This window comes from Suncus etruscus, chromosome 7 (genome assembly GCF_024139225.1).
Source record: "Suncus etruscus isolate mSunEtr1 chromosome 7, mSunEtr1.pri.cur, whole genome shotgun sequence".
NCBI classification, from domain to species: Eukaryota; Metazoa; Chordata; class Mammalia; order Eulipotyphla; family Soricidae; genus Suncus; species Suncus etruscus.
The window spans coordinates 5,320,367-5,574,360 of NC_064854.1; the positions used below are offsets into that span (position 1 = coordinate 5,320,367).

The 253,994-nt window shown below is 35.7% G+C and overlaps 2 protein-coding genes and 1 non-coding gene across 3 annotated transcripts; 1 reads left to right on the top strand and 2 right to left on the bottom strand.

Moving 5' to 3' along the window:
• Window positions 1–11,039: 11,039 nt before the first annotated feature.
• On the bottom strand, window positions 11,040–89,047 carry SPATA48 (spermatogenesis associated 48). Its single transcript, XM_049777028.1, has 9 exons — window positions 88,492–89,047; window positions 76,581–76,678; window positions 63,849–63,925; window positions 53,217–53,343; window positions 51,086–51,153; window positions 44,787–44,828; window positions 42,600–42,707; window positions 19,863–19,967; window positions 11,040–11,163 (listed from the first exon to the last, which is right to left on the bottom strand). The coding sequence occupies exons 1-9, from the start codon at window positions 89,045–89,047 to the stop codon at window positions 11,040–11,042; spliced, it is 1,305 nt and encodes a 434-aa protein (XP_049632985.1).
• Window positions 89,048–94,518: 5,471 nt separating this feature from the next.
• ZPBP (zona pellucida binding protein) lies at window positions 94,519–215,492 on the top strand. The gene is made up of 8 exons (XM_049777029.1): window positions 94,519–94,672; window positions 97,920–98,000; window positions 114,858–114,983; window positions 124,742–124,891; window positions 137,325–137,543; window positions 154,833–154,909; window positions 177,455–177,632; window positions 215,285–215,492. The coding sequence occupies exons 1-8, from the start codon at window positions 94,519–94,521 to the stop codon at window positions 215,377–215,379; spliced, it is 1,080 nt and encodes a 359-aa protein (XP_049632986.1). The 3' UTR covers window positions 215,380–215,492.
• On the bottom strand, window positions 188,432–188,565 carry LOC126014725 (small nucleolar RNA SNORA51). Its single transcript, XR_007497724.1, has one exon. It is a non-coding gene; the product is annotated as a small nucleolar RNA SNORA51 (small nucleolar RNA).
• Window positions 215,493–253,994: the final 38,502 nt, after the last annotated feature.

Genomic DNA, 253,994 nt, shown 5'->3' on the forward strand with positions numbered 1-253,994 from the left:
ATTATGTACAATGCAGATTAGACAGATATAGAGGTGTCTACCACATACACAGACATACACACACAGATATTGAAGAACGATTCATAGGTTGCAGTTGAAGAACTGACTCATGTAGAATGGGTCAGAGTACTTAAAAAATACAAGGCCAGGGGGTGGGGAAAAAAAAGTACAAGGCTAGCAAATCAGAGGGACAGGTTTTCCAGTTCCTAGGTAAATCATCATTGATGTGGGTAGATTTTGCTGAAGGAAAGCTTCCGGGTTAAATTGTGTGTGGAGCATCCTCAGGACTATCATGATATTCAAGTCTAGAATACTAACCAATATGGTAATGAGCACTGAAAGAGGAGTCTACTCCATGTAGTATTGTTTACCAGGTCTCGAGCATCTGTGTTCCTTTTCTGAAAGCAAACTGCAAACATGGGCATTGTGATATAATAGCAAGCTAGCTTGAATTGAAAACAACATTTCAAAAATATACCCAATGAACAAGCACTATAGCAAGTCTATGGCATGCAGTTGCCTATTCCAACGGTATCTGTGGACATAAATAGATCATATTATCAGGCATACTCAAATAGGTAATGAATAAATTAGAGTATTTTGTCAAGACATTACCATAATGGGCACTGTATTTGGAGTCTAATATGATGTAGCACTGTAGAGTGAAACTAGGGCAACCAACCAAGAGCCACTGTGAACAAAAAAGCTAAATTTATTATACACATATTAACATAAAATAATCTTATAATGAGTATTGCAGTGGGAGTCCATGACTTCCAAACACAATCTGTACCTGTTTCTGTGGATAAAAGCATTAGAACATTATTGTATACCCTGCATGGAGCAGTTCATTGAACATCTGCTCAGTGTAAGCAGATATATCCATTGCCACAGGTCTCCTTAAGGTACAAAGAAGAATATAGACTTTTTCACTTGTCCTTTTCCACTCAGTTGTTTCCTCCTCCTCTGTCCTCTCTGGAGCTTATGGTGTTTGAGACCTCTATCATTTAGATCATTGTGTTTCTTGGTGCAGTTATTCTAAATACCTCATATAAGTGATATTATTCTGTATTTATCCCTTCTTATGGCTTACTTTATTTAGCATAATATCTTCTAGGTCCATCCATGTTGCTGCAAATTGCATGATTACATCTTCTCTTATAGCTCTGTTGTATTCCACTGTATGTATGTACTACATCTTCATGAGCCACACATCTCATTATTGGATATTTAGGTTAATTCTAAGTCTTTGCTATTGTACCAAATGCTGCAATAAACAGTTGAATGAATGTTTCTCTGTCCTGGGGATAGGTACCCAAGAGAAGGATTGCTGGGCTATTTGGCAGTTCAATTTTGAATTTAGTAAGAAGACACCATATTGTTTTTCATAGGGGTTAGATCAGGTAGTATTCTCACCAGCAGTGAATGAGGGTTCCTTTCTCACCACATTCCCACCAACAAAGATTGTTTCAATTACTTTAAATATGTGCCGACCTCCCTGGAGTAAAATGGTATTTCATCGTTGTCTTGATTTGGATTTCCCTGATGATAAGGGATGCTGAGCATATTTTCATGTGTCTGTTGGTCATCTGTTAGTCTTCCTCAGAGAAGTGTCTGTTAATTTGTTCTCTCCATTTTTTGATTTTCTCTTTTAGGTTTTGTGGAGCTAACCTTTGTAAGTACTTTGTATATTCTAGATATAAAACCTTTAATATGTTGAGTGCAAAATTTTTCTCCCATTTAGTTAACTGTTTTCTAATTTTAGGGTATTACTTTTTCCAAACAGAAACCTTTTAGATTGATGTAGTCCCATTTATTTAGTTTTGATTTAGGTCTTGCCCCTGGCATCCTATCATCAAAGACTTCTTTGAGGTCTAAGTTTTGGATTGTTCTACCTATGCTTTCCTCAATAAAATTCATGGATTCATGTCTGATTTTAAAGTTTTTGATCCACTTTGAATTGACTTTTTTGTAAGGTGTAAGATATGAATCAATTTGCAATTTCTTATACATAGATATTTAATTGTTCCAACACCATTTTTTGAAGAAACTGTCTGTTCCATTTCAAATTCTTGACTCCTCTGTCAAAAATTAGTTGACCATATAGTTGGGGAGTTTTCACTGGATATTCTATTCTGACCCATTGGTCTAAAATCTGTCTTTGTTCCAGTATTATGCTGTCTTGGTCACTATGGCTTTGTAATAGAGCTTCAAATTAAATAACGAAATGCCTTGCCGTTTGTTGCTTTTCAATATGGATTTGAATATTGTTGGTCTTTTATGGTTCCACACCAACTTTGTAATTGGTTGTTCTAATGATGTCTGAATTTGAATAGAGATTGCGTTGAATCTATATAGTAGTTTAGGTAAGATGATCATTTGCAGCTATCAATTCTTCCAATCCTTGAGCATGTGATATTCTTCCATTTCCTTAGGTACTCTTCAATTTCTATCTGAAGTGTTTTGCAGTTTTCATGGTATAGATCTCTCACCTCTCTGTTAGGTTGATTTCTAGGTACTTGATAGTTTTAGAAACATTTTTTTTGTTTTGTTTTTGTTTTTGTTTTTTGGGGGGGGGAGTTCACACCTGGCAGGGCTCAGGACTCAGAAATCACTCCTACCAGACACTGGAGACCATATGGGATGCCAGGATTCGAACTATCAACTATCCTGGATCGGCTGTGTACAAGGCAAACGTCCTAACGCTGTGCTATCTCTCTGGCCAGTAGACACTATTTTAAATGGGACAGACGATTTGATCTCTTTCTCCTCTGAGCCATTATTTGTAGAAAGGAAAGCAACTGTCTTCTGTATTAACTTTGTAGCCGGCCACTTTGCTGTATTGTTTTATTGTTTCTAGGAGCTTTAGTGTACTCTTTAGGGTTTTCTTTGTATAACATCATGTCATCTGCAAAATAGAGAAAGTTTGACTTCCTCTTTTCCTATTTGGATCAGTTTGATTTCCTTCTCTCATCTGACTGCTATTTCTAAGATGCTTAATACTATGTTGAATAAGAGTGGAGACAGTGGACTGCCTTGCCTAGTGCCTGACCTTAGTGGAAAGATTTTCTTTCAGATTTTCTCTGTTAAGAATAATGTGTGCTGGGGCCAGAGCATTGACGCAGCGGTAGGGCATTTGCCTTGTACACAGCTAACTAGGATGGACTGCAGTTTGATCCCTGGCATTCCATAAGGTCCCCCAAGCCAGGAGCAATTTCTGACCTCGGAGCCAGGAGCAAGCCCTGAGTGTCACTGGGTGTGACCCCCCCCCCAAAAAAAAGAATAATATTGGCTGTGGGATTCTTATAGATACATATTACTGTCTTCAGGAAATTTCCTTTTACACCTATTTTGCTGAGGATTTTTTTTATCATGAATGGGTGTTGGATTTTGTCAAATGCTTTCTCTGCATTGATTGATATGATCACGTGGTTTTTGTCCTTCCTCTTACTGATTAGTGTATTGCGGGGTCCTAGAGTCCCCCGGAGGGGCCCGGCCAGCGGGGAAACGGCTGGGAGGCTCTTGGACTTCCGCACTCTTATTTTGCTGAGTTAAAAGAACAACCACACCTGTAAAAAATCTGAGAGAGGTTAGTAAAGAAGACCCCAGGCGAAGTTCCGGTCAGAGGCAAAATTTATTGGGTTCAGCAACTCTTATATAGAGGAGGAGAAATGGGCAGGAAAAAGAACATGTCAATCATACTTTTTGGCGGGAAGGTTTTTAGAACAAAGGGCAGTAAAATATTCAGAAGGGATGGAGACCTTATGTCTCCAAAGTGGGATCTGCAGCCGCTTATCTGGGCTAACATCAGTTTGTGAAGGGGGCAGGTTTTTGAAGGTAGCTATTAACTCCGGAAAGAAGCTAAAGGGAGTGGTCTAGATCTGGATTTAGCATTGGGGGTGTTCACTTTTCCTTTGGCTTCAAAGAAAAAATCTCCTTCAGCTGTGAAATACCTTTCCTGTTAGTCCAACAGCTTACAGCAAAATCAGCAGATGGGCAGCCTTAGGTAAAGTCTGCATAAAAGACAGAAGACAGAAAAATTGATCCTCTGACAGGATACTGTCTCCAACATCTCCCCCTTTCTCTTCTAATAAAAGAAGGAAAGTCGTGCGTGGGTGGAAGACCCTGTCTTAGGCGTGCAGGGTTTGACCAGGTCGGACATGGCCATCAGCCGCATTTAAAATGATGGCTACGGACGCGGTGGGTGTGCACGGAGGTCCGAATTATATGCCGTAGCCTTTTGGGGCCATGCCCTAACTGGGACCCTACTAATCCCGTCATAGGCATCTCCACAGCCGAGAGCACAAAGACCGGAGCGAGCTCCGTCTGTTAGCGATGCGCTCAATCTCCTGGAAACTTAGTGGCTGGAGGGGCGGCTTGGTGACTATAGCCAAGTTTTCACAGGAAGCACGTGGGGCTAGTTGGCAGTGAACCTGAACAGAGGTTTTTTCCTTATCATCTGCCAGATTTTTAACAAGGTCCGTGAGTTTGCGTAGAGCCCATGGGCCAAGGGAAAGGAGCAGCATGAGGCTAATGAGGGGTCCCAAAACAGTGGACAGTATAGTGTGAAGCCAAGGAGAAGAGAAAAACCAGCCCTGGTACCAACTTTGTTCTTGATTAAAATGGCTCAGAAATTCTTTCATACCATCACCAATGTGTTGAACACTGTACAACATTGTTCCTTAAGGGCTACACAGATTCCCCCTTCCTAAAAAAAAAGGAAAAATACCAAAGTAAACCACAGTGGTTAGCTGCACTAAGTTTGCTAGGGAGACAATAGTGTGCTTTAAGTAATGTAAACTTATTGTAAGTTTGAAACATTTGTAACAACAGTTATACTTAAGGCAGTAACAGATTTTTAAGTATGAACCAGTGAATAAATTATTGTGCTTACAGCGGTAGCACCCAGGCCTATGATTAAGGCTAGGGTGAGAGCAGGTTTGACAGGTAAGTTAGGCATTAAAACAATGAAAACACAGTAGTTTTAGGACTGAAAAAACAAATGTGAAACAATGGGGGAGATAAACCAGTGAAACAGGCAAGAAACGTTAAATTGGGGGCAATTATGAACTGAAAGGAGGAATTAATGACAAGAATTTGATTACAATTTTCAATAGGGGGGGAATTATATTGGGTACCAAGGGGCAAAGTTCAAGTTTTTACCACTAGTTTTAAAGTTATGCCATGGTTGTTGAGGCTTTATACCGCATAGCAGAAGGTTGGTATTGTTGGTGAAGTGAGGCAGTTTGAACGGTGGGATGGATGAGTAGCAGGTACTGGAGGAGGCTTTGACCATGACGACGATGAGCAGCAAACAGCGCCAAAAGACAAAGTTTAAGTTTCACCATTTGTTTCAAGGTGATGCTGAAGTGAGGCTTGGGGTTGGATTGCAGAGCGAAGGGGTCAGAGACAGGCAGGGGGTTACCAAAGCAGAAGGGCGGTTGAGATGAATAGCAGATAGGCAGGGTCAGTGATGGTGGAGGCGTTGACCATTTGCAGGATGAGGTTCGAGGTGGGTGAATAGCAGGTACCGAAGGCGTCTGCGTTTGGACGGAGGGCGGAAGCGTTGATCATGACAAGGATGAGCTGAGAAGAGGAGGGGGGTCCGGAGGACAGCATGGGCAGCAAAGGGTGAAGAGAAGGAACCAGAGGTGTTGCCCCACGTTGGGTGCCAAAATGCGGGGTCCTAGAGTCCCCCGGAGGGGCCCGGCCAGCGGGGAAACGGCTGGGAGGCTCTTGGACTTCCGCACTCTTATTTTGCTGAGTTAAAAGAACAACCACACCTGTAAAAAATCTGAGAGAGGTTAGTAAAGAAGACCCCAGGCGAAGTTCCGGTCAGAGGCAAAATTTATTGGGTTCAGCAACTCTTATATAGAGGAGGAGAAATGGGCAGGAAAAAAGAACATGTCAATCATACTTTTTGGCGGGAAGGTTTTTAGAACAAAGGGCAGTAAAATATTCAGAAGGGATGGAGACCTTATGTCTCCAAAGTGGGATCTGCAGCCGCTTATCTGGGCTAACATCAGTTTGTGAAGGGGGCAGGTTTTTGAAGGTAGCTATTAACTCCGGAAAGAAGCTAAAGGGAGTGGTCTAGATCTGGATTTAGCATTGGGGGTGTTCACTTTTCCTTTGGCTTCAAAGAAAAAATCTCCTTCAGCTGTGAAATACCTTTCCTGTTAGTCCAACAGCTTACAGCAAAATCAGCAGATGGGCAGCCTTAGGTAAAGTCTGCATAAAAGACAGAAGACAGAAAAATTGATCCTCTGACAGGATACTGTCTCCAACAGTGTATGATGTTAATTGCTTTGCATATATTGAACCATCCTTGCATCTCTAGTATGAAACCTACTTGATCATTATGTATAATTTTTTTGATGTGTTGTTCTATATTTTGTTAAAGATTTTTGCATCCATGTTTATTAGGAGATTGGTCTATAGTTTTATTTCTTAGTGGTGCCTTTGTCAGCTTTGGGAATGAGTATAAAGCTTCATAAAGGGTACTAAGGAGAATTTCTGTCTTTTTTTGTTTTGTAAACATCTAAAGATCAATGAAAAATAACTCTTCTCTATATGTTTGATAAAATTCGCCTGTAAACCAGTCTGGTCCTGAATTTTTATTCTTGGGGAGTTACTGTTTCAATTCCCTTACTTGTGATTGACCTATTTAAAATTTCTTCTTTCTCCTTATTCAGTATTGGGAGATTTTATTTTTCCATAATTCAGCTCATTTTTCTAGGTTCTCTAGCTTAACTGAGTATAGTTCATATAAGCTTTCATGATATCTTTGATTTCTTGGGGGTTCTGTTGTCATTTTTCCCTTTTCATTTTTGATCCAATTTGAGGAGTGTTTTTCATTTTGTTCCTTTGTGAGTTTTGTCAGCGATTTTTCTTTTCTTTTCTTTTCTTTTCTTTTCTTTTTTTTTTTTTGGTTTTTGGCCCACACCCCATGATGCTCAGGGGTTACTCCTGGCTCTGTGCTCAGAAATCGCTCCTGGTTTGAGGGACTATATGGGATGTAGGGGATCAGACCGTGGTCCTTCCTAGGTCAGCCTCATGCAAGACAAATGCCCTACTGCTGTGCCGCCACTCCAGCCCCTGCCAGCGGTTTCTCTATCTTGTTGATTCTTTCAAAAAAAGCCATCTCCTGGTCTCATCAATTCTTTGTATTGTTTTCTTTGTTTCTATATTCTTGATTTCTTCTCTGGTTTTATTATTTAATTCTTTATACTTGTGTTTATGTTTCTTTGCTATTTTCTAGATATTTAAGATAACCTTTTAGTCTGTTGATTTGGTCTTTTTTTAACATATAGATTCTTTTTTCTTATAATTTCTTTATTTAAGCACCATGATTACAAACTTGTTCATAATTGGGATTCAGCCATAAAATTCCCACCCCCCTTCACCAGACCAACTTTCCAACCACCAATGTCCCCATTTCCCTCCTTCCCATCCTCTGCCTGTCTTTGAGATAGGCATTGTATTTCTCTCTCTATCGTTGCCATGGTAATTGTCAGTGTAGTTATTTCTCTAACTGCATTTACCACTTTGTGGTAAATTTCATATCATGATCTGGTCCTTCTAGCCTTCATCTCTATTGTCTCTGGGCATTATTACTATGCTGTCTTTTATTTTTCTTAAATCCCACAGATGAGTGAGACTATTCTGTGTTTATCTCTCTTCCCCTGACTTATTTCCCCAACATAATAGTCTCCATCTCCATCCATGTATAGGCATTTTTTGTGACTTCATTTTTTTAAAACAGCTGCATCATATTCCATAATTTTGTCTTTTTCTTCTTTCCTAATGTAAGTCTGTCTTGCTACAAGTTTCCCCTAATTTTCTGTCCTATAGACTATGACAATTTGCTTCTTCATTATCATTTGTCTCAAAGAATCTTTTTATTTCTTCCTTGATTTCCTCTATGATCCAGCTATTTTTGACTAGCATGTTGTTTAGTATCCAGGTGTTAGATTTTCTCCACATCTTTTTACATTTAATCTTGAGCTCAGTGGCATTGTGGTCTGATAGTGGTGCTTCGCATAATTCTTCTTCTTCTTTTTTTTCTTTTTCTTTCTTTTCCTTTTTTTTTTTTTTTTTTTGGTTTTTGGGCTAAACCTGGTGATGCTCAGGGGTTACTCCTGGCTCTGTGCTCAGAAATTGCGCCTGGCTTGGGGACCATATGAAATGTCTGGGAATCAAACCGTGGTCCATCCCAGGCTAGCGCAGTTAAGGCAGATGCCTTACCGCTTGCACCACCACTCCAGCCCCTTGGCATAATTCTTATATTTGTGACTTTATGTAAGTTACAGTTGTGTCCTAAAATCTGGTCTGTGCTATAGAAGGTTCCATGAGCACTTGAGCAGAATGTGTATTCAGCTTTACGAGGATGAAAGATGCTGTATAGATCCATTAGTCCTAGTTCTTCTAGTTTCGTATTTAGGGCTCTTATGTCTTTGCTAGTGTTCTGCCCAATGGATCTGTCTAGAGGAAATATTCAAGACCACATAGAGAACTAACTGAGAGAAGATACTTACCAGAAGGCTACTTCACTGATTGTTTTTTCTGATTTTAGACCACACCCAACATCACTCAGGAGAAACCAACCCCTTGTGGTGCCTTAGGGATCATATGAAGTGGCAGGAATTTTAATCAGGGTCAGCCAAGGGCAAGACAAAGGCCTTCACCCCTGCACTGTCTCTCTATTTTTCCTGATTTTATTAAGATTTTGATTTTGATTTAATTGGACTGATGACTATGGAAACCCTTTAATACAATGTAAGTTTACGTTCAAGAGTCAGAAGCACTGAATTTTTGTACTGGTCTTGGAGTTGTTGACTTAGAGTTGTTTCAGGCAGTTTGTGTGTGTGTGTGTGTGTGTGTGTGTGTGTGTGTGTGTGTGTGTGTGTGTGTTTGATAGAAGGAGGAGTTTGGCCACAATCAGCCGTGCTCAGGGTTTACTTTTGATATGCTCAAACCTGGGATCCAGCCTGGCTCGGCCACCTTCCCACACTGTCCTATCTCTTTAGTACCTAGAAGCACTGAGGAAGCACTAATGTTCTCCTACATGTCCAAATAATGCACAGTCCAGGCTGAAAACAACCACTCAGACTGCAGTATAGTAAGATAAAGTGTGCCAGTTGCCTTACAAAGATCAAGAACAACAAATGGTTGTTTGTATTTCAGAAGAAACATTTTCTGAAAAATGTCATCTGACAGTGCTGTTGACTATAAAATGTAATCTCAGTTAACATAAATCCATTTATTGGACAGAGTTAATTCTCCTATTTGTCTTCGAGTGAAAAGTTTCTAAAAATGAGAGTGTTGTTTTGGCCAATTTTTTTTTACAAAGTGGTTGCTATTTATAAGAATCATTAGACAATAATGATTTGAAGTATAATGAAGTAATTCCTTCTCTGTGAAGGCAATATTCCTTCTCCTCTGCATCCAAAAACTCATGTACAGAAAAGATTTGTTAACATCCATGTCTGTGTTTCCAATTGAGGCAATGCATGATTTTAACCAATAATAATATTATTTTCAAAATCAATAAAATGAAAAAGGAAAAACTAGCCCTATAAGGAAATTATATATTTACTTAATTGTTCTGTAGATTTACTGTTAAGTTCATTGTATGGATCTCTTGGGACAATCAGGAAGGAATCTTGAGAAACATTTCTAAAAGCCTAAAAACACAAGAAAGTTATGTTTTTCTGTTTCTGTATATTTTTGTAAAATTATCTGTTCTAAGGAGAAATTTACACTGGGAGAATATATAATATCTAAATTTAGGAAACCTGGGTCTACTATTAACCATTCTAATTGTGAATTGTGTGATTTTGGATAATTACTTAACTCTCCTAAACTGTCTGCCTATAGTGCAGAAAAAAAATTGTTAAATAACTGAATCAGGTCTGTAGGATCAAAAGAGTTTACATTAAATAAATCAATTTGTAAATGAAAAATATCTGTAGCTATATATGCGCAAATATGAATAAAAGTCAAGTAGTAAAAAATATAACCACATTTGGAACCGACATCCCACTTATGTATGTACGAGAACAATTCTGCAAACTGCAAGCTTGTCCTCTAGGTAGTTGAAGCTCTGTCAGGCTACTTGCTGATCCTGAGTGCAAAAATTTAGTCATTTTTGATTGATGCACCTATGGAGTCTTGGGATAAAAGTTTTCACTTGAAGAGAAATCGTGGAAATGTCAAGGGAGAGTGTGTCTTTAATGATCATAGCGTCTCAGATGTGATGTTCCCAAGTGCAAAGGAAATCACCACTTTCTCTCAGTCACTCAGAGTTTCTATTAAGAGCACATGTTTTTACTAGGCCATCTGAATATACAATCTGAAACCAAAATAGATATGATTACTTGCATCATGTGGTCAGTGGTTACTAAAACTCTACGTGAATCCGGTATTTCAACCCCAAAACAGAATCTTATAAGATAAAGTATAAATCTTATAAAATATAAATATTTATAATACATAAATATATTATTTATTACACATGTATAAATAATATACAAAATAGTACCATATTTATATAAAATATATAAATTTATTAAAATAATATAAAATACATATAAAATAAATTTATATAAATTAAATATATATTTATTATATATGTATATAATATACAAATCATTATAAATTCATTATAGTATATTACATGAATTGTATATTAGACATTTGTATAATATATAGATTTATTATATTGTATCGATTCCCATTATTGATTGATATTAATTAATACAATTTATTATATACTATATTTATATAATATCTTATAAAATATAAATCTTATCAAATAAAATCGTTGGTAGAGATGCTTTTCAGAAAATCTAGTCATCCTCAAAAGAAGGTATTCCAGGGCCAGGTATTATGAGTGAAGACGTTTGGGACCATTCCAGCAGAAACAAGCACCAGCCTTTGATGTAAACACTTGATTCTCACCTCTTTTATTTCTCTATTTCATTGTCCAAAACAGCTTCCCTGAATCTGTGGGTTGGTGTCACCGAAAGAGGGGTGCTCTTTCAGCATTCTAAAGTTTCTTTCTGCTTTTTATTGAAGGGGTTGTATGGTTTTACAGTTGTGACCATTCCAGACAGAGGTGCATGGTGACGGAAGCGGTCAACTTTCATTTCTTCTCTTAAGAGTCTATTACAGTGTGCATAAAAAAAAAAGTAAAATGACATTTAACATAAAAACAAAAACCTCACATATTTCTCAACTAATGACATACATGATATGGGATGGGCAGGGACAGTGCATAGAAACAGAAACTGCAAGTTATTAATCTAGTGCATACTATTCAATTTACTTGATTTGGGGGTTGCAGTTCCACTCCTTGTATGATATGCTTATATTTCAATTATTTCCACAATAATTGAATCACCATACAGGGAAGAGACATATACCCAGAGTCTTTGTAAGGAGTAAGTTAGGGATGTACTTGTGAAATAGTACAGATAAAGGAAGAGATTAGTCTAGAAAGGGAATGGGAGTTGTTTGGGTGCTGGGAGGAAAAACTTTAACTGGAGAATTGTGATAGAGTATTTATGGGTCTGAGAACAATTCTACCCTTTCCATGGGTTAAGCTGACCACTCTCAGGTGATATTCTCTACCTTGTACACCTTAGCTGTTCTGCTGTGAGAATTAAAAGAAAATCACTGTGAGAGCATGGATTACTTTTGCATAAAATGATGTTTCCCAGCCCAGATGTGACTATTTCATGCTACACACAAACCATGCTTATTCTCTTCAAACGACAACGACCTATAGCAACTTGTTAGGAATTTTCTTCTATTTAAGTTACACACAAAGATCATGATGTTCCTATATGGCGAGTTAGAGGGAACCTTACAACCAAATATAAAATGGACTTGTTTTCATATGGTAGTTACAATGAAGTAAAAATGTCTTTAATTCTTTGGGAAATGACTGTGCCAGCGGGAATTCAAGCTCTTTGGAAGTTTGAGTTCGTTCTGTTGGAAGGATAGTTCCAAGGACATTAAAATAGAATAATAACAGGAGTGTGTGAACATCTACTCTCTCTAATATTTTTGTTTCATTTTTGTTTTGGGGCTGGCCTCACCCAAATGTTCTGAAGGCTTACCCCTGGCTCTTAGGAATTACTGTGGGCAGTCGTTGGGGGAGTATATGCAGTGTGGAGGACTGATCTCAGGTCAGCTGTACACAAGACAAGCACTTTACCCACTGTACTATGTCTGTAGAGACCATTTTCTTTTAAATTTGAATATCCACACCATTCTGTTAATAAATTACCTGTATTCCCCATTTTATCATCACACATTTCTTCAAATAGCCTCATAAATTGCTATTCAATATCTCAATTTTCTATTAACTCAAGTTATTAGAGTCTCTCCTTGATTCCCTTAAAAATGTCTTATGGAACCTTAATGCCTTTACTTGCATGCAACCGACCTGTGTTCTATTCCTGGCATCTCATGTGGTCTCCTGAGCCTACCAGAAATCATTTCCGAGCCATGGTGCAGTGGTAGGGCATTTTTCTTGCATGTGGCTGAGCCAGGACAGACCACGGTTTGATCCCCGGGGTCCCATATGGTCCCCCAAGCCAGGAGCTATTTCTAAGAGCATAGCCAGTAGTAACCCAGGAGCGTCACCAGGTGTGGCCTCCCCCCAAATTTCTGAACATAGGGCCAGGAGAAAACCCAAGTGCCATAGGGTGTGCCCCTCCCCCCCCAAAAAAAAGGTCAGTGGCATTTGAATTCAAACACAAACCACAGTGCAGAGCAATAAGCAGGAAAGTTCATAGCAATTTCAGGTTCTTGCTCCCAACACAAAGAAGTAGTAATTTTCCCTTCTATGTATCACAAGACAAGCAGGAACAAGCTTTTGGTTCTCAGGATTAGAACTCAGCTGCAAAGAAAAGGGGAAAGTGGCGGTTTGCTCTTGAAAGCACTTACTAGATAGGGATCAGTCAGGGAAAAAAACAGGATGATAGCAATGGGGGCAGGGGCTAAGTTTGCCTCACAAAAAGAGAAGTCTTTTCATTTAAGGAGCAAGCAGGAGGAAAGGGTAGAGAGGGGTCAAGAGCTCAAATGAGAGCCTGATCTATAAAAGCAACAACTAATCTTTCTATAAAACAAAACAAGACAAAAAGGAAATGGAAGGAAAGATGGCGGTAGAATCTATGTGCAAGGGAAGGGAAGAATAGGGTCTACTTTAGAAGCTTGGAAACCTGAAAACAGGAGGTGAGTCTTGGTGCTGAGAAATAGAAATTCAAGTGAACTCAGGGTGCTCAGCTATGGCACCCCATCCCAGGCTAAGACTTTGCACATAAATGGAATGAGGACGCAGGCTAAGCCCATGCACAAGAGCCTTACAGAAGCAACAGGAAAAATATATGAGGTCAAATATGAAGAGGAGAAAGTTAGGTCATGATTTTCTCATGATAATGATCAGATTAAGATTCACGCTTTCACTGGAAATTTTTAACAAAGCAGTCAACTAACTAGGGTGTCAGTGAAATCTGAGGTGAGATCACCCCCCCCCCCCAAGAGCCAGCATTCTCTGATCACAGGACTAGATTAGATGTCTCTCTTGCCTGACAACCACAGGCATCCATGTGAGGAGGCATTTTCCTTCTATTCACTGCCCACTATGCTCTTTCCAGAAAACCACCTGTCATCCCGGAGCTGTTGTTAGGGATTAACATTGGGTGATGTGTTGGTGTCTGATGGAGCTTTCACTGCCATTGTGAGTGGGACTCGGCCTGTGACTCTAGTCTCTGTTTCCAGAATTTATGCAATCTCTGATAATAAAAATTCTACGAGAGTCACCTGAACAGAATTTTTTGTTTGTTTTCTGGGGGGACTCCATAGCCAGTGGCACTCAGGGGCTACTCTTGGCTCTGTGCTCAGAAATTATTTCTGGTAGGTGCAGGAGATCATATGAGATGCCTGCGATTAAAGCCAGGTTAGCTGCATGCATGGCAAACACTCTAACCACTGTGCCATCTCTGGACCCACAACTCAGAAGATTTTCAAGACCCACTCACTCCAAAAGTAACCGTGAAGTTAAAATGGAGGCTAGTTCTCCAGAGAGATAGGGATTTCTCTGAAATGCATTGGAAATGTTGGAGAGATATATCATGTGGCTGTGGGGACATACAAGAATAACAGTTATTAAGGATGAGAGCTCAGATATTTGGGGGTGAGAATAAGTATTTAGAATAAAAATAATAATGCATTTGAAATGTTCCCATTTGTGCTGAGACATGAAGGGAATTGGGTCCCTTCTTACTCATGCTAAGACAGTGTGTCATTCTGGATTGCATAAATAAATTACAGGTATAAAATCCCTTTAATTTTCACATTTGTTCAGGTTTACATTAAATAAATTATATTTACATGGAATAAAATATGTTATCTAAATTTCTAGGAGCATGTGATTTGGAAATTTAGAATATTTTTGGGTCACACCCAGCAGCACTCAGGGGTTACTCCTGGCTCTATGTTCAGAAATTGCCTGGCAGGCTCAGGGTACCATATGGGATGCCAAGATTCCAACCACTGTTGTTCTGCATGCAAGGCAAATGTCTTACCTCCATGCTATCTCTCCGGCCCCAAGAATTTTTGACATTTGAACCTGTCTTAATATAAAACTGATTGCCCTCCAAATATATCTGGGTAAAATATTAGTTTAGAAATTTCAATAATGTCTTTTTTAAGTTTGTCTTAATATGCAATCTGCAATCATTAAAACCCAAATAAATCATAAAAGGAGTCCATCAGTAGACACTTAGTACTTCTTTTATCGCCATTGAAATGAGTGTTAAGCTTCAGACATGTGAAATGACTTAACTCTCTATACACCCAAAATCTGTAAGCTGGAAGCTTCCCTCTTGAAATTGAATGATCATATTACAAGGTATATCTGTTTCATACAGTCCAGAGTAACAACATGTCATCATGCAAGTGGCCCTCAAATATATGAAAAACAAAATCCTATTTATCCAAAAATCTTGTATAAACCATTTCCACTGTGAAGATACTTTTAATGGCCATATACAAATTCTCTGATATATTCTGCAAATCTCAGCTTCCTTATGTAAAAAATGGGCCAATAATAGTTTATTGGTTAAGATTAGAGTTAGGGTGAAGAGTTTGTTGATTAAAAATGAGTTGGTATATTTAAAGCATTTCAAAGCGCTTTGGTGTTGAGAAAAAAATCTAGCGAATGTAGAAAAGAATCCAATAACAGAAAGTCTTGAAAAATGTGATTTTATATAATTTTCTTATAAAAATTTACTTTACTTTTTGTATGTGATTTATTTTTATTGAATGACCCTGAAATACATTTTCAAAACTGTTCATGATTGAGTTTCAGTCACACGGTCCAACACTAATCTCTTCAGTAGTGCACATTTCATGGCACCAATGTCCCAGTTTGCCTTCTGCAATCTCCCTTGCTCTTCCCCAAGATTGTTTTGTAGCAGATTTTTTCTCTAGCTTACTCTTTTTACTCTTTATTTGTTTTCTTTTAAACAGTGTAGTTTACAATATTGTTTATAGAGATATATAATTCATATCCCTTTACAAACTTTCGGCACCTAGTTCTTGTCCAGAGTGATCATTTCCAAATTTCATTGCCATAGTGGTCCCTTCTCTATCATAGTTTGACTCCCAAAGTATTTTGTTAATCACTTATTTATTTAAGCACTGTGGTTACAAGCAACTTTGTAGTTGGGTCATAAAATGTACCCCCCCCCTGGGGTCGGAGAGATAGCATAGAGGTAAGGCATTTGCCTTTCATACAAAGGACGGTGATTTGAATCCCGGCATCCCATATGGTCCGCCGAGCCTGCCAGGAGCGATTTCTGAGCATAGAGCCAGGAGTAGCCACTGAGTGCTGCCAGGTGTGACCCAAAAACCACAAACAAAGCAAAAAAATGTACACCCCTTTTCATTAGTGCATCTTTTCTGCCACCAATGCCCCCATATCTCTCCTCCACACCCTGCCTGTCTTTGAGACAGGCAATCTATTTTCCCTTGACTATCATTTTCATGGTAGTTGTTAGTATAGTTATATCTCTAACAGCACTTACCACTCTTTGGGTAAGCTTCATATCATGGGGTGTTCCTTCTGACCCTCATCTCTATATTCTCTGGATATTGTTACCATACTGTCTCACAGATGATTGAGACTTTTCTACATCTATCTCTCTCCTTAATGACTCATTTTATTCAGCATAATAGTCTCCATGCTCATACAGAATAGGCAAATTTCATTACCTCATTTTTCCTAACAGCTGCATTTTATTCCATTATGTAGACGTAGTACAATTTCTTTAGTTGGGTTGTTTTCAGATTCTGGCTACTGTAAATAGAGCTGCAAGAAACATAGGAGTGCAGCAGGTATTTTTGTATAGTATTTTTGTGTTCCTAGGGTGTAGCCCTAGTAATGGTATTGCTGGATCATATGGGAATTTAATTTCCAATTTTTTGAGGGATATCCATAATGTTTTCCAGAAAGGCTGGACTAGATGGCATTTCCACCAGCAGTGAATGAGAGTTCCTTTCTCCCCACATCAGTGCCAACAGTGATTGATCTTGTTCTTTCTGATGTGTACCAAGCTCTGTGGTGTAAGATGATACTTCATTCTTTTGATTTACAAAAATTTTTATAGTTAGTTTTGGAATATAATATTTCAACACCAACCCAACCACCAGTGTTGATTCCAATGATCAGTGTCCCATTCCCCATCAATGCCCATTTCCCCCATTGCTTCTTGCAACCTTGGCTGATACATTGCAAAGTTTAGATGGTATAGCTTTGATTTCATGTTTTCAGTGTTGTCTAGTCCATGCTTTGGATTTGTAACTTTTTCAGTTTCCCATATGACCCACATAACTGAAACCCTGTCCTCTGTTCCCCCTTACTTCACACACTTTTTGCCTTCCTTCCATCTTCATTTCTTTTCCTCTCTAATTTTCCTCCCTAAACTACAGGGTCAGGGGTGAACTAGGCATTCCCTCTTTACTATATTACTATATGTTCTCATCTTTTTATTCTATATACACCAGATAAGTGAGATCACCCCCATGCTCTGTCTTTCTTCTACTACTTTCACTCTTTGTATCTTTCAGTTCCAACCAAGTTGCAGCAAATTGCATGATCTCATTGTACCTTGAAGCTGCATAGTATTACATTGTATATAAATAACACATCTTAATAATAAATTCATCTATATTGGACACATAAATTAATTTCATATCTTAGCTTTTGAACTAAGTGAATCAATAAATAACATTGTGCATAAGTAGTTTAGAAGGGATGTTTAAGTCCTGTAGATAGATACCTCAAAATGGAATTCAAGGGTCATATGTCAGCAAATTAAAAAGTTTATGGATTTCAAGGCTGGAGCGTTGGAGCAAAGGGTAGGACATTTACTTGCATGTGGCTGACCTAGTATGGACTGCAATTCAATCCCCCGGCATCCCATATGGTCCCCCAAGCCAAAAACTATTTCTGAGCACAGAGCTAGGAGTAACCCCTGAGCATCACCAGGTGTGGTTCCCCCCCAAAAAAAAAAGCCAAAAATTGTTTATGAATTTTTCCATACTGTTTTCTATAATGGTTGAATCAAACTTAATTCCCAATAACAATAAATGCTAATTCCTTCTTCATGAGACTAGAGTAAAGGGTAGGGCATTTGACCTGTGTTTGATCCCTTGCATCTCACGGGGTCCCCTGAGCCTGCTAGGAATGATTTTTGAGTGCAGAGCCAGAAGTAACCCCTGAGTGCTGCTGGCCCCCAAAAAACAAACAACAACAACTATAAAGACAATTCCTTTGTCAGTACTTTCTTGCCAAAACACATTGTTTCTACTATTTTTGATATGTGCTATTTTAACTTGGTTTAAGCTGATATGCCATTGTTGTCTTGCTTAATTTCTATGCCAATAACTGATGGTGAGCATTTTTTCAAGTGCTAATTAATTTACTTCTCTTTCTCTTCTCTTTCTCTGAGAAGTGTCTTTTCCCAATTTTTGATAATGTTTTTGATTTTTTTTATTTAGTGAGTACTTTCTATAACATGGATGTCAAATCTTATCTGGTATGTGAATACTAATATTTTTTTCCATCCAGTTAACTGTCTTTTTTCGCCATGCAAAATTTCTTTAGTTTGATATTGTCTCCTTTTTTTAGTTTTACTTTGTTGTCTTTGCCTTTGTTATCAGATCATTGAAGATGCATTTGAAATTTAAACCATGGAACTTCCTGTCAAAGTGTTCTGTTTTATACTTATAGTTTCTAGTCAGATAGTAAGTACTTGAGCCACTTTGATTTGACTTTTTTTGGTAAATTGAGCTTTTAATTTTTTAGAGATGGTTATTGAGTTTTCCCAGAATCACTTGCAAGAGATTATCTTCAGTCCATCCCTCCTCCCCTACCCTGCCTGTCTTTGAGACAATCATTCTACTTCTCTCCCTCACTATCATTGTCATGATAGTTGTTGGTGTAGTTATCTCTCTAACTACACTCACCACTCTTTGTGGGAAGCTTCATATCATGGGCTTCATATCATGGTTCTTCCGGCCCTCATCTCTATTGTAACATGGTGTAATTATCTTTTATTATTTTGTAATTGTCTTTTATTTTTCTTAAATACCACAAATGAGTGAGACTAAGGAATTCACTCTCTTAGAATATTGAAGATGTATGTCCATGTGGACAGGAGTCCAAATTCTACCAAAAATTCTTTTGCTTTTGCTCAGAAGTCCTCAATCACTGCCAAACTCCTGCTCTGACATGTTCTGCCACATCACCATGAATGTTCCCTTTATAATTTATATTACTCCAAAGTATGAATTGAACATTTCCTTTACTGCTTCTTTATTTCTAATTATGTATGTTCATAAGATTAGTTCAACTTGCTAAGTATTTTGAACAGAAAGTGGCTCAGATGCACACACAATGAGTTTTTGATGAGTTGATGAATTTTCTACCAAAAAAATCATGACCAAGAAGAAAGCCACTATTTTGGAAAAAAAATACTGAACCACTACTATTACACATATATTTGCCAGAAAAGTTGGTTTATTTGCATAGGGCTAGGCCTAGTTAAAACTGTGTTTTCATTGTCAAAAGTGTGTCATCTTATTTTCAGGGTCAGAACTCTATCAAATGCTGCAAAATATTCGTTATAATGAGCAGTTATGTACTGCCTATTACTAGCAGATTCAAATAATAGTCTTCAATAACATTTTCTTTAACTAATTCCTGGTGCTTTAAAATATATATAAGTATCAACAAACCTTTGTATTTTGTTAAAAAGAAGGTAGTAATATTCAGAAGTAAATACATGGTGGTGTAAATATGTTTCAATCATATAATCAGCATATTCTTATGATAACGCAGAAAAAAATAATGTGTGCGAAGCTTGTGTGTTCAAGACTCTAAGATAATCCTTATTTATATGCTTTGAATATCTTCTTATACTAACATTGTTGGTGAAATAAATTATTTTTGTCTTTTTTTAAATTTTTGTTTCTTTGTTTGGGCTACACTCGGCAGCACTCAGGGGATACTCCTGGCTTTGAGCTCAGAAATGGTTCCTTTCAGGCTCGGGGGGACCATATGGGGTGCCAAGGATGAAACCCTGTCAATCCTGGGTTGGCAGCATGCAAGGCAAATGCCCTACTGCATTGCTATCACTCATATATTTTTGAATTTTTGACGTTAGTTTTTGAAAATTAATGTAAATTTATTCTTACTATTTAAATATTCTTAACAGAATAATAATAATTAAGACCTCACTTCCCCCCCAAACTATATAAGTATAATAATTAATGGGATTTATACTTACTGGTACACTTTTGAATCTGATGATGAAAATGGCGGAATAGGAGAATTTGTTGGGTGAATTGCTGTGAAATGAACGTTACCAGTGTATCCTGGAATATTTATTGTTCTAAAATAAATAATAAAAGAGAAAATAAAGGGAGGTATTAGAAATAAGGAATTTTGACATAGTGGTGGTTATCAGTACTCAAATACAAAAATATTAAGAAAGATATTGTATAATATAAGGTCTAGGGATTGAACTACTAAACAGAAAAAAGCAGCAGAAATGGACACACAGATGCAATGTGTAAAGAATAGTTATAAACTAAGCTTGAAGAAATGCATTTCAGATGTATGCCTTTCTTTGGTAAATTTGCTTGTGTTTTATGTATATGACTGATGGATAAGCTTGAAAATATTAATTAATTGGTTGATTATTTTTAATTATAAAATAATTTAATTTTACATTTACTTATTTAAATTACTATTATAATTAATAATCATTAACTATCTAATAGACAATTAAATACATTAATTAAAATTAATTTATTTTTAATTTACTGTTAAATTAATCATGAAAATAATCTTTAGAAAATTGTTATTTGATACGCCGGCCCGAGAGGCCTGCGCGGGTCCTTGCCCTTTCACACGGGCGCCTAGCCCGCCACATCCCCCGGAGACCCCAGACGCCGGCCCGGGAGGCCTGGGTGAGTCCCTCCTGCCTCACGCGGGAGCCTAGCCCAGCACATCCCCCGGAGACCCCAGACGCCGGCCCGAAAGGCCTGCGCGGGTCCCTGTCCTTTACACGGGCGCCTAGCCCGCCACATCCCGCGGAGACCCCAGACGCCGGCCCGAGAGGCCTGCGCGGGTCCTTGCCCTTTCACACGGGCGCCTAGCCTGCCACATCCCGCGGAGACCCCAGACGCCGGCCCGAGAGGCCTGCGCGGGTCCTTGCCCTTTCACACGGGCGCCTAGCCTGCCACATCCCCCGGAGACTCCAGACGCCGGCTCGGGAGGCCTGGGTGAGTCCCTCCTGCCTCACGCGGGAGCCTAGCTGGGCACATCCCCCGGAGACCCCAGACGCCGGCCCGAAAGGCCTGCGCGGGTCCCTGTCCTTTACACGGGCGCCTAGCCCGCCACATCCCGCGGAGACCCCAGACGCCGGCCCGAGAGGACTGCGCGGGTCCTTGCCCTTTCACACGGGCGCCTAGCCTGCCACATCCCCCGGAGACTCCAGACGCCGGCTCGGGAGGCCTGGGTGAGTCCCTCCTGCCTCACGCGGGAGCCTAGCTGGGCACATCCCCCGGAGACCCCAGACGCCGGCCCGAAAGGCCTGCGCGGGTCCCTGTCCTTTACACGGGCGCCTAGCCCGCCACATCCCGCAAAGACCCCATACGCCGGCCCGAGAGGCCTGCGCGGGTCCTTGCCCTTTCACACGGGCGCCTAGCCCGCCACATCCCCCGGAGACCCCAGACGCCGGCCCGGGAGGCCTGCGCGGGTCCTTGCCCTTTCACACGGGCGCCTAGCCCGCCACATCCCCCGGAGACCCCAGACGCCGGCCCGGGAGGCCTGCGCGGGTCCCTGCTCCTTTACAAGGGCGCCTAGCCCGCCACATCCCGCGGAGACTCCTGACGCCGGCCCGGGAGGCCCGCGCGGGTCCCTGCTCCTTCACGCGGGCGCCTAGCCCACCACATCCCCCGGAGACCCCAGACGCCAGCCTGGGAGGCCTGGGTGAGTCCCTGCTGCCTCACGCGGGAGCCTAGCCCAGCACATCCCAGGGACCACGAGCGCCTGCGAGAGTGATTTGGGCAAGTCCCTTCCCCCAGGTGGGCACCTGGAACGGCAACTTGAGCAACCCGAATAGACGGGGGGAGATAGGGCCAGCCTTCTGGACTCGCAGGCGACCTAGAGCAGTCCACCCCCCTGGACCCTGGAGTGGACCAGGGACTCCCCAAGGGCGAGGGCAGAGCCTGAAGGGTCGGACTGAGGGAACTCAATCAAGGGAAACTTGGAGGGGGCAGAGCTCCATTGACTCCCAGAGAAAGGAGGGGGGATTGGGATCTAGGCTCAATAGCGCCAGCAACCAGTGTGGCCAGGAGTGGAACTGCACCGCCGACAGAAATAAGGAGTAGAAAAGCAATAATACCCACTGCAGGAGGGCCGAACTCTAGGTAGCAAAGGGGAGGAGAAAGAGCCAGGTTCAACAAGCCCACCCAACAGCATCCTCTAGAATCACCTTCAGGAAGGGGACCAAAGCAGGCCGAAATTAGAAGCCACAGCACTCCAAAACACACCATTAAATACAAAGAATTATGCGTAAATCAAGGAAATCCCTAATATCTGGAGACAACATGACAAACCCTATTAAATTTCCAAGTCCACCAAAATGCACAGATCCATGGGAAGAAGACCTAAAAGCGGTCATGAGGAAGGAAATGCAAGAATTACTAAAACAGATGAAAGAAACCCTAGCAACCGAGTATAAGAAAGCCATGGATGAAAGAATCAGCCAAATTAAAGAAGAAATGTCAAAGAACATGAGAGATTCCATACAAAAAGAAGTGAAGGATTTAAAAGACAAAGTAACAAGCCTTACAAGCAGAAACACAGAGTTGGAGAAGCACATCGAAGAACTCGAAGGAAAACTGCAATCAAAAAATGATCAAGAAACCAACAAAGAAATAAAAGGCAAAGCACTGGAAGGAAAAATCCAATATCTAATGAATAAAGACAAAAGAAACAATCTAAGAATTGTAGGTATACCAGAAGGAGAGGAAATAGGGAAGGGGGAAGAACAGGTAGTCAGGGAGATAATAACAGAGAACTTTCCCACCCTCTGGAAAGACAATTCAGGACAAATCCAGGAAGTCAAGAGAGTCCCTAATAAAATAGACCCTAATAAACCCACACCAAGACACATAATAATCCAAATGGCAAAAAACAAAGAGAAAGAGGAACTCCTGAAAGCAATAAGGGAGAAAAAAAACCTCAAGTACAAAGGAAAAGACATAAGAATCAAACCAGATCTCCCATTTGAAATAATTCAAGCAAGAAGACAGTGGAATGACATATTTAAACGACTGAATGAAAGAAATTTCCAACCCAGGGTCCAATACCCAGCAAAACTATCATTCATATGGGAGGGCAGACTAAAAACATTCTCAAATATGAACGAACTTGAACTATTTGTGCAAACTAAGCCGATACTAAGCGATTTACTCAGAGACGAATTACACAATCCAAACCCCCGATTGTAACAACAACCACCCCACACAATACAACTGCACAACAGTCCTCTCTATCAATAATTTCCCTAAATGTAAACGGACTAAACTCTCCAATTAAAAGACACATAGTAGAGAACTGGGTTAGGAAAAATAAACCGGACTTCTGCTGTCTACAAGAAACACACCTACAGTTACAGGATAAGCACAGGCTTAGAATAAAAGGATGGAAAGTAATCATCCAGGCCAATGGAAAACAAAAAAGAGCAGGGACAGCAATTCTCATATCAGATCAAATTGTATTCAACCTCAAGAAAGTGATCAGAGACAAAGAGGGTCACTACTTACTGATCAGGGGAACATTAGATCAAGAAACACTAACCCTGGTCAATATATATGCACCTAATCTAGAGTCAGCAAAATATGTGAGGCAACTACTGGCAAACCTGGAGAAACACATGAAGGGAAATGTGATAATAGTAGGGGACCTGAATACTCCACTATCACCACTGGACAGATCCACCAAACAGAAAAATAGCAAAGAAATAAGAGCTCTAAATGAAAAATTAGAAGATTTAGGGCTGATAGACTTATATAGAGCCCTCCATCCCCAGAAAGCAGAATACACATTCTTCTCAAGCCCACATGGAACCTTCTCCAGAATAGACCATGTCTTAGGATACAAAGCCAACCTATATAAGACCACAAAGGTAAGGATCATTAGAAGTACCCTTTCAGATCACTATGCAACAGAGGTTAAAATTGATATCAAGAAGAAGCAATGGAGAAAAACTAATACCTGGAGATTAAATAACATGCTGCTCAACAACACCTGGATCAAAGAACAACTCAAGGAAGAAATAAAAAGATTCCTTGAGACAAATGACAATGAAGAGACAACATGTCAAAATTTATGGGACACAGCAAAAGCAGTAATTAGGGGGAAACTCATAGCAATACAGGCCTATGTCAAGAAACAGGAAAATAACAAAACCAACAGTTTAAAAGATCACCTCAAAGAATTGGAGCAACAGCAACAGAGAAATCCAACCACAACCAGAAGGCAAGAAATAATAAAAACCAGAGCAGAAATAAACAACATCGAAACTAAGAAAACAATACAAAAAATCAATGAGACCAGGAGTTGGTTTTTCGAAAAAATAAACAAGATAGACAAACCATTGGCAAAACTCACCAAAAAAAAGAGGGAAAACACCCAAATCAATAGGATCACAAATGAAAGGGGAGAGATTACAACAGAACCCCATGAAATACAACATATCATGAGATCATATTATGAACAACTATACTCAACTAGGCTAGAGAACCCAGTAGAAATCGACAGATTCTTGGACAAACACCCTCTGCCAAAGCTGGAAAAGGAAGATCTAGAAAGTCTAAACAATCCAATAACCTCAGAGGAAATTGAAGATGTAATAAAAAAACTCCCTAAGAACAAAAGCCCAGGCCCAGATGGATTTACAGGTGAATTCTATCAAACATTTCAAGAAGACTTACTACCACTTTTCCATAGGCTTTTCCAAACCATAGAAAAAACAGGAATCCTCCCCAACTCCTTTTATGAGGCTAATATCACACTCATTCCCAAAGAAGGCAAAGACACCACTAAGAAAGAAAACTACAGACCAATCTCACTAATGAACATAGATGCAAAAATTCTCAACAAAATCTTAGCAAACCGAATCCAACACTTCATCAAAAAGATCATTCATCACGACCAAGTGGGATTCATACCAGGAATGCAAGGTTGGTTCAACATACGCAAATCAATCAATATGATACATCACATCAACAACATGAAAGACCAAAACCACATGATCATATCAATTGACGCAGAGAAGGCGTTTGACAAAATCCAACATCCTTTCATGCTAAAGACACTCAGCAAAATAGGATTAGAAGGAACCTTCCTCAAGATAGTTACAGCTATATATGAAAAGTCTATAGCCAACATTATACTTAACGGCGAGAAACTAGAAGCATTCCCACTAAGGTCAGGAACTAGACAAGGCTGTCCACTCTCTCCACTCTTATTCAATATAACTTTAGAAGTCCTAGCAATAGCAATCCGACAAGAGAAGGGAATCAAAGGAATTCAAGTAGGGAAAGAGGAACACAAGCTATCTCTATTTGCCGACGATATGATGATCTACATCAAAAACCCTAAAGAGTCCACAGTAAAACTCCTAGAAACAATCAACCAATACAGCAAAGTGGCTGGATACAAAGTAAATACACAAAAGACAGTAGCGTTTCTATATACAAACAATGAAGTTGAGGAGAGAGAGATTAAAAATACAATTCCATTCAAGATAGTATCAAAAAATATCAAGTATCTAGGAATCAACCTTACAAGAGAAGTGAAAGACCTATACCAGGAAAACTTCAAAACACTTCAGAAAGAAATTGAAGACGATCTAAAGAAATGGAAGAACATCCCATGCTCATGGATAGGTAGAATTAACATAGTCAAAATGACTATCTTACCCAAACTTCTATATAGATTTAATGCAATCCCTATCCAAATCCAGACACTATTCTTTAAAGAAATAGAACAATCAATCACAAAATTCATCTGGAACCACAAAAGACCCAGGATAGCCAAACACATATTGAAAAACAAGAAGCTGGGAGGCATCTCCTTACCTAACTTGAAACTATACTATAAAGCCATAGTAATTAAAACAGCATGGTACTGGAACAGAGACAGGACCTCAGACCAGTGGGTCAGAACAGAATTCCCTGACATAAACCCCCAGATATACAGCCAACTAATATTTGATAAAAGAGGCAAGAATCTGAAATGGAACAAAGAAAGCCTATTCAACAAATGGTGTTGGTACAACTGGAAAACCACATGTAAGAAAGTGAAAATCGACCCATATCTCACCCCTTATACAAAAGTCAACTCAAAATGGATCAAAGACCTTGAAATCAGACCCGAATCTATAAAGTTTATCGAGAATAAAATAGGCAGAACACTCGAAGACCTATATATCAAAAAGGTCTTTGAGAATGGAGCACCAATGGCAAGAACTTTAGCATGTAATATAAACAAATGGGACTACATCAAACTAAAAAGCTTCTGCATGGCAAAACAAACCCTACTTAACGCAAGAAGACAGCTAACAGAATGGGAAAAAATCTTTTCACTCGACATATCAGATAAAGGCCTGATATCTAGAACATACAAAGCACTCAGAAAGCTGAGACCCTCAAAACCAAATAAAGCCATAAAAAAATGGGGAGATGAAATGAATAGACACTTCTCTGAGGAAGACAGAAGGATGGCCAACAAACACATGAAAACATGCTCACCTTCACTCATCATCAGGGAGATCCAAATCAAGACAACAATGAGATACCACCTTACACCAGTGAGGATGGCTCACATCAAAAATAATGGAAACAACCTTTGTTGGCGGGGATGCGGTATGAAAGGAACTCTCATTCACTGCTGGTGGGAATGCCCCCTAGTCCAACATCTATGGAGAAAAGTCTGGAGAGTGCTCAAAGAACTCAGAATTGAGCTGCCATTTGACCCAGCAATTGCTCTCCTAGGCATATACCCCCAAGATGGAAGGGCATTCATTCCAAAATACGTATGCACCCCACTATTTATTGCAGCACTCAGTATAATAGCCAAATCGTGGAACCAACCTCGATGTCCAACAACAGATGAATGGATCATTAAGATGTGGTACATATACACAATGGAATATTACATGGCAGTCAGAAACGATACAATCACAGACTTTGCAGCAACATGGATGGACTTAGATCATGTTATGTTAAACGAAGTAAGTCAGAAGACAAAAGATAAACACAGAATGGTGGCACTATTCTGAAACACCTAGAACATATAGTTTAAACACAACTAATACCTAACAATCAAATAACAGGGTTTAACAGGGTAGAAACTTCGAACACTGTAATACTCAACATATACGTGGGAGCAGTGTCCAAAATTCATGAAAAAGGAGCAACACAAACACTTGACAACACATTATACCACAAAGAAAACAGCAACAACAGAAACAACAGCATTAAGAGAACAGGTAAGTAATCAGACTTCCAAAACAAAGGCCCACAATAATCCCTTAGAGTTCGTATACAGGAACACAAGTATAGAACACCAAGGGAAATCACGACTGCAATGGCAGCATACCATAGCACTATGTTTTAATGCCTTTATCTTACTATATTTTAAATAACCTCTCAGCTTTTCTGTCCACAGGCGCCCTTGGATACAAAGGGCGGACAAACTAAGATGGCAACTCGGGATACCACACGAGATACCATACATAGCATGCACTACGAGAGGGCCACGAGAAAACTCTCTAACATATACTTTATCTCTAGGTTATTCCTTCTTTTAGGAATTGAAGCAAGTGACCAGTCAGACCACCGAAGCAGTGCCTGTGATGTACAGACTTAAACTACAGGCTCTATTCTTCGAACACATTCAACCTAACCAGCATTCCCTTGCTATTCTCCCCTCTCTTCTCACTACTTTTTTTTTTTTAATTCTATTCTTCTCTTTACTTTTTCCCCTTTCTCTTCTCCTTTTCTTTCTAAGGTATTTTCTCTTTCCTCTCCCTGCATACCCCTCCCATATACCTTCCCCTGTCTCCCCTCTGGAAATCCAACTATCCCTTCACCCCTCAATTCCATCCAGATCTCCCACCATATTAAAACTCTTCACCCTCAATCCTTAATCTATTAGGCATCAAGGCCGACCTCCTACCCAACGAAACAGTACCCAGCACCCAGGCGAGGGGACACCCAGTCAAACCCACACCTCGTCTCCTGCAAGAAAAGACAGCCAACTCCCTGCGGACTCATGCTGTGCGGCCTTCCCTACCAACTCCCCCTAACGTGGACTGTTTCTTGAAACCGGATCTAGGTCCAAAAGTATCCCCAACGCAAGAACTCTTCCAAGACCTCCCTGCCACAAATTTTTACCAATCTGAAGAAGGTCAGGGGGTGGGATAGGAAGATGCCTGGGAACCCACACACCACAGGAAACACCCAAAAGACAATGGGAAAAACTGTACCTCCAACATAGGCATAAGACTGGTAACACACCACCTCTTTACCTACTCTCCCCCAAATGTAAGGTAGTCTTTTGCACCACTTTGGTCCTTTAAAAAACCTCACTAACTCACCTTAAATTTTTTTTTTTTAATTTTTTAATTTTTTTTAATTAATTAATTTATTTTTTAAATGTTTGTCCTACATATACATTTGTGAGCGCATACATTTTTATTTCCTTTTTTTTTTTTTCTTTTCCTCGCTTTTGGGTATGTGACCTGTTTCTGTTATCCCCTCTGTCCACCCACAAATACACAGACATTATAATGTAGCACCACTTCCCCCTGCAAAGGCACACCAAATAAAGGGGAAATCTTACACATAAAAAAAAAGAGCTCTTGTCTACTAGAGATGGGAACTCATAGTTGTTTACAAAACAGGGATATCTCCTACCTTGAAAATATGTCATGTGGAATCAACTTAGACCTCAGATGATTAGATACCATTCATCCAGCCTTGAACCCTGGATCCCAGACATAGAAACGGCACAGTTCCTCACAACAGTGGCAAGAAACAAATCCCAGCCGGGACAGCCTTAATACTGCGGGGTCAACAACAAGGGCCAACTCTAACATGATTTCCTGACAATGAGGAAAATCTGAACATCCTGACCTTAGAGCAGATTAACCTACCTTACCAGCTAACGACAAGACACAACCAGAAGTCTTGGCACCCTTTGGTAGGTCCAAAAGCCAAGATCGTGATTTATAGTTGACTGGCTGCTAGAACTACGACCAGACGGTATACATCTTGGGACCAAAAAAAAAAAAAAAAGCCCTAGTTTAGGGTTTGAACTATGACCTGCACAATAACCAGGATCCCCAGTCCCAAAGGTCCGGCAGAGAAAATTGTAACGGAACAGGGCTTTTGGAAGCACAAAGAAAGATGCTATCCTAGGTGCCACCCTAGGATCAGGGCAAAGACCAAGATCACCAACCACAGAAGATGGATTAAAATGATACGGAGGTAACAGAACCTCTAGAACCACAAAGACTGACTTCATCATAAGTCCCACTTCAGGAGCTGTGCAGAAACTGAGACCTCTAAACACAGAACAGAAGTCTTCCACACACCAAAAAAAAAAAAAAAAAAACCACCACCGGGAGAGTAAAGGCTCCTGAGCAAAGTCTAGTGTTGATCCCATGACAGTATGCTCCAAGGACGGAGAAACCCCATATCTCTTAGGCCAAGTGAATTCCTTTTCGAATGACCCCAATATTTACTGTGCCAGGGCAGGAGGGAAAAAATAAAAATACAAAAAGCACAAAACCTTGGTTATTATCTATATATTTTTTACCTCCATTTATTATTGTTGTTATTATTTGTATTCACCTATCTATTTTGGTCGATTTCTCTGTTTGGGAGTGATTATTGAAATTGTCCCCAACCATACTTATATTTTCTCTTCCTTTCTTTTCTTTCGTTATGTGCTATGCCATGTTTCTCATTTCAAGACCATGGCGTGTTTTTTTTGTTTGTTTGTTTTTGCTGGTTTTGCTTTTTGTTGTTTGTTTGTTTGCCTGTTTTTTTTTTTTTGTGGTGCTTATCGATACGGCTCAAGCCCTCACTAGATATTTGACACTTCTTTTGGTACTGGTGGAGTGTTTCACCTTCTTTTTCTCCATCTCTCATATCGATGATGAGAGCCTCTAGAAGGATTCCGCCCAGTTTCGGGGTATTAGATCCTTACCCCAGTTTATTACTTTTCTCTTTTTCAAACAAAACCACGCAAATTGAACTAGCTAGTCCTGCCTCCAGTTAGAGGGGGAACTAAGGGAGGCATCAAGACCAAACAGGTGCAAGACTACTAAGTTGTGGGTTAGATACAGAGGGGACCACATATTCTAGCCGACCTGGGATGAGGGAAGAGGAAATGGGAGGTAGGACAGAAACGGAGGTGTAGGGAGGACAATTTGGTGATGGGAATCCCCCCTGATTTTATGTAAATATGTACCTAAAATATTATTGTCAACACTATGTAAACCATTATGATCAAAATAAAAATAAAAAAAAAAAAAAAAAAAAAAAAAAAAAAAAAAAAAGAAAATTGTTATTTGGGGAAGGTATGCCACATCTAGTCGTGCTCAGGACATTGTGCTCAGGGTTTACTCCTGGCAGTGACTGAGGAACCATGTGTGGCCCAGGGCCTTCGATTCAGTTGGTAACATGCAAAGCAAATATTATAATCTCTGACTGACTATTTCTCATTTTCTGGAAAACATTTATAGTGACCTGCGTTCTACCCAAAACCCTAAGTTAGGAGACAAGCAACAGTGCTTCTTAAATTGCATATTTTTGTCACCACTAATATTCTGTATTACTGCAGTCACATTATTTGCTAAAATTGCAGAAGAGTAAATAAACTATGACTCTATTAGTTTCATTCTGTCACTCCTGTTATTCTTGTTCCATTTGTACTTTTCCTGCCAGTGGAGAGGAGTGTGTGAAAGGAAAGCACAATAATCAGGGGAAAGTTCATTGAAGTTAATACCAAAGCCTTTTAATAAAAGACAAGAAAACACTCTAAAGAAACATTTCCATATGTAGGAGTGTGAAGAGCAACCACAATTTTTGCCATTTTCACAGCATACAAAGAACATGGCTCATTTTCTGTGGAAGAAAATGAACTCCAGGGGCCGGCGAGGTGGCGCTAGAGGTAAGGTGTCTGCCTTGCCAGCGCTAGCCAAGGAAGGACCGCGGTTCGATCCCCCGGCGTCCCATAGGGTCCCCCCAAGCCAGGGGCAATCTCTGAGCGCTTATCCAGGAGTAACCCCTGAGCATCAAATGGGTGTGGCCAGAAAAAAAAAACTTTTATAAAAAAAAAAAAGAAAATAAACTCCATAATCCTGTGTGATATCAATTCTGAGTATGGTTAAGTTATATATTAACCGTAGGAATTACGACAAAACTAAAACTAAAACTATTTAATGTAGAAAAATGCACTACATGCAAATCATAAAACCCATATCATCTTGCTGTGTGAATTCAACTTGCTTTGCTGCTTCGAAGGGAGAAAGAAAAAAAAAAAAACACCATTATGGTTATAACTGCTTTCACTCCATCTGCAGTTTTTTCTTCCTAACTCTGGGTCCTTTCTTTGAGAGAGTAACATACCCTTGACTTGGCTAATTATTCTATTTTGATGCACTGACAGAGTATAGCAAAAACAAACCTCAGTGAAAGGCAAAGGCATAATTTCTCTGTGAATCTTGATGCAAAACTTTTGTGCTTCACGCATATCCAGTGAGTCAAACATAACATTCAGAAGGAGTCACTTTAAAAATAGGGTGCACCCCCTGGCACCTCATGTGGTCCATGAGAAGTGCCTGGAGTAAGCCAGAGCCAGTAATAAGCTCTGAGCACCTCCTGATGTGCCCTACTGAATCTAAAATAAATAAATGAAAAGAGTTAAATCTGCAATTTCTCAATCCTGAGTTGCTGAATGAAGGACACATGAATGGCAATATTGGGCAGAAGAGATAGTTTGAATTGTATATGAATTGTAAAGGAGAGAATGAGGTACTGGAGAGATAGTTCGGTGGGGAGGGTGCTTGCCTTGCATGAAGTCAAGACAGATGATATCTCAGGCACCATATTATAATCTCTTGTACACCACCACGAGTGATCCCTGAACCCCAGAACCAGGAGGAAGTCCTAAGCACCACTGAGTATGATGTCCCCAAAATGAAAAATAAAGTTAAATAAAGGAATAGTTGGCTGGATGAAGATTAAAAAAATGGTGCATGAGACAAAGGCAGCAATGCAGTAGTGAGCTCAGAGGTCTGACCTCATCTGGCATCCCCAGCTCACCATCCAGTCAGCTGAGATAGTTTCTCAAAATCAAATTGCTTCACTTATGAATGGGGGCAAGAATAATGAGCAAAAGTGAAGTGAGAACTTGCTTAGAAAATAATGGAAATATTTAATGATTCATTTTGCAACAAATTGATCTATGTGTTGATTAAGTGTAGGCATCAGAAAGTTTGAGGAAATCAATGATGTATTAGCAAGGAATAAATAAGTAACTTCCAAGTGCTGAATTTATATCATTGTCAGATGATGACATAGATTTGAAAGAAATAAAATCAAGAACATTTGATGCCAACAAAGATGACATCAAGGGCATCAGCAGACCAAATAGTAATGGATATTTAGAGAGTAGAAATAAAAAGAAGCTGAATTTTAGGGGAATTTTTATCTTACTTAGAGCCTGGTTTCTCTTCCAAATTTGAGGAATATTCAACCCACAGTAAGATGGGAGGGGAGGGGTTTGAGGTGTTTCTCAGGCTCACACCTCTTTTTGCCCAGGGCTTAATCCTGGCTCTGTGCTCAGTGATTATTCCTGACAGACAAGACAAGAACTTTTCCCCCTGTATGTGGTCTCTGGACACCAGAATGAGAATTTATATAGAAAATGAAATAAAGAAAATAACCAGAAGCCTGTTAAGGGCGCTCAGAATGAAAGGTTATTAATTGGGAAACATGGAGCAAATCTCTAATTTATTAAGTGCTCAAGTGATTGTGGCTGAAACACAGCTATTAAAGGAATAATTTGGAACATAGTTTCTTAGCAGATGGAAAACCAAAAGCTAGTAAACCTAAATCAGAATATTCTAGACAATTGCAGATGTGTGAATAAAATGGTTTCCAAATATTGCTACACACTGAAAATGCATAGGGTGGAATACAGCAAGGTGACTAGACCTTTTGATTTAACTGCTGAGGGTATTACTAAAAGCAGCCATTTTCAAAAGATCTTCAGGACATTTTAATTTAATCAAACATAAGAAATATATACCTTTCCAGGGGACCAAAAAAAGAAATATAGACATTTCAATACTAATTTTCAATGTATTTGGCATGACCTAAAATGGATAGACTAGCAGTTCACATTATTTTTTATTTTGGAATGATTTATAGAATTTCTGGGAACTTTCTATTAGCAGTGAAGTTGCTTGCTTGAAAGGTGACAGAAAATGAAACAGAATTACTCATGTGCATATCTCTACGCTAAATATTCATTAACGCTTCCATGCATGTTATAAAGGAAACCCCCTTCCTCTGTGTGAGAGGTTTTTTCCACTGTCCTTAGGACACCTGCACATTAAAATGCCTCTAAAGCCCTAGACTGCCATTAGAGCAGTTTAGAAATCAAAGATGGAAGCCAGAAATTTGGCAATCAGGGGAGGATCTGGATATAAATATCATATAGTCAATAAGTGCCTTACAGCATATACGGGTTTTTGGGGGGAGGGATGGGGGCCACACCCGGTGACTCTCAGGGGTTACTCCTGGCTCTAAACTTAGAAATAGTGCCTGGCAGGCTCAAAGGAACATATTGGATGCCAGGGATCAAACCCAGGTCTGTCTAGGTCAGCTTCATGCAAGGCAAACGCCCTACTGCTGTATAATTACTTCCGGCCCCCAGACAAGTTATTGATGTTAAATAATATTGTATGCTACACTCTAACAATAATGTTACGTCACAGCTAATAAAAACTATGAACTAACCAATAGAGAAAAGCTACTTGGGCTTGAGAAATGAATATTGTTTGCATTAAAAATGGTCAAATATTTGAAAAGGAAAGCGATTTCACACAATGTTTCTAAATTATTACCTCTTTAGCAAAATTATTGTGAAGCTTTTTAAAAAATATTCGGTGATATTTATCAATCTTATATTAAGAAGAGAACAGTTTCTAGGGAATGTTTTATACACCTGTTACGTATAGGCAATGCTTTCTGATGTATGAAAAAGATTTTTTAAAGAAACTAAAATATAAAGACTTTAAAACAGACTTCAGATTAGTTGATTCTTTGAAGAACTCCAAAATCTATTAAGATAGCAGAGAAAAACAACAGTCCTATTTGAAAATAAAAGAGCAGCCAGGGAGATTAATACTAGAGCAAATAGGGTGCCTTCCTTGCTTGTGGATGATCAGGGGTTAGTCCCTGGCACCTCATATTATACCCTGAGCACCGCCAGATGTGGTCACCGAGCACAAAGCTGGAAGTAGGCTCTGAGAACTACCCAGTGTGAACTAAATTCAATAAAAATAATTTTATTTTTAAATTTAATAGAAATACTCATTTTTATATGTCATAGTTTCTTGTCTTTATTTTGAAAGCAACTTTACACTTTCAGTGGGAGGGAGCACCCATCAGTGCTCTAAAATTCCTTCTGGCTCTTTATGGAGCTCATGGGACCATGTAGGTTGCCAGAGATGGAACACTGTTTGCTTCCATGTGAGGCAAGTACCCACTGTATTATTGCTCCAGCCCTGGAAACATGCTTTTCTATCTATATTCATAAGATAACCTGAATTTTTTATTAATGGATTAATTTGAATACACTTTTTTATTTACTTTATAGCTAGTTTTTCTCAACAAAGCAAAGAGATTAAATGACTTTAGTAAATAAGGAAGTGGAGAAATCAGTTCAAAAAGGGACAGACAATATACAGATCACATACAATTGGAAAGCCAAATAAAAAATAAATAAAAAAGCATGCTTATGTATATTATTTATAAGTAGATAGATAGATAGATAGATAGATAGATAGATAGATAGATAGATAGATAGATAGATAGATAGATATTGGATATATTGGATTTCTGTTTGCATAAAATTTTTCTGTGATATAGACAGGTGTAACTCTCACTGAATCTATACTAAGACATGTACGTATGCATGCCTTTGAAAGGTTAAATGATTTGGTACTTATTTTGTTCCCATAATACTTTTAGGTCCTAGGACATTACATTTTATAGTTGCCAAAGCAGAAGAGAGAAAATTTAAGTAATATTTTCAGTGACAAAATTAACTAATAAATATCAAACTAATCCCCACCAAGAAAGTTTCACTGTAGAGATGCTGTGAAGGCCTGGATGGAAGCAGTGTGAGTACTGCAGGTCTTAATGTTTACCAACAGAGGGCTTTCTTACATGTTAGCCAGTTGACACTTATCCACTTGTGGGTGTGATCAAAAATGTAATTTTCTATACTTTTTATAAGAGCTATTCTGTCAGAAACTCTTCTTGGTAGAAATCAACAAAGTAGGATTCCTGACAGCTTTCATACCATGTAGTAAGTTGAGACACTATATATCTAAAGTCTTTCAGAACTCATGTGGGGCATATAACACAGATGAAACATGAGAGGTGTCTCAAGGAGACAGAAGCGTGGGAAGAAGGTTTTAAAGGGCTGGAATTTAACTTCAGGTATACCCTTAGAAGCATGTGGCCTTAGACACAAAAATGAAGTTTCTGAGCCAAACTCTCTCCATGGTCATAGATGCCAATATGCAGTGTAGAATTATGGTAGGTGTGATGGGAATGGAGTACCTAAAAAGTGTGCACAGAGTGTAAGAGAGATGCTCCTAAAAGTGCCAAAGCTTTTCACAGAGAACTGGAGAAGGGGTGCTTTAGAGAGTTCTGTGGTAAAGGTGATTGGGTCAGAGGTAAAAGGTAATGAGGGCCTCTGAAACTTGATTTATTTTCATTAATTGTTCAAGGAAACACACACAAGACCAGAATCATTTTATGATGGCTTTGGTTACTCTACTTTGGTAATCTAAAAGGAGTGTCGTGTGGTGACCCCAAGATGGTTTAGGAGTTAGAGTTTGATCACCAGTCTTATGAGTATAGTAAAGAAAAGTTTTCATCTTATTTTTTAGAATCTTTACCTTTTGCATTTGGAAGAACTCATAGACTTTGCAACGTGGAGTGGCTGAAGTTCTGGGGGAAAATATTGGCTTGTCAGAGACAAAAGAGCTATGTCCACCTGAACTCAGAGCACAAATTTACCTGGAGTGTTTCAGAGACTGTTCTCTTAGTACTTTAGGCATTGATTGAATATGACCAACTATGTTCTTACTCATCTCCTCAAACTTCAATCTCTTCATTTGTAAAGTACAGCATAAACCAACACCTTTGGCTTGATAGCACGATTTTGAAAATCAGATGAAAGAGTATAGGTGAATGCACTCTGAAAAAGCAGAAGTGGCAGACAAATGCAAGGAAACACCATTCACAGTCTGTTCTTTGCCCTAAGTTGTGATAACCTTTATTCTAATGGTATAGAACAGTCATAGGGAGACATAGGTAGAGATTCCTACTTTTTTATCTGACCACTTGACTTTCAAGTACCTCTTGGGCATGTGTGTGTGTGTGTGTGTGTGTGTGTGTGTGTGTGTGTGTGTGTGTGTCCTACTTTGGGTAATGACTTGTCTTTTGTAAAGACTTTAATTGGTGCAGTAATTAAGTGATTGAGGTAAAGGCACAGTCATTGTGAAACTGCCCAAAATTCTAAAATAGAATTCAATGTAGTGAATGAGAGTCTATTTTGGGGGCACCATGTTGGAAAGCACCAGGTTTAGAGCCTGAGTGATCCAGTGTAGTCACTTTCCACTTGTTTGCTCTCTTCCAGGAGTGAAACTCTCCAGCTTTGAGCTTTAGGGGGTTGCTGTGAAGTAAGAACTTGAATAGGAGACAGGTACATACCTAAGTTTCATGGTTCTCCCACTACATAGACCATGCAAAGAAATGTACCTCTAGAAATGCTATATATATACATATATTCCTGGGAAATTCAGATACACACACACACACACACACACATATATATATATATGTATACATATATATGTATATATATGTATATATATGTATACATATATATGTATATATATACATATATTCCTGGGAAATTCAGAACATGTCTTGGAATTTCCATTTCTGCACTTCTAAGACAGCTTCACTGTTCCATATCATTGAACAACCATGTTGTAGGTATCAATACCACTTGAAAGCAAATCACCCTGAAACTACATGGAACTATTAAATAATTACTCAAAGAAAATAATCTCTTTTTTAAATCTTAATTATTTTTTTTACTTTATAGTAATTTTCATTTTTTTATTTTTAATTATGAGAACAAAGGTACAAAGAAAGAGGACAAGGTAAAGTTACAGTGGAAGGACAATCACCCATAACATAATTCTCAGAAGTCCCCTTGCTGATATCTTAACTTTGAAATTTCAGCCAAAGAACATTAAGATAAATAAGACAGAATCCATGTACAATTACTTTGTCCCTCAAGTCCCCAGATTGTAACACATTATAATATTTCTTAACAGTACACAAAGCAATCTAAAGCCAAAAAACTTATGTAACTCCTTAAACATTACAGGCATAGTATTTTCTTACATTTCCATATACATGCATATTAGCTTACGTTAACCTCAAATTTTAAGTGAGTTCTTTTTAAAGATTAAAGTCAAAGGAGCACAGTAAAAATGGCGCTAGAGTGGCAATTGTTGTTTGCATAGGCCCACCAAAATATGAGGGACATGGAAAGAAATAGCCCTGGCCTAAGTACAAAGAGACCCAACCCCTAAAGTTTCCTGGCATAAGACCAAGTCTAGGCTTCAGGCAAGCTAGATCGTCCAATCCAATACATTGTCTGTAGTGCCAACACACTTTTATTTTTCACACAGTCTCTGTTGTTGGTATCATGTTTCTGTATTAAAGATCCTGGAATCTGCATATCTCACATTGAAGTCAGGATGTGGAGCATCCTCTCCTTTCACCTCACAATCAAAGGGCAATGCAGGGAGCCCTGTCCTGTAAGCAGGTCATTGTCGTTGTTAAGTCTTCTCAGTGTCAAGGGAAGTCTCTTTTGAGCAGGTCAAAGTCTGAGCAGTGTAGGTCTTCCGTGGTAGAGGATTGCTTCCAGGTGATGTTATAAACCAGCCTGGATGTTTCGTGGATGGCTTCCCTGGTTCAGGGCAGAATGGATTATGCCCTTTCTTCTGAGGTCTGTGCCAGGTCGTTATGTCAATGTTCAGGGTGTAAGGTCCCTCTGCACTACAAGATTTGTGTGTTCCAATCTCTATTAAATAGGATCTTATTTGTATGTATAGTATTTTCCCATTTTAATGTGCCTATGCAAATAAGAAGCAATGCCAAGTGGTGTTATTGGCGCATATGGGGGCCATAAGAACAATTACAATGATTCCCATGACATGGTTCAATCATAAGCATTAAACTGGGGGACTCTTCCACCAAAATTCCTTGTTAAACAGCTCAAAAAGAGAAGATAAAAAGTTAGAATCATCACTGTATAAGAAAAAATTTAGTAAGAATTATAGCTGTCCAAAAAAACCCACAAAATATTCTAAAGAAATACGTGTCCATTTTATGTATCTTGAAACAATTTGGGGTTGTCACACACAATGCACATCTTTGGACTGTGATTAGGATTGTACACTACTGAAGTTAAAAAGAGTAATGTAGGTTAGTGATGTTTGAGAGGGGGTTAGAGAGTTAAGGAGTAAAAAAGAGCTTTGTATGGGTGTGGGAAAGGGCAGAATACAAAATAAACATTCTGTATATGCAAAACATAACATAAGAATAAGGAATATTCTGAATACATGAAGTACATGAAGTACGCGCGGGGGCTCACGCCCCGGCGTGGTTCTGTAGTTTTTGGATGCCTAGGGAGGAATTTCTCCCCCCCTCCCCCTAGGGCCCGATTAACCAGGCGTGGCCTTAAAGACCCACCAGGTTTGGGGGGACCTTGGTCCCCTGGACTAGGTGGTCAGCCCAGGGGGCCTGTGGCTAGCTGTCCTGCCCAGAGCCCCCAACATACCAGGCAAAGACCCAGAAATCCTGGCATGTGGAGTGTTCTGAGCCCAGCTGTGCCTCTGTAGTTTTTGGATGCCTAGGGAGGAATTTCTCCCCCCCACCCCCCAGGGCCCAATTAACCAGGCGTGGCCTTGAAGACCCACCAGGTTTGGGGGGACCTTGGACCCCTGGACTAGGTGGTCAGCCCAGGGGGCCTGTGGCTAGCTGTCCTGCCCAGAGCCCCCAACATACCAGGCAAAGACACCCAGAAATCCTGGCATGCGGAGTGCTCTGAGCCCAGCCGAGCCTCTAAATCTTAATTATTAAGGTCTTATAAGGAATATGGCTCTTGTGTTAAAGATAAAGCAACATATTTGGAAGAAATGGAGGGGGTCTATACTAGGCTTTAACTTATTTGTTTTTAAGTGAGGAGAGACTATCTTTTTGTAAGGGAAAACTCAGCAGAACTCAGGGATACTTCTCTCCAAGGTCAGAGGTGACCACATATGTTGACAAGGAATTTGGTTTATGGAACGTGTCTTACCTTCTGTACTATCCAACCTCTGGAATTCTGTTTTTAAGGACTTATTCATCCTACAGAAATGCATGTGATACTATGCAAAGATAAATTTAGATTTTATCACTGTATTTTTTTACCATAAAAAAATGTTTACAAAGGACTTAGCACATATAAATTACAATGTAGCTTAGCAATAGAGTATTGTACAGCCATTAAAATGATTTATATATCCTTACAAAGTTTCAAGAAATATGTTCATTTCATTTTTAAATATGTAACACACAAATATAAACACATAAATCAATATACATTGCATACGTGAAATATTCATGCATGCTTGAGACAAATTTCTAAAATACATATAAGACTTTTGATATTAAAATGAAATATAATACTGTTTATGATTTTTAAATATTTGAATTTTGATAAGTATCAGTATTCAAAGGTGTAACAAAAATGCACAAGATAATAATAAACTAAAATCTTAAGAAAGTATTATAGTGATATAAGATTTATCTATCATTTTGTTGCTAATTTATAACATCTATATAATACTCTATGATAATAAAATAGTTTAGTCTATTATTATTCAAATCCTATATTAAAACATTGGAATTGGGATGACAGGAACTGGAAAAATAATTTAAAAAGGAATAATTAATTAAAAATTATAAAATGATTATCCTTTGGGAATGGATAAATTTTAATGACGTACCCAACTGATCCCAAGATTTTGTCGGAGATATGACATCCATTAAAGTTGAGGGACATGAATATTAGCTCCCTTCATATAGTATCTACGTTGATATAGTACAATTATGAGTAGTCCTTAAAAACAATATCAATTTCTTTGTTATAAAATTTGGGATGAGAAAATAATTAAAGGGTAAATTTACTTTTGAAGGGTGTGGTTCTCTATTCAATCAATACTTGGTGAAAAATTCACTGAAGTTTATGAGTATCCCAATGTGTGGACTTATGAAACTTATGAAGTTTTCTCCCATATTATGCTTTATACTGAATGCATATTCTGAATGATTCATAATATTTATAAAGATTCATATTTATGTAGTAAAACTATGAAATCAAAAAGAATGAGAATCATGAAGCCAAATGGTGATGGACTTAAAATTGGGAAGAGAAACAGGTAAATGAGTTCATGGGAACATTTCAGGTGGCTCAAAAGATGTCAGCAAATTACCATTAGCTTAGCAGGAATATACAGGCATTTCTTTGTCATTTTAAGTTAATCATTACATATAAAACTGTACTTTTACATATATCAGATTCTAACAAGAAAAACAAAAAGTTCTTCTTTGCATTAGGGATGAAATTTTGCTAAACATGTCACCATCATAAGAAACTGACCTGGGAGTCCCTCTAGTGTCCCAAGAGGATAAGCACAAGTCTTCAATATTTTAATCTTTTATTTTATTTTTAGTGAATTACTTTATTTAAACACTTTATTTAATAAGGATGTTCAGAAAACAGCTATTGCTTCCACTACAATTACAAAGTTGTTCATGATTGAGTTTCAGTCATGCAATAAACAATAACTTCACCAGTGAAAATTCTCTCCTGTATTCCCTGCTCCCTGCCACCTGGGGCAGAGCTACTACTACTACTGCTGCTGCTGCTTTCTCCTTCTCCTCCTCCTCCTCCTCCTCCTCCTTCTCCTTTTTCTATTCCTCCTTCTCTTTTTCCTCCTCTTCTTCCCTCTCCTCTTCTTCCTCTTCCTTCTCTTCCTCCTCTTCCTCTTCCTTCTCTTCCTCCTCTTCCTCTTCCTTCTCTACTTCCTCCTCCTCTTTCTCCTCTTCCTCTTCTTCCTCCTCGTCTTCCTCCTTTTCCTCTTCTTCCTCCTCCTCCACTTCCTCCTCTTTCTCCTCCTCTTTTTCCTTCTCTTCTTCTCCCTCCTCCCCCTCCCCTTCCTCATCTTCTCCTCTTCCTCCTCCTATTCTTTTTCCATCGTCTTCTTCTCTTCTCCTCCTCCTTTCCCCCCCCTCCTCCCTATTCTTATTTTTTTCTCTTTCACCTTATTATTTTTCTTTTTTCTTATTTTTTTGGAGGAAGCCACACCCGGTGATGCTCAGGGGTTAGTCCTGGCTATGCACTCAGAAATAACTCCTGGCTTGGGTATCATATGGTATGCCACGGATCAAAACAAAGTCCGTCCTGGGTCATCCGCGTTCAAGGCAAACTCCCTATCTCATACTCTTTCTTTCTCTCTCTTCTTTTTTTCCTTTAGACACTGTGGCTTGTGATATGGTTGCAGAACAGGTATAATACCTATCATTTTATCTCCTTTCAGTACCCAGTTCTTGTCCAGAATGATCATTCCCAATTGTCCCTGCCTCAGGGCTTAGTGCAAATGTACCAGATTTTGAGTATAATATGATGAAATATATCATCAAAACATCAAAAACACTAAGCCACTCACACTAAACTTAGTAGTGTGTTTGTCAAGGTGACAGGCAAGATGTGTGGGTGTGGGATGGGAACATGTGGGATGATGAAGTGTGGGATCATTGTTGATGGGAGTTAACACTGGTAGTGGGATTGATGCTCAAATTCTATAATTCTAAAACTCAGCCATCACTAACTTTGTAAATCTTAGTTCAAGTAAAAATTTAAAGTAGAAATTATAAAAAGAGAAAATAAAAAATAAATTATTATTTTCCACTAAGCATTGTTGTTATCCATATCTCAACTGTTATACAAATATTATTAAATTAGTTTTATTAATAGTATTATTATTGCTTTTCAACACTTGGTGGAATTTTCCTCCACAAGTTTTGGAGAAAGAAATGAAAATATTTAAATGAAGTAACTGCTCAAGGCATATAAAAAAGAAATCAATAATCAAAAAGAAATCACCTTTGTCAAGCCCGGAGAGATAGCACAGCGGTGTTTGCCTTGCAAGCAGCCGATCCAGGACCTAAGGTGGTTGGTTTGAATCCTGGTGTCCCATATGGTCCCCCGTGCCTGCCAGGAGCTATTTCTGAGCAGACAGCCAGGAGTAACCCCTGAGCAACGCTGGGTGTGGCCCCAAAACCAAAAAATAAAAAATAATAATAATAATAAAATAAGAAAAAGAAATTACCTTTGTCAAAATACAATTATTTAACACAAATTTTATATATATATAAATATATATATATCTTAATTTTAAACTATGTTTAATGCCAGGTGATTTTCTATTTATTCATTGATAATAAAACCCATCATATTTTATTCTTAGTAATTAATAAAGATACTAATTCTGAGTGACACTCACTGTCTTGTGTTTGCGTAAAGAATTTTGGAGGTTCGAGGTTTGGCCAGAGACCTGTCATCGCCATGGGGGTTGTCAATGTCATCACAGTTTGTGGATTGCACATGACCACTATAAGGACACAGAGAAAAGATTGGGGCATATTCTTTTTTATAGAAGCAACATAATATATCCTAAAATTCAAGAGACATTATTTTTAAAATAAATCTCATAAGCAGTCTAATTGAGTAATGGAAAAATTAATAACATAATTAATTAATGTAATTAATATAATTAATCAATTGATAGTAAAATCCACAGGAATCTTGCTTTCAACCTGGGTTTAATCTCTGGCACTGCATGTGGTCCCCTGAGCACTCTCAAGAGTAGTTCATTGAGCTGAGCATAGAGGAAGTTATTCCTGAGCATAACCAGATGTGTGGTTCAACAACAACAACAACAACAACAACAAACTCTTTATCAGAATAAGAGTTCCCAGGTTTTAGTGATCAAATTTGATGACTAAGTGGTATTACACTGACATTTTGATCAAATAAAACATTTGTTTCTGCTACTCTGGAATAATTTTTTAATGGAACCCAGGGAAGAACTGAGGCAAGCAAAACTTAGTTCAGGGTTCCTGTGGAAAAGGAAACAGGCTGGTAGTCAAGAATTCAGTGTAACCAGCAATGTGCCTTTGAATGCCTGAGAAAGATTTGGTCATGAACAAGCCACCAAACCTCTAAATCATTCTGGGTACCATGATTTCCACCTCTATGTTGAAAACGCTTTCCTTCTCAGAACAGAAGCAGGCAGATTACCCTCCCTTACCAATAGGCCCAGTATCTGCTCCACTGACCTCTTGAGACATATAAATGGTCTGGTTCCACAGTTCTTGGAGCAAACAGCTAAACTCAAAGCCAGAACAACACTTCCTCCACACTTCACAGTACTAGTAGCCCAGTACATTCACAGCAAATTTGGTGCAAAGTTGTGTAAAAGCCCAAACCCAATGAGCAAAAGTAAAACAAAAGACACAACCAGATCAGTAAATCCTAAAACAATGTGAGATAAAACAATCATCACGAATTTAATTTTATTGAGATATTTTCTGATAATTATTAGGATGCAGGCTTGTGATGAGTGGGTGGAAATAGGGTACATTGGGGGAGGGAACAACATACTGATTGTAGGATTAGTACTGGAATACTAAATACTTGAAACAACTGTATTATAGACAACAAATTACAGTGTTTTATTTTTAAGATCTGGTAATAAGTGTCGGAGATCAGAGGATGTAGTAGTTAACTCTCTTGTAGATCATAAAAAAAGAACAACAGCACCTTAGTCCTTGTATTATCTTTTTTACCCCAGTTAAGTGCTCTTTCAAAAAGACAATATTGCCTTTCTATCATGTTGAAGACATATTGAGAAACCCACAACCAAGACAAAGATGGAGTCCTCAATCTAACATGCTGTCACTTTAATATTAAACTTCCAATCTCAACCTTTGTGAGAAATAAATGTCGTTTGTTTAGAAGCTCCCTAGTCTGTGAAATTTCGAAATTAAGTTCTAGCATCTGAAGACATAGTGTTATAATCCATCAAAAGCAGAAAGGCCCAAATGCTCACCTTTGAAAATCTGAAAATACATTAAAAAATAGTATGCATTTTGTATTCTTTAATATTAATATCAATATCATTTGTAGCAACCATAAATTTTTTGTTTACAACATTCAATATTTGTAGCATTCAACATATATTATAAAATAGCTAATTTGGAAATAATGAAAACACAGTTCCCCTTTCAACAAAATTCTTAACAAAACTTTGATAAAAACTCTTGATACAAAATAGGCACTGTTTTAGGAAAACATTAAAAAATTGTTAGGAAATTTGTTATCTTTAAAAGTAAAGTACATGGGGCCGGCGAGGTGGTGCAAGCGCTAGCCAAGGAAGGACCGAGGTTTGATCCCCCAGCATCCCATATGGTCCCCCCAAGCCAGGGGCAATTTCTGAGTGCTTAGCCAGGAGTAACCCTTGAGCATCAAAAGGGTGTGGCCTGAAAAACAAAAAAGCAAAAAAATAAAAAATAAAAAAATAAAAGTAAAGTACATAAATGATTGAACAAAATTAAGTACAATTTAGGTGTAAGTGTATTAAATTTAAAACATCCAGAAACATTAAAAAGTATGAAAGAAATAAACTTACGTATACACAGGAATATACTTGCTTCTAGAACTTTTACTCACGCTTAAAAAAAGAGAATGATCGAGTCAATCACATTAACTTTAGTAAACAATGCACTTCTGTTTTTGTTATTAAAATAAAAAGAAAGTTTCCAAATATATCCCTAGGATTTGAGATAATTATCAAAACTGTGTTATTTTAAAGAAAGGCAGTCTAAACTTTAAAAAATAAAAACAGAACAAATTTATTCCAAACTACCTTTGAACAATAATGCTATTGACACTTAAATTCTATTCTAAAGACTTTTCATTTGGCTTTTTCTTTGTTATACATTTGTTTAATGAATAAATTTGTGATATCTGAGAAGGCCAAATTTCCCAAATTTTTTAGACATGCAGAATTCACATTTGAATATCTTTTATTAACCAACAAGTTTAATCCTCCATGGTTGATCTGACCAGATCACAAAATTTGCAGCAGAAAGAGCTTATGTTTATTTGGTATTTTTGTTGCTTTGAATTTAGATCATTTATTTTTTCAGGAATATAAAATTGTACTTATTAAGATGTGAATTTCTTACATAATATAGAATTTTCAAATGCTAATAACAGTAATAATAACATATAAATTAATATTTGGTACCAATAAATTCACATTTTTATTATTCTTAAAAGATATTTAATACTAGGGCAATTTATTCACATGTGTGTGGAAATGGGTTTTACCTGTGGCATGGAAAATATGGCAAAATATGGCAAGATATGGCAAAATATCTAAATATAATATCAATAATTTTGATTTATGGTTTTATACAAATATTTCTTTTGTCTTATTTTAGACATATGATTACATTACTGTGCAAATAATGCTTAAACAAACAGGATTACAATTATTTTTGCTGGATATAGTTTATAGGCCCCTGGAGAAGGTGTGGCTTCATACGGGAGCTCCATTCCTTTTTTATTTTAGAATAACTCATATTTCTTCCCAAGAAAGTTGGACCAGTTAACACCTTCACCAGCGGTGGCTGAGTACTTTTCTCTCCACATTCATTTCATTCCTGTATTGGTAGATTTTTTTTTTTTTTTTTAGTTTTTGGGCCACACCCGGCTGTGCTCAGGAATTACCCCTGGCTGTCTGCTCAGAAATAGCTCCTGGCAAGCACGGGGGACCATATGGGACACCGGGATTCGAACCAACCACCTTTGGTACTGGATCGGCTGCTTGCAAGGCAAACGCAGCTGTGCTATCTCTCCGGGCCCCGTATTGGTAGATTTTAATCTCTGTGATATGCACTAGTATTATTGATGTCACATGATATCTCTTCACTCTTTTGATTTTATGTCACTAACAATAACAAATATAAAGCATTTATACACACACACACACACACACACACACACACACACAGTCCATTTGTATTGACTTCTTTGAGGAATTTTTTGTTGTTCATCCCTTCCATCCATTTATTTGATGGGGTTGGAATTTTTTTCCTTGTAAAACTCTGCGAGTACTTTATATGTCTAAGTTTTTAATCCTTCATCAGATAAGTAGTGGCAAATATTCACCTCCAGTATGAGAGTGTCTTTTCATTCTGGTTATCATTTATTTTTATTATTTATTTTTTTTTGGGGGGGTCACACCCGGCAGTGCTCAGGGGTTACTCCTGAAATCGTTCCTGGCAGGCACCGGGGACCATATGGGATGCCGGGATTCGAACCACCGTTCTTCTGCGTCTAAGGTAAACTCCTTACTGCTGTGCTATCTCTCCGGAGCCTATCACTTATTTTGCAATGCAGAAGCTGCATAGTTTGATCCCTGGCATCCCAGGCATTCAATCCATTTGGTATGGTTGACCGAATCAGCCTGAGGTAATACCTAAGTGAAGAACTAGGCCTAACCTCTGATTGCTGGTGCGTGTGGTCTAAAAAGAAACCAAAAATATCCTGGGTATTTTTATAGCGACTGCATTGAATCTAAATAAAACTTTGGGGGAAAATGTCATTTGAGAATACTAATCTTTCTAACCTTGTAACCCTTTGATTTCTTTTAGTTGTGCTTTTTGTTTCTGTTGTTGTTTAATGGGGAAAACACATCCAGTAGTGTTCACCTGTACTCTAGCTTAAGATCACTCCTAGTAGGACTTGAGAGCATCAGTGGGGTGCTGGAGATTGAACCCAGATAGGCATTTTATAAAGCAAGTGCCCTGTTTCCTGTATTATCTCTACAGACCTCTTTTCATAGCATCTCCCAGCTTTTTTTGGTATAGAGTTTTTAGACTACAACTTTGCTTTTAATTTTATTATTTTCTAAGTATTTTTTAGGTTAGTCTTTAGGTTCTTTGTATATTATCATGTTATTTGTGAATGATAGTTTAATGTCTTGTACAATTTAAATGCCTCTGATGGGTTTACTATGATTAATATGGCAAGGACACCCCAAACTATATTGTAGAAAAAATAAACATCAATTGTCTTTTGTATGATTTTGTAAAAAAGGCTCTTTTTCACCATCGATTAAGATGTTGCCTGTAGTTTGTTGTAAATGGTTATTACAATCTTGAGGTATATTCTTTTGATCAATATTTTGTTGAAGATTTTTACTATGAATGGACGCTGACTATTATCAAAAGCCTCAATTGTATCAAATGGTATGAAATATGCTTTTTACCTTTCTCTTTGTTGATGTCATGTGTTAAAGCTATTGGTTTGTCTAGATTAAATCATCATCCCATAACTGGATAAAATCTCACTTAGCTATGGTGTATGATTCTTTTGATACACCATTGTTTCAGTTCACTGATTTTGTTGTGGTTATTTGCATCAACACATGACCAAAATATTCGTTTGAATTTTAATTCATACATTTTAAACTTTACTTATTACTCTATTTTTCCATTTTTTGAGATGCCTTTATTTAAAATACTGCAAATGGTAATTTTATGTACACATCATTCTAATACTGCATCCAACAATAAAGCAGTTATTTCTCTCCTCCTACATCTCAATAACCCCATTTGCCTTTCCAGGTAAGCTCAGTTCTGAAATTTATTCATTCATTCATTCATTCATTTATTTATTTATTTTGGTTTTGTGGGCCACACCCAGTGATACTCGGGAGTTACTTCTGACTCTGTGCCCAGAAATCACTCCTGGCTTGGGGGACCATATGAGATGCTGGGGGACTAAACCACAGTCAGTCCTAGGCTAGTCCAGGCAAGGCAGATGCCTTACTGCTCCATGCCCCAGGTCTGCCCCTGAAATTTTTTTAAACATTTCTGCAAGTTTGTTTATACTAGTAGACTGTCAGAAGAGATTCGAATAGCATCCTGCTTTTCCTATTTATGAATGAGCTTGAGAAATATTTTTACTAAGTCTTATCAACCCATTAGGATCTACCTTTTGTACCTGGGAATATTTTTAATTATTTAAATTTACTTTTTTTCCTCTGTATGTTAGGTTTTCTACTTTTTCTTGGTTCCATGTTAAGAAGTTTTAAGATTACAAAAATGCATAAAATCTACAACCTAACAGTATACCTTAAATAGCTGAAAACAACAAAGAAACCCAAATACTAGTAGAAGAAAAAAACTGAGAAAAACCAGAGCAGAATTCAGCAATATATAAACCAGGAAAATAATATAAAGAACCAATGAAACCAGTAGCTGATCATTTTTTTAAAATAATAATGAAATATATAGGCAAACCATTGACAAGATACATGGGGGATAAAAAGAGAGTGTGTGATGAAATTGTGTCATAAATAAAAGGGGAGAAATTACAACAAAACAATTTCAAACAACCAGAAGTCCAAATGCATCATGAGATCTTTCTTTTTTGTTTGTTTCTTATTTGTTATTGCTGTTGTTTTGTTTTTGGGACATATCCAGTGGCACTTACGAGTTACTCCTGGCTATGCACTCAGAAATTGCTTCTGGAAGGCTTGGGGGACCAAATGGAATGCCGGGGTCTAACACGGGTCCATTCTGGGTCAGCTATGTGCAAGGCAAACACTGTGCTATCTCTCCAGCCCCATCATGAGATCTTTCTGTGAACAACTTTCCTCTGTTAAGCTAGAAGAATGGAAAGATTTCTGGAAACATATAATCTCCCAAAACTGAATGACGAGGAAGTAGATAGGCAAAACAGGCCAATCCCAAACAAGGAAATTAAAATAGTAATTAAAAACCTCTACAAGAATAAAATTTAAACAAATTGATTTATGGTTGAGTTTTATCAAACATTCAGAGAATAACTGCCATTGATCTTAAAACTCTTCCTAAATGTCAAAGAAAGTGAGACAAAGAACTGAATAGAAAAAAATATTTGCACTCAACATATCAGATAATGACTTGATATCTAGGATATACAAATTTTTTTACAAAAATATTCATATTTACTCCTTCAAAATCTAAAATCTTGGAAACCAATGATAAGCCAGTGGTCTAAGGACACTTCTTCACAACAGTTACTTGCAAATCTGTGAAGTTCAGAAGTCAAGTTTTGTCCTTGACTCTGCACTTATTGGTATCAAATGGATCTGATTTAAATCTTCCAGGTTCCAAAGTTCAGAGTTCCGATGTGAGCTCTGTGTTAACATTGGGCAAAAAATAAACACTAGTGCAGGGAGGTGGCATGTTGAGACCATTCAAAGTCTGGGGAAAGGTGTGTGGTGTGTGTACATTTATTTGGTGTGTTTGTGTTAGGCTAGAGAGATCTGAATCTGTGTGAATGGTTTTCCATTTGCACAGAGGTGCTTTTTGGGACCCCTAGAAAGAAGTCCATTTATCCTTGGGAAGGATCTCTTTTGAAAATATGTAGGCCTTCCCATAGCATGCTGTGGGCCATATTTATATGAATGTCTTTATTTCTGAGACTTATCATTAGTTAGACATTCTATACCCTCACTTGCTATCTCTGCTATAACTTACATCACAGGTTATGTGGAAGTTAAGGTAAGCCAATGGACTGGGTAGTTAGTGTCTTTAGAGACATCATCCATTCCATTCACCAAAGAAATAATTGGCCACCCTTCTTCCTTTCTCCCCTCAACCTCCCTTCCTTCTTCCTGCTTTCCACCTTTCTTCTCTGCATTTCTTCCAGTCCTCATAAATATCACGTGTGTGTGTGTTTACCAAATTCCAGACTTAATTTATCAGTGGAAACCAATGGACACAGTGACCCAACAGTTGTGCTATTGTAGTTGTTAAGTACATCAAGGCCTGTGCACACGCATACTTTATTTTCACTAACATTCCTATGGGAGTGGTAGAGCATGAAGTTGGAGGTGCGAATTCCTTGTGTTTTCCCCACTTGGAGCTTTCTGCATCATTCTCCTCTACCTAAGGACCATCAATCAGTGGCCATGATTGTGCTAATCCAAGGCAATAACCAGTAAACACTGAACTGAGAGTGTCTCTGGGAGAGACAAATGGACAACTTGGAGTAAATAATGGGTGGCTCAGGCAGAAGACCCTGCCCAGCCATTTGATGGAGATGAGCAGCTGCTGGCTGTTAAGACACTTGGGAGCTTAAACCCTGACAACTTATCTATACCATGCTTCATCCCACGTCCACAAACTACCCCTAAAGCAGAGCCACAAGGATTCAATAGATACAGACACTCTTTGCAATATATTTTAAAAGTATTTATAGGGGCCGGCACGATAGTGCAGCAGTAGGGTGTTTGCCTTGCACATGGCTGACCCAGGACAAACCTGTGTTTAATCCCCGGCATCCCATATGGTCTCCCAAACCAGGAGCAATTTCTGAGTGCAGAGTCAGGAGTAACCCCTAAGAGTCACTGGGTGTGGCCCAAAACCCAAATATTTATGTAATATTATATATTATAAAATATTTTAAATCTTTAATATCATGCACATTTAATAACTTAAATTTAAGGACACCAGGATGATGGATCAATATATTAGTGTGCCTGTTTTGCATGCTGGAGACACATGCTTAATCTCCAACACCACATGGCATCCCAGATATGATCAAGAGTAGCACCTGAACATTAGTGTGGCCCCAAAATAAAAAATAATTAAATACACATATACATTTTTTGCCATATTCTTCAATACCCAAGGCTTACTCTTGCACCTAAGCTTAGGCATCATTCTTGGCATGAATGCTATCTCTGCTATAAGGATGTTTTATATGCTTAGGAGATTTTTATAAGAATCAAAAGATCACCAGGAAGGCTAACATGTTGCTGACAACTTCTCTGGCCACAAAACCTTGGGCTATATAGATGAGAATATTCTTACAGATAGGTAATAAGAAAAATCTAGTGAAGAGAAAATGAGAAAGCAAACTTACAAATGTATAGGTTTGACAGGTGCCAAGAAAGATCTTGTTTGAAATCTGTCCCAGAGTTCGCCAACCATCTAAAATCATCATCAAAATGAGAATCAAATTTAATAGGCAAGGTTTGTTATGATAAGTGCATAAAAATCCAGTTATCTCAAGGGTCCTACATTACAGGCTAACCCAAAGACACTAATGTGAAACATTTTGCAAGCATTTTTAGCCTCCTCATGGTTCTTGAGTCACATTAGGTATCCAAACTGCTCTCAGATCATTAGATTTAGTTTATTTTTCACAAGCTATAATTAACTTTATTATACACCCTAAGACTTAAATATTGTGAAGAAGTTGATTTTGGTTTCCATTTAGAGTCCAAGCTTATTTTTGTACACCTTGGTCTTACTCTGCAGCCATTGCTTTCCTTTCTCTCCTTTTTCTAGCCAAGCTCTCAAATCTTAAACTTTGAACTTTGTTAGGAAGGATTTTGGAGATCAGATTAGTTTAATACCAAACAGTCTATAATAAAATGGACACTTTAAATGATATATAATATTTTAAAGTTTTTGATAGAATTTTTAAATAGTTAAAATAACCTAGACAAGTATTTTGTTCTTTAACTGATTAGAATTTCTAAGTAAAAATTTGATGCTGATAATGCTATGCTTTCCCCTTCTTATCACTTTTTCTTCTGTAAAGGCAGCATTTTTCATTATAAACTCTAACTTTCAATAAGATAAATCTTTATTTAACATTGATTATGAGAGGTAGTACCAGGACTTATCAAATATTTAAGGGATGAAATTAGAATTCTGAGATAAGGCTTGAAAAGTTCTTGGTATTTACCTGGGAGGAGGGTGGAAATAGTGATAAGGATAGCGGAGCACTAATTGCCAAATATTAATAATATACTAGAGTGGGAGATAGGAAGAAACAGGATAGACATAAAGCTGAGAAGAGTGTTGTTGTATGTCATGGGAATAAATCATGTTAAGGATATGAATTTTTAAATAATGGATGTAAAAGTCCTTTCATGCAAAAGGACATCTACATGGCATAAATGCACAATAGCTAAGAGATGAAATCAAACCAGATATTCAATGGCAAATGCGTGGAAATGACGGTGTGATATTGTATATGCAATGAAAAACTATGCAGCTAAAAAAAGATGAAACCATGCAATTGACTGAAACTGAAAATTTGGATAGAACTGGAGGATATCAGGTCTGGAGCTATATTACAGAGGGTAGGTAATTTACCCTCCATTCGATTGGCCCGGTACTACCTGCCACATTCCATATGATCCCCCAAACATCTTCCAGGAGTAATTTCTGGATACAAAGCTCGGAAAACACTTGGACATCACTCAAATTTCCCCCAAATGACCATATTCCTCAAAATAACTAAAAATATATTGTAGGGCAAATATAGGTGTTTTGGGTTTGTTTGCATTGGGATACCACCTAGTGGTTTTGGGGCTTACTCTTGTCTCTTACTCCTTACCTGGGGATCACTCCTTATGGTGCTTGGGCACCAACCATATTGCATGCTAGGGAATGTACATCAACTGCATGCTTGCAAAGTAAGCATCTTTCCTGCTTTACTATCTCTCTAGACCTAAAGGGTAACATATTTAAATGAATCGTTTAATTAATTAGAGAACTGTGGTTAACAGTTATTGATAGTTGAAATTTAGGGATATAATATTTCAATACCAATTCCATTAGAAGTGTTAACTCCTATCACTGGTACTCCAACATTCTATCATCATGTCTCGATTTATTATCTGTCCTCTTGTCTATGCCTTGATGATATGATATTAAGTGAGTTAGGTCAGAAGAAAAAGGACATATACTGGGCGACATCACATATCAAAGTGATAACCAGAATGATAGGACATGGCATTCAAGATATCAAATGGGAGCTTCCTATATCATCCTGGACCATAGTTTATATGAATTAGAAGAACAATTAAGAAATAAACCAAAGGGATAAGTAAAAAGAGACATGTGAGGTAACAAGGTCAGCAGTCAGAGACTCCTAGAACATTGGTGGTGCAGAGCTAAGATAAGTAGTATAATTAAGGCTAAATGATTGAAATTTAGCACAGTTATAAAGGCATTGATGCTCTGGCATGTTTACTGACCTGTCTTAATTCTGGCACCTTTTCACATCTTTTTTGTGAGATAAGGTCTGAAGTCGTTTTCAGTGTTGTTTCTTCTGGATCAAGTTTTGGTGGTATTATTTTGTCCCAAGGAACATTTTCATAAGCTCTATAAATATATTAAACAATATCTTATTAAAGTAAATAATCAATTGATATTGCTCATTAAAATACCATATTGTTCCATAGTCCTAACTCTGTGATGTTTTCAAAGATTCCAGCCTGCTGGAGTACTATTATTTTAATCACCTCATATAAAATGTGGTTTAGAGCTAAAGAATATGATAGTATACTACCCTTGAGGCCTTTATGTGTGATTTTATTCAATAAAAGGTATAGTACACATGTATTTCTGATCCCTCATCAAATGAATTTGAGGAATTCAAAGAGCATCAATTATTTAAAAATAATTTTTAATTATTTGTGCTCTTGTGCATAGCATTGTAATAAACATAGGAGTGCAGCTGCCTTTTCTACATTGTCATGTTGGGCCCCTTGAGGAAGTGTGTCATATGGGAGCTCAATTTCTAGTTTGTTTGTTTTTTTGTAAGGAATGTTCACACTGTTTTCCAGAAAGGATGAATCCCAGTCAACATTTTCACCATCAGTGAATGAGAAAAGAACAGGGTGCTAAAAGGAGGTAAAGCAATATGAATGACACTCCTTCAGCAATAATGCAAACCATGACATGGCATTATAAAGGAAAAAATTAAGAGAGTAAGAGACAGAGGGAGAGAAAAAAAATATGTCCCAGTGTCAGGTGTATATGGGTGGGTGGGGGGTGAATGAGGGGAAAAACTGAGTACTTTGGTGGAGAAAATGCCCATTGATGAAAGGATGAACCGTGAACTTCTCCAGGCCCTGTGGGCTGGCCACGTGGCTTTGGCTCCACTGAACCCCAAGCCATTCCACTTGCCTGCCCACGAGTGGTCCCAGTAGAATCCTGGTGGGCTCACCACTTCTGGCCTGTTTGTACACTTCTCTGTTGCATCCCCTGCCTGCAGGCTAGGAACCAAAGTGTCCCCGCATCTGAAGGGAGGGAGCTTTTTGTTGGATCTCACTCTCCATCACTGCAGTGGTGCATCTGAAAGGTCATCTGAGCACACCGTCCAAAATTTTTAAATCCACAATCCATGTCCGGGCTGAAGTCATCATCCAGAAATCAGTCCTTTCAGTGAATCCACTTCCTGGTCCTTTTCCAATTAGTGGTCTCTGTAAGTCTCTGAGGAGGCCGAGGTTCTTGGAAAAATAGGACATTTTGCAGAAAAGTCACAGTTGTGGGCCTTGGATGGTGATGCTCCAAATTTTCATCTCCCCTCCTTCACTGGCCCTTCTGCCACCAGCAGGGGACTCTGTCATGTTTAGAAAAGGCACCATGTGGCCCACTCTTTTGGGCTCACGTCAGCTGAAAAGAGCCAAAATCAAACACAAGAACAGGAATCTCACCATCATCGGGGTCTTCTCGGGTCCAGGGTTTAAATCAACGTTCAGGAACCAAAATGTAGAAATACATATTAATTATAGAATCCTGGATGGTGGTGGATGGTGGTGCGATGGATGGAGGGTGAGGCCTTTCTCTGCAATCCAGGGCCAGGCGCCTGCATCCCCTTCCAGCAGGTGGTTGAACCTTCTGAAGGTTCAGTGTAGTGGTCAAGAAATGATCCACAGCAGTCAGATTTCAGGAGACATGAAGCTTCATTAGTAATAGGCCACATGTCTGACTTCTATTCTAACCTTTTAACCAGCCTGTTTCAGCCGCCCAGCATCTCATCAACCCGTTTCTTGCTTCCTTCTCCAGTTCCCACTACATCCCTGAGGCAATCCCTCTGTACCCTTCCATGGTTTGCTCCCAGAAGTGAACCCACTTCTGACCAACAGGTAAAGTTAGCATTTTGCCCCGGGAGAGGGTGACAGCAATAATCACAATTTTTCTCCAGGAACAAACTGGAAAAGGTCTGACTTACATTTCATAAAAACCCCAATTTCTGTAATTATTCTCATGACAGTATACTTCAAGGACGAAGAAACCCTGTATCTCTTAGGCCAAGGGAATTCCCTTTCTAAATTCCCCAATATTTACTGTGCCTAGGCAAGGAAAAAAAAAAAGAAAGCATAAATTAACTTTTTTTTTGGTTTTATTGTTGTTGTTGTTTGTTGCTTGTTTTTGTCCCCGTGGGTTTTCTTGTGTGTGTGTGTGTGTGTGTGTGTGTGTGTGTGTGTGTGTGCGCTTTATTTTGTTTTTATTTCAGGACCGTGGTTATTGTGTGATTGGTGTCTTTATTGCTCTGGTGCTTTTCAAGTTTTTTATTTATTTTTTAAAATAATTTTTAGTATTGTTATGTTTTTCTTCATTTTTCCCTTCTCTTAAACTGATATTTATAGCCTCTAGAAGGACTTCTCCCATTTTTTGCTTGATTGATTTTTGCCCCCATTTTATTATTTTTATTTCTTTTAAATAGAACCACATAATTTTTTTTTGGTAGTTTTTGGGTCACACCCGGCAGTGCTCAGGGGTTACTCCTGGCTTCATGCTCAGAAATTGCTCCTGGCAGGCACGGGGGACCATATGGGACGCTGGGATTCGAACCGATGACCTCCTGCATGAAAGGCAAACGCCTTACCTCCATGCTATCTCTCCAGCCCCAGAACCACATAATTTAAACCACATAATTTGAACCACAAACTGAAGGGGAAATAATGAAGAGTATCAAGACCAGACAGTTATATGAACATTAAGTAGAAATTTTAAAAAAATGATCAGATTTAAACACCAAATCCAAAGTCAATGACAACAGAATTGACACCCAATCTACAACATGCTAGTCACAGAGGGGACCACTTATACTAGGAATCCGGGGGGTAAAGGAGAGGGATATGGGATGCACGCTGGGAACAGGGGTAGAGAGAAGACAACATTGGTGGTGGGAATGCCCCTGATTCAATGTCACTATGTACCTAAAAAAAAATTACTTTGAAAGATTTGTAATCCAATTTGGTCAAAATAAAAATAATATATATATATATATATATATATATATATATATATATATATATATATAAATTATCTACAATATAAAACAAAAACAAAAAATATTCCTTATGAGCTTCAGGGTTTAACTGTCTTGGATATTCAGGACAGAGTCCTCCTCAAGGGTGAGGAACAACTTACTAAGCTCAGTTGGAATGCCTAGGGAGGGATGATTCCAATTAATGTCCCCCAGCAATTTTTGAAAATCATTCATCATTTTTAACTTTTACTTGTAGATGGAAATTTTCTGGGAATTAACTCCAATGTGTCTTAGAACAGAACTCAACATTTCATATTGGGTAGCATCTGAATTTTCTCTGTGGGAACCTGTAACCTAGATGCCAGAAAACATGTAATCACAGCCTCATATAATCTCCAAACTCCTGTCTTTATAATAACAAACACATTATCATTCATATAGTGAATAATAGAACATGAGGGAACCTTGCAAGAGGACATAAAGTAACATCAATAAAATATTGTCAATGGTAAAGGAATTGGTCATTCCCTGGGTTAAAACCATGAAATATGCACATAGTATCATATTCTTAAAGAAATAAACAGAAAATGCAAAGCATTTAAAGTCATCAGGCTGGATAGGAATGTTATAAAAAAAAAAAGTCTTCTAAGTATACCACAGTAAGCAGCCAGTCTTTAGAAACTACTGCAGGGAAGAGAAGGACAGATTGGAGGGTCATCATGGGAACCATGGTTTAATTAACATTCTACAAACCAATTAACAACTGCAATTTGCCTGTTCTTTTGTATAACAAAGTCTGGAGAATTCCACTCTGAAAACAAAGTTTTCATATTGTCCTAATTTAAGCTATTCCTCAGCCAGATATCCTACACCCTTATCTTTACACTGTGAGGGGCCACTTCTTCTACACAGAATTATTACACTTCCACAAAATGTGGAGGGTTGGTAGGTGCTGAGCTGCAGAAGCCCCAAATAAAAAGGCATAGCCTCTGATTTAGTAGAAGGAGCTGAAGGAGGAACCATAAACTGAGCATGCCATGTTGGTGTAATTCTAGACCTTGTAGATTCAGGAATATGGAAGCTACATTTGACTGGAAGATGGCTGTAATTCACTCTGGATCAATGCATTTTAGCTGTCTGGTACTCTGTCAGATATAGGAAGAAGTCATGGTGCCTACACCATGCACTCCATATAGTATTGCAAGCAAGTGCAAGTTGCAGGACCAATATTGGTAAGAGATATCAACTCCTACTTGTCCTTCCCTTAAAATTCTTACCATGAATTTCAAAAGTTAATAGTGGGCCTTCAATAATATCAGTGACATAATCCACCAGGAGATTGGTGCTACCAAACCCTCCAAACCTGGGATGAGTGGAGTGGCCAAGCATAACAAAAGAAAGGGGGAAATATCCAAACAATTGGTACCTAAATAACAATTATTATTTACCCAGTATAATCAGAGTCAATCCAACATTAATCATTATTCCGTTAAGAGTAACACTGCTTTTCCCTCGGAGTAGGCCTACAGTGCCTGGCAGGACTGGTTTTTATGTACCAGATTTTAAATTGGTTGTCACTTACCAGGTGCTATCATTATGGTGTTGAGCAAGGAATACCCAAGGCAGCTCTCCCTGTAGTGATGGCTGTCATGAATGATAGTTTTGTAATCCTAGGTTTGGAGGAGGTGCAGTTGGGAGTATCCTGATTCTGCAGAGCCATTGTATACATTGATAAGGGCTTAGGCAAATTTTAGCAACCATGAGAAAATCCTGGGAGGGGTTTTCAAGTGCACTTTTATTCCAGCCTGTAAGGTATTCATTACAGTGTGTATTATGTAGATAATAAAACACAGGCCTTTTAAGAGGCTGAGTGCATCCATTTTCAAGTCTTCATAAAATGGAGGCTGATTATCCTCCAGATGGATTGGGAAGAAGAGAAAAGCTCATGAGGCCTAGGTGGAATAGACAATTTATGAAAAGATAAGAGTTTCTTAATCATAAATTTCACTTGGAACTATGCCTTGATTAGTTTCTTTGGGAGAGAAGTGGGGGAGAGAAAAGGAGGGAGCAATACTACTGAGAAATTTTTAGACTTTGAGTCTGAAGAGTGATAACTGGCTCTACCTTATCTCACATTCTGGAGGTTAAATTCTGTTTGGGAGATTGGGATCTCTCTGGTTTGACAGCTGTTAAATTATTAGCCCTGGGAGACCTTAGATGTAGAGTTTATCACTGCTGAGAAGGAATCCCTCCCTTCTTGAGGCATATGGAAAGGAGATCTCTAAAGGGTATGGTGTATTCTATTCAGTGTGAAAATGCTTGTAAAAGCAACAGAGAACTGTAAGGCAGCCTCAGAAGGAGGGCCATGTATGTTTCTACTCCTTTAATGGGCACAGCACATTTAGTCCAGTATGAGATGGTCCCCGTGGCAATGATCCTGAAGGGGACCATATCATCCTCCCTGGTCTGCTGGCAGAAGGGCTTGCTCCACTCCCCAATTTTGTTATCTCCCTAATATCAGTAAACTTGTTACCCCACTCACCATTCATCTCATCACTATGAGATCAAAAAAAAAAAATACCTGGAATTATACAAGAGTCTAAATGAAGAACTAGATGAGCTGGGATTAATTAATACATGGCCACTTTCTTTGATTTATTAAAGCCCACTATAGTTACTTTTGTATCTGACCTTCCCCAAGCCTGGTATGGGAGTTGGTTTGAATAAAGAGAAAGTAGTTCAGGCTTTTGGTGGGGGTGGAGGAAAAGTACATGGCAGAGAGAGACTATGGAGTAAACAGCAGACTGACTCCAATGAAACTTTTCATCACTGGCTTGGTATAATTTCTCTGCAGCTACCCTGCTTCATCAGACCTGACTGCCTAAGGGTCTAGAAACATGGCTTGCCCACCACTCATGGATAATTTTATATTACAATCATCTACCTATGGAAATGTAAAAAACACATAAATAGATAAAAAAGATCCAGCAAATAAATTTCAGTATATATCAAAACATTATACCCCACGATCAAGTGGATTGCATCCCAAGAATGCAATGGAGTTTCAATATATGCAAATAATTTAATGTAATATGCCATACAACAATGTAATAATCATATCACTAAAAAAGAAAGAGAAAAATATGGTTAAATCAATCAATGCAGAAAAAATTTATGACATAATCCAACATCTCTTTATGGTAAAATAAAACTTTCAAGAAATAGAAATAGAAGAAAAGTATCTCAAGATAGTTACAGAAAATAAACTTCTACAAAAAGCCTACAAACATATCATATACTCAGTGGTGATTAAATGAAACTATTTACACTGGTATCAAACACAAAGGAAATATTTCCACTATAACATTTTTATTCAACAAAAGTACTTATGGGAGTACTCATGAAAGCAATTAGACAAGAAAAAGATATCAAATGGATCAGAATTTGAAATGAAAAAGTTAAATGATGTCTTTTGGCAGATTAAATAATGCTGTATAATGTACTTTGAAAAATCTAAAGAATAAACTGACAAGTAATTCTAGAAATAATAAATATAGTAAATAGGATATTACAAAAATTAGTAGACTAAAAAATAAGATCATAGTCTGTACACAAATAATCATCCAGAATAAAAATAAATTGAAAATGCTATCATATTTAAAATCTTACTCCAAATAATGACAAACCCAGTTAGCAAATTAATAGTAAAGGCCAAAACTTTTATACAGAAGAAACTACAAATCATTGCTAATGAAAAAAAAAAAAAAGAAGATACTATGAAAGGAGAGAAATTCCCTATTTGTAGGAATGCAGGGGGCTTTCCTATGTGGTGTTTTTGGTTCCTAGGTATATACCTAAGAGTGGCATTTCTGGGTCATAAAGAGGATTAATTTTTAGCTTTATGAGGAATATCCATATTTTTTTTGAAAAAAGATTGGAGCAATTTATATTTCCACCAGCAGTGAATGAGAGTCTCTGACTTCCTGCATTCTCACCACCCCTTGTTTTTTGTTTGGTTCTTTGTGATAGGTGCCAGTCTCTATGGTATAAGATGATACCTCATTGTTGGTTTGATTTGCACCTTCCTGATGGTTAAGAATGTATGTAATTTTTTAATTTGTCATTTGGCCATTTGTATTTCTCCATTGAGAAAATGTCTATTCATTTTATTTTCCCATTTTGGGAGGGAGTTCAATGATTTTTCTTATTAAGCATTCCTATTGCATTATATATATTTTACTATTTCTAATAAGATCTATATCTAAGCATTATGTTTACAAACATATTCATGTTTGGGTTTCCGTCATCAAATGTATACCTTCCTTTACCAGTACAACCTTCTTACCACTAATGTCCCCAATCTCCTCCTCTCCCACCCATTTCCAGTCTTCAGGACAGGCATTTTATATCTCTCTCACTATCATTGTCACAAGAGTTGCTAGAGTAGTTATTTATCTAACTGCACACACCACACTTTGTGGTAAGCTTCATAACATTGGCTGGTCTTTCCAGACCACATCTCTATTGTCTTTGGGTATTATTATGATACGGTCTTATTTTTCTTAAATACTACAGATGAGTGAGACCATTCTGTAAGTCTCTCTCTCCCTCTCCCTCCAACTTATTTCATTCAGCGTAATAGTTTCCATATCCATCTATGTAAGGAAAGTTTCGTGACTTAATCTTTCCTAACAGCTGCATATTATTCTATTGGGTCGAAGTATCAAAGTTTCTTTCTGCACTCATTTGTTGTTGATCATGTTTTTTTGTTTTTTGTCTTTCCCAGTCTGGCTATTGCAGACAGCGCTGCTTTAAACAAAGAAGTGCAGAGGGCATTTTTGTGTTGTGTTGTGTTGTGTTGTGTGGTCCTAGCGTATATCCCTAGGAGTGGTATAGCTGGATTATATGGGAGCTCAATTTTAGTTTTTAGTTTTTTTTTTTTTTAGGAATATTCATAATCTTCCAGAAAGGCTGGACTAGATGGCATTCCCACCTGAAGTGAATGAGAGTTCCTTTCTCCCCACTTCAATGCCAGCAGTGGTTGTTCTCGTTGTGATGTGTACCAGTCTCTGGGGCATGAAATGGTACTTTGTTGTTTTGATTTGTAAGTCCCTAATGATTAGTCACATGGAGTACTTTTTTATGTGCCTTTTGGTCATTGGTATTTCTTCTTTGAGAGAATGTCTGCTCATTTCTCCTCCCTGTTTTTGGATGAGGTTAAATGTTTTTTTTTTTTTTCTTGTTAAGTTCTATCAGTATCTCGCATATCTTAGATGGTAGCCCTTATCTGATGGGAAATGGGTAAATAGTTTCTCCCATTCCATGGGTGGCTTTTGTATCCTACAAGACTGTTTCCTTTGAGGTGCAGACGTTTTTTAGTCTAATGTAGTCTCATTTGTTTATCTCTGCTTCCAATTGTTTTAGATTTTATAGGAAAGACTTTCAGTGATTTCCATTGTGCATAATATTTGTCATGGACTTGAATTTGTGCATGATATTAAAGAGAGTTTTGAGTTCACTTTTCTGTATGTAGCTGACCAGTTTCCTCAATGCCACTTGTTGAGGTTTTTGTTGCTTCTTTTCATGTTACATGCCCTTTTAAAGATTAATTTATAATATATTTGATGACTAATTTCAGAATACTGGTCTATTTCATTGATCTGAGAGTCTGCTTTGATTCCATTACCATATTATTTTAATGACTACCACATTACAGTACAGTTTGAAGTTAAAAAGTGATGTTTCCCATCTTTTCCCCAAGGTTTTCTTTAGCTACTCGGAGAGGTTTATTTTTCCATATGAATCCCTCAATTGTTTGATCTATTCATTTGAAAAATGTACTTGGTATCAATCATTATAGGGATTGCATTAAAATCATACAATGCTTTGAGATATATTGGAATTTAAATGATGTTAATCCTTCTAATCATGAGTAGGAGATGACTTTCCACTTCCATGTGCTCTGTTTTATTTCTTGAAGCAGTATTTTGTAGTTTTCTTTGTATAGGTCTTTCACCTTTTTATTTTTTATTTTTGTTTTTGGGCCACACCCGTTTGACGCTCAGGGGTTACTCCTGGCTATGCGCTCAGAAATCGCCCCTGGTTTGGGGAGACCATATGGGACGCCGGGGGATCGAACCGCGGTCCATCCTACGCTAGCGCATGTAAGGCAGACACCTTATCTCTAGCGCCACCTTCCCGGCCCCGGTCTTTCACCTTTTAACTTACTTAATTCCAAGTCGCTGAGGCACAATTGTGAAGGGGATTTTTTCATTATCTCTCCTCTTTTATTATTTGTATATAGGAAGCCATTAATTTTTCTCATATTAAATTTTACACTTTACTATGCAAATCTACTATTTATAGAAGTTTTCATAGAGTTTTTAGGATTCTCTAAATATAGTGTCCTGTCATCTGCAAACAATGAGAGCTTGACTTCTCCCTTTTCTATCTGGGTACCCTTGATTTATAAAAAGATAATATAGGATTAATATGCAAATACAATAAAAATGAGGTTCAAGAGGACCAGTCCATGGGAGGAAGCTTGCTACAAAGAGCTTGCTACAAGAGGGTGAGTGCAGGGAGGGCAGAAAAAGGACCACTATGATGATGATAATTTAAATGACCATTCTGAGAATGGTCATCACCTAAGAACTAGGTGATGAAAGGAGATAAAATGATATACACGATATCACTTCAATAACAGTATTTCAAAAGACAGTATCTAAAAGAAATTAAGGAAGGAATATAGTGAAAGAAAGAGAGAAGAAAAATGGTTGCAACAAAAGAAGACAGGGAAAAGATGAGGAGGGCAGAAGGGAAATTTGGGACATATGCGTTGGTAAATGTGTACTGATGATGAGTGATGGCATTGTATGACTGAAAATCATTAACAACTTTGTAACTGTGTATTTCACAGTGATTCGATTAAAAACTAATTTATAAAAATAAATAAAATATTAAAAGAAAAAGAAAACCCTCAATTCAAAGACAAGAATGAACTAAAAATGAGTTAACCTTCTTTAAGCCTTCTCAACTAGTTTCCTAAGGCATTATACTCCTTTGTTACCTACTCACTTCTTACCATTTTCTTCTTTCTATTTTATTAAATAAATGGTTTCTTTAAGACACTTCTTTGTTTTATTTTATATTTTTAGCAACCAATAAGAGTAGAACAAATTCTGGTGTTCTACAAGTTATTTACAAGATTCAGAATCTCATATATATAAATGAGGTCTGTCCATAAATGTACAATAAGTCTATTTTAAAATAAAATTTCTAGGAACCTAAAATATAGTAAAGAGATTAAAGCACAGGGCTTTCACATACATGACCCTTATTCAGTACTTAACACCACATGGTCTCCTTATTACTGTAAGTTATCTAGATTCCCGGAGTTTCCTGAGAATCATCAGAGTAACTCAGTGGTATACCTGTCTCTGCCCAGCTCAAGAAACAGAACATCTATGGGTTCTAGCATTGAACCACTGACCAAGCACTGCTAAAAGTTGCTCAGTGCTTCTAACTGTGACTTCTGAGTCCCCCGATCAGTTTGTAAAGAAATTAATTGGTAAAATAAGTACATATATTTTGGAAAAATGCTTACTTTTGTGTAGAGGACTTGTAAAATGAGTCTTTTGGGCTATATTTCTTTCCCATTTGTTGAAGTGGCCTTTCACCATCCTAGAAAGTATAGATATTAAGTTGAGACCAAATATGAATATTTTAAATGTTTATTGGGATAGTGTTTACAATGTAATCAATAATATTTTCTCATACACTTAATTTCAGCACCAAACCCATAACCGATGTACCAAACCCATCCCATTTTCATCTCCCAAGGAACCCAACAATTATCTGCCCCAACAACCCAACTTTAATTTTGTGCATCAGTTCTCTGATTTTGTGCATGTGGATCTGTGTGCTAAAATCTTTGTGTTGTTAAGTCCCATGTATGAGCTAGTTTACTCTGTATCCACCCTTAACTTTCTAATTTTATTTAGGAATATATCCTCTGGTTTCAACCATGAAGTTGAAACTTGTATGATTTTGTTCTTTGTTAGAGCTGCAGTGGAATCCATTTTTTATATAGACCACAATTGCTAAACCTCATCTCATCTCTATTTGGGCGTTTGGATTGTTTCTGTAGCTTGGCTATTATATTAAATGTGACAATGGGCACAGATGCATGTACATCCTTTCAAATTAAAATTTTTTGGTTTGGGGGATACATGCCAAAAGCAGTATCTCTAAATCACATGGGAGTTCTGCTACCTAGCTGAACCTGGGAGGAAAGTGGCACTGAATCGGTTGAATCTGACATTGCAATTCTACTTATGCACTATGTCTAAAATGATTTTTTGATTAAAAAAAGATTTGAGATTAGCCTAGATATCCAAGAACATATGAGTGGATCATCTATACATATACAGAAATATGTATATATATATATATATGAATGGTACATATATACAATAAAATACGACATATCTTTTAGGAATTATGGGACAATACAATTTGCTGCACATAGGTGAAACTGAAATATATTTTTTGTTTTTTGTTTCTATGCTTTTTGGGCCACACCCTGTGACACTCAGGGGTTACTCCTGGCTATGCGTTCAGAAATCACTCCTGGCTAGGGGGACAATATGGGACTTCAGGGGATCAAACCAAGGTCTGTCCTAGATTGGCCCATGTGCAAGGCAAACACCCTACCACTGTGCTATGACTCTGGCCCCTGAAATATAATATGTTAAATGAAGTAAGCCAGAAGGAGGAGGATAAATACAGGATAGTATTACTCATGTGTGATATTAAAATAACTAGATGAAATAATTCAGTGGCTTAAATGTGAAGAACATTTGTGTAGAACACTCTTGGCACCAGAGTACAATGAAAAGAAGGAAAGAAATAGAATGGAGGGGGATAAAGACAGATGTGAAATTACAGAGGACAGGGGCCAAGAGGATTGAGTTAAATTGGTATAGTAAGAAAGGACATAAGTAAATATCCAAGCCACAAAGCCAACAACAATCAAGTTAGGAGACCCAATATTTAAAAACCAATTTTAAAAATGTGCTTATTATAATGGCAGGCTGGCTTAGGATGATGGCAGCATGGGCTGGACTCTGGAAACATTGTTGGAGAGAGGCTGACACTGGTGGTAGGACTGGTATTTGGAATTTGTATCTCTAAAATGGAACTAAAATTAACTTTGTAAATCACGATTTATATAAAATAAATAACTAAGAAATAGTTATGTATTATTTTATTCAATACAAAAATGTATCATTTTAAATTACTTATATTAAATTATATTTAGTATGTTTACTAACAAGTAGCATTATTTGCTTTTTCAATTTATCTTTTTTGTGTCCTACTTCTTTTTTTGATTATAGAACTAAACTTTCTTTTTTCTTTATAAGACCCACTTTCAGCAGTGCAGTACTCATCAATAGGAGTCTGCCTGTTTGATACTCAGGCTGTTGGGGTCAGACACAACCCTGGGGATGTTCAAGGGCTACAAGGCCAACAAGTTAGTTCTGGCAAGTTACTAGGAACACACCCAGAGATACTTGAATTTCACCATGGATATGCCAATGGAGCTGGAAGGAGAGACATAGATGAGATACTAGGCGCATACCCAATAGTGCTCAGGAGTCATGGAACCAGAGTCCTCTCATACATGCTAGCCAGGTGTTCTATCACTTAAGCCAGATTCCATGCCTGAACTATATTTATTTTATAAATTGATATTTTATTTATGTTTATATTTTATATAATTTATTTGTATTTTATAAATTTTCTATTAGCTTCTTTTACATGCTTTACATACTTATATTTCTTCTTTATCTTATTGTTACTCTAGAAAAATAATAGGCATCCTTCGTTTATTTGTAGCTTAATAGTATATCTTCACAGTGGTATAAAATTATAACTATGTCTATGTCCATTTTCATAGAAATATTTTGTTATAGATATAAAAAACTATATAGTACTGTATATAACCAAAATTATTTTGGGTTACGAAAAAGTATTTTTCAAAGTTGTTCAGTACATTCAAAATAAAACTTGTTTTATTTGTACCCGTACATTAGGAAATATTCATTAATAAATTTTTCTATTTACCTTAATACCATTCCAATGTACAAACTCACATTTTTTTCAAACTCACATTTTTATATACATTTCTTTATTTTGTCAAAAAAACTTCCATAAAGCCTTTTGATAATGCATTAACTCAGCTTGTTTTCTCTGAAAATACCTCTATTTTACCTTCATATTTGAAAATTTTAATCAGTTTTATAAACAGCTGTAGCATTTACAGTTAACTTAAAAAAGCATACCACACATTTCATTTTCTTGTGGTTTGTATAGATTCTGGAAAGAATTCTATCTTTGTTATATGCATTCCTATGTATGTGCTTTGCTTTATACTGTTTTACTATTTTACCTTTATTACTTTTTTGGCACTGTGATCTATGATTTTCTTCATCTTTCTATAGAATGTCACTTGTTTAGATTCTTGTGTCTTCAGATTTAAGATTTTATCATTAGAAGCAATTTGGCCATAATTCTCTAAAATATTATTCTATCTAACTTTTATTTTGTATATATCATTATATATTAGACCAGTTATTAACAAATAATTGATGCTTTATTCATAAACTTCTTTCTATGCTCTATTTTCAATTGTTTTTATTCCAATGTCTTTCTTTTACTGATATTTCTTAAAATTACCTATTTAACTTTCTTTACCTATTGTACATTTAATGTCTAAACATTCTCTAGAATCTTGTAGACAGCCTTTATTTTTATCTTCTTAATTGCTGTCATTTGCCCTAACAACCTAAACCTTGACAGCAATATTTTAACATAAATTAATTCTTAATTTTATGTTTTTCACTATATTATTGAATATTTTTCCTGACCAATGGTTATATATGTTATTTTTTCTTAAAATTAATTTTTATGATTACTTGCTTGTGATTTTTGTGTTGTTTGACTGTTTTATTCATTTTAGTGGTAGATTTTGTTTTAATATAAAGTTAAACTTTGCTTCTAAAATCTATTCAAGAAAGATGCAGGCGTCTTCAAACTACGGCCTGCGAGCCACATATTGTATTTATTCCCATTTTGTTTCTTCACTTCTAAATAAGATATATGCAGTGTGCATAGAAATTTGTTCATGGGCCCGGAGAGATAGCACAGCGGCGTTTGCCTTGCAAGCAGCCAATCCAGGACCAAAGGTGGTTGGTTCGAATCCTAGTGTCTCATATGGTCCCCCGTGCCTGCCAGGAGCTATTTCTGAGCAGACAGCCAGAGGAGTAACCTCTGAGCAAAGCCGGGTGTGGCCCAAAAATCAAAAAAAAAAAAAATTTGTTCATAATTTTTGTTATTTTTGTTTTTACTATAATCTGACCTTCAACAGTCTGAAGGACAGTGAACTGGCCCCCTGTTTAAAAAGTTTGAGGACCCCAGGATTAGAGGGACAAGAAACTTTCTTTACCTTATTTTGAATTTCATGTAATTATCATTACTTTAAAGTAACTCTTTTCCAATATTTAATAATTTTCTCACTAATGTAGAGGAGACTAATTTCACAAGGCATGTGTGTTTCTGTACCCAGATCAACAAATCTGTCTACAGAATCTGTCTACAGATCCTTCTTTTTGGTATTGAACCTACAAATTATGCTTGATATCCTCAAACACAAGCCTGGTTTCTCAACTAAAGATTAAAAGACCATATGTGAAATTTTCTTCCCTGCACTATGGTTTAGAAAATGGTTCTAGATAAGGAGCTGGTGCAATTACAGTCTATATGAAAATGTTCCTTCCTGCTGCAGCTAAATCTTTGATATTTTTTGTTCTGTGTGCAAAAATCATTAAATCTCACAATCTCAAGCAGACAAGTAAATCAGGTGTCTGTTCCTCCAATCATCCATATGTCATCAAATTTTTTTTTTTTTAATCTTTCTTTCCTCTTTTGGTATTTGCTGCCCATTGATGAGAAGGAAATTTTCTTCATCAGGAAAGGCGTTACTGACATCTAGTGGCTAAAGACATTATATACTATTAGCCCTATCATGTTACACAAGAGATTTCCAATAACACTATTACTCAGGCCCCAAAATGATTTGTGCTATGATTGAGACACTTAGATTTCATATATTAATTTTATCTTATTATTTATTCTTTTTCAATGACATCCGTTATGTTTTTGTAGCATCTTCCATTTCAACAACTTTCAATTAGAAAATGTCAGCCAGTGATTTATTTCCGTTTCATTCTTTCCAATATTCTACCAATATCTATAATTAAATTTTGTTTCTGATTCCTTTGGTTTAGATACTATGGTAGTAACCTTGATTTTTCTAATATTTTTTTATTTCTTTCATTTTTCATTGTCAGATTTGTTTGTATTTTTGAGTCCTTATATTAAAACCTTTTTTCAAATGCATTATAGAAATTGTAACTTAAAATGTAACATACACATAACAATCATATTCTTGTTATAACTTTCTCTAATAAATTTATTCTAATATATTCTATATTTTGTCCCCCTTTTCTTACCCAAATCCTTCTTTTAAAAGAATATTTTGGCCACATCCATCTGTGTTTAGGCTTACTCCTGACTTCATTCAGAAATTACTCTTGTCAGAGCTAGGGACCACATGGGATACCAGGGATCAAACCCAAATCACTAGCATGCAACGAATGCACTCTACTATTTCTCCTGCCCTAACATCCTTTTGTGTTAGTGAAGTATTTGTAATGTGAAGTATTTATAATGACATCTATAGCCATCTGGCACAGTTACTCAATTTTACTGGGTTTCTTGTATATAAACCAAAGTCACCTAATAATCCAGGAAGATATTGTATGATTTTTTTCTTAGTGCCCTACAATAAAACAAGCCATCCAGAAGCTCCAGTAACAAGATTTGATGCTGTTTGTTTCCTGAGGTGGCTGAAGAAGATTAAATCTCAGGCTTCTGACCAAGCAAACTGACTATAACATGACAAATATCATAGATTGTATTCTTTTATTGAATTGCAATGTCGGTCTTTCTCTCTCACTGAAGTAGGTAACATTTGACATGTTTTCATTATTAAGTCTTTGACTGAAAGGCCAGAGTTGAGACTGGATTACTTTTAGAAACTGATATTTCTCTCACAGTCAATGAAAACAAAGCAGTATTACACCCTTCTTAATGGGTTCAAAGAAGTGATGAAGGTGATGAGAATAATAAAAATCCCCTTAGCGGGCCCAGTCACCCAGAACACTTTGAGAACCTAAAAAAAAAGTGGCAGATATTCACAATTATATGTCTGTCTATCTCAGTGAAAATATGATTATGAGATCTTGATATGGTTTCTAGATCTTTCCAGATCATGTGGAGATCAAACTGAGTTGCTTTACAAAGACGTCCAGCAAAGAAAATGAAGGACACAACTGTTTAATTCTAGTCTTTGTTATACAATTAAGAGACCATGTTTATTGTAACTTCATCTCAATTAAGAGTAAATTAATTTGATATACTTATTTGGGTTTATAGGTATACTGATATAATTTGCAATTTTTTTACTTGTAAAACAATCTATGCAAATCAGTTTAAAGTTTAATTATCATTTTGAACTCTTAGACGTAATTTGGGAAAGAATTTCTCCCCTAATATGTTCTGGTTCTTTTCCCCCTATATAGTTTATTTATTATTAGTTTATTATTTATTTATCAGTCTTGTGGTCACCATCAATAGTGTTTAGGGGCTTCTCTGGGCTTTGTGTTTGGGGAGTGGGCTCTCTCCTGTTCAGGGAACCATTTGGCCATTTGGCCAAAATGGAACCATTTGTCCCTTTGGTGCCTGGTATTGAACCTGGACCTTCTACGTATTAAACATGAATTCTAGTTTATTGAAGTATAAAGTCCCTGCTACAGTTTTATTGAAATGATTGTTTTAAATTTTCCTTTTATTTTTAATTATTTTATTTAAGCACCATGGTTACAAGCATGTTCGCAATTGGGTTTCAGTCATGCTCCTCTTTACCAGTCCAGCTTCCCTGCCACCAATGTCTTTCGTTTCACTCCTTTCTTCCCCTGCCTATCCTCGAGACAGGCATTAAATTTCTTTATCGCTGTCATGACAGTTATTAGTATAGTTTTTTATTTAACTGTGCTTACCACTCTTTGTAGTAAGCTTCATATCACAGGCTAGTCCTTCTGACCCTCATCTTGCTTGTTTCTGCGTGTTATTACTATACCTTTATTTTTCTTAAATCTCACAAATGAGTGAGACTATTCTGTGTTTATCTCTCTCCCTCTGAATCATTTCAGTCCGCACAATAGTCTCCATGTCCATCAACATATAGCAAATTTCATGACTTCATTTTTCTTAAGAACTGCATAGTATTACATTGTGTAGATTTACGAAAATTTCTTAGCCACTCATCTGCTGTTGGGCATGTGGGTTGTTTCGAGATTCTAGATACTGTAAATAGAGTTGCAATGAACTTAGGTATGCAGAAGGTATTTTTGTTTTATGTTTCTGTGGTCCTAGGGTATATCCCTAGGAGTAGTATTGCTATAGTGTATGGTAGTTTAATTTTTTAATGTTTAATTTTTTTAAGGACTATCCATATTGTTTTCCAGGAAGGCTGGACTAGACGGCATTCCCACCAGAAGTGAGTGAGAGTTCCTTTCTCCCCAGATTCACACCAACAGAGTTTGTTCTTTTTCTTTGTGATGTGTGCCAGTTGCTGTGGCATGAGATGATGCATCATTTTTGTTTTGATTTGCATCTCTCTGATGATTAGTGATGTGGAACATTTTTCCGCGTGCTTTTTGGTCATTTGTATTTCTTCTTTGAGAAAATGTTTGTTCATTTCTCTCCATTTTTTGATGGGGTTAATTTTTTTTTCTTGTTAAGTTCTGTCAGTACCTTGTTTATCTTGGATACTAGTCCCTTATCTGATGAATATTGGGTAAATAGTTTCTCCCATTCCATGGGTAACCTTTTTCACCTAGTTGCCATTTCCTTTGAATTGCAGAAACTTAAAGTTTAATGTAGTCCCATTTGTTTATTTCTGCTTCCACTTTCTTGAACAATGTTTTTTCATCCTTGAAAAAGCCTTTAATCTCAGTGTCATGGAGTGTTTTGCCTACATTTTCTTCTATATACCTTAGAGTTTCAGGTCTGATATCCAGGTCTGTAATTTGACCTTTGTGCATGGTGTTAGTTTGAGGTTTAGATTGAGTTCGTTTTATGCATGTGGCTGACCAGTTGTTACAACACCACTTCCTGAAGTGGCTTTCCTTGCTCCATTTTGCATTTCTTTCTTCAATTCATTTTGTGAAGTGGATTGCTCTAAATATTCTTAATTCAATGGTGCCCTCTTCCTGTCAATAGAGCAAAGTGCAATCCCCTTAGAAATCTTTTCCTTTTTAGCTATTAACATACACATCATTTTTAAATATTTTAAGAACATATATATTTCCTTCTTTCTCCCTTTACCAACAAACCTCCAAAACTCAACCCTCCTTCCTTTTAGCAATATTTTTCAACAGCATTGACACTGCTAAACACTGTCATTTAAATTACATATAATTTTAATACTCTTGTATACGTAAATATAGTATATTTAAGTTCAATCCTAAGTTATGAAACTCTTTTCTATAATAAAATTTGTAAAATTTTAACAAAAAAATTTTTTGAGAGATTGAACCATGTTCATATTTTGGATTGGGCTACTAGGAATTTCCTATCTCAGATATTTTGAGGATACGATTATTTTAAAATAATCTTATAATAAAATCTTAGTTAAATCAGTGATATATAGAGTTATTCATGATTGAATTTCAGTCATACAATGTCAACACCCATTTCTTCACCTCCTTAATATTTAATGATATGAAATATTTTATTCATGAGCATTTTGACCATCTGTGCTTCTTTACTTTGGAGGACATTTCTGTTCACTTTTCTCCCCATGGGTGGCCAATATTTGTATCCTGGTCACAAGTAACTTTGAGGTTTAGAAGTTTCTTAATGTAACCCTATTTGTTTATCTTAGGTTTCAGTTGCTTGGTCAGCTATGTTTTCTCATCGAAGATGCCTTTACTTTTTATGTCATGAAGATTTCTGCCCATGTTTTCCTCTATATACCATATGGTTTCAAGTTTGATGTCAAGTCTTTATTATTGTGCATGGTATTAAAAGTAAGTATGAGTGGTTTTTTTGCATGTAGCTGACTTATTTTTCCAACATCTCTTGTTAAGGAGGCTATTTTTCTCTACTTAGTATTTCTTGCTCCTTTATCAAAGATTAATTGATCATATAGCTGACTGTTTGGCCCTAGGTCCCAACCACTTTTTTTTTCTCAATTTGTAGGAAGACATGGAAATATGAGGCAGAACAAGATGATTTATGTTCTAAGGTTTAAAAATAAAAAAGAAAGTGGTCAGAAACCCCTGTCTAGAAGCTATAAATATAAATAAATTTAGAAGAAGAAAAAATGAAAAAGGGGCTGATGTGGCAAGTTTTTTTCCCCATAGGCGCCGTAAATACTGGGGAAATTGGAAGGGGAATTCCCTTGGCCTAAGGCCTTGATGTCTCTCCCCTTGAAGCATTCTGTCATGAGACCAAATACAGGCTCTGAACATGTTGGTTGTGAAACCCCAGGTCTTTCTTTATGGTGCCAGGAAAAGTTCTGCTCTGTCACAGTTGTCAATGGAAATATTTGTTCTTTTTTATGTCATAAATACAGTTCTTGGTTTAGATGTTATTTTATAATTATATTTATGATACATGTTTTATTTATAGTGTAAACTTTATATCCTTCCTGATTTAGGTTTCATATTTTTATTTTTGAGTATATTAGGCTAGATTATTTGTTTTTGCCTTTACTGTTTTCTAATATAAGTTTGTATTGCTTACCTCTTATTACTGCTGTATTTGTGTCTCATAGCTCTTATCTTTAGGCTCAATTTTTTCCAGGAATGCTTTTATTCATTCTCTGATTTCCTCGTTGACCCAATAGTTATTGAACAGTTTTCTATTCAGTGTCCAGATGTTTGATTTTTTTCCCCCCTAGTTTAGTTCTTCTATTTTTTGTTTCTCTTTTATTTTTATTTTCATATATGTATTTTATTTAAACACCTTAATTACAAACATGCTTGTGGTTGGGTTTCAGTCATGTAAATAACACCCCCATCACCAGTGCAACATTCCCATCACCAGTGTCCCAAATAGTTTAGTTCTTCTAATTTTTGGTTAGTTTTGGTATTGTTTCATCATAAACTGAAAATGCATTTTGTATAGATTCTCCATCTTTATTATTTTTATGTTTGTCTGGAGACTAGAAATATTACCTATCTTATTTTGTTGGGGATGTGAGATACTTTTCTTTTTTATTGAATCACCTAAAATGACAAATTTATAAAGTATAACTTTATGATTCATTATCAGTCATACAACTTTCCCATAGCAGACTCTCACCAGCATCCACTTGCCTCCACCAATATTCCCAGTTTCTCTCATGTTCCCGTCTTTTATAAATGTCTATTATGGCCTGCACTTCATCAAAAAAGGGGACTATTTATTTATTTATATATACCAACATAACAGTACCTTACTATTTGTGTAAATATTGATCTTTCTCAAGGTCTACAGTAAAAATATGTGTGATGTATGCATATAATATTGTATCCTCACATATATTTATATATGTATATATTTATATAATTATCTATGTCAGTGGGTGTTACATTCCTTAATGTACTAATCCTTTAATAACTAAATTACACCTTTTATGTATCTTAAAATCTTTTTTGATTTGAATAATTTATTTTTCTGATATAGGTATGGTTATCCTTGAATTTTTATAATGTCATTATCCTGACAATTGTTTTTGTCTATTGATATTGAGCCTTTTAAGTTTGATGAAGTTGAAGTGTGTTAATCAATCAAATTCATAAATATTTTGTAAGTATCAAAACGTGGAATTTTGTTCAGAATATGACACCTTAGAGGCTCACTAATGAATTTTAATTAGAATGATTAAAAGAATTGAATATATTATTTCTCTATAAAGCTTCTGTGTGTTTATGAATTTTTTATTCTTTTTTCAATCTTTTCTTTACTTTCCATGTACATTAAAACCTGCCTGTTGTGTAGCATTAGGTTCACTTACCTCTTATTTTTTGTTTCTTTTTTTACATATAATCAAAAATATTGTTAAGATGTAGAAAAAGAAGACATACTACAGGGGTTAATCTGATGCATTTATTGAAGAAAAGGTGATCAGGTACTTTTGTAGTGGTGTAATATATTTCAAAAATGGAATACATGCTTCTAGATTATTTTTGTCTTTATGGTACTATGTCTAGAGTTCAAGTTTATATATACCTTTTTAAATTTAAACAAGAGTCAATTTTATTCTACTATTATTAGTAATTTTATTTTCCAAATATTATCTTTTTAATTTTTTAAACAAATATCTGGGCATATAATTAGACAGTTATTTAAATACTTTTTTTTTTTTTGGTTTTTCGGGCCACACCCGTTTGATGCTCAGGGGTTACTCCTGGCTAAACGCTCAGAAATTGCCCCTGGCTTGGGGGAACCCTATGGGACACCGGGGGATCGAACCGCGGTCCTGATCCTTGGCTAGAGCTTGTAAGGCAGACACCTTACCTCTAGCGCCACCTCGCCGGCCCCTTAAATACTTTTTATTCTAAATTTTTTTTATCATTCCTCTAAATTTGTGAGTGAAATATTTAAATGAATACGGTGATCTTGGTTAGATGTCATTTTCTTGCAAAATAATTTCTTTCAAAAATATATAATTCTTTCTGACCTATAGAATTTCATTTGATTAAACAGGTTTCAGTCTTTTAAGTTACTTAAGAGTTTGCCTTCATTTGCTGTTTTTAGGATTCATTATTTATTTTTCATTTTTTGCCATTTTATTTTATTAATGTGTTTGTTTTGGGGTCACTCCCAGTGGCGTTCAGGTGCTATTCCTGGCTCTGTGCTCAGAAATTACTCCTGGCAGGCTCAGGGGATTATATGGGATGCTGAGGATCAAACCGGGTCAAACTCATAAAAGATGCCCTACTCACTGTACTTATTGTTCCTGCTCCAAAAAGTTATGTTGCCCCTCTGAGGTAAGAACTCACTTTTGGGGCCGGGCGGTGGCGCTCGAGGTAAGGTGCCTGCCTTACCTGCGCTAGCCTAGGAGACGGACCGCGGTTCGATCCCCCGGCGTCCCATATGGTCCCCCAAGCCAGGAGCGACTTCTGAGCGCATAGCCAGGAGTAACCCCTGAGCGTCACCGGGTGTGGCCCAAAAACCAAAAAAAAAAAAAAAAAGAACTCACTTTTGTCATTTTAATTAAAGTGTATCTTAGAAATCATTCAAAGAAATGATGGTTTCTTTGAAGCTTTTATCAGGGAATTTTAAAATTCCCCACATGTTTGTACTTAAGTACTTTTAACCCAGATACTTTTTTGTTTTCAGGTTGGACAAGTCCAGTGAAAGTTGTATCTTTATTGTATGTAAGTTCCTCAATTTTTCATACTATAAACGATATAATTGGGTACATTTTATATACAATATAAATTAATGGTGTTTTCATAAGCCTTGTTATATCCACATACACTTTTGTCATTTCTTCAGGTAATTTAAACATCAAGGTTTAGAGACTATGAAATCCACATGGGAAAAATGGTTCAGTAATGTACTGTTTAAATTAATATATACGTCCACAGTTTAGTTTCAGATGCATCTAACTATTGTCAGCATTTGTTATTTAGTACGACTAAGCATCACATTTTTCAGATAACATAAAAATAATATTATAATATAGTTTGTAAGCAGGTCCTAGAGATGAGTTTTGTTCTAATAATATATTGTGGGAGTACTCAAATTTGATAGAAGAGGACAAGAAGGGAAAAAAAACAGTGAGATGAAGATTTGTGTTAATTTTTTCCCCCGAGAAAGCCAGTCAGTGGAAATATCTGAAGTCAAGGGCAATAGTGTGGGAGGATGCCAATTGCCAGAGTCATGATAACAGTAGGTGACATTAATCACTCACTGTTACTGGAAACAGTATGACTGACCAGCATCTATGGTACAGAACTCCTTTAGTACTATTGTAGGTATACCACAAGTAGATTCACAAAGGTCAATCTACAGCAGGCCTGCATATAATTACGCACATAAGCAGCATGTTGTAGAAGAAAGATATTTTTGTAGGTCATAAATGATCACATCTATCCGATATGAAGGAAAATGTTAATTAGGAATATTGTTCACCCCATCCAGTAAAATAGCTTACTGTGTATGTCACTTCCTCATTAAATGAAAACGAATGGTTTATTGAATATCCTTTATCAGCAGGTCGTAGAGGTACAACTTTCACTGGGCTTGTCCAACCTGAAAACAAAGAATTACATTTGGGTTAAAAGTACAATAAGAGCACCAGGAGATAAGAGAGTGACTCAAGTACATGCCTAAAGTTCACAAAAACTGTACCAAAGTATTACCAGTTACAACCATAGAGATACTTGAGCACTTCTAGATACGGGAATGGGATGTCTGGGACTATTAAAGTGTTCCATAATTCCTTGTCCATAGTCCATTTATTAAAAGTGCTCTTTGGGGTTTTAAGAATATGTTTATGTCCATGTAGGTTTTATGAGAATGAGACATGAAGGAGTAAGACTTACATAAATAATCCATCTTAGGTATAAATATTGAGAATTTTAAAAAATAGTGTGCAATAAATATGTGAAATACCATAACTGGAAATATACAGTTATAAAAAGATGGACAAAAAGGAGTTCTGGATTGGAGCTTCTCTAAACAAATAGAAAATAGTCTCATTTCCTTTTCTTTAAATAATAATGAAGTAAATACTGTCTAGCAATATTTTGGACATAATTAAGTGCCCAACAATTTATTATTAATCTATTAATTATAAATAGTGAAAAATTAGTGTCTGCTAATAAAGTATGTTTCATAATGATGATGATAACAGTCAATATCTGATGGAGAAAATGACAGCAGAATCTACAAATGGACTAGTATGGGAGAGGTGAAGAAACTAGTGAGCACTATTACTTTAGTAAATTAAATCAGAGAAATTATATTAGGAAAAGGCTTCAAATGTTTAAGATAGATAAGGTCACATAAGAAGGAATATGGACTGTCTCTAGGAACAGAAAACGATGACATTTATTTCTCAGAGAGCAAGAAAGCAGCACCTGAGAAGCAAGGAACTAATTTTTATAATTATTTTTATAATTACTATAATGAATAAATCCAGAAGTAAAATTTCCCCAAGACTTCTCCAAAGAAGAGCAAATTGTTTTCAGCACTGATATACTGAGACAATTCAATTGAAGTCACCCATGTTTCTTTTTTATTTTATTTTTAAATCTTTATTTTAATATCATCACTATGAAATTATAAAGTTATTCATGATAAAAGTTCAGGCATACAATATTTCAACACCAACCCTTTCACCAGCGTCCACTTTCCTTCACCAATACCCCCACCACCATTTGCCTGCCATAAGTCTTCTTCTACATAGGGAATTTATTTTTAATATAGATGTTTGCACTGTGGTCATATATATTTCTTGACCCACAAAACTAAGCTAGTGAACCATCTTTGTTTTAACTTCTAACATTGTGACAATCTGAAAAAAGCCACAGTAGAAAATTAATACAGAGATTTAGGTGAGATGGGAAGGTGAGAGTGGGTGCTTAATCCCATATCATTTCAGTTTAAATAATAAAATAATTTAGGGATGGAGAGATCCAGTAAAATAGCTTACTGTGTATGTCACTTCCTCATTAAATGAAAACGAATGGTTTATTGAATATCCTTTACCAGCAGGTCATAGAGGTACAATGTTACAATGTCTGCCTTGTATATTCATTCAATCCCTGGCACCATATTGGATCCCCTGTGCGCTATCAGGAGTGATCTCTGAGCACAAAGTCAGGCATAAGCTCTAAACAGCAGTGGGTGTGGTCATAAACAAAGAAATAGTAAGATAATTCCAACTCAGGAATCTTTTGACAGGACCAAAAGTAATTCTTATTCTAACATTTGCAGTACCAATAGAATGGAATTTTGTGATGTCCATTTGATTTCAAGCCATTCAAAGAATTACTTTGAAAAAGGCTTTGTTGAGGACTTATATTTAAATTATGTATTTAACAGAATGGTGACAGAAATTTCAGAAGAATAATTCCAATGAATTATCAAAGAAACAATTCCAACGTGCAAAGATTTACCAAACCTCAACTTTCATCAATATGAACTTGCTTCTTGCTTATATTAAATAAACAAAGACACTTAGATGAAGTCAATATACTTTCACTAACAATATGAGGTGGGAATATATTTCGTTTTCCTAAAAAAATGTAGTTGTAGATATACACTGGGAATGGGGAATTGGAAAGAACCACTTTGAAGACCTGATATTGCATATCTCTTCTATACTGCTTGGATCTCTATTCACTACTTCCATGTTATTAAATATATATAACTTTAGTTAAAGAAAGTGCTACAGACTTTACTCAATTATAAAGAAATACTGCATGATAACATTAAGAGATTTGGCATACTTAACATTTTTATCGAAAGTATTTTGTAACTCATGAAATTGTATGAACTTAAAGGGGGTCTGTTACAAAAGCTATTTAATAGTAATTCCTGCTACTTTAATTTAAAAATCCATATATGGTTCTTTAAAAAATTCTTTTAAAATACAATTTGTTCAGTCTTTGTTTTATTTGTCAGAGATATAGAATTTTGAAATATGCAAAATATATGAATTGTCTTCCCTGAATTTTCCTAATTAATATAACTAGAAATTAAATGTTGATATTTGCTAACAAAATTCTTTTAGAGAGGCCTGAGCAGTGGCAAAGCAGTAGGGCGTTTGCCTTGCATACTGCTGACCTAGGATCGACTGCGGTGCGATTCCTCGGCCCCATGTGGTCCTCAAGAAAAAAGCGATTTCTGAGCGCATAGCCAGAAGTAATCCCTGAACATCACCAGGTGTGTCCCAAAAACCAAAAAAATAAAAAAATCTTTTTAGAGAACCAAATTTAGAATCAGCCTAATTTTCTGTTCTTTTAACATTCTATAATTTATTTTATCTATGTACCAAAAGATTCAACATACATGATCAAATTTTTTTTTTTTGGTTTTTGGGCCACACCCTGTGACGCTCAGGGGTTACTCCTGGCTATGTGCTCAGAAGTTGCTCCTGGCTTCTTGGGGGACCATATGGGACGCCGGGGGATCGAGCCGCGGTCCGTCCTAGGCTAGCGCAGGCAAGGCAGGCACCTTACCTCCAGCGCCACCGCCCGGCCCCCAAATTTTGATATAAGAGGAAGAAAATAGCAATATAATAAGAGAGAGAGCCTTCAATATTTTAACCTGTTTAGAGTACAGGCGGGGGTAGGGTGGGGAAGAGGGAGACTTGGGACATTGGTGATGGGAATGTTGCACTGGTGATGGGTGGTGTTCTTTATATGACTGAAACCCAAACACAATCATGTATGTAATCAAGGTGTTTAAATAAAAAAAATATATATATAATAAAAAAAAGAAATAAAGAAAAAGATAAATTAAAAGTAAAGAACTTGAACAAAAAAAATTCATCTTAACCTAACAGATAATGTGACCTAAAGAACACTCCATGAGCAAGCTACACAGGAAGAATTCACATTTTTCTACATTTGTTTATTTTTTTTTTTTTTTTTTTTTTTTTTTTTTTTGGTTTTTGGGCCACACCCGGTAACGCTCAGGGGTTACTCCTGGCTATGTGCTCAGAAGTCGCTCCTGGCTTGGGGGACCATATGGGACACCGGGGGATCGAACCGCGGTCCGTCCAAGGCTAGCGCAGGTAAGGCAGGCACCTTACCTCTTGCGCCACCGCCCGGCCCCCATTTGTTTATTTTTAATATTGGGTTCAAAACTGATGGCATTCAGAGCTTACTCATGACTTTGCAATGAAGGATCACGCCAACTGTTCTCAGGGGACTATAAGGTATTCTTTGGATTAAACTTGGATTGTCTGCTTTTAAGGTAAATGCCTCATCCATTGTACTATCTCTCAGGCTCCAGAAAAAAAAATCCATTGTAAATGGATTGTATAATTGTATATATTATGTATACGTGAGAGTTCTCTGGAATAGGCTATATGTAGACCACAAATTCTATACTTTAAAGGATTGAAATAGAGTACACCATATATTCTGATCATAGAATAATGAAAAGGGGGGCCGACGCGATGGCCAGCAATAGGGCATTTGCCTTGCATGCATCTGACCCAGGGTGGACCTGGATTCGATCCCAGGCATCCCATATGGTTCCCAAGTCAGGGGCAATTTCTCAGTACATAGCCAGGAGTAACCTCTGAGTGTCACTGGGTATGCACCCCACCCCACCCCCCAAAAAAGAAGAAGAATACAAATTAAGAAAGGTTGACAATTAACTAAATAAAGGTAAAAGAGAAACTAAGTTCTTTGAAAAATTAAGATGTACAAACTCACAAATAAAAAGAAGCCTCATAAATAAAATCAGAAATCATAGTGTAAAGGTCACATCATACACAACAGAAATTCAAGGCATCATGAGGGACTGGTTCTAAAAATCTCTTTGAAATCAAATAGGAGAACCTAGAGAAATGCTTAAATTTGGGGGAAATCTATAACCTTCTAAGATTGAACCAAGAAGAAGCAGAGTAACCGAGGAATCTAATTACTTTCAAATAAAGTGAAATGATGATAAAATTTACCCAGCCAAAAATAAATTCACTAGTGTGTACTTCCAAATATTTCAAGACATAATCCCAGGCCTTTTCAAGAAAGTTGAAGAAACAGAACATCTTTCAGTTTCTATGAGGCAGCATTACTTTGGTACCCAAAACAGACAGATTACCAGAAGGAAAAACTAGATCTATATTCCTCAACCAAATATTAATGAACTAGATACTATATCAAAGAGATAATACATTATAACTAAGAAAGATGTATCTAGAAATTCAAGGATTATTTCGTATTTTCAAATCAATCACTCTAGTACAGAACATCAATTAAAATAAAATCTAAGGCCACAGAGACAGTGAAGCTGAGTGTTATGGTTTTGTACATGGCTGACTGAGTTATATCTCTAAAAATGAAATCCAGGCTTTCTGGAGTAATCTCTTAGGTAAGCTTTGAGCACTGGTTGGTGTGGCCCAAAGGAAAAAATACAAAAATAAAAATATAAGCATAAAAATAGATCAGGCGAAACATTTGACAAAATGCTAGAGTCATTCATAACAAAAATGGTTTTGAAGGAAATTTTTCAACAATATTAAGCTATTTGCTACAGCCTGCAGAAAATACTGTATTTCATGTATAAAAAAAGTGGCACATGGCATAGCTGCCCACTCTTGCCATTAATATTCAGATAGTGTTCAACATAGCAATTAGGCAAGAAAGAGATGGTAAGGTCATCCAAACAGGACCAAAAAAATCAAAATCTCACAAAGAAAAGCTCCTATGTAGTGTATTATTTCTACAAGCTTCTTGGTAAAAAGCAGCATGTTACAAAATCAGCACATTTAAATCCCTGCTTATTCTATTCTATAAGCAAATAATAAAATATAAAGATATTAAAATGTTCAATTCACAATTGTCCCTTGTAAAATAAAATACCTAGTAATCAACTTAATAAAGAAGTAAAAATCATCAGAAGTATTCTCTTAGAGATGAGCATTGAACCACAACACAACACATCACACAACACACGACAGTGCTAAGGTCACATGGGGGAAACAATGCAGAAAACCAGCATGCTTAGAGACTGAAAATGCTTGTTTGGAAGACTCAGCTAGTACCAGCCACCTATATAGCCTCTCTGATAAATACTTTCAAGAGGAAATGTGGAGAATGTTCAAAGAACTCAAAGGAACCATGAAATGAACAGAAGGAACAGCCAATAAGACTCAAGAGGATATGACATTAAAAATAATAAAACTTCAAACAGAAATAACAGGAATAAAATGTAGTGGGTGAAATGAGAAATTCACTGATAGGCTTCACCAACAAAGCAACAGTTACTAAGGCTAAATTAGTGAGCTAGAAGATGAGCTGTAAAACACCTTCATACAACAGAAGTTGGAAAAGAGCCCTAAAATAAATGAACAGGGGATTGAAAACATCCTCATTATAAGTGAAAACACAAGAATAGACCCTTGGGATAAATTCAAGAGGAACAACATAAGAATTGGGGTACTGAGAGGCAGAAAGAAAACCTGATGATGATAGCTTCTCGGCCTTTTGGCTAAGATCAAGTGTGAAAACCTAATGATGAAGGAAAGTCACAGATATTCTTGTGAAAGTTCCAGAACTGAAGATTGCATGCATCCACATCCTAGACGCCTAAAGAGAACCTGCTAAAAGAGATCAAAATAAAAGCTCCCAAAGGCACATCCTAGTCATAATGATGAAAACAACAGACAGCGATAAAATACTGAAGGCAACATGATCAAAAAGGGAAATTATATACAAAGAAGCCTCCTTAAGATCAGACCAGATATGTAACACTCTACCCTCTAGGCCAGAAGGCAGTGGCAGAATTAGGTGAAAAAAACTTAAAGAATGAATGCCTCAACATGAATACTTCACCCAGCCAGACTTTTATTCAGGTTTGAAGGAAAATCTATCGCTTGATGCATATACAACAGCTTCACAGATTCTAAGCCAATATCAAAGAAGAACTTAACAGTCTACTTTAACGCAAGACATCTACGAAAAAAGGGCACAAAATCCCTTGACAACCATCTCTCTCCATGTTAATGGTTTAAATGTACCAGTAAGAAACACAGAGTGGAAAAATGGATCATAAAAGTAGATCAAACATTTTTCTGCCTGCAAGAAACAACTTGAATAGTCAGAGCAAAGAAATTCTCAACACAAAAGGTTAGAGGAAAATCCTTGAAACAAACAATTTCCTTAAAAAGACCAAAGCATCCGTACTAATATTAGATGACACATAATTTAAGTTTTAAAAGGTTCTAAGAGACAGAGATGGGCATTTCTCAATAATCAAGATATGTGTTCATTAGGAAGACATCACACTCCTAAACATATATGTACCTACTGATGGGTCAGCTTTATACTTAAAACAATTACTAGTAGACTCGAAGAAAGACATCAAGAGCAACATAATAATAGTGCGATATTCAACATTGCCCTGTCACTTCTGGATAGATCAACCAGGGTGAAACTTAACAAGGATATACTGGCTTTGAAGGAAGAAATAGAAAAGAGTGCTTAGTAGCTATATATAAGGTTTTATTTTTATCCCCAGAAAGCTTTATACACATTCTTCTCCAATGCACATGGGACATTCTATAAGACAGACCACATGGTGGACCAGAACACATACCTCAATAAAATCAAGAAAATAGAAATTGTATCAAATATTTTCTCAAATCATGACACGATGCACTGAAAATAAATATGAGTTACATACAGACACAGAGAAATAAAAAGGTCACATCTGAATAACCAGTCAGTCATAGATGAAATCAGAGGAAATGAAAATATTCCTGGAAACAATAAAAAACAAAGACACATATTGAAAGAATTTGTGGAATATGGAAAAAGTGATATTAAGAAAAATTTATAGATTTGCAGTGATTAATAGTGATGGAATAAAAGGTGTACATAAATAACTTAATGGCATTGTTAAAAAATTGGAAATGAACCAAAAATAGGCGGTGGAAGGAAACAATAAAATTTAGAGCAGAAATTAATGAACTTGACACCCAAGTAACAGTCCAAAAAATTAAAGAGTTAGTTCTTTGAAAAATTAAGCTTGGTCAATAAAACATTAGCTAGAATCACAATGAGAGAAAATTACTAAGCTGGATCAAAAATCAAAAGGGGATGTCCATACAGACACTACAGAAATTCAAAGACAATCAGAGATTACAGTGATATTCTTTCTGCCACAAAACAAGTGAACTTGGAAGAAATGGATAAATTCTTAAACTCCTAACCTCCCAAGGTTGAATCATGATGATCTGGTATATCTGAACAGACATACCACTACTGAGGAAATTAAAATGACAACCAAAAGAGTTTTCCAAAACAAGAGTCCAGGCACAGATGGATTCACTAATTGTTTTTTTCAAATCTTTAAAGAGACCTACTGCTAATCCTTTTCAGGCTCAGACAGGAAATTGAAGAAATAGAAACTCTCTAAACCAGTGCTTCTATATTATTTTCTGTCATGCCCCACTAGGAAGAAGAAAACATGTTTCACGCCCTCCCCTGTGTGACTGTAAATAGTATCTTTATTAAAATAAAATCCTTTAACCTGCAAAACAAAAAATATATAAAATAATTTGAGCTGGGGGGCGTGCCCCACTATTTGAGAAGCACTACTCTAAACAGTTTGAGGAGAGAGAAAAAGCAAGAAAGCAAGCAAGAAGGAAGAAGGAAGGAAGGAAGGAAGGAAGGAAGGAAGGAAGGAAGGAAGGAAGGAAGGAAGGAAGGAAGGAAGGAAGGAAGGAAGGAAGACAGACCTATATTCTTGAAGAACATATATGCTAAGATCCTCAACAAAACATAGCAAATAGAATCCAACAGCTCATCAAGATGGTCAGACACCATGACCAAGTAGGATTCATTTGAGAGATGCAAGTGTAAATGAAGCCTGTCAGATCTGATCCTAAGATGTAAGTCGCTGGTGAGATCAAATCTCAGGAGAGTAGAGCACTCACAAAGAAGCACCACCAGCCAGTTCATTGTAGGTGGGAAATGATATTTATATTAGGAGAGAGTAAGGTATGGACTGTGTGTCAGCCAATCAGGTAGGATGTGAGCGTGGGTTAAAACAGGGTGTGTGCTTCTTTGTTTAGGAATCTCAGAATAAGGGAATGAGGGAAAGCAGAATGTGGTACTCTGGATGTTAAAATAGGGTTGTCTGCTTAAGGTGATAAGTTACATATAAGGATGGTTTAACATATGCAAACTAATCAACATAATATACCATATCAACAAAAGAAAAACTGAAAATCATATGATCATATAATAGATGCAGCAAAAGCATTTGAGAAGGTCCAGCACCCATTTATGAAAAACTCTCAATGAAATGGAAATTGAAGGAACTTTCTCAATATAGTCAAGGCCATTTACCATAATCCCACAGCAAAGAATATTGTACTCAATGAGAAAAAAATAAAGCCTTTTCTCTAAGATCTGGTACAAGTAAATGTTTCCTCCTTTTACCACTCCTGTTAATATGAATCTGTAAGTGCTTACTATATAATTAGGCAAGAAAAAGCTATCATGGACACACAGAGAGTAAAGGAAGAAGTCAAGCTTTAACTGTTTGAAGATGACATGATACCATATCCTAATCCTATGAACTAAGGAATATATTTTAAGGAATATAGTACCATAGATATGATACTCTAAGACTCTTAAATATAAACTAAAAGCTTCTAGAAACAATAGATTTCTATAATAAAGTGTTAGCTATAAATTAGTACTCAAAAATCTATGGCTTTTCTAAATCGATATACTTTATATACATAAAGTAATTAAAGAGAAGAAACACTAAACACCATTCCAAGTCACAAGTTTATCTCTTCTCTACTTCAAACTGTAATATAAAAATATAGTAGTCAAAACAATGTGGTACTTGAACAACAACTATCAATTAAATAGAATCGCATCTCAGTAGGCAGATCCTCTGGTCTATGAAATGTAGTTTTTGATAAAGAAGCAAAAGATATGATGTTGAGCACAGAAACACTCTTCCACAAATTGTGGTGAGATAACTGATAATTTATATGCAAAAAAAAAGAGTTTGGACTCCTTCCTAACACCATGCACCAAAGTCAAATATCAATTATAAAAGACCCATTTTCAGACCTGAATGTTTATATCATATCAAGGAAAACATAAGTATAATACTTCACACAATTTTTGTAATGGTATGTTTAATTAAAATGAAAATAGAAGCAAAGATAAAGAGACTACCAGATAAACTAAGAACTTAATTATGATAAAGGATTAATATCTGAGATTCATAAATCACTGGTAGAACTATAAAAGACAAAAGCAGACATCCTTTTAAAGTTTGCTGTGGGATAGGTAAAATCATTTCCTCAAAGAAGACATACAAATGTCCAAAACTATGTGATAAAGTGTTCTACATTATTTATCATTAGTGCAATGCACATCAAAATAACAATAGGTATCATCTCACAATAGTTATTTGGTACACATAAAAAAAGAACCAATGTTGGTATAATTGGTATAATTGTTGGAAAAGAGACCTTTGTTTAAAGTTGGTGGGATTCTTTACTGGCCTAGCCCTTTTGAAAAACAATAATAACATTTCTCAAAAATGCATAAATTTAACTTTGATTTGGCCCAGCAATTCCATTTCTTGGCATCTACCACAAAATCCCCAAAACTCTTATTCGTAGAAGATATTTGAACTGCATTGTGCATTGCAGCAATATTCAAAATAGTCAAAATCTGGAAACAATCCAAATGTCCAGGAACAAATGACTGACTTAAACTATAGTGTCTACTTATATACATATACATATATGTGTATATGTGTATGTATATACATATTTATGTATAGATAGTGTATATATATTACATGAAAATATGAAAAATGTGATTTGCTGCTGAATTAATATGGACACTCAGAGCAGATAGATGAGAGGGACAGACATAGAATGATTTCTCTGTGCTACAAAAAAGAAAAGTAGTGGTGCAATTAATTCCAAAAGGCATCAGTAATTGAGAATTGGTATTTAGTAAGAATATACCACAGGGAGGGAATCAAGGAAATAGGAGGGCTGGAACACTGAGACCATGGTGGACATAAGCGGGCACACAGCTTGAGGATGTGTGCTGGGTTGTGTTTTACATGTATGCATGAAATCATTAACAATTTTTATAGCGTGGTGCCTAATATTAAAAAAAACTAATAATGGATATATGTGGCTTAGTGGTAGGTGACAGTGATGTTTGCAAAGGTTATACCATATTTCATGAAACCATTAATAGTTAGCATTTAATGTATGAACTCATCTAATTGTAAAATAACCTAAAACTTTGTATCATATTCATTGCAAACAGAGCTGGAGTGTATAGCCACTTTAGTTTCCATACTGACCCAACAAATAATGTCTCTTACTGCTTCTTTGCACATTATCTCCTGAGTCCTCTAAGTGTTAAGCAGTGGCGGAAGGAAAACAATGTCTCTCACGCTACAGAGATCTCAGTGTCTCTCATGATAGCATTTGGGTTTTTCAAATCTGTATGTTCAAAGAAGCTTATCTCTTTGCACTCCTGTGGATTTCTTTCAGACATGTTATAGGCATGTGTATAAATTTCTTTGGATATTTATAACAGTTTTATAGATTTATGTAACCGTTTATGTAAGATTTATATAAAAGTTATTTTTTGGCTATATAAATATAATGAATACAAATGAAACATAAGAGGCTGTTTTTGGTAAAGACTCATCAGTTCTGCCTCAAGCTCTGTAGTGAAGGTTCTTTGGCTTCTCACCTCTTGTTCTTGCCACACCTCTAAATTGATGTTCAACTATTCTCCCATTTCATTCCAGCCTCCTTAACTTAACTTTTTTTTTTTTTTTTTTTTGGTTTTTGGGCCACACCCAGCGGTGCTCAGGGGTTACTCCTGGCTGTCTGCTCAGAAATAGCTCCTGGCAGGCACGGGGGACCATATGGGACACCAGGATTCGAACCAACCACCTTTGGTCCTGGATCGGCTGCTTGCAAGGCAAACTCCACTGGGCTATCTCTCCAGGCCCTTAACTTAACTTTTTAATAACTACAAGCAGATTCATTTTTAAGGGAGACAGATAGAGAGATATGTTATAAAATAATCAAAATTAAACATAAACAGAGTAGAAATCAGTCATCTATGATATGTACTTAGTGAAAATAAGAGATACTAATGAACACACATTTAAAAAATCAAATATTGCTTCACAAATAAACTTTGGAGAGAATATTCATTGTTCAATATTTTCCTTCATAAGCTATCATTTTAAACTGATAATTATTTGATAATTTTATGTTACATTAACTTACACATAATAAATCTTATATCCATATTGTTTAGCTTATGCTTGAAAGTTTAAAAACATTAATTTCATTCCATTTTATTTACCTCCAAGTCTTGCTCTGATGGAAACATCTGTTATTGCCCTGGAGTTCCATCTCCTGTCCTGTTTCAGTTTGTCTACGAGAATTATTTGCTCTTTAATGGTTTGAAATTCTGTCTCTGGCTTGGGAAATTGATGTTGAGGTTTAACATCACTGAAGTCCACAAGGCTTGGTATTCTTCTGCCAGTGCCAGGATTCAAATCAGCATCACCACCAGGACTCAAAAATCCTGAACAAGTGTCACATAAGGGCACATCATCCCTAAGAGGAGCAAATGGATATTCTGGCCCTTCGGGTGGGGGATACGGAGAATATAAATGATAGTCTGGCAGAACTGATGGAGGATAAGGGTGAAATTTCAGAAAAGATGGATTATTTCGCTTTTCAATCCGGCCGCAGTTATGCCTATCTTCGATTCCTTTCACGAAAGGCATATTTATTTTTCGCAAGAGATTACAGTAGTGTGGGTAATCTCTATTCTCAATAGCCTTTGTTTCAGAAAGAATGGACCTCTTACAAATATTTATCTTTCCAGGTGTGTTCTGTGAATCCACATTCATGGCTTTTCTTTTGACAATTTTGAATTATTGCAAATTCCTTGGGATGATCCCTTCAAAATTGTTATACTAGTTATATTTGCAGCTTGAAAGACCAACTAATGTAGCAGTTATCTGGCTTTATAAATACCTTTCAAGTTAATTTCTCTTTTTCTTTTTTTTCTTTTTGATAAAGACAAACATTCTCTTCCACCAAAGGAAGGAAATAGAACAGAGAAAATTGTTGCTTGGCAACAGCTAGAACTTTAACATATTAGACCACTATATATATATATATATATATATATATATATATATATATATATATATTCATACATATAATAAAATTCTGACACTAAACAAAAATGGTTTTTGTAGTCAAATTTCCATGAACATTTTCTTACTAAATGCTCAGGAAAACTGTGTTCATTTGTCATCTATTTTATTTAATTATTGTTGTGGGGTCATACCTGGTAGTGCTGATGGCTTGTTCCTGAGTTTCTGCTCAGTGCTAACTCTTGGTGAAGCTTAAGGTGCCCATGTGTGGTTCTGTTGTTAAGAACCCATCTGCCACATGCAGGCAGGCAAGTACTATCTCTCCTAGTCTGGTTATTTACTTTTGGTTTTTGTTCCACACCCAACTGTACTCAAGCCCCACTCTGCAATCTTCACTCAGGTATAACTCCTGTGAGGACTTGAACTACCACCTGCGGTGTCAGGGATTGAATTTATGTTGGACATATGTGAGGCAAGCGTGTTACCTGCGGATTGGATTGTCTTTCCAGTCCTCTCTTTGCGCTGACCCATTACCCTGAGCTCTTTCAGATCCCACCAGGAAGTAAATTGAAAAAATTAAAATTAAAAAATTAAAAACTTATAAAAATTTTAGTTGATTTTTCAGGTATATGATATTCATTGAGTACCAAGCATTTTTGTAATTTTATTGGTTGATTTTTATATATTAATTTTTTTTGGTTTTTGGGCCACACCCAGTGATGCTCAGGGGTTACTCCTGGCTATGCGCTCAGAAATTGCTCCTGGTATGGGGAACCAAATGGGATGCAGGGGGAATCAAACTGCAGTCTATCCTAGGTCAGCTAGTGAAAGGCAAACACCCTACTGCAGTGACATCACTTCGGCTCCATTAATTGTTCACTTCTTATTTAAGGGCTATAGTTGGCAGCACTTGAGGTTATTTCTATTTCTGTGCTTGGGTATCAATCCTGACAGTGCTCTGGAGAAAATTTAGTCTATCCTGGGGCCTGATGAATCCTAGGCACTATTCAGTGCCTAGACTTTCTACCCCAAAACTATTTTTTAGTGCCCAAAATATATTTTTAAAAAGTATTCCCATTCCAGGACTATAGAAAAACTACAGGTATTGTTTATAAATAAATGTAAATTTAAATTGAGCACAAAATCATTTCTCATACTAAGCTCAAATTGATATTATTAAAGATTTATAGTTTGAAACTCAACTTGTTTAAGTCTTAAATTATCCTATGTTTTCTTGTTCTTGCGATATCTAAAATATAAAAAAAAAAACAAGGGCTGAATATCATGACAGGAAATGAGAGTCCCACATGTAAAAACAAGATATTGTCAATGTACTGTTCACTTACTTGGCTTTTGCTAGTGAGAATATGAATATTTCTGACCTGGTGGGTTTTTAATTATTGTATGAAAGATTTGCATACAATTCAGAAGATTAAGTTAGAGTTTACTGTATTCTCTCTGGTGTCTGTTTTCTTAGTCTAAAATTATGATCCTGGGTCTTTCCTATACTGTACCCTAGTGGTTCCCTAATATCTTGTCTTAGCTTTCCTTAGTTTCCAACCTGCTGCCACGTGTTTGTGGGCAAGACTCCTGCACTCCAATACCTGTAGCTGGTCCTCTCTCAAGTTGCACCTCAGACTCCATGTTATCCTGTCATCCTTTTCTTAGATCTTAGACAGTCATAGTCCTAGGCATAATATTTGTTCCTTCCTGAATATATCATTTTTCTGGGCATAGGCATATGTGAAGAGAGGGCAACTAACTGGGGGAGAATTTTTATCTGCTGCCATCTTTCACCCCTAGCCATACTATTATTATGTACTTTGATTGGCAATAGGTTCAATGTCCTGTCCCATGGGCAAAATTTAAAGTGACTTTAAAGTGACCTTTCCACATATGTAATATCATTTTAACATAAGAACTACTACAAGAATACTGAAAATACAATCTTTGAAGGAAACTTGGGACCGGAGCAGTGGTGCAAGTGGTAGGGCATTTGCCTTGCACACACTGACCTAGGATGGACTGTGGTTCCATTTCCTGGTGTCCTATGTGGTCCCCCAACCCAGGAGCAATTTCTGAGCGCATAGCCAGAAGTCACCCCTGAGCCTCACTGGGTGTGCCCCCCCCCAAAAAAAAAGGAAAGGAAACTAATTCTTTTTCAAATAACTTTAATGGCCATGTTTCACATAGTTGACATGGTTGATCATAATACATTCATAATACATTTGTTTCTAGGTAAGTGGAAGCAAAATGATTTTAAAAAAGAAAAGAAAGAGCATAGCAACAAGAAAAATTGTGAAAATTATTGTATCTTGCAATGAGCTCATTAAATCATTTGTCTGAAGGTTTTGTAAGCTCTTGCTGCTAGTTGATCATTCTGTTACTTCTTTTGTTTCCGAACATTAGATGGCTTCAGATACATATTGGCATCTAAATTAGTGTGTAATTGGAGTTTTATCATATTGGTGTCTGCAGAGAGCCAGAAAAGTGGTAAAACCGGGCTACTGTCAAAGCTGCAATTGTGGGTGGTGAGTGTAGCTTGTGTGACTTTGGCAGGGTCGCAGGGACTTGGCTTTCCTCCTCCTGAGACTGTGGTTTTCAGCTGAGCAGGTGGTGTACCCATGATTTTTCACAGCTTGATAAACATATCGTTTGAGAGTAGTGTGAGTTTATGGAGATGATCAAATGCAGACATGACAACTCAAATATTTATTCTTGACTTGTAAAGTCATTCACAGGTTCTTAAAAGCTGATTTTTTAAGTGATACTACACTACATATAATTAAAGTCAGTTTGGTAGTGATGTTTCCTCCCATCATTATTATGATGAAAATATTATTCAAGGATATATGATGGTGGAATTTCAGTCATTGAGTCCATAATCTGAGGTTCAAATCTACTGAAGTAAAAATGAGAATATGAAAGATAGATCTAGATTCTCTTTTATTTTTAGTAACAGCTTTTCATTTGTGGAATCAGAATTAGATTCTATTTTTGGGTTGGATTTTTTGAGTTTCCACTAAAGCCAAGACTGAAGAGACTAATAAGCAGAAGAAAATGTTTATTAACGAAAGCAAGCAATTACAGGTTTGAATAACTTCTTTCTGAAGAAGGTACAGACTTATGCTTTCTTTGGTAAAACTTGTAAAGCATAAGTTAATGTTTATAAAAACTAAGAAGAATTTTAGTAGAATACATCAACAAACATTGTATTCAGACACTATTCAGTAGACTAGCTGAGCACTAAATATACTTAAATTGCAGCATTTTAAGAACTGCTGCAGATAAAATTATTTAGGTCTTTCTTCACTAATACATATCTGAACTGCCCACAATTAATTCAGGACATTGTTATAAATTAGAATTTATTGGAATAAACACTGTTGTTCATAGTTTTTCAATCAACACAAGCATAAATGGAATCAGAAAACTCAAGCAATGTGGTTTATCTTTAAGTTAAATTTGTTATTGAGAACCAGGCTGCTCATAGAATAAATAGTTCTAAATGAATGTTTCTGTGCTGGTGTGAAAAGAACCTTTTAACTTCAGTTTAATTAGGAAGAAGAAAAAGAAAGCTTGTTTGAATGCCATGTATTTAAATAATATAGGCCAGAATGCTTGGAGTTGTAATTTAAAATATAGCAAAATAGACAACATTCTAATTTTGTAGCCAGGTATATGTTATGTAAATCAAGTCAAATCTAAGACACGAAGGGACAATAATACCTGTATTACAATGTGAAGGCAGGCAATAACATTTATCATAAAATACATGGAAAGGAGGACAAAGTGATGGGTCCTTTGAAATCTGAAATTGCCTCATCAAGTGCTAGAATATCCAGTGTCCAAGTTTAGTCATTCAGAATCACTCATTTCTTATTTAAAGTGGCAATGCACATTAAATTTAGATGTTTTGTTTTCAGTTCGTTAAACTTCATTCTTCAACTTATTTTAAATGACAGCACAGATTAAATTTTTTATCATGCTCGCCTTTCTGCTTAAGTAGATCCTTCCAGCTGTCCTCCACACCCAAGGTTCTCTTCCAGGTTCTTATAAACTATCCCTTAAGCTGCTTGACAGTCTTGTAGATTTTTCTGCCATCAGGTAGAAAAATACATCTTTTAGGTGAGACTGCTCTATGAAAGTCCATTTTAGCTAAAGTGATTTTTTTTTCTCTCAAGATAAGTTTCTTCCTGGGTGTATTGCATTTGTGTCCTCATTTCGCTGCCCAACATTTGTCAGATACCAATAGAGACCATCTCTAGAGACAATCAAATCTGTGAGAATAATTGGTGTCTGGGTTGACTTCTGTTTCTGGCTTTGTCCCTAACATGAGGGAGATGAGGGGCATTGGTGGTGGGCAGGTGGCATCGGTGAAGGAGAGTGTGTGTTCTTTTTTTTTTTTTTTTATGACTGAAACCCAACTACAAACATGTTTGTAATCATGGTACTTAAAGATATTATTAAAACAATCAAACAATAAAATAAAAATAATCTCTCCCTTACAACTTGAAAAAAAAAAAAAAAGAAAGAAAAGAAAAAAAGCATTAGTCTTTCCAGAACACAGGCAATGAGAAATGCACCATTCATTGGTTCTTGGGAGCTCCAGTATCTTCAAAAGATTGGATAGGATATAAAGTGATATACATACATGATACCCCTTTGGGAACGATCTTGAAAAAACACAGCTTCTACAATGAAAAATAAAAAAGAGAGAGAGACAAGATATTTGCCCCAGAGTCATGCACTGGTGATGGGGTTGTAGGACTGAAATTCAATCACAAATTTGTCACTGAAAAAAAAAATTCTGTGTCATGAACAATATAATAAGCCACAATGTTTCAATAAAATAATGGGGAAAAAAAGGGAAAAAAGACAAAAAGACAGCGCAGGCCCCAATGAAGTCCAAAGTGCTGCCAAGCAAAGCCCCCACCTGCCTGTGTCCCTGTGGCCTACAGCATCACCAGCAGCAGAAGCACATCTTCCGTGCCGTGGCTGCCGCCAAGCCCCGCCTACCCCGTGGCGGCCGGAAGTGGCAAGTCCTTTTTTGGCAGGCACTTGTCTTACGCCACACCCCCGCCGCCGGAAGTAGCGGGTCCTATTTTCACGGGGACTTTTTTCCGGAAGTGGGACCCGCCTCTCGCCAGGGGACCTTTTTGGCGCCGCGCCCTCCGCCGAGTGCTTCCGGGTCGTAACGACCTTCGGCGGGCGTGTTCATGGACGCGTCGGGTCCCCGCCGGGCGCGGCGGGGCAGGCTGCGGGCCCGGCCTGCTGGCTCCGCGACCCCCCGCGCCGCCGTCCCGCACCTCCTCTTCCTCCTCCTCCTCCTCCTCGGCGCCTCCGTCGTCGCCCGAGCGCCCGGGGCCGCAGGTGAGGCGCCTCGACGCCACTTCCGCCGCGGCCCTGGGGCGTGCGAGGAGCGCCGCCATGTTGGAGGCCGACCTCTGGGCAGAGCAGATGCACCTGACTTTGATTTCTTTTATTCTTCGGATTTATTTCATTGTTTTTTTATTTATTATCATTGGTTATTATTATTATTATTCATTATTTATTTATTGTTACTTATTCTTTATTTTTTTATCATTTATTATAATTGTTATCACTATTTATTTCATTTATTATTACTTATTTTACTCTTTATTCACTTTTATTTTTGTTACTATTCATTTTATTTATTATTGTTATTATTCTTTATTATTTTTACTTATTATCATTTATTATTTATGCATGTCTTATTATTACTTATTTATTATTATTTTTTATATTTTATTTAAACACCTTGATTCCATACATGATTGTGTTTGGGGTTCAGTCATGTAAAGAACACCACCCGTCACCAGTGCAACATTCCCATCACCAATGTCCCAAATCTCCCTCCTTCCCACCCAACCCCTTTATTTATTATTACTTATTCTTTATATTCTTTATTTTTATATTATCACTATTTATTATTATTTTTATTATTACTCATTTATTATTTTTACTTTATTTTTTTATTTTTATTACTATGTATTTCTTATTACTTATTCTTTATTTCTATTTTATTGTTATCATTTATTTTGATTTATTATTTATTATGATATATTCTTTATTCTTTCTTTATTCTTTCTTTTTCTTATTTTGGGGGGTGCTTCTTCTGCACTCAGAAATCACTCCTCTGAGGGGGACACTGTGGAGGTGCCAGGAATCGAACCTAGGTTTGACCCTGCACTCTTGCCTGACAAGACCATCTGAGACAGGACTGAGGAAATCCAAGAACATCTGGATAGAAGACACCAAACACCTGGATTATTTTTATTTTTGATTCTTATATTGTCAAATTCCAGTAGCCAGACCCCAAGTTTTGAAGTATTGGAATCGTTTTAGCATCATCACCAAGGCCAATAAATCCCCATAGGCCCCATTTCCACCTCAGGATGTCTTTTTATCGATTGATTTACTTAATTGATCTGCTTTTATTTATTATTTCTTTTTATTTTTGAATTTATAATTTAAAATTTTATTTTTTATGGTTTTTATTTTTACATTTGTTCGTATTTACTTTTGAATTTTTATTTTTTATTTTGTTTATTTTGATTTTCAGTTCTTTTTTTAATATCCCACTTAAATATTAAGAGGAACATAAATGTATGAGGAACATAAGTAGATAGAAATGAAAAGACAGGGAAACATGCTTGAACATTCAAAGATAATGTTCAGGAAGAAAACTCTGTTTTTGTTGTTTGTTTTTTTTTGGGGGGTCACACCCTGCAGTGCTCAAAAGGGGGGACCATATGGGATGCCAGGATTTGAACTACTGTCCTGCATGCAAGGCAAACACCCTACCTCCATGCTTGCTTCTGACCCCAATTCTTATTCATTTATTTTTCGGAATTTTGAATCTTTAGAAGAGGCAGTTACTGAATTCCCAAGTCCATCATTCTTTCCTCCTAGGTTTTGGGTATCAAGGTGTGGACTTGGGTCGGGCCATCCTTCCACTTCGTGCTCTGGCAGTGCAACCTACCGCTCTGAGCTCCATATTGCACAGAAGATCCCAATGGGTTCGTCTTGAACTTTTTGGCCAACACCAACTTGTTTCTGTTTCCAAGAGAAGGAAATATAAGTCCCTTCCGTTTTCTGAAGACGTTTAAGATCCTCATGAACAGATGTTGAAGGAAGACTGTGCCTTTTTTTTTTTTTTATGGGGCAGGTTTTTGCCTTATTTCGTTTTAACTTTTATATCTAAAACTGTCTCCTCTTGGGAAGTGGACCTTGATATATTTTAACCCCCCCCTCCCTTCATTGGAAAGGTTTTGGCTGAATTCTTTTGTATCACTTTTTATATTTAAAAGGTCATTTATATTAAATGACCGTGTGTTATGATCATTCCGGAGGAGAATGTTGTGTTGGAAAGTTGTGTGCACGAAATCATGAGCAGCATTGAAAATCATGGTCCTTAAAATAATATCCTCCCCAGTCCCCAAATTAATACTAAAAAAAGCAGTAGAGTTTTGTTTAAAACTTAGAACTTTGAATAAAGATGAATGGGAAGAGATTTCCAAGAGTGTGAGGACTGGGATTGACAGTGAAAGGAAAAATGGAGTGAACAGAGATTTTTTAAGTATGCTAATATCTTCAGATTCTAAAATTCATTCAAATATAAAATGAGAATAACCTACACTTTTTTTTTGCTACACTTTTTGTTATAGAGGAGGATACTCATGGTTTTCTGTCACATATTACTATGCAATATTTTATATAATGGATTGTATGTACCATTTAACCCAAGAACAATATCAGAACTTAAGGGTATAAGAAAAATAAAGCAAATGTTCACTATTAAGATATGAATAGTGCAGGTTGATACACAACATTTTTATCATGGATATATAATGGTCATTATATGAATATTCAAATATATTTTAATTCAAATCCAGTAAGCATTTGAGTTTGGAATTGTTTCATAAAAGTCATGTTTCTAAAACTAGTAAGTGGTGAAGTCAATTTAAATTCAGGCCTAATGGTCTTGAGTTTCATACTTTCTTTTGTGCTTTACTCCCTTGCTGTAAAGTTTATTTGGGTATGTAAAGCATTTTATATCTGTCCTTTCGCTTCATCTTCTCCATCAGTAACATTTGTTCACTTAACAACAACAACAAAAAAAACAATGAAAATATATATAACACTTACTGAATATTTACTACATACAATAATTACATAGAGTAATTATTACTGATTTTGATAAATTGACAGAATACTAACCTTTGCTATCTATGAAGTTTAGGAGTACTCTATTCTCTAGAAAGGAAATCTAATGTTATACATAAGAAATTGGTAATGTAAAATAGTTGGGCCAAAAAGGTGCTGTTGATGCAGTAGAAAGGTAAAAAAAAAAAAAAAAAAAAAAAAAGGATAAGGAGAGGGGGTCTTGTACTTTAAAATGGAGTGTTTGGATATAAGATGCAATAGAAAAAAATTGCTAGCTTAATTTTATTATACATGTCAGGGAGAGTGGGTTAACCATATTTATGGAGATTGAGTATGGCTTTGTTCAACCAAGATCAAATATGTTATGATAATATATGCTAAAGATTTTAGAATTTCTAAGAAGGCAAATTGTTCTTTTCGTTTCTGACAGATGGATATTTGGTTCGATTACCAAGAAATGTGCGCTTGTTCAAAGATAAAGTGAAAATAGTAGGATCATCAGATTTTCCAGGTAGGGGTACATTTTCATTAATTTTAAGGAAGTAGCATTTGTTTTAATTTAAGCCATTTTGACCAAAAGATTAATATTCCCCCAATCATTGTTGTCGCCTACACCCCATTTTTTCTATACAATAAAATTGTACGTTTTTAGACTACTCAAGATATAACATGTATTTAACTGCTTAAATCTAAATTTTATATTCTAGAAGCTATTTACTCTTTTTAGTTTTTATTAAAGCTTTTTATTAAAGTTTTTCATATCTGAATTTTATATATATAGTGTTTCAGCACTGATCCAACCACCAGTGTTAACTTCCTTCCACCAGTGTTCTGAAGTTCCCTCCCATACACCACATCTTGACAGTCACCATACATTAGTGATATTATCCTATATAATTCCTTTTTCAGACATGCTTCATTCAACATGCTATCTTTCATAAAAGTTGCTTAACTCAACTTACTTATGATAGTTTTTATTTTACTATGTAATAATTGCTAAATATAGTAAATTTGTACACACCAATTGTGCTGTAACTTTTATTCTTTTCACATGATGAATATCATAACTATTGTGGATTCACAAGATTTTATTTTTTAATAGTCATGTTAAACGTAACTAAATCTTGTTGATAACATTTTTTAATTGATTTTCAATAAATTGCAAAATATGGGTCAAACTTCTTTCCTTTATGTATAAATAGCCATTTGTTGCAATACCATTTATTTAAATTTTTTTCTCTTTTGGAGTGAGGGTAGTATTCTAAGAATAGAACTGAGGTCTCTGTGTTTTCATGGCCTGTACTTTACCATTGAAATACTTTCCCATCTCTTTTCTCATGTTTTTGAATTGTCTTTGCTTCTTGCTTGCAAAGTAATTTGACATAAAACTATGCATTAATTTCAGCATTTTAAATTATGCCTAATATCTTTGTCTGTACCAATTTGTTATTATTTTGATTTCTTTATACTAAGTTTTGAAATCATTATGTTTGTGTCCTTCAGATTTGTTATTTTGTAGATTATTTGGCTCTTCTGGAATTTTGGTAACTCCATATTAATTATAGAAAAGTTTGTCAATACCTGAAAACTTACCTTTTGGGATTTTGGTGGGGATTGTACGGAATATATTAGTTTTGAGAGTATTATAACTTTAACAAACTGACATCTTTAATAATAAATACTTTAATGTATAATATTTTAATAATAAAGTATATTCCCATTTATTTAGCATTTCTTTAATTTCTTTTAATGGCATTTTATAGTTTTCATTAAACAATTTTAGACTTTCTTAAATATATTATGAAATATTTTGTTTTGATACTAATGTAAGATATATGATATTCTTACATTAATTTTTGTATTGTGCAGTGCTATTGCAGAGATACAAAATTGTAAGTTTATCTAAAGGAAAGGTTTGAAGGTATATGTTTATAATTGCACTCTATACTATTGAGTAACTTATCTTGTTTATTAGTTTAGCTTTTTACATTGTTAAAGTTTTTTTTTTTTTTTTTTTTTTTTTTTATTGGTGCTTAGAGGTGACTTCTGACTCTGGGCTCAGGAATCACTCCTGGTGATAACATATGGGATAACAGGGGTTGAGCCCAGGGTAGCGATGTGCAAGGTCTTACACATTGTACTGTTTCTTGCATCCTAAAGGTTTTAGATCTTTCTAAACATATTTAGATGATCATGTCGTTTTCTTTCTTTTTTTTTGCTGTGGAATAATATTATAATGACTAATTTCCTTATTTGCTTTTTGAAAACTTTCCTAATTGAATCACTATAAGATACATAGATACAAAGTTGTTTATGGTTGGTTTTTAGTCATATAATATTTCAACACACCCTTCACCAATATGCCATCACAAATGCCATCAATATCCCCAATTGTCTTGGAAGGAGATGCAGTAGAGATGCTTAGATCTTACTTTTGGGCTCTAAACTCAGGTATCATTTATATTGCTTGTATGAACTGTATGCTTTGTTGGCTGGCCATATACAATGCAATGCATTACCACTTGTACTATCCGTCATGCCTTAAGATTTACATTTTGAACTAGCCCTCCAGTTCTGGGAAAAACCCAGTAGATTATAATTAAATTTTGTTTTGTTGCTAATTTATAATTAAATTTTCATTTTGTTTTATCTTCTGTGTGTGTGTGTGTGTGTGTGTTTGTGTTTGTTTTGGGTCACACCCAGTGCTGCTCAGGGGTTACTCCTAGCTCTATGCCAGAAATTGCTCCTGGCAGGCTCTGGAGGACTATATTGGATACTGGGATTTGAACCACCGTCTTTCTGCATGCAAGGCAAACGCCTTGCCTCCATGCTATCTCTCCGGCCCCAGAATTTATGTTTTTTTTTTTTTTTTTGGTTTTTGGGCCACACCCGGTGACGCTTAGGGGTTACTCCTGGCTATGCGCTCAGAAGTCGCTCCTGGCTTGGGGGACCATATGGGACGCCAGGGGATCGAACCACGGTCCGTCTCCTAGGCTAGCGCAGGTAAGGCTTACCTTACCTCCAGCGCCACCGCCCGGCCCCCAGAATTTATGTTTTAATATCTATATTCATAGTGGAAACTGGTTTGAGTTTTCTTATAATGCCTTTTATATATTTATATATATATAAATTCTATATATTTGGATGTCTTTTTTCTTTTTTCTTAATTATTTTATTTAAACGCCATCGATATGAGGTATTCACAGTAGTTGCTATTTTTTTTCACAGATATGAAGTTACTCATGATTAAGTTTCAGTCATGCAGTGTACAACACCCTTCATCATTACACATTTCCCACCATCAATGTCTCTAATTTCCCTCCTTCATGCCCCCCCACCCCCGCCGCCTGCCTATGGGGCAGACAGTTTAGTGGTTCCTACTCTGCCCTGTCTGCACTCTCAATATTTGTTGGGAGCATCATCCCATAGACTGGTCTTCCTGGCCTTTATCTCTATTTTGATATATCTCTTTGACATATATATATGTATATATATCTTTGATATTATTATAACACTGCTTTTTTTTAATATCCCACAAATGAGTGAGATCATTCTATGTCCATCCTTCTCCCTCTGACTCATTTCTCTCAACATTATTCTCAACTCTCCCTATCTATCCATGTGCAAGTTAATTTCATGACTTCATTTTTTCTTTACAACTGTGTAGTATCCTTTGTGTATCCCATTGTGTATATTCCACTATAGTATTTCATTCTGGCTATTGTGAATAGTGAAGCAATGAACATAGGTATGCAGAGGTCTTCCCCACATTGTGTTTTGAGACTCCTAGGGTATATTACTAGGAGTAAAATTGCTGGATCATATGGAAACTCAAATTCTAGCTTTGTAATAACATCCATCTTGTTTTCTAGAAAGGCTGGATCAGTGTCATTCCTACAAGCAGTGAATGAGAGTCCCTTTCTCCCCAATTCCCTACCAGCCATGGTTATTTTTGTTTTTGTTTTTGTTTTTGTAATATGTGCTAGTCTCTGTGGTGGGAGATGATATCTCATTGCTGTTTTGATTTGAATTTCTCTGATGATTAGTAATATGGAACTTTTTTTCATGTGTCTTTGGCCTTCTGTATTACTTGTTTGATGAAATGTCTGTTCATTTCTTCTCCCCAATTTTGGATAGTTATTAGTAGCTTTTTTCTTGATAAGCTCTACCAGTGCCTTGTATGTCTTTGATATTAACTTTTTATCTGATGGGTATTCATTGAATAGTTCTTCTCATTCAAAGGATAATCTGTACCCTAGTCATTCTTTCTTACGAAGTGCATAATTTTCTTTGTTAATGTAGTTCAATTGCCTTACCAATGGTTTTCACTCTTACAGACACTTTAATGTCATAAATAGTGCTGCCTCAATTTTTATCTATGTACCTTATGGTTTCATTTCTGAAATCAAGGTCCTTAATGTAATTTGTCTTGACTTTTGTGAATGATATTAAAGAGAAGTCTGAGTTTACTTTTTTGCATGTAGTTGACCAGTTTTCCCTACACCACTTGTTGAAGCAGCTCTCAATCTACACTTTGTATTTTCCCCTTTATCAAGATTAATTATATATATTATGACCAGTCTCAGAATTTTAAGGTCTATTCCTTTGATCTCTGAGTATGTGTCTTTTTTCAATACCATGTTGTTTTTTTATTATAACATCTTTATTTAAGCACCATAATTACAAGCATGACTGTAGTTGGGTTTCAGTCATAAAAAGAATACCCCCACTTCACCAGTGCAACATTCCCACCACTGAGGCCATGATCTCCCTCCTCCTCTAGCCCTGCCTGTATCGAGACAGACATTCTACTTCTCTCTTTCATTTACTTTATCATGCTAGTTGTTAGTGTACTTACTTTCCTAACAGCAATTGTCACTCTTTGTGGTGAGCTTCATATTGTGGGTCCGTCCTTCCAGCTTTTCCCTCTATTGTCTCTGGACTTATTACAATAATGTATTTTAAAAAAAAACATAGATGAGTGGACTATTACATGTCTGTCTCTCTCCCTCTGACTTATTTCACTCGGCATAATAGATTCCATGTACATCCATGTTTAGGAAAATTTCATGACTTTATCTCTCCTGACGGCTGCATAATATTCTATTGTGTATATGTACCACAGTTTCTTTAGCCGTTAGTCTTTTGAAGGGCATCTTGGTTGTTTCTAGAGTCTGACTATTGTAAATAATGCTGCTTGAAAGATTTCTTTCCGACCTTTGACTTTGAGTCTATATTTGCTTTGACTATTCAGTGTGTTTCTTACAAGTAGAAAAATGTTGGATTTAATATTCTGATCTTGATACTCTGTGCTTAACTGGAACATTTTTTTAAATCTATTTATTTTTTTTCATTCTTTTTTCAATATATTTTTAAGTAACATGATCATATTTGGGTTACAGTCATAACCAGAACACCCCCCTTCACCAATGTAACATTACCCCCTTCCCCCTTCCCATCCCTCACGTATATTCAAGACAGGCATTCTACTACAATTATTTTTAAGTTCAGTAAGTTGTATTTTTTTCCTTAAAGAATAAAAGTAAAAAAAAGTAAAGGTGTGATAGTAGCAAGAGCCATTGTTTGCATAGGTCCAAAAAAATTGGGAAAATGGAAAAAAATCCTTGACCTGATTACTAAAAAGGCCTTACCTCAGTTTTTTGGCATAAGATAGACTCTGGGTTCCAGGCAAACCAGACCGTCCAACTCCAGTCATTCTCAAGGTCCCGATGAAACTTTTTCACACTTTAGCTGTTGTTGGTATCATATTCTTATATTTAAAGACTCTGGATTCTGTGCATTTCTTTCATCGATGTCAGGCTGATGTGGAGCATTCTCTAGTTTCAACATACCATTAAATGCAGAGCGATCTGCCCTGCATGCAGACTGTTGCTGAGTCATCTGGGTGTTGGGAGCACTCTTTGGAGTAAGTCACTGCCAAAGCAGTGGTAGGTCTTCCCTGGTAGAGGCTTGGATCCTGGTAATGTTGAAGACAATTGTGGTTGTTTCCATAGATGGCATCCATTGTTCAGGCAATGCCCATTCTTCTGAGGCCTGAGCCAAATCATTATGCCAATCTTAACTGGTACATTTAGTGGTAGCATTTTGCTAGTCTCTATCTAGCTTGAGTTTTAAGTAATCCTACCCTTTTGATTCCCAAAGCTGCCCATAGTCATCACAGCTTGTAGTCTCTGCTCTTACCCCTGAATGTAGGAACCTTTGTTGAAAATTCAGGTTGGGCTCTGAAGCCCAATCTGAGTTGCCAGGGAAGGTAGACTGGGCTGGGAAAAAAATGGGGGCATAGCAAAAGGAATTGCCTTCTTCTTTTAAATTCAGCTCCTCAAGGACACGCATACAAGATGCAGGGAAATAAAAATTATGAACAATTTAGTCCAGAAACCAAAAGGCTCACAAATCTATTATTTATGATCTCTTTCAAGGACAATTCAAATCTATACTACAGTGTCTCACATGCCACCAAAAGTCTGAGGCTTATGAGACATTTGTTCACTTGTCTCTGGCTATTACATCTACAGATAAATGTACATTACAGGAATGCCTCTCTGAATTTTTTAAAGAAGAGTTAAGGGATGACAACAAAGTTCAGTGCAACAGCTGCAAAACTAGAAGGGATTTTTCAAAGAAAACATATTTATGGAAACTGCACCAGTACTTATAATATACCTAAAACGTTTTGCTTTTGATGACAAACAAATAAAAAAACTGCACTCTTATGTGGATTTTTCTATAGAAGACCTCAATTTAGTAGAATTCACTTCAGAGAATAAAAGCAAGTTTAAGACATACAACTGATCATCAGTGTCAAAACATTATGGTAAAGTTCACTATGGACACTGTACTTCTTACTGTAAAATTGCTGCAAAACAACACTGGATCAATTTTGATGACAAGAAGATAAAAAAAAAAGTCCCTAATACATTGGTGAAATCCACAGCAGCATACATCCTATTTTATACTTCTTAAAGATCTACAATGAACACCAGATAATCATTTCACTTCCTTATCGGTTGCTATTAATGCTCTAGGATTCTTTCCACAGGCATGATCAATTAATAGGATTAAAAATCATGGACCCCCAATGTGTTTCCTTGTATGATGGATTTATGTCTTATTTCATTATTGCTCTAGGTCTCAGTTAATCATGAAATCTTACAATTTAATTTAGTCAATGTTCACCTGAAAGAAAAATTTCTTATTATATTAATGTTGTTTTTCTTTCTAGGTATACTCATTTAACAACTTTCAATCTTTTTATTTTAACATCATTGCTTTATTTCCCTCAATTTAGGTTTTAAGACGCTGACATAATGATACTTTTTAGGTGGACTACCTTCATAGTGCTTCTCACCTATGATTGACTATCATAGAGTTACTCTTATACAATAACTTTGTATATATACTGTTATACACTTATAGTAGAGTTTTTCATGTTTGTATTATGCATGAAATTCTCTTTCAGATCTGCTCTGCTCTGCCATTAAAAAATTTTTTTTGAATTTGAAATGATTCATCTGAACAGTTGCCGGCTATTACATTTTAAAGCGCTTTTAGTTGATTCAGCTGAATTCTTTTTTCTTTTGCTCTATTTTGGATTCTTTCCAACAAATATTTTTTGGTATGAGTGAGTGTATGGCCATATTTATGTGAAGTCTGTATGTGTATGTCTTGTTCAGTGTCTGTCTGTTATGCATATTTTGTATATAGTTCCCTTTTCCCTAAATTTATCTTCCCCAATGTAGCCTTTTTATCCTTCCTTCTCTCTTCCTAGTCCTTAAAATTTAATTTTCAGGATTCCCTTCACATGTGCAACTCATCTTCTTCACCCACAACTACAAGCCTCCTGATCTCGGCCTGAGGACAAAATCCATGACTGTTGGAGTTTTGTACCATGTTTGCTGCAAACTTGTTGGAAATGAAGTCACCTGGAATTTGTGTCACAATGTAACCCCAGAGAAAAGATCCACAGATAGACCCACAATCTCTGGATCCCAGTTAAATTGTGCTTTCTGAATTTCTGGTTTTCCATACACAGTGCTATTGTTGACCATTTCTACAGTGGCTACCCCAAGATTGCACGGATTCCAAAGGAAATGCAGAAGCCCAACCAACTCATGATGGCAATGATGTAATGCTTGGGAATGCCCCAACACATGGATGACTGTACTGGCCTTCCTTCTTCATTCAGCTTGATGTTATCTTCTGTACCATGCATCAACCCGCTTTTCCAGACTCATTAAGTGTCTTTTGCTGGTCTTTTCAGAGTTCCAGACCCCTCATTTTTACAGATTGGTATTGGACTCTAGAAATTTTACCTTTTGTATTATTCTTATAATTGTAATCCTTTGAATTTATATTTGGTACTACACTTCTTTTGACTATTGTAATTAATGTTTTTCTATTTTAGTTTTTAATCTTAGGAACTGATATTGTATTACATTAGGGTTTTTCTTGACTTTAGGTTAGTGGGTTAGATATCATTGTCTATAATTTCCTAAATGATGTTCTTGTCTGTTCTCAGGGTTTTTTGCATTGGCGCATCATAGGCGAAATACTAGCTCTATAGGAGGTTCTATTCATTTTGGATGGGCCCTCAAGTTGTTTATTTACACAGGGAGGTTCTTTGCCTTAAACATTTTGTTCTGGTTTGTGACTTAAGCTCTCATCTATAAATAATCGGCTGTACTTGGTACATCAATTTCAGACCTCATATGGACTTCTACCTGGACTAAGAACTTGGATTAAGTTCAGATGTCTATTAATCATCATTGCAGTGGCCCCCCACTGTGCAGGGGATATATGCTTCTTCCTTCAAAATAAGAGCCTAATTTAATGCCCTCAAGTTGGGCTTTCTCGTCTACCTGGACTTGAATGGAAAATGGATCCAGAGAGATAGCATGTCGATAAAGTGTTTGCCTTTCATGCAGAAGGTCATTGGTTCGAATCCCGGTATCTGCCAGGAGTAATTTCTGAGCATAGAGCCAGGAGTAATTCCTGTGCTGCTGGGTGTAACCCTAAAACCAAATACCAAAAACCAACAACAACAATAAAATCAACAAATAAAGAAAAGGTGCTTCTTCTCGCCTGCTACACAACCTTTCTGGAGTCTCTTCGAAGGATCTATGTCTATGATTACAATTGGGCTTTCTGATTGCCCCGGGAGCTCCCCATCGCCTACTAGATCCTTGATCATTGAATTTCAGATTCTCCATCTGCTTCTCCAAGAAAGAACTTACTTGGAATTCTTCATCTTGTACATCATAGATCTATCATCTCAGGAGCTTTAGTTTATTCCTTGACACATGTCTCTGGCTTTAGACACCCTGTGTTTAGGTTAGAAGTTTTCTTTACATTTTCCTGTGATGTGCTTATGCAAACAGTCGCTCTTTTATTATTGACTAGTTTTTACTTTAATAATTGTAGACAATATTACTTACTTTTGTATTTTTTGTCTGTTTATTAAAAACAAACGGGGGGGGGGAATTGTTTTGTATGTAAACATTTTTATGGGATTATTATGTTACTGACCCTACCCTGATCAGTGATTGTGCCCTACCCTAGGGTGTGACCTGGCATTCTGCTCCCACCCTAGGGTGGTACCTGATTCTGCTCCCACCATTGGGTGGTACTTAATCACCCCATTGGGTGGTACCTGATTCTGGGGCATAAAAGCAAGGGTCAGTGGAAGGTGAGGGGCTTTTTTCCTGGGGCCTATTCTTAGGCCTTTTGGCTTTGGCCTCTTCACAGAATAAAGAGCTGTTTTCTTCAGAAGCCTGACTGTCTATTGGCTTTCTTCCTGCAACGTTCACCTCAGAACTGCCAGCTGAACAGGGTAACAGATGCGTGGTCTGAGCTGGAGGAGTAAGGACTCATCCTCCATCCCTCCATCAGTCAACCTCATCATGGGCTGACTTGCAACATCTCTCTAAGTTTAATTCTTTATTTTTCACTCATATCTACAAAGTAATTTATTATATAAATCTTTGTTTACTTCTCAATTAATTTAATTTAATTAATTAATTTATATATTTGGTTTTTGAGCCACACCCATTGACACTCAGGGGTCATTCCTGGCTATGTGCTCAAAACTTGCTCCTGGCTCAGGGGACCATATAGGATGCTGGGAATCGAACCCAGGTTTGTTGCGTGCAAGGGAAACGCCTTACCGCTGTGCTCTCATTCTGTCCTCAGTTAATTTAATTTTAAAGTATTTTAATAATGCCAGTTTGCATGTTAATTTAGTTTGGGAAGACGTTCACATTTTAAGTAGTGCATAGTGGATCAGAAATTAAAGTTAGCAATTGCACTAGCAAAGCAAACATTCTAGCCTTCCTAACTGTAACCCCAGGAAGTTTGCATGTTTCTTTTATGTCCATTGAAAACATTGTGTTCATATTATATAACAAGTTTATCATCACAGGAATGGAGTAAAAGTTTACAAAGATATCAGTGCTTTTTTCCCCTTGCTTTTGCATAGTTGACATGATTAATAAAAAATGTATGGTGAAGGATGCTCTCACTAATCTGTGGTATATAGAATAACTGGATGAGGAAATGTAAATGTATAGTAAAATGAAGATACCTTGATCAACCTAGTCCCTAGAGTTTAGGAAGGAGGAGCACAGAAGGAAAGAAATCAAGGTGGGAATAAAGAAAGTGAGAAAGGAAGTTATGGAGGAACAAGGATTGGTACTTCAGTTATATTGCTGATTTAATGGAATGGTATAGCTATAAATACACAGCATAGACTCAACAACAATTAAAACATGAGATCTAAACTTTAGGCTCCAAACTTTCTAATGTGCTTGTCAAAGTGGCAGGCAAAGGGTTGGATGGGATTGGTGGAGATTGGGAGATGATGGAGTATGGGAGATTTGGTGATAGGAATTTACATTGATGGTGGAACTGGTGTTGAAATATTATATGGCAAAACCTTAAATATCAGTAACTTAAAATATTTCTTTAATTAAGATATGAAAGAAGAAATGGGTATGAAAGAAATGTAATGAGATGTTTTAAAATAACATGGAGAGGAGTTATAGTAAATTCATGGTACAAAGTGACAGTATTATAAATTGAGAATTTACTTAAAAATAGCAAAATTTAGGAATGCAAAGGGCTTTTCTACATTGCATTTTTGGGATCATAGGGTATATACCTAGTAGTGTTATTGCTAGGTCATATAGAAGCTAAATTTCTAGGTTTTTGATAAGTATCCATATTGTTTTTCAAAAAGGCTAGACCAATCGGAATTCCCACAAGCAGTGAATGAGAGTCTCCTCCCTGCAGCCGTGCGAATACTGGTTGTTTTTGTTCTTTGTGATGTGTGCCAGTCTGTGGTGTGAGATGATAACCCATTGTTGTTTTCATTTGCACTCTTACAGATGTATCCTAAGGAACCCCAAAGCACAATACAGAAAATCCCTCTGTATTCCTTTCTTTGCTGCAGCATTATTTACAATAGCAAGAATCTGAAACAACCCAAGTGCCCAAGAACAGAGTATTGGATAAAAAAAATTGATACATTTACACAATGTAAAACTATGCTGCTGTTAGTAGAAATGAAGTCATGAAATTTGCTTATACGTGGATGACTACAGAGAGTATTATGCTGAGTGAAAAGAATCAGAGGGAGAAGGATATACAGGATGAACTCACTCATTTGTGGGATATAAGAAAAAAGATAGACTAGTAATAATATCCAGAGACAATTTAGAGGAGGACCAGTCTATGGCAGGAAGTTTGCCATAAATAGTGGCACAGTGCAGTTTGGTTAAGGTGTGATCATTATGACAATGGTAGTTGAAACTGATCATTCTGGATAATAACTGAGTGCTGAAAGGGGATAAAGTGATATGCATGTTACCCCTTCATTAGCAACAATTGTAATCACAGTGTCTAAAAGAACAAAAATAAGGCACAATGGGAAGGAGGGAGGCAGATGGGGAGGATGGAAGTGAAGTAGAGAGGGGTGAGGGAAGTAAAAATAAGTATTTCTTATAAGAGAAAAGAAAAGGAAAGAGGGGGAGAGAAAGAGGAGAGAGAGGGAGGAAGGGAGAAAGAGAAGAAGAGAGGTAACAAGTCTTCTGGAGGCAGGCAGGGGAGAAGATGGGAGGGAAGCTGGAGATAATGTTGTCTGGAAATGTGCCCTATGAATGATGGTATAAACAGTAAGACAAACTCAATCGTGCATAATTTTGTAACCACAGTCTTTACATAAAAAGAAAAAAAGAAGTCAGAAAACAAAAATAATTCAAATTTTAAATATGGCAATTAGAGCAGTGTTTATTCATTTCCTTTCCCCAATTCATATTGTTTTTGTATCTTTTATTGTTTCACATTATATATTTTATATGTCTTTAAAATTAACCATTTATCTACATTGAGAACAAGTATTTATTCAATTGTGGGTCTTTTAGTCTTAGCCCATGATTTAATATAAACACTTTAATTTGATATAAATTCATTTTTAAAAAATACTTGTCTCTGTTTCCTCTGCGAAGGGATCACATAACTGAAAATAATATTAAGATCCAAATCTTCGAGTGTTCTGCCTGTATTTTTCTCAGCATATTTTATAAATTCTGGTCTGCTATTAAGATTTTTGATGGATCCATCTTCATTTTATTACATGCTATTATCAAGTTTTCTCAACATGACTTGCAGAAGAGACTCTATTACATTTCAAGTACTCAATAACTGTTAAATTAGTTGATGATAGATCTGGGGATTTGTCTTTGGGTAGTTGATAATAGTCCATTGGTCAGAAAGTCTATCCTTATTCAAATACCATTTTGCTTTGATTACTTTATTTGATACTTTGTTTTGATTACCTTGTTTACCACACATTTTATAATATAATTTCAAGTTATTAATGAGATACATCCCTGTTAGTTCTCAATATGGCTTTGGCTATTTGGTTGTTAGGCTGGAAAACTTTAAAGAAATGGGAATGTTCTTTGAATCCTAAATTGAATGAGTAGAAAATAGAAAGCCTAGAGAGGTCAATTATAAGCAAGGGAAATAAAACAATAATTAAGAATTTCCCAAGAACTAATATCCTGGTACAGAAAGGATTACTGGTGAGTTCTATAAAGTCTTCAAAGATGTCTTACTGTACTCTCAATTTCTTCTAAAATGTTTAGGAAACAGGAATCCTTCCTAAAATTGTCTCCTATGAAGACAACATTACACTGACACCTACATAGATAGAAATATTATTAAGAAAGAAAAAATTAGATTGACTTTTCTGATGAATATGGGGCAAAATTCTTCAAAAAAATCTTATAAACCAAACCCAACAACGTAGCTAAAAGATCATACACCAGGGAAGCAAGGATAGTTAAACATATGCAAATAAATTAACATTATACATTATATTAATTATAATTATGCCTTATATTAATAAAAATTAATAAAAATTTATTATATTAATATAATAAATTTATACATTATATTAATATGTGTTATATTTATAATATATTATAAAAGTAATACATTATATTAATATAAAATGATTATATCAACTAATAGAGGGTAAGCTTTCTATTGGGTACAGTATTCATTCATGATAAATTTCTGCAACAAAATAGAGTTGGAAGGAAACTTCTACAGTATAATAATGGCCATTTTTAACAACCCACCCTAGCTAGTGGTGAAAATCAAAAGCTTTTCACCTGAGATCAGTGACAAGGCAGCGATATCTACTGCCTCCACTTTTACATAATACTATATAGTAGTATAAGTCCTAGAAATTGCAACCAAGCAGAAAAAATTGAAAGGGATCCAAATTGGAAAAAATGTTAGATGATCACTATTTTAGATGACATAATATACAGTGAAGCCCTTCAAAGTCCATTAAATTATTCCTAGAGACCGTAAACCAATATTGAAAGCAGTAGGTTAAACAATAAGCACGCACATGCCTGTCATGCTCCTATATGCAAATAATAAATGAGAACAAAAAGATCATCATACCCCATTCAAAATTATGTCTAAAATAATAAAAATATAGGAATTAACATAATATGAGAGAAATATACCATGAAAGTTGTTACCTATGAAAGAAATGGAGGAGGAATTTGGAAATTGGAAAAATATTCTATGGCTATGAATTGGAAGAATCAGTATTGTTAACTGATTATCCTAACTAAATTATTACATAATACACATCCAGATTCTGATGACACTTTTTAAAGAACTCAGAATAGCCAATAAAGTTTGTGTGTGATTATTTTAACCTAGATGCCTGTACTAATAACTCAAAGTTAGAACTTTCAGACTAAAATTAGTAAAGGACAACATAATAAAATATACATTATGACGATAAATAAGTACAGCACCCAAAACTTTATAGTGTTCATGTAAAAGAGAATGATGAAGTAAGATTATTTTGGAAAGCAGTCTAGCACAAAATTTGTGCCAAAAAGCCTGAACTCGGCTTGTACTCGGGTCATACAGGTTATTTGATTTGGTGCGCATACACCGAATCCAATACACATAGTCTCCAGTCATCAGCTGCAGAGGGGGGTGCTTCCTCTCAGTCCACAAGGCAGCTGAGCTGAAGAGGTAGGAGGCTGAACTGAACTAGATGCCACTGAACTCTTGAACCCACAATATCAATATTCTGCACTTTGTATAGGACTGACAGCAGTGATGATGATATCTGCGAACTAAGTGATGCTGACAGGCTCTATGCTGATACACTCTCACATCAGATACAGCTGAAGTTCTATTGGGACATACAGAGGAGGAGGAGGAGGAGTCCAGTTCTGAAGGATTTTAACCTTTGTGATTTAGCTTGATTACCTGTTAAACTACGGTTTTCTGCACTTTAAAGTTTTAAAGTTATTGTTGCTAGTTTACAGTTTTTCTTTAGCAATAAATATTGAAAAGCATTTAAACTACTGATTTCTCAGTTATTGTAATTATTTTGGGTATATATTTTTATTTTTGAAATTTACCAGTGGCTGCTGCGTTTTCCACCTCGGCTTATACTCGATTTACTATTTTCCTGGTTTTAGGGTAAAATTAGGGGGGTCACTTATACACGAGTTATATTCAAGCATATATGGTAAAGAGATTAATATGAAAATAATATTAGGATTCAATGTCAATGTATTTATTTATTTAGGGTTTTTTTTTTTTGCCACACCTAGTGATGCTCAGGGGTTACTCCTGGCTATATGTTCAGAAATCGTTTCTGGCTTGGGGGACCATATAGGACACCGGGGGATCGAACCACTGTCCGTCCTAGGTTACAGTGTGCAAAGCAAATGCCCTACCACTTGTGCCACTTCTCTGGCCCCAGTCATTGTCAATTTATAATTAAAACAAATATCCAGAACTGTCTTGACCTCCAGGATGTTATCCAATACATTTAAGTTACCTGCTTTATGTAAAACCTTAGAGGCAATGTTTTTCTTTTATTTAAAAACTGTGATTACAAAGTTGTTCATGATTGGATTTCTGTCTTACAATGTACACCATCCTTCATCTGTAAACAATCCCTGCCCCCAGTGTCACTAGTCCCATCCCCCATATCTGCCTCTGCATATCTCTATAATGCTCAACACCCAGGTATTGTACAGGTGATTAGTTTCAACTATTATTGCTATAGTAGTCCCTTCTCTACCCTAACTGCACTGCTCCAGTATTTGTGGCAAGCTTCCTACCATGTACTGGTTCCCCTGGCTCCTATTCCTGTTAGCTCTGGATATTATTGCCATACTATCTCTTACTCATTTCACGCAGCATAATAGCCTTAGAGGCAATTATTTTTTACCTTTAAGAATTTTGGGGGCTGGAGTGGTGGCACAGAAGTATTGGTGTTTGCCTTGCAAGTGGCTGACCTAGGACAGATCTTGGTTTGATACCCGGGTTCCCATATGGTCCCCCGAGCTAGGAGTGATTTCTGAGCTCATAGCTAGGAGTAACCCTGAACATCACCAAGTGTGCCCCCCACAAAAAGGGGGAAAATAATTTTGCTCTTGGTACCAGATAGATTACTAGTGTTAGCAAGTGTTGGCCCATACACTTCATATGGCTTCCTGAGTACTACCTACAGTGACTTCTACTCTACAAGTAGAAATATGACATTAGAGCCACCAGCTGTCACGCCAAAACAAATAGTTTTGGATGTAGTAATAATAGTTTTGAGTTGCAAAGTCAATTTTTATTTCAATGGATCATAAAGTGAACTCCTACAATAGGTAGCAATTTGGTTGATAATTGGTAGAGCACATACTTCCATGTGTAGGTTTTAGCTCTGAAAAAACAGGCCTTAGTGCTTGGCAGCCTCTGAACACTGCCCTTGAATTACCTTCACCCCTTGGCTTTTCACAAATGTTACTCCTGTCAACTTGACAAAAACAAACAAACAAAAAACAGTCCAAGTGATAGTATAGTAGTAGTTAGAAGCTTGCCTTGATGCAAGCAGGTTCAATGCCCAATCCCCAGCAGGAGTGATTCATGTGCACTGAACCAGAGTAAGCCATGAGCATCACTAGTGTGGCTCTAAAACAAAACAAAAGAAAGACTAATTACTGTTTTCTTTATATTTCCTAAAGAATACATGTTCTTTATATTTCATCATCAGGCTTCTCTAAACCTTAACAAAAAGTGAAAAATGATAATTAAATTCAAAATTACCTGTGATATATATATATATATATACCAATGCTATATTTCATTTATTTTTATCATTGAGCTTAAATGTTAACATATTTTCATGTTAATATGGTTTTATTCACTATGAAATAATGTTCATAATTATGTTTTTGGTATGCAGTGTTATAGGTTTACACTTACTTCAAAGTACCAATAAAGAATCAATGCATTTATGGGGTGCAAGCTGGGAACAGGGGTGGAGCGGAGAACAACTTTGATGGTGGGAATTCCCCTGATTCAATGTTAATATGTACCTAAAATATTACTGTGAAGGATATGTAATCCACTTTCGTCAAAATAAAAATCATACCAAAAAAAATCAATGCATCATACACTGTTTTGGATTTCCCTAAAGGAAACAAATCTAACTTCTCAATTTCTTTCTGATTTGAACTTTCAAGACAAAGTTTTAATATAACATTATAATATTTTGAGTTATTAAGGGTTGTCTTTGAATATAAACATCAGTGCCTTATGCCTAAAGTTCAGACATAGCCAAATAATATATTTCTGTCAAATTGTAATGCTAGTAACATGAAATGTAATGAAATATAGTTTTTATCAAGTAATAGAAATAATCCAAAGGATTGAATTGAAAACATATAATCTATGCTCCAAAATTGTAGGATATTATAGCAGACAAAGAACAAATATTATTGGAACATTTTAATATTTTTTTCAGTGAACGTATATGTTATGGTCCATCACAAGAGTCCACATGTGTTATGTACAACTAAACGACTACGGAATTCTGAACTGATAGACCCATCATTCCAGTGGCATGGGCCAAGAGGAAAAATTGTTTCAGGTACCATTTTGTTACAGTTAGCATTGTTAAGTTTAGTATATATACATATATCTGAATATAGTCAAAATAAAATTATTTGTGTCATATGTACTATAAATTTTACTGATTTCTTTTTGTGTTAGACTGTAATTCTATAGATGGTATCAACAGTTCTGACAGATTTGAATTTGTTGTATACACACCATAAAAACAAACTATTTGGGGCCGGAGAGATAGCATGGAGGTAAGGCGTTTGCCTTTCATGCAGGAGGTCATCGGTTCGAATCCCGGCGCCCCATATGGTCCCCTGTGCCTGCCAGGAGCAATTTCTGAGCCTGGAGCCAGGAATAACCCCTGAGCACTGCCAGGTGTGACCCAAAAACCAAAAAAAAACAAAACAAAACAAACTATTTGAGTTTTGTATGAACACATATTCCAAAAAATTCTTACCTTTCATTAAGTTCATAAAGTGAATTCAGTTACCCCAATTCAGAATTTGTTAATAAAATATGTATAAGGAAGCAAATATACCTTTATTTTCATTAAAATTCAAATGAACATTTTGAGCATGAATTTATAAATATTTTTAATAATGCTATATGTGTGGCTAAAATCAACTTAATTAGTCCTAGCTCTGGGCTACTACCAGCAGTACTGAGGGAAGGTGGGGCAGGTAAAGTCAAGAACTGAACTCAAAGCTATTCATATTCTAAATATGTGTAGTACTACTTGAGTTCTCTCCACAAGACCTGCCAGTTAACATTGTTTATCTTTATCTTATATTCCTGGCCAAAATTATGGCCACAAAATATTAATTATGTTTTAACTTAATCTAAATATCAGCATCTTTTTTAAAAATAAAGTACACTTTTTTTTTTTTTTTACTTACCATCAATTCTTATGGGACATTAGAGTATTCCTGGCAGTTGTCCATGGTTACTGGGCTTGAGAGTTGACTGCTAGGTTCTAGTAATTTGGCTTGCTCTGGGCCCAGGAATTCTTTTTGCTGCCAGGACAAGCCTAATGCTTACGTGGAACTTGAACTATGAGGATTGGTGGTCAGTGTCTCCAGATCTGCTTTGTCAGATATCAAAGTTTACTACCTTCTGTCCACATTTTTTGAGTCTTTAGTTTTTAATCATGAAAGAGTTTTGAATTTTGGCGATTTGTTTGTTTCCATTGATAATGTCATATGATTTTTATCTTTTCTTTTTTGAAGGGGAGGGAGCAGTACAACGGGAGATGTTCAGGGTTAAGTCCTGGATGTGCACTCAAGAATTACTCCTGGCTGTGCAAAGGGACCATATAGAATACTGGAGATAGAACCTAAGTCTGTCCTGTACAAGGCAAATGCCCTTCTCATTGTACTGTCTATCACTCCAGCTCCTCTTGCCTTTATTAAATGTGATAAGTTAAATTACATTAACTGATTTGCATGTGTTGAATCAGCATGTATTGAGTCATTCCCTGGGATAAATTCAACTTGTTTGTGGTGAGTTATCAGTTTAATGCATTGTTAATTAGAATTTAATTTGAAAAAATTTACTGAGGGTTTATAGAAACGTGTTTGTCTTCTTATATGGATGTCTGTATAAGTCTCTGTGTTATTAAAAATCATTGAAATTTTCTTTCCTAGTATGTCTGCTTTTTAATATCATGGTGATGTTCATATCATTGAAACTGTTTGGTATTCCTCTTTCTTTCACTTTCTGTAGAAATTTGTGAAGGATAGTGAGGTAGTTGGTAATCTTGGAAGGTTTGCAGGAGTTTACCTGTGAATCCATTTGGATATGGGACTTTGTTTTGGGGGAGATAATATTGTCTACTACTGTACATATTTTATGCTGGCATTTGGTCTGCTCAGTTTTTCTACTTCCTTATTAGGTATTAGCAGGTCAGAATTATAAACTTTTAGCTGTTTCTTCTGGCTTTTTAAATGTATTGGCATAAAATTGTTTACAGTGATTTTAGGGATTTTTTATTTGAGTTATTTCTTGTAACTTCTTTCATTTCTGATGTGTCAGTTTACTCTTTCAGTGTCAATATAACTAAGTGCTTGCCAGTTATGTTGGTTTTTCTAAATAAATACAGTTCTTGGTTATATTGATTTATTGTTTAATGTTTCTTATTTCCGTATGATTTTTATACTCTTAATTTTATGTTTCACCCTCTTGGTTTTTTTATTTCAGCTTTAATGGATGTCCACTATTATATTGTTGAATACTCAAAGTGCATTAGTTTTTAAGTATTTTGTTTGTGATTAATTTCTACCTTCGAAGCATTATGGTTTGAGAGTATACCTAATATTTAATTTATAATGTTTTACTTTCATGAAGGTTTGTTTTGTGTCCCAGCATGTGGTCTTATGATGACAAATAGTCACTGGTACTGGAGAAGACTATACATTCAAGTTGTGTTTGAACTCTCTATACATGATGCTATGCCTGATTCTTCTATTACTCCCTTCATAGTAGCTGATTATTTATTTGTCTCTCTTTTTTGGTCTTTTTGGCTCCACCTGGAAGTGTTTGAGGCTTACTTATGGATATATGCTCAGGAATAACTCCTGACAGGTATCAGGGGGTCGTATTGGTGCCAGGTATCATATCCATGTTGGTTCCATGTAACACAAGTGCCCTACTTTTTTCTGTGTGAATGATATATTCAAGTAGATGATAATTTTGTAGTCTCCTACTATTGCTATCAATATTGGTCATCAGGTATTTTAGTAGTCACTTTACACATTTTGAGTTTAGTACCCATGAAATTGGCATCTTGACTCTTGTCCAGCAGAGGTCTGACACAGAGAGTTATACAGACATCCATATAAGAAGACAAACACACATGGACTTATCATCCAAGCTTGATATCAATACCTTGATATTTCTGTACCGTAAAAACCTTGTCTCAGAATGTGTGTTGATTCAGTCAACTGGTGGTGAAACGTACGCACAGTTATCAGATATGGTGAAATGTGAGAGAATTTGAGTTTTTCTATACCTTGGAGACTGTTGACTGTCAGATCAGTGTTTCACTCTCATTGTCAGGTCAGGTCGTGGGTATATGGTGACCTGTTGCTGCAATGTGGGGGAGAGGCACATTTGGAGCACCATCCCCTTTGAGCCTGCTAAGAATCACATTTCCAACTTCTTGCCCATTGATGAGTGGGTGGTGCTCATGCTGAGAAAGATGCAGGAGGAATGGGTTTGGTGGATTATCTTGGGAGCACAAATGATCATCAAGTCTGCTTCTCCTTTGTTCAGCAAATAAGTAGATGGTCCCCGTGCTTCAGGCTTTAGTGAGATAAGAGCAAAGTGGTGTTTTAAGATGAGCCCTTCCCCTAAGCGCCTGTCGGTTTTCTTAGCTTTCACTGCCTTACAAACAGCATTTCACAACGTGGCCAGCTGCTAAAGGCTTTGGACTTTGTTTAGTTGAAAATCACCTTAGCAAGTCATTTATTTAATCTGCCTGCCACTTCTCTACTCTGAATTTGTGGCTTTGCATCTCTGTTTTCAGGTTCCCTGGTGTGTAAAAGATCACACTGATTCAGTGCTCCATCAAGTGGTGGCAACTGTGGGCTTGTTTCCTTGCCCTGGGCAAAATTCTTGTCTTGGCTGGGCCCGGAGAGATAGCACAGCGGTGTTTGCCTTGCAAGCAGCCGATCCAGGACCAAAGGTGGTTGGTTTGAATCCCGGTTTGAGTCCCATATGGTCCCCCGTGCCTGCCAGGAGCAATTTCTGAGCAGACAGCCAGGAGTAACCCCTGAGCAATGCCGGGTGTGGCCCCCCAAAAAAAAAAAAAATTCTTGTCTTGGAAGTCTCACCATGCTTTCTTCCATCTTCCTGGGAATGTACTGACTATGGTGGTCTTCAGTACACTTTTCATTCAGAGATGTTTGCTGTCTCTCAGATCTCCTCTGCATGGGCCACCTGCAAGATTTTGCTTCCTTCATAAATACTTAATCTCTTTAACTCCACGTTTAGTGCTGTCATAATAATTCTTGTTGAGACTTTCTTAAAACATTTATCATTTCTCTAGTAGTAGATTTTCTCAAGGATGAAACATTTTTCTCTCCTTTTGCTAGTGATAGCAGATTTTGATAGTACCTGAGGTGACCATTTTTCTTCCTTTAGATGAAATGATCATTTTATACTAATAGGAGTTTGGAAATTCTCTGACAAAATTTTGTTGGATGTTCTTACTGTCCTCTATGGATATTTTAGAAAATGTGTTACGCAGGTACTTCTTCACTCATATATTAGTTTCCCTAGATTTTCACACCACCACACTATTTTTATAGATTTAAGAAAAGTCAGTTGACAGTCTTTTTGTGAATTTTGTCAGTTTTTTTCCTTTTTTGTAATGGTAGGACTGATGCTATTTTTATTCATTTTTAGTATTTTGTAAAAACTGTAAGCACAAATGATTTTAAGTAATATATTTTAAATAAATTGAGATTAGATTTTCTTATGTACTGAATTCAGTTGAAATTTTATCTGAGAAAAGTAAAGGAAGGATAAGGCAGTATGGAATGGAATACCCTTAGGAAATTCCAGGGTAAGGAATCCCAGAGGAAGGCAGAAACCATAACTTTTTATATTTTTTTTCTTAGGGACATGGCTGATTACTTTGCCTTGGGCTTAAGACTTGTATAATTGAAAGACAAAGGGGGAAAATGGGAAGAACTGGGTGTTTTAAAGGGTTACTTTCATATATCTTGGATGTATATCCTGGGTCCATTATCAAGAATTTTCCTCTGGTATTATTCTCTTATCTTGCCTACTTTTTCCTTTTCCTATATTACTATATAATTCTTCTTTATTTAGTAAGGGACTCTGACCAATCAGGAAATGGTGGGTGATGAGGTAATATGACTAATTTAAATATTGGCATGTAATTTTAAAACTCTCGGTCATGGATTTTTAGATAACCAATTTAACTATAATTTTTCTGATATAACTAAGATATAGACATATTAATTTTAATTCATCATATTATTCATTATTTACTATTGTTTTTGTTCTTATAGTAACATCTATTGGTTTCCTGATATTGTTTATTTAAATATATATACATTTTAGAGTTGTCACTTACTGTTTTTAAGTTAAGACTATAGTAACGTGTTATTATATATTTATTATATGCTACTTAAATTTTTGGTCCTCATATTTAACATTGAGTTAGACATTATAAACATATTCATACTTTGGCTTTTTAAAATTTCAGTTGCATTGCTGTGAAGATATTCCAAAACTTTAATAATTATGTTCACTTATCATTATCATTTTTCTATGGAATGTATTTCTGTTTATTCTAGATATATAGCTAAAGCAGGTGAAACCCTGTTCTTCTGTTTTAAAAAAGAGATAACATGTTACGATCAATTTGCAATTTTTCATCTAAAATATTCATGAAGATATGACCTTTATGATAGAAATATATTAGAACTTTCTATCACAATTTTAAACTTGTCTCAGATACAAAATTGGGATTTCTCAAGGTATAAATCTCTATATTTGTGGGTATATTTATTTATTAACTTTTTTCTTTAGTATATGAAATAGGACATTGCATATATTAGAAACCTAATACATATTTATTGAGCAAGTAAGCAATGAAAATTTCATTACCAAAATGTTTATCTTTTGTCTTGGTTTTGAATGAGTATTTTAACTTGAGATTTATACATAGTAAACTTTTAGTTGAAATAGAAAAGTATAAACTTATTTACTAAGATAATAAAATTTTGTTCTAATCTTTTTATCTCAAAGAGATGCAGATAAATGTATATGTTTTCCTTTGCCTATTTAGCTTCTATACAGTTTTACCAAACTTCCTCTTACTCCAGAGATGTTGCGAGGGTGGTTCCCCAGGGGTGAGCCTTATATTAAAGAACTCTTTGATATTCCCATCAAGCAAGAACTTTGTTTCTTAGTAGAGTATCTTTTCCCAGGTTCCAGACTGACTCTCACTACATATATATCATATATTATTATAATTGTATATTATTATAATTATTTTATTTCAGGCACTGTGGCTTATAATACTGTTAATGGTAGGGTTTTATGCATAACACTATGGCTCATAGGAGTCTAGACTCACCAGCAAAGGAGTAGGATTTTCATGTAGCTTATGTGAAATGGGGAGGAAAAGGATGCACCCCCCCACCCCCAGAAGGAAATGGTCACATTGAGAAGTACATGGAAAATTAAGACATTGAGAGAATTATATGAATATATCTACTCTACTTTATATCAAACAAGGCCCATGAGGCAATTATTAAACTGCTCCTGAGTTTCACTTATTCTGCTCAGTGCAGGACTTTATTTCTGTCACCTAATTTCTCAGGAAGCTGTGGAACCCAGGCTGGGGCGAGGAATTATTCTTTGCAGGAAAAGAAAGACAGTTAAGATTTAGGTCCTTGACTTTCCCTCGAAGGATAAAACTTCAGAAAGAGATAAATTGTAATATAAAACAAATTCATTTTAAAAATAAAGAGAGGGAGAGACACATCATCAGGAGAAAATACTGGTTTCTTCAGAAGGGAAAAAGTCAAAGTGCACAGAGGAACCCAACATGTGTGGGCCTTTTCCCAACTACATTTAGAAAGTACACATCTCAAGCAGATGCTGGTAAAGAGATCCCTTTGGCAAGACCGGGTTAGTTTAGCTTTCTCAAACTACCCACAGCCTTAGTCCAACACTTAGCTAGGTTAATTACCAAGAGGGAAACTTTGGAACAGTTGATAGTCTTATAATATTCTTTCCATATCTTTTCTTTCATCAGTATATCTCTTCCCAGTGGCTCATCCACTTTCCTTTCAAGAAGCATCTTTGCACCTGAAGTGGAATTCTGCATCTCACTGTTTTTCTGGGCTCCTGACATAGGCCTTTTGTTTAAGGCCTTCATACCTTTGGGTTAGTTTTAGACAATGTTTTATCTCTCAGCCTATCTTCCTCCCTGCAAAAGCATATTCCAGCACCTTAGTCTTATTGTCCATTTCCCTTCAGCTTTGTACCAGAGCCTCTCTCACCCCTCCCACCCTCCACCATACCTTTAGCCAGCCACACACCCATGTATGAATTCCCTTGAGGATAGATTTTCTTATGCATTCTGAGGCTGTGAATTTTTTTAAATAATTTTTATTTTGACCACAGTGGATTACAAATCTTTCACAGTAATGTTTAATGTATATAATGACATTGAATCAGGGGCATTCCCACCACCAATATTGTCCTCCCTCTACCCCTGTTCCCAGCATGCATCCCATATCTCCCCTTCTCTTGCCCCCCCCTCTCCCCGGGCTGCTAGTATATGTGATCCTCTCTGTGTCCAGCTTGTTGAAGGGTATCTATTCTGATGTCCTTGATTTAAGATTTGGTGTTTAAGTCTGATCACCTTTTATTTCTACTCAATGTTCATATGACAATTTGCTCTTGGTACCCTCCATTATTTCTTTCTTAATTTGTGAGGCAGAACAAGATGGTTCTGTTAGAAGGAAAGAAAAAAAGAGAAAAGAGGCAAAAATCAAACAAGCAAAAAAAAGGGAGGAGTCCTTCTAGAGACTATAAATATCAATTTAAGAGAAGAAAGGGAAAAAGGAAGAAAAACATAACAACAATACAAAAAATAAATCAAAAAAGGAAAAATACCCGAAAAGCACCAAAGCAATAAGCACCACAGCAATAAAGACAACAACCAAACAATAACCATGGTCCTGAAATTAAAAAAAAAAAAAAAACTCAAGAAAGAAAAAGAAAAACAACATCAAAATTTGTGGTTCTTTTTTTTTTTTTTTTTTTTTTTCATAAGCACAGTAAATACTGGGGAGATTAGAAAGGGAATTTCCTTGGCCTAAGAGATACAGGATTTCTCTGTCCTTGAAGTATACTGTCATGGGAATAACTATAGGCTCCATACATGATCTTATTCTCTTTCTTAGGTCCTTTTGTGATGTCTGGAAACATTCTGCTCAGTCCTGGATGATAAAATCAGGCCTCTGTAACTAGAGATCTTGGTATCTGCATAGGTCATTGGATGGAGCCTGTGATGGAGTCTTTGCTTTCTTATCCTAGGATGAAGCCTAGGATAGTGTCTTTCATTATGTTTCCAGAAGTTCTGTTCAGTTGCAGTTGTCTCAGTCAGATTTCTGGAATTATAGGTCTTGGTTGTTGTACGGTCATAGGCCAAAGCCTAGACTAGGGTCTTTTTTATTGGTCCCAGGATAGGTTCTGCCCAGTCATGGTTGCCATAGTCAGTCTTCTTGGCTTTTGCACAGATCAAAGGATGACATGTCTTCTGATTTCATTTTATCGTTAGGTGGTGAGATAAGACAACCTGCTCTTACATCAAGTTGTTGCCATTTCCTCATTTTAAGGATGTCATATCAAAACTGGCACAGGTTGGTGTCAGAACAGTGATTAAAAATGTCCCAGAGCTGGGCTGGAGAGATAGCATGGAGGTAAGGCGTTTGCCTTGCATACAGAAGGACGGCGGTTCGAATCCTGGTATCCCATATGGTCCCTGCCTGTCATGGGCGATTTCTAAGTGTAGAGCCAGGAGTAATCCCTGAGCATTGCCGGGTGTGACCCAAAAACCAAACAAAACAAAACAAAAATGTCCCAGAGGGAGTTTGGTTCCTGGAGCTGTTGGGGAGAACTGTGTCAGTTCTGTGTCTGAGATCTAGGGTTCGGGGAATTTTAAGAATAAGTTATTGAATTGCTTAATAATTTATGTTTTTATGCACTAAATCATTTACTGTATTATTATATAAAGTAACCCTGTTATTTTGCCTTAGTTTACAAAATGCATTGTACTTAGAAAGATTTATTACCCTATGATTATATAGTGAGAAATAGAGAAATACATCTTGTTCTTAATTTCATTTAGTCTAACATTTTTTTCCCAGAACAGCAATCTTTCCCCAGAACATATGTAACTTTCTCCCTGTGTGATGCTTAATGAAACATGCCATAATAAAAAGGCATCTTATATTCATTTCTAACTTTCTACCATAGTATCATGTGACCTAGCTTCTATATTTTTTCTTTGCTTCAACACTTAAGGTTATATCCAAACTTCTCCCTAGCATTATGTAGTGTCAAGAAATTCCTAGTTGTTATCGTGATTATCTTGGGTTAGCCTTTGTTGTGGTATAGTGTTTTATCTCTTTTGTATGAGCTTCATAAGTTTACTCAAGCCTAATTTATCATAAAACACATATATATGACCTGAGAGATAATGCAGCAGTGAAAGCACTTGTAATTGACCCAAATTGACCTTAGCACTACAGATGGTCTGAGCACAACCATGAGTTATGTATTATGCAAGATATAAGGGCTGAATACAACTGAGTTGCCCCCAAAGCAGAAAGTAAAAAAATAATAAAAAATAAAAAATAAAATACATTTGTATAAATTATATATGTGCATATAATTATGATTGTATGTATGATTATGTGACTATATAGTGTGTGTCTGCACAAATATAACTACCTTGTAGTAATCAGTTCAATGCTAGAAGCAGATATATATATGCAATTTTTAGTGTGCTACTGTTTTGTTAGTCCTACATTTAAACTCTGCTTAAGAAACTCCTAAGACTGACTTGGTATCTTGGCACCTGTTTTCAGCAAATATTAGATAAAAGTTTTTATGTTTAAATTTCAGTAGTTTTGGCGGTAAAATTTTTGATGGTTTTACTCCATTTATAATATACTCTAGTTTGGTCCAGTCTGATATAATTGAAACAACAAATGATTTATCTTATTCCTTTTATAGAAAACAACTCTATACAAGTAACAACCACAGGAAGTCTTATATTCCAGAACTTTGATGAAAGTATGACTGGAGTTTATACGTGTTTCATGGAGTATAAACCTACTTTGGAGGAAGTTGTAAAAAATATTCAACTAAAATATGTTGTATATGGTAAGAAGAGTACTAGTTATAGCTTAACATTTCTTAATGTTTCAAAATAGTAAATTTTTGGGAGGAGGGGCACACCCGTTGATGCTCAGGGGTTACTCCTGGCTATGCTTTCAAAAATCATTCCTGGCTTGGGGTGGGCATAGGGGATCAAACCGCAGTCCATTCTAGACTGGTGCTTGCAAGGCAGCCATCCTACCTCTAGTGTGCCAGGCCCCCAAAATAGTAAATTTTTGAGAAGTTTCTTATAAACACACTTGGAGGGTGAGATGTAAAGGTAGGTTAAACTAGAAAGGGCTGAGCAATGTGATGGATGGTTTTGGGCACTTTGGGTGGTACGATAACTTTGTATGACAAAATCTTCTGTTAACACTTGTAAATCATATTACTTAAATAATAATAAAGTCCATAAAATAATAATGATGCCTTAAATACATAATAGTTATAGTATTAAAATAATGAATGACAACTTTCTTAGTTCTTTACTTGAAGAAAAGTTATTGTCCTCTTGTATTTTACTTTGTACCGTATAATGAGTTAGGGAAGAAATATTTTATCTTCTTGAGAATGTGGACATTTACAGATAAATTTAAGCCAATAAATAATAGCAGGATATGTGGAAATATTTTAGCATGTTATGGTGCCACTGTAGTCTATATTACTTTAAAAATTTTAGTATCATGCTTGATGATAGACATATACTCCTGACATCTAAAAAGAAGCATGATTGGGACCGAAGAGATAGCATGGAGGTAAGGCATTTGCCTTGCATGCAGAAGGTCAGTGGTTCGAATCCTGGCATCCCATATGGACCCCCATGCCTGCCAGGGGCAATTTCTGAGCATAGAGCCAGGAGTAAGCCCTGAGCGCTGCTGGGTGTAACCCAAAAAAACTAAAAAAAAAAGATGCATGATTTTGAGAAGCTATGAAACCTTTCTAAAAGTCTTCTGTTGAGGCCGGAGAGATAGCATGGAGGTAAGGCATTTGCCTTTCATGCAGAAGGTCATTGGTTCAAATCCCAGTCTCCCATATGCCCCCCCTGGAACCTGCCAGGAGCGATTTCTGAGCGTAACCCCTGAGCGCTGCCGAGTGTGACCCAAAAACCAAAAAAAAAAAAAAAAAAAGAATCTTCTGTTGAGTTTAGTGGAAGTGAATTGCTATGGAATGATCAGGAGAACAAGCGTATTTAAGTTCCATTTTCCTCATAATAGATCAAATAAATGCATGTCAAATTTCCAGTATCTTTGATTATGCTACTATACAATGTCATATAGTAGTTTTTCAGAAATAATTTGAATCTGGAAATAGAGATCATTCTGAATCATCTCTGTGGTCTCCTTGGAGGAAGGAGACAAAAGAGTCAAAATCAGAAGGATTTGTAACTCCCATCTTGTTGACAGTTTTTATATGACTAGGTGCTGGAACGTCTCAAATGCTTTCTTTGCATCAATTGATATAATCCTATGATTTTTTTAAATTTTCTTGATTTGGTGTATCATATTGATTGACTTGGATATGTTAAATTATCCTTTAATTCCTGAAGTGGATACTAGTTGGTTATGATGTATATGTTTTTGACATTTTGTTGGATTCTATATGCTACTATTATGTTGAGAATTTTGGCCTCTGTTTATCATGGATATTGACTTGTAATTCTCTCTTTTTGTAGTTTCTCTTCTTTTGGTATTAGGATAATGTTAGATTCATAGAAAATATTTTGAATTGTTTCTGTTTCTTCAATTTCTTAAAAAAAATGGAAAAGGATTGACAATAGATCCTTTTAAATGTTTAAAAGAATTCAGCTGTGAATCCATTCGGGCCTGGGCTTGTATTTCTGGGAAGCATTTTTATTACCATTTCAAATTCATTCAATCATGACAGATCTATTCAAGTATTCCATAAACATGGTTCAACCTTTGGAGATTATAAGTGTAAAAGATTCATCCATTTCTTCCAGGTTCTTTAGTTTTGTGGCATAAAGATTCTGAAAGTGATCTATGATTATCCTTTGAATTTCTGTACTACTTATATAACACCCCTTTTCATTTCTTATTGTTTATTAAATTTTTTCTCTTTTTCTGTGAGTCTTGATAATGGCTTAATAAACTTGCTTGTTTCCTCAAAAAACCAACTTTTGCTTTTATTGACCTTTTTGATTATTTTTTGGTGTTCAGTTTATTAATTTTTGCTCTAAGTTTTGTTATTTCCTTCTATCTGACTATTTTCAGCAAATTTTGTTGATCCTGTCCCAATTTCTTAAGATGGGCCATTAAGTCATATGATGTAGACTTAAACCAGCCCTTAAGATGGGCTTGGATGGAGATGGAGGCCTTTGTCCTTAGGCCCCGGCCACATGGCTCCATCCCCCATTAACCTGTGGGTCATCATCTTCAGGTGGTCGAGGCAGTAATCAGACTCACTCAGACAGGCTTCCAGAGAGATAACATCTTTTTTGGCCCTGGCCAACGTGTGTGGCCTATATCATAACCAATTATGCTGTATATCTATTCAGCCCTGCATTGTACTTGTCTCTCAGCCATCTCTGCTTCTGCTAATCCCCTGGGTCAAAGGCCTTATCTAACCTTCCCAAGACCCCTCCCAGGAATGGGCAGGGTCTTGCAGGTAAGATCAAGTTGCACAGGAAGAATGGGGGGATGGGGCCACAATATATATAGACCTTTATTTTTCCTGATGAATGCTGGCAATGCTTTAAATTTTCTTTTTAGTACTGCTTTTGCATCACATATTCTGATAAGTTGTGCTTCAATCTCATTTATTTCCAGGAATCTTTTGATATCTGCTTTGATTTCATCTCTGCCCCAATGGTTGTTCAGTAGTGAGATTTTTAATTTCCTGTGTTAAAGATATTTCTCATGTTTGTTTATAATTCACTTCTATTTGAGTGCATCATAGTTGGAGAAGATAGCTAATAGAATTTCTATCCTTTTAATTTTATGGAGGTATGTTTTATGGGCCAGCACTTGGTATATCTGGAAAATGTTCCATGTGCTTTGGAGATTAAAGTGAATTCAACTTTTGGGCAATGAAAAATGACTGTCATCCTTCTATCTATCTATCTATCTATCTATCTATCTATCTATCTATCATCTATCTATCTATGTATGTATCTATCTATCTATCATCTATCTATCTATGTATCTATCTATCTTCTATCTATCATAAATCTATCTATTATCTATCTATCATCTATTATAAGCCACTGTCTTCCATTTCTTCCTTCATAACTGGTTTCTCCTTGTTGAAAATTAGACTGGTTGATCTATAAAAAGGGGACAGTAGTATTGAAGTCTATCACTACTATTTATTACTACTTATGTCTTTTTTTTAGTAATTGTTTTGAAAATTGTGCTTACCCCTCATTGAGTGCATATATATTTATGAGTTTGATTTTTCTCTGACACATATTCCTTGATTATTAAGATTGACCCTATTTTATAACCTTTTTAAGCTGAAATCTATGTCATCTGATATTAGTATTGACACCCCATCCTTTTTTAGGTAGTTGTTTGCTTTAAGGATTGTCCTCTAAATATTGACTTTGAGATTATTTGCTCTGCCTATTCAAATGTGTCTCTAGCAGACAGAAAAGAAATGTTTTCTATCAAAAAAGAAAACCTCAGAAGGCTTAATGATTTTCAGAGACTTTTAGGTGATGTAAATTGGCTCCGCCCTGCACTAGGAATCCCAAATGCAGAGTTGTCTAATCTGTTTAAAACTTTGGAGGGTGGCCCTGCTTTGGATAGCCTGAGAAACTTAACAACAGCTGCCAAAAATGAATTGGACATCTTCTTGAGCAGATTACAAAAATCGTTTCTCTTAAAATTCATCCCAGGAGAAAAGATATTTCTGTTAATCTTCCCTACTATAGAAACCCCTACAGGGGCCTTGATGCAACAGTCAGGATCTTTGGAATGGGTGTATTTACATAACAAACAGCCTCAATCAGTTGTCCCATACCTGCAACTGATTTCAGAGATTATTATCAAGGCAAGACTCAGATCTATATCTTTACTAGGTTTTGACCCAGATGTAATAGTTTTGCCAATACCAAAAAAGGAAATTGAGTCAATGTTGCCTCTTAATGAATCTCTTCAAAGGACCCTCTGAGATTTCACAGGAGAAATATCCTCCCATTATCCAGCAGGAAAAAATTGGGACTTTTTAAAGAAAACTCAGTTTGTTATTTCTTCAATTGTTTGGGATTCCGCTATTCCCAATACCAATGTTTTTTACATCAATGAATCCCAAAATGAAAAAGGAGGAATAACCGGAAACAACATTAATATGACCATAGATACCAAATGTAAATCTGCACAAAGTTGAATTAGCAACGTTAATTTACCTATTAGAAAATGTATCTGAAGCCATGAATATAGTTTCTGATACTTTGTATGTGGTAAATTTATGTCATGTGATCGCCACTCTTCCCTTAATGCTAATAACCCGATCATACAGAACTTACTTAAACATTTACAGCAGCTTCTTCAAAAACAAACTGAGCCCATCTTCATCACGCATATTAAAGCTCACTCAAGTCTTCCAAGACCTATGGCTCAAGGAAATAAAACTGCTGACTTGCTAGCAATGCCTATATTTAAATCACCTGCAGAGGAAAATTCAGCCCTACACACAAATGTTCGCCGTTTACATGTGAATTACCAAATCCATGGAGGCAAGCTAGAGTAATTGTAGAAAACTGCAACATAAGTGCACCGTTAACAAAAAAGACTCACATAGCAGGAGCAAACCCAAGAGGCTTACAGTCTAACGAACTTTGGCAAATGGACATAACTCAAACAGATTTATTTCTAAGGAAACCTTATCTTCATGTTGTGGTGGACACTTATTCTCGGTTTATGTGGGCAATTCCCATGTCTTCTCAAAAATCTAAGGCTGCTTGTAGTTTTCTTTTACAATGTTTTTCTGTGATGGGTATTCCATATTCTATAAAAACTGATAATGGGCCAGCCTATGTTAGCAAAACTTTTGAATTTTTTTGTAAGGAATGGCAGATAAGACATCTCAGAGGAATTCCTTACAATTGTAGGGGACAGGCCATTGTAGAAAGGACTCACAGAACCTTAAAAACTCAATTGCAAAAAAATAGAAAAAGAGGTTTACTACCAACGGATTTGCTATCCTTGACTCTTATCACACTAAATTACTTAAACTTACACCAAGGGGAAAGTTACACTGCAGCAGAAAGACATTTTAAAGAACATATTTAGAGACAAGAAACAACCCATAACCCTATCTGGATCAAGGAGGATGAAAAATGGATAGCTGGATATCTTCTCCTTAGAGGAAGGGGTTATGCCTATGTTTCTACAAATGACAACCCTCCCAAGAAATTTTGGGTTCCATTATGCCTTGTTAGAAATCGGGGTAGCATAAATGATCAGGTTCAGACTATAAACTCCCCTTCAGAGCAAAAACAGAATACTCCAGACACTAACAGCAGTAATATTGCTGAGGTCTCTGGGGGCAGGGAACAAGGATTTAGCTGTCTCACACCGTACATTGAGTGAGACTGACGGTAGTGATGAACCCTTATACTCCGAGATGCAAAAGGAAAGACAGGAACCTGTCTTAACTGGGCTCCAAAATATAGGAAACTGTTGCTACACGAACTCAATATTACAATGCTTGTATAATATTTCAGACTTGACTCAGTATTTTCATCAAGATCATTATAAAAAGGATATTAACAAAAAAATCCAATGGAACATGAAGGTAAATTAGCCGAAGAATTTGGTCGGCTCATCAAAACCATGGGAAATGAATTTCATAGATATATTAACCCTGAATGCTTCAAAGTAACAATAATGACCAGTTTGCTGGACCAATCAGCAGGATCCACATGAACTACTGATGTTCCTAATAGAGGGACTACATCAGGACTTGCTTACTGTAAATCTAATGACAGACAAAACTACACATCTAATGGAAAATGAAAGTTATGAACAATTTAGTCCAGAATACCAAGAGGCTCACAAATCTATTATTTATGATCTCTTTCAAGGACAATTCAAATCTATATTACAGTTTCTCACATGGCACCAAGAGTCCGAGGTTTATGAGACATTTGTTCATTTGTCTCTGGCTGCTACATCTGCAGATAAATATACATTACAGGAATGCCTCTCTGAATTTTTTAAAGAAAAAGAGTTAAGGAATGACAACAAAGTTCAGTGCAACAGCTGCAAAACTAGAAGAGATTTTCCAAAGAAAACGTATTTATGGAAACTGCCACCAGTACTTATAATACACTTGAAACGTTTTGCTTTTGATGGCAAACAAATAAAAAAATCGCACACTTATGTGGATTTTCCTTTAGAAGACCTCAATTTAGTAGAACTTACTTCAAAGAATAAAAGCAAGACTAAGAAATACAACTTATCATCAGTGTCAAACCATTATGGTAAAGTTCACTATGGACACTGTACTTCATACTGTAAAATTTCTGCAAAACAACACTGGATCAATTTTGATGACAAGATCAAAAAAGTCCCTAATACATTGGTGAAATCCAAAGCAGCATACATCCTATTTTATACTTATTAAAGTTCTACAGTGAACACCATATAATCATTTCACTTCCTTATTGGCTGCTATAAATGCTATATGATTCTTTACACAAGCATGATCAATGAATAGGGTTAAAAATCATGGACCCCCCAATGTGTTTCCTTGTATGGTGGATTTATGTCTGAATTTCAATATTGCTTTATGTCTCAGTTAATCATGAAATCTTACAATTTAATTTAGTCAAGGTTCATCTGAAAGAAAAATTTCTCATCATATTAATGTTATTTTTCTTTCTAGATATACTCATTTAATGACTTTCACTCTTTATTTTAACATCATTGCTTTATTTCCCTCAATTTAGGTTTTAAGATGCTGACATAATGATAATTTTTAGGTGGACTTTCTTCACAGTGCTTCTCGCCTATGATTGACTATCATAGAGTTACTGTTATATAATAACTTTGTATATATATTGTTTATACACTTATAGTAGAATTTTCCATGTTGGTATAATGCATGAAATTCTCTTTCAGATCTGCTCTGCTCTGCCATTACAAAAATTTTTTTTGAATTTGAAATATTTCATCCAAAAAGTTGCCAGCTATTACATTTTAAAACACTTTTAGTTGATTCAGTTGATTTCTTTTTTTTTTTTTTTTTTTTTTGCTCTATTTTGGATACTTTCCAACAAATATTTTTTGGTATGAGTGAGTGTTATGGCCATATTTTTTGTGAAGTCTGTATGTGTATGCCTTGTTCAGTGTCTGTCTGTTTTGCATATTTTGTATATAGTTCCCTTTTTCCTAACTTTATCTTCCCCAATTTAGTCTTCCTTATCCTTCCTTCTCTCTTCCTAGTCCTTAAAATTTAATTTTCAGGATTCTCTTCACATGTGCAACTCATCTCCTTCACCCACAACTACAAGTTTCCTGATCTCGGCCTGAGGAAGAAATCCATGACTGTTGGAGTTTTGTACTATGTTTGCTGCAAACTTGTTGGAAATGAAGCCACCTGGAATTTCTGTCAACAATATCACCCCAGAAAAAAGATCCATGGATAGGACCCACAGTCTCTGGATCCCAATTAAACTGTGCTATCTAAATTTCTGGGGTTTTTTTGTCCACATACACAGTGCTATTTTTGACCATTTCTACAATGGCTACCCCAAGATTGCACTTATCCCAAAGGAAATGTAGAAGCCCAACCAACTCATGATGGTAATGATGTAATGCTTGGGGATGCCCCAACACATGGATGACTGTATTGGCTTCCTTCTTCATTCAGCTTGATGTTACCTTCTGTACCAGGCTTCAACCCACTTTTCCAGACCCATCAAGTGCCTTTAGCCAGTCTTTTCAGAGTTCCAGACCCCTCATCTTTACAGATTGGTATTGGACTCTGTAGAAATTTCACCTTTCGTATTTTTTCTTGTAATTGTGAACCTTTGAATTTATATTTGGTACTAAAATTCTTTTGACTATTGTAATTAATGTTTTTCTATTTTAGTTTTTAATCTTTGGAATTGATGTTTTATTATATTAGGGTTTAGCTTTCTTGACTTTAGGTTAGTGGGTTAGATATTGTTGTCTATAATTTCCTAAATGACATTTTTGTCTGTCCTCAGGGTTTTTTCGGTGGGCACATCATAGGTGAAATACTAGGTTTATAGGATGTTCCATCCGTTTTGGATGGATCCTCAAGTTGTTTATTTACACAGGGAGGGTCTCTGCCTTATACATTTTGTTTTGGTTTGTTACTTAAGCTCCCATCGATAAATAATCGACCATATTGGTACATCGATTTTGGACATCATATGGACTTCAGCTTGGATTAAGAACTTGGATTAAGTTCAGAAGCCTATTGATCATCATTGCATTGGCCAGGGGGTATATGCTTCTTCCTCTAAAATAAGGGCCTAATTCAATGCCCTCAAAGATGGGCTTTCTGGTCTACCTGGACTTGAATGAAAATGGGTCCGGAGAGATAGCATGAAGACAAGGCGTTTGCCTTTCATACAGAAGGTCATTGGTTCAAATCCCAGTATCTGCCAGGAGCGATTTCTGAGTGTGGAGCCAGGAGTAACTCCTGAGAGCTGCCAGGTGTGACCCAGAAACCAAATTCCAAAAACCAACAACAACAAAAAATAAAGAAAAGGTGCTTCTTCTCACTTACTACACAACCTTTCTGGTGTCTCTTCGAAGGATCTATGTTTGTCTTAGATTTATCTTCTCAGGAGCTTGCAGTTGATTCCTTGATACATGTTTCTGGTTTTAGACACCCTGTGTTTAGGTTAGAGGTTTTTCTTTACATTTTTCTGTGATGTGCTTATGCAAACAGCCGCTCTTTGATTATTGACTAGTTTTTCCTTTAATAATTGTAGACAATATTGTTTGTTTACTAAAAACAAATGGGAGAATTGTTGTGTATGTAAATATTTCAATGGAATTATTATGTTACTGACCCTACCCTGATAGGTGATTGTGCTCTACCCTAGGGTGTGACCTGGCATTCTGCTCCCACCATTGGGTGGTATCTGATCCCACTATTGAGTGGTACCTGATTCTGGGAGATAAAAGCAAGGGTCTATGGAAGGTGGGGGGCTTTTTGGTTGGAACTGATGCTGGCTTTGGACTTCATTCTTGTCCACCCAATAAAGCTAATATTTCCAGAAGCCTGACTGTCTGTGATCTATTTACCCACCGCTTCACCTCAGAACTGCCAGCTGAACAGGTTGGCAGATGCGTGCTCCGAGCTGGAGGGGAAAGACCTCATCCTCCATCCCTCCATCAGTCCACCCCATCAAAGGCTGACTTGCAACATAATGGCGCCCTGAATGTGGATGTGAACTCTGGACCCAAGAGAACAGCAATCATAGTGATATTCCTGCTTTTGAGTTTGATTTTGGCTCTTTTCAGTTGCAGTCAGCCCAAAATCTTGGACTACCACGTGAAGCCATTGTCAAATATGCCCGACACCCCTTCTGGAGGAAGAAGGGCAACTGAAACATGGGATGTGGAAGCTTGTATCACCCCCATCCCAGGCCCAGGCCCAGGACTGAGACTTTGTTACAAGAAACAAAAACCTTGGCCTCCTCAGAGACTGATGGAAAGCCTAGATTGGAAATGGACAAGAAAAAAGACTGTATTTAGAATGGACTGATTTACTGAATATGACTTCCAGCTTGAATTTGGATTTCGACTTTGAAAATTCTGGACTTTTAGTTTAAACCACTTTGAACTCTTAACATCCAGACATGCTCTATGGAAAAAGCTGCAGACAAGTTGTGTTGCAGCAGCTGCGGCAGTGGAGCCGGCTTCCAAATTTCTTTCTGGAAAAAAGGCAGCTGCAATCAGCACAGAATGCCCATCCTGCGGCAGATAAGCGGCAAAAAGCTATGGATAGACCAGAAGTGGCGATGTGTATGGCCTGGCTCAGCTAGGCTTGGCTCTGCTCAGGAAAAGCTACGTGAAAACAGCTGTGTGGAAGCGGCTTTTTGAAGCAGCCTGGGACCCGCCCTCCAGATCAGGAGAATGAAATGGCTCAAGTTAACCCAGTTGAAACCTCATGGAAGAAAGCCACGTGGAGAGTTCAGCGTGGAAGAAGACCGCGTCTGTACTAAAGGTTTTTAGGTGAAGGGATTAAGTGGGTAGCCACATATTTTACACATAGTTGGTGATGGGATAAGTTTTAGTTAGTGGTGTAAGAAATTAGTTAAAAAAGGGGAGAAATAACAGTAAAGCCCAAATGAACAATGTAATTTAAAAACCGCGGCATTTAATTTTGCTTCAGGTGTATCTCTTGATTAAGTCAGGTTCTTGCCAATTTAAATGTGTTTTATTGTTTTCCATAGTTAATATTTTCAATTGCAAAATGTTTTACTGTGTATTTTAATGTATTAGTCTGTTTTCATAATGTATGTTCTGTATTTATGCTTTTGTGCTTGTGTGTAGGGAAGGTTAATAGGAACAAAAAGTTCCCAAAAATAGTTTAAAGGTATAAGAACAAAAAGAAGTTCCAGAATAGTGCTTGGTAGAAAGCATTGAAAAAAATGTTAAATTACAGGTGTATGGTATATTTTGCAGAAATGTTATATTTTTTAAAAAAGACTAGTACGTTAACTTTCACTTTATTACGTTGTTTCTATGGAAATATTACCTGCCTTTGGCTAAAGGTGAAGTCAGGATTGCAAAAGCTTATTATCATTCATTTATATTAAGGGAGAGGCACCCTGTGTTTAGATTAGAAGTTTTTCTTTACATTTTCCTTTGATGCGCTTATGCAAACAGCTGCTCTTTTATTATTGACTAGCTTTTCCTTTAATAATTGTAGACAGTATTACTTACTTTTGTATATTTTTGTCTGTTTACTAAAAACAAATGGGGAATTGTTGTGTACGTAAACATTTTAATGGAATTATTATGTTACTGACCCTACCCTGATAGGTGATTGTGACCTACCCTAGGGTGTGACCTGGCATTCTGCTCCCACCCTAGGGTGGTACCTGATTCTGCTCCCACCATTGGGTGGTACTTGATCCCACCATTGGGTGGTACCTGATTCTGGGGCATAAAAGCAAGGGTCTGTGGAAGGTGGGGGGCTTTTTGGCTGGAACTGATGCTGAGGCTTTGGACTTCAATCTTGTCCACTGAATAAAGCTAATATTTCCACAAGCCTGACTGTCTGTGAGCTGTTTACCTGCCACTTCACCTCAGAACTGCCAGCTGAACAGGGTGGCAGACACGTGCTCTGAGCTGGAGGGGAAAGACCTCATCCTCCATCCCTCCATCAGTCAACCTTTTCAGGGGCTGACTTGCAACAGTGTGGGGCCATGGAGGACACCTAGTGCCTTGCTCATCTATCAGTAACTAGCCTGAGTTTTAAATAACTCTATTGACTTTAAATACTACCCACAGTTAGCGCAGCTGCTTTTCTTTGCTTTTGCCTATCTCTAGCGCAATCTTTTGTCTTGGTGCTGGAGCCTGATTTGAACATGCAGGCTGAGCACAAACCCTTCTTAGTTTCCAGGGAACAGGGACCAGGAAGGCGAAAGGAGGCCCACAAATAGAGTTGCTACCATGGCTGGTTAGCTGCCCAGCCTCACAGCCATGCTGCCTTGGCCAAATCACAAGGTCCAGCTTCTCTTAGCTGCACTCCATCAGAGAATCCTTTTGGCTTTGAAACTATTTGCTCCTTTTTGTTTTGCAACTATCAGGATTATTACTTCTCACTTTTTCCCAATTTGAAGTCTCCAGTATATGTCCTGAGAATTTACAGTTTGCTCATCATTTTTACATTCCTTGTATCATTTTAGTGATATTTTGAAACTACAGAGAAATTTCTAGATATTGTACTAGAATTTATAATTCTAGGTATTGTACTAGACCTCAAGAAAACTTGTTTTTATAGAAATATCATTTTTGATTGTTGGTAATTATATTGGCTTAAATTTCTTCAACAATAAATGTTTTTAAACTTTTAACATTTACACTTTGAAAAGTTTTCATTGTGAATTTTTAAGCACATTGATACAAGACACAAAATTCTGTTAGAATCTTGGACTGAAATGTTAGGGCCAGAATACTTAGGTTAAAAATATCAGTTTTGATAGCTCTTGGCATATAATAATTATATCCTTCAGTTTCCTCATGCTGTAAGAAATACTGCCAAAACTAAAATTAATGTTCATTTGTCTGATAGTTATTACTATAAAATGCTTTATAAATTTTTACTTAGTAGCTATATTAGATAAGAATTTTCTAGATGTTAATGTTATGTAATTTGCACATAAACTCATACTAGGAATTTATTATGAACAGTTTTGCTTTAATAGTCTAACTATATTTTAGTTGCTACAATAACATTTTTATTGTTACCTCTATTTTAACAGCTTATCGTGAGCCTCATTATTATTACCAGTTCACAGCTCAATATCATGCAGCTCCCTGTAATAGTATATATAATATTTCTTTTGAGAAGAAGCTTCTCCAGATTTTAAGCAAATTGGTTCTTGACTTGTCATGTGAAGTTGCTTTAATTAAGTCCGAATGCCATCGTGTTAAAATGCAACGAGCTGGCTTGCAAAATGAATTGTTTTTTACATTTTCAGGTAAGAATATAGAGATTTTTAAAGAAAAAAAGGAAGGGAAAAAAGCAGTTTTTAAAGATTTGTAAATTAAGAAGCATTTCGGAATGTAAATATTATGAGTCTTTATATTCTTTATTTTCAGTTATAAATTATTCAAGTTTAAATTCTACTGATATCTACATTAAAGTTTCTTTATTCTTTTGATAAGCTTAGTTAATCATGTAACTTTTTATAGACTGGATAATGGATTATAAGGAATATTAGTTACAATACTTACCTACAAAAGACCCTTTTTAACTTTAATTTTTTGTTTATTTTTTTAGAGCCACACCTGACTGTGTGCAGGGGTTATTCTAGGCTCTGCACTCAGATATCACACTTGGCAAGTTTGGGGGACCGTATGGGATGCCAGGGATCAAACCTGGGTTGGCTATTTGCCAGGCAAATGCCTTCTCTGCTGTGCTATTGCTCTGGCCCTCAGTCCTTTAACATTTTTATCCTATTAAAGCACTATGATGTACAGTTATTTATTTGAGTTCTAGATATATAATGGTTCTAGCGCCAATACTACCACTAGTGTCAGCTTCTCCTCACTAATGTTCCCATGTATGCATCATATCCTCTCCCATTTACCTTACCCCTGCTCTCTGCCCAGGTACAGACACCTTTCTAAGTTCAGTTGATAAAATTTGGGTCTCATGATTTCAGTGCTGTTGACTCTGGTTTGGATATTTAGGTCTATCATTCCTAACACCTCCAATCCACCCCAGTTCCTCTAATTTCTCTCTCCCCTCTCCGCTCTCTTTGACTATACTGTTCGGCTAAGAGTAATCTAGGCATTTCTCCTTTAAACCATTACATTTTTTTCATCCAGCTATTCTAAATACCACATACCAATAATTTTTAAAACCATCTATTTGTAATAAGATATAAGAGAAAAGAGGAAATAGATGAATAACTTAATGTTCTTTAATACTTTAATGTGAGTCCCATTGATTATCTGGAAAACAAAAAATTGAATCCATGGTAATAATTTACCATACTCTGTAATATCTCAAACTCCATTCCCTGCCTCGCATCTTGAAAAGCACCTTACAAAGTTGGGTGGTTGCTGTTTAAGGCTTCTCTTTCTCTTTTCCCATGCCTGAAACCTGTGCCAGATTCCACTCACATTAGTTACAAATAAACACAAAGCACTTTAGGCTCAACCTGGATTTACTTTTTTTAGTACTTTCTGAGCTGGCTTCTCAGTTCATATTGTGACTGACCTTTTGGCCTCAGAGCTGCCTACTGACCTTTGGGTCATGGATGGGGAATCCTGTGTAATCTTATGGAGCTACAGTTTGTGCTATGGTTTGAGTTGAAGGAGTTGATTGTGACAGTGTTTCCTGGATACATTCTGAAAATGACTTCTGATACATGAAATCCATCAAAGGACATTGGCAATTATATCTTCTACCACTTGCTGCATTTGGCAGTTCAGTGTTGCAGTCTCCCAAGATTGAGCCATGCACACCTCAGTGACACTGCCAGTTGGGTGAAAAGGAGTGAGGACACTTGGATGCTTCTGATCTGTATCTAGACCCAACTGTAGACCAGAGATGAGGATGTTGCCATTCATCTGCACTGTCCCCTGTGTCAGCCAGCCAGTGATTACCTAGGTTGGAAGAGACAGGACTGATAAACTATTGTGTCTTTAAGTTTATCAGTTCCCTTTCAATTTTACCCTGATTGGCTTCTAAAGTTTACTACCACATTTTTCACTTCCATTACTTACTAGTGGATGATTTCTTTTATTTTTTCCCCCATCAAGTCTCTTTTAATTTGATTTTTTTTTTTGCTTGAATGGCATTTTCATTTTAACAAGCATCGTTACAATTGTTATCCTAAAGTTGTCTTCAGGCAGATTACAGAGATGTGATGTCACTGATGATCCTCCACTGGTTTTGGTGTTTTCTGTTATCTGTTTTGTTTTTCCATTATCTCAGATGTCACATTCACCTTTGATGAGAGTTAGGCTGGATGAGTGTTTTTTTTGTGTTAGTGTTTATACTCAGATTATTTAGTTTAGGATAAAGTTGAGAATTGTCATCACAGGTTACATCCCACTTTATAAAAGCCTTTATATAATATAGTTGTGCAACACAAGGTTTGGGATAATTAGCTACATATATAGTCTGTCTGAGGTGTATCATGGAGTAACTGGGAGCATCTGGTCAGGACAATTGGAACTAAAAACCCCACATTGGTACTTGGGAAATATGAGACTTTTGACCATGGGAGCTATACAGGAATTGTAAAAATTCAGTCTGAGACCATGTCACAGACTTTCTGGTGACAGACAAGTGACTAACACATATCTTTCCTTTACATTTTATTGACTTTTTAGTAAAAATGGTATTTTAAATATTAAAAAATATTTTATACATTTATGTTATATGATTTTTTATTTTATTGATTTTAATTAAATTAAGTGAAGAAGAGATTAAAGATCTAGAAATATCTCTAAAGATGTAATATTTTCTTTAACTTTTTGTTTTAAGTTTATGGGCCATATCCAGATTAGTACTTGTCTGTTCCCTGGGACCCCTCCTGGTATTGCTTGGAGGATCATATAGAGTGCTGGGTAACAGACATGGGTTTATTTGTTGAAAACCTTACTCTCTGTACCAACTCTCTGGCCCCTCAAATTCATTTTTATATTTTGAAACATCTTGCATCCAGTAATATACTTGTTCAATAAATATGTGACTTTTATTATATTGTTGAATTTAGATGGTTAATATTTTACTGAGTGTCTTTACATTTATGTTTATCAAGGAAACTTAACCTAACTCAGATATTAATGCTTTAGCAGGCATTGTTTTGTAAATGTTTTCTCCTATTTTGTAGATTATCATTTAAGTTCCTTAAACCTTTTTTTGACTAGAGTATTTTTATTTGGTACAATTTGCAATTCACTATTTTTTTACTTACATTGTTTATAATTTGAGTGTCTATAAATTTTATAACTGCATTGCCAAGACTACTTTCAGTAGCTTTGTTTCTATTTCTTGATTTTGTCCAGAAGTTTTGTAGTTGTCTTATCTATATCCATTGTAGTTGTTTTTATCTTTTATCCATTTTGAGGTAAAAACTTTAGTGGTTAAGATAGATGCCTATTTTCAATCTACTGTATATTAAAGCCCAGTTTTCTAATATCATTTAAAGAAAAACTATCATTTATTGATTGGATCCTTTGACTTATTTGTCAAATATTAGTGGACCTTAAATGTTGGGATTTATTTTGTGTCTTCAATTCTTTCCAGAAGTTTTAGCATCAGATTATATTTCCAATTTTATACATTATTGATTACTACAATTTTATAATATAAGTTGAAATTAGAAAGTGAGCTGTTTTGTTAAACTTTTCTTTAAGGTTTTTGTTGGATATTTACCAACTTTTGTTTACTTTTGGCTATATCTGATCTTCTGAATATTTTAATCTGAAAAAAATTCCATTGGAATCTTACTATAGATTCTTTGTAATCCATATATTTCACTGGATTATGCCAATAGTTAACCATATTTATTCACTAACACAGGATATTTTTATATATTCGTGTATCTTTAATATTTTATTATTTTTAAACTTTTCTTAGTTTTTATATATATTTTATAATTTTTATGCTATCATAAATAGGGTTTATTTTCAAACAATTACTTTTATAATTGCAATTTATTTTCATAGTTTTTTTTCATCCTACAACTTACCATTTCTTCTGTTAGATCAAACTATTTTTTTACAAAGTATTGAGAATTTTTTAATATTAGATCACAACAACTAAAGACAGATATTTTTAACCTCTGACTGTGACTTTCATTATAGGGATAATGAGAGTAGACAATAAACTTGTATTATTCTGAAGTTTTTAGAAAAATATTATTTTTATTTTGATCATAGTTGTGGGCCTGTAATAGCTGACCTTTATTATATTGAGGCATATATTTTCTATACAAAATTTATTCAGAATTATTGAATGGATATTGAATTTTGGTAATATTTTATTTATATCAATTAATAAAATTGTGAACTTTAATAATTCCATTGTTGTATATAGTCATTGATATTAAATTATATTTAGGTATTTTTTTTTATTGTAGCATCATTATCTTATTTTGATATCAGGTTTATACCAACATTATATAGTGTATTTGTGTATTTTAATTTCTTTTCAGTTTTTGAAGAGTTTGAGGTGGAATTTTCCTTAATGTTTGATAAAATTCACCTGTGAAATTTTTCTGGTATTGAACTTTTTGTTCTTAATCATTTATTACCGATTAAGTCTGCATATTTATTTATTTTGGATTCAGTTTTAATTTTTTCTAGAAGTTTATTTCTTCTAAGTTATTAAGTTTCGGATAAATAATTATTTATACTAAGCTCTTTTATGACCTTAGTATTTTTATAACTGTTTTTTTATTCTCTAATAATTTTATCTATTTTGTCATCTTTTTCCTTTGTTAGTTTAGCTGTTTTTCCCCAAAATGTAATATATTGGCTCCAGGTAGTGCCGGAATAAATCAAACTCAAAGAAAGCATAGAACTAACTAGATGAACCACAAAAAAGAATCAAGAGGATATGAAAATAGAAATTAGAAAACTCCAAACTGAAATAATAGGACTGAAAAATATGATAGACAAAATGAAATCCTCACTGGGAAGCCACATCCTACAGAATAACAGTAGCTGAGGACAGAATCAGTGAGCTGGAAGATGACGTGCATAACAACTCCAAACAACAGGGAAGATTTGAATAGAACCATAAAACAAATGATCAGATAGATAGTGGAAAAAGTCCTCAAAGTATGTGAACAGAGCAAACAGAAGTGTGTAATAAACACAACAGAAACAACATAAGAATCTTTGGAATACTAGAAACACAGGAGAAAATACTCATGAAGAATCAACTGTGAAGGACATCATTGCAGAAAACCCCCAGAGCTAAAGAGTGCATGCAACCAAATCCTTCGTGTCCAAAGAGTACCAACTAAAAGAGATCCAACGACAAGCACTCCAAAACACACCTAGTCATAATGACAAATCCTACAGATAGAGTTAGAATACTGAAAGCAGCAAGGTCTAAAAGGTAAATTACATTCAAAATAACATCCTTAAAATTGATAGCAGACCTATCACCAGAAACCCTCAATACCTAAAGGCAGTGGTGGGACAAAGTGACAAAACTCAACAAAATTAAAGCTTCACCAAGAATGCTTCACCCAGCCAGACTCACATTCAGTTTGATGGAAGGATTCTTAGCTTCACGGATCAACAATAGTCCAGAAAATTTACAACCTTAAAAGACAAAGTGATAGGTCCTATTTAAGGAAAGAGACACCAACAGACACATCCTACTCCTACATAAAGATGACACTAAATCCCTTGACCATTAACTCTTTCAATGTCAGTGGAATAAATGCACCAGTTAAAAGATGCAGTGTGTCAAAATACATCAAAAAGCTTCATCCAAAATTCTGCTGTCTAAAAGAAATATACTTGAATAGACAGAACAAACAGACTTAAAATCAAAAGTTGGACAGCCATCCAAGTAAACAACTCCATTAAAAAAAGATGGGTGGCCATATTAATATCAAATTACACAAACTTTAGATTTAAAAAAAATTAAAAGGGATAAGAATGGAGATTTTGTGATAATCAAGAAATATGTACACAGGAATAAATCATACTCCTAAAATATATGCACTCAGTAATGGAGCAGGAAAATATTTAAAATAATTGTTTACACATATGAAAAATATATAGCAACACAATAATACTGAGAGACCTCAACCCTACACTGACACCCGTTGGTAGGTCAACTAGACTAAAACATAACAAGAATATACTAGCTCTGAAATGAGAAATGGAAGGGAGTAACATACATTATATACATATTACATATATATTTATATTATATACATATGTTTATGTATATAAATTTATATTTAAATATTATATGTATATATACTACAGATAGAGATAGAATCCTGAAAAAAATATATATATACTAATCATTTTTCAGGCTCTTCAAGGAATTGAAAAAACGGAAACACTCCCAAATAGTTTTTATGGAGCTATCATCACCCTGACACAAAAAGGTGATAGAGATGACACAGTAAAAAGAAAACTACAGTCTAATATTCCTGATGAACACAATTGTAAAGATCCTCAACAAAATCCTAGCAAATAGGATTCAAAGACTCAAGAAGGTCATACAGCATGACCAAGTATGATTCATTCTGAAGATGCAAGGATGGTTTAATATATGCATGTCAACGCATGTAATACACCATATAAAGAAAAATTCAAAACTACATGTTCATATCTATGGATGCAGAGAAAGTATTTGATAAGGTCCAATACCCATTCATGAAAAGGTCTCAACAAGATGGAAATGGAAAAAGAACTCTTCTCAATATACTCAAGTTCTTGCCACTTGAAGTGGAAGTTCTTGCCATAGCGATTAGTCAAGAAAAAGATATCAAGGGCACCCTGATAAGTAAGGAAGAAATCAAGCTATCACTTTTTGCAGATAACATAATACTTGGATATTTAGAAAGCCCTAAAGACTCTACTACAAATATTTGAGAAACAATGGATATTTATAGTAAAGTGTCAGACTACACAACATGCAAAAATTAATGGCCACCTTATACACAAATTATAGAAAAGAAATGAACAAAAGCAAACAAAAACACCCATAGTCTCATTCACAATAATATCACAGAAACTCAAATAACTTGGAGTCAGTTTAAAGAGGTAAAGGAACTATACAAAGTATAGTACAACAAACTGCTTCAAGACACACAAGAGGACACAAGGGAATGGAGACATATACCCTGCTCATGGATTGGGAAGATTAACATCATTAAAATTGCAGTACTCCCCCAAAGCATTTTACAGATTTAATGGAATCCCTATAAGGATACCCATGACATTCTTCAAAGTAGTGGATCAAACACTCCTAAAATTCATTTGGAACAATAAATGCCCACAGATAGCTAAAGCAATGCTGAAGAAAAAGAATATGGGATATATTACTTTCCTCAACTTTAAATTGTGTTCTGAAGCATTAGGCATTAAAATAGTATGGTATTGGAATAAAAACAGACCCTCAGATCAGTGGAATAGACATGAGTGTTCAAAGAATGTTCATCAGGTATACAATCTTTGATAAAAGGGCAAGAAAAGCAAAGTAGAACAAAGGAAGCCTCTTCAACAAGTGGTGTTGGGACAACTTTTCAGCCACATGCTAAAATGTGAACTCAAGCCTCCATCTAATGCCATGCACAAAAGTCCAATCAAAATGGGTTAAAGACCTTGATATCAGACTTGGAACCATATAAAAGAAAATGTAGATAGAACACTTCATGACATTGAAACTAAAGACATCTTCAAGGAGGAAACACCGCTGACCAAACAAGTGGAAGCAAAAGTAAACAAATGGGACTACATTAAACCGAGGTGCTTTTGCACCTCTAAGGAAATAGTGATGATGACACAAAGATCATCAGGGAATGGGAGAAACTATTCACCCATACTATCAGATAAGGGCTAATATATATATATATACAAGGTACTGAAAGAAATTAACAAAAATGAAATTTACTGTATATGAATGGACATGGAAACTATTATGCTGAGTGAAATAATTCAAAGGAAAAGCGACAGAATAAACTAACTCATTTTTGGGTTTAAGAAAAATAAAAGACAGTATGATGATAATAACCAAGAGACAATAGAGATGAGGGCTGGAAGGAGCAGCCCATTATATGAAGCTTACCACAAAGATTGGTGACCACAGTCAGAGAAATAACTACCGTATTTATTCGAGTATAACGCACAGAATTTTCTACCAAAAAAATAAATCAAAGTTTGGGTGCGCGTTATAAACGAGGGCTGGGCATGGCGGCCGGTCAAAGGAGGGCACAGGCGAATTGTGAGTTCGCACTGCACCTTTTCTGGGCTGTCCTCTCTCTCATGATATCCTGGTTTGGTTCAAACATCCTGGGAAGACATACCAAAAGAAATGATCATGGAGATTCTTTGGAAGATAGGCATCAGCAATCAAATGGGTGGCACAGAAGATGACCTGCTGTGGAATTCAGATTCAGAAGAAAGCCAAGACACTGGAGAAACAGATGTTCCTGCCATCTGGGACACTGATGCAAAAGTAACTCGTGAAGAATGGGAACAACTCTTTAGTGTATCTGATGATGAATCTGACTTGGAAGCATTTTAAATAAATAGTTACCAGTAATTTTATTTTGGTATTGTGTTTATACAAGTTTATGTTGTCAATAAATGATTTTTATCATGGCCGCACATGTTCAAGAACGTTTTTTGTCAATTACAATACTTGGTGTGTAACAAAATTTTATACCAATTTTTAATTGAAAATTAAGGGTGCGCATTATACAGGAGTGCGCGTTATACTCAAATAAATATACTCGAATAAATACGGCACACTAACAATTATCATGGCAATGCTAGTGAGATAAGTAGAATGCCTGGCTCAAAGACAGGAAGGGGGTAGAAGAGAGGCAATATGGGGGGGATTGGTGTGGAAAGGTTGCAGTAGTGAAGGGGGGTGTACTTTTTATGACTGAAACCCAACTACAAACATGTTTGTAATCATGGTACTTAAATAAAGATATTATTAAAAAAGTTTCTGAAAAGCCAGGAGTGACTTCTGAGCGCATAGCCAGGAGTAACCCCTGAGCGTCACCGGGTGTTGCCCAAAAACCAAAAAAGAAAAAAAAAAAAAAAAGAAAAATCATTGTCAGAATAAAAATACATTCCACAGAGTTGGAGAAATATTTGCTCACAACTCATCTTAAAGCACTTAAAAAATAATTCACCCTGGGACCGGAGCAGTGGCACAATTGGTAAGGCATCTAGGACAGACCAAGGTATGATCCCCCGCCATCCCATATGGCCCCCCCCAAGCAGAAGCGATTTCTGAACGCATAGTCAGGAGTAACCCCTGAGTGTCACCGGGTATGGCTCTAAAACTAAAAAAACAATTAACATCAAAAAAATGGGGAAAACTTAAGTGAGACTTACTCAAAGTCATATAGCCCAGAGACATATAAAAATGTCCTCTGTCACATTATCATGGGAATGCAGGTTAAAAAAAGTGTGATATCACTTTATACAAGTGACATTCAACAATAACACTTCTTGCAACCTATATCCCAAACTCAAAAACATTAGTTTAAAAAATATGTACATACCTATGTTCATCTCTTTGCTTAGTATAATAATAAAGATATGGGTAAAATAAACATATACTCAACTATGTATTAATGGATCATGAAATTTTTATCTTAATATATAAATAAATCCATATCCACATGCAAATGAATAGCATGCACATTTAAGAAATAATAAAGACATGTAATTTGCAGCAACAACGGATGAAATTAGAGGCTATCGTGGTGAGTAACATTAGTCTGCACAAAGGGCCAGAAAATTTGGAGTTATGATTCTTAAAAACTCAGTAAATAAATACATTTTGAATTTTCCTTATAATGAGAATGTATGAGGGAAATGGAGAGCCTGTTTAGAGTACAGGCGGGGGTTGGGTGGGTAGGAGGGAGACTTGGACATTGGTGATGGGAATGTTGCACTGGTGATGGGTGGTGTTCTTTACATGACTGAAACCCAAAAACAATCATGTATGTAATCAAGGTGTTTAAATAAAAAAATAAAAATTAAAAAAAAAAACTCAGTAACCAATTTACTCAGTGAAGATTTTACTTAAAGAATCATATTGGGATCAAATTTCTATTCACCTTATCTTCTGAGTGAACAAACCCATTCTACTTCAAGCCAGTACTTTTTATAAGCAAAGCAAAATAGTTTTTATTGATGTATTCAAAAAGACATAGGGAGAGAAAGTACTTGTTTCAAGAATACAGGCCAGATAGTACAAAATGTAGGATGCTTGCCTTGTTTGTGGCCTACCTGTGTTTGATCTTCAGCACCACATATGATCCCTACCTCTAACCCAATTCAGGAGTGGTTCTTGAGTGTGGTCTCAAAAAACAAAGTCAAAAACAAGCAAACAAAACACAAAAACAACCACTTGTCCTCAAGCTAATATATTTTTGATAAAAATTTGTGCAGTAGCCTCATAATTTTGAAGTCTTTGTCAAAATACAAAATGCATTCAATATGAAAATGTAATTATTTTCTAAATTATTTTTAATATTGACATGGTACTGATTTTCAGAGATTATTGTGAAATTTGTGATTGTGTAGGTTAGAATAGGCTTGGTGTAAGTTGATTTTATGAAAAAGACATGTTTATAGTTCAAGTTTGCTAATCTGGATATTTGTGGTCCTTGTAATTTTTTTTTTGTTTTGTCAGATACATTAGTCAAAAGCTCTTTTTATAGTAATAAAAGAAGCACAATGGACAAATGGAAACAAATTAAGTCTAAGATACACAAATAGCATACTTTCACTTTGCATTGTTACTGGATAATCACATGCTTACTGGATACCAAAGCCACTGAATAATACTCTGTCCAATTTTAGAACATAAGGCTGAGAGGAATAAAGGCAACAATCTAATATATTATGATAATTTCAATATTATTTCTTTTCAAGTCTCTTATGATGACTTACTTTGCTTTTAGAATATAAGCCAAAACAGTAATCTTTCAGTAAGATTTTCATTGTGACCTCATTGCCAGGATGCAACATATTTTTAGACAAGAAGACTTCTTTTCTTGCTAGCATTCAACTCTTTGAACTTTTATAATTTTTCATTTTATTAGTGACTTATAAATCAGGTATTATTTTTAAACTTGACATCATTGATTATAATCAAGTACAAAATTGTAACCTAATCATACCTCAGCTAGTTTTCTATTGTTTCCCAAGATCTTGGGCCACTCAACATTCCCACTACCAGCAATTAATGAGAGTCCCTTTCTCTTCACGTATACTGCTTGTTACTTTTGTTGTTTTTTTTTTTGTGCTTTGTGCCCTTGTTACTGTTGTGATATGATTTCTCATTGTTGTTTAGAATTAAAATTGTATAAAGCATTTTTCATATACCTTCTGATCATATGTATGTCTTCTTCAAGCAAATTTGTTTTTTTTTTGTAGATTTACTATTATATTATATATTGCATATAAACACTTTATCTGAAAAGTATTGAGAAAATATCTTATCCCAGTTGCTGGTATAATGTTTTATTCTGGCCAATGTTTCCTTTGTGGTGCAGGAGCTTTTTGGTTTGACATAGCCCAATATGTTTACCTTAATTGTTTCTAATCGTTGACCTATACCTTTGGTTTCCATGTCCTGGAATGTTTTCCTCAATGTAATTTATGGATTCAGGTATGTTATTCAATTCTTTAACACATTTTTATTTGACTTTTGTGAATGGTGTTCAAAAGGATTCTGAAGTAGTTTTTGAGGGGGATGGGGAATTTGGGCCACACCCAGTGATGCTCAGGAGTTACTCCTAGCTATGTGCTCAGAAATCACTCCCGCTTGGGGAACCATATGGGACACCGGGGGAATGAACTTAGGTTCGTCCTAGGTCAGCTGCATGCAAGGCAAATGTCCTACCAGTGCAACACCACTCCGGACCCCACTTTTTTTTGCATGTGGCTGACCAGTTTTCCTAGCATAACTTGTTGAAGAGGCTTTCATTTTTATATGTCATATTTTTTGCTTCTTAAATATTATTTGTTAATAAAAAACAGTGGATATATCTCTGGAATTTTAATTCTGTTTCACTGATCATAGATTCTATTCTTGTTCCAGTACACTGTTTTAATTACTATAGCTTTATAGTATAATTTAAAATTAGAAAATAAGAGGCCTCCCTCTTATTTTTCCTTAGGATTGAAATGGCCATTCCTAGGGTTTGAAAATTTTATATTTTCTGATCCACAATTTATCATTCATATAAATTTAAACAGTGTTTAATCTATGTCTTTATAAAATGGTCAATATTTAGTATATTTCTATGGACTGCATTGAATCTATATAGTGCTTTGGACAAGCAACTTTGGAACTATTAGTAATACCAGTCTTTAAATGGAATTTGTTTCTATTCCCTAATGTACTTTTTATTTAGTAGTATTTTATTCTTTCACCTGCATTTTGAAATTAATTACCAGGCACTTGACTTTCTGAAGCACAATCGTTGATGATATTGATTTTAATATATTTTATATTTCATTATTTGCATATAGGAAATTATTGAAATTTTGTTACATTGATTTTTGTAACTTGCCATTTTACTATACAGATTTATTGGTTCTAGGAGCTTGTTTATGAAGTTTTTGGAATTTTCTAAATATACGATCTTTCTGCATAGTGAGTGTTTAGCTATTTACTTTAATATTTGATTATCCTTAATATAGTTTTTCTTATCTACTTGCTATGATTAGGCCTTTAAAAACCAGGCTGAATATCAGTACTGAAAGTAGCTATACATGTTTGATATCTGATCATAGAGAAGACACTTTTACCTCTTCCTCATTGAATATGATGTTTTCTGGGGAATAATGTCAATTTATTTATTTATTTATTGGTTAAGTAATAGCTTTTTTCCAAGTTAAATCACAACATATTTTATTACTTTAAATAATTTCTTTAAGCACTGCTACAAAAATGTTTGCAGTTGGGTTACATTCATGGATTAACATGACCCTTTAACAGTTTAAAATTTCCCCACCATCAATGTTACCCATTTCCTTCCTTTCTCATACCTGCCTGTCTTCAGGACAGGAATTCTATTTTTCTCTCTCTCACTATCAATGTCATGGTAGTTGACAGTGCAGATATTTTTCTGACTGTGCTCACCATTCTTTGTGGCAGGTTTCATATCATGGGCTGGTCTTTTGACCTGCATCTCTATTGTCTCTGTGTGTTATTACCATACTGTTTTGTATTTTTCTTAAATCCTGCAAAATAGTGAGACTATTCTGTGTCTATCTTTCTTGACTAAGTTCACTAAGTTTAATAATATCCATGTCCATTGATGCATAGGCAAATTTCGTAACATCTTTTTTTCCTAACATGTATAGTATTACTTTGTGTAGATGTAGCACAATACTTTAGCCACTCTTCTGTTGTTGGGCATCTAGGTTTTTCAAGATTCTGGTTATTGTAGTAGCACTGCAATGAATATAGGAGTGCAGAGGGCATTTTTGTATTGTGATTTTTTGTTTCTAGTGTATATCCCTAGGAGTGGTATTGCTGGATCAGATGGGAGCTCAATTTCCCTATTTTTTGTTTGTTTTTTGGGCCACACCCAGTGACGCTCAGGGTTTACTCCTGGCTATGGGCTCATAAATCGTTCCTGGCTTGGGGGACCATATGGGATGCTGGGGGATCAAACTGCAGTCTGTCCTAGGCTAGTGCAGGCAAGGCGGTTGCCTTATCATTTGTGCCACCGTTCTGGCCCCAAATTTTCTGTTTCGTTTTTTTTTTTTAGGAATATCCATATTGTTTTCCTGAAAGGTTGGACTAAGTGGCATTCCCACCAGCACTAGATAAGAATTCCTTTATTCCCGTTTCAATGGTTGTTGTTGTTCTTTGTTAAGTGTGCCAGACTCTGGAGTGAGATGATATCTCACTGTTGTTTTGGTTTGCATCTCCTTGATGATTAATGTTGTGGAGACGTTTTATGAGCTTGGCAATCTACATTTCTTTTTTAGGACATGTCTGTTAATTTCATCTCACAATGCTTTGATGGCATATTTTTTTTCTTTTTAAGTTCTGTCTGTACCGTGTTTATCTTATATATTAGCCCCTTATCTGATGAGTATTGGGTGAATAGTTTCTTCTATTCCATGACCATTGTATCCTAGTCACTGTTTGCTTTTAAGTGCAGAAGATCTTTAGTTTAATGTAGTCCCATTTCTTTATCTTGGCTTCCACAAGTTTGGGTGGTTGTGTTTCCTCCTTGAAGATGCTTTTAGTTTCAGTGTCATGAAGTGTTTTGCCTATGTTTTCTTCTATATATCTTATAGTTTCAGGTCTGATTTCAAGGTTTTTAACTCATTTTGATTTGTCTTTAACTCATTTTGATTTGTCCTTTGTGTATGGTGTTAGATAAAGGTCAAAATTTCCTTTTTTTTGCATGTGGATTACCAGGTGTCCCAATACCATTTGTTGAAGGGCTTTCCTTGCTCCATTTTGTATTTATTGCCCCTGTATTAAAGATTAAATACTCAAGACTGTTCCATTTTCCGTGAGTCAGTTTTTATTCCTATACTGTGTATTTTTAAATAACTTTAGTTTTGTAGTACAATTTTAAGTTGGGATAAGTGATGCTTTCCATCTTGTTTTTCCTAAGGGCTGCTTTAGCTATTCGTGGGCATTGACTGTTCCAAATGAATTTCAGGAGTTTTGATCCACTTCTTTGAAAACTTTCATGAGTATCCTTAGAGAGAGTCTATTTGGGAGTGATTTCTTTTTTCACAATTACCTGAAAGATCCTGAAAAGAATTGGCATAAATCCATTGGATACGTTTGAATGAAATTTTTATTTAATTTATCTGAGCCTTGATTTTTCTTTGGGGGAAGACCTTCAGTTACTATTTTTATTTTCTCAATATTGATGTGTCTTTTCAAATGTGCTAGGTCACCTTGGTTCAAACTTGATAGGTTATATGAGTCCAAAAATTTATCTTTTTTTTTCCAGTTTTTTTAGTTTTGTTGCATAATGTTTCAAAGTAGCCTCTGATTACTCTTTGAATCTGTAGTATTCTCCCCATTTTTATTTCTTATTAAGTTTATTAAGTTTCTCTACCTGTCTTCTTGAGTTTTTCTAGTGGTTTATTGACCTTGATTATATTTTTTTTAGAAAACCAACCCTTTTTAATTTATCTTCTGGGTCATTTTTGGACTCCAATTTATTAATTTCTGCTCGAATTTTTATTTCCTTTCATCTGCCAATTTTTGGTTCATTGGCCACTTATTGTCTGAAATAATCATGCAGGAGTATTTTGCTTTCATTATGTAGAAGTTATGTGTATTTGGGATTGTCTTTTTTCTTAAAGAACCACCTCAAATTCTTTTTGTACGACTGGTTGGTTCAAGGCTCTGAATTTCCTCAGCTGTTGCTAATTTGTGAGGCTCTGTATTGATCCTTCAAATATGAATGAGAGTCTGACTGGGAGAAATTTATATCAATGAATTTTTTAACAGTGCCCCACCATTATTTCTGACCTGTAATATTTTATTGTATAATCTATAAATATTTTTGGTTTTGTTTTTTCCTTTTTAAATAATATATTTATTTAGACACCAAGATTACAAACATGACTGTACTTAGATTTCAGTCACAAAAAGAACATCCCCCTTCACCAGTGCAATATTCCCACCAATAGTTTCTCCCATCTCCCTCCTCCCATACCCCCTGCCTGTATTTGAGACAGGCATTCTACTTCTCTCACTCATTAACATTGTCGTGGTAGTTGTTAGTATATTATTTCTCTAACTGCACTCACCCCTCTTTGAGATGAGCTTCATATCGTGAGTCTGTCTTTCCAGCCCTCATCTCCGGGCATTATTACAATAATGTCTTTTATTTTTCTTAAAGCCCATAGATGAGTGAGACTATTCTGTGTGTCTCTCCCTCTGACTTATTTTACTCAGCATAAGTTTCCATGCCTATCCGTGTATAGGAAAGTTTTATGACTTCATCTCTCCTGACAGCTGCATAATACTCCATTTTGTATATGTACTTCAGTTTCTTTAGCCATTCAACTGTTAAAAGGCATCTTGGTTGTTTCCAGAGTCTGGCTATTGTAAATAGTGCTGCGATGAATATAGGTGTTAAAGGGATTTTTGTATAGCATATTTGTGTTCCTAGGGCATATTCCTAGGAGTGCTATAGCTGTATGATGATGTGAGCTCAATTTCCAGTTTTTTGAGGAATCTCCATATTGTTTTTTATAAGGGCTGGACTAGACAGCATTCCCCTCAGCAGTGAATGAGAGTTCCTTTCTCTCTACATCCCCACCAGCACTGATTTTTTTTGTTCTTTGTGATGTGTGCCAGTCTCTGTGGTGTGAGATTGTACCTCATTGTTGTTTTGATTTGTATCTCCCTGATAATTAGTGATGTGGACCATTTTTTCATGTATCTTTTGGTCATTTGTATGTTTTCTTTGAGAAATTGTTCATTTCTTCTCCCCATTTATTGATGGAATTAGATGTTTTATCTTGTTAAGGTCTGTCAGTAACTTGTATATCTTAGATATTAGACTCTTGTCTGATGAGTATTGGGTGAATAGTTTCTCCCATTCTGTGGGTGGCTTTTGTATCCTAGGCACTATTTACTTTGAGGTGCAGAAGCTTCTCAGCTTAACATAGTCCCATCTGTTTATCTGTTTTCACTTGATTGGAGAGTGCTGTTTCCGCCTTGAAGATACCTTTAGTCTCGATGCCATGGAGTGTTTTACTTATGTGTTGTTCAATATACCTTATGGTTTTGGGTCTGATATCCCGGTCTTTAATCCATTTCGACTTGATGTTTATTCATGGTGTTAGATGGAGGTCTGAGTTTACTTTTTTTGCAAGCTGACCAATTACCCCAACACCACTTGTTGAATAGGCTTTCCTTGCTCCATTTTACTTTTCTTGCCCCTTTATCAAAGATTAATTGATTGTGTATGTCTGGGTAACATTTTAATAAAATGGTTCAAATTAAATATTAATGTATTGAGTTGATACACAAATTAAATATTAGTGTATTGAGTTGATACTCAATTTAGTGTAGATTTATAGATTATATCTTTATACCTGAATATGCATATGTTTGTCTTAAAAGCTCAAATAATTTATTGTTAGAAAATGTATAAAACTTGTAGCCAAAGACTATCAAGAAAATTGATCAATTCTATTTTTTGTTTAGAGAGGCCATTCATTAGTCAGGGATTACTAGTGGTTCATTATTTGGGGAACTGTGTGTTGTGAGGTATAGAACCCAGAAATCTTGCATATATCCCACTGAAATATTCCCCCAAATATAAAGCTCATTAAATATTAAGTTCACTATATAACTAGGGTTTTCTTACATATACAATAATTTTACTTTTTACTTTTTATTTTATTTTATTTTTGCAAAGGATTTTGCTGACACATGTGATTTTATATTAAATTATGTAAATAAAGAATTTTCTTATTAGAAGGAAAATATCCGTTAATTTTCTCATTTAAAAGCCTATTTAAATATTGCGATGTAGTGCTTTAAACCCATGATAAAATATAATATAATTTTTCAGTTTTACCTCTAGACATTTCAAAAGGACTAAAACAATGTGCTGGTCGTAAATGTGAACCTTCCAAAAGACTATCTAAGGTATGTTACTTGAGGCTGTATAAAAGAAAAAAAAAGAAATGCCCAGTGTGTAAGTAAATAGTAGATTTTTATAAAATACATTAAATATTTTTACAATACAGTAAACATTTAAGCAAGTCAATGGTGACTATAAGATACAACCAAAAATTACTAAGTGATAATGATTTATAATTATGAAATACTTTAATCTAACATTTTAAATTATCTCCTAATGAATATGAAGAATGATAATTTTCCTGTTTATTTGACATTTATATCTAATTAATTTATATCCAAGTATAATTATATTTATTGTTAATGACCTTATAAATTACTTTTATAATATTATGTTGTTTTGCTCTATGCTTGTCATTCTTTTAATTTGTTAGGGAAAATATGCTGAAATTTTTGGTATCAATTTCATTTAGTTTTTCATTATTTCATTATGTATAACATAACACTCACACTTAGGAATTTGGAACTTGTACTCTGGGTAACTCCTGTGCTCGGGACTTATAGCATTATTTATTGAAGATTGTATTAGAAATCTAGATTTTACTAGATTTTATTTAAATGAATGGTGGTATGATTTAATACTTTAAAAATTAAATTTTTTTGGTCTGAAATTGAGTTTAAGTAATAGATTTCTGTATTTTACATATTTTTCTCTAAAAAATTATAGGGCTACTACATCTAATATCTTTTATTGAAAATATTTTTACTTTTCAAATAGCACTCAGGTGAGCACCAGGAATACAGAACAACCTATTTAATATCTAATCTTATTTCTTTACCTATTCAATACAGTTCTTATTAGTTATCGTACAACATATCTACCAAATATTAACCTTTTAAGTAGTAATAGTACTTTTAAATACTAGTTATAGACCTTCACCTGATATAATTTATTTAGTGATTGAATCAGAATTAGTTTCAAGTGGAAAGTTTAGGAAAGGGGAAATTATATTATTATATTATTTCCATTAATATAGTAGTTTTTTGTTTGTTTTTCTTGTTTTTGTTTTTGGGCCACTCCCAATGACGCTCAGGGATTACTCCTGACTATGCACTCAGAAATTGCTCCTGGCTTGGGGGATGATATGGGACACTGGGGGATCGAACCGTGGTCTATCCTAGGCTAGTGCAGGCAAGGCAGATGCCTTACCACTTGCGCCACCACTTTGGCCCCACAATATAGTAGTGTTTACACATTTTATTATTTATCTTTGCTATAATAGGCTGTTAGTTTTTAATCTGTCACTTTTAATAAAGAATCAACTCTATATATTTTGTCAATATAAACAAATATAAATAAAAGTTGTTTGAGTATGAGTCTGAACTTGTGAAATGTACACCATATTGTAAACCAAAGTTATCTAAAAACAAAAATCTTCATAATATGAAGTTTTCAGTAAGAAAAGTTTTCAATTCTGTTAATTCCATTTGTTCCTTTGGAGAATCACCTCATTATAATAGGTTCTTCCATGAGTCTTCTTTCTTGAAACTTGCCTGACATTTGAATTGTGTGTGTGTGTGTGTGTGTGTGTGTTAGAATTATCTTTTTTCCCATTATTCTCTACCCTCTTTTTCCCATTTTCCCTTTGATTTCTTTTCTGGCATAAACAAATTTTCCTTTGATCTGATACAGAGGGATAAAACATGTGATTTTTGTCATTACTGAAATATTTTAACATATCAAATAATTCAATATTTCTAGGCAAGATAATCTTCATAGTATGTAAGAAGCATTTTGATTCTGGGCCATGTTTACACTTTTGAAAAATTAGTATATCCTAGTGGGTCTTTTATCTTGTGTTAAATTCTTTTTGGTTTTATTAGAACTTTTTAGGGTTTTAGTAACTTGAAAATTTCTCTACTGTAAGTTCAAGCTTATTTTGCTATATTACAGCTAATGAACATTTTTGAGATTTGATACACATATTTTTATATAGATAGATTTACCATGTTCTATTAATGTATCTGTTAATCATTATTGTTATTATTATCATTCTGTTGTTTTGGAACTATACCGAACTGTGTTACAGCTTACTCCTGCTTTAGTGTTTAGGGTTCACTCTTGGTGGTGCTTGGTGCTTACTATATGCAGTGCCAGGTTGGGCGTGTATAAAACAAGCAACTTTCACATTGTACTATCTATGTATACTGTTTGCCAGTTCTTAGACCAGTGTGACACAATTTTCTTTATTATATTTTTAATTAATTTTTATTAAAGTACCTTGAATTAAAAAGGCTTCATACTTACATTTTATTTATTTTTTTTATTTAAGTAAAGAGCCAGTAGTTAATCAATTGATAATTGATAGTTGAGTTTTAGGTATATACTATTTCAACACCAGTCTCATCAACAAATGTCAACTGCCATAACCGTGTTCCCATACTCCAGTTTCCTCCAAAACCCAACCCTTGTTCCCCAACTGCTGCATGCTGCCTTAGCTGGCACCTTAAAGTTTACTGGTTTGGTGAATCTTTTCTTTTCAGTGTTGTTGAGTCTGTGCTTTGGATATATAACTATTCTACTCTTCCTCATTCTCAGTAAACCTTATTCCAGGCACTTTATTCCTCCATTACTTTTCTTTCTTATCTTCTTCCTTCCCTCCTTGATTCATTTTCTTCTCAATTTTGCCTATAAGTCCAAATCTTGAAGGAATCTGTCTGTAGTTTTTCTCCCTATGTATGGGCGCAAGGATGATCTAGGCATCCCTCTTCACTATTTTACATTTCGTAATAAAATTATTTATGCCACGAATAACTGAGATCATCATGTTTGCTCCTCTTCTCTGTCTTACTTCACTCAACATACCTTCCAGTTCCAGCCAAGTTGCAACAATGGAATGAGTCATCATTTCTGCAGCTGCATGGTGTATATGTAGGAAATCTTCATAAGCCATTCATCTGTGGTTGGATGTTGCAAGTCAGCCCCCAAAGAGGTTGACTGATGGAGGGATGGAGGATGAGGCCTTTCCCCTCCAGCTTGGAGCACGCATCTGCCACCCTGTCCAGCAGATGGTTCTGAGGTGAAACGCCAGGTAAACAGCTCGCAGACAGTCAGGCTTGTGGAAATATTAGCTTTATTCGGTGGACAAGACTGAAGTCCAAAGACTCAGCATCAGTTCCAGCCAAAAGCCTCTCGCCTTCCACAGACCCTTGTTTTTATCCCCCAGAATTAGGAACCACCCAATGGTGGGATCAGATACCACCCAATGGTGGAAGCAGAATCAGGTACCGCCCCATGGTGGGGGCAGAATGCCAGGTCACACCCTAGGGTAGGGCACAATCACCATCAGGGTAGGGTCAGTAACATAATAATCCCCTAAAATGTTTACACACAAATTGTTGTGTATGTAAATATTTTAGGAGATTATTATGTGGGTATTCCATATTCTATAAAAACTGATAATGGGCCAGCCTATGTTAGCAAAACTTTTGAATTTTTTTGTAAAGAATGGCAGATAAGACATCTCAAAGGAATTTCTTACAATTGTAGGGGACAGGCCATTGTAGAAAGGACTCACAGAACCTTAAAAACTCAATTGCAAAAAAATAGAAAAAGAGGTTTACCACCAATAGATTTGCTATCTTTGACTCCTATCACACTAAATTACTTAAACTTACACCAAGGGGAAAGTTACACTGCAGCAGAAAGACATTTTAAAGAAGATATTCAGAGACAAGAAACAACCCATAAACCTATTTGGATCAAGGAGGATGAAAAATGGATAGCTGGATATCTTCTCCTGAGAGGAAGGGGTTATGCCTATGTTTCTACAAATGACAACACTCCCAAGAAATTTTGGGTTCCATTATGCTTTGTTAGAAATCGGGCTAGCATAAATGATCAGGTTCAGACTATAAACTCCCCTTCAGAGCAAAAACAGAATACTCCAGACACTAACAGCAGTAATATTGCTGAGGTCACTGGGGGCAGGGAACAAGGATTTAGCTGTCTCACACCATACATTGAGTGAGATTGACAGTAGTGATAAACCCTTACACTCCGAGATGTAAAGGAAAGACAGGAACCTGTCTTAAATGGGCTCCAAAATATAGGAAACTCTTGCTACATGAACTCAATATTGCAATGCTTGTATAATATTTCAGACTTGACTCAGTATTTTCATCAAGATCATTATAAAAAGGATATTAACAAGAAAATTCCAATGGGGCATGAAGGTAAATTAGCCGAAGAATTTGGGCGGCTCATCAAAACCATGGGAAATGGATTTCATAGATATATTAACAATGAAAGTTTTAAAATAACAATTGTTTTACTTAATGAGCAGTTTGCTGGACACAAGCAGCAGGATCCACACGAACTACTGATGCTCCTAATAGAGGGACTACATCAGGACTTGCTTACTGTAAATCTAATGACAGACAAAACTACACATCTTATAGAAAATGAAAATTATGAAAAATTTAGTTCAGAACACCAAAAGGCTCACAAATCTATTATTTATGACCTCTTTCAAGGACAATTCAAATCTATACTACAGTGTCTTACATGCCACCAAAAGTCTGAGGTTTATGAGACATTTGTTCATTTGTCTTTGGCTGTTACATCTACAGATAAATGTACCTTACAGGAATGCCTCTCTGAATTTTTTAAAGAAGAAGAGTTAAGGGATGACAAAAAAGTTCTGTGCAACAGCTGCAAAACTAGAAGGGATTTTTCAAAGAAAATGTACTTATGGAAACTGCCACCACTGGAAACGTTTTGCTTTTAATGGCAGACAAATAAAAAAATTGCACATTTATGTGGATTTTCCTTTGGAAGACCTCAATTTAGTAGAATTCACTTCAGAGAATAAAAGCAAGACTAAGAAATACAACTTATCATCAGTGTCAAACCATTATGGTAAAGTTCACTATGGACACTGTACTTCATACTGTAAAATTGCTGCAAAACAACACTGGATCAATTTTGATGACAAGAAGATCAAAAAAGTCCCTAATACATTGGTGAAATCCACAGCAGCATACATCCTGTTTTATACTTCTTAAAGATCTACAACAACACCAGATAATCATTTCACTTCCTTATCGGTTGCTATTAATGCTATATGATTCTTTCCACAGGCATGATCAATGAATAGGATTAAAAATCATGAACCCCCAATGTGTTTCCTTGTATGATGGATTTATGACTTAATTTCATTATTGCTCTAGGTCTCAGTTAATCATGAAATCTTACAATTTAATTTAGTCAAGTTTCGCCTGAAAGAAAAATTTCTCATCATATTAATGTTGCTTTTCTTTCTAGGTATACTCCTTTAACGACTTTCACTCTTTTTATTTTAATATCATTGCCTTTTTATTTTAACATCCCTCAATTTATGTTTTAAGACGCTGACATAATGATAATTTTTAGGTGGGCTTTCTTCACAGTGCTTCTTGCCTATGATTGATTATCATAGAGTTACTGTTATACAATAACTTTGTTTATATACTGTTATACACTTATAGTAGAGTTTTCCATGTTTGTATTATACATGAAATTCTCTTTTAGATCTGCTATGCTCTGCCATAAAAAATTTTTTTTGAATTTGAAATGATTTATCTAAACAGTTGCCTACTATTACATTTTAAGGCGCTTTTAGTTGATTCAGCTGAATTCTCTTTTCTTTTGCTCTATTTTGGGTCCTTTCAAATATTTTTTGGTATGAGTGAGTGTATGGCCATATTTTTTATGAAGTCTGTATGCGTATGTCTTGTTTAGTGTCTGTTTTGCATATTTTGTATATAGTTCCCTTTTTCCTAACTTTATCTCCCCCAATTTAGTCTTCCTTATCCTTCCTTCCTAGTCCCTAACATTTAATTCTTAGGATTCTCTTCACATATGCAACTCATCTCCTTCAGTCACAACTACAAGCCTCCTGATCTCGGCCTGAGGAAGAAATCTGTGACTGTTGGAGTTTTGTACCATGTTTGCTGCAAACTTTTTGGAAATGAAGCCACCTGTAATTTGTGTCACAATATAACCCCAGAGAAAAGATTCATGGATAAGACCCACAATCTCTGGATCCGACTTAAACTGTGCTATCTAAATTTCTGGTTTTTCATCCACATACACAGTGCTATCGTTGATCATTTCTACAGTGGCTACCCCAAGGTTGCACCGATCCCAAAGGAAATGCAGAAGCCCAACCAACTCATGATGGCTTCAACCTATTTATCCAGACCCATCAAGTGTCTTTTGCATGTCTTCTCGGAGTTCCACACCCCTCATCTTTACAGATTGGTATTGGACTCTATAGAAATTTCACCTTTTGTATTTTTCTTATAATTGTAATCCTTTGAATTTATATTTGGTAATATACGTCTTTTGACTATTGTAATTAATGTTTTTCTATTTTAGTTTTTAATCTTAGGAATTGATGTATTACATTAGGGTTTTGCTTTCTTGACTTTAGGTTAGTGGGTTAGATATTGTTGTCTATAATTTCCTAAATGATATGTTTGTCTGGTCTCAGGGCTTTTTGCATGGGCACATCATAGGCAAAATACTAGGTTTATAGGAGGTTCCATCCATTTTGGATGGGCCCTCAAGTTGTTTATTTACACAGGGAGAGTCTCTGCCTTAAACATTTTGTTTTGGTTTGTGACTTAAGCTCCCATCTATAAATAATCAACCTTATTGGTACATCAATTTCAGACATCATCTGGACTTCAGCCTGGATTAAAAACTTGGATTAAATTCAGAAGCCTATTGATCATCATTGCAGTGGCCCCCCACTGTGCAGGGGGTAAATGCTTCTTCCTCCAAAATAAGGGCCTAATTCAATGACCTCAAAGATGGGCTTTCTGGTCTACCTGGACTTGAATAAAATGGGTTCGGAGAGATAGCATGAAGATAAGCATTTGCCTCACATTCAGAAGGTCATTGGCTCGAATGCCGGTATCTGCCAGGAGCGATTTCTGAGCGTGGAGCCAGGAGTAACACACACTGCCAGGTGTGACCCAAAAACCAACAACAACAACAACAAATAAAGAAAAGGTGCTTCTTCTCGCCTGCTACACAATCTTTCGGGTGTCTCTTCGAAGGATCTATGTACATCCTAAATTTATCTTCTCAGGAGGTTATAGTTGATTCCTTAATACATGTTTCTGGTTTTAAACACCCTGTGTTTAGGTTAGACGTTTTTCTTTACATTTTCCATGGTGCGCTTATGCAAACAGCTGCTCTTTTATTATTGACTAGTTTTTCCTTTAATAATTGTAGACAATATTGTTTGTTTACTAAAAACAAACGGGGGAATTGTTGTGTATGTAAATATTTTTGGGATTATTATGCTACTGATCCTACCCTAAACAAACGGGGAATCCTGATTGTGCTCTACCCTAGGGTGTGACCTGGCGGTCTATCCCCACCCTAGGGTGGTACCTGATTCTGCTCCCACCATTGGGTTGTATCTGATCCCACCATTGGGTGGTACCTGATTCTGGGGGATAAAAACAAGGGTCTGTGGAAGGTGAGAGGCTTTTAGCTGGAATTTATGCTGAGTCTTTGGACTTCAGTCTGACACTAAGGGTGATTCCATATCTTAGCTAATGTACTCATAGCCATGAGAAATGGTATACATGAGCCCTTTTGAATGTTTTTTGTTTTTTTGCTTATTTTTATTTTGAGGCTATGCCAGTAATGCTCAGGTATACTCCTGGATCTTCACTTAGAAATCACTCCTGGCAAACTTGGGCTCTACAGTGGGCTGGCCCTGTGCAAGAAAAATGTCCTACATGCTGTACTATTGCTGTGGCCCCTGAATGAATATTTTTAAGTCATGGGGGTAGATACCCCAATGTGAAATTGCTGATCACATGTCAGCTAAATTCTAAGTTTACTGAGGTCTCTCCATACTGTTGTGTGTGTGTGTGTGTGTGTGTGTGTGTGTGTGTGTGTGTGTTGAGACAGGGAATGAAATAGTCAACTGAACCACCAGCAGTAAATATGTTTCTTTTCACCTCATCCCCACCAACACAGATTGTTCCTACTATTCTTTTATGTGTGTCATTCTCACTTATGTGAAATGATGTCTCATTGTCTTGATTTGAATTTCCCTAATGAAAAGTGATGCCAGTCACTTGTTCATGTGCATATATTGGTGATACTCTTATCTTTCTCTGAGAAGTGTTCAAGCATTTCATTGCCCAATTTATTGATACAACATTTAATTTCTTTTATTGATCTTCATTAATACTTTATATATCCTGTACATTAAGCCCTTATTTGAAGCATTGAAAGGGGATATTTTTTCATTCAGTTAGCTGTCCTTTAGTTTTAGCCAATGCTTTTTTGCTATGCAAAAACTCTTTAATTCGATATACTACCCAAATATTTTTTTGTTTTGTTGCTTTTGCCAATGGTATTATTAGATTATTGAAGATGGGGCTGGAGCGGTGGCACAGGTGGTAAAGTGTTTCTGCCTTGCCCATGCTAGTCTAGGACTGACCGAAGTTCCATCCCCCAGCATCCCATATGGTCCTCCAAGCCAGGAGTGATTTCTGAGCGCATAGCCAGGAGTAACCCCTGAGCATCACCGGGTGTGGCCCAAAAGCCAAAAACAAAACAAAATAAAACAAAAACATTGAAGATGCCTTTACGGTTCAAATCTTGGAGCATTGTGATGTCTTCTTCTTAATGTACTTTATAGTTTTTGGTCAGATCTCTAGATATTTGATCCACGTTGAATTTACTTTTTGGTAAGGTGTTAGATATTTCTTGAGTTTTAATTGCTTACATGTTTTACTTTCCCCTCATTCAGAGTTTGGAGATAATAACAGATTAAGAACATTTTCATTTTTTCTAGGATTTCAAGATTAAGATAATAAATTTCTTCATTATTACCTTTGTTACAATTGAATTATTAAAGGGTCTGTTATAATATCTCCCATTTCATCTGATCATGTTTATTTGAACATTTTCTCTTATGAATTTTACTATAGCTTTATCTTGTTTGTTTATACTTTCAAAAAAATCAACTCTTGGTTTTATTAACCTTTTGAATTATTTTCTTGATTTGCATGTTGTTTATTTCTGCTCTAATATTTACTATTTTTCTACTTTCTTATACCTGTTATGCTTGCTGTTCCTTCTCCAGATATTTGAGCTTTGTAGTTAGGTATTTGGGCTTTTTTCTTCTATCTTAATGAAGGCTTGCAATGCTATGAATTACCCCAGTAGTTTAGCTTGTGCTATATCACATAGACTATTAATACACCTTGTATCTTCAGTCTCATTAATTTCAAGGATCTTTCTGGGTGTTTTTTTTTATTTCCTCTTTGATCCAGTTGTTGTTTAGCAGTGTTTTGTCCTGCTTCCATGTATTGGAAAATTCTCTGTCTTCTTACTATGGTTAATTTATAATTTCATGTTATTATGATAAGAGAAAACTCTTTGTATAATTTATGTTTGTTAAGTTATATCCTAGAATGTGATCTTTCTTGGAGAAGGCTCCAAGTGCACTCTACAAGACTGTCCATCCTTTTCTTTCTGGATATTCCAGCTGGCTGATTTGCCTCGTTGATATTTTGCAACACTGGTGAAAGGGGAGTTTTGAAATCTCTCACCACTACTGTGTTTTCATCAATGCACTTCTCTTTTTTTTAATTAAATACTTTTTATTTTGACGAAAGTGGATTACAAATCTTTGACAGTAATATTTTAAGTAAATAGTGACATTGAATCGGAGGCATTCCCACCACAGCAATAAAGACAACAACCAAACAATAACCATGGTCCTAAAATAAAAACAAAACAAAGCACACAGAAAAAAAGAAACAAAACAACAACAGCAACAATAACAAAAATTAATTTGTGCTTTTTTTTTTTTTTTTTTTTTTTGCTTAGGCACAGTAAATATTGGGGAGAGTAGAAAGGGAATTCTCTCAGCCTAAGAGACAATGGGCTTCTCTGCCCTTGAAGCATACTGTCATGGGAATAACTATAGGTTCGTACATGCTCTTTTTCTCTTCCTTACGTCCTTTTGTGCTATCTGAAAACTTTTATGTTGTTAGAAGAAATGCAGACACTTTGTGTACAATTTTGGACCTTCATCTGTATATAAATATGGATGATTGCATTTTATTATTTTTATTTGTTTTTTGAGTCACTCAGGGATTACTTCTGGCTCTACACTCAGAAATCACTCCAGGCAGGCAGGGGAACCATATAAGATGCCTGGTATTGAATCTGGGTCAGCTGCGTGCAAAGCAAATGTCCGTCCTACCTGCTGTGATATAGCACTGGTCCCATGATACTTGCATTTCTTGATCATTATCCCTTTAACTAATAGTGTTTATCACTGTTTCTAATTACCTGCTTCACATCAAATTCTATTCAGTCTGAAATAAGACTATCTGTCCTTCTTTTTTCCCCTTTCATTCTCTTGTATGATTGCTTGCCATTCTTTCATTCTGATCTGATCTGTATTTATCTTCGAATTTAGGTGTGTTTCCTGTAAGTAGCTGATGGATGGATTTTCTTTCCTTTTCTATCCAGCTACTCTGTGTCTTTTTAGTTTCTATAACTAAATATTTGTTTTGAAATATAGGGTGTATAAATGGTAGATCATACTACCATTTTAGTGCTTTTGCAACCTGTGATTCCCTTATTTTTTTCTTTAAATACTGTAGGATTAATTTATAAATGTATATATTTAGAAACGTAACTTTCATTCTTACAAATACACAAATAGTATAATCCTACCTGAAATGAGGAAAATAATTTCTCCAATAACCTCAGGAAATTTAACAATTTAAGGAAGCTTTTATATTTATTAGTATTTGGATACACTTATTAGAGAGAAAGAAGTATTTAGGTCTGATTATGAAAGGCTGAAATAACATTATCCAGTTATGGTGACTTTTCAGAACAACAGGCTACTCTTTTTCTCATCCTAATTCTATTTATCTTTATAGATGGATTTTGTTTTTCATCCAGGTTTTTGAAGGTTCTGTCTTCATGATTAGAAGCTTCAAAATTTTCTAATGCATGTGACATTTGGCATAGGGCATTGTTGATTTTTTAATGCTTTGACCCATTGGCTAGTAATGACACAGACCTAGTTGCATAGCGGTTGTAAAACTATGGGGACCACAGATTTTGTGTATGTATGTTTGAATAAACTATTTTTGCCATAATAGCTATACAGATATTTTAGAAAATTTTCTAAAGCTTTGTATTATATATTAATTTTTGAAAGCCAAAATAGAAAACATATTGATTTTCTTTCTCTGGTTCTATTCATTATGTAAGGAATTAAGTTTAGTATAATATAAATATGTACAACTAATATAAATTATTTTTATCAGGATACTTCTATATATGTAAATATAGATGTCTTTAATTATATATCCCAGATACTTTATTTTTTATTTAAGCACCGTGATTACTACCCCTGATACTTTAAATCACTTAAAAATGTTAGATTATCGGGGCTGGATAGATAGCATGGAGGTAGGGCATTTGCCTTGCATGTAGAAGGACAGTGGTTTGAATCCCGGCATTCCATATGGTTCCCTGAGCCTGTCAGGAGCAAGTTCTGAACATAAAGCCAGGAGTAACCCCTGAGTGCTGCAGGGTGTGTCCCAAAAATCAAAAACAATAATAAACATAAAAAGTCAGACTATCAAATAAATTATAAATTAAGAAAGATATGTTTAATAGTCCAAATAGACACAAAATAGTGATTTCACCTAAAAGGAGTTGATATTCCATTGTAAATTAATCAAAACTGTAGTAAGATACATGTATATTTTAGTGTCTGAAAAATTAAAATTCAGTAGCATATCTACATTCATATTATTGTCCTAGTATTGCGTTTTCAGTTAAAAAATAACATTTTATCCCCATTGATAAATACCTTCTTGCTATAAATCCTGACAATGAACATTCTGTTTACTATTTCTTTGATTTTTATTTAATAACATATAGGTGGAACTATACCATGTTTGTCTTTTTTTTAACTGACTTATTACACACTACATGGTATCCTAAATTTCCATCTTTATTTTCCCATTTCTTTTAAGTTCAAAATTAATTGGATATAAGCTAAAATTTCTTCTTCTAGTGTATCCATTCATTCACCAGTATATTTACATGCACATTAATCTTTTGGCTATTGAAAATTGAAGAATAAAATAAATTGTACATGACCTTAAATAAATATTTATATTCCTGTATGAATTTCTTTGAGACTTATTTCCATTTTTATATCCTATCAAGAAATTTCTGGGTCATATAATAATTTTTTTTCTGAGGGTCGAACACCCAAGTAGTGCTGGTGTCCTGAAGAATAAGGATATGATCTGCACAATTTAATACTACAGCTTGGACTGTGGAGCTTTTCAAGCTCCATGGTTCTAGGATTCACATACCACCAGAATTGTTCTCTGAGTCCTCCCCACCAGCCTGTCGTGATTAAGTCATCAATTTTGTAATTGGGTGAAGTATTACTATCTTTTCCATAATGGATGCACTTACACTGCATTTTACATCTCCATAAACAGCGCACAAGAGTTTTAATTTTCCACCACATTGTCATTCCTTGTTGTATTTCACTTTGTTAAAATATGAACTTCCTGAAAGTGATAAGTGAAAGTCAAATGATGACTTATGATAGCACTCGAAGTTATTGTGACTAATGAATATTCATATACTTTTTAGCATTGCATATGTCCTTTACTCAAATTCTTTTTATTTTGGACCATACCTGGAAGTGCTCAAGAATTACCGTATTTTCCGGCATATATAATGACTTTTTAACATATGGATATCTTCTTAAAAGTCTGCGTTAGCCTAGGACGGACCTCGGTTCCACCCCCCTGGTGTCTCATAAGGTCCCCCAAGCCCTGAGTGATTTCTGAGCACAGAACCAGGAGTAACCCCTGAGCGTCACCAGGTGTGGCCCCAAAAACCAAAAAGAAAAATAGTCGGGGGTCGTCTTATAAGCCGGTATAAGGCATGCTGAAACTTACTCCAGCTTCAGGGACGAGTGATCCGCCCCCCTCTTAGTGCTGCATCCATCCCGCTGCCATCCTCTGCTTGTCCTGATTCATCTTTCAGGGCACACAGAGGAGCTGAGTTACGGAGCACTGCATCTCATACAGCCTTTGGGTGTCATTGCTGGTATGCAGCTTTCCGGTGCTCAAACCCAATATTTTAACAGGAAAGGTAGGGGGTCGTCTTATATGCTGGAAAATATGGTAATCCTATCTTTGTACTCAGGGATCACTCTTGGTGGGGCATGGGGAGCCACATGTGACGCTGGGGATCAAATCTGGGTCAACTGCATGCAAGTCAAGTGCCTAAACACATCTCCCTGGCTGAACCCTCTTTTATTTTCTTCCCCCATACCTTAATATTTGCATTTTATTCAGTGGTCAGGTTCCAGTCCATTTTTTTTTATTTTGTCCTGTTATTATTATTGGTCTTGAAATTAACATGTAGTTCTGAATCTCTGAATCTGTGTCTTCTCGTAGCTTCAAAGCAAATAAACTGTGGATGTGTTATATTTGGTTCAGCTATTCCTTTCCCCAATTTTATGTTTTAAATATTCTTCTAATTAGGGTGTCTTTGTCTTTCAAAGTATAGCAGTCAGATTATTGCAGAGTTTATTTACTGGTCATGGACTTCTTTACTCTTTGTTTGTCCATAAATTATGGTGGCTTTTTTTCAGCTGCCACTGACTGTTTCTAATTCTTTGTTTCTGGCTCTTTTTTTTTATAGTCTCCATAGTTTTCTAAATATAGTGCTGTGCCATCTTTATGTAGTAGTAGTTTGATTTCTTCTTTTCCAATCTAGATTCCCTGATCTCTTTGTGTAGTTGCTATAGAAAAAAGACTCCCAGTAGTATGTTAAATAATAATGGTGAGTGTGAGCAAGTTTCTTTGTCTGATCTTAGAGGGAAGGCTCTCCATTTTCTAACTTTAAGTTATGTTTACTACGGCCTTGTGATAACATGACTAAATATTGAGAAAATTTCCATTTATTCTAGTTTTATTCAGGTTTTTGAAATCACAAATGTGTTGGATTTTGTCAAATGCTTTCTTTTTATTTACTGATGTCACCATATCTTTTAATCTTTCCTTGTATTAAATGGTGTATTTTATTGAATGACCTGTGTCATTCTAGGGCTGGATACATTGTACAAGAGGGCAAGGAACTTGCCTTTCATGTGGCCCTCCTTGGATTGATCACTGGCACTGCAGAAGGTATCTCAAGCAGCGCCAGAGGTGAATCCTGAACACAGAGTCTGAAGTAAGCTCTTAGTAATGTTTGGTGTGGCCCCCAAACCGAACAAAATAAAACAACAAAAGTCCTGTTATCTCCGACATAAATCCTACTTGATTTAAAGTCAGCCCCTTTAATACATGATCACTAATGTGTGTCATATTCTGTTCACTACTATGTTCTGTTCACCAATATATTTGCATCTAGGTGCATTAGGGATATTGATCTATGATTTTCTATTTTGTCTTATTTAGTCTGATTTTAGTATCAGAGTATTAGTTGCCTCATAGAAGCTACTTGGGTGAATTTGTGACCATCTGAGTTTCTGGAAGTTCCTGACAAGGGTTGGATATAGCTCTTATTTGAAGGTTTAGAAGAACTTACCAGTAAACCTTTTAGATATCTGTTTTGTTTGCAGTTTGGAGTCTTCACTTTGTGTTTCTGTTTCCTTGGTAGTGACCAGCATGTTAAAAGTGCTTTGATTTCTCCTTATGGAAAGCTATAGGAGTTCAAAAGTTTATTCATTTTTTCTAGGTCCTTTAATTTTGTGTCATCATTGTTCATAGTAATTTCTGATTATCCTTTTGAGTTTCTTTGCAATTGTTTTTAATGACCCCTACTTGTTTCTTATTCAGCTAATTAGAGCTTTTTTCTTATTTATTATGTCAGCTAATAGTTTATCTTATTTTAATTTTCTCTGAGAAAACTCTTGATTTTGGTTATATTTTCTATTGTATTACACTAAGGTAACTGCTGCTTCTTTTGATTTCCTTTTTATTTTTATTAACTTTGTTATAAAATATAAATATAAATAAAATAAGCCTTTTTTATTACCAAAGGATTTCTGCATTGCTATAAATTTCCTTCTAAGAATATCTTTTGTTGTCGTCCAAATCTTCTGATAACTCATGTCTTTATTCTTATTTGTTCTTAGAAATACTTTTATCTCTTCTTCAATTTGCTATTTGACCTGCTGATTGTTCAGTAGAAAGTCATTTGGTTTCCAGGTATTTGAATTTGTACTCATATTTTATTTTTGATTAATTTGCCCTTTCCAAAGAATGTGGTCTAAGTGGATAATCAATATAATTTATGTCTTCTTGGTTTTCTGGTTACTTGTTTTTATTCTGGCATTTGGTTTATCTTGAAAAAGAATGTGAACTCCACTTTTGGGAAATGAAAATGTCCTATACATACTTACCAGTCATATTTCTTCTATTTATTCCTATAAGGCCAATGTTATCTTATTGAATTTTTGCCTAGTGGATATATTCAGCAGTGAGAGAGGCCTGCTAAATTTTCCAACTACTGTAAAGTGAAGAATTCATCCTGGTGGGATGGAGATATTTGTATATATTTATATAAATGAACACTTTAAATTACAGAGAGGAGTGAGGATTTTTTTAGAAAAGGGTATATTTAAAGATTTGTCTTCCAGAGCATGGCCTCCAGGGAATGGAACCAGTACACCAGGCCAAGATAATTTCTAACACCCCAAAATCTCTCTTGAGACCTTCCTGGCAGTGGAGAGCACTCTAACAGTGACTGATAGTGATATACAAAATACCTCCAGACTATGTAAGGAAGCGTGGTAATGCAGAGTAAAACTCTTACCATGACCCTAAAGGCTCAATTGATGCTAATAATTTATCTGTAAATTGCTTCAGAGTTGAAATGCTTAGTATGTTACACAAAATAAAAGAAACAATGGAATGAACTGCCAATGAAATACAAGAGAATATGAGAGCAGACATGTGAAAAAAATGTGAACAGATATGAAAGAAATATAACTTTGGTGGCCAAAAGAAAAAAATCATTAAAAGGCCTGATCAGCAGAATAACAGCTGCTGACAAAATCAGTGAACTTTAAGATGAAGTGCAGAAAACCTCCAGACAACAATAAAAGATTAAAAAAAAACCTCAAAATAAATGAATATATGAAAATAAACTATGGGACTTATTCTAATAACATAACTAACCATTGGAGTTCCAGAGATCCAGGAATACAGCATCTATGAAGACTCAATAGTCAATGACACCATTTCTAAGAAGTTCTCAGAGCCCACACCTGGGATACATGAAGAGTACCGATAAGAGAGCAAATAAAAATACCCCAAGACACATCATCATCATCATAATGATTAAAATCATAGATAGAAATATAATACTAAAAACCGAAGGATCAATAAAGAAAGTTATATATCTAGGAGAATCCTTAAGATTTACAACAGCAAATTTACCATAGGAAAAACTCATTCCCAAAGACAGTGGCAGTGTATAGTGAAAAACTCAATGAAATGAATACCTCAACCAAAATATTTACCCATGTCTGAGTTTCATTTAGCTTTGAAGGAATGATAAATAACTTAGAAAAATCAGCATAGGAACTTCATAGACTCACTGTTAAGAGAAGAATTAAAGAGGCAACTTTAAGCTAAAATAAACCTTTTTCAGACACTTGTATTGTTTCTAGATTCTAGTTATTGTGAATAAGACTGCAATGAACAATGGTGTATAAATGCCTTCTGTCCACTGTGTCTTTGGGCCCCTAGAATATATCCCCAACAGCAGTATTGCAGGGTCATATGGAAGCTCAATTTCTAGTTTTCTGGAGAATGTCCATATAATTTTTTAAAAAAGGTTGGACCAATCTATATTCTCACCAGTAGCAAGAGTCCCTTTTTTCTTATATCCATGCAAACACTGGTTATTCTTGTTCTTTTTGATGTATGCCAATGTTTATGGTATGAGATACCTTATTATTTTTTTAATTGTCTCTCTCAAGTGATTAATGACATGGATCACTTATTTCTGTGTTTCTTTTTTTTTTGTCCATTTGTATTTCTTTGAGTAAACTTACTTCTCTGCATTTTTGATGAGGTTGGGTGTTGTTTTATCTTTCATCTCTGTGTCTTACATATCTATTTTTGTTTGTTTCTAAAATTTTTAAATGGGTTTTATTTGGGGAGTAGCACATCCATTAATGCTCAAGGGTTTTTCCTGGTCACGTACTTAAAAGTCACTCATTTGGTGTTCCAGGAGCAATATTCAGTGCTGAGTATAGAAGAAGATGCAGTTATACAAAAGACAAATACCTTATTCTCCGTACCACATCACTGGCTCCTCATTATCTTTTAGAATTTTTAAGTCAATTGTTTTTGCTTTGGTTTTGGTTTTGGTTTGTGGGCCACACCTGTGACACTCAGGGTTACTCCTTGCTATGCGCTCAGAAATTGCACCTGTCCCAGGGACCATAAGGGACCCTGGAGATCAAACTCAGGTTCTTCCTGGGTCAGCTTCATGTAAAGCAAACGGCCTGCCACTGTGCTATTGCTCCGGTACCACAGTTTTTAAACTTTATTTAAAGAAAATGCATCATGTAGTTGGCATAGTTTATCATAATATATTTGGTTCCAGATAAGTGAAAGCAAAGATATTGAAAAAAAATAAAGAAAAAAATAAAAAGGAAGAGAAGAAAGTTTTTTTAAGAACTGTAGCAAGCATATTTGTGAAAATTTTGTATCTTCAATGAATCATAAATACAGTGGCAGTAGGTTTAGTAAGCTCTTGATAGCTGTCCATTCTGTTAAATTAGTGTGCTTCTATAGGAATGACAGCATTAAGCAAATAAAGTCCAGGGATTCACAGAACTATTACTGATACTATGAATTTAGGAGGCATGTACTCATCTTCAAGGATCCCTGGAAGAAGGAATATCAAGGGGTGAGTGCTTGCATTTATTACAAGAAGCCCAAAAATGATAATCAACCCAGAACCTGTGTACCAGGCAGAAGTTTGGTCCATTTGGTGTCCCTGAAGGGAATCATAGAGAGTCAGTGATGAGGCAAGTTCATTGGAAAAATGTGATTGTGGGTGATGGAGGCAGCAGAGGTGACTTTGGCTTGGCCTGACCTCTACTCAGCATGCTGCATGGTCCAGTGTACCCATGATCTTTCAAGGCTGATTTTACATCTTGTTAAGAAAAGAGTGAGTCTATGGGGCTGTTTGAATATGGCGACTGCATTTGTGGGCATGGTTACAGTTTCCCTCATTCTTTTTAAATTGAATATAATCTCATATTTTTCTACTCATGTTAATATGAGTATATATTATCCATGTCATTATATTCCTATAGAATATAATTTTTTTAAAATAAATTATTGATTGTATACAGTTTTTCCTTTGGAGCATTTTAGTGTAACATGAATAAATCGCCTTTCCTCATTTTCTCAGGAGCACAAAGATTTTTAGTATTTGGGGGGGGGGGTCACATCCAGTAGTGCTCAGGGGTTACTCCTGGCTCCATGCTCAGAAATCGCTCCTGGCAGGCTTGGGGGACCATATGGATGCCGGGATTCGAACCACCTACCTTCTGCATGCAAGACAAACAAATGCCTTATCTTCAATCTATCTCTCAGGCCCCCTGATTTTCAGTATTTTTTAAAGCAAACTTACAACCACTCCCATTCCATTTAAGACAACTAACACACTTCCTGTTATTTATTTTGACCATCATTTTAGAATTTTACCCTACAGAAAAAAACCTGTGTTTTTATAAAAACACCTTATAAAATCTGTTTTATAAATAAAATATCTGCACACTTTTTAGATGTTCATTCTCCTATGCTATAAATTCCTCATATTAGACTTCATTTGTGTAGGATCTACATATTTAGTTTGTTTTAGATACTCTATAATTTTGATTGCTACTTTCTAGCTTGATGAATTAACTTAGAGTAAATATTAAATTTTACTTGTAACAGGGCCAAAGTTATAATGCAAAGAGTTTTAGCACTAGCCTTCCATGAGGCAGTCCCAGGCTTGATTTTCAGATCCACCAGTTTTCCCTGATTACAGAGCTAGCAGTAAGTCCTGAATAAAAGCAGATGATGCTCATAAAAAATTAATTGTACCAGTCACTTTAATTCACTAAATTAGCATGGTCAGTCAAACAGAATGAGAGTTTAAAAACAAGCTGTCAAGTTTCACTATGCTTAAGTTAATATATTTTACAAACAATCTTACTGAAATAGTCATGATTTTTATTTGCAGTTCTACTGCTAGTAAGTAATAAATCAGTTCAGAAAATATTCTTCCTACATATGCTTAATTATCATAGAAAATTATTACTTACCAGGGATTTACCATGGCAGTAGGTAATGGGGCTAGATGCACAAATATTCAGCTTTTCTCATATAAATTTATTGCATCTTAAATTAGAATTATGTAAGTTTCATCATTGACTTATCTCATATTATGAAATAGTCCCAAATAGTATACTTTAAACAGTCAAATTTTTACTTAATTTCAGAGAATTATTCAATCTCATCTTTTGTTTGATACAAATAAATAATTCCTTATCAACAGTCAATTACTGGGTATAAGAAAAATAAATAATTCCTTATCAACAGTCAATTACTGGATATAAGAAAATTTAGGTAGTGTTTCAAACAGCTCCTTACTTCCTTTCTATTTTATTATATAAAAGGTACCATTCTCATTTGTGGGGTTGGGGTGGAGATGAGAAGTGAGAATCTGATATTTTGTTTCCTTTATTTATTTATTTATTTATTTATTTATTTATTTATTTATTTATTTATTTATTTATTTATTTATTTATTTTTGGTTTTGGGGCCAGTAGCACTCAGGGGTTATTTCTGGCTCCTTGCTCAGAAATGACTTCTGGCAGTCTCTGTGGACCATATGGAATACCTAAGATTAAACCTGGATGCATCGCGTGCAAGACACCCAGTCCTATCTAACCCCTCCTATTTACTAAATAAAAACCATATTTATTGGATGTTATTAGCAACACAAGGAAATAAAGCGTAAAACTGGTAAAAGTTGAATAACGAAAAACACTGGATTTGTGTTGAATACAGTATATTGAAAGTAATTGAATGATCATGGAAGTTTTTTATATTGACATAATTTACTAAGTATTGAAGAAATAGTAAGTTTAGGTGTACCGCTAGTGGTTTGTGATGAATATGGGTACAGTTATACATGCTTTGACTGGTTTAGAGCCGCTAATGTTATAGAATTAAAACTATAATATTGTAAGGTTGAAATTCATAATCATACACCATATTTTGACCTGTGAAACTTATCATTTGAAAAGGTATGTGCCTAGTTAACTTAGTGAAGTCTGTGAAGGATAATTAATGCAATATAATGTAAATTTAGATTGTGATAAAATATGACACATTTTAAGATTAATTGGGATAAGTGCCATGAAGTGAGATCACTGAGTCATATTCAATCCTTTTTTAATTTTTTGAGTTCGCTATTATTTTCTATAGAGTCTAAGCCAGTAGACAATCCCACCACCAGTGAATGAAGATCTTTTGCCATGTAGTCCTGCCAGCACTGATTGTTTTCCCTTGTAAAATTAGAATATTCTTTTTTTTTCTTTGGTTTTTGGGCCACACCCATTTGACGCTCAGGGGTTAGTCCTGGCTATGCGCTCAGAAATCGCCCCTGGCTTGGGGGGACCATATGGGACGCCGGGGGATCGAACCGCGGTCCGTCCTACGCTAGTGCTTGCAAGGCAGACACCTTACCTCTAGAGCCACCTTCCCGGCCCCAGAATATTCTTATTAATGTGAGGTGATAGCAGTTTGTCATTTGTGTTTGTATGCCCATGATAATTAGTAATTATACCTCTCTTTTAAAAATAGCTATTGACCGTCCATATTTTCTTTGATAAAGCATCTGTCAGCACCTTTCTCCTTCTCTTGATGGGGGGATGATCTAGTTGTCATGTGTCCTTTAGCTCTTTTGGAGGTGGATTGTGCCATAACTGGTGATGCTCAGGGTTACCCCTAGCTCTGCACTCAGGAAGTAGTCAGGGGGCCATATGGGATGCTGGTGATTGACAGCAAAAAATTAAGCACTGTACTTTCTGTACCCACTTAGATATTTGTGAGATTTGTGATGTGCAAATATGTTCTCAGTTCAATAGGTTGTACTTTTATTTTAGTCATCACTTTTTTCACTATTTTGAAACCTTTCAGTTTGATGTAATTTCATTTTTTTTTGTTTTAGTTGACAATGGAGTCTAATTATTAAAGATCTCTCTGAAATTAGTATCATGAAGAGTCTGCCCATATTTTCTTGATGGATTTATGGATTTGAGACTAACATCAAGTCTTTAATCCTCTTTGAATATTTTAAATTATATAGTGTTAGATGAGGGTCCAGTTTCATTTTGTTTTTGTTTTTAAATCTAGCTAACTTTTTTTCTAAGAACTAGCTGTTGAGGAAGTTTTCTTAATTTAATTAGTACATCTAACTCTACTTTGTTATAAAACAACTGTCCATTAAATTAAGAGTTTTCTTTTGGGTTCTTGGTTCCATCTCTTTTGTCTGAGAATTGCAAGTATTTCAGTCATAAGAAAAAATTTTTATTATTGTAACTATAGAACTTGACTCTAAATTAGGAAATAGAGGGCTGAGATGCTCGCTTTGCATGCAGATATATGGGACTATGTGTTACCTCCTGAGCATCTCCAGAAATGATTCCTGATTACAAGTACAGGTGGAAAGCTTGAGTAAGGTCAGATGTGACCCCTAACAAATACTTACAAAGTTATGGAATCAATACCTTAAACTGAACTCCTTACTGTTCTCAAGAATATTTTTGTTCATTATAAGAACACAGTTTTACAATATATTTAATTTTGAAGAACTATTTTTATTTTGCACAGATGTCCAGTTGTGATCTAGATATAAATCTACAGATATGTTTCTCTACATATCCAAATGGGTTCCTTGTAGTCTGTATTATATTTATAGCACATTTGGAAATATTTTAAGTTTTACAGATGACTTCTCGTATTACTTTCCTTTATATAAATTTATGTTTTAAGTGTAAAAACTTGACTCTTCAGAATGTACATTTCTTTTTTTTTTTTTTTTTTTTTTGTTTTTTGGGCCACACCCTGTGACGCTCAGGGGTTACTCCTGGCTATGCGCTCAGAAGTTGCTCCTGGCTTCTTGGGGGACCATATGGGACGCCGGGGGATCGAACCGCGGTCCGTCCTAGGCTAGCGCAGGCAAGGCAGGCACCTTACCTCCAGCGCCACTGCCCGGCCCCAGAATGTACATTTCTATAGTGTCTTGTCACCAAAGTATCAGTTTCACCTATTAGGCACAGCCTGATTCATTGATATTTCAAATTTTTTTATACTTTTATATCACATTTTCATGCAAAAATAATGAGCTCAAAATTTTCCTCTACTTCTTAATCTGCATCATTTTTATTCTAAAATTACATTTGTTTGTGCTAATTATTTTGTATTATATTTCCATTTTAGGCTAAAATGATCATAGAGAGGTTTTTTAATCAACAAGTACAAGTTCTAGGCAGACGTGCAGAAGCATTGCCTGAAATTTACTATATTGAAGGCACTCTTCAAATGGTTTGGATTAATCGCTGCTTTCCAGGGTACGGAATGAATATCATGAAACATCCAAAATGTCCTGAGTGCTGTGGTATGTAATGAACTCTGATTTTTTGATTTACACATATCTGCGAAAATTGATTTTTTATGAAATCTATATGGTGTAAAAAGCTTCTCACCTATTTTTACAGTACATTGATATTTATTTAAAATAGTATGTTTGCAAACATTTATGTAGTATAATGTATGCATAACAAAATATCTGACTTAATTTTGTCATTGGATTAAATAACAGAGCAGTTAGGAGTGTTAAAGATTGTTTAATGAAAACATAAATAATTGTTTTTGGAGTTACTTGACAAAGATAAAAATGATGTGTTTTAGATTTAATCATTAATGGTTTTAGGTACGTAGTCTAGAATATTTATTTTCATCTTTAACAATAACTTTGTACAACTCTTGTATATTACAAAGCCCAGACTAATCAACATTGAAGACATGATATCTAAGATGGAACCATTTCTGTCAAGGCTGTCAAGGTTGGGGAGAGTTTCTGGAATATGGGACAGTGATGGTGGATTGCTGTTGAAATATATATGTAAAACTCAACAATCAACACCTTTGTAAATCACAGTTCTTTATTAAATAAAACTACTAAAATAACTCCATAACGAGTTTTACCATCAGTGTAAATCAATTTTGATTATGCTTATTACTTGGAACAGCTATGTGACTTTCATTTGTCTTCATTCAGAGAAGGCTTTTAGGATTAACTGAGACTATTTTCAAACACTCTGGTTTTACAGTTAAGTAATTTAATCCATTTTCCTTTTTTGTTTTTGTTTTTTTGTTTGTTTGTTTTTGAGCCACACCCGGTGATGCTCAGGGGTTACTCCTGGCTATGCGCTCAGAAATCGCTGCTGGCTTGGGGGACCATCTGGGGGATCATATGGGATGCCAGAGGATAGAGCCGCTGCCCTAGGTCCTAGGCTAGTGCCGGCGGGCAAGGCAGATCCCTTACAGCTTGCGTCACCTCTCCGGCTTCATTATTCCACTCTACATTTTAAGATATAAACCATTTGACTCATGTTGCTATTATCTTTTCTCATTCATTTATATTATTTAAGTTTCAAATAAAAGCTTATTTTACAGAACAGTATCTTTTGTCTTTAGTTTAATTTAATTTTTACACTTTACTTTTAACTTTCTGATTTGGTTTTATTTAAGTATATAAAATTTGACAAGATGTTAAAAAGCTACATTAAGAAATATAATATAGGGGCCGGAGCTGTGGTGAAAACGATAGGGCATTTGCCTTGTGTGCGCGTGCTCTAGCTTAGGACAGACCGTGGTTCGATCCCATTAGGTTCCCCCAAGCCAGGAGCGATTTCTGAGCGCATAGCCAGGCGAAACGCCTTTGCTTCACCAGGTGTGGCCCAAAAGGCAAAAAAAAAAAGAAGGAGGAGGAGGAGGAAGAAGAAAGAAGAAAGAAGAAGAAAGAAGAAAGAAGAAGGAAGAAGAAGAAGAAGAAGAAGAAGAAGAAGAAGAAGAAGAAGAAGAAGAAGAAGAAGAAGAAGAAGAAGAAGAAGAAGAAGAAGAAGAAGAAGGAAGAAGAAGAAGAAGAAGAAGAAGAAGAAGGAAGAAGAAGAAGAAGAAGAAGAAGAAGAAGAAGAAGAAGAAGAAGAAGAAGAAGAAGAAGAAGAAAGAAAAGACAGAGGAAAAAAGAAAGAAAGAACAAAAGGAAGAAGGATGGAAGGAAGGAAGGAAGGAAGGAAGGAAGGAAGGAAGGAAGGAAGGAAGGAAGGAAGGAAAAAAGGGAAGGAAGGGAAAGAGAAGGAAGGGAAAGAGGACGGGAAAGAGAAGGAAGGGAAAGAGAAGGAAGAAGGGAAAGAGAGAAGAAGGGAAAGATAGAAGGAAGAGGGAGAGAGAAGGAAGAAGGGAAAGAGAAGGAAGAAGGGAAAGAGAAGGAAGAAAGGAAAAAGAGAAGGAAGAAGGGAAAGAGAAGGGAAAGAAAGATACAAAGAGAAAAAGAAAGAAAAAGAAAAGAAAAAATGTAGATTTAACCAAAATACACTTACAAATCCAACTTTGTAACTATTTTCTAATTGTCTATGTTTTTATATTTTGTACTGTTTAAGGAAGTTTATTAAGCAATTATTTTATTTTTATAGTAGACTCCATGTGAACTATGTAGGAACACCAACAGTAATCATTGAAGTCATAAAGATGTTTTTGTTCTTCCAAATATCTAGTCTCTTAAGCTTGATATATTTCCTCTTATATACATAATTCATCCATTGTTCATTGTTTCATTAATGTAAAACCATCAGCAATGCTCAAGGCTCACTGTTGGCACTTCTCAGTGGGACCATATGAGTTGCCCAGGATAGACCGATGTCAGTTGAAAGTAAAGGAAGTAAGCACATGTAGTACTTCCCTGGACTTACTGTTGCACATTGAAAGCTTTGGAAATCCTACGGAGACTAAGCATTACTCTTTTGATTAGTAATATGTATCTCTATCCATGATTTGAATTTATTATGTTATTAATTAGATTATTTCATCACCTTGAATGCTTTGGTTGACAAATATGTCCTGTACTGTTATAATGATGACTTACTGGACAATTCTAAAATACATCTGGCAGATCCTCAGGAAGTCAGATCAAATAGGTAAAAGTTTTTGCCCACAGGTTGATGTTCACAGGCAAAATCATTTTTTTTTTTTTTTTGGTTTTTGGGCCACACCCGGCATTGCTCAGGGGTTACTCCTGGCTGTCTGCTCAGAAATAGCTCCTGGCAGGCACGGGGGACCATGTGGGACACCGGGATTCGAACCAACCACCTTTGGTCCTGGATCGGCTGCTTGCAAGGCAAATACCGCTGTGCTATCTCTCCGGGCTCGAAAATCATTTTCTTAATAATGGAAATTCAGTTCTTAGAACTTGTTTCTGATTAGATTGGTTCCACCATGTTACCTCCTTAAATCCCTCTGCCTGTAAATATGATCAACTCTAAAATTTTTATAGTAATTTGTTATTTTTATAGATATAAATTTATATATATATATTTATATATGTTATTATATAATATACAATATATTATATATATTTAAATATGTTATTTTTATAGATATAAATTAATTTATATATATTTATATATATAAATAAATGTAATATATATAATAGTAAAGAAAAAATTAGTGTTTTCATCTTCGAAGGAAAATTTAGTCTGACACAAAGTCATTTGCATCTTCATATACACCTTAGCATTCAGGATAGAATGATTGGAGATTGATTTATTCTCTTATGTAAACATATAAATATATATAAATATAAAGATATATTTACATATAAATATATGTTAAATATATAGAAACATATATAAATATAAAATATTTCTATTTTAGAAATATAACTAAATTACATGCTTCAAATATATTTTATTGTTTTGCAGTACGCAAGCACAATTAAAAGTAGTAGTTTAATTACTTTTTGGTGTATATTGTCAGACTACTTAATGTTTAGTCTTTTCACAAGTTTCAAGTATACAAAGCCATATTATTAACCAGTCATTTTATAATATATTTGTGCTTTCATATTTTACTTTATTTGCATGCCTAAAAGCTGTAATACCAATGAAACATTTTCAAAAGTAGCATACAGCCATCAGATTAATCTTTGGTCTGTGAGTTTAACTATTTTAAATTCTTCATATAATTGATATACTGAAGAATTTATATCGTCACAAATAAGAGTGACTATATATGTATACATGTATGTATGTCTATGTAAACCACAGGTTTTGGGGTTTTTTTTTTGCCACACCTTGATGGCATTCAGGGGCTACTCCTGGCTCTGAGCGCAGAAATTGCTCCTGGCTTAGGGGACCATATGGCATCAAACCCTCTTCCGTTATGGGTCATCCACGTGCAAGGAAAATGCCCTTCCATTGTGCTACCATGCCAGACCCACAGTTTTAATTTTTGTCAACATTTTAGGTTATTTTCATATTATTTATAAGCCATATGTACATATAAAATATATCTGGAATCTATATAAGTCAATGGCCTAAATGCAAATTATATTTTATATAAACAAATGTCTTGAAATACTATTTTCCAATAAAAGACATACAAATGCCCTAAAACAAAGGTATTCAACATAATCATAGACGAAATAAACCAGTGAGATATCTACTATACATTTTTATATATTTATTATAAAAGCATTGTGTTGGAAATGTAATTTGCTACAGTTGATAAAGAAAATAATATGGAAATATCTCTTGTTAATTATTTTTAAAACAATTTTAGTAAAATTTTTCTACATAGTTTTAACTATTTTAAAATATGATTTAATATTTTTCCAGTGACTAGCATACAGATACAAACTTATTTGTTATGCAGCTTAATTTTGTATGTTAGCCAACTTACAGTATGAATACATTTATATGCATTATGTAAATATCAAAGGGTTAGCATAAATAGTTATTTTAAACTTTTTGCTTTATTTTTTGTATTGTGTGGCCTGGAGTAAACATTAAATATAAGATAAACTATTGGCTTTCTTCTCAGTCATTAAAAGAAAATATAAAATATTTCACTTTGAGATGTAATGCAAGATATGTATATATATATATATATATATATATATATATATATATATATATATATATATGATTGGTCATTTTAAGAAAATCTATTCTTACTTTAAATTATTTTATCATGAGCGAGAACTGTTGGCAGATACTTTTCATAGTTTTCACAGAATAGTGACCTCTATGTCACCTTAAAATTGTTTATTTGAAGCTAGAGAAATAGCAGGCAGGAAGCTTGACTTGCAGTGGCTAATCCAGGCTCAATCCCTGACATCCCATATTGGCCTCAAACTCCACTTGGAATTGTCCCCGAGTGCATGTCCAGGAGTAAAGCCCAGAGAACAGCCAGGAGCTGCCCCCATATGTTTTTTAACGTTACATTATGTTTCTTAAACTTCCTATAATCATCCATGACGTCAACATATGTTCCTGAATTTAATTTGTTATATTTAATTATATTTATTATTATTTTGATCCTTTTTCTTTTGGTTTTGGGGCCACACCCGGTGATGCCAGGGGTTTTATGTGCTCAGAAATCTCTCCTGTCTTGGAGGATCGAAGTGCTGTCCATCCTAGGCTAGTGCGAGCAAGGCAGATGCCTTACCACTTGTGCCACTGCTCCAGCCCCTATTTTGATTGTATTATTCTATTTATTATAACTTATTGCTGATCCTTTTTATCTTCATCCATTTCTAACATATATAGTTAAGAATGTACTTTGTTTATCGATAAAATTATATTATTTTATTTTACTGCCTCAGATAATTCTCCAGTGAAATGATTTAGACTGGAAGTTTTAATTTTAGGAAACTAGTTTTAAGAAATAAGATGTTTATTTTTATGTACATATTTTAATTCCATATATATTTTAATGAAACACCTAAATAACATTTGTTATACTCATTCAAAACATCATTGTTTATTCAATAAGCTGTTGGTAGACATTTAGGTTGTTTCTAGTTTGGGGCTATTGTGAGTAAAGCTTGCATAGATGTTTCTGTTTAAAATTGTTTCTTTAGGTGCCAGAGTAATAACACAGCAGTGAGTAGGGCATTAGCCTTACATGCAGACAACCCAGGTTCTACCCCTGTATCCCTTATGGTCCCTCAAGCCTGCCAGGAGTGATTCTTGAAAGCAGAGCCAGGAGTAACCCCTGAATGCTGCTGGGTTTGGCACCCCCCAAAAAATGTATACTTTTAAATGAGCTTATTTTTATTTATCTTGGATAAATAAATGTGTTAAATTTACGTAATGTTCAATCTGAAAAAATTATCCAACCTTTGAAACTAAGTTTTATAGCTTTCTATATACAGCAGTGCATGAGAAATCTAGTAATTCTATATTCTTTATTGCTTATATTATTTATCATTCTAAGCTTATTCATTTGATGAAGATCAGGGAGTGGGAGCTACATCTGACTTTAATCAAGGATTACTTCTTTACTCATCACTCTGTGCTTGGAGAATACTCCTGATAGGGAGTGGGGAGCCCTATATGGTATAAGCAGTTGAATCCTTGACAGCCTGTACCCAATGAGGTGCCTTATGGTATATAAGCTCTGCCCCAGTTTAGCTCTGAATATGGCTTGATTATTTTACTTTATGCCTTAATATATGTCTGTCTATTAAGCAATAATATAAACTATCTTCAAGTGCTTTCTATGAGAACTTAGTTTTTATTAATTGTTCAAATAATTTCCTCTAACCTGTTACCAGGTTATTTATTTCTAAGGTTTTTAATCATATAGATTTATTGTTGTTCGTTTTGTTTGGAGGACTTACAGCCATGCTCAGAGATTGGTCCTGGCTTTATGTTTAGAGATCACAGTAGGAATACTCAGTACACCATACTGGATGCTTGGGATCAAACCCATGTTAGCTGCATGCAGTCCAAGAACTCTATCTGCTGTACTATCTCACGAGCCCAAAGACTTAGAAATATATATATATTTTAATTGCATAGTGTATTATTTAATTTTCAGTGACATATTTTAAAATTAGAGTTGTAATAATATTCACAAACTTCCTTTTTGTCTTATTTGTTTTTTGATGCCACATCACTGGTGTGCAGGGATTGAGGGTAACTGCTTATGCTTTATGCTAAAAGGACAGTGTAATACTTGGGAATAAACCCTATTCTCCTACATGAAAAGCACGTGCTCAGTCATAAATTCTTTTGTGAACCCATAATTTTTATTTTTTACTTCAGGCCCAAATATGCTGTGTCCATCCAAGAAATGTCTGCTTAACGAAAATTATAAAGTACTTTACAAGTAATTAGTCTAAGAATTTTTAGAATTTTTAAAATAATCACAGATGGGAATAAAGATTGTTCAGATTTTGACACATAACTTTTTCAAGTAATTTTTTTATTCATATTCCTCCACTGGTCTTACTCTTAATTTCAGGTAAGCATTCAACAAAAGTGATGAGCGTATCCTGTGGTTATATACATAATTAATGTCTATGGTTATCACATTAGGTCTGATTCTAGTTGAGTGCTATTCAGATGTCATTAATTAAATTGACAAAGGAAATTTACTTCCATTACCTATTTGATTTTAAAACATGAATAAATTACATTTATTCTTTTCACTGGTTACTTATAAATGAAATGACTCTTTTACTTTTTTATTGTTTTACTCTTGAAATCAATGTAAGTTCTTTTATTTTATTTTTTTATTTAATAATATTTTTTATTTTGACCGAAGTGGCTTACACATCTTTCACAATAATATTTTAGGTAGATATTAACATTGAATCAGAGGAATTCCCATACCCAAATTTGTCCTCCCTCTACAGCCATTCCCATCCAGCATCCCATATCCCCCACCTTCATCTCCCTCAAGGCTGCCAGTACAAGTGGTCCCCTCTGTGTCTAGCTTACTACTTAGTGATCATACAACTGTTTGGGCCTGGTACCCTCCACCATCTCCCACTCTATTTGAGAGGCGGGACTAGGTAATTCAGGTTATGTGGCTTTGTTTGAAGAAAAGAAAAACAATAAAAATGGGGTAAAAATAGAAAAAGCCGAAAATGGGCAGAGTCCTTCTAGAAGCTCTCAACCTCAGTTTTTTTTTTTGTTTTGTTTTTCGGGCCACACCCGTTAGATGCTCAGGGGTTACTCCTGGCTACGTGCTCAGAAATTGCCCCTGGCTTGGGGGGACCATATGGGACACCGGGGGATCGAACCATGGTCCTTTCCTTGGCTAGCGCTTGTAAGGCAGACACCTTACCTCTAGCGCCACCTCGCCGGCCCTCAACCTCAGTTTGAGAGAGGAAAGGGAAAAGGAAGTGAGACATCACAACAATACAAAAGTAAATATCAAATAAAAAAATCCAGTGAGCATGACAACAATAAAGACAAGCACCACATAATAACCACGATCCTGAATTAAATCCATAATAGAACGCAAAAAGGAAATAAAAAAAATTGGAGACAACTTCAATATCCTTTTGTTTTATGACATGCATATGTTAATCTGACTGTGTGCAAACTGACCAAACACAAAGTATATGTGATCATTATTCATGAATTTAGTGATAGTCTCTAGTTGAGGATTTTTGCATCTATGAGGGAATTTAGTCTCTATTTTTCTTTTCTTGTAAATGTTGTATAAAAATTTGTTAGAAAATATCCATGTTAGAAGCTATAATATGTTTCTCTTTGATTTTCCTAAATAACTTATACAAAATTTTATAATTTTCCTCCTTTTTCTCTTTGAGCTTTTTATTTTCTGCCTCATGCTTAGAATATCTTTTTGCTTTATTTGTTCACCTGTTTTGATTCTTTAGAAGTTATTTCAATGTATTTTTTTTCCATTGTGAAGTTGTAAAATATCTTGATTTATTCATTAGGATGTCACTGTTATTTTTTTAGTGTAATTGAATTTATTTTTTGCTTTGTTTTGACACCAACCTTGTCTCAAACTGGTTGTGTTCATTGTTTATTCTTGGCCCCTACTCAAATTAAATTAAATAAACATAAAACCAACAAATAAAGCCTCGTACTCAGAGAGCAGTGATGTTTGAGGGAGGGACCAAATGGTGTACAGAGATTGACCTTGAAGTGGACATGTGAAAGACAAATGCACTGCCCACTGTGCTATTGCTTCACTCAATGAACTGTTTTAATGATTACATTTTCCAGGTAGCTTATAATAATACAATAGGTCTTATTAATTCTGCTAATTAACTTATTGAGTATCTCTGATAGGTATTTTTTGCTATTATTTGCATCAATAAACTAGAGCTGAGAATAAAAAAGTTTTACTACTTATCTGATCATTATGTACTTTATTTTAATTAACCATTTCAAATGAGTAGACCTGTTAGTACAGTATGGGGTAGAAATTCTTTCTCAGTATTAGATATAATTTGCTTTTAGGAGTCTAAAATATAATAATAGTAGTAGTAGAATTTTGTTTTCTTTTTTAAAGCTTGAAGTAGCACCATACATCACTTAGTTATCTGATCTTGACTGTGAATAGTGAAATGTTTCCTGTATTTTATCTGCATCTGTTGAAATTTTTTTTTGTTTTGCCATTGTACTATTAAGTGATTTTTTTTAACATTAAGACAGCATTGACTCCTAGAGATAAACCCAGCTTAGTCATGATCGTTCTGTTTTTGTTTGATTAATTTGTTAATGAGAAGAAAGGTAAATATGCATCTGTATTTTTTTATGGGCCACACCCATGTTATTATTTCTGACTCTATATTGGAATCACTCCTTGTAGATTCTGGGAACAGGAGTCCAGGATCAAAATTCGGTCTCTGCTGCATGCAAGCAAAGTGATCTACCTGCTCTAATATTTCTTCACCCCCTCATCCTTTTTTTTTTTGTGTGTGTGTGTCACATCAGCAGCGCTCAGGAGTTACTTCTGGCTTTGTACTCAGAAGTCACTCCTGGCAGGCTCAGGGAACCATACTGGATGCCAGGAATCGAATCAGAGTCCATCTGGGGTTGGCTGTATGCAAGACAAATACCCTACTACGGTGCTATGGCTCCAGCCCCTCATCTTTCTTTTTAATAGTAATTCTGTTATTTGTTTATCATGTGTTGACATTATAAAATGATCCCTACTACTTTGTAATCAAAAGATTCTCTATATGCAAAGAAAGTATCCAACTAGCTCTACTATTGCTCTGGCCCCTTATCTTTATTTATAGTAATTCTGCCATTTATTTATAATATTGGCATCTTAAAGTGATGGCATCATAAAGTGATCCTTTCTACTTTGTATCCAAATGACATTCTTTAATGTCAGTAACATCAAATATTAATTTCAATATTTGATTGAATTAATTATAAATACATGTTTGATTGATGTCTGTATCTACTCTTCTACAAATAACAAAACTTGCCTTCATTATTTATGCATTAAGTCCTAAAATTGAGCACTGTTATCTTCACTTATAAATAAAACCTGTTTATATTTTATATTAGGTACCATTATTTGTAGTAAGATAATAGTCAGAGTTTATTCATGAATCATTCTAGCTCTACACCCTCCACTAGAATATATGCTTCCCTACACTAGTCTCTCAGTGTTACCCTGTAAAATAATATCCACATGGGTTGTGAAATCACTGTAGGCATCATCTCTCTACCTCCAGGTGAACAGGTCTGAAGAAGCAGTGTAGAAGCGGAGAATTAATGAGCCAAACTAGTCAGCTGAGAGCCATGGAGCCATTCTGCACCTGTTGCTATCTTTGAGCATCAAGCTGAACTCATTCTTTCTTTATTAAACCAATTTCTAATGTACTAAGAGGAAGTTCAAGGGACAGATAAAAGTACAAATGTAGGAGTTTTTTACATATCAAAGGGAGCAGTTATGGGAGAGAGGAATGGTGGAATACCTTTATTTTGGGTTAATTGCTGGGTATCATCTTACAATTCAGCCCTTTCTGTTTAAAACAAAACAAAAAAGTGAGAAAAGCTACAAGTTTGGTTCTTTTCTCTGACAGAGGTAAGAACTCCAGATTAGAAATTATAAAAGCTGTTATTTAGCATAGGCACAGTAAAATTTGGCTGCAAAAGCATCAAAGGTCAGATTGTGCATACATATTCTCAAAACAATCAGCTTTTTCCTTTTTTGTCTTATACATATCACAGAATGTTTTCATAGACTTCTCTGAGCATAAATATTAAACCTTTCTGCAGATACACTTACTTTGAATATTCTTAAACATTCTTACATCATGCAGTTTATTATGAAGTCTAGACCACCTGTGTTCCTTTTCCATCTAAACTTTCCTAAACAAATTATTACATTTCTTGCTTTTATTTTTTATGTCGCCCCATTCAGAATACAAACCAGCAAAGAGCCTGGGCTGAGGTGTATATGGGGTGCATTTTTACTGTACCTCCTCTTTCTATACAGTCAGTGTAAAGAACACAGCCTGTGGTAAGCATTGGGAGGCAAAATGATTACACTTCTAATAATATATATATATAGTTTGAAAATGATTTTACTAAAACATTCTTACAATGAATACTGTAATAAGAATATAGTATACAAGTTTCTTTTCCATCAACTACTGTGGACAAAGACATTAGAATTTTTGTGCAGACATAATTTGAGAATAACTTGTTATATAATATACACAATCAAGCATCGCAGCAATTGAGAGACTTTCTCTAGGACAGCTAAGAACCATTAAAAATCTGATAATATTATGGATTTCTCTGGAATTGTGCAAACTAATACTAAAGTTTATATAAAATTTTGGTCTGCAATGAGGACATAGGACAAGATAGTAGTTTATTAATATTTATCCTGGTAGAACACACAGTTTAACTAGTAATATAGATACCGATGCAAATAGGATTGGGACTAACCTAGAAGAAAGTTTTAGGAGGTTCTGAAAGCAGCTTCTTCTCAGTTGATGTTATGCTGGGCTTGCATCCTCATCTCCATCTTCTTTTGTGTTGCGCTGCTGCAGTCTTCTGGGACAGAAAGACCATCCGTTCTTGGGCTGGAATCTGGGTGGAGTGACCAGTTCATCTCTGCTGTTGGTCCCCCACAAAGGAGTTTTCTCTTTGGCTTCTACCCCATCGATGATGTCGATATGCTGCTACAGGTTCGGGGGACGAGGTCCTTGCACAAAGTACCTTTGATAGAAGAAAGGCCATGGGCCTTGGCTTCTGAGACACTGCTCAGAGTCTTTAGTTCTCTTCACTGCCTGTTTTGGTCCCACCTGAGGGAGCCTCTGTCATGTTCAGAACAGGTGCTATGAGCACCAATATTCCACTGTTGGGCACTGAACACTCAGTCCAGCTGAAGGAGACTATCCACCTCAGGGATCAAGTAACTCACCATTGTTGGGGTCTCTTGGGGTCCCTGTGTGTCTCTTTGGGTGACAATTGTAAAATAATATTCACACAGATTGTGAGACTACCCCAGGCCCCTTATCTGACCACTCAGGTGGACAGATCTGAGGAAGCAGGATAGCAGCAAAGAATTAATGAACTATGCCAGGCAGGAGAGAGCCATGGAGTCAGTCTGTGCCTGATGGCATCTCTGGGTATCAAGCAGAACTCATTCTTTCTTTATTAAACTAATTTCCCATTTACCAGCAGGGGAAGGTCAAGAGATAGACAAAAGTACCTATCTAGGGAGATTTTACTTATCGGGGGTTATGGGAAAGAGGAAGATAGGGAAATTCCTTTGTTTGGGGATAATTGCTGGGTTTCATCTTACATTACCCCATTTTCAACCCTATTAGTCTCGTTCCCCCTATATCAGGGGTCTCAAACTCAATTTACCTGGGGGCCGCAGGAGGCAAATTCGAGATGAAGCAGGGCCACATAAGGGATTTCACACACACAAAAAAGTCCTCAAACATCATTATTAACAGTTTTAATTATTTCTTCTGAACATGAATAGAACATTGAGTGAAGATCATGAACAGTTCTTCTGAACATGGCATCTTTTGCCTATTTCTTGCTGCCAGAGACTTGACAGCACTTCTCACACATCTAAACCACATTTGGCTTTAGAGAGGAAGCAGTTGAGACCCTCAGTATAGCTTGAAGATGATCATCATTAAGTCTAGACCTGTACTTTGACTTATTGAAGTTCAATGTGGAGAATAACTTTTCACACAAATATGTGCTCCCAAAAAGGCACATTGTGCCCTTGAACATTCGGGAAAGCTCAGGGAAGCTGGGGGGCAAGTCTCTCAAAAATTGCTCGTGCATGTCTGCTTTTCCACTAATCTCCCTGAACTTGGCTTTGAGATCAGAGTTGCATTGCAGGTCAATGAGCTCCATTTGAAGCACAAGAGGGGCATCTTGCACATCAAAGGAAAAGGGGTCTACAAAAATTTGGAAAGTGGCTCTGTGCTTTTTGAAGTCTGCAAATATGTGATCAAATACCTTCTCTAGCTTAAAAATAGCATCAACATATTTCTCACCACTGAATGGTATGCCTGCATCCATAAGTTCCTTGCAAGCTGGGAAATGGCAAAGGTTTGTCTGAGAGAGCTGGAATTCCCATAAAACAAGTTTTGTGGAGAATGATCTCACATTGTCAAAGGCAGCACTGATAAGCTGCCCCGGGCCTTGTAACATCTTGTTTAGTACATTCAGCTTAAATGTGATGTTAACAAGAAAAGCTAAGTCCATGAGCCATTTGTGATCACTCAACTCAGAAACAGCATTCCCATCCTTCTCCATGAAGGCTTTCACTTCTTCTCTCAACTCAAAAAATCTTTTCAGGACATTTCCCCTGCTGAGCCAACGTACCTCGGTGAAATAGAGCACATCTCCATATTCTGACTCTATTTCCTCTAAAAAAGCATGGAACCTCCTGTGCTTTAAGCCCCTGGATCTGATTTGGTTGATGCATTTCACAACAACAGACATCACATTGTCACATGGCAGGTATTTACTGCAAAGGGCCTGCTGATGGCTAATGCAATGAAGAGCAATGGCCTTCTCTACACCCTCCTCTTCAAGTTTTTTTTTTTGAACAAGTGCCACCAGTCCATATTTCCTCCCTGTCATAGATGGTGCTCCATCAGTTATTATTCCAACAAACCTCTTCATGGCAAATATGCATTCTCAATGGCATCACACAGGTGCCAAAATATCTCATTAGCGGTGGTCTGGCCATGCATTGGAATGATTGTGAGCAGCTCCTCTGTCAATTCAAAATTGCAATCAACACCACGGACGTAAATTGTGAGCTGCCGCAGTGTCTGTTATATCTGTGCCCTCGTCAAGAGAACTGAGTATGCATCAAAACATTTGGCTTTCTCACACAGTTGATAAATGTCACTTGACATGTCAGAAATGCGCTCTGCCACAGTGTTGGCAGAAAAGCTGATTTTGTAAACTGACTTTTCTTTTCTGGACAGATAATACTTGTAGCCTGTAACATAAATTTTTTAACAAACTCTCCTTCTGTGAATGGTTTCTATGCCTCAGCAATCATCTCATTAACCATGTAACTAGCTTCGACTGATGCAATATTCTCTTTGGTTGCTTTCTTGAAGAAATCTTGTTGCCTCATTAGACATGCTTTAAGACTGGCAACCCGCTTGGCTCTCTCATTTCCTTGATATTTTGCACATTCCTCAGCATGTTTAGTTGAATAATGGCGTTTCAAGTTGTATTCCTTGAGCACTGCAACTTTCTCTGAGCAAATAAGACGTGTGGGGATGCCCCTGTGCTCAACAAAGAAATACTACGTCTCCCACTTTTCCTTAAATTGTCTGTGCTCATCATCAATCTTTCTCTTCACTGCAGGCTTTGATGAAGTCATGATGAAGGTATGACAAAATCTAATTCTGTAATAAACTTCTTTCCCTTCTCTCCCTTCGGCTTCTGATAATGCAAGGGACAGTGGGCAGGAGCAGCGGAAATGATGTCTGCACTTAGCGCAAAGTATTCACGATTATTTGCTTACTGAATATTCGCAATAAAAAAATCGCATTAGTAAGAAAAAAAAATCAGATTAAACATTTGCATACCCTGAATGAAACTGCTCGAGTATGCGAATGTTTAATGTGATTTTTTCTTACTAATGCGATTTTTTATTGCGATTATTCGGAAAGCGAATAATCGCAAATACTGTGATATTTGAAGGCCAGCCGCAGACCACAAAATGTTGTACGGAGGGCCACAAACGGCCCGCGGGCCGCGAGTTTGAGACCCCTGCCCTATATGATATCTTCCCCCTGAAGATATCATATGCCATTTCTAAATTACTGTTGCCTTTGAGCATTAGTTATTCTCTTAGTATGTTTCCTCATATCCCAAATATAAAAGACATCATTATGCGCCTATCTCTCTCTCCTTCTAACTTCACTAAGTGATACCCTCTAAATGTATTTATGTAGTTACAAATTGCATGATTTTATCTTTTCTGATAGATAAAATCTATGTGCCAATATATTAGGGCTTCCTTATCAAGTCATCTTTTCCTGGTTACTTGGGCTGTTTCCAGATTTTGCTTCTTGAGAATACTGCTCCACTGAACATAGGAATGCAAATTTCTTTTCTGAATAGAGTTTGGGATTTGACAACCATTAGCAAGACTCACAAAGAAAGGGAGAACTTTAGTAAATCATATTAGAAATGAGACAGAAGGTGTCACAACAGATACCACAGAAATTTAAAGGCTTTTCAGAGAGAATCTTTCAAAAATGGAAATATGGATAAATATTTTGACTGCTAGAACAACCCAGGGTTGAATCAAAGGGAAACAGAGCATTTGAATAGGCTCATGTCTATTTAGTAAATCAAAACAATAATCAGAAGGCTTCCCCCAAACAAAAGTACAGACCCAGATGTGTTTATTAGTGAATTCTTTCAAATCTTGAAAGTCTCAGGCTCTTGCAGAAAGTTCAAGAAAAAGGAATCTTATTAGATACCTTGTAAGAGACAAACATTACTTTGATACCAGACAAAAAAGGCAATAAAGAGGAAAAAAACTTTTATATTTATTTTCAGATTCTATTAACTGGCTAGTTACCTACTGTTAATTAAAAATGGATTTTCCTGAGCTTGTGGACTCCTAAGAATTGTAAGAAAGAAGTTGCATATAAAACTCTGAAGTCTAAGAAGTTAGAGTTTGTAATACACTTTAAGTAGATAAGTCTGGGTCCCAGCAAAGTCCTCAATTTTTATCTATTTATGACCTTCACTTTTCCTGTCCAGTGCTGCTATGTCTTGTGTAGGACTTCTTTGACCTGTCTCTTGCTGTCTAGTGTGTCTTTGTCTCTGAGGTTCAAAGGCGTGGTCTTTTTTTCTGTGCTGCTCTATATCCATTGTATGCTTTCCTAGTCTAAAATTGTGTCTTTGGAACTTTTTTAGACTGTACCCAAATAAACCCTGTCATTTTGCCCTGGCTTTCCTTTGCTCTTGCCACTGCCATTTGATTGTGGCTAAGAATCCTGTGCTCAATATGCCTCCACTTGTGAGCCTTTCCTAAATATGTTGCCTTTCCAGGCCTTAAGTCTTACCTGACTGGATTTTACATGGGCATACAGAGAGAGAGAAGGGGCAAGAGAAGAGAGTCTGCCTGAGGGTTTGGGGGACTACTTTTTAGATGAGTAAGATTTAAAGTGACCGACTAAATGTACTTGGTGCTCCACCCTTCCAACTCTGCTATTTCACTAACTGTTCATGTAAAATCTTGAATCAGGGGGCCAGAGAAATAGCATGGAGGTAGGGCATTTGCCTTGCATGCAGAAGGATGGTGGTTCAAATCCCAGCATCCCATATGGTCCCCCGAAATCGCCAGGAGCGATTTCTGAGCATAGAGCCAGGAGTAACCCTTGAGCACTGCCAGGTGTGACCCAAAAACCAAAAACCAAAACAAAACAAAACAAAATTTTTTTTGAATCAGACTTAACACCACCAATAGAAATGTTTTAAGATACTTAGAACAGATTTTTGAATGTACCAATAAGTTTAGAATTTGAGTATTTTGATGTGTCTAAAATAATAAATCCTCCATATTTAAAATATGCCTGTCCTTTATTTAGTTTTGTCTCAGCAAAAATTAGTACATATTGTCACGTAGGCCTCATACATATCTGATAGGCTTATATCGAGTTATTGGTGGTGAACTATCGGATGAGGAGGTCTTAAATTAGGATTCTAATTCATCATTGCCTATTTTTATAATGATCACATTTGTTCATTGATCATAGCTCTAGACTTATTGCTAAACTTGCACCTGATCCTGCCCATTCTTTAAATTTTTTAAGAATAAATTTTAAGCTTCATATATGGGTGGGTGGTGCTAGTCCTAGGATTGTTCTGGGAAAACCAGAGGTTCTTGGAGTGAAGCATGAGGTATCGGGGAATTAACCCATAACTCACCTATGCAAGGCCCATACTCTACAATTTAAGCCACTTAAATAGTTACTTGAAATCACATATTTCAAGGAAATTTTTGAATTGGAATTTCTTGTGGAGTAACTGGCTATATATTTTCTTTTATTTTAGTAAATTTAACATAGAAAATGAAAAATTTCTTCTAACGTCTGCACTAATGTAATTATATTAATTACAGTATGCTATTTTTATATTCAAAATATTTTGATATTTGAACTTTTCCTAGATATTTTGTTGTTTTTGACAGCAAATTATATTGTTCAACACTATTTAAATACTATTTAAATTAAAGAAAGGCCTTAGAAATGCTTTTATTTATAGAACATAAGGCAAACTTGTATGAGACTTAAATTTTAGTCCCTGGAACTAAATAGTATGCCCCTACTGGTCCCTGAGTACTTTTAGATAGTTGATAGTGTTATACAAATGTAAGGAGATCGTATGATAAATAGTTTAAGATACATGTATTTAGTGTAGAATTTTATTTTAAATCATGTTTTAGTTGTTTTTCTATTCTGAGACAGGCTTCAGTAGCCATGTTCCTGTTGAACTTTTCATTTTATAATTAAGATAATACTTTTAATTTATGAATGTTATGTTTTCATTTTGTGTTATGTTTGCATATCAGAAAAATATCTTATTTGTTTGCTTTGGACCAAAGCGGGCTCTCTTCAGGCCTTCCTCTTGATTCTGTGCCCAGTGCTCACTCTGTTGGCGATGTGTCTCAGGGAACCATCATGGATGCCAGGTATTAAACCTGGGTTGGTTGCTTATAAAGCAAACACCCTACCCACAGTCCTATCACTCAGACTCCAAAATACTCAAATACTATTCTTAGCTTTGCTACTTGCATGAAGCCCTTTCTTCCTATAGATATAGAATCTGTGTGCATATCTATATATATATCGCAAATTTCTTAATGTTGAGTATTATTATTTTAAACATGTTTTTATTAAAACTTGCCTATCAATTAAATTGTTTATCCACTATTTTTTTTGTTTATCTCTTATGTTTTTTTGTTTGTTTTTTTCTGGGGGGGTCACACCCTGCAGTGCTCAGGGGTTACTCCTGCCTCTACGCTCAGAAATCGCTCCTGGCAGGCTCGGGAACCATATGGATGCCGGGATTCGAACCACTGTCCTTCTGCATGCAAGGCAGCTGCTTTATCTTCATGCTATCTCTCTGGCCCATCTCTTATGTTTTTTAACTGTTTTGGGACCACACCTCAGATGTGCTGTGGGCTGACTCCTGGCTCTGTGGTTAGTAAGCACCCTTGACTGGCCCTGGGAGATCAGGTGGAGCGCTGTGAACCAAACTCAGGCTTGCTGCATGTGAGGTTGGCAAGCATCTTATTTGCCATACTATGTCTCCAATCCCTATTTGTCTCCCATAGTTTGTGTTCCTCTTGTCTTTAAATTTTATACTATTGTAAATCATTTATCATTGCATTGCAGCTACACTAAAATCACTAATGTTTGTGGTAGATATTAGCATTTGCAAATATGCCATTGCACATAAAATATAGAAACATTGTTCTTGATATACCTTTACATGCTACCTTCATTACTATTCGTAACATAATTTTTTATGAAGTACTCCTCAGTGATATTTGGGTATCTGAGAGCAAGTTCTAGTGCTACTCGCCTGCAAAGCCTGCCTGAGAATTATGTGTTTGGTCCCAGAAGAAGCCAGGGGCAATAAAAAATTAGACTCAGTCGTGCTCAAGATAGCATCTATTTTATAGGTGTTTCATTCATGTACAATGAAAATTTCTCAATTCAATTGTAATTGTTGTTATAAAGACATATAAGTCACTTAAGAAGAAAATAGTCTTTCACATTTATACATATTTTTATTATGGATACTCTGATTTTAGATGATAAATGATTTTTTTTCATTTGAAAATTTTCCTTTGTCAATTTTGTAGTAGTATTCTCCATTTTTCTATATTATAAGCTGTTTTTTCTTTTGTTTTATTTTTTCAATTATTGAATTACTTTATTACTAGCAGTGCTCACGAGACTTCGGAAGGACAACGCCTAGCGATGTTCAGTCAGCTGGTCAAGCAGTGCAAAGCCTAGGCCAGGACTGCAGTGATCACAGGGTTCTTCCGTGCCAGGGTGCAGAGATCAACGAAGGGATGCTGGAGACTTTCAGATTTATAGACAATAGTGGCCAGGGGACCCTGTGGTGCCCGGGACTGAACTAGCACCAGCTATACACAAGATGTGTGTAAATAGCTGTACTAGCAATTGCACTGCTTTTTCTTATTTTTTGATAAATTTCTGTATAAATACAGTTTTGTTGGAATTCTCTCGTTTTCAATCCATTAAGGGTTCTACAGTTTTCTGACCTGTATGGGTATCTACTAGAAGGCTATAATTTTATATTTATTGTCTTTGTACATTCTTTGCCCATTTTTTCAACTGCTTTTCAGGTTTTAATTATTTCATTTGTTTTGATTAGAGTACACACACGGTGTTTTGGTACCATGGATTAAGCAGAAAGTCTCAGTTAAAAAGCATGCACTATAGTGAATTGTGACCTTTTAACCCATTTTTGCCTTTGTTTTAAAAAAAAATTCAGAATTTCAATTTTATGCTTTTCTGGGCATGAGTTCCTTTGTTTTGTCCTGATTTATCCTGTTTGAGTTTAACAGACATCCTGGATTCTACAAATTTTGAGATTATGGATTTATGTATATTACTAACAATATAATTTTATATGTTTCTGAATTTTTTGTTGTTACACAGTTCTTTTTGGATTCTTGTATGATACTAAATGTTAACTGTAGGCTTTACCTGTAGATACTGTGTGGTATAAGTACCTGAGCTCTATTTTACTTTTGATCCAATGTTTTACATTTACCTCTATTATTTTTTGGTTAATTTATTTATCTTAGAATGTTTTTCTGATATTTCAGACATCTTTCATCTTGAAGTTATCCTTTTTTGTGGGGGGGGTACACCCAGTGACACTCAGGGGTTACTCCTGGCTATGCACTCAGAAATAGCTCCTGGCTTAGGGGACCATATGGACGCCAGGGGATCAAATTGTGGTCTGTCCTACATCAGTGCATGCAAGGAAAATGCCCTACTGCTGGTGCCACCACTCCGGCCCATGAAGTTAGCTTCTTGTGTTTTTCTCTTGTTAATATTTTTATTAACATTTTCTCAGAATATTATTGATTTTTAAATTTTTTTTAAATTTGTGTGTATTTTTATAAATTTTTAAGTTTAAATCTATAAATTCACTATGATATTTTACCTCTAAATGCCAACTTTTCTCATTTATTTCTAACATAACGTATTTGTCTCTAATATTTTAGTTTCTTACCTCTGGTTGGAGATTCATTAGTAATGGTTTCTTGTCAAAGATTCATTTTTTAGTTTGATTAATATTTTTATTCTACTATTTAATAGTTTCATACATTAAAATATTATTTTATTTTTAACAGTAATTTATTTAAGCTTAGTGGTTACAGAAATGTTTATAGTTGGGTTTCAGTCCATCACCAATGAAACTTTCCCACCTTTAATGTCCCCCATTTCTTACTGCCCCTCCCAGCCCCTGCCTATCTCTGGGACAAATATTCTGCTTCTCTCTCACTCCTTCAGACTTTCTTTTCTGACATTGTGGTTTGTACTGTTGTCGATGAGGAGATGGCATGCTTATCACTTTATCCACTCTAGGCACCCAATTCTTGTCCAGAGTGATCAATTCCAATTTGATGGCAATTTTAGTGCAATTAATGCTCTAACTGTACTCACTGCAACTTGTGGCAAGCTTCATATCATGGTCTGGTTGTCTGTCCTTCATGTCTATTGTCTCTGTATACTATTAACATACTGTTTTTTATTTATCTTATATACCACATGAGTGAGATTATTTTATATCCCCCCTTCTGCCTAATATCACTCAGCATAATAATCTTCATGCCCATCCATGTATAGAAAAATTTCATGATCTATTTTTCCTAATGGCTGCATAATATTACATTGTAGAGATGTACCACAAATTTTTTAGCCTCTCATCTGTTGGCAGACATTTGGGTTTTTTTTCAGATTCTGGCTATTTGTAAATAGTACTTCACTAATATAGAAGTGCAGAAGGCAGTTTTGTATTGTGTTTTTTGTGTTCCTGAATTATATCCCTAACAGTGCTATTGCTTGATCATATGGAAGTCAAATTTATAGATTTTTGAGGAATGTCCATATTATTTTTTAAAAAGGTTGGAGCAGTCTGCTCTTCAGTGAATGAGAGTCTATCTATCTCCACATCTATGCCAACATTGGTTGTTCCTGTTCTTTGTGACATATGCTAGTCTCTGTGGTATGAAAATACCTCATTGTTTTGATTTTCATAACCCTGAGCTTTAGTGGAGTATTTTTTCATTTGCCTTTAGGCCATCTGTATTTCTTCTTTGATGAAATGTTTCTTTCTTTTCCCTGATTTTTGATGGGGCTAGGTGTTGTTTTTCTTGTTGAGTTCTGTCAGTACCTTAAATATTATAGATATTAGCCCCTTATTAGGTGGGTATTGAGTGAATAGTTTCTCCATTTATCTAGATTGCCTTTGTAACATAGACACTGTTTTCTTTGAATTTTAGAAGCTTCTCAGTTTAATGTAGTCCTATTTGTTTATATTTATTTTCAAGGTCTTGGACAGTGATGTTTCCTCCTTGAAGATGCCTTTAGTCTCATGTCATGGAGTTTTTTGTCTGTTTATTTCGACATACCTTATAATTTGAAGTCTTATATCAAGGTCTTTAATCCATTTTGATTTGGCCTTTGAGAATGGTGTTAAAGAGAATAAATTGAGGGGTCGGAGAGGTGGCGCTAGAGGTAAGCACTAGCCAAGGAAGGACTGTGGTTCGATCCCCCACTGTTCCATATGGTCCCCCCAAGCCAGGGGCAATTTCTGAGTGCTTAGCCAGGAGTAAACCCTGAGCATCAAATGGGTGTGGCCCTAAAAACCAGAAAAAAAAAAAAGAGAATAAATTGAAAAATCAGAAACACTCCCAAATAGTTTTACAAAGCTAACTAACATCACCCTCAAACCGAAAGCAGAGATGTCACAGAAAAGTGAAACACAGAGTTATAATCTTGATGAAAACAGATGTAAAGATCCTCAACAAAAGCCTAGCAAGTAGGATTTATGCTCTCATCAAGAAGGTAATACACCATGAAATCATAGGATTTGCTCCAGAGATGGAAGGGTAGCTTAACATTCACAAGTCAATCGACGTAATACACCATAACAACAAAAGGAAAAAATAATACTACTGAAAGTACTTGCTATAGCAATTCAGATAGGAGGAAGTCAAGCTCTCACTGTTTGCAGATAATATGATACTATATTTAGAAAATCCTAAACTCTACCAAAGCTTCTAGAAATAATAGATTTGTATAGCAAAATGGTAGTCTACAGAAGTTACATGGAAAAATCCATTGACTTTTTATATACAAATAAAGATAGAGGATAGTTTAAAAAATAGTTGCTTACACAGTAGTGACACAGAAACTCCAATACCTTTGATTAAGTTAAATCAAAAGTTAAGTTAAATTAAGTTAAACTATTAAGTTAAATAAAAGTGTGAAAGACCTGTACCAAAAAACTACAAAGCACTTCTTTAAGAAATAAAATAGGACACAAGGAAACAGTTATATATAACCAATAATCATGAATTGGGAGGATTAAAATCATTAAATGGCAATACTCTCCAAAGCATTAAACAGATTTAATATATTCCCTCTAAGGTTACCCATGACATTTTTTCAAAGAAGCGGATCAAAGAAGTGGACCCCTGAAATTAATCTGGAACAATAAATGCCCACAAATAGCTAAAGTGATCCTTAGGGAAAAGGAGTTGGCAGGCATCATTGTCTCCAACTTTAAATTGCGTTACAATGCAATAATCATTAAAATAGAATGTATTCCAGTAGGAATACAGGCCCTTAGATCAATAAAATAGATCTGAATATTCAAACAATACATAAAATCAATTGATCTTTGATAAAGGAGCAAAAACCACAAGTGGAGCAAGTAAAGTCTTCAACAAGTGGTGTTTGGACACTTAGTCAGCCACATGCGAAAAAGAAAACTCAGACCCCCCACAATTTTATTTTTATTTAAAATTTCATGTAGTCATCCTTTCATTTCTAGCAAGATAATTCCAGAATATTGATTTAATGTAATTCAAGTTTCTTTTATAATTATTTAAAACTCTAATGTTGCTTTGTAACTATACTAATTTATTTATTCTTTTACATTTATTTTTAAATAATTTTATTGACTCATTGTGAGATACAATCACGAAATTGTCCATGATTGAGTTTTAGTCATAATATGTATCAGACCTTGTACCAGTATTCATTTCCCTCCACAGTTTCCCTGGATTCCCTTTTGCATGCCTCTGTGGCAGACACCTTTCTTTTTCTTTCTTTCTCTCTCCTTTTCTCTCTCCTTTTCTTTTTATTTTAGACATGTGGCTTGCTAAAATTACCTATTTGTTACTAAAGGGGTATTGTGTATATCACATTACCTTCTTTCAGCAACCAGTTCTTATCCACATATTTGGTCACTGTCACTACATCATTCTGTTGTTGACTTCCAGCTATTGCAGTCCTGTTTCAAAAATGCTATTCTAGTTATTTTGAAAAATGACTTAGAGTTCAAACTATGAGCTATTTTGGTGAATACTATAATTTTCAATTGAAAATATATTTCCGTATTCTCAACTATCATTGTCATGATCTCTTCTTTGACAAAAATGCAGTAATTTAATTTTTATTGCTGTTCTTGAGCCTTCAATGATTCCAGGGGCTTGCTTCACTGAGGTTCTGAATTTGAGCCCCACTGAAAAATAAAACAAAATGTAATCAATGAAAGCAGCTAATAAAACACACAGCCTCCAAGTCTCACTTCTTCTTTCACTGTCTTTAATAACAAAATAGAATTAAAATAAAGAAAGCCACTCTTTAATTTTAATTTTATTAGTAATCAGTTCAGTGATGATTTAGTACTGTTTCCTAATTTGTCTTTTTTCTTTCCTTGGAGAAGTGGAGAATCAAACCTAGGATCTCAAATATGCAAGAGAGATGTCTTCTATCTCTAAGCCATATAGCTAATCCCAGGACTATATTCCCACATATTTGGTCATGTCAGTACATATTTCTGTTGTTGACTTCCAGCTATTTTTTCCGTTTGAAAACACTATTCTACTTAATCTAAAAAGTTATGTATAAATCAAAATATGTGCTATATTGATGAATATTATGATTTTCTATTGAAATATATTTATTTTAATATTTTAGGCTATAGAAATATTCATATGTGCTGCTATTATTTGAATTTCCATTTGTTATGTAAGTTTTTAAAACTTAATGTTGAATTTAATAGTATGGATTTAATTATTTATACTTTATGCCATTTGTTTTGAAACAGCAATTAGATACATAGTATGAAGATTGCAATTTTTCTTTTTTAATTTATAGAATGATGTTTTGCAAAATTATTGATAAGGTGAGATTTAGGCATATGAAATTTCAACACCAATTTCATTATAGTGTCAAATCCCCATCACCATTGTTTTCATACTCCATCATATCCCAAAGCCCAAAGGAGGCATTACATGACAGTTTGGTGATTGCAGCTTAGGTCTCATGTTTTCAGTGTTGGTAAATCTGTGCTTTGAATATATAGCAATACCACTCTTTAACATATCCCTAACATATTTTTATTTCTTAATGACTTCACTCTTTACTGTATGTAACAAGCTGTTTTTTCTTTTTTTTAATTAAGATCTTTATTTAAACACCTTGATTGCAAAAATAGATTGTGGCTGGGTTTCAGTCTTGTAAGGAACATTCCCCCTTCACCAGTGCAACATTCCCATCCCCAATGTCCCAAATCTCCCTCCTCCCCACCCACCCCCACCTGTCTCAAGACAGGCTTTTTATTTCCCTCATTCATTCACATTGTTAGGATAGTTCTCAGTGTAGTTATTTTTCTAACTACACTCATCACTCTTTATGGTGAGCTTCATGTAGTGAGCTGGAACTTTCCGCCCTCCTCTCTTTTATCTCTGAAAATTATTGCAAGAATGTCTTTTATTTTTCTTAAAACCCATAGATGAGTGAGACTATTCTGCATCTATCTCTCTCCTTCTGACTTATTTCACTCAGCATAATGGATTACATGTACATTCATGTATACGAAAATTTTATGACTTCATCTCTCCTGACAGCTGCATAATATTCCATTGTATATATGTACCATGGTTTCTTTGGCCATTCATCTGTTAAAGGGCACCTTGGTTGTTTCCAGAGTCTGGCTATTGTAAATACCACTGCAATGAATATTGGTGTGAGGAAGGAATTTTTGTATTGTATTTTTGTGTTCCTACGGTACATCCCTAGAAGTGGTATAGCTGGATCGTAAGGTAGCTCAATTTCCGGTTTTGGAGGAATCTCCATATCGCTTTCTATAAAGGCTGGACTAAAGCATTCCCACCAGCAGTGGATAAGAGTTCCTTTCTCTCCAAATCCCCGCCAACACTGCTTGTTCTCATTCTTCGTGATGTGTGCCAATCTCTATGGGTGAGATGGTACCTCATAGTTTTGATTTGTATCTCCCTGATGATTAGTGAGGTGGAGCATTTTTTTTTCATGTGCCTTTTGGCCATTTGTATTTCTTTTTTGTCAAAGTGTATGTCCATTTCTTCTCCCCATTTTTTGATGGGATTAGATGTTTTTTCTTGTAAAGTTCTGATTAGCCCCTTATCTGATGGGTTTTGGGTGAATAATTTCTCCCACTCCGTGTGTGGCTCTTGTATCCTGGGCACTGTTTCCTTTGAGGTGCAGAAGCTTCTCAGCTTCATTACTCCCATCTGTTTATCTCTGCTTCAACTTGTTTGGAGAGTGCAGTTTCCTCCTTGAAGATGCCTTTAGCCTCAATGTCCTGGAGTCTTTTACCTACGTGTTGTTCTATATACCTTATGGTTTCAGGTATGATATCAAGGTCTTTAATTCATTTGGATTTTACCTTCATACATGATGTTAGCTGGGAGTTTAAGTGCAATTTTTTTCAAGTGGATAGCCAGTTGTGCCAACACCACTGAAGAGTTGAAGAGGCTTTTCTTGCTCCATTTAGGATTTCTTGCTTCTTTATCAAACATTAGGTGATTGAATGTCTGGGGAACATTCTCTGAGGACTCAATCCTATTTCACTGATCTGAGGGTCTGTCTTTATTCCAATACCATGCTGTTTTGATAACTATTGCTTTGTAATATAATTTAAAGTTGGGGAAAATAATGCCTCTCATATTCCTTTTCCCACTGAGATTGCTTTAGCTATTTGAGGGTGTTTATTGTTCCAAATGAATTTCAAAAATATTTGATCCACTTCTTTGAAGAATGTCCTGGGTATCTTTAGAAGGATCACATTAAATCTGTATAATGCTTTATTAAATCTGTATAATTCTTTGGGGAGTATTGCCATTTTAATGATGTTAATACTGCCAATCCATGAGCAGGGTATGTGTTTCAATTTCCATGTGTCCTCTCTTATTTCTTGGAGCAGGGTTTTATAGTTTTCTTTGTATAGGTCCTTCACATGTTTGGTCAAGTTGACTCCAAGATATTTGATTTTGTGTGACACTAATGTGAATGGGGTTGTTTTCTTAATGTCCATTTCTTCCCTATCATTATTGGTGTATAAAAATATATTGATTTATACATGTTAATTTTGTAGCCTGCCACGTTGCTATAGGAGTCTATTGTTTCTAGAAGCTTTTTGGTAGAGTCTTTAGGGTTTTCTAAGTAGAGTATCATGTCATCTGCAAACAGTGAGAGATTGACTTCTTCCTTTCCTATCTGGATTCCCTTGATATCTTTTTCTTGCCTAATCGCTATAGCAAGTACTTCCAGTGCTATGTTGAATAGAAGTGGTGATAGTGGACAGCCTTGTCTTGTATCAGGATTTAGAGAGAAGGCTTTTAGTTTTCATTTAGATTCTTTGAGGTCTACTTCATTAGATACTATATTTAATTAGTACATCAAATCAAAGCCTGCTAAAATTTTCTTGACTTTGAACAGTCTTGAAAGTATCTTCTAATACACTCTTAAAACTTTGTAATTCCAATTTTAATTCACCTAATATACCTATTCTCTATTGTCACCTCTGAATATCCATTGCTATACTCAAAGTTATAATTTTGCCTGATATTTTCTTTTAGAATGTTTTCAACCTATGTGCTCAGAAGTAGCTCCTGGCTCAGGGAAACATAGAACAGCCACATACAAGGCAAATGCCCTATTGCTGTGCTATCACTCCAGCCCCTAAACTCTTAGTTTTAAGCCAGAGCTTCATTCTTACATATATTATTGTGAAGTTCAAGCCATAAAATTCACTTTCTGCAGAACTTTTTGCTGAAAAAAGTGTATTTTGATGTGGTGCACTAAAACAATAATCATTTATGCATAAATATATGGAATTATTTTTAATAAAAACTTTGTACCAAGTTTTAAAATTGTTAAACTTGAGTTTATAATTTTTTATTTAAAGCTCTCATATGATCCAGCTATACCACTCCTAGGGATATACCCTAGGAACACTAAAAACGCAATACAAAAATGCTTTCCTCACACCTAATTCATTACAGCACTATTTACAATAACCAGACTCTCGAACCACCAAGATGACCTTCAACAGTGGCTAAAGAAACTGTGGTACATATACACAATGGAATGCTATGCAGCCATCAGGAAAAATGAAGTAATAAAATTTTCCTATACATGGATGTACATAGAAACTATTATGCTGAGTAAAGTAAGTCAGAGGGAGAGATATAGACATAGAATAGTCTCACTCATCTATAGGTTTTAAGAAAAATAAGACATTATTGTAATACCCAGAGACAATAGAGATGAGGGCTGGAAGGACTGGTGCATGATAGGAAGCTCGCCACAAAGATTGAAGTGCCATTAGAGAAATAACTACACTGACAACTATCATGATAATGGTAGTGAGAAAAGTAGAATGCCTGTCTCAAATACAGGTGTGGGGGAGGAGGAAGATGGGGGACATTGGTGATGGGAAGGTTGCACTGGTGAAGGGGGTAATCCTTTTATGTCTGAAACCCAACTACAATCATGTTTGTAATCATGGTTCTTAAATATTATTAAAAAAAAAGAATGCATTTTATCTATTCAGGGCCTATTTATATTTAATATGAATTTGAAGGTATACTTTATATTTCTTCAAGCAAGTTTTAAATATTTTTGGCAAAGCACATTAAAATTTGTATTAAATATTAAATCACCTTAATATTTTCATATTTGAAACTATTTGCATTATTATTCATAATTGAATATCAGAAGTACAGTGTTATAACAACACCACTGTTACCACCACCATTTGTTACCATTAGCAGTGTTTAGTTTACTTTACCAATGTCTTCAGGTTCTTTATCACCCCTCAACATATTTTAAGTTTAGCAATTACAGTTTGGATCTTGAGCTTAAAGCATTGTTCAACCTGTGGCTTATACATGTATATCTGTACATATACTATAGGCACCTAACTCCTATCTCTGTTACTTTCCACCCATCATTTTTCAACTCTCCCATCCTTCTCTTTCATTTCTGCCCTGGCTCTTTTATTTATCCTTAATCAGAGATTTATCTGATTCATTTATTTATATTATTTATCCTTAATCAGAGATTAGAGGTAATCTGTTTTAAACTCTACATTCCTTCCTCCTGATATTCTTCATAAAATGAAATGTGTGAAGTTTCCAGTGTTTTTCTTTTTTCTTCTGACTCGTTGTATTCAACATAATCCTCTCCAGTGACATCTAAATACATGATTTCATTATTACTATTTTGGTTTACATATACCTTCTTCTGTCGTTAAGCAAGTGGTTTGATTCCATATCTTATCTATTGTGAATTCTACAATGAATCTTGGCACACATATGTTCCTTAGATGAATGCTTTGAATCCTGAAGGTAGATTACAAAACTTGAATTTCTTGGTTGTCTAGGAGCTCCATTTCTCTTTTTCTGAGAAACCTTTATACTCTTCTCTGCAGGGATTGATTCAGGCAATATTCCCACAGAGTTTCTTTCAAAATATATTCCTACTAACTCAGTGTTTTTCCTGGTGTTTTTTTAAATATGTGTTTCATTCTGACAAGTCTGAGATGATATATCATTGTAATCTTGATTTGGATTTTTATGATAAATAAGTGATGAGACTTATGATGAGAATTACTTTGCGTATTCCTTGGATACTGTCTTCTTCAGAAACTTCATTTCTTTTGACCCTTTTTCATAGGAATCTTGAATTTATTTTGGTTGCTCATTGTATATTTTGGATATTAGTACTATATATTATTGGTGAGTCTGAATATTTTTTCTTTTTCCTATTTAGTTGTGTCTTTAATTTATCTGATATCTATTTAGATGTGAATAAATATTTTGATTTGATGAACTCCCTTTTTTTCTGTTACCCTTGCCAGAGGAGTAATATAATTAAAATATTTTTGAGGTTCAAATCTTTTGGCGCTTTCTACCTAGATTTTCTTTGAATATTTTATGAATAATATTCTAATCTCAATGTCTTTCATCGACTTTTAATTAAGTTTTGTGTAAGGAGTGAGATAGTCATCCAGTTTCATTTTTAGATATGGCTATACAGAGTCCCTATTTTTTTTCTCAAGACATCTGTTATTCCCCTTCATCGCAGTTTTTCTCGAATAGTGGGGCGCCCCCCGGAGGGGTGCGAGGCTCCTTAAAGGGGGGCACGTTTGACCTCAGCAAACACTGTCCTAACAAGTTAAGCCCCGTGTTTTTGTCTCTATGTCTCTGGAGCTGAGAGTCACTGTGTCCTGCTTCGAAAAGCTATGCATTGCAAAACGTGCTCATTGTAGCCATTAATCCAGATATCACCTCTGATTAAAAATCAGCTCAAATTATTTTATATATTTTTGTTTTGCAGGTTACAGTTTTTTTTAAATAAAGATACTGTTTACAGCCGTGCGGGGGGGTGCAAAAATGTTTTCTTCTTCTTAGGGGTGCATGACAGAAAAGAATTGAGAAGCACTGATCTACTGAGACTCTTCGTCAAAAATTAGTTGAGTATAGATACAGGGCTTTTCCTCTGGGTATTTTATGTGCACCCATAGGCCAGGTAATCAAACCTTATTCTAGTACCTTGTTTGCATTAATTAGTATAGATGAAGAGATGCCTCCTTATTTCTTGTTTCTCAGTCTGACTTTGGCTATTTGATGTGTCTGTAGTTCCATATAATCCTGATTATTGACTACTCTAATCTTGAAAAATGTCATTGGAATTCAGAATGTGATTGTACTGAATTATATAATTACATAAGTAGTTTAGCCATTTGAACACATTAGTTCTAATTCAAGAAAATAGAATATCTTTATAATTCCTAATGTTTTCTTAAATATCTAATGTATTTTAAGGGTTTTTTTAATAGATTTTTCACATATTTTGTTAATTCCTAGATACGTATGTTTTGGGACACAATTTTGAATGGAGTACACCTGGTCCTTTTGTCTTGCTCATTTTTTTTTTTTTTGCATACAGGTATGCCACAGACTTTTTGTATTGATTTTTTTTCATGGGTTAATTGCCCTAATTTTTTAATGGACTCATACAGCATTTTATGTATATTATAATATAATCTGAAAATAGTGAAAATTTAACTCACTCATTTACAATTAGAATCACTTTGAGTTTTTTTGTCTGCCTGATGGCTCTTCTATGACTTATAAAACTATATTGAACAATAGTGAAAGAAACAAAAAAAAAACCAAAAACTAACAAAAATGAACAATAGTGAAGATAGTGAACATCTTTGTTTTGTACTTGATCTTAGAGGGAATGCTTTTTCTTTCCATTGAAAATGCGAGTGGATTTGTTTTAGATAGCCATTTCTATCTTGTATAAAGATTCCTTCCACTCCTGTTTTTGAAAGTTGACTCTTGTCAAAAACTTTCTCTAGGGCTCGGAGAGATAGCCCAGTGGCGTTTGCCTTGCAAGCAGCGATCCAGGACCAAAGGTGGTTGGTTCGAATCCCGGTGTCCCATAGGGTGTTCCGTGCCTGCCAGGAGCTATTTCTGAGCAGACAGCCAGGAGTAACCCCTGAGTACCGCCGGGTGTGGCCCAAAAACAACAACAACAACAACAACAACAACAAAACAAAACAAAACAAAACAAAAACTTTCTCTGAACCAATTGATACAGCACATTATTTTATCTTTCATTGATATGGTGGACTATATAATTTCTGTTCTGTTAAACCATCATTCCATATCAAGGATTAAGATATGCTATTATATTCTATTAGCTAAGATTTTATTGAGAAGTTCTGCAAGAATGTTCATCGGGGAGACTGGCCTGCAATTTTCTTTTATTTGTTTCTCTATCTGCTTTTGGTCTTTCTGCACACTTTATTAAATAACTGAGATTTACACTTGCTGTTGTTAGCTGGGTTTAAAACTATGGATGTGAAAATCTGGTATAACTATATGACTAAAACGCCATTATTTTTTTCCCTAGAGCCCTAATTGGAAATATATGTATTGGAATCTAATGATTGGAATCTAATAATTGAGTATTTGCTTGTTTTCTTCAGGGTCTAGTTGTCCTTTTCTTTGACCCTTTCCATTTGAAATCAACGTTGTATATATATTTTATTTGCAATTCCTTAAGATTTCTGGATCAGAGTATATATCCTTGAGTTGTGTTAAGTTCTAAACTATTATTTATTCCACAAGAATTTCTCTCTCGTCCCTCTCTCTTTTTGAATTTCTTTGACAAGCCAATATTTTTCTTTTTTAGGTACCATAAAATATACAATGTTTATAATGTTGTATTGATTTTTTTTATATTTTTCCCCTCTGTTGAATATGTCCCGTACCTTGTCATTAAGGTCACTGTTTCAAGTTTAATCCTTTTTACCATTCTGCTGCCAGGACTGACTAAGATGTTTTTCATTTCAGCCATATTATTCTATTCCTGTTCAAGTAATTTTTTTTCTTTCAAATCTTCTAGAAGCTTTTTTCCACTATAGTTCATTAAATGCCAGTAGTATTGCTGCTTTGAAGTTATCTGTGGAGAGTGGAGAAAGTTTTGGTGTGTTTTAGACTTCTTTGGACTTTTTTTTCAATTCATCAAAACAGCTACATTTCTCCATTTTTGTATTGTTCCCTGATGTTACATGAGGGTTATGAATTGTGCAGTACAAACTGCCATAGGAAGTGAACTGAGACATTCACAAATCAAGCTGACTCTGAATCTCTTTGAAACAATGTGATATCTGGGATTTACATGACAAGTTCTTTATAGATATTATAGATTTGAAGTCTTTCTGGCCTTGGTTAAACCATGGTTTTTAATTGCTGCTGTCAAAGCCCAGAGTTCCCAGGAAATAATTTTGTCATCTGTACTAAATAATAGTTGTTCAGTGAGCTGATCTTCATAGCTTCTGTACATTCCACTATAGGTTGTATTTGTAGAGCTGAAATTTAGCAAACTTGGGTGGCACATTGTGGTGTGATACTGTGTGTATTTAGATAGGCCTCTGATGTCTTAGCTGCTACCAGCCAACTAATTCACGAGTGCCCCATCATGAGTAAGTATTGTGCTCAAGCACCTCTGAAAATAATTGACACATGACACATTTGCTGCTACTCTGTGATAGGCTTCTGTCATGTTATTAGTTCTGTTGAACTTCTTAGTATATTGATTTTCTAGCCACCAGAGTTCCTTTTTCACCAACTTCAACTTGTGAAAATTTGGATTTAGGGGATACCCCCCACCATGTTTCAGATTAGAATTTTAAGCTTCAGAGTAGAAATGTTCTAACATGTCCAAAAATATTCAAGCATCTTTTGAGAGAATCCACTTGACAATTGATATGGGGTTCAATCACCAGAGTTTAGCCAATTGGAATATTCCCTATGTATTCTACATGAATAAACATATGAGCTTTCAGACTGTCAATATTTTAGAGAAGAGATTTGATTTCTAGTGAGCTCAGTGACATAGACCTTCCTTCCTTCCTTCCTCCCTTCCTTCCTTCCTTCCTTCCTCTCTCTTTCTTTCTTTCTTTCTCTTTCTTTCTTTCTTTCTTTCTTTCTCTTTCTTTCTTTCTTTCTTTCTTTCTTTCTTCTTTCTTTCTTACTTTCTTTCTTTCTTTCTTCTGTCTTTCTTTCTTTTTTCTCTTTCTTTCTCTCTTTCTTTCTTTCTTTCTCTCTTTCTTTCTTTCTTTCTTTCTCTCTCTCTCTTTCTTTCTTTCTTTCTTTCTTTCTTTCTTTCTTTCTTTCTTTCTTTCTTTCTTTCTTTCTTTCTTTCTTTCTTTCTTTCCTTCCTTCCTTCCTTCCTTCCTTCCTTCCTTCCTTCCTTCCTTCCTTCCTTCCTTCCTTCCTTCCTTCCTTCCTTCCTTCCTTCCTTCCTTCCTTCCTTCCTTCCTTCCTTCCTTTCTTTCTTTCTTTCTTTCTTTCTTTCTTCTTCCTTATGTTTGTTTTTTGCGGTTTTAGATTACAACCCTTGTGATGCTTAGAGGTTACTCCTGGCTATAAGCTCAGAAATCGCTCCTGGATTGGGGAACCATATGTGATGCCGGGGATCGAACCATGGTCCATTCTAGGTCCACCATATGCAAGGCAAACGCCCACTGCTGCTCCACCACCTGGCCCCTTATTTGTATTTCTTTAATAATAATTTTTAACATAGTTTCATTGAGTCCTTTATTGATATATTTTTCTGAATTCTCTATATTCTTAACTTTTCAAATATCTGAATTTCTCCAACATCTCAGAGTTTGTGATTCTTCAGTCACAATATCTTCCTCCAGGACTCTGGTTCTGTAAAAGCTCTTTATAAGAAATATTCCCACAGATTTCCCTAGCCATTAATATAAAAAAGAGTTAAAAAATGTAATATGGAGGGTCCAAAAATTCAAACAAGCAAAAAATGGGAGGAGTCCTTCTACAGACTATAAAAATCACTTTGGTCAAAATAAAAATTATTAATAAAAATGCTTTAATGTCATACTCAAAAAAATGAGGCAGATTCTAGATTTTCCTTCATTGGAAAAAAACTTGTAACATGGAGAGCTGTCCTTTACATCATTGTTAGACATTTGATAACATTGTTCACTCGTTCTTCTGGGCTGCATGCCTTTTGTGTCAGAATTGTACTGTTGCTTACCTAAAAGCCTTAGAGAAGAGCTGGCTTAAGGGGAAGTTAAAAATGACACCATTTTACGTCTGGGGTTTGGGGTTCGGGGTTGCACAAACCCTGTCCAATTTTATGGAGACTGAATTGTATCCACATGACACATGTTCAGGATGGGAGGTGCCCCTGTATCATAAAAAGTAAGCGTTCTTTTCCCTAGAAGATAAGATATTATTTCTGTGCATAAGCTTTCCCCTTTTTTATTGTGCCTATACAAAAGCATGTGGTGATATATTATATTGCTGGTGCATTTGTGGGTAAGAATGACAGAATACACAGTCTCTGTGCTCTGGTTTTGGCCTGAGACTTTATCCCAGGAAAGACTTTTTCTTCTCAGTTTTTGTACCAAGCAGAACCAAAGCCAGATCCCAGACGTAGAACTGATATAGTTCTCTGCAACAACACCAGGAGGAACCAATATTCCCTAGGAAATTTCTAACATCACTCTGGCACCAACTTGTGCCAGTTCTGATATGACATCCTGACAACGAGGAAACGACATCAACTTGATCTGGGAGCAGGTTGTCCTATCACATCACCTAACAGTAAGATGATATCAGAAAACATGTTGTCCTTTGATCTGTGCAAAGGCCAAGAGCTCTAACTACAGAAGACTGACTTTGACAACTATGACTGGGCAGAACTTATCCTGGGACCAATAAGAAAAACTCTACCCTAGGCTAAAGTCCTTCTCAGTCAATATTATTTTGACATTAAATTGCATTTACAAAATACTTAATGTGATGTATAAGAATATATACACTTATATGCTTATAAGTGTATATAAGCAAGTAATTCAGTAGAATAGATTGTTGAAAACATTTTTATTGATAAATAAAATAAAAGTGGATGTTTGTATTTTTGTGCCATATTTGGGTTAATTGTGACAGTATACTATAACATCAAATTTAGGGTTAGATTATTTTTCTATTTGTGTTGATTAATATAAAATATGCATATAAAACTACATTGAGAGTTTTCTTTTTCATATATGATTGACTTGTGACTACAATATCTTTCTCAACATCTTCATATTGTGCTTTAAGAAATTTTGAGACAAAATATAACGTATTTGAAAAAATATTTTGATATCTGTATTATGATTTTAAATATTTTATTAATGCAGTAAATTACTTAACTTTCTTTTTCCCACTCTTTCAGTTTTATTTTTAGTTATTGCTGAATTTTTATCTTTATTTTATTTATTTTTTTATTTTTTATTTAGTTAAAGAACTTTCTTTGTTTTATTTGAAATATTTCTTCACCGGATAGAATGTCTATTAAAACTTTAGAATACTAAGAAATTGAAAATATTTTCCAATAGGTATTTATTATTCCCCAACTTTTCCCTTATTCACCACATCTGAGAGATATTATTAAGTGTTCTTCCTCTGATTAACTTCACTCGGCTTTCTATTCTCCAAATCTATCCACAAGGTAGCAAAATACATGACTATTTGATGACCTAGTAGTATTGCATTGTGTATATGTACCATAACTTCTTTGCCCAAGCATCTATTTTTGGGCAAGTGGGTTGTTGCCAGATTTTGATTAGTGTCATAGTGTTGCAAGGAATATAAGTGTGCAATGCTTTTTCTGCATCGTTCTTATATTGAGTTCTACACCAAGAAGTGTTCTTACTATGTCAAATAGAAAGAAACAGCATGAGAGCCCAAGCTCAGAAAAAGCTAGCTTGCTATTTGGTGGGGTGAGGAAGACAGGGCATGGAAGGGAACAATAGCAATTGTGAAAGGATGTGGTCACTTGGAGTAGGACTTTGTGCTGAAAGAAGGTAAAGTGATTTGCATGATACACCATCAACAACTGTACGATAAACCACAGTCCTAAAGGAAAGAGAATAAAAGGACAAGAAAGTACTTGCATAGAAGCAGACCTGGAGTTATTGGGGAAATTAGGTACATAGGTGAAGGGAAATGGACACTGGTGAAGAGATTGGTATTGGAAAATTATACACCTGAAACTCAACTCTGAATAATTTTATATCTTTATAATTCACATGTTCCAATCAAAAGTTAAAAAAGAAAATAATTGCTTAGGGCCAGAGTGATGGCATGAGAGGTAAAACATCTGCCTTGCAAACACTAGCCTAGGACTGACCCGACTTCGATCACCAGGCCTCCCATATGGTCCCCCCAAGACAGGAACGATTTCTGAGTGCATAGCCAGGAGTAACTCTTGAGCATCAATAGGTGTGGCCCAAAACTAAAAGAACAACAACAAACAACAACGACACAAACAAAAAAGAAAATAGTTTCTTTGAATAGCATTGAAATATTTTATTTTTCAAAAAAGAAATTCTAAGTATGATGATATTTAAATTCTAAGTCTGATGATATCAGGATACAAAAAGTACGTTGATTAACTGAGCATGCCAGAAAAATTTATTTGATGGTTCATAATAATCATGCCTTAGGTGTTCTGTTAATACTGTTTGAATCCTTGACTGACTAAATCTGCATAGAATAAGGAAACGGGATTATCAGAAATTCATCCCAACTTGAAAATCAATGGCAACATCTGGCATTCATGCCCCACTATGATTGAAATTTTATTGAAAGAGCCATTAATACACAGAGTTCATTCTCTTTCAAAGTCATCTGTTAATAATAGTATGTTATTATTAATACACTAGTAATTGAGTGGTTTTTAACTGTTAAAGTGAGAAAAATGTAATGATAATTGAGAAGTTTGGTAGATTCAGAGTTCTATGACAGATGGCATTTGAGCTTGCTTCTTTCCATTCTTTATTTTCTGTAATGCAGAGATATCGACATTATCATAAGTAGTGTCCTAATATTGGAGATGATCACTTATTATAGATTTTAATTTTGACTGAGAATTTTTTCTAAAATAGCTTACTTAGCTGCAACGGATAAGGGTCTTAAAACTGGGAAACTATTAGAAGTACGATACAAGCACCTCAAATTTTAAAAATGCAAGGAATGATTCTTATTATTTTATCTCTTTCTGCATCTGAGGAATAATTCTATGTTTCTTTTAGTCACATTTGTTTTCACCTGTCGTGTTGATGTCTGTAGCTTCTGATATCATTGCAGGATAATCCATGAGAATTATAAATATTTTACATTTCTGCTCAGATCTCAGCTCATTAGTTAAAACTTTTAATAAATAAAACTCATAGGAAAGATTATTAGAATGGTAGCGAATAGAGCTGAGGCAAAGAAGAAATGGTGAGGTGTTGGTTTCTCCCAGATAGAAAAATTCTGTAGATAAGCTGTAGTTCTTCGTATGATACTACTCAGCTAAAAGCTTTAAAATGGTTAAGATGATAAATATGCTGTATATATATATATATATATATTACTACAATTAAATATTCAAATGTTTATTTTAAGGCTTTACAGCTAAAACCTCTCTAATACTAAAACAGTTATATTTAATACAGAAAAAACTAATTTTCTTTAAAAATGTATCTACATTTAAAATTAACTTATGACATTTTAGGAAAATATACTTATTAAGTTATTTTTTATTCACAGTGATCTGCAGTCCTGGGTCTTATAACCCTCGTGATGGAACTCACTGCCTTCAATGCAATAACAGCATGGTGTTTGGAGCAAAAGCGTGCTTTTAGGCCATTATTTTAACGTATTCAGTGATTTATTAAATGCAAAGTATAGTTTTGAAATATTAACATATAAATCACTGTTCTGCCCAAATTAAATATATTTTATTTACAAAAACAAATGGTGTCAACATTTAATGGAAACACGGTTGTTCATATTGTTTCTGGAGTATGTGGTAATTCTTATTCATTAATGCAAGCTCTACACATTAACCCAAAATACCTCTTGATCAACGACATTTTAAAATGTGTTTAACGTGCTGGAGTAGCAGTGCAGTAGGTCGGACATTAGCCTCACAAGAGGCCAACCAAGCTTCAGTTTCCAGACCCCATAACAGTCTCCCTAGCTTGGCAATGAGTGATCTGTGAACACATAGCCCAGAGGAAAACCTGACCATGGACAAGTGTAGCCTTAGAACATAAAAAATAGTTTTAAAGAGATTATAGCCCTAAAGGACAAAACAAATGTAGTATTATTAGCTTACTTACTTATTGGCCATTTATTTGGGCCATTCCTAGTGATGCTCAGGTGTTACTCCTACCTCTGCATTCAGGAATCACTCCTGATAGGACTGGGCAGGCAGTATGGGATAGCCTGGATTCAACTCTGGTCAGCCAGTTGAAAGACAGTCCTACACACTCTTGCTGGTCTATTTTGACTTAATTCATCCACAATAATTTTAGTTTTAGCTTGTTTATTTTATTTAATGTATGGCATTTGTTTATTCTAGGTTAACCTTTAATGGTTGTCTCTTCAAAGGCATCTTTGTGGGGCTGGAGTGGTGGCGCAAGCTGTAAGGCGTCTACGCCTTGCCTGCGCTAGCCTAGGAGGGCGTCCCATATGGTCCCCCAAGCCAGGAGAGATTTCTGAGCGCATAGCCAGGAGTAACCCCTGCAGCGTCACCGGGTGTGGCCCCAAATGAAACAAAAACAAAACAAAAACATCCTTGTAGGGGCTGGAGATAATACTGTGGGAAGGGTAGTATCCAAATCAATTAGGCTAATCAATTCAAACCCTCAGACCCTACATGATCCCTTCTGCCGACCAGGAGAAATTCCTGAATGCAGAGCCAGGAGTAAACATTTTGCACTGCTGAAAATGGCCCCAAACAAACAACTCCTTGTAAACAGTGCAGTTTTTAGCACCAGGAGTATAAATTATTCCCAATCAAATTGTGGGTTTTTAATTCTGTTCAGATGATATTTCTTTTAATTTAAAGTCCCTTAAATTATCCTTTTAAATTTTTATAAATAACAATAGTTGTACCTAATTAAAGCACATAAACTTATCAAATACTTCTCACTTAGAAGTATAATTCGTATAACATATTCATATTAAAAATAACAAAAAAATAAAAATAACAAAAATTAATGTTATAAAATATATAACTAACAAAATGAGTATTTTTTCTGTTTTCTAATAATTTTATTTATATTTGAGCCCTGTTTGGTACTGGTTTGGAATTCTTTTTGATATCCATATTTCTTGAAGATAGTTATAAAACGTGAAAATATATGTTAGATGAAGGCATAGCTGTCTATGTAACACATTAACAGAAAATAAAGCTCTATTTTTATTGGTATTTTTTAGTTGGTGAGTTAATGCTTAGTCTCTCATTTAAACCTGTTTATTTTAAATATAATCCAGAAATTCAATGTGAATATAAATGTTACAGAAGAACATTTCTTTGTTAACCTGGTGCCTTTCTTATTATTTCCTTTCGAAAATAATGTTCATTTATTGTTCCTTTTTGTTGAGCTATATAAAACCTTAGGTCTCAAAAATGTTCTGCAATCCTGAGCCACATCCCCAGCAACTAGCACTGGGGAATTTTGTTAAAAAACAAACAAAAAAACATCTCTTTGAAAGCCAGAGAGGTAATACAGCAGGTAGAAAACTTACCTTGCATGTGCCAGACTCGATGTTGAATTCACACGGCATATAGACCTCTGAACCAGGCCTTAGTGATCACTGAGAGCAGTGCCAGGAATAACCCCCAAATGAAAGCATACCAAAAATTTCACTTGGTCTTTCATAGTAGCGATACAATTTTCCCATGTATTTTCTTTGTGTCCTGTTTGTTTGGCAGGGGAAGGACTCTACACATACTCAGGAGGCCTCCCAGTGATTCTCACTCAGACTACAAACCGGCCACTCAGCGGGTGGAGCCAAGGAAATGGGGCGTCCTGTGCTATTGTGCTAGGGACTACCCGGACCTCTGGCTGATGGCTCTCAGGGCTGTTCTGTCTGATACTTGGGGCACAATCTGGTGTTACAGCTTGAGCTATGGTCTTCAGTATGTACTGTAACTTCTATACTATATCTCATCTGTTTATATATTTTTCAAAGCTTTTATAGCATTTTCCTCTAGTAAGCGATATAATATTTTACTGTTTTGGTGAGTTACTATTCCTTTAGCATACTTCTACAATTACTATAATAAAATGGTGTACTATTTCCATCCTTATAGGCAGTAAAAGTACCTGAAATTTTCATACTGCTTTATTATATACTGAATATGCTTGTACATTGCACGCTTTAAATCGAGTTTCTCCTATTATTTAAATATGTAAAGGATTTTAACAAGATATGCCCCTGAGATACTGTTAATAAACTGCATCTGCTCAAGACTTAGTCATCCTGAGAATACAGAAGTAGAGTTATAACAGAAGTGATGAAATTTTAAATAAAAATAGGTCAAGAAGATACAGACAAGGGCCTGAAAGATAGTGCATGAGGTACTTTGCTTGCACACAGTCAAACCAAGTTCAGTCCCTGGCACCCTGTGGTGGTCCTGGCAGCCCTCCAGTAGTGATCCCTGAGCATAGTTAGGAATAAGTCCTGAGCACTTCCCCAATGTCACCCAAACACACAAGAGATTTTTGTGTGAGAGAGAGACTGACACAGAGAGAGGCAAAGAGAATATCTGGGATAAAAAATGGTCAATAAAGAAGTTAGCAAAGAAATGCTTCATAAGCTACTATAACCACAAAAGCAAAGGTGATACCTGTTGGGACTTTAAAATTGTTCCTAATCTACTTATTTATTTATTTTTGCAAATCAGAAGGGTTTTAACATGGGAGAAAGGCATCACTTAGTGTAGCAATAAAACAAGCAAAAGGGGCCGGAGAGGTGGTGCTAGAGGTAAGGTGTCCACCTTGCAAGTGCTAGCCTAGGATGGACCTCGGTTCGATCCCTCGGTGTCCCATATGGTCCCCTCAAGCCGGGGCGATTTCTGAGCGCATAGCCAGGAGTAACCCCTGAGCATCAAATGAGTGTGGCCCCCCCAAAATAAACACAAAATATCAAAAAAGTCAAAACAGAACTAAAAGTGAATAAGCAATGTAAAAGAGTTTATTTGAGAATATGAAAACAAAATGAAGAAAAGTTAATACAAATTTAATTGGAAGATATTTTAAAAATATTTTAAAAGGCCTCCCTGCTGTGCCTTTGTTCACTCTGAGGACTTCAAGGGAAATTTCTGTGTCTGTCTGCCTGTGTTTCTGAATACCTGAAGGTCTCCTCCGAGGCCTAGGGAGCGCACCCCCAAAAAACTGCATTTTGAAACTGCCCAGTGAGTAAATTCTGGCTGTGGGGTTCACCGTCCAATAAGCTAAACTCTCTGGCCTGTGGAGGCCTGGCTGTGGGGGTTACCAGTTGTAGTGCTGATTGCTTTACCTGAGGAGTCTCTGCCCTGCTGTGCTTCTACTGAGAAAACTGAGGACCTGAAGGGAGCCCCGTCCTGTGCTTCTCTGTCTTTCCTGAATTCTTGAAGCTCTCCTCAGAGCCCTGGGAAGCAAAAGCAAACCTCCTAAAAACTGTCACCTAGAGGCCCCAGAAGAGTGCGGCCGATCCACTTCGCTTTGCAACCTCACACTCTTTCTAACCAATAAACCCCACCACAACACGCAAGAAAAACCACACTACTACTGTATCAATGGGGGAAACTTGCATGTAAACATCATGCACAGAGAATGAAGACGATAGCTGGGATGACATAAAAAATTCCAAACATCTGATTAACCTCTCAGATAGGGAACTTAAAATAAAAATATGGAAGATGTTTGGAGAAGTCAAAGAAAGCATAGATTGATCTGAACAGAACACAAAGATAGAAATTAGAAAACTCAAAACTAAAATAAAAGATCTGAAAAACATGGTAGCTCAACTGAAAACCTCAGTGGATGGCCTCGACAGCAGGGTAACAGCAGCTGAGGAGAAAATTGGAGTACTGGAAGATGAGATGCAGAAAAACTCAAATCTTTCAAGAAGAGCTACTACCAATCCTAGCTAGGCTCTTCCATGAAATTGAAAAAAAGGGAACACTCCCAAACAGCTTTTATGAAGCCAACATCACCTTGAAACCAAAACCAGACAGAGATGCTGCCAAAAAAGAAAATTACAGACTAATATCCCTGATGAATGCTGATGCAAAGATCTTCAACAAAATCCTGGAAAATAGGATCCAATACATCATCAAGAAGATCATACACTACGACCGAGTAGGTTTCATCCCAGGAATGCAAGGATGGTTTAACATCCATAAATCTATCAACATCATACACAACATCAACAAGAAGAAAAATAAAAATCACATGATCATATCAATAGCCACAGAGAAAGCATTTGATAAGGTCCAACACCCATTCTTGATCAAAACTCTCAGCAAGATGGGAATGGAAGGAACCTTTCTCAATATAGTTAAGGCCACCTACCACAAACCAATGGCAAATATTATCCTCAATGGAGAAAAACTAAAAGCCTTTCCTCTAAATTCTGGTACAAGACAAGGCTGTTTGCTCTCACCACTCCTCTTCAACATAGTACTGGAAGTTCTTGCTATAGCGATCAGGCAAGAAAAAGATATCAAGGGAATCCAGATAGTAAAGGATGAAGTTCATCTGGAACAAGAAACACCCTTGAATAGCTAAAGCACTCCTAGGGAAAACAGCATGGTATTGGAATAAAAACAGACCCTCAGATCAGGGAAATAGGCTTGAGTTCTCAGATATTGTCCCCCAGACATACAATTACCTAATTTTTGACAAAGGGGCAAGAAATCCTAAGTGGAGCAGGGAAAACCTCTTCAACAAGCGGTGCTGGCAGAACTGGTTAGCCACTTGCAAAAAAGAGAACATATACCCCCAGTTAACATCATGTATGAAGGTAAAATCCAAATGGATTAAAGACCTTGATATCAGACCTGATACCATAAGGTACATAGAACAACACGTCGGTAAAACACTCCATGATATTGAGACTAAAGGCATCTTCAAGGAGGAAACTGCACTTTCCAAACAAGTGGAAGCAGAGACCAACAAATGGAAATACATTAAACTGAGAAGCTTCTGCACCTCAAAAGAAATAGTGCCCAGGATACAAGAATCACCCACCGAGTGGGAGAAACTATTCACCCAACACCCATCAGATAAGGGGCTAATATCCAAAATATACAGGGCACTGACAGAACTTTACAAGAAAAAAACATCTAATCCCATCAATAAATGGGGAGAAGAAATGAATAGACACTTAGATAAAAAAAAAAACAAATGGCCAAAAGGCACATGAAAAATGCTCCTCGTCACTAATGATTAGGGAGATGCAAATCAAAACAACAATCAGAATCCACCTCACACCACAGAGATTGGCACACATCACAAAGAATGAGAACAATCAGTGCTAGTGGGGATGTGGAAAGAAAGGAACTCATCCACTGCTGGTGGGAATGCCATCTAGTCCAACCACTATGGAAAGCGATATGGAGATTCCTCCAAAATCTGGAAATTGAGCTCCCATTTGACCCAGCTATTCCACTCCTAGGGATATACCCTAAGAACACAAGAATACAATACAAAAACCCTTTCCTCACACCTATATTTATTGCAGCACTATTCACAATAGTCAGGCTCTGGAAACAACCAAGATACCATTCAACAGACGAATGGCTAAAGAAACTGTGGTACATATACACAATGGAATATTATGCAGCCATCAGGAGAGATGAAGTCATGAAATTTTCCTATACATGGATGTACACGGAATCTATCATGCTGAGTGAAGTAAGTCAGAGGGAGAGAGAGAGATGCAGAATAGTCTCACTCATCTATGGGTTTTATGAAAACTAAAAGTCATTTTTGCAATAATCCTCAGAGACAATGAGAGGAGGGCTGGAACTTGCAGCTCACTTCATGAAGCTCACCACAAAGAGTGGTGAGTGCAGTTATAGAAATCACTACACAGAGAACTACCACAATCATGTGAATGAATGAGGGATCTGGAAAGCCTGTCTGGAGTACAGGTGGGGGTGGGTGGGATGGAGGGAGATTTGGGACATTGGTGGTGGGAATGTTGCACTGGTGTAGGGGGTGTTCTTTACATGACTGAAACCTAATCACAATCATATATGTAATCAAGATGTTTAAATAAAGGAAAAATTAAAAAATATTTTAAAAGTATAGAGAAAGAGAAAAATTAACTATAGGAGAGAATAAAAGAGGAGAATGGGGACTATTTTTTTTTTTACTTAGATCTCAGAGTCAAGATGTACTTCTTATGAAGCCAGAGAGCTAGAGCAGCTGTATGGTGTTTGCCTTGAATGCAGCTGATCCAGGATGGTCCCCCATATGGTCCCCGGAGCCTGCCAGGAACGATTTCTGAGCAGCGAACCAGGAGTAACCCCTGAGCACCACCAGGTGTGACCGCAAAACCAAAAAAAGAAAAAAAAAGATGTACTACTTATAACATTTATTTCAGTTGACGTTAGGTCTAGCCTTAATTAAATTAGATTAGGACAGTTATGAATAATAATCTTATTTATAAGATTAGTTTATGAGGGAGATCTGGGAAATTGGTGGTGGGAATGATGCACCGGTGAAGGGAGGTGCTCTTTACATGACTGTAATCATACAACTATAATCATGTTTGTAATCACGGTGTTTAAATAAAGATAAAGGAAAAAAAAAGTACTTTGCCTTCAATGTTTAAGGAGTTACATAAGTTTTATGTCTTTAGATTGCTTTGTGTGCTGCTAAGAAATATTATGTACTACAATCAGGGGACTTGAGGGACAAAGTAATTGTTTATGGATTCTGTTTTATTTTTCTTAATGTTCTTTGGCTGAAAGTTCAAAATTAAGATATCAGCAATCGAACTACTGAGAATTCTGTTTATGGGTGATTGTCCTTCCACTGTAACTTTACCTTGTCCTCTTTCTTTGCATCTTTGTTCTCATAATTAAAAATAAAAATTAATTAAAAAAAGATTAGTTTATGAATGTTCAAAATTATTTAATACTATGACTGTTTAAATTTATATGCCACTATGTAAGTTAAATTGCTGTTATAGTCTATTATAGTCTTTTTGGCTTTATGTGGATATCAAAGCAAAACCTTTCTATTAATGTCTTACTCTAGCAAGATATGTTTATGGTTTTTGTAGTTAAGACAATATGTTTACAGTGGTGTTGATGACACATTTTTGCATTGTATGATAATATAGTTGGTTCCATTTATCAACAAGTTTATCAAAGCAGATGTGATCCCATTATATCTAAGTAGATTTAATAAGTAAGAATTTAACTTACATTGTAAGATCAAAATTATATTAAGTGCTGTTAATTCCACATTGCATATAGTTATAAAAATGGTATTGATGATAAAGTTAAATAGCTGAATAAATTACACTACTTCCTTATGATAGAATGTTATATGTAGCTTTTGTTACTAATGAAAGGAAACCAAAGTGTTTAATCTAATAAATTCTATGAAATGAGATCATGTGTGGTTTTTTTTTATTGTGGATTTCGGTTTCATGTTTGTTTTTAGTTTGGGGCCACACTGGAATTTGTTCAGGGATTACCCCGACAAGTCCCATGGAACAATTTGTGATACTGGAAATCTATTCTGAGTATGCTACTTGCAAGGAAGTCCTCTACCCTGTTATCAGACCCCATAAGGTTTTGTTTACATATATATGTGTGTGTATTCATAAATATAAATATACATAAATATATATTTACATATACATTCTGTTCTGTAGTTTATAAACCTTGAAAAATTAAAGTAACAATTTGGAGGAGATGTTATTGTTCACCTCTCCAATATTAGTTAACCTCCTCCCTTATTCCTTACAGAATATTAAGTCTATTTAATCTAGAAAACGATCCCTTTAACCAGTTAGCACATCTATCTTTTCTGTAAACTGCTTTTTATGAAAAATTATAAGAGCAGTCTTTCTGAAGATGAAAACTACATTGGTATACAAATTAGTGTTGTCATCAGAACCGAGGCCTAAATTATGATGTTGCTAACTGTCTTTATTGCATCTGAATTCCATCTTGCTCTGGACTTGTCAAATATGTGAAATAAGGTTCTCTATTATTTTCAGCTAAAAGCATGTAATTTATATTATAGCAAAATGATAAATTAAAGAACATTAGAACTAGATCAAAATACCACTTAGAGTGTCATATCCAGATAGTAGCAATAATTTTCATCTAGAAAAATTTCCTCTTGTAAATTAAAATGCTATCTATACCTTATACACCCAACATTCCTTTAGCATATTTTAATGCAATATTTTATAGTAATTCTTGATAGCATTTAAACAAAATTACATATATTATGAAGCTTCTTTATTTGTTGACCATGTATATTGCTTCTGATTTTTTCTTTGCTGTTGTTGTTGTTGTTGTTTTTTATTTTTGATCCACAAGCAGCATGGCTTAGGATTTACTCTTGTCTCTGCTCTCTGGAATCAGGAATCAATTTGATGGGCTTAGGGGAACATATGAGTCCCAAGAATCAAACCCAGGTGATGTTCAGGCAGAGCAAATCTCTGCCTGCTAGACTATATCTTGAGCCCCCAATTTTTTATTCAGATATACCATTATATTTGACAACTTTTTTAAGTCTTTTATGACATTTTAATTGTTGTTTCCAGTACAATAAGTATATGGTATGGATATTTCTAATTTTCTAGACAATTTACTGACTGTTTCTCTAGAGATTGTACCAATTTATGTCCTAATTCTTTACTCCACTTTCTCTGTATGTTGGTTAATACATAAATGTCAATAGTTACTATTTGCATCACTAATTACTGAGGTGAAGTTGATCTTAAAATATAAATAATGAGGGGCCGGGAAGGTGGCGCTAGAGATAAGGTGTCTGCCTTGTAAGCTCTACCAAGGAACGGACCGCGGTTCGATCCCCCGGCGTCCCATATGGTCCCCCCAAGCCAGGGGCGATTTCTGAGCACATAGCCAGGAGTAACCCCTGAGCGTCAAACGGGTGTGGCCCAAAAACCAAAAAATATATATATATATAAATAATGAACTGCTCTTGATACTTTTTTTAGTATTTAGTATATAAAATATTTTTTATTTGAAACCCTTCACATAGTTTTTCAAGTTCAGTTTTTCAAAACCCAGCTTTGGCTTTTTATCATTTCCATTTCTTTAAAAAAAGTATATAAATAATAAAACTCTGTTTCTTTGCATCTGGTAAGTGGTTAAGTGATGTGTCAGATATGATGTATCTTTGTTAAATGTCAGAGAATGAATTGCTTTCATTGGTCCTTTTTCCCTCTCCAGACCAACAGCTTATAATCAATGCAGAGAATTTGTAGTTTCTCCTTTAGTGATCCTTACCTCAGACTGATTTTTCTACTTTGTTCCATCCTCTTTGATGTGCCTTTAGTCTTCATTTTGCATGTGGCTGTTGTGATTCCAAGCATTAATTTTTCAAACCATTCATTAAAAAATAAAGATAAAAAAATTCTTCACAGTACTTTTACCTTATATTGAATGGACCCACTTGTCACTATAAGGGAGTAGAAAATAGATGTTTTTATTTAAAGAGAAACGTGATTTAAAATATGGATGTCAGCATGCAGTGAGTGGTGAGTTAGCTCAAGTATTTATCTTATTTGTTTACATTTACATATACATAATTACATATCCTTCATATTAAGAAGCTCTGCTTGTTCTTATTCATATACATGTATCCTCATTTGCTGATCCAGTTACTTCTTCCAGGTTGAAGTGTGTATCCAGGGCTAAATGTAGAAGCTGATATTAGGCCAAGAATTTCTATGGTTTAGACAGTCTCTGTCTCCAAACCCCTAATATAAAGTAGATGAGAAGGAATAATCACTTAACACACCTAGACAAAAAAGGGATTAAATAAAGACTAACACAGCATTTCACTCAAAGATAGCAAATTCGAAGATCTCCCTGCTATCAAATAGATTTAAGTTTTTTAGTCCTTTGTCTTGATGTCTTACGTGTTATTGTCCACTTTCTGAAAACTGCACTTACAGTTTATTCTGTGCTAGAACACAAGGGTTTCACAATAATTCTAGCTGTCACTGGCCAGATTTGGATACCCAAGGGACAGTATAGTTGGGTTTGTGTCATCATGGTAAAGAATAATGTAGATAGAGAGATAATGGAGAGAGTATGACTATATACAAATATTTGACCCCTTACATAACATAGGGCGCCCCTAAGAGTCACTGAGAATTTTTCCTGAGCTCCGAGACATAATTAAGCTCTAAGCATTGCTCAGTGTCACAACAGAACAAACAGAAATCATGACCAGAGATACATATTTGCCTCAGGCCGCAATTTTCATAATGTTTCCCTGGTTCGCATTCACCTCACTTCTAAAACGGATAACTCTACACAAAGTCAGTGACTCAGGCATACCAGCTGCTACTTAATGCATAAAGATTCTCCTAAAATTTGTTCCCAACGTTCTGTCCTTTTATAGATGCAAAGACAAAGATGGACCGTATTGTTTTCTGTCATGCATGGTTTTCTTAAGGGGCAAAACCTACAGTCATCTGGTTCAAATGCTAACTGACTTTGATATTGAAATAGCAGATGAGTTAATATGTATAATAAAGATTCTTAAATATAATGGCTGAGGTAAGTGGTTGCTCCTAATTGCACTTAGTGAAAGAAAATGACGAACTCAGCACTTTTTTGGTAAGACTTCATTCTCAAAAATAAACTCAAAATTTAAAGAAGCAGAAAGATTTTTCTGTCACTAATATAGCATTTCCCATTGCAATGAAACTGATGTAATAAATGGGTTTACTTTAAGCCTCACAATAAGCTTCACGAACCATAGAATTTATAATGCTACAAAAAAGAATCAGGGCCAGAGCAATATAGCTTAGTGGTAGGGCGTTTGCCTTACATGCAGTTAACCCCAGCTTCTATTCACAGCATCCCACATGGTCCCCCGATCCTGCCAGGTGTGATTTCTGAGCGCAGAGTCTGGAGTAACCCCTGAGCGCCACCAGCACTCAAACACCTCTCCCCTCAAAAAGAAGAAGAATAGATCCTGAAGTTTTTGAATATTGAATGAGGTATCAAATCAGTATATTTCAATGTAAAATAGATTTTTATATAATACTTGCATTTACTTTCAATATAGACCGAGAGATCATGTCTAAAGGCACGGAGGAATCTTTAGGGAGAGTGTTGATGTTCTTGAAGTCTTTGTAACAGCAATTCTCTGTGACTCAAAATTAAGAGATACTGTCATTAAATGGATAGAGAGTAGTACCATAAGATGAGAAGTAAAATGTGGGCATCAGGGGCTGAAGCTGTAATCTCAATGATTTGATCCACAAACATCATTGCCATGGGCAGATTGAAAGATTGAAAGAGGTGGATGGCAGTTTATTTGAAAAATATTAAACTTTAGGTTTGTTTATAAATGTTCTATTTCAAATAAGCCTGCCTTAAGTATCAACAATTAAAAGCTAGGTAGGCTTTTTTAGGTAATTTTCATAATAAATTCACAGACTCGGGTCAATTTATGCCATAACAAAGTAGAGCTGGATGCTGGAACAATAGCACAAAGGGTATGGCCTTTGTCTTGCACATAGCAGACTTTATGAGTTCAGTCCTCATCATCTCATATGTGTCTCTGAGCCTGCCAACAGTAATGTTTGAGTGCTGAGTCAGGAATAAACCCTGCGCATTGCCGAGTGTGGCAAAAAAATAAAATAAAAAGAAAAATTGGAGCACACACATTCTTGAGTAAGGACACACTAAACCGTCATCTCATTATGCTGAAATGTTTCTAGATGTTTAATAGATCTTTTAGTAGTTGCTAAGATGGCTGTATAATACAGAATAAAAGTATAAAATATTTTATATTTTTGTGGCTCCCAAATTATGCATGAAAACTCAAAATGCCACTATGATTATGTCATGGCAGAGGTCAACAAGATAAATTAGATCCTTGTCTATCTTATAACATGCCAGTGGGTTTCCTAACTCATTTATTTTACTATTTACTAGTTGTAAAATGTATAACTGGAATAGCACTTGCATAAATTCTTCTAATTCCATGAATTTTGTAAATTGCCATTATTCTTCTTAGAGGAATTACTAAATGTATCTAAAACTGTTCTTACCTACTGAATTGCTAAGTCAACAAATAAGCATTTCAGGGTAGAGTAATGCAATTTCCAGACAAGAGAGTTGAAGAAATTATGATTTCTATGGCATTTTAATAATTTCTGTATTTTGCTTTGTAGAAGATAAATGGAACTTGGGAAATAGCCATACAACATAATTAGACATATTTAGCAATGCAGCTTTTTTTGTATGTCATTTGTTTACTATAATGACAAGAAACTTGGGTGCAGTTTCTAGCGGCTGATACTGTAAATGTTTTCTTCTTAATATTTTTTAAATTTTCTTTCATCTGATTGACTAGAAATACTTTTATTATTTACTACAGGGCAATCCCATATCAATCTCTGCATAATCTTTTTTACTTATTTATTTTGGTTTTTGAGCCACAACCAGCAGCACTCAGGGGTTACTCCTGGCTCTGCTCTCAGAAATTACTCCTAGCTGGCTTGGAGGAGCATCTGGGATGCTGGAAATAGGACCTGGATAGTCCTGGGTAGGCCACGTGCAAGACCTACTGTTGTGCTATCTCTTTGCTCCCTCTGTCTTAATCTTATTAGATAATTTTGTGACTTTTTTTTTTGTGGTGTACCATGCTTATCCTTATACTAAAGTTGCCATGCTGATTGGAGATAAGTGTGAATTGTCAATTTTCTCACAATGTTTTCTATAGATGGACATAGTGTGAACTGGTGAATTATGAAGTTAAGCACTCACAATAGCACTCCATAATCTCGTGGGAGTGATACATGTGTTGATGTGAAATGTTCAGACATGTCCCAAAAGTCATGTCCCAAAAGTCATAAGTAACTTGTTTGTGCAAATTGTTTGTGATAACATTTTCTAATGCTATCTTCGCAGTTCATTTTATACTTATGATCTTAGGGTAATTTTTCCATAACAAGTTTACTAGGGAAGAAAATAATCTGATGTACAGAATATTCTGTATAATATCACATTCAAAAGAGTAGAGTTTCAGTCATATTTACAAGAGTGGTCTCAGAGAAGATTGGTGAAGATAAATAGCAGTTAATAAAACTGAGGAGGAACTATTATTTTGTTGATGATGAGATGACCAAAAGTATGTATTTATTATATATATTTTATTTATATATCACATATAATATATTTATTATATATTAATATATTTATTGTTATTATTAAAATTCATTTTATGTAGTCAACAGTGGAGTGCTGGGGTCAAAAACTTGGAAGGATAAATATTGGAAATTTGGTGATAAGATTCTGTGAGAAAATGAAGGAAATAGGATCTTTCCAAATAGACACAAAGTATGTAGTAATATGCTTTAAAGAGAAAGTCAACAGAAGACGCCCCTTATGGACTATATAATTCTTCTGTGTTTAATATTTATAGTCTCTCTATTGCTAATGAATTCCTGAGCAGAGTACTCTTGATAATAAACATGAGGGCTTTTTTCTTCTAACAAAGGCATATACCCATTTCATAAAAGCCAGTTTTCCAAAAGCAGAAACCAGCAATAAGCCTACAATATGGCAGCATTTGTCAGTAAGACATCCAAGTTGATTACAGTAAACCAAGTTCATAATGAAATGGGTCTGCTTCCCTGATAATAATATTTTCCCCAAATCTTGGGACCAGAGCAGTGGTTCAGCGGCAGGGCATTTGCCTTGCACACACCTGACCTAGGATGGACCACGGTTCAATCCCCGGCATCCCATATGGTCGTCTGAGCCAGGAGTGATTTCTGAGCACATAGCCAGGAGTAATCCCTGAGCATCACTGGGTGTGCTCTCCCCAAATATAATATTTTTCCAAATTCCCCATCTGTGGATTTACTAAACACATTTATTAACCATTATTTTTCAAAAGCATTGTTTCTAATCATGGAAATGTATAAAAAATAAGGGGCCGGCATGGTGGTGCTAGAGGTAAGGTGTCTGCCTTGCCAGCGCTAGCCTAGAACAGACCACTATTCAATCCCCCGGCGTCCCATATGGTCCCCCCAAGCCAGGGGCAATTTCTGAGCACTTAGCCAGGAGTAACCTCTGAGCGTCACCGGGTGTGGCCCAAAAACCAAAAAAAAAAAAAAAAAAGAAAATTAAGCAATTGTTGCTCATGTAATACTAGTCTTACTGTGTTTCCTGATATGTGAAATAATAGAATGAAATAATAAAAAATTAATCTGAAATAATAGAATGATGAGATTCAATGTTGAGATAATCTAGTTGGCTGGGGCTATATTCTCCTGGGTGTGATATATGCTTTAATCACCAACTAATATCAGCTAGTCATGATATCTTCATTGATTTTTTTGACCTGTGGAGCTAAAATGCCTGCCATCAGAAGGCTATATTGGAACTTAGTATTTATAATTATCCCTACCTAAATAATTAAAGTGCAAGTACACTGAAAGAAAGGTAGAAAAAACATTCTGGGGTGGCTGTGGGTTGGAACATTGTATGTGTAAAACCCTACCTATAGTTAACAATATTATAAATTATAGTGCCTCGAAATCTAATATAAATAGAAAAGTATATGTTATTGGTTGGAGGGATGCTCCCTTATTATCCAGGTAAAACTAGATCATTGATACCTAAAAGAGGCAGAAAGAATACTAGGCATTCTCTCTAGTATGTCTTAGTCCTATGTGAAAAGGTCATTGAAAACTGAAATACTCATTATTGGTTGGACTAATGATAGCAAATAATGAAGATGTGATGGCTTTAATATGTACCTCTACAATATTCTATAATGAATAAAATTGATGGTTAATTCTGTTACTACAATCTGAACCTACAATTGGTTTTGTTGTAACCTGGATTTCCAGAAAGTCATTGAAGATTAATACAGAGCTCACCTCAACTTTCATTAAAGACAGTGGAAAGAGGAAAAAATTCAAACTTGGAGCCGGAGCGGTGGCACTAGAGGTAAGGCTTCTGCCTTGCAAGCTCTAGCCTAGGACAGACTGTGATTAGATCCCCCTGCATCTCGTATGGTTTCCCCAAGCCAGGAGCGATTTCTGAGCACATAGCCAGGAGTAACCCCTGAGCATCAACGACTGTGGCCCAAAAACAAAATAAAACAAAACTTATTCCTGTTTAATAATTAATATCCTAGTTGTGAGATGATAAAAGGAAAATGACTAAATAGTGGAGACAAGAAGCCTTGATATGGGTCTGTGAATATCTAGGGCATGGGAACAAAGCCTGATTCACATTAGGATCTAAAATAAAATATGTGCATTAATAAAGTAGCTAACAACAAAAAAATAACTTTATCTATTGATTGACATTCACAATGTCCCATGATAAGCTACATCACAAGCACCGATGGGAATCTCAATCCAGACTGGAGATGGACTTATATAGAGACCAATTACACATCTTCCAAGGCTTTACTAATTATAGCCACTTATGAATGTCAAAACTATCAAAGCAACCATGGCCAAATAATGAATACAAGATAAGGATCAATTCCTTAAGGATATTAAAACCATTTAAAACCATTCATTTATTAGCAAGTTGAATATATCCAGTTCTTTCCAGTGGCTCCTTTCAGAGTTGTATACATGTTCACTATGTTGATAATACCCCCGCCTATTCTAAAAACTGATTTCCAGGTATAGTCCATATTTTCCTTTGTAAATTATAGTTGATTTTTCTTTTATTGGTTGAGAATATGTAATTTACAATATTATCGATAATTTCTCATGGGCATAATTCAACATCATACCTATCACTAATGTACCTACCCCACCTTCTTGCCTGTAAAGCCCTCAAAATTAAGGACTCCAACCCCCACCTAACCAACTCAATTTTGTGGATCAGTTGCACAGAAGAAAACGATATTGGTACTTTCAAGCAAGAAGATGAATATTCTATTTGAATCTGCAGGGTGGCAAGTACAAAGCCAGCTCCCTTTGGAACTCGAGGTACAATTTTTGTTAGTGCTGGCCTTCAATAATGTGAGTTTTCCAGAAAGTCTTTCTGTAGTAAGGTCATTTTAATTCATCTTTTAAATTTTCTTGAAATTGTATTTCTGTATGTGTACACACTGGTAGATTTTTGAACTAAGAAAATCAAAAATAGGAAACACAACACAGTGTTTTCTTCAAATTTGAAATATTTCAGATAGGTTTTGACTTTTTCATACCACTCAGCCTGTGTTTCCTTTGCTATATATAATTTTTGAGAAAAGTATATTGGAGACATGGTAGAACATGTTTTTGTAGAACAAAAAGTCTCCTACAATATAACATGATATAATTTTATGGCCAGAATTTACAGTGATTTTTACCTTTTCCATTTCTGAGTTTACTTATGTTTCCTTTCAATTTCTTCTGTTCTTGATAATAAGTACTTGTCATACTTAAAATACATGAAGTTAAAATATAAACTAAAGCAGTGATTATAAGGAAGAGGTAAATGGAATAATATTTAATATGTCTTCTGTATTATTTGTACAAATTATAAAGCACAAAACAACTAGCTCTTGATAGGATCTAACATATTTTACAATCTATAAGGTACTATTTTTGTATAAGGCATTTTAAATTATCTGTTATTTTACTTCCACAAAAAGTGAAAATTTAACTGTCTTCAGAATTCTTTTTTTTTTTTTTTGGTATGTCAGTATTTCTTCCATTCAACAAATATATGTATTCCTTTGTCTGCTTGTGGAATCTTCTTTTCCTTTTATTTGATTATTGTTCCAAACTTTGGCAGTGTTGTTTTGCTATTGGCACTGTGTATAGCTATCACTTACAGTTGGGCTTATAGGAGCATAAGAGGGACTAAGGATCAAACTCTGGCTAGGCCTCATGCAAAGAAAGTGCCCTACCTGCTGTGCTTTGTCCCAAGATCTTCTTTGCTTACTTTTACCTTCCCTTCCCTTTCCTTCCCTCTCCTTTTTTCTTCTCTTCTTCCCTCCTTCCCTCCATTTTCCCTCCCTCTTTTCCTCCTCTCCTTCCTTCGTATCTCCTTCTCTCATTCCTCCCTCCCTCCCTCCCTGCCTCCCTCCCTTCCTTCCTTCCTTCCTTCTTTCCTTCCTCCCTCCCTCCCTCCCTCCCTCCCTTCCTTCCTTCCTTCCTTCCTTCCTTCCTTCCTTCCTTCCTTCCTTCCTTCCTTCCTTCCTTCCTTCCTTCCTTCCCTTCCTCCTTCCTTCTTTTCTCCATTCTTTCCCTCCCTCCCTCCCTCCCTCCCTCCCTCCCTCCCTCCCTCCCTCCCTCCCTCCCTCCCTTCCTTCCTTCCTTCCTTCCTCCCTTCTTCCCTCTCTCCCTTTTTCCCTCTCTCCCTTTTTCCCTTCCTTCTTTCCCTTTCCTTCATTTTCTTCCTTTTCTTCCTTTCCTTCTTTCTCCCATCGTGGATCAGAGACTACTACTGAATCTGTGCTGAGTGGTCAATGCTGGCAGGATTACTGAACTCAGGTCAGTCACATTCAAGGCAAGTGTTGTTAATATGAAATCCTATCAGCGACTGTGGTACTGTAAACTACAGTGAAAAAAATTTTACATGTTTTATGCATATATATATGTCTAAAACAACTCATATAAACAGATAGTGGGAGGCAGCTGCACAAATTACAGTTGTCACGAGAACCAAAGGGAAAAAAAAAGACTCAAACATAATACCAAAACATATAGTAATCAAAATTGAAAAACAAAAAACAGCTGAACTTAGTAAAGTAATAAGGAGAAAAAACAAATATAAGTGAATTAACATAGGAATCACAACAGATTTTTCATATGAAATATGATAAAGGCTTGAAAAGAAGCAAAGGCTTTTCAAATTATGCATGACAGGAACTTTCAGCATAGAGTTCACTGTACTGAAAAGCTCCCATTTAAATAACAGGGAGGGATAAAAGCATTCTTAGACAAACAAGAGTTGGTGATATTTGTGATAGGCAAACCAGCCCTAAATGAACTACTGAAAAGCAACTTACATAAAACAAATAGCCAATTGTAGATGCAAGAACCCTACACAGTAAAAAGACAACGAAACCCTTTACATCAAAAAGATTCTTTATCACTGAACTAAACTTTCTCATTAAAAGACATAGAAAAGCAAAATGTATCAGGAAACAAAATCCATATATTTGGTGCTTGTAGGAAATAAATATGAAATCACAGAACAGATATAGGCTCAGAGTAAGAAAGGAAGACAATTACATAAGTCACTAGAAAACAACAGTAATACTGCTGAGGTCTCTGGGGCAGGGAACACGGATTTAGCTGTCACACACCATATATTGAGTGAGACTGACGGTAGTGAAAAACCCTTACACTCCGAGATGCAAAGGAAAGACAGGAACCCGTCTTAACTGGGCTCCAAAATATAGGAAACCCTTGCTACATGAACTCAATATTTCAATGCTTATATAATATTTCAGATTTGACTCAGTATTTTCATCAAGATCATTATAAAAAGGATATTAACAAGAAAAACTCAATGGGGCCGAAGAATTTGGTCAGCTCATCAAAACCATGGGAAATGGATTTCATAGATATATTAACCCTGAAAGCGTTAAAGTAACAATTGGTTTACATAATGACCAGTTTGCTGGACACAATCAGCAGGATCCACACGAACTACTGATGTTTCTAATAGAGGGACTACATTAGGACTTGCTTACTGTAAATCTAATGACAGACAAAGCTACTCATCTTATGGAAAATGAAAATTATGAACAATTTAGTTCAGAACAACAAAAGGCTCACTAATCTATTATTTATGATCTCTTTCAAGGACAATTCAAATCTATACTACAGTGTTTCACATGCCACCAAAAGTCTGAGGTTTATGAGACATTTGTTCATTTGTCTCTGGCTGTTACATCTACAGATAAATGTACATTACAGGAATGCCTCCCTGAATTTTTTAAAGAAGAAAAGTTAAGGGATGACAAAAAAGTTCAGTGCAACAGCTGCAAAACAAGAAGAGATTTTTCAAAGAAACCGTATTTATGGAAACTGCCACCAGTACTTATAATACACTTGAAACATTTTGCTATAATGGCAAACAAATAAAAAAAATGCACACTTATGTAGATTTTCCTTTAGAAGACCTCAATTTAGTAGAATTCACTTCAGAGAATAAAAGCAAGATTAAGAAATACAACTTATCATCAGTGTCAAACCATTATGGTGAAGTTCACTATAGACACTGTACTTCATACTGTAAAATTGCTGCAAAACAACACTGGATCAATTTTGATGACAAGAAGATCAAAAAAGTCCCTAATACATTGGTGAAATCCACAGCAGCATACATCCTGTTTTGTACTTCTTAAAAATCTACAATGTACACCAGATAATCATTTCACTTCCTTATCGGTTGCTATTAGTGCTCTAGGATTCTTTCCACAGGCATGATCAATGAATAGGATTAAAAATCATGGACCCCCTATATGTTTCCTTGTATGGTGGATTTATGTCTTAATTTCATTATTGCTCTAGGTCTCAGTTAATCATGAAATCTTACAATTTAATTTAGTCAAGGTTCACCTGAAAGAAAAATTTCTTATCATATTAATGTTTTTCTTTTTAGATATACTCATTTAAAGACTTTCACTCTTTTTATTTTAACATTATTGTTTTATTTCCCTCAATTTAGGTTTTAAGTCGCTGACATAATGATAATTTTTAGGTGGACTGTCTTCACAGTGCTTTTCACCTATGATTGACTATCATAGAGTTACTGTTATACAATAATTTTGTATATATATTGTTATACAATATATTTGTATTATGCATGAAATTCTCTTTCAGATCTGCTGTGCTCTGCCATTAAAAAATTTTTTTTTGAATTTGAAATGATTCATCTAATCATTTGCCGGCTATTACATTTTAAGGCGCTTTTAGTTGATTCAGCTGAATTCTTTTTTCTTTTGCTCTATTTTGTATCCTTTCCAACAAATATTTTTTGGTATGAGTGAGTGTTATGGCCATATATTTTGTGAAGTCTGTATGTGTATGTCTTGTTCAGTGTCTGTCTGTTTTGCATATTTTGTATATAGTTCCCTTTTTCCTAACTTTATCTTCCCCAATTTAGTCTTCCTTATCTATCCTTCTCTCTCCCTAGTCCTTAAAATTTAATTTTCAGGATTCCTTTCACAAGTACAACTCATCTCCTTCACCCACAACTACAAGCCTCCTGATCTCGGCCTGAGGAAGAAATCCGTGACTGTTGGAGTTTTACACCACATATGCTGCAAAATTGTTGGAAATGAAGCCACCTGGATTTTGTGTCATAATGTAATCTCAGAGAAAAGATTCACAGATAGACCCACAGTCTCTGGATCCCAGTTAAATTGTACTCTCTAAATTTCCGGTTTTCCATCCACATATACAGTGCTATTGTTGACCATTTCTACAATGGCTACCCCAAGATTGCACTCATCCCAAAGGAAATGTAAAAGCCCAACCAACTCATGATGGTAATGATGTAACGGTTGGGGATGCCCCAACACATGGATGACTGTACTGGCCTTCCTTCTTCATTCAGCTTGATATTATCTTCTGTACCAAGCTTCAACCCGCTTTTCCAGACCCATCAAGTGTCTTTTGCCAGTCTTTTCAGAGTTCCAGACCCCTCATCTTTTTTGTTTGTTTGTTTGTTTGTTTTTGTTTTTTGTTTTTTGGCCACACACGTTTGACGCTCAGGGGTTACTCCTGGCTAAGCACTCAGAAATTACCCCTGGCTTGGGGGGACCATGGTCCTTCCTACGCTAGCGCTTGCAAGGCAGACACCTTACCTCTAGCGCCACCTACTCGGTCCCCAGACCCCTCATTTTTACAGATTGGTATTGGACTCTGTAGAAATTTCACCTTTTGTATTTTTCTTATAATTGTAATCCTTTGAATTTATATTTGGTACTACAATTCTTTTGACTATTGTAATTAATGTTTTTCTATTTTAGTTTTTAATCTTAGGAATTGATGTTGTATTACATTAGGGTTTTGCTTTCTTGACTTTAGGTTAGTGGATTAGATATTGTTGTCTATAATTTCCTAAATGATATTTTTGTCTGTTCTCAGCGTTTTTTGGGTGGGTCATCATAGGTGAAATACTAGGTTTATAGGAGGTTCCATCCATTTTGGATGGATCCTCAAGTTGTTTATTTACGCAGGGAGGGTCTCTGCCTTAAACATTTTGTTTTGGTTTGTGACTTAAGCTCCTATCTATAAATAGTAAACCATATTGGTACATTAATTTTGAACATCATATGGACTTCAGCCTAGATTAAGAATTTGGATTAAGTTCAGAAGCCTATTGATCATCATTGCGTTGGCCAGGGGGTATATGCTTCTTCCTCCAAAATAAGGGCCTAATTCAATGCCCTCAAAGATGGGCTTTCTGGTCTACCTAGACTTGAATGAAAATGGGTCCGGAGAGATAGCATGAAGATAAGGTGTTTCATGCAGAAGGTCATTGGTTCAAATCCCGGTATCTGCCAGGAGCGATTTCTGAGCGTGGAGCCAGGAGTAACACTTGAGCACTGCCAGGTGTGACCCAAAAACCTAATACCAAAAACTACCACCACCACCACCACCACCACCACCAACAACAACAACAACAACAAATAAAGAAAAGGTGCTTCTTCTCGTCTGCTACACAACTTTTCTGGCGTCTCTTCGAAGGATCTATATAAGTCTTAGATTTATCTTCTCAGGAGCTTGTAGTTGATTCCTTGATACATGTTTCTGGTTTTAGACACCCTGTGTTTAGGTTAGAAGTTTTTCTTTACATTTTCCTGTGATGCGCTTATGCAAACAGCCACTCTTATTACTGACTAGTTTTTCCTTTAATAATTGTATACAATATTTGTTTACTAAAAACAAGCGGGGAATTGTTGTGTATGTAAACATTTTATTGGATTATTATGTTACTGACCCTACCCTGATTAGTGATTGTGCCCTACCCTAGGGAGTGATCTGGCATTCTGCCCCCACCCTAGGGTGATACCTAATTCTGCTCCCATCATTGGGTGGTATCTGATCCCACCATTGGGTGGGCCTGATTCTGGGGGATAAAAACAAGGGTCTGTGGAAGGCAAGGGGCTTTTGGCTGGAACTGATGCTGAGGCTTTGGACTTCAGTCTTGTCCACCGTATAAAGCTAATATTTTCACAAGCCTGACTCTCTGTGAGCTGTTTATCCACAGCTTCACCTCAGAAATGCCGGCTGAACAGGGTGGCAGACACGTGCTCTGAACTGGACAGGAAAGACCTCATCCTCCATCCCTCCATCAGTCAACCTCTTCAGTGGCTGACTTGCGACAGGTACAACACCCAATCATGACAAAAACCATGACAAAAGCATGTCAATATTACAAGTAACCTTTCTCAAGATAGTAATGGCTATACAGCTATTTATAAAATCCCAAAACCAAGATTTTTCTTTTTTTCTTTTTTTTCTTTTTTTGGTCACACCCGGCAATGCTCAAAGACCACTCCTGGCTCTATGATCAGAAATCACCCCCAGCAGGCTTGGGGGATAATATGGGATGCCGGGACTTGAACCACCACCCTTCTGCATGCAAGGCAAACCATACGCTATTACTCCGGCCCAAGAATTTTTTAATGGTGAAAAACTGAGAGCATTCTTATTGAGATTAGATACAAAGCAAGGATACTCACTGTTTTCATTCTTATTCAACATTTATTAGAAATAATAACAAAGGAATCAGACACTAAAAGGAAAAAAAAGATATCAAATTGGAAAAGATGAGGACCCTAAAGAATCCACAAAAATTTCATGAACAAAAAATATCAAAGTTTCAATATACACAAATCAGTTGCATTCCTAAATAAAAATAATGAACCAAAGGAGAAAGTGATTAGAATCTATGCCATTAAAAATGTTCAAAACATAATGTACCTAGAAATCAACAAAAGTGGTGAGAGATCTATACCATAAAAACTTCCAAATATTAAGAAAAGAAAATAACTTAGAAATGAAAATTTATTCCATGCCCATGGATTGAAAAAAATGAATATTGCCAAAATGATGACACTAAACTACTATATAAATTCAATGTAATCCCTATACAACTTAGTAACTATTCTATAAGTATAGATAATATTCAATTATAGATTTTGTGCCAAATCATAAAAGACCCCATATAGTAAAATAAACAAGAAATAAAATAAATAAAATAAAATAAAATAAGAAACTGAGAGGTATCTCACCTAATTTGAAAGCACAAAACCCTATGTAAATGGTCAGATAATTTTTAACAAGGGAGCTGGGAGCATGAAATGAAATAAATACAGCTTATTCAACATATGGTATGGGGAAATTGGATAGGCACTATTAATAAATTAAAAATGGATCTATATCTAACATTTTAAGTGTATCAAAGACCTTGAGATTAGACCTGAAACTATAAAGTCCATTAGCTAAATGTAGGCAAAATGCTTCAAGACAGCTCTCAAATCAGTCTTCAACAATATGATGCCATTGGCAAAGACTCAAGAATCAAAACTAAATAAATGAGATTACATCAAATCGAACAATTTTTGCATGGCCAAAAAACCATAGCAATCACAAGCTAAAACAGATAACTGAGTAGGTGAAAATATTTGCACTAAACAGTCAGATGAATGGTTAATATCCAAGATTTATATTCAGAAAGATGAATTAAAAAATGTAAAACAGCCATCAAAATGGGGAGAGGAAATTAACACGATTCTGAGATAATGATGATAGATGACCAACTGGAATATAAATAAATGTTCATCATTTGTTGTGATTAATTAAATCCAAATCAAATTGTACATGACATATCAACTCACCAGTAAGATTGTACTTATCAAATGTAGTAGCAACTATTTGTGTAGATGAGGATGTAATGAAACTAAATTCTCATCCACTGTTGGTGGTACCATTGTTATACAGTTATACAAAACAGCATAGAGGACTCTCACTAAATTCAAAGTTAGCTGTCATCTGACCTAGCAATACCTCTTTTTGGAGATGTATCTCATAAGAGGAAATCATTTCAAAAGATGTATGCATGCCACTATTCATTTCAGCACTCAGTACAATAGCTAAGATTTGGAATTAACTTATGTATGAATCAACAGATGAGTGGATCATGAAGATTTGGTCTTTACACACAAGGGAATACTAAGTAATGATCAAATCTTGCAATTTGCTACAAAACAGATTCTGGACAATATGAACTTAAATAAGCCAGAAGTAGTATAAACACTGAATGATCTAAATTACACATTCCATTTAGAATAACTGGATGAGGGAATGCAAATGGTTGAAGGGTACTGAGGGTGATGCCTAGATCACCCTTAACTCTAGAATGGTGAAGAAATGGAAATAATTATAATGGAGGGGGCGAGAGAAAAAAACTGATGGGATTCAAAGGGTGTGGTAGAGTTCAAGGGAATTCATGAACATCAGTAGTATTAGTAGAAAATACTTTGTTCTATCCTATAGAAAATGATGTGCTGGCTCTGTCTGTTTGTCTTTTATGAATACCTAAAGCTCTCCTCAGAGGTCTAGGGAGCGCACCCCCCAAAAAACTGTCACCTAGAGGCTGCAGCACACTCTTTCTAACCAATGAACCCCACCACAACACGCAGAAAAACTCACACTACAAGTGTGACAATGGGGAAACCTCGCAGGCAAACACCATGCACAGAGAATGAAGATGATAGCTTGGATGACCTAAAAAAATTCCAACTATCTGATTAACCTCACGGATAAGGAATTTAGAATAGAAATATGGAAGATATTTGTAGAACTCCAAGAAAGCATAGATCGATCTCAACAGAACACAAAGACAGAAATCAGAAACCTCCAAACTGAAATAACAGGTCTGAAAAACATGGTAGCTGAACTGAAAACCTCAGTGGATGGCCTCTCCAGCAGGGTATCAGCAGCTGAGGACAGAATCGACGTGCTGGAAGGTGAGATGCAGAAAAACACAGCAGAAGAAATTGGAAAAGAACCTTAAGACAAATGATCAGGCAATGGAAAAAGTACTCAAGGAATGCGAACAGATGAAAATAGAAATCTTTGATAAACTCAACAGAAACAAAATAAGAATCATTGGAGTCCCAGAGGCCGAGGTAGAAGATACCCAGGAAGAATCAACTGTCAAAGACATCATCAAAGAGATACTCCCAGATTTAAAGACTACATGCAATCAAATCCTGCATGCCTGAAGAATACCAGCTAAAAGAGACCTGAAGAAAAACACCCCAAGATACATCCTTGTTACAATGACAAATCACACAGATGGAGATAGAATACTGAAAGCAGCAAGATCAAAAAGAAAAATTATATTCAAAGGAGTATCCTTAAGACTTACAGCAGACATTTCACAGGAAACTCTCAAGGCCAGAAGACAGTGGTGGGATACTGTGACAAGACTGAATGAAATGATTGCCTCACCGAGAATACTGCACCCAGCCTGACTCACGTTCAAGTTTGAAGGAAGGATACATAGCTTCATGGATAAACAACAACTCAGAAACTTCACAGATGAAAAACCAGCCTTAAAGGAAAAACTGACAGGTCTACTTTAAGACAAGAGAGACCAACAAACACAGAAAACTTATCTACAAAGATGACATTAAATCCTATGACAATCATCTCCCTCAATGTCAATGGACTAAATTCACCAATTAAAAGACACAGAGTGGCAAAATGGGTCAAAAAGATAATTCCAACTTTCTGCTGCCTACAGGAAACACACCTGAATAGCCAGAACAAACATAGACTCAAAATGAAAGGCTGGAGGAAAATCATCCAAGCAAACAACACCCTTAAAAAAGCTGGGGTGGCCATATTCATATCTGATGACACCAACTTTATACTCAGAAAAGTTATAAGGGACAAAGGTGGACACTATCTACTAATCAAGGGATATGTGCAACAGGAAAAAATCAGACTATTAAACATATATGCACCCAATGAGAGACCAGCAAATTATCTAATACAATTACTGACAAATATGAAAGAAAACATCAATAATAACACAATAATTTTGGGAGACCTCAACACGGCCCTGTCAACAGTTGATAGGTCAACCAGACTGAAACCCAACAAAAACAAACTATCCCTGAAAAGAGTAATGGAAGAGAGAGGACTATATATATCTATATCTATATATCTATATCTATATATCTATATCTATATATTTACTAGTCCTTTTTCTTTCATTATATATATATATATATATATATAGAGAGAGAGAGAGAGAGAGAGAGAGAACACTCTGCCCCAAAAAACCAGGATACACATTCTTCTCCAATGTTCATGGGTCATTCTCCAGAATAGACTACATGCTGACACATAAAACATACCTCCATAAAATAAAGAGGATAGAAATCTTGCAGGCTAACTTTGCTGACCACAAGGCTCTGAAATTAGATGCGAACTACAAAGCCACACAGAAGAAAAACTTTAACAATTGGAAATAAAACACCCTGCTACTGAACAACCAGTGGGTCCGAGATGAAATCAAAGAGGAAATAAAAACTTTCCTGGAAACAAATGATAATGAAGACACAAACTGCCAGAATCTATGGGATACAGCAAAAGCAGTCCTGAGAGAAAAAGTTATAGCTCTACAAGCACACATCAGGAAGGAAGAAGGGGCATACCTGAATAACTTAATGACACAGCTCAAAAAATTAAAAAATGACCAACGAAAGGAACCACAAATAGGGAGACAGAAGGAAATAACAAAGCTTAAAGCAGAAATCAATTAAGTGGAAAACCAAAAAAAAAAAAAAAAAAAAACAATCCAAATGATCAACGAAAGCAGAAGTTGGTTCTTTGAAAAAATATACAAGATTGATAGACCATTGGCAAAACTCACAAAGAAAGAGAGAGAGAAAACTGATAACCCATATTAGAAATAAAAAGGGGGAGATCACAACAGATATCACAGAGATCCAAAGGGTAATCAGAGCCTACTTTGAGAAACTTTATGCTACTAAACATGAGAACCTAGAAGAAATGGAAAAATTCTTGGACACTTATAACCTTCCACAGTTATTTAGGGAGAATGAAGCATGTCTGAAAATCCCCAATACTACTGAGGTAATTGAAACTGTAATCAAACATCTGCCCAAAAAGAAAAGCCCAGGCCCAGATGGATTTACTAATGAATTCTTTCAAACCTTTCAAGAGAAGCTACTACCAATACTAGCCTGACTCTTCCATGAAATTGAAAAAACGAGAACACTCCCAAACAGCTTTTATGAAGCCAACATCACCTTGATACCAAAACTAGACAGAAATGCTGCCAAAAAAGAAAATTACAAACCAATATCCCTGATGAATGCAGATGCAAAGAACTTCAACAAAATCCTAGCAAATAGGATCCAGTGAATCATCAAGAAGATCATACACCATGACAAATTAGGATTAATCCCAGGAATGCAAGAATGGTTTAACATCCGTAAATCTATCAACATTATACACAACATCAACAACAAGAAAAATAAAAATTACATGATCATATCAATAGATGCAGAGAAAGCATTTGATAAGGTCCAACGCCCATTTTTGATCAAAACTCTCAGCAAGATGGAAATGGAAGGAACCTTTCTCAATCTAGTTAAAGCCATCTACCACAAGCCAATGGCAAATATTATCCTCAATGGAGAAAAACTAAAAGCCTTTCCTCTAAATTCTGGTACAAGACAAGGCTGTCCGCTCTCACCACTCCTCTTCAACATAGTACTGGAAGTGTTTGCTATAGTGTTCAGGCAAGAAAAAGATATCGAGGAAATCCAGATAGAAAAAAAAAAGTCAAACTCTCACTGTTTGCAGATGACATGATAGTCTACTTAGAAAACCCTAAAGACTCTACCAAAAAGCTTCTAGAAACAATAGACTCATATAGCAAGGTGGCAGGCTACAAAATTAACACACAGAAATCAATGGACTTTTATACACCAATGATGATATGGAAGAGATGGACGTCAAGAAGGCAATCCCATTCACATTAGTGCCACACAAACTCAAATATCTTGGAGTCAACTTGACCAAAAATGTGAAGGACCTATACAAAGAAAACTATAAAGCCCTGCTCCAAGAAATGAGAGAGGACACACGGAAATGGAAACACATACCCTGCTCATGGATTGGCAGGATTAACATCATTAAATGGCAATACTCCCCAAAGCATTATACAGATTTAGTGCGATCCCTCTAAAGATACCAATGACATTCTTCAAAGAAGTGGATCAAACACTTATGAAGTCCATCTGGATCAATAAACACCCTCGAATCGCTAAAGCACTTCTAGGGAAAAGGAAAATGGGAGGCATTACTTTCCCCAACTTTAAACTGTACTACAAAGCAACAGTTATCAAAACAGCATGATATTGGAATAAAGACAGACTCTCAGATCAGTGGAATAGGCTTGAGTTCTCAGACAATGTTCCCCAGATCTACAATCACCTAATTTTTGACAAAGGAGCAAGAAATCCTAAGTGGAGCAGGGAAAACCATTTTAACAAGTGGTGCTGGCAGAACTGGTTAGCCACTTGCAAAAAAAAAGTGAACATCAACCCCAATTAACATCATGTATGAAGGTAACATCCAAATGGATTAAAGACTTTGATATCAGACTTGATACCATAAGGTATATAGAACAACACGTAGGTAAAACACTCCATGACATTGAGACTAAAGACATCTTCAAGGAGGAAAGGCACTTTCCAAATGAGTGAAACAGATCAACAGATGGGACTATATTAAGCTGAGAAGCTTCTGCACCTCAAAAGAAATAGTGCCCAGGATACAAGAGCCACCCACTGAGTGGGAGAAACTATTTACCTAATACCCATCAGATAAGGGGCTAATCTCCAAAATATACAGGGCACTGACAGAACTTTACAAGAAGAAAAAACATCTAATGCCATCAATAAATGGGGAGAAGAAATGAACAAACACTTTGATAAAAATGAAATACAAATGGCCAAAAGGCACATGAAAAAAAATGCTCCTCATCACTAATCATCAGGGAGATGCAAATCAAAACAATGATGAGATACCATCTCAGACCACAGAGATTGGCATTAATCACAAAGAATGAGAACAATCAGTGATGGCGGGGATGTGGAGAGAAAGGAACTCTTATCCACTGTTGGTGGGAATGCCGTCTAGTCCAACCTCTATGGAAAACGATATGGAGATTCCTCCAAAATCTGGAAATTGAGCTCCCATTCGACCCAGCTATTCCAGTCCTAGGGATATACCCTAAGAACACAAGAATACAATACAAAAACCCCTTCCTCACACCTATATTTATTGCAGCACTATTCACAATAGCCAGGCTCTGGGAACAACCAAGATGCCCTTCAACAGATGAATGGCTAAAGAAACTATAGTATATATACACAATGGAATATTATGCAGCTGTCAGGAGAGATGAAGTCATGAAATTTTCTTATACATGGATGTATATGGAATCTATCGTGCTGAGTTAAATAAGTCAGAGGGAGAGAGAGAGAGACGCAGAATAGTCTCACTCATCTATGGGTTTTAAGAAAAATAAAAGTCATCTTTGCAACAATCCTCAGAGACAATGAGAGGAGGGGCTGGAACTTCCAGCTCACTTCATGAAGCTCACCACAAAGAGTGGTGAGTGCAGTTATAGAAATAACTACACTGAGAACTACCATAACCATGTGAATGAATGAGAGAACTGGAAAGCCTGTCTAGAGTACAGGTAGGGGTAGGGTTGGATGGAGGGAGATTTGGGACATTGGTGGTAGGAATGTTGCACTGGTGAAAGGGGGGTGTTCTTTACATGAGTGAAACTTAATCCCAATCATATTTGTAAGCAAGATGTTTAAATAAAAAAATATTGTAAAACAAAGAAATTGTTGTCCTATAAAAAGTTCCTCCCCCAAAATCCTTCTTTCCTTTTACTTTTCCATAAACTTTTCAAACTATGAATCTGCACATCTTTATTACTATTTTTCTTATTGAAAATGTTGAAACAGAGAATCATGGACTCACACAGAGACTCACCATCACTGCTCCTGTATCATTTGGGGACTCATTCGGAAGCACACACACAGCAAAAGAGTGGTAAGTGTTGCCAGATTCGAGTTCTCTGTTACCTGTTTATTTGTTTTGACACCTAGTCATATAGATTTATTATAAAAAAATGAAGAAAATAAAAGAAAAATGGGCATCCACCCACTAGTTAGGAGGTATTAGATTATTGAAGAAACCTTTGAGTTCCAATCTTATGTTTTACTCAGTGTACTTTATATTGTTCCTGGTTGGATATCTTTATGAAAACATGCTGCCGTAAAACAATGATAATTTAACCTCTTTACCAGTTTTTTTCTTATTTTATTACCAAGCTGAGAATGTTTAGAACTGAAGTTAATAAAAGTGTAGAAAATGAGCATATACTGATGTCTTTTTCTTGATCTCAGAGGACTGGAGTTCAGTTTTGTTATCATTGAGAATGATTGGTAGCTTTGAGTCTTGTTTAAATGGTCATAACTATACTCAGTTATGTCTCTTCTAGGTGTATATGACTTTTTTATCTTTAGTTTATTTTGTTGGAGCCGCACCTGGTAGAGTTCAGGGTTTATTCTTGGCTCAGAACTAAGGAATAACTCCTGGCAGGCTCAGATGGACTGGGATACTGGGTATTGAACCATAGCATGCTGCATACCAGGTGAACACCCTTTCACTGTGTTACTTCTCCAGCGACCAATATTAAGATTTTGAAGGCATGAATGTATTTTGGACCCTATCCGAGTTCTTAGATAATTCTCCTACACATGTTGACCTGTTGACACAGGTTGCCATGCAAATATTATTTTTATCAATACTTTTCTAATATAGCTCGTTACATTATTAAATTTGCATGTATTATGCATCCTTCAATCCTAGGGTAAATGAAGTACACCTCCTCATGGTGTCTAATCTTTTTGATAGAATTATTATCATTTCAGATAGGATTGTGATCATCTTTTTGTAGGGTTAGATAGCTAACATAGTGTTGAGCATATTTTCATTGATATTCATCAGTCGAGGTCTTTTGAGTGATTGATATCTATCTGATTTTGTTTCTTTCATACTTTGAAAGAGTTAGAGGAGTATAGGCTCTAGCTCAGAAGTGTTTTAAATTTTAGGAAAAAATTCTATTCCAGCTATTTAATTTGGGAGAAAATCTTTAATCAAAATTTATTACTCGGGATTGGTTTGTTCATATTTTCCACTTTCCCCAATTCAGTTTTGGGAGGTTGTATGATGCCAGATCTTACCAATATTGATTTGTGTCTAGATCTTAATGGCATAAAGTTCTTTATAGTAACCATTTTTTTTTTGGAAAGTGGTGGGTTCATACCCAGTGATGCTCAGGGGTCACACATGGCTCTGCATTTAGGAATTATTTCTTTCAGTGATCAGAGCTAGAGAAACATATAGAGTTCTAGGGATTGAGCCCAGATCAGGTACATGCAAGTTACTGTTCTTTCTCTAGAACCCAGCAGTAAACTCTTTTAATCCTTTGTATTAATGATGAATCTGTTGGAATTCACCCATTTCATATTTGATTAATTTATTTTTTCTAAGTCTAGTTAAGGGTGTGTTCAACTTCATGTATTCCATTGAAAAACCAACTTCTGTTTTCATTGACTTTATTGTTTTCTAGATTTGTATCATTGATTTTAGTTCTTATTTTTATTACTTCTTTCTTTCCAATTACTCATTAGTTGGTTCATTTGTTCTTCTTTTTCTAGTTTCTACTTATAGTTTCTATTTTTTCTAGTTTCCACTTCCCTTTTTCCACCTACTCATTTGTTGGTTCATTTATTGTTCTTTTTATAATTTCTTAAGTTGTGAGTTTAGGTCACATTTGAGTGTTTTCTTTTTCCTGATATAAGCTTGTATTATTAGGAAATTTTGCCTTAGTATGCTTTTACTGTTCCATATAACTTTTTATAATTTGTCTATTTATTGTTTTTTGTCTTGAGGAAGATTTTATTTATTTTTGTATTTTCTCTTTTATTCAATTGTTATGTAGCAGGATATTGTATTTCTCCAAATATATGAGCTTTACTAACTTTCATTTTATTTAAAATTTCTATTACTGTGTTTTTGTAAGATTTATGGCATTGTGTTCTGCAAAAGTAATTTATATAATTCATATTTTTGTATAAATTTCTACTTATAATATTTGATATTTGAATTGCGTTACAAAATATGATCTATTTTGGAAAATATTCAGTGTGCACTGGAGAAGAATGTGCATTTAACTTTTTGGTTGTGAAAGGTTTTATCCTTTTTTTGTTTTTTTGGTCCCAGTTTTTTCTATTTACCACTTAGATCTTTATTTGTTTACTAATGTTTTTTTTGTTTGTTTTTTGTTTTTTTTTGGTTGATATAGCCAGTGAGAAGATTATAGCAGTAAACCGGTCCATTACTCTTGTGTCTGTTGACTAATTTAAATTCCACAATGTGGATATCCCCTACCCCAACTTCTTATTTCTCCCACCTGAATGATCAGAACCACCCACACCTGGAATGGGCGGGTAGAGGAGTCTGCAGGGAGGAAAGGGAGGTTGATAAGAAGGAAAGTTAGAAAGAGAAGTGGAGGAGAGGCATATCATCATCAGATATTCAACATCAGATTCAGCAGTAGCAATTGAGCATCATCGAAGAAGCAGTAACAGTAACTTTACCAAAGGGGGTTGGTTAGTCAGCCTGGAAGCCAGTTAGGAAGCCTGGAAAAAGCTGCTGAAAGGAAGCCAGAGGCCGAGAGAGCCAGGAGTAGAGAAGGAGCTGCTAGGAAAAGGCTTAGTATAGAGGCCATGTGAGGAGGTGTGCATGGCAGTAGGGACTGACTCCTGGAACTTCATCGACTGTTTTGTGAATCTCTCCACCCTCACCCTGCAACCTTCAGACTTGCCAGGCCATACGCGCTGCGAATCGAGCCCAGAAAGGCCTCACCATCCCCACACCAACGCTAGGACTCATTAATTAATATACTAAAACAACACCACTACACTAAATATTGATTAATAACATCTAAAAGATGTCTTCCTATTATATTGCATTGTATGGAATCATGACCTTTAATGATCTAACAAAATTTATATTTTCTTTTTTTTTTTTTTTTTTTTTTTTTGGTTTTTTTTGGGTCACACCTGGCAGTGCTCAGGGGTTATTCCTGGCTCCAGGCTCAGAAATTGCTCCTGGCAGGCACAGGGGACCATATGGGGCGCCGGGATTCGAACCGATGACCTCCTGCATGAGAGGCAAACGCCTTACCTCCATGCTATCTCTCCGGCCCCAAAATTTATATTTTCATACATAAAACAACATATATATTTGTCTTTCATAAATAAATTCACTATGTGCTAATTAATCTATATTTAAAATGATGGTTGTGGTTTTCAAGAATGTTTGAAATGCTGTATGTTTTATATTACTCATATAATGGACAAAAATTTTTAGCTGGCTAACATCAAAACAATAAAATAGAAATATTTAATTGAAATTTATATATATTTTAGTACACTGAATATACACAACATTTATGTTAGAAGATTATAGAGGATAATTTTAGGCATATTAGTAATGAGGAAATTTTCAAATGTATGAAGATTTGTCTACTATAATTACAGTGAAGAAGAGATTAATAAAATAAAGGTATAAGATTTAAATACAGAATAAAATTTAATGCAGTGTGTTTTAGATGCCAGAGTAAGACAGCTATGCAAATAGAATAGTCAATATACTGTGCTGTATTAAATTAATTTAATTTTTTATTTACATATGTTAAAATAATATAGCAATCAATCATAACAAATTGTCTTTTAATGATTTATTTTCTGATAATGCCATTTCTTTAAGTTTGTTGAAGCAAGTGGTAGGAAATTAGTTTGTTATATGCCTCATGGATGTTGCAAGAAAAGCTGGAAGTTGAGAGAGAACCTGGAGACATTGGTAGAGAAAAGAAGTCTTAGGTGGTGGGAATGGTATTGGAACATTGTATGCCTGAAACAACTCTATTTTTTAAACAACTCCATTATGAACAACTTTGTAACAGCACATTGCCTTAACAAAAATGAAAAGAAAAATAAAGGAGTAAAATATATAAATAATTAAGTATAAATTTAGTTTCATTTTATATAAGTCATTTGTTGTCAAGGACACAATCATTTTATCTCTTGTGCTAGTCTAATGCAGTCTCTGGGACATAGGATTTACTATCTTTTATACAGGAATAAATTTGGGAAGTTACCCAAGACATCCGTGAAGTTTAAGAATATTGATAGATTCAAATAATAGGAAATAATTTATGACTGAAGAAATAGATCTAAGTTGAAAAGTATCAAATATCATTCGACAGTTTTCAGTATCACTGTTTCTTTTATAAGTAGTTTTCTACTTTTCAGAAATATTATGAGTATTATATCTGACTATTCATGAACAACATTCAAACATTCATTTACAAATCTTTGGGTAATCATAATTTCCCATTAAATTTTAGTGACAATCGAAACAGCATTCTTCATAAGTACCAGGATTATATAATAATGTCAAAGTGATTAGAAAAAACTTTACAGAAGCAGTATGATTCTCTTAGAACTTTTATATTTGAATTTTTTGACTTTTCACATTATTTAACAATTATTTTGGATTCAAGTAACTGACTCATCTTTTTCTCAGTGAACTCAGTTATTAAACATATTAAACTTCTTAAAATGAACAGTTTTATTGTTAGTAATGTCAATAACGTGCTCTTTTGGAAAAGGAGAAAATAAAAATGTCAATCCAGTGCTTTATAATTGTATAAGTCTAAATTAATGGCAAGAAATAAAGAGCATAGTAATAAATGAATGTCTCTTGCAGACTAAACTGAAAATAACACTTTGTTTTCAAGAGAAGCACTGTTACTAACCCAAGTGTTGGATGTTTTGTTTTATTCTTTGTTTCTCAGTGGAAAGAGCAGTGATAGATCAAAATTAGAGAGGGAATGAGAAGTTATTTTAGCATAAAACCAGCTACTGAACTCCATTTTTCACTGACCTCCAACAAGATGAACATTCTAGATTAGAATGGGTAAAATTTATTTTTCAAATCATTTTTTCCATATTTTATCTAAGAAGCAGAATTTCTAAAATTCTCTCAACACTTAAAATACCAATATAATGATCTCAGAAGTCACTGTCCATTATGAAGGTGAACATATTAGCATGAGAAAGATGGAGACTCTGGTCTCATTAGCACAATCTTTGCAACAGACTGGATAGGACAGGAAAGACTGCTGGCATGCTATTGGAACCTGTTAGTTATCATGAAGGTTTGTGTCATGTGTTGTCTGTCAAAATCATAAATTTATATGACTTGGTCTAAAAAATTACCCTGAACAATGGAGAGATGACCTTAAAGAATACTAGTCATATCTAGTCATAAAAAGCTGGCTAGCTCCATTATTGCCAGAAGGTCAATTTTGGAAAGCTGATCATACCTGAGAATAAGTAATACATTCCCTGAGTATTTTTACGAAAATATATGTTTGTGACATGAGTTATGTATGGCATATTTTGATAGATATTGATAAAATTAAATATACGTATACATAAATTACTTAATTTAGTTAACTCTGCCACACTGTTCAATTTTTAATGACAAAGTATTTCAAATTTTGACCATTTTTCAGTCTTGAATCATTGATTTGTGGGGAAAGGCAACTGGGTTACATACATTTATTACATTCTCTGGGATTTCTCCTGTCTCTGGGCTCAGGGGACCATTATATGGTGCCATTGGTCAGCTGTGTGCAATACGCACTGAACTTTGGCCCCTTAATGTTTTTCTTACATACTGGAAGGCTATTATGAGCTTGATTATTCTCTGCATAAAGGAAGCTTTTCTACTGTCTTTTGCTGACCTCTAGTTTAATTTCTGCCACAGTGCATTGTAATTATTAATACATTATGTTCTATAGACCAAAAATTCATGTAAGGTAAAAAGAAACATCATTCTCTTTTGTTTTATTTTCATACTTAGTGCTTCTAGGTCATTAATTCAATTAGAAGTGTTTCATTCATTACAATTAATAAATAAATGGGGAAATTTTTTTTTTTTTTTGCAGGTACAAATCTTTTTATTTATTTGAGAGAGCAAACAGGAGCTTCCCTCCACATGCATTGATAAAACAGAAGGAATGACAGGCTAGTTCCAACAAAAGATGTGGAACCCTTACCCAGAGAGTTCATGAGTAGAATGAGGTCCATGGACTTGTCAACTGGAATCACAAAATAAAGTGAGTCCTATACCACATATGCCACATATACCATGCACATGCTCTATACATCATTTCCTCAAAACACATACATCCACATATGGCATACATACTACATTCATGTGTATACTATATAACATATACATACTGCACTCCATAGCTACACATGTGTACATATAAACACAACTTATATACAAATGTGCTCCATAAACACATGTTATGCACACAACATAGATCATGCATGCACCACATAGATCATATATATCCCAAACATCATGCATACCATACACACATATACATGCCACACAGCATCATACACCACACTCACATAACTTGCATACACACATTGATTGATGTTCACAGTTACTCAGGATGCCATGCTCATACATAGCCAAAATTCTCTGGTGAATCTTATGTCACAGCTCTGACATGTCAGCAAAGCAGTCATTGCTGTCACCATGTTGACTCAGCTGTTCTCTTTCTTTGAAGTTTTCTGTGATCTGGTATAATACTGGAGTTTAATTTTTAATCCAAGATTTCTGTAGATCACATTGAAGTACTCATGGGATCTGAAGCTTTTTTTTTTCTACATTGAAGCAAAATATTTTTAATGAGATAAACATCCAAACATTTTTATGAGCTTGGTATAAAACTTCTAAATTGCTTATACTGTTAATGCCACATTAGACATTGTCAGTTATAAAACCTTTTTTATTTTACAGCTCAAATGAATGAAGAAGATTTTTAGAAAAATACTGGGCTTAGTTCAGTTAGAGAAATAACTACATTTTGAACTGTCCTAATATTGAGAATGTATGAGGGAAATGTAGAGCCTGTTTAGGGTACAGGCGGGGGTTGGGTGGGGAGGAGGGTGATTTGGGACTTGGGTGATGGGAATGTTGCACTGGTGATGGGTGGTGTTCCTTTTATGACTGAAACCCAAACACAATCATGTATGTAATCAAGGTGTTTAAATAAAAAAAAAAATTAAAAAAAAAAAAAAAAAGAAGAGGTATACACATTAATTCTTCAAATTAACCTGTAGAAAAATATGAGAGAAGTCCAATTGCTCTCTGGAATAAAACTCACCCATGAATAAGAATCAACTGCATTTTAAAATGAATCTAGTTTTATATGAAGTAGGATATATATTATAATCTGATTATCGTGATGCTTAGGAACATCAGCCAATTGGGGGGGTGGTCTTAGCAGATCTGGGACTAGAGTTGGGGTAATAACTTGTTAAACTCTACCAAAACTTTAGGGGAATGAGGAGAATGATTTTCTATATCTATGACAATCCATTTTATGGTCCAACATGGTCCCTGGTCTACTGCAGAGAAGAGATGAGGCTACATGATGACATGGTTTCAGCGGACTAGTCCTGCAAATGGGCCAGCACTTGATTTCAAATCATAAATGGGGAAATTTAAAGGCTTCAAAATCGTGATATTACTTTTGTTCCCTAACCTGACTTTTTATATAAATGTCAAGTACTGATGTGATTGATAGAAGAATAAATTATGTGGCAATCAGACTAACGTGACTTGTTGTGGCATTTTTCTTCCATATACAAAAAGAAATAGAGTCAACCAGGAATCATCTATCACTATAAGGATGTATGCAAAGGTAGATAGCGTGGCTGGTCTTCAGTAATCTTACTTGGGTGGAACTGGACAGGACTTAACTTTCTTCTCACTTGGCATTTGGAGGATTACAAAGAAAAGGTTGCAACTTGCGATATGCTCTGTTCACATGGGAAACATGATCATTCAAACACAAATCCTTGTAGAATCCTGATACCTGGTAGAATCAGGAGATGCTTGTTCTATATTTAGGTTGCAATATGGGATTGTTGGAAGTTTTATTTTTTAGCACATTTCAAAGCTTTGAGTGATTACCCTATTTTACTGCATAACTAAGGTGGAAAAATAATGCAGA

Excerpts from the sequence above, each read along its gene's own strand:
- SPATA48 (XM_049777028.1), bottom strand. The coding sequence starts at position 89,047 with ATGAATGTGGATTCACAGAACACACCTGGAAAGATAAATATTTGTAAG. Across the intron at positions 63,926-76,580 it reads ATGAGGAAGTGACATACACA|GATGGTGAAAGGCCACTTCA; the intron begins GTAAGCTATTTT and ends TATACTTTCTAG. Across the intron at positions 51,154-53,216 it reads AGGTGCCAGAATTAAGACAG|ATGGTTGGCGAACTCTGGGA; the intron begins GTCAGTAAACAT and ends TGATGATTTTAG.
- ZPBP (XM_049777029.1), top strand. The coding sequence starts at position 94,519 with ATGGACGCGTCGGGTCCCCGCCGGGCGCGGCGGGGCAGGCTGCGGGCC. Across the intron at positions 94,673-97,919 it reads CCGAGCGCCCGGGGCCGCAG|ATGGATATTTGGTTCGATTA; the intron begins GTGAGGCGCCTC and ends CGTTTCTGACAG. Across the intron at positions 98,001-114,857 it reads AGGATCATCAGATTTTCCAG|TGAACGTATATGTTATGGTC; the intron begins GTAGGGGTACAT and ends TATTTTTTTCAG.